The 211,851-nt window shown below is 31.2% G+C and overlaps 4 protein-coding genes across 13 annotated transcripts; 3 read left to right on the top strand and 1 right to left on the bottom strand.

The window, feature by feature from the left end:
* Nucleotides 1–5,405: 5,405 nt before the first annotated feature.
* Nucleotides 5,406–51,084, bottom strand: LOC135133487 (tubulin glycylase 3A-like). 4 transcript variants are annotated; one of them, XM_064061918.1, is made up of 7 exons: nt 35,732–35,884; nt 21,635–22,007; nt 14,739–15,140; nt 14,166–14,684; nt 6,514–7,029; nt 5,898–6,337; nt 5,713–5,838 (listed from the first exon to the last, which is right to left on the bottom strand). In XM_064061918.1, the coding sequence occupies exons 2-7, from the start codon at nt 21,867–21,869 to the stop codon at nt 5,809–5,811; spliced, it is 2,142 nt and encodes a 713-aa protein (XP_063917988.1). In that variant the 5' UTR covers nt 21,870–22,007; nt 35,732–35,884; the 3' UTR covers nt 5,713–5,808. The 4 variants fall into 4 exon arrangements, with proteins under 4 accessions (XP_063917986.1, XP_063917985.1, XP_063917987.1 ...); XM_064061916.1 differs by lacking the exon at nt 35,732–35,884 and adding an exon at nt 51,007–51,084 and having other exon boundaries at nt 5,406–6,337; XM_064061915.1 differs by having other exon boundaries at nt 5,406–6,337.
* A 30-nt stretch (nt 51,085–51,114) lies between these two features.
* LOC135133488 (serine/threonine-protein kinase 26-like) lies at nt 51,115–198,676 on the top strand. 6 transcript variants are annotated; one of them, XM_064061921.1, is made up of 9 exons: nt 134,901–135,149; nt 149,759–150,002; nt 162,308–162,532; nt 186,982–187,491; nt 192,002–192,147; nt 192,200–192,404; nt 192,464–192,706; nt 192,755–192,960; nt 198,006–198,676. In XM_064061921.1, exons 2-9 carry the CDS (start codon nt 149,820–149,822, stop codon nt 198,016–198,018), a joined length of 1,731 nt encoding a protein of 576 aa, XP_063917991.1. In that variant the 5' UTR covers nt 134,901–135,149; nt 149,759–149,819; the 3' UTR covers nt 198,019–198,676. The 6 variants fall into 6 exon arrangements, with proteins under 6 accessions (XP_063917994.1, XP_063917991.1, XP_063917989.1 ...); XM_064061919.1 differs by having other exon boundaries at nt 149,715–150,002; XM_064061922.1 differs by having other exon boundaries at nt 134,901–135,197.
* Nucleotides 198,677–205,374: 6,698 nt separating this feature from the next.
* LOC135133859 (centrosomal protein of 83 kDa-like) lies at nt 205,375–208,900 on the top strand. 2 transcript variants are annotated; one of them, XM_064062382.1, is made up of 8 exons: nt 205,375–205,653; nt 205,702–206,508; nt 206,617–206,718; nt 206,775–206,885; nt 206,940–207,029; nt 207,079–207,168; nt 207,219–207,749; nt 207,800–208,900. In XM_064062382.1, the coding sequence occupies exons 1-8, from the start codon at nt 205,471–205,473 to the stop codon at nt 208,820–208,822; spliced, it is 2,937 nt and encodes a 978-aa protein (XP_063918452.1). In that variant the 5' UTR covers nt 205,375–205,470; the 3' UTR covers nt 208,823–208,900. The 2 variants fall into 2 exon arrangements, with proteins under 2 accessions (XP_063918452.1, XP_063918451.1); XM_064062381.1 differs by having other exon boundaries at nt 206,617–206,727; nt 207,800–208,899.
* Nucleotides 208,901–208,937: 37 nt separating this feature from the next.
* Nucleotides 208,938–211,605, top strand: LOC135133860 (myosin-8-like). Its single transcript, XM_064062383.1, has 4 exons — nt 208,938–209,219; nt 209,263–209,553; nt 209,603–210,532; nt 210,589–211,605. The coding sequence occupies exons 1-4, from the start codon at nt 209,037–209,039 to the stop codon at nt 211,339–211,341; spliced, it is 2,157 nt and encodes a 718-aa protein (XP_063918453.1). The 5' UTR covers nt 208,938–209,036; the 3' UTR covers nt 211,342–211,605.
* Nucleotides 211,606–211,851: the final 246 nt, after the last annotated feature.

Raw genomic sequence — 211,851 nt, 5'->3', positions numbered from 1 at the left:
CTGCTTATGTGAAACATGTTCTTGAGTAATCATATTGTTTAAAGCAAACTATATGTATTAAGTAAAAAAGAAAACCAGAAGATAAGCCCCACCCATCCGTCTCGATATCGATCTGGTTTTAATTTTTAATATACATAGTATTTTTTGACAACACATGCTCAAAAACATGTGTTATATGATAATTTCTTATAGCGAAATACGGATTTTGCAGTTAAACCCCGCCCGAAAAACAAGAATTTTGCTATTAAGCTCCGCCCCACGACTTACGACGGGTAAAAAAAAATCATCACAATTGAGATAGGGTGGGTGGGCGGAGCTTATATTTTGCCTTTTTTTTTCTTAATATACGCAGTCATTTTTTCACAACAAAAATTTAAAACAGGTGACTATGTATATTAAGAAGAAAAGGCATAATATAGGCCCCGCCCACCCACCCTATCTCAATCGTGATTATTTTTTTTTACCTGTCGTAAGTCGTGGGGCGGAGCTTAATTGCAAAATCCTTGTTTTTCTACGAGAAACTGCTTATGTGAAACATGTTCTTGAGTAATCATGTTGTTTAAAGCAAACTATATATTGTGGTGACCAAATTTGAATTAAAATTTTGCGCTGAAAAAAAACAACGGCTCGAAATCGCATTTGAATAATTTTTAATAAATTAATCAAGCAAATCGTTAAACATAGGCTACCAAGTTTAGTTCTTTTTCTGGTAGTTGGTAGCTCTTCTAGGGGAATTTGTGGGTTGGTAGTGAAGTTCACCTGTTTGCTAGAAGGTTGAGAGGCGTCACTGATGTTTGTTTGGTGTGAGTGAAAGCACGCGGTAAGGTGGCTAGATTAAGTTTAGTTGGTTTGGCCTTTGGTTAACGACAATTAATAGTACCGATTGTGTGGCCACAGTTTCCTCAACAAGCGTAGCTTGCTGTTTTTGCAAGCAAAATATGCACTTTTCGACCGACGCTAACACGTGGTGTAAATTTGATTTATTGTTTGTAAATTCACAGTTCATGTTAGGATTTTAATCGTTAAATGTTCAGATAAAGCACTTGCTAGGAGATTTTGTAAGATTTTATAAGATTCACTTAATCACGACTCGTCCTTTGTTTATCAAGTTGTAAATAAGGTTTCTGGATGCTTATGTTTAAGTGTTAACACTTCTTAATTCCCCACACAAGATTCTACTAGCAATCTATGGGAAACATGTTCTTGAGTAATCGTTGTGTTTAAACCAAACTATATGTATTAAGTAAAAAAGAAAACCAGAAGATAAACCCCACCCATCCGTCTCGATATTGATCTGGTTTCAATTTTTAATATACATAGTATTTTTTGACAACACATGCTCAAAAACATGTGTTACATGATATTTTTTTATAGCGAAATAAGGATTTTGCAGTTAAACTCCGCCCGAAAAACAAGAATTTTGCTTTTAAGCTCCGCCCCACGACTTACGACGGGTAAAAAAAAATCATCACAATTGTGATAGGGTGGGTGGGCGGGGTTTATATTTTACCTTGTTTTTCTTAATATACGCAGTCATTTTTTCACAACAAAAATCTAAAACAGATGAGTACCTTTATTAAGAAACAAAGGCATAATATAAGCCCCGCCCACCCACCCTATCTCAATCGTGATGATTTTTTTTACCCGTCGTAAGTCGTGGGGCGGAGCTTAATTGCAAAATTCTTGTTTTTTACGAGAAATTGCTATGTGAAACAATTTCTTGAATAATCGTGTTGTTTAAAGCAAACTACAGTTGCCGGCAAAAAATTTCAGACGTCAATGTCATTCAGTCGTCAGATAGTGTAAAGCAACCTTTAGATGTTTCTAACCTAAATATTTGACAGTCATTTTTAACTTTTACATTTGACACTTACATGAATGTAGCTGTAGCGTAAGTTGGAATTTTGAAAGTTTGACATTGCAGCTGTCCGAAATAATGACAATAAAGCATAGACTATATTAAAATTTTTGACATGACAGAAAAGTGATGTTTGAAATTTTTTGTCGGAAACTGTATATGTTGTGGTGACCAAATTTGAGTTAAAATTTCGCGCTGAAAAAAACAATGGCCCGAAGTCGCACTTGAATAATTTGAATTTGAAAAAAAAAAATTAATCAAGAAAATCGTTAAACATAGGCAACCAACTTTAATTCTTTTTCTGGTAGTTGGTAGCTCTAGGGGAATTTGTGAGTTGGTAGTGAAGTTCACTTATTTGCTAGAGGGTTGAGAGGCGTCACTGATGTTTGTTTTGTGTGAGTGAAAGCACGCAGTGAGGTGGCTAGATTAAGTTTGGTTAGTTTGGTGGTTAAAAAAAAGGGGGAAGCCTTTGTTTAACGACAATTAATCGTACTGATTGCGACGACACAGTTTCCTCAACAAGTGTGGCTAATTCTTGCTGTTTTTCCAAGCGAAATATGCAATTTTCGACGGACGCTAACACGTGGTATAAATGATTTATTGTTTGTAAATTCACAGTTCATATTAGGATTTTAATCGTGACTGGTTCTAAAACAATTTAACACTTCTAAGATTGTTAAGATAAAGTACTTGCTATATATACATTTTGTGTTTATTTATCATGTGTTTGTTTGGGTTAAGCTGAAGACAGTTCACGATATAAACTCTCAAAGCTAATTGTTTTAAGTAACCAGTCACCTTGATAAAGTGTGGCATCATTTAACATAATGTAAATTCTTTGTTTGAATCGTTGATAAAGTGTGGCATAATTTAACATCAGGTAAATTCTTTGTTCTGGCAGCGGCCATGTTGAAAGAGTAATTTCAAACCGAGCACATGTTTAAACCGTAAAATCTCGTTGAACAAATTAACAACATTGTGGGTCATGTCGGACGTGCATTTTATTCCTTTGATTTAGATCACTATTTGCACATTGCCACACGATTAATCGCATTTCTGGAAGACATATTTTTGACCCATTTTTTTAACGACACATTCTTCCGACGTCATTTTGAACGTCCAGATTACCTGCTATTTTTTCTGTGTTTGTTTGGGAGAATGTAAAACGATGCAGCTGAATAACTTCCATTTTAAAAATTAACCACTAATTCGAATGGACATAAAATATTAATCTCATGTAATTTTCCTAGCTTTGCAATTTTTCGCCTCATGCAATTTTTCTTTATCTCGGAATTTTAGCCTCAGTAATTTTCTTTGCTGTGTAATTTAAATTGAACGTAAATTTTTTCTAATGTCACGTAATTTTTATCTGCACAAGTTCACACCAGATCTTTTTTTGTTTCTATAAATCTTTGCTCGTTATTTCTACCACATAAATATTTTATTGATTAATGCTTCCATCATATAAATTGTCTGATGTCCAACCTTAATCTCAGATAAAAATTCTTTGCTGTTTAAAATTTCATGTTCTTTATTGTTCTTTTTGGAACTTTAACACTTGATCGGTTGTAGTTTAATGCCAGAATCATAGAAATTGAACATTTAAATAGAATTGAGGTAAATAACAGAAACACGTGGCCAAAGTGGAGTGCGCGGTTCCTTGTCGAGCTAGCGAAAAAGACGCAGATCTTGAATAGAAGTGAGGAGAGCGGTCGGGATGACGGAACCTTGCGGATTTCCAACCACGAGTTTGCGACCATAACGGCCTGTTAACGCGGCACGTTTCTCAATGATATGGCATGTGCTTGCCGATAGAGTAGAATCACCACCGTGGCGGGAGAACAGCCACAACCTGGAGCCCCAATTTATATAGTTCGATCGCCACACTCTTATAGCGACCCGGGTGTTGACTGCCATAATTTTGAATTTGTCGCCACACGTCCGTAATAACTTGTGCATTTGCATCCTGTTACTTTACTTCAGATTTTTTTTGTTTTTATTAAATTTGTGATATTCAAATATTTGCATTGACTCAGAACGTTTAATTTGATTTCATTCCAAGTTAGGCAAGTTTTTTTGTTGTTGTTGCTGAGAACTAAGAGGTCTTCAACCTCCGCAACTTAGTCACTGCTTTTTTTTATTTTTTTTTTTTTGTCAGTGGAGGAATAAACGTTTTGTGTCCTCCATATATTTTGTGTCTTATTTAGCGGCACTTTTCCAACTTTGGGTTCCATTTTGTTAGACGATTATAGTCAAGGCCAATTTTTTCAAACTTTCGCGGGCTTTTCAATTTTTTTCACATGTCATTTTAAGGCGGGATGTTTGGGTTATCCTAATGTATTAAGTAAAAAAGGAAGCCAAAAAATAAGTTCCACCCATCCGTCCTATCCTCAGCCTGGCTTTAATTTTTAATATACATAGTATATAATACACGATGCTCAAAAACATGTGTTACATGGTAATTTCTTGTAGAGAAATAAGAATTTTTTAATTAATCTCCGCCCTCTTGGCTCACGACGAATAAAAAAAAATCATCAGAATTGGGGAAGGGTGGGTGGTCGGGGCTTATATTTTGCCTTCTTTTTCGGAATATACGTAGTCATCTTTTCACAACAAAAATTTAAAACAGATGACGTTAATTGGGTTACTAAAGTAACTCATAAAGATCACAAAATAAAATTTCTGCGTTATGAGAACATGTGGAGTGAATGTGCTCCAGGTTAGACTTCAAACTCCGCCCAGGTATCGAGTTAAGCTCCGCCTATTTAAGCCTGGTCTATCCTGAGGTCTGCCCCTCTCAAACTCCACCCACCAACACCTGAGCCTAAAATAGGCAGAATATACTTATCCAGGATACTAATTTATTATGGGAAATGCTCCTGAAAAGCTTGAGAATTTTTTGCAACTCAGTAAATATATGTTTAATTGCTCTTACGACAAATTTATTTGATTGTATGGTGGAGCACTTCTATAAATTTAAAATTAATATATTCCCTTTTCAATACATAATAATGAACTCATTTTCTTACTTTGTGTTTCAAAAAGAGATAAGAGCGAAAAGAAACATAAACGGAATAATAAATAAAGTATAACATTTTTAATCAAGTTTTGTTATAAAAACAGTGTTCCTGTGGACTTTCATTAAAAAGATATAAAAACCTTTTGATTTTTTTCGCTAGTTTGAACTAGTTAAAACCAATGGTTGTAAGAGAATTACAGATAGATTCCAAGAAGGTTTGCTTGGAACACCGGTTTTAACTAATATTAGCTACAACTAAAAAATTCGAGTGAAAGCCAATAAATAAATAAAGTACTTACCTGAAGATTCTCACAATTGACCAGTGGGTATAAACACATTTACACTGCAATACAATAGGGATTTTTTATTTTTTTCAGTTATTAAGTCTTAGCTAATGTTTATGACACGTAACAATTTATACGGTAGGAACGATCTTCTGAGTACGTGATAAAGTAGCATTGATCTCTTATTAAGACACATTATAAAAAATAAAATTTTATTGTAACTTTCAGTCAACATAATAAAATATAAAGCTGAAACATTCGAACATCGTTAAAGCGACAAGTAGGTACTCGAAGTTGCCATCTTAAATCATGAAAAAGCTATAACTGGAAATAGAATTTAAGAACATTAACCTCAATAACTTTAATTTACGTTGTTGCAATTGGCATTAATATGTGGCAGTAAATTCCCATCATCTAAATTAAAACAATCGTTCGACTTAACGCAATTTTTATTGCCAATATCATCGCTGTGTGCACCACTTAAAATATTTTTACCCTTCAATATACTTGCAGTTTCGCGTTCCCAAACACCTACATCCCTTTGGGTTTTGGCTTCCTTGAAATCCTGCGATTTGTTCCGCGACGCCCACTCGTTGAAAAATTCTAAATAACTGCTACTTTTTTGGTCATCGCTGACGTCGTCGTCTTTAATGTTTTCTTTTGCGTTTTGTTGCTTTCTAGAGACAAAATGGTTTTTGTTAGTTTTGCTTTTCGAAGAGCTCCTTTTGCGCGATACCCTGTCACGTTTGTGCTTGGTGGCGCCTTCGCTCTTTTTCTTCACCGTGTCCGATTTTGCTACTTTGATCACCTCGACTTTCGCCACTTTCGGGCTTTTCACGGACTTGCTCAGGTCGTCAATCAGGTCCTCGATCACCGGGCCCTTGTACCCGGGCGAGCCCAGTTTGGGCAAGTTCGTCGGCGCCGTGGAGCTTCTCTTCATGTCGTTCTTTATGAACTCTTGCTTGCGGTTGAGCCACATTTGGGCGTTGTTCTCGTAATCCTTGCTCTTGGTCTCTCGTGGGGGCAGTCTTAGCTTGTTCTTGTTTCTGAAGATTTTTCGACCTCGGACGGAGAGGTTGATTCCCAGGTAGGGCGGCACCCTGGGCAAGTTCTGACGGTACACGAGATCGAACAAACCTGTCTCAGCCGTTGGATCTCTTTTTCGATCAACAACGACTAAAACATACACTGTTATTGCATGCACTTTTTGTCTACCTTTAGGCAGAGTCGTGGCCTACCTACACGACTGGATACTGACATTAATCAAGAGATTCGAAAACCTAGTGTAGGTGGGCCACAAAAATTCTCTCGTTCACTCAAAAGTAGACAAAGTACGAGTGGAATAAAACAACCTTTTACTAGATCTTCCATACATTGCGGACACATTCGACTTGTGACACTAGTGGACGAAGACAAATCCGGACTACAATTAATTTCGATTAACCAAGGTTTGTAGTCTTCCGAAATCATAAAATCCGCCCCATATAATTCGTAAGTGTTTTGTCTTCTGTCCATTACATCCTGACTGGCCAACATGGCACAAACTATCCCTTCTCGCATCCCTGGTAATATGACTTCGTTCCATTTTTCTTTGACACCCATTTGCTTTAACCAGGTTTGGAAAGTGTGACAGTCCCACATGTTGTCGTGCGGTAGGGCTTTGTCACGCTGTTCCACGTTTGTGTATTTACACTGAACAGCGTGGTTTGTTAAATGGAGGGATTCGTGGAAGTTGTCTAAAGAGAAAATTTGGCTGCTGAATCTGAGGTAGCTTTCTCGGTACATCCAGATTGTGAGAGGTTGGACGTTCGACACTATGAACCACTGGCGGATGTCGAATTTGGTTTTGTGGATCAGAAGGGGCCTCTCTGAAAGGCGATAGGTGTATATTAAGGAGAGATAGAAGACATGGGGGAAGAGAGAGCGTTTGAAAAGCATCTGTGTTTGAAAATTACTTGAAGAAAACATTGGTCGAAAATTATTTCGACAGAACTTCCCTCGCTTCTGAAGTACACTCCAATAAATACTGCTTCTCTGAAATATTATAAAATTTGATTTTGAGGAATTTTACTTTTATAACCTCTATGGAGCAAAAACAATAATTACAGAAGGTAGTGGTCACAGTGCAATAGGAAAAAAAAGACAATTGGAATCCCTGAGAAGGTTTCACATTTAAAAAAAAACATCGGGCGCCCCCGAGAAGGTTTTACATTTTTAAAAGGGACAGTTGGGACGCCCGAGAAGGTTTCACATTCTTAAAAAAAGGCGTTTGGTACCCCCGAGAAGGTTTTACATTATCAAAAAAGACAGTGGGATCCGCGAGAAGGTTTTACATTTTTAAAAAAGACCCTTGATACTCCCGAGAACGTTTCACATTATAAAATAAACATTTGACGCCCTCGAGGAGGTTTTACATTTTTAAAACAGACAATTGGGATACTCGAGAAGGTTTTACAAAAAAGACATTTGGGGCCCCCGAGAAGGTTTTATGTTTTAAAAAAGACAATTGAGACTCCCGAGAAGGTTTTACATTTCTAAGAAAGACAGTTACAACTCCCGAGAAGGTTTCACATTAAAAAAGACATTTAGGACCCCCGAGAAGGTTTCACATTTAAAAAAAAACACACATTTGGGGCCCCCGAGAAGGTTTTACCTTCTTTAAAAAAAAAATCAGTTGGGACTCCAGAGAAGGTTTCACATTCTAAAAAAAAGAAGGTTTCACATTCTTAAAAAAGATATTTGGCGGCCCCGAGAAGGTTTTATATTTTTAAAAGTGACTGTTGGGATCCCTGACAAGGTTTCACATAAAAAAAAGACATTTTGGACCGCCGAGAAGGTTTTACGTTTTGATAAAAGACATTTGGGACCCCCGAGAACGTTTCACATTAAAAAAAGACATTTGGGGCACCGAGAAGGTTTTACATTCTTAAAAAAGACAGTTGGGACTCCCGAGAAGATCTCACATTCTTAAAAAAATACATTTGGGGCTCCCAAGAAGGTTTTAGATTTTTAAAACACAGTTGGGTCTCCCGAGAAGGTTTCATATTCTTAAAAAAGACATTTGGCGGCCCCGAGAAGGTTTTAGATTTTTAAAAAGACAGTTGGGACCCCTGACAAGGTTTCACATTAAAAACGAAAACATTTGGGGCCCCCGAGAAGGTTTTACATTTTTAAAAAGACAGTTGGGACCCCTGAGAAGTCTTTATATTTTTATAAAAGACAATTGAGACCTCCGAGAAGGTTTTACTTTCAAAAGACAGTTGGGACTCCAGAGAAGGTTTCACATCCTAAAAGAAAATTTGACGACCCCGAAAAGGTTTTACAATTTTAAAAAAGACAATTGGGAGCCCCGAGAAGGTTTCACATTCTTAAAAAAAGACATTTGGCGGCCCCGAGAAGGTTTTACATTTTTAAAAAGACCGTTGGGACCCCTGACAAGGTTTCACATTAAAAAAGAAAACATTTGGGGCCACCGAGAAGGTTTTACATTTTTAAAAAGACAGTTGGGAACCCCGAGAAGTATTTATATTTTTATAAAAAACCATTTAGGACCCCCGAGAAGGTTTTACTTTCTTAAAAAAGACAGTTGGGACTCCAGAGAAGGTTTCACATCCTAAAAGAAAATTTGACGACCCCGAAAAGGTTTTACAATTTTAAAAAAGACAATTGGGAGCCCCGAGAAGGTTTCACATTCTTAAAAAAAGACATTTGGCGGCCCCGAGAAGGTTTTACATTTTTAAAAAGACCGTTGGGACCCCTGACAAGGTTTCACATTAAAAAAGAAAACATTTGGGGCCCCCGAGAAGGTTTTACATTTTTAAGAACGACAGTTGGAACTCCCGAGAAGGTTTCACATTAAAAAAGACATTTAGGACCCCCGAGAAGGTTTTACCTTCTTAAAAAAGACAGTTGAGACTCCAGAGAAGGTTTCACATCCTAAAAGAAAATTTGACGACCCCGAAAAGGTTTTATTTACATTAAAAAAAAAACAATTGGGAGCCCCGAGAAGGTTTCACATTCTTAAAAAAATACATTTGGGGCTCCCAAGAAGGTTTTACATTTTTAAAACACAGTTGGGTCTCCCGAGAAGGTTTGACATTCTTAAAAAAAGACATTTGGCGGCCACGAGAAGGTTTTACATTTTTTAAAAGACAGTTGGGACCCCTGACAAGGTTTCACATTAAAAAAGAAAACATTTGGGGCCCCCGAGAAGGTTTTACATTTTTAAAAAACACAGTTGGAACTCCCGAGGAGGTTTCACATTAAAAAAGACATTTAGGACCCCCAAGAAGGTTTTACCTTCTTAAAAAAGACAGTTGAAACCCCCGAGAAGGTTTTATATTTTTAAAAAAGACAATTGAGATCCCTGAGAAGGTTTTACATTTTTAAGAAAGACAATTGGAACTCCCGAGAAGGTTTCACATTTAAAAAAAACACATTTGGGGCCCCCAGAAGGTTTTACCTTCTTAAAAAAAATAGTTGGGACTCCAGAGAAGGTTTCAGATTCTAAAAAAAATTGACGCCCTCGAAAAGGTTTTACATTTTTAAAAAAGACAATTGGGATCACCGAGAAGGTTTTACATTTTTAATAAAGACAGTTGGGACCCCGAGAAGATTTCACATAAAAAAAGACATTTAGGGTACCTGAGAAGGTCTCACCTTCTTTAAAAAAAGACAGTTGGCACTCTTGAGAAGGTTTCACATTCTAAAAAAAAACATTTGACGCCCTCGAGAAGCTTTAACATTTTTAAAAAATTCGAAGTCGAAGGTTAAGTATTTCAACAAAACTCCCTTGGCGCCTGAGGGTCCAATCATTCGGAAAAAATGCTTTTCGAAAAATCGAAATATTGAGAAATCCATAAATCAAGACACCGAATTAATAAAAAATTTTAAACCGAAAAATGTAAAAATCGAAAAATTGAAAAATCCAGACATTGAAAAGTTCCCATCATTGAAATGTGGGAAAACCGAGAAATTTGAAAATGGAAAAGTCGAAACATTTTAAAAATCGTGAAACCGAGATATCAAAAATCGAAACATCAAAAAATAGTAAAATCAAAAAATTGAAAAATTGAAAAAGTTAAAATTTGAAAATTCAAAAACTTGAAAAATAGAAATATCGAAGAACTGAAAAATCTAAAAATCGAGAAAATCAGAAATCAAGAAATCCAAAATCTAAATACGAAAATTTCAAATATTGAAAAATTGAAAAATCAAAAAGTCGAAACACTGAAAAATGCAAAAACCTAAAACCTAAAAATCGAAAAATTGATAAATGGAAAAGTAAAAAAATCGAAAACCCGAGGAATCGTGAAATCGAAAATCCAAAATTTAAAATATTGAAAAATGTAAAAGTTAAAAACTCGAAAAACTGAAAATCAAAAAGTTAAAAAATTAAAAATTTAAAAATTCCATAAATTGAAAAACAGAAATATCGAAGAACTGACAATCGAAAATACAAATATAAAAAAACCGAGAAATTCCAAAACTGACATGACGAAAAATTCGGAAATCGAAAAGAAAGCCGAAAAATTGTAACATCGAAAAATTCAAAAACATCAAAAGATCGAGAAATCGAGAAATCGAAAAGTCGTGAAGTACAAAAATAAAAAAATTGAGAAGTCGAAATTGTTCAAAATCGAAAAAAAAACTTGAAAATTCGTGAAATTGTACAATCAAAAAATCGGGACATCGACATCTCAATAAATCAAAAAATCGAAAAATGTAAAAAAAACTTGAAAAATCAGAAAGTCAAAAATTTCAAAATTCGAAAAATTGAAAAACCAAAAAACGTAAAACCGAGAAGTCAAAAAATTGAAAGATCGAAAAACTGAAACATCAAAAAATGAAAAATGTAAAATTTAAAATTTCGGAAAACTGAATCAATAGAAATATTGAAATCAAAAAACGAGAAATCGAGAAATCGAGGAATTCAAACATCAAGAAATCGAAAAATTATAAAATTTAAAATTTAAAAATTGAAAAATCGATGAAGTAAAACGTCGAGAAATCGAAAAATCACAAAATAGAAAAATTAATACATTGGAAAATCCCTAAACTGAAATATCCAAAAATTCCAAAATAGAAGAAAAATTGAAGCATCGAAAAATTGAAATATCCCAAAAATGAAACACCGAAAAATTGAAAAATCGAGAATTCGGAAAGTGGAAAAATCAAAAATTCAAAAAATCGACCAATTGAAAAATTAGAAAATCGACAAAAGGGAGAATTTAAAAACTGAGAAATCGAAACATTGAAAAGTCGAGAAATCGAGAAATGGAAAAATAAAAAAATCGATCGTCAAAAAATTCTAAAATCGTAAAACTGAAAATTGAGAAATCAAAAAATCGAGAAATTGAAAAATTGAGAGATTGAAGAATAAAAAAACTGAAAAATTCCAAAACTCATCTGACGAAAAATTGGGATATCGAAACATTGAAAATCTAAAAAACCTAAACGTAGAAAACCTCAAAAATTGAAATTTCGAGAAATCGAAACATCAAAAGATTAAAAAACCGAAATTGCTCAAAATTGAAGTTGAAACGTTAAAAATTGAAAGAAAAAACTGAAAATCAAGATATTGAACAATCGAAAATTTGAAAATTCGAAAAATTGAAAAATAGAACTATCGAAGAACTGAAAAATCAGAAACTCGAAGAAACCAGAAATCAAAAAATCCAAAATATAAAAACGAAAATTTCGAATATTGAAAAATTGAAAAATCAAAAAGTCGGGACATTGAAAAATTCAAAAATCTAAAACTTAAAAATCGAAAACCCGAGGAATCGTGAAATCTAAAATCCAAAATTTAAAAAATCGAAAAATGTAAAAGTTAAAAAATCAAAAATTGAGAAAAAACTGAAAGATTAAAAATTTTAAAATTCGAAAAATTGAAAAATCAAAATATCGAAGAACTGAAAATCGAATAGTCAAATATAGAAAAATCGGGAAATTCCAAAAGTGACATGTCGAAAAATTCGGAAATCGAAAAAAAGCCGAAAAATCGAAACATCGAAATATTCAAAAACTGAACATAGACAAACTGAAACATCGAAAGATCGAGAAATCGAGGAATCGAAAAGTCGTGAAGTATAAAAAATTGAGATGTCGAAAAATCGAAAGATTAAAAATTGGAAAATTTGAAAAATTAAAAAAAAAGAGAAAAAAAAAGAAAAATCGTGAATTTGAACAATCAAAAAATCCAAAAACTGAAAAATCGAAAAATGTAAAAAAACTGAAACCTTGAAAAATCAAAAAGTCAAAATTTTCAAAATACGAAAAATTGAATCAATAGAAATATTGATGAAATGAAAAAAACGAGAAATCAAAAAATCGGGGGATTCAAACATCAGAAAATCGAAAAATTATAAAATCGACATAAGGAAAAAAATCGATACATTGAAAAGTCGAGAAATCGAGAAATGGAAAAATAAAAAAATCGATCGTCAAAAAATTCTAAAATCGTAAAACTGAAAATTGAGAAATCTAAAAATCGAGAGATTGAATAAAAAAATTGAAAAATTCCAAAACACATTTCTTTTCGAAAAATTGGGAAATCGAAAAATTGAAAAGCCAAAAAGTCGAAACATCGAAAACCTCAAAAATTGGAACATCGAGAAATCGAAACATCAAAAGATCCAAAAATCGAAATTGCTCAAAATCGAAATCGAAACGTTAAAATTTGAAAATTGTAAAATTTAAAATAAAACAAAAAAATCGAGAACTTTAAAAACCGAAAAAATTGAAAAATGAAAGATTTCAAAAATCGAAGTATGTAGTAAAAATCCGAAATACCTAAATCCGAGAAGTCGAAAAATCGAAGATTCGAAACATCAAAATACTAAAAAACCTAATCTATACCAATGCAAGAAAAAAAAAAAGAAAGAGTCAAGTTCGGCATCGAACTACTGCGCCACGGAGACGTTCAAACCGCGTCGAGAATAAAACGTTATTATACCTTGCAAATGTTTTTGCGAAAATTTGAACGTTTGACGAAAAAACTGAAACTGGATTCGTACACTACAAGTATATAAGTAAATTTTTGTGTAACATTTAAATCATTTAAGAATACCATTAAGTGCAATGACGTCATCAAATTGTTGGTGGGAATAATTAGCCAAATTTTGGTTAGCATCTAACCATATACATGATATTTCTACATACACACAAAATTTGACAACAATCCAGCAGTTTAATAAAAAATGGATGGAGACAGACAGACGGAAACGGAAGACTACTTTTTTTGTATTCTAGGGGTCATGAAAGGCCTTGCTGACTCGTAACCACTAAACCATCGCCAGGATGCCTTACGCTAATGGTGAACTGTTACTACACCATGCGTTAAGTTTTTGCAAAAAATCGTATTATAGGACTATATTGTAGTACAACAGTTAAATCAAAATAAACGTAGAATTCTTAACAATTAACCATTTACATGATATTTCTAAAATTTATACAAAATTTGACAATAATCGGTCCAGCAGTTTCGGAGATTACATGTCTAATAAAAATGGATACAGACACTAGACAGACAGACAGACAGACAGACAGACAGACGGAAACGGGGGAGCCATTCGTCCGATGGACTCGATTACTATACTTCCTTAGCTTGCGCTCGGGAAGTAAAAAAGTAGTTATTTGTGTCTAGGTAAAAATATTCAGAGTTGAAAGAAGAAAAGAACCAAAATTTTAAATAAGTGGTTAAGGTTAAACGTTCATCTTGTACACAGGAAAACTGTTTTTTTTTACATCTGTATGGCAACAAAGTATATTTTTTAATAAATATTTAATTAAAAATTACTTGAAATGATGGTATCACAGCTGTCAGTGCAATAATTTCGGATATTAAGTATCTGTCTAACAAATCTCCAACAGATAGACAGACGGAAATCAGTGGCTGACATTTTCGGTGGCGAAATAAAGAGACAAAATATTCGTCAACAAAAATTTCGTACCGAGCTATTTTGACGGGTCACGATCTAAGCTCAATAATTACAAAACTTACCAATGTACTTTTGTACCACGTACTTCAGTTTCAAATTCATAACCTTTTCCACATCCGAGATTGTCTTGATCAGCTGAATCCCCCTCCCTCTGCACTTGTTGCCCGGCTTCAAAATCCAGACGTTCTTCCACCCGTCCATGTTGTACTCCGGCCAGTACTTTTGCAGGTCGTTCAGGATGTTTTTCGATTTGATATAATACATGGTCAAAGGGTGATCGACTGAAGTATCAAACAACGCATTTTTATGCATAACCGAGTAATAATGCGTCAAAAATTGGTCCCACTCGTGGTCCCAAACCCTCTGGTACTCCTTATCAATATCCATGTGTTTTTGCACCTCGATGAACTCCGCACATCTATCTACAGCAAACTGCAACGAACTTAGTGGTACTTGACCTTCCGGCGATTGTATTCCAAATTTGTTTTCCGTGTCGTACGTGTGTATGAGCCACTTTAAGAGTCCCACACAGGCGGTCAAGCGAAAATCTTCGACGAAGTGGTTGAAGTGGTCCGGAAAGCCTGAAATTTTCACAGCGGGTTAAAGTTTTTGAGATTCGTTTTCCGAAAACGGACCTAGTACGTAGCAGCGAGGGAAATTGACGCAGGAGACTCCCGGTTCGCTGTACCAATAATGTTGTTGCAGTAACAGTGCCAGGCCTTCTTTAGATGCAAAGAGCGACTTGCTGAACCGATTCATCAGCTTGTAGCTGCTGGAACGATGTAGGAGATCCGATTGGTCTTTCCGCATGCTCCAGTAGAAGTCCACGTCGAAATTTTGAAGCATGCGGGACATGATTGTTTTCTCACATTTTTCGGTGTAGGCAGTGGGGGATTCCCAGTCGTGTTTGACCGGGAGGTTGCTGATTAGGTCGTCGTTGTTTGGGGCTGTAGACGACTTGGCTTTAGTGATTGTTGGTTCGTATTTTTCGATCCAGTTGCGTTTGAGGAGTTCTCTTCTGATTACTGGCCAGCCACCTGGAAGTACATGTAGTTGGGTTGAAAGTATCAATAACTATATGTTTGTAAACTGTAATAATAAAAAGTAAGTGGTGATAAAATTAAAAAATCGATAATTAAGTTTCAAAGAGTTAACAACGTTACGATGGGTCGTAACCATTGGGTCTATTATTACATTTATAGCCCATCAAATATTACCTAATAATTCTGTACAATAGTTCGATAATTGTAAACACTTATTTCGTAATTTTATAGATAATTCGGTGCGCTGAAAAACAAATAAGTGCTTGACCTTCGTGCTAAAAAATGTTCGTCAGTGTTTTATGGCTTTTTCGTGTTGGTAGGCTTGGTGGTTAGTCATTGTTTCAGGATGTTTTTAGACAAAAGCGAGCCATGAAATTTTTTCTTCATGTTGGATAAACTGATTCACTTGATCAGGATGACAACTTTTTGGAAGGACGACGGAGAGCAGTTGAGTGGCCAGCTAGGTCACCCGATTTAACCCCATTTGACTTTTTTCTGTGGGGTTATGTAAAAACCGAGTTTATGTTAATAGACACAAAGCATCAAAGAACTCCAAGAAAGTATATTAAATGCGATTGTTAACATTCCTCCTAATATTCTACCAGATTTTTTCAATAATGTAATTTTTTAATTAAATTTTTCAAAAAGCTTTCAAAACAATGTGCTCACTATTGACAATCATTAAATCGTAATATTGTTATTTCTAGAACATTTTGAAAATTATTTGGAAACAGTATTTAAATCAGTCTGTTACGCTGGCACTTTATTTCAGTTTATGTACCCTCAGTTCTGTCATTTTTTCAATGATTGGGTACGATTTTCTAATTTTCAGTATTTTTATTTTGACAATTTGTTTTGTTATGTTGGTAAAAATAAAATAATGCATGCATTACATTTCTAAATTCAGAAAAAAATGCACTATTTAAAGATATTTGAGTACTAGTGCTATTTAAAAAAATTGGTCGAAAGTTGTTTCAACAGAACTTCCCTCGCTCCTGAAGTAGAATAAAACATAAATAATAAACACTCAATCAGATTTAGGAATTTAAGTCGTTACTATGGAAATTTGCAATTTAACACCTTTTAAATCAGTCTTATCTTAGCAAGTACTAGGCCCTCCCACCCGCCCCCTATTTTTTCATAAGGTATGTTAATTGCCAAAATAAGTCTTATCTTAGCAAGTACTAGCCCCGCCCACCCACCCCCTATTTTCTCAGAGGATATGTCATTTGCCAAAATAAATCTTATCTTAGCCAAGTAATAGGCCCGGTCACCCGCCCTCTATTTTCTTTAAAGGTATGTCATTTACCAAAATGCTAGTATTTGCTAAGATAAGACTGCTTTTGCCAAATGACATAATCCTGTGAAAAAATAGGGGGTGGGTGGGCGGGGCTAGTCCTTGCTAAGACAAGACTGATTTTGGGAGATGATATATTCCTGTGAGAAAATATGGGGTGGGTGGGCGGGGCTAGTCCTTTCTAAGATAAGACTAATTTTGGCAAATGCCATACCCTCTAAGAAAATAGAGGGCGGGTGGACGGGGCTAGTCCTTGCTAAGATAAGACTAATTTTGCCAAATGACATGTCCTCTGAGAAAATAGAGGGCAAATCTAAAATATATGAATGCAATAATAAATCACAAGTAAAACCTCATCATATTTTGCACATTTTGGGTAGAATTCATTCAGCAATATTTTGAGATGACGTCATCAATTTTAGGGGGGATGAGCAAAAACATTTTGATGAAAAATTTATCTTGCTTATAATAACCTTAAAACATTTCCAAGATTTCAAAGCATTCGATTTTACAGTTCCTGATTAAATGAATCAAACAAATTCACGCATTCATAAATTTTTTTGACTCACCCTGTATAAGCAAATCCAACAAATATGAATCGAATGATAAATCACAAGTATAGATTAATTATATTTTGGACATTTTAGATTCGGCAAAATTTTGAATTGACATCATCAATTTTTTTGGAGGGGTTAAGTAAATATATTTTGATTAAAAATTTATTATGCTTATCATAACTTTAAAATATTTGCAAGATAAATTGCAAAATACCATCTACATGATATTCTTAATATAAATACAAAATTTGACAACAATCGGCCCAGTACTTTCGGAAATTATCTGTCTAATAACAATCCGGGACGGCAGACAGACGGACAGACGGACAGACAGACGGAAACGGGAGACCTGTTCCTTCGTACTGTAGGGGTCATGAAAGGTCGAGAAAACGTAAAAGTAGAGAGTCCGCCGACAGACTGGACTACAATACTGTCTTCGCTTACGCTCGGGAAGTAAAAACTAATAAAAAATACTAAAAGGCTTCATATTTTGAAGGTTACAAACGCTAAAGAAATTTTGAACTTGAAAAACTGCACTTCCGGAAAATTTGAATAGTCAAAAGTTTGGAATAGTCCAAAAATTACCAAAACAATTTCGAAAATGTCGAAAATTCTAAAGTACGCTGTTCTTGAAAATTAAATTAATTTCTAAGATTTCAAAAATAAAAATACATAATTCCAAAAAAACTAAAAAAAATACCTAAATATTTCAAATGTTCTAAATATATTAAAGAAAATTGGAACTTCCAAAAAATTCTGCAATTTCTGAAAATTTGAAAACCCAAAATCGAAACAGTTCAAAAATTAATAATGAAAACTATAAAATACACAGCCTGTTTGACAGAGGAAAGTAACATTTCAACGATTTGGAATATCAACGATTTTGAAAATTAACGTAATTCCTAAGGCTTAATAATGAAAATAAATTCAAATTATGTGAAAAAAAAGTTGTTTCAACACAAGTTCCCTCGCTCCCGAACTAGAATGAAACAAAAAATAAACACCCAATAAGATTTAGGAATTTAACTCGTTACTATGGAAATTTGCAATTTAACACCTTTTAAATCAGTCTTATCTTAGCAAGTACTAGCCCCGCCCACCCGCCCTCTATTTTATCAGAGGATATGTCATTTGCCAAAATAAATCTTATTTTAGCCAAGCAATAAGCCCGGTCACCAGCCCTCTATTTTCTTTAAAGGTGTGTCATTTACCAAAATGCTAGTATTTGCTAAGATAAGACTGATTTTGGCAAATGACATAATCCTCTAAGAAAACAGAGGGCGGGTGGGCGGGGCTAGTCCTTGCTAAGATAAGACTAATTTTGGCAAATGACATATCCTCTGAGAAAATAGAGAGTAAATCTAAAAAATATGAATGCAATGATAAATCACAAGTAAAAACTCATCATATTTTGCACATTTTGGGTAGGATTTATTCGGCAAAATTTTGAGACGACGTCATCAATTTCTTGGAGGGAATAAACAGATAGATTTGGTTACATGCCTACAATAACTTTAAAACATCTGCAAGATTTCGAAGTATTCACTTTTGCAATTCTTGATTTATTCAATATAATTTTTTTTGAGACACCCAGTTTAAGTAAATCTAAAAAATATTAATGCAGTGATATATCATAAGTATAGAATCATCATATTTTGCACATTTAAGATAGCGTATAATCAATAGTAAGATCCCGAGACCGAGAAAACTTGGCGACAATTTTTCGTCAATTGAAAAAAAAAACAGAAAATTTCATTTTTTGGGCTTATGCTAATTTTTAATAAATAAAATTGCAAACACTCATAATTAAACACCAAAATCGCTCTATCCGTATTTTCGTCGTCATCACAACAAACTAGTCAGCAAAAATATAATAAATTTAACAAAATAATGTGTTTTCATTGGTCCATGCCGGGAAATGTTCGCTTGATACTCAGCGATCATTGGTTGATTGATGCAGGAAACTTATCGATCATAAGTTTTTGACTAAAAAAATGTTCACGTAATTCGCCTATGATTTGTCATAATTTGATTTTTCTCACAATTTTATTGGACGAAATTTTCTGAGGGAAATAGTTAGCAATATTTTGTGGTGACGTCATCAATATTTTAGGGAGGATGAGCAAAAGCATTTTGATGAAAAATTTACCTTGCTTATGATAACCTTAAAACATTTCCAAGATTTCAAAGCATTCGGTTTTGCAGTTCCTGATTAAAACAATAAAATAAATTCACGCATTCATATTTTTTTGCGCCACCCTGTATAAGCAAATCCAACAAATATGAATCTAATGATAAATCACAAGTATAGACTCATTTCATTATCTTTTGGACATTCTAGATTCGGCAAAATTTTGAGCTGACGTCATCAATTTTTTTATATTTTGATTAAAAATTTATTATGTTTATCATAACTTTCAGATATTTGCAAGATTTCAAAGCATTCGGTTTTGCAAATTCAAAATTAAATTGCAAAATGTTGTTTTATTTTTTTTCCAAAAATCTGGACGTTTCTGGAAAAACTCAAAACGGAGTGATAAACTACATGTGCAGGACTACGTTATTTTATACAATTTAAAACCCATTTACTATATATGATTTTGAAGTGACGTCATCACATTATTGGTGGGGATGATTAGACAAATTTTGGTGAGATTTTTACCATCTACATGATATTCCTAATATAAATACAAAATTTGACAACAATCGACCCAGTACTTTCGGAGATTATCTGTGTAATAACAATCCGGGACGGCAGACAGACAGACAGACAGACGGACAGACGGACAGACAGACGAAAACGGGAGACTGTTCTTTCGTGCTCTAGAGGACATGAAAGGTCGAGAAAACGTAAAGCTAGAGAGTCGGCCGACGGATTCGATTACAATACTTTTTTCGCTTACGCTCGGGAAGTAAAAATTAATAAAAAATACTAAAAGGGTTCATATTTTGAAGGTTGCAAACGATAAAGAAATTTTGAAGTTGAAAAACTGCACTTTCTGAAAATTTGAATAGTCAAAAGTTCGGAATAGTCCAAAAATTACCAAAACAATTTCGAAAATGTCTAAAATTCTAAAGTACGCTACTGTTGCACATTAAATTAATTTCTAAGATTTCAAAAATAAAAATAATTCCAAAAAGACTAAAAAAGATACTAAATATTTCAAATGTTCTAAATATATTAAGGAAAATTGGAACTTCCAAAAAATTCTGCACTTTCTGAAAATTTGAAAATCCAAAATCGAAATAGTTCAAAAATTAAAAATTAAAATTATGAAATACACTGCCTATTTGACAAAGGAAAGTAACATTCCAACGATTTGGAATATCAAAGATTTGGAAAATGAAAGTAATTCCCAAGACTTAATAAATGAAAATAAATTCAAATATTGTGAAAAAAAAATTGGTCGAAAGTTCTTTCGACAGAACTTCCCTCACTCCTGAATTACAATGAAACATATTCAGCATTTTCGAGTTGAGTTTTTTCTTTACACAATGTTGTGATAACGGCATCAATATTTTTGCATAACAGCATTGTATTCCCAAATATTTTCGAGATGACGTCATTAATTTTTTGGGGGGAATAAACAGATATATTTTGATTAACATTTTACCATGGCATTCAGCTTTGCAATTCTCGATTTACTCAATAAAATAAATTGACTGATTCATTATTTTTTTGAGTCACCTTGTATAAGCAAATCTAAAAAATATTAATGCAGTGATAAGTCACAAATATAAATTCATTATATTTTGCACATTTAAGATGGGATTTATTCAGCAATATTTTGAGGTGACGTCATCAATTTTTAGGGGGGATGAGCAAAAATATTTTGATGAAAAATTTACTTTGGTTATGATAACTTTAAAACATTTCCAATATTTCAAAGCATTTGGTTTTGCAGTTCCTGATTAAATCAATAATCGGACAGACAGACAGGTGGACCGACAGACGGACAGGCGGACTGACAGACAGACACTTACGCTATAAAGTATAAAATTTAAAAAAAATGCAGAAAATAGAACTTGAGTATTCCTAGGGACAACCCAAATTTCAAGAAGTTTCAACAAACCGTTCTAGTGATATTCAACTGCTTCCATATTTTTGAGCGACCTGTATATGAAATTGGTTACCAACCACTCTACTAGATTTACATAGCCTACCTTTGTCTAAAAACATCCTGAATGGTATGTACTCAAGCAATGGGCAAGATTTCAACTTATATATTATGATTTCACAAAAAATGTATGCATTCTTCAGTTTCGATTTTTTCTAAGAAAGAAAAACCAACATAATTAAAACTAAAAACTGAACATGGAGGCTGATTTTGGAATTACGAAGAGGAGCCTGGGAGGCCACCCAATAAAATAAATCCGGCTGAACTTTAACACATCCTAATCACGAAATTATAACTCCGGAAGTTTTCCGGTGATCCTCGCTCGTAGCAACTTAATTTGTAACCATTATAACACTGCGTATGAACCAGAGCTCCCATAAAATCCAATTTGCTATTACGAATCCCATCATACCTTTCATAGCGGTGTCAGCATGGCAAAACAACGTTTAAACTACGGACTTAACAACATCCACTGCACTCCGTAAAGCGCCTACATACAGACATTTCCAGTCTTACCTTTTATCGTGAACACTTTATGTTCTTTAACGGCAGTTTCGACGATTTTTCTTAGACGACTTAGCCGTTCCGAGGTGATCGTGCACTTGTACTTGTTCTCGATGCAACTACTGGATCTTTTCATAACATCGGAGGAAGCTTCTGCTGTCATCGCATGTTTGGGCGAAGATGGTGCACTGGCGACCAGCGGTGAGACCATGATGGCTGGACTTAATTTTTCAGGAGGTTCCGGCATTATTTGGCATGTTTTTGCGGATTTGATGACATGTGTCACGGCTTTTGTCTCCCTGGACAACCCCTCACGTAAGTTGCCCAGGGATTTTTCTCATCTAAGCATAGGGAAAGTGGGTGAGTTGTCCTTCCGTTGGGTTTACTGGAAATAGTGGTTAATGAGTACGTGGAAGTGGATGAAGCGGACGAAAAGTTGAGGAGATTGGATTTTTTAGAGATTTGTGGTAGGTTTCACATGGATTGTTATTTTACTGAGGCGAGTGGAGTTCAGGCTCGTTACGCGGTTATCCAGGCCCGACGTTACCATATAGGGTCGAGTGGGTGAAGTGCGACCCGCGGTCAATGACAGCTTAGTTGTGGTGAGAAATAACCATATTACAAAAATCGCAAGATTTTCTAAAAATTCGGTTTCAAAGTCCGATTTCAAAAGTGCCATAATTGATTTTGTCTATTTTGGAAAAATGATACGAATTTTCGAAAGAATGAATCCGAAAACAACTCCTGTAGGTCGAAACCAATAAAAGACTCTGGTAATTTTCGGAGGTATTCGGGAAAGGTAAAAAATTTCATTAGAAAGTATATTGAAAAATTTACTTTGGATGAAGTTGTCTAAAAATTCACAAATAGTTCCGAGGTTTAGTAGAATTCGGAGAACCGCATCAAAAAACATAACCTATCAAGATTTTCTAAATATTCGGTTTCAAAGTACAATTTTTAAATTGTACCCTGACAGTTGCCAAAATTAAAAAAAAAAAAATGGGACATAGATTACAACGAGCTGAATCCAAAAACATAACGTGTTGACGCTTCCAAATCAAGATTTTTGAAATACTGGACATTAAAATCAAATGTTCAAAATAACCAAAAAATGTACAAAATTTATTTTAGTTTTTCTAGAAAAATGGAGAAATTTTCGAAAAATAAAGCCGAGAAACCTTCTAGAGGTTGAAATTAACAAAAAGAATATTTTTTGGCAATTTTTTAAAGTCCTCCAGGAAAATATCATCTATGGAGTTATTGAAAAATGACTTTTTGGAGAAACTGCCAAAGAATCTGCAAAAAGTTCTAGGATCTTGATGATCAGAAACGGAAAACATAACAATCAATATTTTAGAAATATTCTATTTCAAAGTCAAATTTTTAAAATATCCCAAACATTTATTTCTATCGTTTTAGCGATTCTAGAAAACTAGTAAGAATTTTCGAAGGAATGAAGCCGAAAAACTTATAGAGGTTGAAATGAAGAGCAAAATCTTTTTTGTCACTTTTCGAAAGGTCAAAAATTTTATACAGTTGGTTATTGAAAAATTGAGCTTTTGGCAAAAATTCACAAATAATTGTGGAATATAGATTTCAGCTACCTGAATAAAAAAAAAAACATAAATATAGTACTGACGGCTTCGGTTCAGGATTTTCTAAATATTAAATTTCAAAGTCCAGTTTTTGAAGACAAGTACCAAAAATTGCCATTTTTAATTTTAGTAGGAACTTTTTTAGAAAAAACGAACTCAAAAAACCTTCTGGAGGTCGAAATCCAAAAAAAAATCTCTTCTGGTCATGTTTGAATTGAGAAAAGAAATTTTTCCCAATTTTAAAATTTGGACTTTTGGCAAAGTTGATTAAAAATTAATTTTCGAAATATTTGATTTCAAAGTCAGATTTTGAAAATATTCTAAAGATGTACATAATTTATTTTCATTATTCTGGAAAAGTGGTAGAAATTTTCGAAAAATAAAGCCGAAAAAACAAAAGAATCTGTGTTTAGCAATTTTCGAAAGTTCTCGGGAATTGTCAAAAATTTCATACACGGGGTTATTGAACAATTGAGCTTTTGGCGGAATTGCCAAAAAATCTGCAAATAATTCTAAGCTTTGGATCTCTGCGAGCTGAATAGAACAACATAACGTGTTGATATTCTCCGATCAAGATTTTTGAAATATTCGACTTCTAAGCAGAGTTGTCAAAATATCCCAAAAATTGATTTATGTCATTTATATATTTAAATCTTTTGACAATTACCGGAAGTGCTGCGGGTCAAAAGTCAAAAATTTCTTAAAACAAGTTATGTGATTTTCTAAATATTCGGTTTTAAAGTCCAATTTTTAAATATACCAAAAATTGCCATTTTTAATTTTGGCTATTCTGGAAAAATGGTAGCAATTTTCGAAGAAATGAAACCGAAACAACTTCTAGAGGTCGAAATCAACAAAAAATCTCTTCTGGTAATTTTCGAAGACGTTCGGAGAAAGAGCAAAAATTTCAAATGTAGGGGTTTTGAAAAATTGGACTTTTGACAAAGTTACCTAAAAGAAAAAATTGAGAAACAGATGGCAATTAGTTGAATTCAAAAACATAACGTGCTGACGGTTCCAAATAAAGATTTTCGAAATATTCGGTTTCAAAAAATTTACATAAATTATTTTGGTTATTTTGGAGATGGAGAAATTTTCGTAAAATAAAGCCAAAAGCCCTCTAGAGGTAGAAATCAACAAAAATATATCTTTTTGATAACTGTTAAAGTCTTCTAGGAAAAGCCAAAAATACAGGGAGTTGCTGGAAAATTGAGGTTTTGGTGAAACTGCCAAAGAATCTATAAAAAATTCTGTGATATGATCTTGATGAGCTGAATCGAAAAAAGTAACTTATTGATGACTCCCGATTAAGATTTTCAAAATTTTCGATTTCAAAGTAAAATTTTTAAAATATCACAAACATTTATTTATATCGTTTTGGGGATTCTAGAAAAATAGTAAAAATTTTCGAAGGAATGAAGTCGAAAAAAATTTTAGAGGTTGACATTAACAGCAGCATCTTTTTTGTCAATTTTCCTGTTTGAAGATAGATACTAAAAATTGCCATGTTTAACTTTTGTAGGAACTTTTTTAGAAGAAATGAACCAGAAAAATCTTCTGGAGTCGAAATCAACAAAATATGGTAATTTTCGAAAGTGTTTGGGAAAAAGTAAAAATTTTCATTTGAAATTCGTTCCAACTTGAAGTTTGGACTTTTGGCAAATTGATTAAAAATTCATAAAAAATCAAGATTTTCGAAATATGTTTTTGATTTCGAAGTCTGATTTTTAAAATATTCTGAAGATATACAATAATTAATTTTTATTATTCTGGAAAATGATACAAATTTTTGAAAAATATAGCGGAAAAAACGAAAAAATCTGTTTTTGGCAATTTTCGATAGTTCTCGGGGCATTGTCAAAAATTTCATATTATTGAACAATTGAGCTTTTGGCCAAATTGTCAAAAAATCTGGAAAAAAAGTCTAAGATTTAGATATCTGCTAGCTGAATAGAAAAACATAACGTGTTGATGATCTCCGATCAAGATTTTCGAAATGTTCGACTTCTAAGTAGGATTTTTAAAATATCCCAAAAATTGATTTATGTTATTTTGGCTGCTCTGGAAAGATAGTGGGAATTTTCGAAGAAATGAAACTGAAAAAACTCCTAGTCAAAATCAAAAAAATGGAGAAACTTTCGTAAAATAAAGTCGAAAAGCTTTCTAAAGGTTGGAATCAACAAAAGAATCTCTTTTTGGCAACTTTTTAAATTGCTCTAGGAAAGGTCAAAAATACAGGGAGTTACTGGAAAATTGAGTTTTTGGTGAAATTGCCAAAGAATCCGTAAAAATTTCTTTGGTATGATCTTGATGAGTTGAATCGAAACACATAACTTGTTGATGATCCCCGATTAAGATTTTCAAAATTTTCGATTTCAAAGTAAAATTTTTAAAATATCACAAACATTTTTTAATGTCGTTTTGGCCATTCTGGAAAAGCAGTACGAACTTTCGAAAGAATGAAGTCGAAAAAACTTCTAGAGGTTGAAATGAACAGCGAATCTCTTTTGGCAATTTTTAATGAAAAATTTCATACAGGCGGTTATTGAAGAACTGAATTTTTGGTGAAGTTGCCTAAAAATTCACAAATAATTCTGGACTATAGATTTCGTCGACCTGAATCAAAAAACATATTGTACTGACGGCTTCGGTTCAGAATTTTTTTAAATATTCCAGTTTTTGAAGGCAGGTACAAAAAATTGCCATTTTTAACTTTGGTAGAAACTTTTTTATAAAAAATGAACTAGAAAAATCTTCTAGAGGGCGAAATTAACAAAAAGGTCTCTTCTGGTAATTTTCGAAAGTGTTTGGGAATAGATAAACATTTTCATTTGAATTCTTTTCCAATTTTGAAGATTGGACTTTTGGCAAAGTTGTTTAAAAATTCATAAAAAATTCTAAGCGACGAGCTGAATCGAAAAACAAAACGTGTTGATGACCTCCGATTAAGATTTTCGAAATACAAATTCGGTTTCAAAGTCAAATTTTTAAAAATTGCCATAATTTATTTTGATGAAATCGGAAAAAGGTATGTAGGTCGAAATCAACACAGGATTCTCCTCTGGTAATTTTCGACGGTATTCGGTGGAAGGTAAAAAATTTCATTACGAGGGATACTGAAAAATTTACGTTTGGCGAAGTTGTCTAAAAATTCACAAATAATTCTGAGGTTTAATAGATATCGGCGAACCGAATTAAAAAACATAAGTTCAATTTTTAAATGTACCCAAAATTGCCATTTTTAATTTTGCCTATTCTTTAAAAATGGTAGCAATTTCGAAAGAAATAGAGCCCGAAAAAACTTCAAAAAAACTCTTTTGATAATTCTCAAAAATTCGAAATTTTGAAAAATTGGACTTTCTGATAGTTGCCTAAAATTAAAAAACATCTAAGACACAGTGAACTGAATCCAAAAACATAACGTGTTGACGCCTTCAAAAAAAAATTCCGAACATTCCGTTTCAAAGTCAAATGTTTAAAATAACCCAAAAATTTACATAATTTATTTTGGCTGTTCTGGAAAAATGGAGAAATTTTAGAAAAATAAAGCCGCCACATTCTGAAGGATAAAATCAACAAAATAATCTCTTTTTGGCAATTTTTTAAAGCGCTCCAAGAGAAATATCATACAGGGAGTTATTGAAAAATGAGTTTTTGGTCAAAATTCCCAAAGAATCTCCAAAAAATTCTGGGATCTATAGATCTTGATAATCTGAAACTAAAAACATAACGTGTTGATGATCTCCATACTTTCGAAATATGTATTCGATTTCAAAGTCAAATTTTTAAAATATCCCAAACACGTATTTATATGGCTTAAATAAATTTTAAATATACCAAAAATTACTATTTTTATTTTTGGCCATTGTGGAAAAATGATACCAATTTTGGAAAAAATGAAACCCGAAAAAACTTATAGAAGTCGAAATCAACAAAAAATCTCTTCTGGTGTTCGGAGAAACGTCAAAAATTTCAAATTTAGGGGCTTTGAAAAACTGGACTTTTGACAAAGTTCCCCATAATTAAAAAAAATCTGGGAAACAGATCACAATGAATTTAATCTACATACATAACGTGTTGACGATCCCGAATCAAGATTTTCGAAATATTCGGTTTCAAAATCAAATGTTAAAAAACCTAAAAATTTACGTAATTTATTTTGGTTCTGCTGGAAAAAAGGACAAATTTTCGAAAAATAAATCCGAAAAAACCTTCTAAAGGATGAAATCAACTAAAGAATCCTTTTTGGCAATTTTTTCAAGCTCTCCAGGAAAGGTCAAAAATGTCATAATTACAGGCGGTTTATTGAAAAATTGAGTTTTCGGCAAAGTTGCCAAATTTCATAAATATTTCTGGGAGATAAATTTCAGTGAGTGAAATGAAAAAACGTAAAGTATTGACGGTCCCGGATCAAGATTTTTTAAATATTCCATTTCAAAATCCAATTTTTAAATACAGGTGGTACCAAAGATTGTCTTTTTCAAATTTGACTGCTCTCGAAAGGAAAGACGTCTGTAGTTCGAAATTAACAAAAAGATCTCTTCTGGGAATTTTCGAAAGTGTATGGGGGAAAGTCAAAATTTTCATTTGTGTTTTTTCCAATCTTGGAAAATTATTGTATTTTTGACAAAGTTGCCTAAAAATTCATAAAACATTCTAGGCGACGAGTTGAATCGAAAAACATAATAATGTGTTAAAAATCATGATTTCGAACCATGATTTTCCAACTGTTCGGTTTCAAAGCCACCTTTTTAAAACATTCTAAAGATGTACATGCTCGTAATTTATTGTTATTATTTTGGAAAAGTGGTAGAACTGTTCGAAGAATAAATCCGAAAAAACTCAATTTTTGTTGAAATCAAAATTGACAAAAGAATCTGCTTTTTTGGTAATTTTCGAAAGTGCTCGAGCAATGGCAAAAATTTCATACAGGAGGTTATTAAAAAATTGAGCTTTTGACCAAAGAAAATTTAACGTGTTGACGAATCAAGATTTTCGAAATATCCGGTTTCAAATTGAAATGTTTAAAATAATGAAAACATTTACAGATCTAATTTATTTTGGTTGTTCTAGAAAATGCAGAAATTTTCGAAAAATAGATCCAATAAACCTTGTAAGGGTTGAAATCAACAAAAAAATTTCTTTAAGAGAATTTTTTAAAGTGCTCCAGAAAAGTGAAAGATCTCATACGGGGAGCTACTGAAAAATTGAGTTTTTGGCGAAATTACCAAAGAACTTGCGAATAATTCTGGAATATATATATAGATCTCGATGCACTGAATCGAAAAACATAACGTCTTAATTCTGGATCAAGATTTTCGAAAAATTCGGTTTCAAAGTCCAATTTCAAAATTCCCATAATTTATTTTAGGAAGGATATTGAAAAATTTACTTTTAGTGAAGTTGTCTAAAAATTCACAAATAATTCCGAGGTAGATTTCGACGAAGCGAATCAAAAAACATAACCTATCAAGATTTTCTAAATATTCGGTTTCAAAGTAAAATTTTTAAATGTACCCAAAATTGCCGTTTTTTGCCTATTCTAGAAAAATGGTAACAATTTCGAAAGAAATGGAGCACGAAAATCAACAAAAAATCTCTTCTGGTAATTTGGTAATTTTCAAAGTACTTAGTTCAGGGTTTGAAATGGGGGAGTTTTGAAAAATTGGACTTTTGACAGTTGCCTAAAATTAAAAAAAAAATTGGGACACAGATCACAATGAGCTGAATCCAAAAACATAACGTGTTGACGTTTCCAAATCAAGATTTTCGAAATATTGGGTATTAAAATCAAATGTTTAAAATGACCAAAACATTCACAAAATTTATTTTAGTTTTTCTGGAAAAATGGAGACATTTTCGAAAAAAAAAGCTTACAAATCTTCTAGAGGTTGAAATTAACAAAAAGAATATTTTTTGGCAATTTTTTAAAGTCCTCCAGAAAAAATATCATAAGGATTTATTGAAAAATGACTTTTTGGAGAAACTGCCAAATAATCTGCAAAAAGTTCTGGGATATAGATCTTGATGATCAGAAACGGAAAACGTGTTGATGATCCCCAATCAATATTTTAGAAATATTCTATTTCAAAGTCAAATTTTTAAAATATCCCAAACATTTATTTATATCATTTTAGCCATTCTAGAAAAACAGTAAGAATTTTCCAAGGAATGAAGCTGAAAAACTTATAGAGGTTGAAATGAAGAGCAAAGTCTCTTTTGAGACTTTTCGAAAGGTCAAATATTTCATACAGTTGGTTATTGAAAAATTGAGCTTTTGGTAAAAATTCACAAATAATTCTGGAATATAGATTTCAGCCACCTGAATAAAAAACATAAATATAGTACTGACGGCTCCGGTCAGGATTTTCTAAATATTAAATTTCAAAGTCCAGTTTTTGAAGGCAAGTACCAAAAATTGGCATTTTTAATTTTAGTAGGAACTTTTTTAGAAGAAATGAACTCAAAAAATCTTCTGGAGGTCGAATCCACAAAAAAATCTCTTGTGGGCATTTTCGAAAGTTTGAGGAAAGATAGAAATTTTCATTTGGAATTTTTCTCAATTTTGAAATTTGGACTTTCGGCAAAATTGATTAAAAATTCATGTTCGAAATATTTGATTTCAAAGTCAGATTTTAAAAATATTCTAAAGATGTATAGTTTTGGAAATTTCATTGTACCCTATAAAATTTTATTGGCAATAACGAGATGGACAGTAGTACAATAGCAAGACATATTTACAACATAAATTGTCCCGTGCTAGTAATCTTCGATCAAGATTTTTGAAATATTCAACTTCTAAGTAGGATTTTTAAAATATCCCAAAAATTGCTTCATTTCATTTTGGCTGCTCTGAAAAGATAGTAAGAATTTTCGAAGAAATATAGCTGAAAAAACTTCTAAAAGTCGAAATCAACAGAAGAATATCTTTTAACAATTATCGAAAGTGTTGATAGTCAAAGTTCAAACATTTCTCAAAGCAGGTTATGTGATTTTCTAAATATTCGATTTCAAAATCCAATTTTTAAATTTACGAAAAATTTCCATTTTTAATTTTGGCTATTCTAGAAAAATGATAGCAATTTTCGAAAAAATCAAGCCGAAAAACTTCAAGAGCTCGTAATCAACAAAAAATCTGTTCTGGTAATTTTTGAAAGCGTTCGGAGAAAGATCAAAAATTTCAAATGGAAAGGTTTTGAAAAATTGAACTTTTGACAAAGTTGCCTAGAATATAAAAAAAATGAGATACACATCACAATGAGCTGAATTCAAAAACATAAGGTGCTGACGGTACCGAATCAAGATTTTCGAAATGAACGGTTTCAAAATCAAATGTTAAAATAACCAAAAAATTTACATAATCTATTTTGGTTGTTCTGGAGAAATCGAGAAATTTTCGTAAAATAAAGCCGAAAAACCTTCTAGAGGTTGAAATCAACAAAAGAATGTCTTTTGACAATTTTTTAAAGAGCTCTAGGAAAGGTCAAAAATTACTAGAAAATTGACTTTTTGGTGAAACTCCCAAAGAATCTGTAAAAAATTCTGTGGTATGATCTTGACGAGCTGAATCGAAAAGATTCAGATTTTCAAAATTTTCAATTTCAAAGTAAATTTTTTTAAAATAGTACGAATTTTCGAAGGAATGAAGTCGAAAAAACTTTTAGAGGTTGAAATTAACACTAGCATCTTTTTTGTCAATTTTCGAAAGTGCTCGGCGAAAGGTAAAAAATGTCATCGAGCTGAATCAAAAAACATATTGTACTGACGGCTTCGATTCAGAAGGTTCTAAATATTCCAGTTTTTGGAAACAGATACCAAAAAATGTCGTTTTTAGTTTTAGTAAGGTCTCTTTTGGTAATTTTCGAAAATATTTGGAAAAAGGTAAACATTTTCATTTGACTTTTTTCCAATTACGAAGATAGGACTTTTGGCAAAGTTGTTTAAAAATTCATTAAAAATTCTAAGCGACGAACTGAACCGAAAAACAAAACGTGTTGAAAATCTTGATCTCGAATCAAGATTTTCGAAATATTTTGTTTTGGATTTCAAAGTCATTTTTTTTTTAATATTCTACAGATATACATACATGATTTATTTTGATTATTCTGGAAAAGTGGCAGAAATCTTCGAAAAATAAAGCCGAAAAAACAATAGGATCTGTTTTTGGCAATTTTCGAAAGTTCTCTGGGAATTGTCAAAAATTTCATACACGGAGTTATTGAACAATTGAGCTTTTGGCGAAATTGCCAAAAAATCTGCAAAAAATTTTGAGATTTACATCTCCGCGAGCTGAATAGGAAAACATAACGTGTTGATGATCTCCGATCAAGATTTTCGAAATATTCGACTTCTACGTTGGATTTTTAAAATTTCCCAAGAATTGATTTGTCATTTTGGCTGCTCTGGAAAGATAGTAGGAATTTTCGTAGAAATAAAATTGAAAAGACTTCTAGAAGTTGAAATCAATAGAAGAATATCTTTTGACAATTATCAAAAGTGCTGGGAGTCAAAGTTCAAAAATTTCTTATAGGAGGTTATGTCCAATTTTAAATAAGTAAGTAGGTATACCAGAAATTGTCGTTTTTAATTCTAGCTATTCTGGAAAAGTGGTACAAGAAGCAATTTTGAAAAAATAAAGCCGAAAAACTTTTAGAGTTCGACAAAAATCTCTTCTGGTAATTTTCGAAGGCGTTCGGAGAAAGTTCGAAAATTTCACATGGGGGGGGGGGGGGCGGTTTGAAAAATGAATTAATTTTTCCAATTTTGAAGATTGGGCTTTTGGCAAATTTGTTTAAAAATTCATATAAAATTCTAAGCGACGAGCTGAACCAAAAAACAAAACGTGTTGATGATCTACGATAAAGATAAAGATTTTCGGAATAAAAATTCGGTTTCAAAGTCAAATTTTTAAGTACTCCAAAACTGCCATAATTTATTTTGACTATTTTGGAAAAATGATACGAATTTTCGAAGGAATGAATTCGGAAAAACGTAGGTTGAAATCAACAATCCGGGGTTTAGTAGATCTCGCCGAACCGAATTAAAAAACATAACCGATCAAGATTTTCTAAATATTCGGTTTCAGAGTTCAATTTTTAAATGTACCCAAAATTGCCATTTTTAATTTTGCCTATTCTGGAAAAATGGTAGCAATTTCGAAAGAAATGGAGCCCGAAAAAACTAAAGGTCGAAATCAACAAAAAATCTTTTCTGGTAATTTTCAATGGTGTTCAGCGTAAGGTCAAAAATTTGAAATGAAAGGGTTTTGACAAATTGGACCTTTTGACAGTTGCTGCAAATTAAAAAAAATAATAAGACACAGATCACAATCAGCTAAATTCAAAAACATAACGTGTTAACGCTTCCAAATCGAAATTTTCATTTCAAAATCAAATTATTAACATAACCTAAAAATTTACATAATGGAGAAATTTGCGAAAAATAAAGTCGAAAAACCTTCTAAAAGATCAAATAAACAAAATAATTTCTTTTTGGGAATTTTTTACATTGCTCCAGGAGAAATGTCATACAGGGAGCTATTAAAAAATTGAGCTTTTGGCGAAATTGTCAAAAAATGTACAAAAAACTTCGAGCTGAATCAAAAAATTTAACGTGTTGACGGGTCAAGATTTTTGAAAATATTCGATTTAAAAGTAAAATTTTTAAAATATTTATTTATGCCGCTTTGCACATTCTGGAAAAATAGTAAGAATTTTTGGAAGAATGAAGGCGAAAAAACTTCGATTGAAATGAAAAACAGAATCCCTTATGACAGTTTTCGAAACTGTTGATGGAAAGGTCAAAAATATCATACAGACTATCGAAAAATAGAGTTTTTGGCGAAGTTGTCTAAAAATTCACAAATAATTCCAAGATGTAGCAGATCTCAGCGAACTAAATCAAAAATCATATACAAACTGGAATTTTGACAAAGTTCCCCATAATTAAAAAAAATCTAGGAAACAAATTACAATGAGTATAATCTAAATACATAACGTGTCCCGAATCAAGATTTTCGAAATATTGGGTTTTAAATTCAAATGTTTAAAATAACCTAAAAATTTACATAATTTATTTTGGTTGTGCCGATAAAATGGAGAAATTTTCGAAAAATAAATCCGAAAAAACCTTCTAAAAGTTCAAATCAACAAAAGAATCCTTTTTGGCAATTTTTTAAAGTACTCCAGGAAGGGTCAAAAATGTCATACAGGGGTTCTATTCAAAATTGAGTTTTTGACGAAGTTGCCAAATTCCACAAATAATTCTGGGAGATTTCAGTGAGCGGAATCAAAAAATGTATTGACGGCCCCGGATCACGATTTTCTAAATATTCCGTTTCAAAGCCAAATTTTTAAATACAAGTGGTGCAAAAAATTGTGTTTTTCAAATTTGACTGTTCACGAAAAAAAGGTCGGAACTTTTCGGAAATCAACGAAAAGGTCCCTTCTGGGAACTTTCGAACGTGGCAAAGTTGATTAAAAATTCATAAACAATTCTAAACGTCGAGTTGAATCGAAAAACATAATGTGTTGAAAATCATGATTTCGACCAGGATTTTCCAAATATTCGGTTTCAAAATCACCTTTTTAAAATATTCCAAAGATGTACATATACCCGTAATTTATTGTTATTATTTTGGAAAAGTGATAGAAATTTTCGAAGAATAAATCCGAAAAAAATCAATTTTTGTTGTAATCAAAATTAAGAAAAGAATCTGCTTTTTTGGCAATTTTCGAAAGTGCTCGAGAAATGGCTAAAAATTTCAAACAGGGGGTTACTAAAAAATTGCGCTTTTGGCCAAATTGTCAAAAAATGTGCAAAAAACTCTGAAATATAGATGTCTTCGAGCTGATTCAAAAAATATTCGGTTTCAAATTGAAATATTTAAAATAATGAAAACATTTACATATTTAATTTATTTTGCTTGTTTTGGAAAATGGAGAAATTTTCGAAAAATAGAGCCAAAAAACCTTCTAAGGGTTGAAATCAACAAAAAAATGTCTAAAAGAATTTTTTAAAGTGCTCCAGAAAAAGATGTCATACAAGGAGTTATTGAAAAATTGAGTTTTTGGCGAAATTACCAAAGAACCTGCGAATAATTCTGGAATATAAGTAGATCTCGATGCACTGAATCGAAAAACATAACGTCTTAATTCTGGCTCAAAATTTTCGAGACATTCGATTTCAAAGTAAATTTGTAAAATATCCCAAACATTTATACTTATATGGTTTTGGCTGTTCTAGAAAAATAGTAAGAATTATCGGAAGAATAAGGGCGAAAAAATTTCTAGAGATTGAAATGAAACACAGAATCCCTTTGGGCAATTTTTGAAAGTGTTCAAGAAAAGGTCAAAAATTTCATACAGGCGGTTATCGAAATACTGAGTTTTTGTCGAAGTTGTCTAAAAATTTACAAATAATTCCAAGATGTGGTAGATTTCGGCGAACTGAATCAAAAATCATAACGCATCAACATTTTCTAAATATTCGGTTTCAAAGTCCAATTTTTAAATATATTTACCTACCAAAAATTGCAGTTTTCAATTTTGGTAATTCTGGGAAAGTGATAGCAATTTTGGAAGAAATGGAGCCCGAAAAAACTTTTAGAAGTCGAAATCAACAAAAAAGTTCTTCTGGCAATTTTTGAAAACGTTTGGGAAAAGGTCAAAATTTTGATTTGTATTTTTTTCCAATTTTGGAAATTTACTGTATTTTTGGCAAAGTTGAAAGAAAAAACATAATGTGTTGAAAAATAATGATTTCATCAACGCTTCCTCTATCTGTATTAGAGAAGTGAAAAAATCTAAAAATATCAAAGGATATTGCTAAGTCAGAAAACACAAAAGATAATGAGCTAATATAAAACTCCTTTTGTCTGAGATACATATAACATTCTATTAGTCACTGCCTTAGCTAGTAGTTATAGTTATTAAATATAATAACATTTGCTAGCTGCGTGACTGTCAGTTGTGTTCAATGAAAGGAATATTTTTAGAAGCGTAATTGGTCACGAAATTTTATTGCAAACCTAAAGATGCAAATTTATAAATATATTTCTTCCATAACATAAGTAAAATAAATGATACATACATTGATATCTTGCGTTGTAATTTACTATTAAGGTTACAAATTTTTACCAAAACTATTGTCATTGCAGACTGAAACCTATATTCGATAATCAATTTCCCATCAGTTTTATATTTATAAATTCAGGGTTAATGTCAATATTTAACTTCATTTACGTGTCTAGTTGATACCTTACGGTTCTCGTAGGTGTGTCTTACACTTTTTTTAATTTACTCATTTTAAATGCCAAACTATTCTGTGTGGTCATCAAACTAATTATAACGTAATAAAAATAAGTATGACAATACACACATTTTTGCATAACTGTGACAAATACGAATAAAATTCGCTAAAAATGTTAATCCAGAGTAAACCGAACTGTTAACTACGCTATCTACAACTTCCCCACCTCAAACCACGAAAAAATAAACTTTCGATCAATACTCACACGTAACAGCAACTTTAGTGGCAGTACTTCTCCATTTCTTCGATTTGATTGTTGTTGCGACGATAAAAACTATTGAATGGTCGTATTCGGCGTGTTCTTCTGGATAAAAGCACCTTTCGATGTTCACCCTGAACGGCAACTAGAGTGAATGCAACAGTCCATGAGTTTTACGTTAACCCATTTCGGCATCGAGGACTTCGTGCCCTGTACCCCGGGGTACCAAGGAAATGCAACCGTGACGTCCCGGACCCAGTGGCGGGGCCAAAACGGGGCCTGGAGATATAAATATAAAACGCGTTTTCTGCTAAACTTGCGTTTTTTTAACTCCCTATTTCAAGTTAATTTAAACGTGAGATACGTTAAAAATTAGTGGTAAAGCTTATTTCTGTGTTTTCGAGTATTGTAGCTTCTAACTTCTGTCAAATTCTCCCAAATTTTTTAATATTATCCCCTACAAATTTTTTCCTAATGCTATTTTACTTGGTACTTTTCACACACTTACAATTTTTCATAAGCTTTTTTCCCTGTGGTGTACAACTGATTTATTAATTACCGTCAAAAAAGTCAGTGATTATACACTAGAGGTTATTTTTCCAGTATGTTATAATAAATGATAATTTTTATGTTGGTCTGACGTCATCTGAGAATTTCACTAGGTAAATTTCTCCTAAATTTTTTTTAATGATGTATTTATATAGTTGTGGTTTATTAATCCACTTTCAATTTCTCTCTAATAGACATATAGAGTTTTGAAAAAACAATTAAAATTGTAGAGAAAAATGTGAAAATTTATTGTAGAGGTTATCGTATTCATTCTCTCCAAAAATTTGATGACGTCATCTCATGTGTCATTACGTGAATTTTTTACAGTTTATCTAAGAAACTACTGAACCAATTGCTCTGAAATTTAACACATGCTTTGAAGATGGCATTACGTTGGTAGAGCGTTAACCATCTTCACCAAAACATTTTTTTTAAGTAAACAAAATATAGATAATATGGAAAATAGTAAACATTAAATGTGACAAAAATCAAGCCGGATTCATAAACCACAAGTATAGGATCATGTTATTTATGTTTTCACTGATTTTCCTCTATATTTCATATGCCTGCAATTTATTAAAAAATAAATAAAGGCGGATTCATTAACCACAAGTACACAGCTACTTATATTATTATATTTAATTAACGGATTGTTGGTAGGGATGATGAGATAAATGTTGGTAAGAGTTTTATCATCTATACGATATTCCTAAAATGCATATAACAATCAGACCAGTAGTTCTGAAGATTATCTCTTTAATAAAAGTAAACCTAGTCGGCAGACAAATGAAAATAGGAGATTTATTTTTTCATACCTTGGAGGTCATGAAACGTCGAGAAAACATGAAAATAGTCATTCGTCCAATGGTCCCTCTATTTTTAAGTGAAAAATATTGTTGCTTTCATCTGTGTGGTCTGAACATTTTTTTAATCGTATCGATTTTTGAAGTTTTTAAGATTCTTAGCTTTTCGATTTTAGAATTTCTCAGTTTTTCGATTTTTATTTTGGAGTTCTTGCATTTTTTAATTTTTTGTTGTCGATTTTCAGTTTCTCGAATTTTATTTCGTCAGTTTATTCAGGTTTCAATGTTATAATTTTTAGATTTGACAGTTTCTCGTTTTTTCGATTTTTACGTTTCAAGATATTTTGATTTTTGGATTTTTGAATTCTTAATTTTTTCGTTATCCGATTTTTTACTTTCACTATTTTTTCAACATTTCGGTATTTCAATTTTTTTTGTTCAATGTTTCATTTTTTCAATTTTTAGGTTTCGACATTTTAATTTTACAATTTTTCGATGTTTATTTTGACATTCTTCAACTTTTGAATTTCTCAATTTGTCGATTTTTCTATTTCTAGAAAATTTTGTTTTCCGTATTTCTCGATTTTTAATTAATCAGTTTTTCGATTTTACAGTTTCTTTTTTTTCATTTTTTCAAACTTTCAAGTGTTTTTTCAATTATCGAAATTTTCAGTTTCTCAACTTTTAAGGTTTCATTTTTTCTATTTTTGATTTTCAACTTTGCAATTGTTCGATTTTTCGGTTTTTTAAATTTTCAGTTTTCCCATTTTTAAGGTTACAATTTTTCCTTTTCCAATTGTTGACCTCTTAACTATTCGATTTTGAGGTTCTTTATTTTTGCAGTTCTTCGATTTCTCAATTTTTAAATTGTTCGGTTTTTCAGTGTTTCTTTTTCGATTTTTCAGATTTTAATTTTTTGATTTTTCAATTTTTCAGTTTTACAATTTTCCGATTTTTTTATTTTTTAAAATGTCACTTTTATGTTTGTCCTTTTGTTTTAAAATAAAAAAACGAAAAATTGAGAAAACGAAAAGTTAAAAATAAAGTACTTACAAGTATGTAATACCAAGTTGTTTCGTTTCTTCGATTTTTTATTTTCTCAACTCGAGATTTTTAAATTTTTACATTTTTCGGTTTATAGATTTTTTAGTTTTTCGATTTTCATTATGATTTTTATTTTTCAGTAAAATTTTTGTTTGTTTCGATTTTTTAATTTGCAGATATTTTAATTTTGCGACTTTCCAAGTTGCTTTTTAATTTTTCGATTGTCCATCTTTTTACAAATTTTCGTTTTTTCGATTTTTCAATTTTTAATTTATCACTTTTTCAGGTTTCAATGTTACAAATTTTCGATTTTACGTTTTTGTTTTTTTTTTCAAATTTACAATTTAATAATTGTTTCACTTTTAAATTTCCCGATTTTTAATTTTTCACTTTTTTCAAATAATTATTATTAGGATTTTTTTCAAGTGAACAATTCTTGGCTTTTCAATTTCTGTATTTTTTAAAATCTCTGATTTCTCGGTTTTAAAATTTTTTAGTTTTTCAGTGTTTCGTCTTTTTGATGTTACAGTTTTTCAATTTTTCCATCTTTGTTTTTTACAATTTCTTAATTTTTTAGTTTTTCGATTTTCATTTTAAAATTTTTGAATTCTGAAATTATTTTTTTTTGTATTTTTGATTGTTTAATTTATAGAAGTTTTTCACTTTCTCGATTTTTAATTAATCAGGGTTTTCAGGTTTCAATATTACAATTTTTCGATTCATCAATTGTTTTAACCTTTTAATTATTCGATTTTGAGTTTCCTTATTTTTTTAATTCTTCGATATTTCAATTGTTGGATTTTTCGATTTTTCAGTTTTTAATTTTTTGATTTTTCAATTTTTCAGTGTTACAATTTTCCGATTTTTTGGTTTTTTAAAATTTCGGTTTGAATAGATTTGTCCTAAAAGAATTAAAAATTGAAAATTTGAAAATTTTACATCGAAAAACTGCAAAATTGTTTCTTTTTGTTGATTTTTTCAATTTCTCGATTTTTAATTATTTTGTTTTTTGATTTTTCAATTTTTCAGTTTTACAATTTTCCGATTTTTTTATTTTTTAAAATGTCACTTTTATGTTTGTCCTTTTGTTTTAAAATAAAAAAACGAAAAATTGAGAAAACGAAAAGTTAAAAATAAAGTACTTACAAGTATGTAATACCAAGTTGTTTCGTTTCTTCGATTTTTTATTTTCTCAACTCGAGATTTTTAAATTTTTACATTTTTCGGTTTATAGATTTTTTAGTTTTTCGATTTTCATTATGATTTTTATTTTTCAGTAAAATTTTTGTTTGTTTCGATTTTTTAATTTGCAGATATTTTAATTTTGCGACTTTCCAAGTTGCTTTTTAATTTTTCGATTGTCCATCTTTTTACAAATTTTCGTTTTTTCGATTTTTCAATTTTTAATTTATCACTTTTTCAGGTTTCAATGTTACAAATTTTCGATTTTACGTTTTTGTTTTTTTTTTCAAATTTACAATTTAATAATTGTTTCACTTTTAAATTTCCCGATTTTTAATTTTTCACTTTTTTCAAATAATTATTATTAGGATTTTTTTCAAGTGAACAATTCTTGGCTTTTCAATTTCTGTATTTTTTAAAATCTCTGATTTCTCGGTTTTAAAATTTTTTAGTTTTTCAGTGTTTCGTCTTTTTGATGTTACAGTTTTTCAATTTTTCCATCTTTGTTTTTTACAATTTCTTAATTTTTTAGTTTTTCGATTTTCATTTTAAAATTTTTGAATTCTGAAATTATTTTTTTTTGTATTTTTGATTGTTTAATTTATAGAAGTTTTTCACTTTCTCGATTTTTAATTAATCAGGGTTTTCAGGTTTCAATATTACAATTTTTCGATTCATCAATTGTTTTAACCTTTTAATTATTCGATTTTGAGTTTCCTTATTTTTTTAATTCTTCGATATTTCAATTGTTGGATTTTTCGATTTTTCAGTTTTTAATTTTTTGATTTTTCAATTTTTCAGTGTTACAATTTTCCGATTTTTTGGTTTTTTAAAATTTCGGTTTGAATAGATTTGTCCTAAAAGAATTAAAAATTGAAAATTTGAAAATTTTACATCGAAAAACTGCAAAATTGTTTCTTTTTGTTGATTTTTTCAATTTCTCGATTTTTAATTATTTTGTTTTTTGATGTTTCAACGTTACAATTTTTCGGTTTTTTAAAAGTTCAGTTTGAATAAATTTGTCCTTTTGTTGAACAATTAAAAAATGAAAAATCGAGAATTTGAAAAATATTATATCGAAAAATTGCAGAATTGTTGCGTTTGATCGATTTTTCATCAATTGCTCGATTTTTAATTGTTGCATTTTTTAAAGTCTCGGTGTTACAGTTATTCGATTTTGCAAAATTTTATTTTAATTATAATTGGAAATCAAGAACTTGAAAATTTTAAAATTGAAAAAATGCAAAATTGTTTCGTTTTTCGATATTTTGATGCTTCAATTCCGGGATTTTTTATTTTTTCGTTTTTCCAATTTTTCAATTACCGATTTTGCAGTTTTATTTTTAATTTTTCTATGTTTTTACAATGTTTCAATTTTTCGGAGTCTCGATTTTTTAGTTTCTGGATTTTCATTTTGAAATTTTTGGATTTTTCATTTAAAATTTTTGTATTCTTCATTGTTTCAATGATACAATTTTCACGAAATTGGAAAATTGAAAAAGTAACAGATTCTTTTTTACAAATTCTTAATTTTTTAGTTTTCCGGTTTTCATTTTAAAATTTTTGAATTTTGAAATTAATTTTTTTTTGTGTTTGTGATTGTTTAATTTATAGAAGTTTTTGTTTTTCGTTTTTTCAATTTTTCTCTTTCTCGATTTTTAATTAATCAGCATTTTCAGGTTTCAATTTTACAATTTTTCGATTTTTCAATTGTTTTAACCTTTTAATTATTCGATTTTGAGTTTCTTTATTTTTTTAATTCTTCAATATATTTATCAATTTCTAAATTGTTGGCTTTTTCAGTGTTTCTTTTTCGATTTTTCAGTTTTTAATTTTTTAATTTTTCAATTTTTCAGGGTTACAATTTTCCGATTTTTTGGTTTTTTAAAATTTCAGTTTGAAGAGATTTGTCCTAAAAGAATTAAAAATTGAGAATTTGAAAATTTTACATCGAAAAACTGCAAAATTGTATCTTTTTGTTGATTTTTTCAATTTCTCGAATTTTAATTATTTTGTTTTTTGATTTGTCAGTGTTACAGTTTTTCGGTTTTTCAAAAGTTCAGTTTGAATAAATTTGTCCTTTTGTTGAACAATTAAAAAATGAAAAATAAAGAATTTGAAAAATATGTCGAAAAATTACAGAATTGCTGCGTTTTGTTGATTTTTCAATTTCTCGATTTTTAATTGTTGCATTTTTTAATGTTTCGATGTTACAGTTATTCGATTTTGCAAAATTTTATTTTTGGATGTTTCAAATTCGGGATTTTTTATTTTTTCGTTTTTCCAATTATCGATGTTGCTGTTTTATTTTTAATTTTTCTGTCTTTACAATTTTTCAATTTTTCGGAGTCTCGATTTTTTAGTTTCTCGATTTTCATTTTGAAATTTTTAGATTTTTCATTTAAAAATGTTTGTGTTCTTCATTGTTTCAATGATAAAATTTTCCGATTTTCCAATATTTTAGTTTGGATAAATTTGTTCTGCTAAAAAATAAAAAAACACGAAATTGAAAAATTAAAAAACTAAAAGTTTAAAACTCAAAAAATTGTAAAATCGGAAAACTAACAAAGGAAAAAATGGAATAATTGAAAAATCGTAAAATCGGACCTTGTATGAAAAAATTATCGTCGTATAAACTGACATCATCAGCTGATTGTAAAAGAAAAAAATATTGATTCAAGTAGTGTTTCCTTTTCTCGATGTTTCCAATGCTAGTAATTTTTCGGCCCAAATTCCGTCAGTCCGCCTCTGTACTGGTACCGCATAAAACCGCCGTCTCGACGTCATCACTGTTGACGCCTCCGAGAATCCACCTGATACCAACGTCTCTGACAATCAAACTCCCAAAGAATAAAACTGAGGGGTGCAATTTAAATTCCATTAAGAATTAGTGCCTAAAGTGGCTATCATTATCCGCGGAAATGGCACGAAACGGCGAATTCGGTTTATTTATTGGAATATTAGTCACAAGTTGGAAGGTTGTAACGCCAGGTTTAGGCAACATTAATTCACTTTGGCTAATTTATATTATTTTTGGGGCCTATTTGGCGCAATAATTTAATAATAATTATAGGGTAATGACTTTGTTTGCTGGATGGAGCTCTTGTATTTTCATAACGGAGCAACAAGTCGTTTGATTAGAGGCTGGAGAATAAAGGAAAATTGCGAAATACATTAAATTGAGTCACGAGCGTAAAACACTTGTAATAATGGCCATGCGGAAATGAGATTTATGCCACGGAAGACGGAAAGAAGAATAGAAAACACTGAAACTTTCATTATCCACAAAAAGTGCACTTTGTTGTTGGTTGCGTTACTTTCGAACAGGTGATGGCTTTTTTTGAAAAATTTGTATCACACGTGTGGCGGTTTATTATTATTATTATTATTATTACTAACCATAAAGGGAAAGTTGTGCTACCATTTGTTCTGCCATACCTGGAACTAAATTTTCAGAGTTCGCGCAGGTATTTTAAGAAATTTATTGAGAATAATAAATTTTCATGATCTACGGTAATTTATTTGTCGTTGAGATTCTTTAACAATAAATTTTCTAAGTTTATTGATTGCCCTGCTGGTAGCAGCTGGGTTACGCTAAAATAAAAGCCAGGAAGTCGGGAAAATTTTAATGGTGGAATCATGACCCTTTCAGAAATGTTTCAGCTTCAGGTTTGAAAAGTTGCGAACTTTCAGCGCGACATGTAAAGGAAGCAGTTGTAGCAGGCGATTTTGACGAATATTAATTTCATTTCCACTGCCTGAGTCGTTTATTCGTGTGTTCTCGAAAATTAGCGAATCAGCGCCAAATTTAAATAGTCGATGCCAATAAAAAAACTTGTTTCACTACAACTCGTCGCCTGAGAACTTGTTTGATGTACAGACCAGAGCGCGCCCAGGCCAATGTCGACTCTAAGCGTTCAGAAGCGATTTGATTGGTTTGGACTATAATTTCTGCGGGAGATAGTTGTTTGGTCGGTTTTTATAACGACTAAGTGAATATTTTTGTACAGATTTAGATGATTTTACATATTTTGTTTAACTAAGAATTAATTCTTTATTTGGGTTTAATATTAGCAAAACGTTTTAAACTAAGAATATTGTTGAAATCGTAATAACCCAATGGATGTTTTTCGGGAAAATGTTTTGGAACACTGTGTTCAATTTTCTATGATTTTTTAAATGTTCCTAGTGGGTTGTTTTCGATAAACTGTATGATATTAACAGTGAGAAAAAAATGAAAAATTAAAATAATCGAAAATTCGAAAAATCGAGAAATCGAAAAATCAAAACCTTCAAAAATCGTAAAACCGAAACATTGAAAAATCGAAATATCGAAGAACTGTAAATCGAAAAAATGTAAAATCCAAAAATTTAAAATTTAAAAACCGAATAACGAAAAATCGAGAAATCGAAACTCCCAAATTTAAAAAATTGGACAACTGAAATATCGAAACATCGAAAAACTGGAAAATCAAAAATCAAAAGATCAAGAAATCGTGGAGTCGAAAAGTCGAACAATAGAGAAACCGAAATAGGCCAAAATCGAAAAATCGAAAAGTTAAAAATTGAACAATTTATAAATTGAGAAATTGACGATCAAAATATCGAAAAATCCAAATCTCGATAAATCGAGAAATCAAAAAACTGAAAAATTCGAAAAATTGAAAATTGAGAGATTGAAAGATCAAAAGAACGAGAAATCGAAAAGTGATGAAGTCCAAAAATCGAAAAATAGAGAAGTCGACAAACAAAAAGTTAAAATTTGCAAAATTGGAAAAGCGGAAAAATCAAAAAACGAAAAAATGGAAAACTGAAGAAACTGACAAACCGAAATAGGCCAAAATAAAAAATTGAAAAACCAATAAATTGAAAACCTGAACAATCAAATCTCGATAAATCGGGAATGAAAAATTAACAAATTGAAAAACTGAAAAACATAACATCTAAAATCAGGCAGTCGAAAAATCGAAAGATTAAAAAATATTGAAAAATTAAAATGTCAAAAGATTGAAAAATCTAAAATTAAAAATCCAAAAATTGACAAATCGAAAAAGTAAAAAGGTAGACACATCGAAAAGTCCAGAAATCAAAAATAGAAAAGCCGAAGAATTGAAATATTGAAAAATCCTAAAACTGAAATATGTATCTAAAAACTGAAAAATCGAAAAATCAAAAAAGTGAAGTCGAAAAGTAGAAACCTTAAAAAATCGAAAAATTGAAAAATCAAAAACCTGAAAAATCAAAAAATTAAAGAACTGAAGAACAGAAGAATCGAAACACTCGAAGGTCCAGAAATGGGAAAATCAAAACACCGATTGATTGAAAAATCGAAAAATTGACAGTTTAAATGTCAAATTTGAAAAATTGAAAAATCGAAAATTTGAAAAAACGACAATTGAAAAACAGGAAATCTAAAACCGGGAAGTCGAAAAATCGATAGATTAAGAAAACAAAACATTTGAAAAATTCGAAAACATGAAAAACGGAAATATCGAGGAACTGAAATGAAAAATCGAGAAATCGAAAAATCTAAAATTTTAAATATTGAAAAATTAAAATATCAATAAACTGAAAAATCTAAAATTTACACATATATATATATTTACACAGTTTATAAAAGTCAAATTTGAAAAATTAAAAAATCGAAAAATTGAAAAAACGACAATTGAAAAACAGAAAATCTAAAACCGGGATGTCGAAAACTCGAAAGATTAAGAAATCGAAACATCTGAAAAATTGAAATATGCTGAATTGAAGAGCTGAAATGAAAAATCGAAAAATCGAAAAATCGAAAAATCGAAAATTTTAAATATTGAGAAATTAAAATACCAAAGAATTGAAAAATCTAAAATTTAAAAATCGAAAAATTAAAAAAACGACAATTGAAAAACAGAAAATCTAAAATCGGGAAGTCGGAAAATCGATAGATTAATAAGAAATCAAAACATTTGAAAAATCCGAAAACATGAAAATCGGAAATATCGAAGAACTGAAATGAAAAATCGAGAAATCGAAAAATCTAATATTTTAAATATTGAAAAATTAAAATAATAAAAAGAAGAAAAATCTAAAATTTAGAAATCGAAAAATTGAAAAAACGACAATTGAAAGACAGAAAATCTAAAACCTGGAAGCCGAAAAATCAAAAGATTAAGAAATCGAAACATTTGAAAAATTTAAATATGGCAGAGCTGAATTGAAAAATCGAGAAATCGAAAAATCTAAAATTTTAAATATTAAGAAACTGAAATACCAAAAAATTGAGAAATCTAAAATTTAAAAATCGAAAAAGTAAAAAGTCGACACATCGAAAAATCCAGAAGTCAAAAAAGGAAAAGTCGAAGAACAGAAATATTGAAAAATCCCAAAACTGAAATATCGAAAAACTGAAAACTGAAGGAAAAACTGACGAATGGAAAAACTGAAAAATCCCAAAACTGAAATATCCAAAAACCTGAAAAATCAATTAATTGAAAAATCGACAAATAAAGAGTTTATAAAAGTCAAAAATTGAAAAACCAAAATATTTAAAAATCGTAAAATTGAAGAGAAAAACTGAAAACCGAGAAATTGAAAAATTGTGAAATTGTAAAATTCAAAAATTGAATAATAAATAGGAGTAAACTGAAAAGTCCCCAAACTAAATTTCGAAAAACTGAGAATTCGAAAGTTGAAACAGCAAGAAATTATGGTCGAAACCGGTTAGGATGTGTATCAGATCATGGATCATGGCTTATAAATCGTTTCCGAACGCTTAGAGTCGACATTGGCCTGAGTGCGCTCTGGTCTGTAGATCAAACAAGTTCTCAGACGACGAACTGTAATTCGTGTGACCTGAATTAAAGTGAATGAAACATTAAGCAGCTTGTGATATTCTGGTAAATCTAGTGTCGTTAAAAAATTTATGACATTTTTTCTATTGTAGTTAATTTTATTCCTAGTTAGAAACAAACACTGTTGCCAACATAAGTCGAGGAGTCCTCAACCGTCATTTAATTTAAACTATGGCGCTTCTCTATGTTCTCTGACGTTATGCTGAATTTTGTGTTTTATATGTCGATTGATTTCTCAGTTACCGTTTTTAGTTTATCTACAATTTCACTGATTCCATCACTGCTGAAAATACTATACAAAAAATTAAAATTGGGAGTGATAAGATTTGACGGTGTTTTGATTTTAATCTGATTTAAACTATTTTTATAAATTGTATTGTGATTTATTATTGCGCTGTTTTAATATCTTATACACGTGTTGCTGTTTGACATTGCTGAACTTATCTAGTTGGACCGACGGAACAATAAAAATATGATCAAAGACAGCTACGAATGTTTGAAGATTTATCTTTGATAGAATTTTCGTCTTATCAGATTACCGTCAACTTAAAAATTTCAGTTGAAAATGTAACGATCAAAGACAAATCTTCAAAAATCCATGGCTGGTTTTGATTTTTATTGCTCTCTCGGTAGTTTAGAGATCCGATTTACGTAGTGTCGGTTGCTATGATTTCCAAGTCTCAAAAGCAAATATGTTTCACTAAAAATTTTAAATTATATTAAAAATTGTATCATTTTTATTAATCAAAATGAAAGTAGAAGTGAATTATTAAACTATAGGTGAGTTTTCTTAAAAAAAAAATTGTAATGACCTCATGAACATTTTACTGGGTGACTATTAAAGGTCGATTTATAAATTTTCCATTTAATAAATAATAATTAATAAAATTCCGCTCTTTTGGCTCTCGACGATTAAAAAAAAATCATCACAATTGAGATAGGGCGGGTGGGCGGGGCTTATATTTTATCTTTATATACGTAGTCGTCTTTTCAGAACAAGAAACTTAAAAAATATGTAAAATGGTAAATTCTTGTAGACAAATATGAAAGTCATCACAACTGAGAATTGAGTTCGGGGCGGGTATGGGTGGGGCCTAATCTTTGAGTTTGAACAACACGATACTCAAAAACATGTTTTTAATTTCTCGTAGAGAAATAAGGATTTTGCAGTTAAACTCCGCCCCCTTGGCTCACAACGAATGAAAAAATCATAACAATTGAGATAGCGCGGGTGGGCGGGGCAACATTTTGCCATGTTTTTCTTAACGTGTGTAGACTTATTTTGACAATAAGGAACTTAAAACATGTCTAAAGTGGTAAATTTTTGTAGTAATCAACTTAAATCCTCTAGTTTTCTTCTACAACCCCTTCAGATACGGCAAAAGTTGAACATTAAAGTTACTATCACCACCAAGTTGGCAACGGAGTTTATAAATGACAATTTGCAGCTCTAAAGTCAACGTCAGTGGGAAAGCCAACTGCAACCGGAACTTTAACGTCAACAGCAAGTTTATAAATCCCACTTAATTAATGATTGAAACAAATTTTGGGTAGGAACTTCTGGATTATTGGCAGAAATATTAGCATGTCAGTTCACAGTTGTCAATTTTGACATGGACCCACATAAAATTGGTGCCCAAAATTTGAATTTTGGGTTGGAAATTCTGGATTAGTGGCAGCAATGTTAGCATGTCAATTGTCAATTTTGACATGGACCCACATGAAATTAGTGCCCAAAATTTGAATTTGACGTAATGTATGCCATACTTAATAAAATTTTAAATATGTTGCCAACCTGACGAAAAAAATCACAAACACTAGTAGTCACTCGGTATCAGCAACAACAATAATGTGCTCCCATCATAAAGTTTCATTTATTATTTGTTTGAGATAGCCTACACAGTGTAGGAACACAATATTTTGCATATTTGGATAAGATTTATTCAGCAAAAATTTTAGAGGGAATAATTTGATAAATGGGATTTGGAATCCACGATTTATCCGTCTTTACGAGTCTGCAAAAATTCAGAACAATCGGAGTTGAATTTTCGAAAGATAATTATTGAGATTCTATTGTAAGATTTTGTTGTTTTTTTTTAAATACCGGGTGTTTGGAAAATGTCGCCCTCTCTTTTCTTAGAGGGTACCTATGTCATTTGCCAAAATCGGTCTTATTCTAGCAGGTACTAGCCCCGCCCACCTACCCTCTCTTTTGTTAGAGGATATGTCATTTGCCAAAATCAGCCTTATCTTAGTAGGCACTAGCCCCGCCCACCCACCCTCTCTTCTCCAAGAGGATATCTCATTAGCCAAAATCAGTCTTATCTTAGCAGAGATTAGCCCCACCCACCCACCCTCTCTTTTCTTAGAGGGTATGTTATTTGCCAAAATCAGTTTTATCTAAGCAGGTACTAGACCCGCCCACCCGCCCTCATCTTCTCTAGTGTTCAGTTGGTCAGGCTGTAATGGATTTTTCTTTTGTTGGTTTTATTTTTATGTATGTCATTTCCCAAAATTAGTTTTACCTTAGCAGTTACAATCCCCACCCACCCGCCCTCTCTTTTCTTAGAGGGTATGCCATTTGCCAAAATCAGTCTTATCTTAGCAGGGATTAGCCCCCCCCCCCCACCCACCCTGTCTTTTCTTAGAGGGTATGTTATTTGCCAAAATCAGTTTTATCTAAGCAGGTACTAGCGCCGCCCACCCACCCTCTTCTCTAGTGTTTATGTGGTCAGGTTTTAATGGATTTTTCTTTTGTTGATTTTATTTTTGTTTATAATTTATAAATATCTTATTAAATGTTTTTTTTTTTGGTTTATTTATTAACGAAAAATAACAGCTTGTCTTATTAATAATAATGCACAACGATTAATGACTATTGGTTGTTATGGTAAATAAGAGATGGATTTCAGTCGCCATCATTACTAAGAAATAAGAAAGTAAGCCACTTTTATAAAATTACATTTTTTTCGTAATCTACATCATAAAGAACTTTTTAATTATATTTTGGTGACTTTCGAAACCCCCGTACATAACGTACTGAAGAGTTAATCCGCCATTTTCCACAAACCCTGTATAGATGCCCAAGGTGAAAATCAAAACGGATTAATAAACTACAAGTATGGAAAGGAGCATTTACTCAGTTTGAACAAGATTTCTCCTTAGCAAAATTTGGCGTTTAACAAAAAGATTGCAAATAAAAAAAATGAATGAAAATAGGACAGTAACAAGCAGTAAATAATGTGAAGTGTATATTATTTTAGAAAATATTACCATGTTTTGACTGGTTTTCCTTTATACACCGTCACTGTATTTTTTAGTCAGGCCATGTCAAGTCAGGTCGTGTCAAATCAGGTTATGTCACGTCAGGTCATATCAAGTCAGGTCATGTCAAGTCAGGTCATGTTCAGTCAGGTCTTGTCAAGCCAGGTCATGTCAGGATAGGTCATTTCAAGTCAAGTCAGGTCATGTCAAATAACTCATATCCCTGTAATTGATTAAAAAGAAACAATTAGGCGGATTCGTAAACCACAAGAATGGAATTATGTTATTTTATTAAATTTAAATAATATTGACAATGCAAGATTTTGAGGTAATGTCATCAAATTGTTAGTAGGGATGATCAGACAAATTTTGATTAATCTTCTATCATCTACATGATATTTCAAAAATACCTACAAAATTTGACAACCATCTGGTAGCTTCAAAGATTATCTGTTTAATAAAAATCAACACAGTCGACAGACAGACGAGAGACAGGCAGACAGGCAGATGACAAACAGACGACAGGCAGCCAGACAGACGACAGGCAGCCAGACAGACGACAGACCGGTGACAGACAGACAACAAAATTTACTACTTACTAAATCCTAAGCTCTTCAGTTGGAAAGATTAAAAAATTGCAAACCTCATTAAACTCGATTAAAATTTCGTCCCAAAATGTTACATCAAATTGTTTTTTGCTTAACTGTCCGGTTTACAGATTTTTTGACACTGGAATAGAAATTTTATTGTACTTTTTTTTATTCTATTGAACAACAAATGTTGAATTTTTTGGTATTTCACAATAAATTTTGTCTAAGCCTTTTATGCTAACCTAAATAGCTTAGCTAAAATAATTGAATTGACTAATTGTTGTAAACTCAAACTTTGGATTGCATATTTCTTGCAATCTATAGTTTATTAGTTTACTACTGAAGAACTAAAAAAATATATCCATTTGTTTCGTCAAACATGTATCAATGATGAAAAAATAGTTAGTGACAATTTTAAACTTTAAAATTTAAGCATTTTAATTGACTTTGTTGCCGCTGTATTAAATTAACAAAGTGATACATTTTACACAAAAATTAAGCAAGTAATGAAAATATAAAAGAGTATTTATGAAAATTGGTACACACTGTATACTGTGTACAACCATTTGAATAATAGCATATTAAATAAATGCGGAATAAATTGTCGAGCTCGAGAAGACAGTTGACAGATCTGAAAAAAATTCCTAGAAATTCACATTCTTCACATTTCACAGCGAATAATAATTCTTCGGTAATAAATTTACGCGACTGACTTGACATTAATCTCGACAATGATCCCACATCTGACACACCGCCTTTTTTAAATAATGACGTATGACCCTGCGCCAACCACATTTCAAAATTCGACATTCCCATTAATACCAACTTAATTACGTTTGACAAGCCAGCGTCAATCCATCACAAGCCTCCTATTCACCCAGGAAATTACAATTACAACCTCAAGTGTTAATCGCCCCCATTCCGACAATCCTAGAATTATAAACAAAAATGACGCAACAAATTGATGAGTCGTTAATTTCTCCAGCAACAACCGTGTATTTACCATAATTACCAACCCAACAAACGGAGGGAACCGTTCAAACGTCCACTCGGCTGCGCTCGTCCTTCTCCGCCTCCACATCGTGCCCTGTTTGACATCAAAGCAATATGGCGGCCGGCTCGTTGCTGGTGCATCAGATGTGTGCAGTAAATCGCAAACTTCTAGCAAATTAGCAAGCCTCCAGTGCTGGTATTTCATCCCGGAGCTCCCGGAAGTCGCCCCGACCACGTGATAGTGCGCCCCGCGAGCCAGACTCTCCTCTCCTGCCCAGACACCTTTCCCACCTGAGGAATGTAAATTTTGTGTTGTTCAAGTGAATGTTATCTAGTATCAAATGTGGATTGTTGATGGTGTCGTGTAACGTAACAATATCGATGAGGTCTTCCGAGGACTCGCTGAACTGACCGCAGAGCAAGAGTCCGTTTGTTGTCATCTTACAGGTGAACAGGCCATCGAACTACCTTCAGATATGGCCTTCAATGAGGTACGTACGCGTTCGGAAATTTAATTTGGCTTTTGGTTACCGGTTTTAGCCCTCTGGCACAGCGAGAACTCGAACAGCTATCACGCCTACAGTTTTCGGTAATTAATCGGCGCAAAGAGGTCTTCGAGTGATCTTGATGGCCGCTGGAATAGGGAAAATCGAACGATGTAAACAAAAACAATGGACAGGTTTTTGGGACGGTGTGAATTACGCTTCTTGCGATTTTAGCAAAATGGTGCATGTTTGGTTCGATTTTCGTCGTGCTCCAGTGGTTATGAATGATGTTTGTTTTATCTTGATGGATGGATTTACTTACATTAGTTGGATAAACAAACACGGCTTCTTTGCGTGTTTGGCACGACATCTCGATTCTGTTTAGGCGAGGGTTCACCTTTATTCGAGTATTTTTATACTTGAGTTTTAAGTTTTTTCAAAATTACGGAAAAAACTCATGTACGGGTTCAATAAGTACAGCGCACTGCTATTTTTATGTGAACATATGTTACATTACCTACGTAATAGTAGTAGTGTGCGCGTAGCGCACGTATTTTCCAGACTTCATGGAACAATTGTCCATTACTCTTTCATAACTGAAGCTGAAAGTGGTTTCTTCAATGATCCTAGTTAATTGAAAAACTGCCACTAACTAGATATGTCAACAGTTCTATTATGTTAACGTGAAATGTATGTATAAACCGGTAGTTCATTAATAGAAAGAAAAACAGCAACGGACCCATTATGGGTTCCTGTGGTGCGTCATATGTACATTAAATGGGTGGTGGATGGAGCTATACCATTAATACTAAATATTGGTTCCTATTAATTAAGTTAAAATGTGATAAGTTGAACACTCAGCTCGTAATAATTGTTATCTTTCAAGTGTTCCTTTATGTAAACGTAAATCACAAAACATACGTTTTTTACTTCGTGAGTGTAAGATTTTTGGAAAAAAACAATTGTGACATTTCATTGAACTTTGAAACTGCAAAACAGAATGTTCTGAAATCTTGCAAACGTTTTAAGATTATCGTAATCATTGTAAAACGTTATCAAAATTGTTCGTTTATTCCTTTCCCAAAAATTCAAGACGTCATCTTAAAATTTTGACTAAGAAATTCTCTCTGAAATTTGAAAAATATGTCATGACTATAATTGAGTCAAAAAGTTAATAAATGAGGAAATTTATTCAAATCAAATCTTATAATTTTTTGGATTTATTATCTTCGACTAATTTCTTGATTTCACAGTTTTTCGTTTTCTTTCATTTTTCAATGTTTCGATTTTTAAATCTTTCGTTCTCATAATTTTTCTTTTGTTCACCTTTAATTTTTTCAAGTTCTCCATTTCCAAATTTTGCAATTTTTCGATACTACAATTTTTCGTTTCCACAATTTTTTGTTTCCACAATTTTTCAAGTTCTTGATTTTTATTTTTCATTTACCTGTTTTTTTAAATTTTCATTTTCTAGATTCTGTCACAATTTTTCGTTTATTCTATTTTTTAAATGTTAATCGTTAGATTTTTCAAGTTTTTGATTTCCAGTTTTTAGAATTTTCGAAGATTTCGTCTTATGCTTTTTCGTTTTTTTTATTTTTGATTTTTCAATTTTACAATTTTTATATTTTTTGAGTCGAAAGCTGAAAAATCAAAAAACTGGAAAAATCAAAAATGGCAAAGTCGAAAAAGCGGAAAATCGAAAAATTGCCAAAAGCACCGGAGAAACGAAAGAATGAAATTTAATGAATCAAAAAATTATAGAATCGTTAAAATTGTCAAGTTGAAAAATTGTGAGTTTAAAAAATCGAAAAATTGAAAAATTAAAAATTGAGATACATATTAAAAATAAAAAAATTGGACAATCGAATAAATAAAAAAGCTTGCAAGCCAATACAATAATTGAAAAATGGAACAAATCTAATATCGTAAAATTGAAAAAGTGAAAAAATTGTAAAATTATAATTAATATTACATATTTAAAATGAAAACTAGAAACATTTTTCAAATTTTAATCATTGATTTTTCAATTCCTCGGTTTCCCAGTTTTGAAATTTTTCATTGTTGCAATTTTTGGATCGGTCAATTATTCGATTTTCTGATTTCTTTAATTTTTAATCTTTCGATTTTTCAAGTGTTTGATTTCCAGTTTTTAGAATTTTCGAAGTTTCCGTTTTGCTTTTTCGTTTTTTTATTTTTGATTTTTCAATTTTACAATTTTTATATTTTTTGAGTTGAAATTTTGAAGTCGGAAAATTGGAAAAATCAAAAATGGCAAAGTCGAAAAAGCCGACAATCGAAAAATTGCCAATTAAAGCACCGGAGAAATGAAAGAATGAAAATTAATGAATCGAAAAATTATAGAATCGTTAAAATTGTAAAGTCGAAAAATTGAAAAATTAAAAATTGAGGTACATATTAAAAATCAAAAGATTGGATAATGGAATAAATGAAAAAGGTTGCAAGCCAATAATTGAAAAATGGAACAAATGTAAAATCTTAAAATTGAAAAAGTGAAAAAATTGTAAAATTATAATTAATATTACATATTTAAAATGAAAACTAGAAACATTTTTCAAATTTTAATCATTGATTTTTCGATTCCTCGGTTTCCCAGTCTTTAAATTTTTCATTCTTGCAATTTTTGGATTTGTCAATTATTCGATTTTCTGATTTCTTTAATTTTTAATCTTTCGATTTTTCAAGTGTTTTGATTTCCAGTTTTTAGAACTTTCGAAGTTTTCGTTTTATGCTTTGTCGTTTTTTTATTTTTGATTTTTCAATTTCAAAATTTTTACATTTTTTTGATTCGAAAATTGGAAAGTCGAAAAACAAAAAAAAACGAAAAAAATTGAAAAATCGAAAAATGGCAAAATCGACAAATTGTTAATTGAAGCATTTGAGAAACGAAAGACTGAAAATTAATGAATCGAAAAAATTCGAAAACCTAAAAATTGTAAAACGAAAATTATAGAGTCGTCAAAATTGTAAAGTCGAAAAATTTTGAGTTTAAAAAATCGAAAAATTTAAAAATTAAAAAGGAGAAATTTAAAAAAAAATTGGATAATCGAATAAATGAAAAAAATTGCAATCCAATAGTTGAAAAATGGAACAAATCTAAAATTGAAAAAGTGAAAAAATTTTAAAATTATAATTAATATTACATATTTAAAATGAAAACTGGAAACATTTTTCAAATTTTAATCATTGATTTTTCAATTCCTCGGTTTCCCTGTTTTTAAATTTTTCATTTTTACAATTTTTGGATTTGTCAATTATTCGATTTTCCGATTTTGTTTAATTTTGAATCTTTCAATTTTTCAAGTTTTTGAATCCCAGTTTTTAGAATTTTCGAAGTTTTCGTTTTATGCTTTTTCGTTTTCTTATTACTGATTTTTCAATTTCACAATTTTTATATTTTTTTGATTCGAAAGTTGGAAAGTCGACAATAAAAAAATTGAAAAAAATTGAAAAATCGAAAAACAGGAAAAACGTAAAGTGGCAAAATCGAAAAAACCCAAAATCGAAAAATTGTCAATTGAAGCACTTGAGAAACGAAAGATTGAAAATTAATGGTTTCAAAAAATTGGAAACCTAACAATTATAAAAACGAAAAATTATAGAACCGTCAAAATTGTAAAGTCGAAAAATTGTGAGTTTAAAAAATCAAAAAATTGAAAAATTCAAAAATTGAGATACATATTAAAAATCAAAAAATTGGATAATCCAATAAATGAAAAAGTTTGCAACCCAATAATTGAAAAATGGAACAAATCTAAAATCGTAAAATTGAAAAAGTGAAAAAATTGTAAAATTATATTTAATATTACATATTTAAAATGAAAACTAGAAACATTTTTCAAATTTTAATAATTGATTTTTCAATTATTCGATTTTCTGATTTTTTTAATTTTTAATCTTTCGATTTTTCAAGTGTTTGATTTCCAGTTTTTAGAACTTTCGAAGTTTTAGTTTTATGCTTTGTCATTTTTTTATTTTTGATTTTTCAGTTTCAAAATTTTTACATTTTTTTGATTCGAACGTTGAAAAGTCGAAGAAAAAAAACTGAAAAATCGAAAACTGGAAAAACGAAAAATGGCAAAATCGAAAAATTCTTAATTGAAGCATTCGAGAAACGAAAGATTGAAAATTAATGAATCGAAAAAATTCGAAAACCTAAAAGTTGTAAAAACGAAAAATTATAGAATTGTCAAAATTGTAAAGTCGAAAAATTGTGAGTTTAAAAAATCGAAAAATTAAAAATTAAAAAGGGGAAATTAAAAATCAAAAAACTGGATAATCGAATAAATGAAAAAGTTTGCAATCCAATAGTTGAAAAATGGAACAAATCCAAAATTCAAAAAGTGGAAAAATTTTAAAATTATAATTAATATTACATATTTAAAATGAAAACTGGAAACATTTTTCAAATTTTAATCATTGATTTTTCAATTCCTCGGTTTCCCTGTTTTTAAATTTTTCATTCTTGCAATTTTTGGATTTGTCAATTATTCGATTTTCCGATTTTGTTTAATTTTTAATCATTCGATTTTTCAAGTTTTGGGTTTCCAGTTTTTAGAACTTTCCAAGTTTTCGTTTTATGATTTGTCGTTCTTTTTATTTTTGATTTTTCAATTTCACAATTTTTACATCTTTTTTATTCGAAAGATGAAAAGTCAAAAAAAAAACGAAAAAACTGAAAAATCGAAAAACTGGAAAAACGAAAAATGGCAAAATCGAAAAATTGCCAATTGAAGCAGTCAAGAAACGAAAGATTGAAAATTAATGAATCGAAAAATTCGGAAACCCAAAAATTGTAAAAACGAAAAATCATAGAATCGTCAAAATTGTAAAGTCGAAAAATTGTGTGTTTAAAAAATCGAAAAATTTAAAAATTAAAAAGGAGAAATTAAAAGTCGAAAAATTGGATAATCCACTAAATGAAAAAGTTTGCAATCCAATAGTTGAAAAATGGAACAAATCCAAAATTCAAAAAGTGTAAAAATTTTAAAATTATAATTAATATTACATATTTAAAATGAAAACTGGAAACATTTTTCAAATTTTAATCATTGATTTTTCAATTCCTCGGTTTCCCTGTTTTTAAATTTTTCAATCTTGCAATTTTTGGATTTGTCAATAATTCGATTTTCCGATTTTGTTTAATTTTTAATCTTTCGATTTTTCAAGTTTTTTGGTTTTCAGTTTTTTTTTTATTCGAAAGTTGAAAAGTCAAAAAACAAAAAAATCGGAAAAAATTGAAAAATCGAAAAACTGAAAAAATGAAAAATGGAAAAATCGAAAAAGCGGAAAGTCGAAAAATTGCCAATTGAAGTATTCGAGAAATGAAAGATTGAAAATTAATGAATCGAAAAAACCTAAAAATTCTAAAATCCAAAAATTATAGAATCGTCAAAATTGTGAGATTAAAAAATCGTAAAATTGGAAAAGTGAAAAATTTTTAAAATTATAGGAGTAATTAATATTACGTATGAATTTAAAATGAAAACGAGAAACATTGCAAATAAACAATTGAAAATTGGAAAAACTGAAAAATCTACATTTGAAAAAAACAATAAAAAAATCTAAAATAAAAACTGAAAAATGGAAAAATTGAAAACCAAAAAATTGCAATTCCAAAAATTGGAATATGTGTGTAAACTCATGAAATCACAAATCAAAAGTTTTGAAATCCACTAATTGAAAAATGGAAACATTCTCAAATCGTAAAATTGAAAAACTGAATAATTTTAAAAATTATAATTAATGTTATAAATTAAAATGAAAACTAGAAAAAATGCAAATCTAAAATTCAAGAAACGAAAAACTGAAAAATCGAGAAACTAAAAAATCTGAATCTGAAATTGAAAAAACGAAAAATTAAAAAGTCGAAGACCCGGTTTATAGAACCTCAATTAAATATTTGATTGCGATTAAATTTTTAACATCACGTGACTGACTCTATGCCAATCAGATGTCTCTAAAAGCCTGGTTAAATGCGTGTTTAACTTAATCTCAGTTAAAATATTGTATAAACTCACCTTAAAAATTGAAACATCGAAAAATTGGAAACCGAAAAATTGAAAAATTCCAAAACCGAAAAATGTCACCTTGAAAAAAAAAAAATTATCAAATCACAACATTGAAAAACCGAAAAATTGAAAAAAAGCCGGAACGAAATATTGAAGCAATGAAAAATTGGAAAATTACAAAATTGCGAATCAAAAAATTGAAACATCCAAAAGTCGGAAAATCGACAAACTGAAAAATGAAAACTCAAAGAGTTGTATGTTGTAAAATTGAAAAATTGTCAATCGAAAATGGAAAAAATAAAAAATTATAACATGGGAACACCGAAAAATCGAAAAGTTTTGAAAATAAAAAACCAAAAGGAAAAATTGCAAATCGAAAATTTGAAGAAATGAATAATTAAAAATTGAAAACTCGATAAATTTTAAATCTAAAAATTGCAAAATGTAAAAATTCTAAACAGAAAAATTGAAAAATCGTAAAGCGAAAAATTAAAAAAAATAAAAATGCAAAATCTAAATATTGAGTAGATCAAAAGTTGGAAAATTCAAAAACTGACAAATTTAAAATAGAGTAGGATAGAATATGTTTAGAATAGAATATGTTTAAACTTGAAGACTCGAAAAATTGAAAAAATTGAAATCGATAAACAAAACATTAAAAAATCGGAAAGTTTTGAAAATAAAAAGATAAAAAACCGAAACAAAAAATTTGAAATCGAAGTTTTGAAGAAATAAAGAATTGAATGATCGAAAATTGGAAAATTAAAAATTGAAAACTTGGGAAATTTTAAATCGAAAAATTGAAAAATAATAATAGGAATAGGAAAAATGAAAAATTGAAAAATCGTAAATCGAAAATTGAAAAAATAAAGAAAATAAAAAACCGAAAGGAAAACTCGAGAAACTCACATCGATAAATTGCAAAATCAAGAAACTGAATAGATCAAAAGTTAGAAAATTGAAAAACTAAAATATTTAAACTTGAAAAAATTCACATAAAAAAGCTGCTGGAGTGTTATTTATGCTACTGGAGTTGTTGGGCTGCACTTCAAGGGCGACGGAATTTCTGTCGAAATAATCGTGGACCAATTTTTGTCACAGTAGTCAAACTTTGCTCAAAATGACTCCAACTCCATACACCATGAAAGCAGCACCCAAACCTTTTGTTTCCATAGCAATAACTCCGCTGACATCCGCTTTAATTCTGTCACCCACCGAATTTAGATAGACAAAGCCGTGTTATTTTTATCAGAATGCTAACAGCCGTCCGATAAAGCCGATTAATTCGTTTCACACATTAATCATAATCGCACTCATAATCGCGCGAAATGTACCTGTTCTAAACGAAATTGCATTGTACAAGTCCCTAGATCAAAGTTGTCCGAAACATTTCAACGATTCGCCGTATCCAGTGTTTTATCACCTTTATCTGCAGCCTCTAATTTTGTCCATTATCGAACTTTCGCGATTTACTGATTGGAAATTTCTGTTGCATGATGTGTGCAATAAAGTGGACTTCCTTCGTTCTTTGGTCCTTTATTATCGCCCCTATCGGTCGAGTCGATCTGGTAAATATTTGTTTCGAGGTGAAAAGCCTCGAGTTTGTTCTTCTCCTCGTGAATATCGAAAATGTGGCAGAGTTCATTCCGTGAACTGGATTCGTTCGAACTAGTCGCATTTACAAAATACGGAAGATCGGCTGGTTCTTGTTTTTTCCATTTAAGGTTTTGGGCTATTACCTCATCTTTTTTTAGGTGGACCGAATCTCGTTTGACGGGTCGTCATTCATGGATTTTGGTTAAAGCGAAGTTGTGGTTGATACAAGGTTTCGACGGAAAATGAGTAAAGGCTTTTTTTGTTTGACATATTCGTAGTTGTGATAAATGAATATTTTTGTACGAGTTGTAAGAGGCTTTGTGGAAATATGTTTTAGATCAGGCGAAGGATTGAGATATTGATAGATTTCAGCGAACAAGGAAATGGAGAAAAAATGATTAATGTCATTGCCGTCAAATGGAATCTGACTAAAGAGGAAATGATGAACCCGATTTGAATTTTTTTGTCCCGTATTGTGGTTTTTCTTGTGTCTTTTTCTTGTTCTAATTCTTCTAGTTAGCGTTCCTTTTTGTTAACATATTATTATATCAGCTTATGTGGAATTATGTCACTAAAGCTAATTATAAGGTCGATTACTGAGCCATGTCATTTTTTCTGGTCACAATTTCACACTTCGGTGTCACTCAGCTATGAACTCAAGACAGGCGAGACATAAAATGAATCATACTTTTTAAATAAATAAGTGCTACACTACGATAAATGTTCAACTGTACGTTTTGACTGATGCATCTCCAACTGCGCATTTTTTTAATTACTTTTACGTAGAAGCGATTTTATAAAAGTTCTTTTGAAGTAGCATAACAAAACTCGTCAAGTAAGGTTACTCGATAAATAATTTTATCGAATTCTTTCGGCGATAACGGTAACTTAAAATAAACACACATCTTGGAAATTTAAAGCAGTTGTTATAAAAATCAGGTTTTTGAAGATGATTTCATCTAAAGTGGACACAACGCTGTACTTGATAATGTATTAGAAATCGATTAATCAGCACTTAACGATGAATAAAAGTCGCATTTTTTAGTTTCGTTTTGATCGTTAGTATCATTTTAACACAATCATTCTCAATTCTCATTTTTTTTAGATATTTTGTATAGTACACAGATAAATATAATCGTAGATTATAATTTTTTTCTTCAAAAATCTGGATTTCTAGGGTAAAAACTCAACACAAGTTCATAAACCACAAGTGTAGGATTCATTACTTTTTGAGGAGGGGGTAAAGGGATACATTTTGATTAACGTTTTCTAAAAATCTGGATGTTTGGGACAGAAAGTCAAGACGAATTCATAAACCACAAGTGTAGGAGAATTTACTGTGCCAAATTTTGAGGTGACGTCATCACATTGTTGGTAGGGATGAAATCATCACAATTTTGGGGCTTATCTTTTAACTTTTGTTCTTTCTTAATATTTGTAATCTTCTTTCCACAACACGAAACTTAAAACATGACAAAAATGGTAAATTTTCGTAGAGAAATATATTTAAAAATAGGCAAAATATAAGCCCCGCCCACCCACCCTCATCTCAATTCCGATGAATTTTTCATTCCTTGTCAGACCGAGGGGCGGAGGGTAACTGCAAAATCGATATTTGCTTACAAAAATGTATCAATTTGATAGTTTTAAGTCTTTGGTTGTGAGAAGAAGACTACGTACAGTAAAAAAACAAGGCAAAATGCAAACCCCGCCCCCCGCCCTATCTCAACTGTGATGATTTTTTTATGCATGGGTGGGGCTTACATTTTACCTTTTTTTCACTATACGTCATTTTCTTTTCATGACAAGAAACTGAAAAGAAGTTCAAAATGATAAAATTTCGTAGGGAAGAACGGATTTTGTAATTAAGCTCCGCCCCCTCGCTTACGACGAATGAAAAAAATCGTCACAATTGAGGTGGGGTGGGTGGGTGGGGCTTATATTTTGACTTTTGCTCTTTCTTAATATTCATAATCTTCTTTCCACAACAAGACACTTCAAACATGGTAAAAATGGTAAATTTTCGTCGAGAAATATATTTAAAAAAAGGCAAAATATAAGCCCCGCCCACCCACCCTCGTCTCAATTCCGATGAATTTTTCATTCCTTGTCAAACCGAGGGGCGAAACGTAACTGCAAAATCCATATTTGTTTACAAAAATGTATCAATTTGATAAAGTTTTGAGTCTTTGGTTGTGAGAAGAAGACTACGTACAGTAAAAAACAAGACAAAATGCAAACCCCGCCACCCGCCATATCTCAACTGTGATGATTTTTTTATGCATGGGTAGGACTTATATTTTACATTTTTTTAACTATACGTAATTTTCTTTTCATGACAAGAAACTGAAAAGAAATTCAAAATGATAAAATTTCGTAGGGAAATACGCATTTTGCAATTAAGCTCCGCCCCCTGCCTTACGACGAATGAAAAAAATCGTCACAATTGAGGTGGAGTGGGTGGGTGGAGCTTATATTTTGACTTTTGTTTTTTCTTAATATTCATAATCTTCTTTCCACAACAAGAAACTTAAAACATGATAAAAATGGGAAATTTTCGTAGTGACATATGTATATTAAAAAAGAAGACAAAATATAAGCCCCGCCCACCCACCCTTATCTCAATTCCGACGAATTTTTCATTCCTGGTCGGACCGAGGGGCGGAGCGCAGCTCCAACATCCATATTTGGTTACAAAAATTTAGCATTTTAATAAAGTTTTAAATCTTTGCTTCTTAAAAGAAGACTACGTGCAGTAAAAAAAACAAAGCAAAATGCAAACCACGCCTACCCGCCCTATCTCAACTGTGATGATTTTTTTTATGCATGGGTGGGGCTTATATTTTGCCTTTTCTTAAGTATAATAATAGGTAATTTTCTTTTCATAATAAGAAACGGAAAACTAGTTCAAAATGGTAAAATTTTGTAAGGAAATACGGACTTTGCATTTAGCTCCGCCTCCTGGCTCACGACGAATAAAAAAAAATCGTCGAAATTGAGGTGGGGTGGGTGGGCGGGGCTTATCTTTTGATTTTTGTTTCTTTCTCAATATTCGTAATCTTCTTTCCACAGCAAGAGACTTAAAACATGGTAAAAATGGTAAGGTAAATTATCACAGAAATATATTAAAAAAAAGACAAAATATAAGCTCGCCCACCTACCCCCACCTCAATTCCGATGAATTTTTCATTTCTTGTTAGAGCGAGAGGCGGAGCACAATGCAAAATCCATATTTGCTTACAAAAATTTACCAATCTGAAGACTACGTACAGTAAAAAATAAGGCAAAATGCAAACCCCGCCCCCCGCTCTATCACAACTGTGACGATCTTTTTATGCATGGGTGGGGCTTATATTTTGCCTTTTTTTTAAGTATACGTAACTTTCTTTTCGTTACAAGAACCTGAAAACAAGTTCAAAATGATCAAATTTTGTAGGGAAATACGGATTTTGCAATTAAGCTCCGCCCCCTGGCTCACGATGAATAAAAAAAAAATATTACAATCGAGATGGGGTGGGTGGGCGGGGTATATTTTTTTACTTTTGTTTCTTTCTTAATATTCTTAATCTTCTTTCCACAACAAGAAATTTAAAAATGGTTAAAATGGTAAATTTTCGTAGAGAAATATAAAAAATAATAGTTTGGAAAATTTCGGGAGTATGTTTTATATGAGAAAAGAATTAATCTTGACGCAAAATAGAAATACGTGTTTGTTTTTTCAGTTGACAACAAAATGTTAAAATTAGTCCATTGTTGGTGCTCTTTTTGCGGTTTTTGACATTAACGTCAAAAGCCAGCCACAACAGTATTTTTCCTTTATTTAATTAGACACTTTCAAATGACGCTTTTACCATTTTGTATTTTTAGTCTTTTTATGAAGCCTAAAATGAGCTTTATGGCTGCGAATGACTCAAATTCTATTTGTACCCACCGAGCTGATTTTATTTTCTTAGGCTGATTCAAAAGTGGTGGAACGGTATTATTTTACCTCTTTATGCTAAATTTACAAAAAAATTGACGTTAAATTTATGTTTTTGGAAAAAACAACCAACGCCTACTTTGACGTAGACACTTTGTATAACTTTGTATAAAGAAGAAGAAAAAAAAAACACAAAGAGTGACGTGATTACGTGTGCGTGTTTTAAACCTAATTACGATCTTGTGTTGCCCAATCCACACAATTGCAATTGTTGTAAATTGTTTAATTTGTCCCATAATTTTAATGAGTTAGGTGGAGTAATTAGTGAGTTCGGAAAGTAAATTTCGTACATTTTAATATTTTGACGGTGATCTGAACATGCCGACAACTTTATAATATTAAATGCATAATGCAGCAGTTTTTTCGACGTTCTGCATCTAATTTCTCCCGATTTTCACTGTTATTTACTGTCCTTTGATGTAAATCACACCAACCATTAATCTAACACCGCATAATTGAAACCAAGTAAAACCGCTAATTACTCAGATTGAATGAGCAATGCATTTTTTTATAATCGCTCACGCTGCGACATGCTAATTACCCTAACGTGCTGTACTATAAACCAAATAAAGTGTGAGATTTAATTAACAAATTTAGCACCAGGTCAGGCTTCGCCTATAAATTTTCATAGAATATCAATCGGTTCCAGCGATGATTAATGCTCCAGTTAATAGCGGACGCGCATCGTAAAAATAACCATCTGCTGTTTACCTCGCTCTGGTGGCAGTTTTTTCGTTTGACAACAACCGACTTCTCATTGATAATAATTATGTTTAAACGAAAACACGCGACCGGCATGTGTAATCTCCCGTAATACGCATTCACTTTAACGATCTACCATCAATTTGCCCAGATAATCAGGAGCGTTGTTGCCTCAGGTAAAGGACGCAAGGTCAAGGATAATCGTCTATGTCAAAAACGCCTCAGTGCTGAATCACTTTTTTCCCGGTGACGCAGACGTCTAAAAAGTATCCATTTTCACCTGCCGCTAGACGTTTCGAATTTTACTCGCAACGTTCGTCAGGTTTGTTTGAAAGTCGGCTAGAAATTCGTACTGTTTGGTATTATTATGTACGAAGCAAAACTAATTAAAGCGGAATGCTTGTTTACGTGTTTAAATTGCTTTATTTAGTTGTTTTATTGGCAAAAACTAATTATGTGAAAGCTTGTAAAAATAAACTATTAGACGAAATGAAACGAATTGGATGTTTATTATTCATAAAGCTGCGTCATGGGTAAGTAGCTGGTTTGTTGCTGGTGTTTTATTGCGTTTGCCGCATAATCGGCCCTTTCTCTCGATTTTCTGCGGGTTAGGCAATAGCGGTAGGTAAATGTCATGTCGGTATGAGTCAGTCGAAAAGTTGGAGATTTATTTCTCGTTTCGGGTTTGCGTCATTGTTATTGTTTTTGTGAATATTCTCAACCACAGGCTAACATAACAGTTATAGAAAAATCTTTATCACTTTACCACGGGCTGCGCAGGCGCGACTTACAATCGTGGTTTTTTGTTGCTAAGTGCGTAAGTCTTACGACGCAAGGAGGTGGATGTTTATTATGCATATCGAACTACTTCTAATTATTGCGTTTTAATTTATGTTCATGAAAAGTGTAATATCGTGGTGCTAAACTAACGTTAAATTTTGTTGTGGATTTTTGAAAATTTTAAATTTGAAAAAAATACCTTTTTACTTATTTTAACGTCTTCATCGTACAATTTTAATAACCATTTAAACTTCCCCTGAAAATTAAAAGTAAATTGACTGATTTGTTTTAATGTCTTACTAATGTACACTCTAACCAAAGTTGTGGGTTCATCTACTTCAATAAACTGATGACGTCATCTCAAAAATTCGCTAAACAAAACTCCCTCACAAATTTTTTTCCTGCAAATTGATATTAAATTTGTTGTAATTAATAAAATCCATAAAGTCAATGTTACTTGAAACTTATCGAAACATGGTTATCTGTGATTTAACCGTATTCATTACTTTTAACCTCACGCATATGGGTTATCGTAAAAAAAGTGTGTTACAGTTTGTCTTGAAAACTACATAATGAGATTTTTACTTCCCGAGCATAAGCTGTTTTCTCGTCGTTTCATGACCCCTAGAGTAGGCAACTATAGGTCTCCCATTTCTATGTCTCTGTCTATCTTTTATATGTATGTATATTCGAAATATCGGGTATATGGTACCAAAATTTCCCTAATCATCTGTACCCCCAATGTGATGACGTCTCCTTAAAATATTTTGTAGTAAGTGGGTTTTAAATTTTATAAAATAAATTGCTCCTGTATTTGTGGTTTATGAATCAGCCTTGAGGTTTTCCCGAGGCATCCAAATTTTCGCAAAAAATTGAAATTGTATAGCAACCTTTTTATTAGCTCCCACAAAGTTTGGTATTTTTGTTTCTTACATTGTTATTACATTATCCATATTATGAACATTTTCAAGTGGGAAAACTCAACAGAAATTAGGCATAGCATTGCGCTTTATCAATGGGTTCGTATTTTTCGACCATTTGTGAGTTCGTTTACTATCATAGGGGGAGAAGTGCACTCCGAACCAAATACACAAGTTAACAGAGTGTTTTCGAATCATTATCATTGGAATCAAAGGCAGTGGCAGAATATGGGTGAAACATTGATGAATTCAGAAAAACAAATTCGGCAAGAATCTAAAAAATGTGTAAAGTGTCATTTAGTTTTTTACTGGTATTATCTATATTTGTTTTAATGTATAGATGTTATCACAAATAAAATTTCGTAGAATCAAATTGTATCATTTTTTCAATTTTTTTGATCAATAATATTGATTTAGTGATCCTACAATATCTATTAAGATGCTTTTCCGATATGGTTTTATCATTATATTGTTCTACGATCCATATTTTTCCTCTTGTTTCCGAAACAATCCATTTCATTTTTACTTCCTGACCGTAAGCTAAGGAAGTATTGTAATCGAGTCTCTGGACGACGGGCTGCTTTAATGGTTTTTGAGGTTTTATGACCCCTACATTACGAAGAATAGGTCTCCCGTTTCCGTCTGTGTGTCTGTTCTCTGTCTGGATTTTTATTAGACAGATAATTTCCGAAACTACTGACTAATTGTTGTCAAATTTTATGTGTATTATGAATATCCTGTAGATGGTAAAACGCTAAGTAAAATTGGGCTTGTCATCCCCACCAGCAAAATTTATCGCATTAAATGTTATTTAAATTTTATTTGCACTTGTGGTCTATGAATCTGTGTTGAATTTTTATTCTAGACATTCAGATTTTTACTTCCCGAGCGTAAGCAAAAGAAGTATTGAAATCGAGTCCGTCAGCCGACTCTCTACTTTTACGTTTTCTCGGTCTTTCATGACCCCTAGAGGACGAAGAAATAGGTCTCCCGTTTCCGCCTGTCTGTCTGCCGTCCCGGATTTTTATTAGACAGATAATCTCCGAAAGTACTGGACCGATTGTTGCGAAATTTTGTATTCATATTAGGAATATCATGTAGATGGTAAAACGCTAATGCGATGACGTCAGTTCAAAATTGTACATAGTAAATGGGTTTTAAATTGTATAAAATAACATAGTCCTACACATGTAGTATATGATTCCGAATTGAGTTTTTACCCGAAACGTCCAGATTTTTGGAAAAAAAATCAAAATTATAAAACAACATTTTGCAATTTAATTTTGAATCTGCAAAACCAAATGCTTTGAAATCTTGCAGATAGTTTACAGTTAAGACAAGCATGATACATTTTTAATAAAAAAATATTTACTTATCCCCTCCAAAAAATTGATGACGTCAGCTCAAAAGTTTGCCGAATTAATCCTGTCTAAAATGTACAAAATATGATGAGTCTGTAGTTGTGATTTATCATTCCATTCATATTTTTTGGATTTGCATATACAGGGTGACTCCAAAAATTAATGAATACGTGAATTTATTTTATTGATTTAATCAGGAACTGCAAATCCGAATGCTTTGAAATTTTGGAGATGTTTTAAAGTTGTCATAGGCATGATAAATTTATAGTCAAAATGTATTTGCTCATCCCCCCTAAAAACGTGATGACGTCACCTCAAAATTTTGCTGAGTAAGTCCAATTTTAAATGTGCAAAATATGATGAGTCCATGGTTGTGATTTATTATTCCATTCATATTTTTGGATTTGCTTATACAGGGTGACTCAAAAAAATTAATGTATGTGTGAATTTATTTTATTGATTTAATCAAGAACTGCAAAACCGAATGCTTTGAAATCTTGGACATGTTTTAAAGTTATCATAGGCAAGGTAAATTTTTAGTCAAAATGTATTTGCTAATCCCCCCTAAAAAATTGATGACGTCATCTCAAAATTTTGCTGAATAAAGCCTGCCTGAAATGTGCAAAATGTCTGTAGTTGTGATTTATCATTCCATTAATATTTTTTGAATTTGCATATACAGGGTGGCTCAAAAAAATTAATGAAAGTGTGAATTTATTTTATTGATTTAATCAGGAACTACAAAACCGAATGTTTTGAAATCTTGGAGATGTTTTAAATTTATCATAAGCGTGGTAAAATTTGGATCGAAATGTATTTGTTCATCCCCCCTAAAAATTTGATGACGCCACCGCAAAATTTTGCTGAAAAAATGCTTAAATGTGTAAAGAATGATGAGTTTATACTTGTGATTTATCACTGCATTAATATTTTTTAGATTTGCTTATACAGGGTGTCTGAAAAAAATTAATGATTGAGTCAATTATTTTTGTTGATTAAATCAAGAATTACAAAAATGTAATACAAAAGAGACATAATAGGCTTGCCGTCGTCACGTTCCCGACAGCGAAGGAATTAGTGTCTAAACTCTTTAGACCAATTTTTTAAACAAATTCAAAATTTAACATTTAACAATTAAACCTTGAAATTTCAAAACCGATTACTCTGAAATCTTGCAAACGTTTTTTTAAGCTTCTAGGTACCATGATAAATCGTTAATTAAAATTTTTGTTTTGAGAAAAAACTAAGTGTGATTTATTAATTTGTGTTGAGAAGACAAAACCAATCAAATCTCATTGTGCTAATAATCGAATTCTTTCGAAGTATAAACATAAACAGGCGAAGTTAAGCATGTACTGAGAAATCGAGATAATTACATTTTTCCTGTTGGTGCTGCTTCAAATATATTTCATATTGCGCTCCCTTGGAACTTACGCCACCAATTTTTCGAAATTCTTAGGCAAAAGTATATTGACTCGATAGCGTTACATTGTACCTATTAAACTTCGTATTTATCCCTACCAAAATTTACTAAATCATTTTTTTCGACAGTAAGCTCTAGCACTCAACGTCTGTGCTTCAGAAGCGAGACATATTAAATTTAAACGGCTTTAGGTCCATTTTATTTTCCTCGAAAGGCTACTTTTATGTTTTTTTGAAATTTCATGACTCTTACAGAGTATGAAAAAATAGTTCATCCTCTTCCGTCTGTGTAATATATTTTAGAGAGAATCCGAAACTAATAGACCGACCGTCGTCAAATTTTATATATATTTTTAGGAATATCGTGTATGTGAACCTCCCGTCGGAGCTATTAGCTAACTGTATTGTATAAAAAAAGGTTAGTTTTTCCTTCAAATTCCCGAATATCTAGCGGTATTCATACTTCACATTAGGTATAAAATGTAAAGATCATCGCATTTCAAATTCAGTTTCATAGAGGAAAATTTCAGTTTAATAGTAGGTGTTGAATACATAATTTAGGCTGATGGGCAGATAACTTCTGAAACTACTAGACTGATTGTTGTCAAATCTTATAGGTATTTTAGGAATGTCGTGTAGATGATAAAACGCTAACCAAAATTTGTCTGGTCATCCCCACCAACAATTCGATGAAGTCACCTCAAAATTTTGCATAATAAATTCCATTGAAATTTTATGAAATAAGATACTTCTGCACTTGTGGTTTATGAATCCGCTCTGATTTTTTACCCTACGTTACAAGAATTATTATAGAAAAATAAAATTCCGCAAAAATAAAATTCCGCAAAATCAAATTTTATAATTTTTTGAAGAAGGTTCATCTATCTTAGACCAATTTTTGAACTAGGGTGTCAAAGTTTTAAGTTGCAATAATATAATAAGTCAAAAAATAATTCGTTAAGCCAGTTTAGTACCGGTTTCTTTACTAGAAATAGAATATAGTTCCGGTTTTGAACTAGTGAACGTTGATTTGACTAGGGTTTTTATTGAAAGCATCAAAAATACAAAAACAAACTGTTTAATTTGACAATTCTTAATATGTAGAATATTTTTCCTCATTTGGTTCTCTGTTTCTATGGGTTCTGATGGGTTAATTTTATACCGAGGATATAGCAATGATCTTCTAATACGCTTGGGTAATTTGCCTCTAAAAATGACTTACATATTTACAAATAATGTTAAACTATTAGTGTCTTATGGCTTTCTGATTGGTGATCTTCAAATAAATCCATCCGAGGGCACTTGTTTCATTATTTAGTAACCAGAACTATGCCACTGAAATTTGATAAAATAACATACTCCTATACCTGGGGTGTATGAATCCGCTTTGATTTTTTTTACCCTGGGCATCCACATTTTCGCAAATAAACCCAAATTCCCTCATTAATTTATACCTGTATAAGAGCACTAATGTGTGGTGAATTCTGTGGCCGTGCCTCGTGCACGTGTTGGAATCGACATAGTGTCCTTGCGGAAATGTTGACCGGAACATTTTTCAAAACTCACTACATAAATATAAACACGTTAACAAAGGGTTTTTTCCTAACATAATGCGTTCGAATTAAAGGCAGTGGTGGAGTTCGAAATAACCTTTTTTAACAACTGGGGCTTTTGACATAGTGAACACGGTTACTAATTGAGTAATTTTGATGGTGACGTGCAAAAAGGTGAAATTCATTGTTTGTTTAAACAATTCGGAAGCAGCGCCTCCATTAATTAGGTCACGCCAGAAATGGCCAGAGTTATATCATCCCACCACATTAAGCAAATTACACCAAAGTTGAGTCATAATCAACTGGAAAAAAATCGTGTGCAAATAGTCACGTAAAACGTGAAAGCAATCAAACCCCCAATATTTCGAGCCATAAAATGTTGCAGTGTGTTTAATATTAGCCTCCCAACACCCGGAATAAGACTGATCGATCCACGTAAAAATTGTGCAATTCCGTCAGCTCGTACCGCTCCAACAAAAAAAAAAAAATACCGTGTTTCATGTTGCGCGGTTGCCACATCCAGAGTGCAATTATTGCCAGACCAATACACCTGTCGGATGCGCGCATTTCCGCTTTCCGTAAAAGCCGGAACCATTCAACGTTTTCGAGGAGCAAAAATCAAACAAATCAGAGCAGAGAGGGAAATTATCGAATTACATTTGCGGTTTCCGTCGGAACGGGAGACCTTGTCAAAAATCTGCAAGAAAAGGAACACCGGAGGCTAAAAATAGTGACGTACAAATGGGACCGACGAATTCGTGATGTGTGTGAAGACATAATGAAGCTAACAGGTGTCGTAGGGTGAATGACTCGGAGGCGTTTAGCATTACATTTGCAATGGCATGTACAGTTTCGTTCTATTAAAATGGGATGCGATAAGAAATTTTTGGGAACAATGGGTACAATTGGTGGCTGAAAGTGAAAAGCCGGGGCCATGTGAAAAATAACGGCGAGGATTGAACAATGTCGGCCAAAATGCTTTTCGAGGTCGGATTGTTTTTGTGGTAACGGTGTACATGTGGTGAAAAAGATAAAAATTATCGGGGGAATAAATGATGGAATTTGTACGCCACTGGGTTGTCAGAGTACCAGCAGTACCAGCATTCAAGTAAGACAATCTATCTTTATGGCACGATGACCAGGTAATGATGCTTGTGTAGTTGTAGGGTATTTACAGTGTGGTCACAATATTCATGATTATTAACTACCGTAAGTTAACTGTTTGGACGCAAAATCCGTCATGGAACAACGCTGTTTAATAGTCAAAATTATTTTGAAATTTCGTTTTTTTTTATTTTAACTTTCTGAGAGTAAGTAATAATACGAAAAAATGGGTTTTCGGTTTCCGTCTGCACACTTCTTTGCGTTTACTTTAACACTATACATATCTCCATTTTGACTTACAAGGGTTGTCGTAAAAAAATCAAATTCGCAAAATCAAATTTTATAATTTTTCAAAAGTTTGGGTTTTTTGACACCACAATTTTTCGTTTATTTATTTTCTTTAATTTGCCACTTTTTCCATTTTTCAATGTTTCGTTTTCATAATTCTTCGTTTTTTCAACTTTTAAAATTTTCAATTTTTTTTTACTTCCCGAGTGTAAGCTAAGTGGTCTCCCGTTTCCGTCTGTCTGTCTGTATCCATTTTTATTAGAGCAATTGTTGTCAGATTTTGTACATATGTTAGAAATATCTTGTAGATGGTTAAATACTAACCAAAATTTGGCTAATTATCCCCACCAACAATTTGATGACGTCATCACCAAAATTTATGATTATAAGTTTTTTTAATTTTATAAAATAAGATATTCTTGTACTTGTGGTGTGTGAACTCGTGTCGAATTATCACCCTAGACATCCAGCATTTTTAGAAAAAAATTAAAACTGAATAAATATATTTTGCAATATAACTTTGAAACTGCAAAGCCGATTGTTTGGAAATCTTGTAAATCGTTAAGCAAAATTTATTTTTTACCTCCTCCCAAAAAACTGATGACGTCATCTAGAAATTTTACCGAACGAATCCTATCCAAAACGTGCCAAAAATCAGTCGTATCTGGGCAAGTACTAGCCCCGCCCACCCTCCCGTATTTTCTCAGAGGATATGTCATCTGCCAAAATAAGACTTATCTTAGCAAGTACTACCCTCTGAGGAAATAAAGGGCGGGTGGTCGGGGCTAGTACTTGGTAACATAAGTCTTGTTTTGACAAATGACATATCCTCTGAGAAAATAGGGGGCGGGTGGGTGGGGCTAGTACTTGGTAAGATAAGACTGATTTTGGCAAATGATATACCTTCTAAGAAAGTAAGGGGTGGGTGGGCGGGACTAGTACCTGGTAAGATAAGCCTTATTTCGGCAAATGACATCCTCTGAGAACATAGAAGGTGGGTGGGCGATCCTAGTACTTGTTAAGATAAAACTGATTTTGCTCCTATTAATCTTGTAAAAACTTGTGAAATTGAACGGTGTTACATTGCAAATTTCCATAGTATCGAGTTAAATTCCTAAATCTACCCGAAATGTGCAAAACATGATGAGTTTTTACTTGTGATTGATCATTGCATTAATATTTTTTAGATTTGCTTATACAGGTGGCTGAAAAAAATTTTCCCAGAAAATTTTGGGAATGCAGTACTATTATTAGTATGGAAGTTCTGTCGAAACAGCTTTCGAACAATTTTTTCAATTTTTCGTTTCTTCAATTTTTCAAGTTTTTTATATCCAATTTCAAGTCAAAAAAATTTAAAACGAAAAACTATGAAATGAAAATTTTGAAAAATTTAAAAAAGTTAAAGAATTTGAAAATCTAAAAACCGTAAAACTAAAAAATTGGGAAAAAATTGAAAAAAGTGAAAAAAGAAAAATGGCAAAATAGAAAGACAGAAAAAACAAAAACTTGCAAATCGAAGCCCTGAAGAAATGAAAAAAATGTTATAATTTTCCGAAAAATCGGGGTTTTTTGATATCACAATTTTTTTTTGATTTGTCAACTTTTCTATTTTTTAGTGTTTTGTTTTCATAATTCGTCGTTTTTTCATCTTTAATTTTTTTATTTCAGTTTTTCGTGTCTTGAATTTTTCGGTTTTTCAATTTTTCAATTTTTAATCTATCGATTTCGTCAATTTTTCAAGTTCTTGATTTTTAATTTTCATTTTCCCGATTATTTAATTCTCATTCTCTTGATGATATATTACAATTATTTGTTTTTTCATTTCCTTCTTTTTTTCAATGTTTCTTTCGATTTTATATTTTTATCGTTCATTCAGTTTTTCAAAATTTTCAATTCCAGGCTTTCCAATTTGTAAATTTTTCAATTTTGCAATTTTTGGATTTTCCAATTATCCGAATTTCCGATTTCTTTAATTTTTAGATTTTAAAATTTTTCGTTTTTGCACTTTTTCGATTTTTAAGTTTCTCAATTTTTAATTTTTCGATTTTTCAACTTTTCGTTTCTTCAATTTTTCAAGTTCTTTATTTCCAATTTTTAGATTTTTCAAAGTTTTCATTTTATACTTTTTCATTGTTTCATTTTTTATTTTTCAGTTTTATAATTTTGCCATTTTTACATTTTTTTGATTCCAAGAATTGAAAAGTCGAAAAACAAAAAAATCGGTAAAAATTGAAAAATCAAAAAATTGTAAAATCGAAAAATTGCAAATTGAAATACCGAAGAAACGAAAGATTGATACATTGAAAAACAAAAAATTGAGTAATTTAAAACAATTGAGAAAATTAAAGAACCGAAAAATTGGAAAACTCAAAAATTTTAAAACCGAAAAATTCTAGAAATGTCAAAACTGTAAATTCGAAAAACTGTAACATTTTTTTTAGCATGTATTATTAAATGTTTAATCTTAAATAATATTGAAAGATGAATGGAAAAATTCTAAAATCGTCAAATTGAAAAAGTGAAAAATTTTAAAAATTATAATTAATATTACACATTTAAAATTAAAACTAGAAAAATTGCAAATCAAAAATTGAAGAAACGAAAAGTTGAAAAATCTAGAATTGAAAAAATAAAAAACCGAAACAAAAATTGGAAATCGAAAAATTGAAAAATTAAAAATTGATAACTTGTGAAATTGCAAATCTAAAAATTGCTAATTTTGAAAATTGAAACAACTGAAGGTTGGAAAATAGAAAAAATGAAAAATTTAAAAATGAGAAGTCGAAAGAGTTACATGGCGTAAAATTGAAGAAACAAAAAAATGGAAAATCGAAAAATGGAGAATCAAAAAATTGAAAATATAAAAAATTATAAAATCTAAACATTGAAATATCGAAAAATTGTAAAAATAGAGAAAATAATAACCCGAAACGAAAATTGGAAATCAAAAATTTTAAGAAATGAAAAATTAAAGAATACAAAAATGAAAAGTTAAAAACTAAAAAATGGAGAAATTTTAAATGGAAAAATTTCAAAAAGAAACAAGCAAAATGAAAAATTGAAAAATCGCAAATCGAAAAATTGACGAAATTAAAATTGTAAAACAAAAACTTATAATATTGAATATCTAATTGAAAAAATAAAGAAAATAAAAACCAATTATTCGATTTTCCGAGTTCTTTAATTTTTAATCTTTCGATTTTTCAATTTTTCAAGTTTTTGATTTCCAGTTTTTAGAATTTTCAAAGATTTCGTTTTATGCTTTTTCGTTTTTTTATTTTTGATTTTTCAATTTCACAATTTTTATATTTTTTTGTTTCGAAAGTTGAGAAGTCGAAAAATAAAAAAATCGGAAAAAATCGAAAAACTGGAAAAACGAAAAATGGCAAAATCGAAAAATTGGCAAATCGAAGAATTATAGAATCGTCAAAATTGTAAAGTCAAAGAATTGTGAGTTTAAAAAATCGAAAAATTGAAAAGTTGATAATCAAAAAATTAGACAATCGAATAAATGAAAAAGGTTGCAAGCCAATAATTGAAAAATGAAACAAATTTAAAACCGTGAAATTGGAAAAGTGAAAAATTTTAAAATTATAATTAATATTACATATTTAAAATGAAAATTAACATTGCAAATGAAAAATTGAAAAATGGAGAAACTGAAAAATGGAAAAATTGACAACCAAAAAATTGCAAATCCAAAAATGAAAAATGTCACATCGACAAAAAGAAAAATTATCCAGTGAGAACATTGAAAAACCGAAAAATTGATATATGTAATAAAGAAAATAAAAAACTGAAACGAAAAATTGCATCGAAAAATTGGAGAAATAAAAATCGAGAAATTAAAAAATTAAAAATTGTATACTCATGAAATGCAAATCAAAATTTTTGATATCCAGTAATTGAAAAATGGAAACATCCTCAGATCGTAAAATTGAAAAAGTGAAAAATTTTAAAAATTATAATTAATGTTACAAATTAAAATGAAAAATTGAAAAATTGCAAATCGAATAATGAAGAAACGAAAAATTGGAAATATAAAAAATGATAAAATCGAAGGATTGAAAAATCGGAAAATTCTTAAAATCGAGAAAATAATAGAGCGACAGAAAAAATTGCAAATAGAAAATTTTAAGAAAAGAGAAATTAAAGAAACGAAAAATAAAAAGATAAAAACTAAAAAATCGAGAAATTTTAGATGGAAAATTTCAAAAAGAAACAAGAAAAATGAAAAATTGAAAATCGCAGTTCGAAAAATTGAAGAAATTAAAATTGAAAGAACAAAAACTTATAAAATCGAAACATCAAAAAATCGAATAATTGAAAAAATAAAGAAAACAAAAAACCGAAACGAAAAATTTCAAAATCCAAAACTGAAAAATTCAAAAGTTGGAAAATTGAAACACCAAAAACTTTATACTTGAAAACCCAAAAAACTGAAGAGACAAAAAAATCAAAAGTTGAAGATTTGAAAAAAGCTGCGGGACTGTGTATTTACTTATCAGATTATCAGAAAACAAAAATTGCAAACAACTTTTATAATTTTTCAAAGAAGCGGGATCCCTTTCGGGGGTGAGAGTTCAGTCGAAATAACCTTCGGCCAATTTTTCAGTCTCCAAAATAAACCCCCCGACTACTTTTACGTTGTACGTGTAAATGTTTTTCCAATTTGATGACCATGAGCAGACGCTACATAGTTATCCGCTTTATGACGAGACGTGAAGTCATAAACTAGCAAGATGGCTCTTTTAAACCAAGAAAGAAATCAGAATTTAGACACAGTCAAGGCCGTAAAACGAATTCTATACTCGTAAAGGACAATGCGCGAACGTATCTAATGTCATTACCGTAATGAAATTTAGTGTCCTTTATTTTAATTAAATTAACCGGCTTGAAAAATTGTTTTGCGTCTAATAACGTGTAGACAATGCGGCGATCGATGAATTAATTTTGTAAAACTCCGCAATCAGGGTAATGAAGAGGAAGGAGAACAATCGCTTTTTTGTCCGAAAGAACCACGATAACCCTTAAGAATCACATAGTTAATTAAATGCCCGATAAACTGAGGAAGGACAAAAACCGCGTTTCCACAATACGTAATTTGTCAGTGAAAAACAGCTGCCTCCAAACAGTTGTATGAGCATAAAGGCGTGTTTTTCTGGTCAGATACGTCAAAACGAATGATAAATCACGCGAAAAATGGATCGCTGGCTTTCTCCGGTCCGTCTATTCCTCAGGGAGACAAAAAGTGCAAAACGAACAGGTCCGAATTGATGTAAAACACAAGGGGCAGAAGCAACACGAGCGGAAGGCCATTTAGATGGTGATGTAAAGTTTGGACACTTCATTCAGAGCAAACACCGGCTTTATTTCATTTTAATAGAGTTAAAACGTTAGTTAAACGGAGAAAATAAACCCATTTCGTCTAAATAAAACCTAATAACTTTAGTAACGACAGCAATATAACCTGTCAAAAATACACCGGCCTTTGTTTCTACGGACTTGTGTCGCCTGGGGAGCGCGCCGCCAGTCGTCGAAGGGAGGATTTACGGGTCTACGCTTCCCTAGACGGTTAAACTGCGTGTAAATCAACGGACATTTCCATATTGCTTGGTTAAATTAATGGACGGCTTGGAAGTTGGGGACAGTGGGACCGCGAAATAGGTAAAAGTGCTGGTTTGACGTAAGCGTTTATAAATTATCGGATTTAGCCAGCGTGCAATGATGTAATTGAACTGAGTAATGGGGTATCGGCGCGACGAGGATTTTAAGGATCGACCAAGTGTATGGCTGTTCTAATTAAAAGTTGGGAAGTTTAATGCCGTGTAACTGCGAGCTTATTGCAGAACGTAGGGGATGTTACGTGGAGGAAACGCTGTCCAATTGAGGGAACTTGGCTCGGAGGCACTCCGAAAAACGAAAAACCATTAAAAGGAACGTAAAGAGCAAAGATCAAGTCGTAGTTTAAAGTGGACAAGTTTTTGTCCGGTAGACGAGAGGACGTGGGGGCTGAATGGCGCATTGGCATGGATTTTGGGAAGTTGGGCTTTTAATTTAAGTTGAAGCGGGTTTTAGAGGATTGGTGACTAGATATTGGAACAGGTTTTCGGAGTATTAGGAGAAACTACTTAAAACCGTCAAATTTAAGCCACGTTACTAGCAGAGTTATAAAAAAACATTTATCAAAGTAATTGTCAAGATTTTTTCTAAAAATATATAATTATTGCAACGAAAATGAGTATACATTGTGTTCAATTCGTGCTTGCCTTGTTAATAAAAATGTATATGCAAATATAATCCGAGCTCTTAATGTCAATCCCGAAACAGATATCCTAAACAATTTTAAGTGTTGTTATTTTTTGCCGTGTTGTGTTTTCAACTTTGTGAAAGTGTTTCTATTTCTAAGGTTTAGATATTTATTGTTTTATTTTCTTCAACAAAATATCGTAAAAGACTGAATCTTAATGTAACTACTTTCGCCAATACTTTTTGTTGTAGTTTTTATCGACTTGTAAATGTTTTACAAGTGTGTCTATTGCAGTTATTCATAGTCGGATAAGGGAAACTGATTATTATTTCGACAATAGGGTCACGTCGTATCAGAGGATGGAGCGAGCTGAGGTCAAACAAAAAGTACAAGGTGTCTCAAAAGTGTGGATTTACGCTAATGACTTTACAATTTTAAAACCGTAATGTAAGGTCGGGAGAGTTTTTTTAAATGTTAAAAAATGACAGACTTTAACGAAAGACCTCGTATATTCCAAAAAAAAGATGACATGTTATTTTGATTATTGTTCATCTAGTGGGTGAGGACACTCTTCCCTCTTATTATTGTGATACAGAAGTTCTGGGGTTACCCAAAATTCTTTCAGACTTTTTCTAATACAGAATATCAGGGATCCTTTGAATTTTTTCAATTATTTTTTCAAAAATAAAAGTCCTAGGTTCTGTATGACCCTTTCAAACTGTTCCAAAAACAGAACACCAGAAGCCTCCAAGATCTTTTTAGATTATTTCAGAAACAAAGCATCAGGGCGGGCCAAATTCGTTAAATTTAAAAAAAAAGGCCAGACACCCTCTTTCAAATGATTTCAAACTGTTTCGAAAAAAATACTTCAGAAGCAAAATACCAGGGCACCCTAAGATTTTTCAAATTTGTTAAAAAAGAAAAAGTCCAGGGTTTCCCATAATTCTTTCAAACTCTTTCCAATACAATATACCAAAGATCCTCAGAAATTAGTTCAAAAATAAAAGACCAAGATTCAAACTTTCGAAAATAAAACATCAAAAATCCTCAAGATTTTTTCAAATGGCTTTAGAAACAAAACACCGGAGAACCCCAAGATTCTTTAATTTCTTATAAAAAGACCGGCCTCCACACAAATCAACCTCTTTAGAAAACAAAATACAAGTAATGTCCAAGATTTTTTCAAATTCTTTCAAAAATAAAAGGCCAGGAATCCGTAAGATCTTTTCAAACTCTTCTAAAAACAAAACACGAGACGTTTCCAAGATCTTCTCAAATTATTTCAGAAACAAAGCACCATGGATGGGCCAAGATTTTTCAAATTTTCTTAAAAAAAACGACGCCAGAGGCTTCAAAAATTCTTTCAAATTCTTTCCAAAACAATATACCAAAGATCCTCAGAAATTAGTTCAAAAATAAAAGACCAAGATTCAAACTTTCGAAAATAAAACATCAAAAATCCTCAAGATTTTTTCAAATGGCTTTAGAAACAAAACACCGGAGAACCCCAAGATTCTTTAATTTCTTATAAAAAGACCGGCCTCCACACAAATCAACCTCTTTAGAAAACAAAATACAAGTAATGTCCAAGATTTTTTCAAATTCTTTCAAAAATAAAAGGCCAGGAATCCGTAAGATCTTTTCAAACTCTTTTAAAAACAAAACACGAGACGTTTCCAAGATCTTCTCAAATTATTTCAGAAACAAAGCACCATGGATGGGCCAAGATTTTTCAAATTTTCTTAAAAAAAACGACGCCAGAGGCTTCAAAAATTCTTTCAAATTCTTTCCAAAACAATATACCAAAGATCCTCAGAAATTAGTTCAAAAATAAAAGACCAAGATTCAAACTTTCGAAAATAAAACATCAAAAATCCTCAAGATTTTTTCAAATGGCTTTAGAAACAAAACACCGGAGAACCCCAAGATTCTTTAATTTCTTATAAAAAGACCGGCCTCCACACAAATCAACCTCTTTAGAAAACAAAATACAAGTAATGTCCAGGATTTTTTCAAATTCTTTCAAAAATAAAAGGCCAGGAATCCGTAAGATCTTTTCAAACTCTTCTAAAAACAAAACACGAGACGTTTCCAAGATCTTCTCAAATTATTTCAGAAACAAAGCACCATGGATGGGCCAAGATTTTTCAAATTTTCTTAAAAAAAAAACGACGCCAGAGGCTTCAAAAATTCTTTCAAATTCTTTCCAAAACAAAATACAAAAATTCTCCAGCATGTTTTCAAATTCTTCAAAAATAAAAAACTGGGGACTCTTTAAGAAACAAAATACCAGAAGCTTTTAAGATTCTTTATGTTAAAAAAATACCAGTGGCCCTAAAAATTGTTTGAAACTCTTTTCAAAACAAAATACCAATGATCCTCGTCTTTTTTTATTCTTTTCAAAATAAAAGTCAAAGGGCCCATAACGCTCTTTCAAACTTTTTCAAAAACAAACAGTAGGAACCTCTAAGATCTTTAAAATTATTTCAAAAATAAAAACCACGGGGTGGGCAAGATTCGTTAAATTTGTTAAAAAAAGACTAGGGCCTCCCAAAATTCTTTCAAACTCTTTCGAAGGCAAAATAGGAAGGATACCCAGGATTTTTTCGAATTTAAAAAAAAATAGAAGTCTGGGGGCCAAAAGACTTTTCAAAATCTTTCAAAAATAAAACGTTAGAATCCTCGAAAATTTTTTAAAATTATTTCAGATTAAAACACTTTAGGGGTAAGCTTTTTTAAAAAACACCACGCCCTCCCAAAGTTTTTTCACTCTTTCGAAAAAAAAAAATACCAGGGATACCCAAAATGTTTTTAAAAAGTAGAAGACTAAGGATTCGTAAACCATTTCAAACTCTTTAAAAAACAAAACAGCAAAACCCTTAAAAATCTTTTTTCAAATTTTTTCAGAAACAAAACACCAGAGACCCTAAAATTCTTTAAATTTCTTTAAAAAAAGACCAGGGCCTTCCAAAATTCTTTCAAACTCTTTCGAAACCAAAATACGAGGAATACTCAAGATTTTTTCAAAGTATTTTAAAAAGTGAAAGTCTAGGGACCCGTAAAAGACAAAGCACTATGGATAGGCCAAGATTTTTCAAATTTTCTTAAAAAAATAACACCAGAGGCTCCAAAAATTCCTTTCAAAACTAAATACAAAAAATCCCCTGCATTTTTTTTTAATTCTTCAAAAATAAAAAACTAGGGACCCGTAAGTTTTTCAGAGTCTTTCAAAAACAAAATATCAGGAGCTTCTAAGCTTCTTTAATTTAAAAAACTACCAGTGCCCCCAAAAATTGTGCCAAACTTTTTTCAAAACAAAGTACAAGGGATCACCAGTTTTTTTTAAATTGTTTTTCAAACTTTTCGAAAAACAAACAATAGGAGCCTCCAGGATCTTTTTAAATTATTTCAAAAATAAAAACCACGGAGTGGGCAAGATTCGTTAAATTTGTTAAAAAAAGACTAGGGCCTCCCAAAATTCTTTCAAACTCTTTCGAAGGCAAAATAGGAAGGATACCCAGGATTTTTTCAAATTCTTTAAAAAAATAAAAGCCAAAGGACCAATAAGACTCTTTCAAAAATAAAACGTTAGAATCCTCCAAAATTGTTTCGAATTATTTCAGAATTAAAACACTGGGGGGACCACGCTCTCCCAAAATTCTTTCAAACTCTTTCGAAAAAAAATACAAGGGATACCCAGAATTTTTCCTATTTTTTTTTTTAAGTAAATGGCTAGGGATGTTTCAAACCCTTTGAAAACAAAACAGCAAAATCTTTTTACCAATTGTTTCAGAAACAAAACATCAGAAGATCCTAAAATTCTTTAAATTTCTTAAAAAGAAAAACAGGGCCTTCCAAAATTCTTTCAAACTCTTTCGAAACCTAAGTTCGAGGAATACTCTGGATTTTTTCAAATTGTTTCAAAAATAAAAGAATAGGGGCCCGTAAGACTTTCAAACTCTTTCAGACGGAAAGTTTCCAAAATTTGTTCAAATTATTTCAGAAACAAAACACCAAGGGACTCCAAGATTCTTCAAGTTTCTTAAAAAAAAGGACTGGGGCACTCCAGAATTATTTCAAACTCTTTCGAAAACAACATACGAAGGATTCTGAAAATGTTTTCAAATATATTCAAAACTGAAAGATCAAGATTTTTTCAAACTAGTTCAATACATAAAACAACAGAACCCTCCAAGATCTTTTCAAAGTATTTTAGAAACAAAGGACCTGGGGACTCCAAGATTCTTTAAATTTCTTAAGAAAGAGACTCTTCCCCACCCCCCACCCCCCAAATTCTTTAATACCACGGATACACAGAAGTTTTTTTAATTCTTTTAAAAATAAAAATTTGGAAGAACCAGACGCCTCCCAACTCTTTTCAACTTCTTTCAAAAAATAAAAGACTGGGGTCCATAACACTCTTTCAGACTCTTTCAAAAACAAAATCTCAGAAAGATCCAAGATCTTTTCAAATTATTTTACAAACAAAACAGGTAACCGCAAGATCGTTTAAATAAAAAAAAAAAAAAAAAAATCAGTGTCCCCCAAAATTGTTTCAAATTCTTTTCACAAGATACCAGGGATCCCCAGTTATTTTTCAAATCCTTTGAAAATAAAAATCTAGGGGTCTGCAAGACTTTCAAAGTTTTTCAAAAACAAAACAATAAACGCCTGCAAGATCTTTTCAAATTATTTCAGAAACAGAACACCAGAGGAGACAAGATTTTTTTAAAGCTCTTAAAAAAAGACCAGGTTCCCCAAAATTCTTTCAAGTTCTTTGGAAACCAAACTACGAGGGATACCCAGAATTTTTTTTCAAATTCTTTAAAAAATAAAAATTTAGGCCCCGTAAGACTCTTTCAAAGACAAATGCCAGAAGTCTTGAAAAATATTTTCAAATTTTTTCAGAAACAAAACACCAAGGATCCCCGAAGACTCTTTAAATTTCTTAAAAAATCAGCTCCCTCAAAGTTTTTTCAAACTCTTTCGAACACAAAATGCGAGGATTATTTTAAATTCTTTCATAGATAAAAAAAACTAGAGACCTTCAAGATCTTTTCAAATTATCTCAGAAACAAAACATTAGGGCGGTCAAAAATTCCTTAAATTTTTGAAAAATGACCTCCCTCTCCAAATTATCTCAAAACTTTTTGGAAAATAAAATACTAGGAACCCCAGGTTTATTTCAAATTCTTTCAAAAATAAAAGACTAGAGGGACAAGAATTTTCAAATTTCTTTAAAAAAAGACCAGAGGCTCCCTAAACTTTCAAAAGGACCAAGGGTTCCCAAAACTCTTTTAATTTGGTTAAAAGGCAAAACACCAGTGGCATTCCAAAATCTTATATTTTTTTAAACGAGATTCGGTCACATTCTTAGAAAAATTCAGAGGTTCATCAGAGTTTTTCAAACCAAGATTCTTTTACATTCAAAAACAAAACACCGAGGTTCTTCTACATTGTGAAAAAGTTGTTTTAAAGAAATAGGTTATCCCAGGGGTTATGAAACGTGGAGAAGTATATGACAATATATACAGCGTGATCAACAAATACTTTATGAATTGGTAACAGAATTAACCAATTCTAAGAAATTTTTTTTGCGCTGCTATTGTCGAACCTGTATATTTAAATTAAACATTATTGTGAGAGAGGTGACTTTTTTCGATCGTGTGCTAACTTGCCTAATTTTATGATGAAAGTATACACCTAAAACTTTTCCGCAAAGTTTTGGGACCGCTGGAATCCGTCACAATCATCTTTTTGTTTTTAATTCAAAAGTGTCTGTCTGTTCATGCTCGTATGCATTAACAATTTGTTTCTCTATTTAACGCTTTCGTTCTAATTAAAAACTAATTTAATTCCCAGAACAGTGACACTTAATGGAATTTTATTCGACATTTTACTGCAATTTCTAGTCACTAATTTAATATTTCACAATTAAGCCAAGTGAGTTAAATTTCACGGTTGCTAAGAAATCATTCGAAGAGGATCTGGTTTGATGTTGCACAACTTTGGCACAAGTATTGTAAACATTTAAACAATACGAAGTAATTACCTTTCTAATTTCCTGTACCCGGTCTTTTTAAAGACAACCCAGTGTGTCTAGTCTTTAATAACCGCACTTTCCTTCTCAAATTTAATTTAAAATAAGTACAAATTTACATGGGAGAAATTGCTATCGAGGAATTTAATTCAGATTGTCCACAGTACGGAACCAATATTAATAGAACCAACCGAATGGATTATTAAACGTCCGTGAAAAAATTAGATAGGTAAATTTATTAACCCAATAACTTGCACGTACGGGCATTAACCGATTCCGAGTCGCCCAGTTCACTTTCTAATGCTAATTACATCGTAAAACTTAACTGATCACAAAAATGGGTCATTATAATATCTAATCGCTTTGCTCCTACAATTCTAATTATCAATATTTAATTTAAAACGAGCGTAACCGCAAATTTGTTTAACGATTATAACGTGTTGAAAAATACCACCTAACCGCTCGTGCTACCGCACACTCTCTTCAAATTACATACAGCAATCGTAATTTGAGAAAGCACTCCTGGACGTGGAATTTTGAATCCGTTATGACCGAAGAGCCAATTGATGAACGCCGAGTGACAGAACCGAGGACATTTCGTACTTTCTTTGCCACCGATTCACGTAACATTTCGATGATGTCAACTTTCGTATAAATAAATATATATTTCTAGACGGCGAGTTGTCATATCTGGCGACCTTCAAACCGGTAACAAAGTTTTTCGAATAACAATTACGCTTTGTGTGTGGAATGTTGATAGTAGTGTAAATATATTGACACGTTTTCACTTAGTCGTTGTCTATAATTGTGTTGTTATCGATCCCATATTACTTCGAAGGGAAAAATTGTGGAAACCCCATTAATTCCTTATTCGTGTCAAGTTGTCAAGTTGCTTGATATTAATTTATTTCCAGTCCGCCGCCCTTTATGTTTGAGTATGAATATTTCATTTTTCAAATACGGTCAAGTCAAATTTAGGCGATAAATGGGCGGAAAAATGGACGTGTTATCGTGGAGTTGTCAGTACTAAATTGAACCGAAATGAGGTTACTGCTATTTTGTTGTTTCGTTGATGGTTTACCAGCGTTTATTGTTGGGTGCTACCTACTTTGGGTAAAAAATTGTCAGACGAGTCGATCAATCTCAACCCAAATTTTTTGGAGTAATTTTTGACGTTTTCCGAGCTTTTTTAGAGCTTTTTCGCGAGTTACGTTGTATAAATAGTGATGCATTATCGTATTGCATTAGATCGGCTTATATACAGATAGGATGTGTGTCATAAAAGTATTAATTTTGTCGTACGTAATTCTGATAAAGTATCAAAAATATCAGTTTAGTATTAAGATTTTTTACAATCTTTAGGAAGATACTAATCTATGAAGATTACTTTTTCACAGTCAGAGAATCTATCGTTCATTGCCTTTTCAACGGTGCTTCATTTTTTTACCATCGCTTCATTTCATATTAAATAATTTGATTTAGGTTATTCTTACATTAATAACTCGTAAGAACAAGGAGTTGTATGTTGTATGTATCCTCGTAGACTCTTAAGTCTGTTGGATAATAAACTACTTTATTATTATTATTATTATTATCATTATTATTTCAATTTTATAAAATAACATATTTTTGTACTTGTCGTTTATGAATCCGCCTTGAGTTTTACATTTACAAATTCAATCATAGGGATTAATTGTGATTAAAATAAAATGATTTTTTTTTGTACTTCGGGGACCAGGGAAGTTCTGTCTTAATAACCTTGGACCAATTTCTTTGCCTCGGTGTTTATCCGACCGAATCTCTAACGACCAACTCTCCCTAAATAGAGTCCTCAAATTTTATTAGATTTGCATCCGGGACGCATCGTCTGTAGGGGATCGACGAACATTTCTACCGGGAAGGTTATACAACCACTAATGACCTAAATGACATTAATAGGGTCGTACAGTTTTATTAGTACACATAAATGGTGGTCCTTCCTGTAATGCATTCATAAATCGCTGAAAATTGAGCTGCAGTAATAAAATACAGAGTGTTCTGTTTAGGTGACATGCCTTAGATAGGTTTTAGTACAGGCCATTTAAATCTTATAAAATAACATGTTCCTGTATTTGTGGTTTATGAATCTGCATTGATTTTCTTTATTATTATTATATATATAAACTTGGAAAATTAAAAAACTCAAATTTGAAAAATCCGACAACTAAAATTGAAAAATTTTAAACTGAAAATTCCAAAAATTGCCAATAAAAAAGCTGTATTCTCGATTTTTATTTTTTTTTTTTAGCTTTTCATTGTTTACTTTTAAACTTCTCTTATTTTCAATTTTTGCTCTTTTAATTTTCAGATTTTTCAAAATTTCAGGTTGTTCTTTTTGTTGAGACTGAAAAATTAAAAAGCGAGAAAATGAAAAATAATCGAAAAATTAAAAAACAAAAAATCAAAAAATAATTGGTTAATTGAGAATCGAAAAATCGCAAAATATTAAAACTGAAAAATCGAAGATTTTTTTTGAAAAATGAACCGAGAATTTGAAATTTTGAATAATTGAAACATTGAAAAATTAAAATATATGGAATAAATTTCTTCTTTTTCTTGACGGATTGAAAATTTAAAGAGCGAAAAATTGAAACACTAAAATTCCAAAAATTTAAAAATCGAGAAATTGAGAAGTCGGATAATTGAGAATTTGAAAAATTGCAAGATTATAAAACCGACAACTCGCCGCAATATCGTAAAATGGGATATTTGAGAAATTGACAAATTGCAAAAATTTAAGAATTGAAAAATTAAAATATTATAGAAACCGAAAAAACGAAAAATTATAACGTTAAAACATATTGAATATACTTATTTAAAATGAAACTGAATTTGAAAATGAAAATCGATTACTTATTCAGTTTCTTCATTTTTGAATTTTGAATTTATAAAGTGAACCTTTCAATAAAATGAAGAACTGTATTTAAACCGAAATTTTGAAAAATTGTAAAATCGTAAAATATAAAAATTAAAGATCGAGAATCTGAAAAGTGCAAAATTATAAACTCAAGAAATTGAAAAATTGAATCCAAAATAAATACAAAATAATACACTAAAAAATCGAATAATCGAAAAATGGAAACAAAAATATTTAGAAAGTAGAAATATAAATATCGGAAAATGAAAAAATGATAAATTGTAAAAACGAACATTTAAAAATCGAAGGAAAATGAAAACTTGGGAAATTAAAAAAAATCGGAAAATTGAAAATTTTAAACTGAAAATCTAAAAAGTGCGAATTCAAAAGTTGTAAACTTGAAAAATTTCTAAATAAAAATCGATTCATTTTTGATTTCTCTATTTTTTCAGTTTTTCAATTTTACGGTTTTACAGTTTTTCAGAATTTGAGTTTGATTAAACGTTACTTTTGTTGGAAGGTTGAATAATTAGAAATTGAGAATTTGAAAAGGACTGAGATGATTAAGAAATTGATAAATTGTGGAATTGTAAAATGAAAAGTCAGAACATTGAAAACCGAAAAATTTTAGGAATCAAAAAATTAATAAGCTCAAAGAAATGAGAAATTGAAAAATTCTATACATTACTGAAAAATTGAAAAATGGTAAAATGGAAACAAAAATATTTAGGAAGTAGAAATATAAAAATCGGAAAATGAAAAATTCTAAAAACTAAAATTTAAAAAATCGAGGAAAAATTGGAAATCGAAAAACTGAAGAAATGAAAACTTGGAAAATTAAAAAACTTAAAAGTTGAAAAATCGAAAAACTAAAATTAAAACATCGGAAAATTGGAAATTCCAAAAATTGCGAATAAAAAAGCTGTAGACTCGAAAAATTTTTAAATAAAAATCGATCCCAATCGATTATATTTTTTTAGCTTGTCATTGTTTACTTTTAAATTTCTCTTATTTTCAATTTTTGCTTTTTCGATTTTCCGGTTTTTCAAAATTTTGATTTGTTCTTTCTGTTGAGACTGAAAAATTAAAAAGTGAGAAAATCAAAAATATTAGAAAAATTAAAAATAAAAATTTCAAGAAATTGAAAATTGGAACATTGAAAAATTGAAAAATTACAAACCGAGAAATTGAAAATTTGAATAAATGAAAAATCGGACAATTAAAATATCATTTCGAATAAATTTGTTCATTTTTTTGACAAATTGAAAATTTAAAAAGCGAGAAAGTGAAACATTAAAAATCGAGAACTTGAAAAATTTGAAATCGAGAAATTGAGAAGTCAGACAATTGAAAATTCGAAAAATTTCAAGATTATAAAACCGAAAACTCGAAATATTTTTAAATGGGATATTTGAGAAATTGACAAATTGCAAAAATGTAAAATAGAAAAATTTAAGAATTGAAAAATCAAAATATAGAAATAGAAAAAACGAAAAATTGTAAAGTAGAAATATATTGAATTTATTTAAAATGAAACTGAAATTGAAAATAAAAATGGAAAAATTTTAAATCGAAAGCGCAGAATCTCAATTTTGCAATTTTTAGTTTAAAATGTGAACCGATAATCGAAAAATGGAAATAAAAATGTTTAGAAAGTGTAAATATAAAAATCAGAAAATGAAAAATTGTGATGACGAAAATTTAAAAAATCGAAGAAAAACGAAAACTTGGAAAATTACAAAAGTCAAAAGTTGAAAAATCGAAAAACTAAAATCAAAAAATCGGAAAATTGAAAATTTTAAACTGAAAATTCCAAAAATTGCGAATAAAAGAGTTGTAAACTCGAAAAATTTCAAAGTAAAACTGGATTCGTTTTTCAATTATTCAATTTTTTTAATTTTTCAATTTTCGAATATTGAGTTTTATGATTTCATAGTTTTTTAGAATTTCAGTTTGATTAAACGTTCTTTTTGCTATAAGATTGACTAATTAAAATTTAAGAATTTGAAAAGGAGTGATATAAATTCAAAAAACTGCAAAATTGCGAAACTGAAAAATCCGATAATTGAGAAATCGATAAATTGCGAAATTATAAAATGAAAAATCGAAAAATTTTAGAAATTAAAAAGTCAATAAGCTGAAAAAAATGAGAAATTGAAAAATCCTATACATTACTGAAAATTTGAAAAAACGAAAAATGGTAAAATAAAAATTTAAAAATCGAAAAATTTTAAATCGAAAACTCAAAAGCTGTCAACTCCGGAAATTTTAAAATAAAAATCGAGTACTTTTCCAATTTCACTATTCTTTAATTTTTTGAGTTTTTAATTTTACGATTTTTCAAAATTTCAATTTGAGTAAATTTGTTAGTTTTGCTGAAAGATTGAAGAATTAAAATTCGAGAACTTGGAAAATCAAAAATGGGGAAATCGACAAATTGCTAACTTGTAAAATTGAAAAATCTAAACATTGGAAAATCGAAATATTTTAGAAATTGAAAAAACGCTTATAAAATCAAAAACTTTTAACATTGAAACACCGAAAAATTCCAAATCGAAAATTTGAATTAAAAAAAAATTGAAAAATCTAAAAATTCAAAAGTTGAAAAATCGAGAAACTGAAAATCAAAAGTGGGCAAATTAATGTTATTTCAATTATTAATAACGTAATTAGAATTACGAACTTTTTGGTAGAAACTATAATAATACAAAAATGAATGTTGTATTTAAATTTAAAATCAAGGCGGACTCATAAACCACAAGTACACGAGTATCTTATTTTATAAAAAGTAAATAGGAGATTGATTTACCTTATTTAATTGTTGTTTAGGACGATTACACAAATATTGATTAGCGTTTTACCACCTGATTTAAACCGCAATCTAAATTAATTATTTATTACACGAAGCGATTTATTGTGTTAATTAAATTCCTGAAATTGTAGGAATTCTAACTAAATCGATTATGTTTATTATCATAAAATTTTATTTGAAAATGTCGTTGGAAACATGCAGTATAATATTAGCTTTTACCTGAGATTTAGAGAACCGCTAGTGTTTTTATTGCTTTTACTTTTCATTATTGTTAATTTTTTTGGGTGTTAGAACCATAAGTTCTCCTGCCAGGTTAAATTAATTATTATTGTTATTACTATTAATTTTAGTAGAAAATCTTTGTTTTTAGAACATTTCGCAAAAAGTAGCTAAATAAACAAAATGAAAGAGAAAATAAATTTGTATAAATATACAAATTATTAAAATATAAAATTAGGTTTTTTATACGGTAAAGGTTACTCAAAATTCACAATTGACCACTAAACACCTGAACATAGCCAGCTTCGATCCAGAAATATTTTTATAATAGTCGGTAGCTATGCAACCAATAATACACGAGCGCTAATAAATTTTAGAGCATAATCACTTTACTGTTTACTGCTTATCGCATGTATATCGACGACATTTATGTGCATTAACGTTCAATAGTAATAACATTCCAAGTTATAAAATAACGGAAAGTGGTATCAATACTCTTACTTTTACAACGAAATCATCAAGTTTCGTTTCCGTTTAAATTAACTACTATTTGTATACGTAGCCACTAAGCCCGGTAAAAATTCTTCCTCGATTTTCCCATTTTCCACCGAAGCCATAAAAACACGACCGCGTTCGAGCGTTCTTGACAATTTCGCCACCAGCCAACTTCAACCTTCTTCGACTTTTCTCGAGTGCGGGTGTGCCAAACGAAATATATCATTTACCAGAAACGGTCTTATTTAATTTATGATTTTAATCAGTCCTCGGAATTGTTTTTAGGAGCGTATTTCCGCGTGCCGCGAAGCCTGTATCGACTGTGGAAGCGGCAGTTAATCAAATTTAATTGCCTGCCTTCTGTTTAAATTTTATCTAAATTTGATGGGACGGAATGCTAAGACACACTTGAACTTTACTTTGATTTTTAAATGAAATCGTCCGACGCTCCGAGAGTTCGTATGGAAGTTTTCTATGATTTATGAAAGATCCGGAAAGTTTGCGAGCAAAAGCCCGAGCGTTGATGACATCTGCAGGATGTTCCGGCAAATTACGAAGGATTGCGAGCACGTGGGAGGCGACATGTTTGTAGAAAATGCAGAAGTACTTGACATTTGAGTTAGTTTTATGGGAAAGTAAATAGATTCATGTGTGAGTAGATAACAATCGGTATTAATGTAAATTGTGTTTGTTAGAAACACGGCACTAAAATGGTTGTTGAAATGTTGCTAAAAATGGAATTTTGACATTTTTAAAGGGTATCACTATCGGTTCATTTATTAAGTATTAAGTGACACGACAGAGGATATTCGAATGCAAATTATAAATATTCTATACTCCGTTCACCGAACAGATGGAGTGGGTCGTAAAAAATTTGTGATCGTGGAAATAGACGAGTATTGATTAATAAATTAGGACGGTCTTTTTTAAAGCACCTTGTGATTATTTTAAGCTTCATTCTACCACAATTTGCCAATCAATCAGTGCGGCAATTTCCCCGGAACCAACTAATTAATAATAAATTGGTGGCGTCACAAGGACCCCGATCGCGTCCGTGTCCGGCACGTTACCCAAATGTGATGTCAGTGCAACATTTATAAATGACATTATCTATTTTCTCATTATTGCGTGTCTCACCGGTCTGGTATTTTCTCATCATCTCGTAAATGAAGTAGGCTGTATTGCGCCATTAACAATTTAATATCCTGTTACCAATTTCCAATTAAAGGACAATAATTGCGGAACGCATTCTCTGGAAGCGCTGTTTGTGGCACATTGTCTTTCACTGATTACCCCCCTGATGTGCCCCGTATCGATCTTCATTTGCAAATTTAGGTCACGGATGAGTTTCCCTCTGATCTTTTTTCCTTCTAATCTAATACCCACATGCGATCATCAACATCGGCGTACACCCACGTCGTAGAACGCCCGTCTTTTGTTTTAGTTGAGGGAGTGGGTGATTTGAAAACGCGTCGTCATTATTCCTCTTTCTAAATTAATGGGGAGGGATTAATCCAAGTCGGGCTCTTTGATGCCAGGGGTGGATTGGGAGAGTTTCGTAATCGGGGGGTTCAAGAAAATTTAGAATATTCGAATTTTCGACGTAACGACCAGGGATGGGGTTTCAGGATAGATTTAGTAGATTTTTCCCGATGTTAATTTGTTTGTGAATCTTGAGCGATAGTTTTAAAGTATGTTTGTAAAAATTAAAAATGGAGAAGTATTAAAAATATTCGCCAGTTAAAATAATCGTAAAGATAGTATCTCCTTCATAAAACTGATAAGTTGATCTAAAAATATATTGTTAGTCAGACTTTATTTTAAAATCTGTTTCCCTTTTCAAATTTACCATTACACAGGACACTGACCAAAATTTTGCTAATCATCCCTACCAATAGTTTGATGACGTCATCCTAAAATTTTTCATGATAAATACTGCTTAAATTTTATATTATTTTCTAAAAAACGTACTCATGTACTTGTGGTTTATAAATCCGCCTTGAGTTTTTTCCACATTTTCGCCAAAAAATTTTAATATAAACTTTCTATTGATGTACGTAACTGATGTGTTTATCGTATTGATATCGATATGCTTCTTATCTAACAATAGTGTTTTAGATAAAATTAACCTTATGTTATTCAGGATTGGTCATCAGTTAAAATAGTCGCCTTTCTTACGCATAATGATCTAAATATGTAAATAGTTCACGAATGGTTTGAAAGTTGAATTCAATTATTCATTTCGGGAATATCGTGTAGATGATGAAAGCTAACCAGAATTTGTGTGATCACCTCAAAATTTTGGTTGATAAATGCGATTTAAATTTTATAAAATAACATACTCCTCTCCTTGTGCGTTATGAATCCGTCTTGATTTTTTAGCCAAAGTATCCAGATTTCGCAAAAAAATTGTACAACAATAACGTAAGAGAAATGCTGAGCAACGGCTAAGAGCGTCATGGTAGTAATGGGAATTTTTCTTACATTGTGACTGGTATTATCTATTTTTTTTCTAAAAAACTGGATTTGTTGGATCCGTGTGCCGTTTTTTTCGTCATCTGTTTTATTAAGTCTTATCCTTCAATTTTAAAGCTCCTTGTCTCATTAACAATGCAAATATTAATGCAATTTGTATTGACTATGTTTTCAGATTTAAGATCATTTGATAATAATATGAAATTTACAAAAACTCAAGACTTATTTTTTTTTTTTAATTTGATGCATAAATTGTAATGTATAATAAAATGTCACTTTAATATTTTTACGTAATTTTTAAGATCTTTGGGAGTTTTAATTGAAATTTAAACATTTAAAACGTGATTTTTTTGAAAACTTTTTCAAAAGCAAATATTTTGGTATCCACTCATGAAAATTTCGGCCAATTTTCGACCAACTTAACTGACAACATTTTCTTACAAATTTCAACCAACAGAACTTAATTTTGACTTCTCATTTCCCGATAATTTTTACCATTTTGCCAGAATCGCCTATTGGAGTATGCAGTTTTTTGGATTAAAAAAAAATATAATTTCAAGTCCAATATTTCTAAAATCTTGCCCCGAGACGATGAACACGACATATTTTTTAAGTCAGCAAGTCAAAGTCAATATACCTGAATTTTTTGGTAATTTTTTGACAACTTTTTCAAAGAAAAATTTTTCAAAAATTTTGCCCAATTTTCGAAATTTATCCAACGACATTTTCTTATAAATTTCGACCTACTGAACTCAGTTTTTGTTTTCATTTGTTTGATATTTCCTCCATTTTTCCGGAATCATCGGTTGGAATATGCATTTTTTTGGATTTTTCAAGAAATAGATTTTCAAACACAATACACCTCCAATATTTTGTCCCGGGACCCATAAAAACGCTATATTTTTGGAATACGCACGTGGAAATCTGTACTCTTGTTTTTTGGGAATTTTTTGACAATTTTTTCAAAAGCAAAAATTTTTCAAAATTTCGATCGTTTTTCGTCCATTTTCGAACCTTAACCAAATACCTTTTCTTATGAATTTAGACCTACAGAACTTAGTTGTGACTTTATTTCTTTGATAACACCCATCTTTTTTCTGGAATCGGCTATCGGATATTGTAATTTTTGGATTTGAGAAAATTGATTTTTAAATCCAATATTTTTAAAATCTAACCTCGAGACTATGAGCATGCTATATTTTTGAAGTCAGCGCCTCGAAATCTATATCCCTGATTTTTGTGGTAATTTTTTTACTTTTTGCCCAGTTTTTCAAACTTATCCAACGAGATTTTCTTATAAATTTCGACCTAATGAACTCTTTTTTTGTCTTCATTTGTTCGACAGCTCCGCCATTTTTCCAGAATCATCAGTTGGAATATGCATTTTTTTGGATTTTAAAGAAATCGATTTTCAAACCCATATACACGTCTAAAATTTTGGTCCGGACCCATAAAAATGCTACTCCTATAATTTTGGAATCAGCACCAGGAGATTTGTACCCCTAATTTTTTTTGGAATTTTTGGCAACTTTTTTAAAGGCAAAATTTTTCTGAATTTCGATCATTTTTCGTCCACTTTCGAAACTGAACCGAAGACCTTTTCTTATAAATTTCGACCTACTGAACTCAGTTTTTGTCTTCATTTGTTCGATAGCTCCGCCATTTTTCCAGCATCATCAGTTGGAATATGCATCTTTTTGGATTTTTAAAGAAATCGATTTTCAAACCCAATACACGTCTAAAATATTGCCCCGGACTCATAAAAATGTCACTTCTATATTTTTGGAACCAGCACCTGGAAATCTGTACCCCTGTTTTTTTTTGGGGAATTTTTGACAACTTTTTCAAAAGCAAAATTTTTCAAAATTTCCATAATTTTTCGTCCATTTTCGAAACTTAACCGAATACCTTTTCTTATGAATTTAGACCTACAGAACTTGGTTGTAACTTTATTTCTTCGATAACACCTAACTTTTTTCTGGAATCGGCTATCGGAATATTGCAATTTTCGGATTAAAAAAATTGATTTTTAAATCCAATATTTCTAAAATCTTACCTCGAGACTATGAACACGCTATATTTTCAGTCAGCACGTCGAAATGTATATCCCTGATTTTTGTGGTACTTTTTTGACTTTGTCAAAGCAAAATTTTTCAAAAATCATCGGTTGGAATATGCTTTTTTTGGATTTTTCAAGAAATCGATTTTCAAAGTCAATACACGTAAAATTTTGCCCCGGACCCATAAAAACGCTACATTTTTGGAATCAGCAGGTGGAAAACTATACCCCCGATTTTTTGGGTACTTTTTTGACAACTTTTTCAAAACCAAATTTTTCAAAATTTCGACTATTTTTCGTTCATTTTCGAAACTTGACCGAAGACGTTTTCTTATGAATTTAGACCTGCAGAACTTAGTTGTGAAGTTATTTCTTCTACCTTTTTTTTGAAATCGGCTATCGGAATATTGCAATTTGTGGATTTAAAAAAAAATATTTTTAAACCTAATATTTCTAAAATCTTGACCAAAGACTATGAACATCCTATATCTTTGGAATCAGTACGTCGAAATTTATATCCCTAAATTTTCTGGGATTTTTTTGAGAACTTTCAGAACCAAAATTTTTCAAAAATTTAGGCCAGTTTTCGTTCATTTTCGAAACTTAACCAAATATTATTTTCTTATACATTTCGCTCTATCTAACTTGATTTTAACTTCATTTTTTCGATAATTCCTACCGTATTTCCAGAATCACCTATTTATTGAAATTTTTTGATTTAAAAAAAATCGATTTTCAAACCCAATATTTCTAAAATCTTACGCCGAGACCATGAACAAGCTATGCTTTTGACATCAGATCGTCTTCGCATTTTTTGGTAATTTTTTGCAAATTTTTCAAAATCAAATTTTTTTAAAAGAATTCGGCCAATTTTCCAGCATTTTCGATACTTCACCACAGACGTTTTTTTTTATCAATTTCGATATATAGGACTTGGTTTTGACTCATTTCTTCGATAACTCCTATCATTTTTCCGGAATCGCGTATTAGAATATGCAGTTTTTTGGATTTAAAAAAAAAATCGATTTTCAAACCCAATATTTCTAGATGTTGCCTGGAGACCATAAACACGTTATATTTTTGGAGTTAGCAGATTTAAATCTATTTCCCTGATTTTTTTGGGATTTTTTTATCAGTTTTTTCAAAAGCAAAATTTTTCAAAAATTTCCGCCAGTTTTCGTCCATTTTCGAAATTTTACCAAATACATTTTCTTATACATTTCGACCCATAGAACTTGATTTTAACTTCATTTTTTTCGATAACTCCCACCGTTTTTCCAGAATCGTCTATTGGAATATTGCGTTTTTTTTTTAATTACAAAATTTTTTGGTAATTTTTTGATGATTTTTTTAAAAGCAAAATTTTTCAAAGATTTCCACCAATTTTCCACCATTTTCGAAACTTAGCCAGAGACGTTTTCTTATAAATTTCGACCCACAGGACTCGGTTTTGACTCATTTCTTCGATAACTCATCATTTTTCCAGAATCGCCTAATAGAACATGCAGTTTTTTGGACTAAAAAAATCGATTTTCAAACCCAATATATATTTCAAAGAACCATGAAGACGTTATGTTTTTGGAATTAGCAGATTTAAATCTATATCCCTGAATTTTTTGAGATTTTTTTGGCAGTTTTTTCAAAAGCAAAATTTTTCAAAAATTTGGACCACTTTTCGACGATTTTTGAAACTTAACCTTATAAATTTCGACCTCTGGAACTTGATTTTGACTTAATTTCTTTGATAACTTCTACCATTTTTCCAAAATCGCCCATTGGAATATTGCAATTTTTTGGATTAAAAAAAAAATTAAACCAAATATGTCAAAAATCTTGTTCCAGGACTATAAACAGCTATATTTTTGGAATTATCACGTGTGTTGTTTCATTTACAATTAGAATGACATTTTATATAAATGATAAAATTTATTTATAGTTTTGAAAATCTTATTTTTCGAGAAAAATTTTTGAAGACTGTTCAGGTATTTTCAATTGAAAATTTACAGTTAGTAAATATTGCATACAAATAAAAATTGACGTGTTTAATTAATGATTAACTGTCTGCAAAGAGCCCACACACAAAAATACAAACTTATGTGTGTATATTTTGTACTCCTAACAAAATTTTAGGTGGAAGTCCCTCATTGTTAAAATGCAATATTGAATCACAAAGGGTTAAAAAAGCTCCAAGTCTATTCCATATATGCCTAAAAATGAAATTTTATGTAATGTCGGAACATGTTTCGAGAGCTCACTGCTCTCATCATCAGCCGATAGAACTAAGTAAAGTCCCCACCAAAAAATGGATGACGTCATTTCAAAATTTTACCAAGTAAATCCTATTTAAAACTAGCGAAATGTGCTTCTGAACTTGTGATTTATTATTCCGTTAGACTTTTAAACTAATGCGTGTAGGTTTTATGACAAAATTTTACAATTCTATGTAGAAAATACAAAACTAATTCCTCTTAAATTTTGCACAGACTTTAAATTTAATAAACTAGATTATTTAATAAATTGTAAAACACACTTAATGAAAGAAACGGTTTTTAGAATTTTCCCAAAAATTTTGGGAACATTATTATAGTGTAATAAGCATGAAGTATAAAAAAAATAACAGTTGTAATAGCTTCAATTTTTATAATATTGTTACGAAATAAACCCATACACCGCCCCGGTACGACGCCTATGGGTTTTCTAGTATGTGTGGCGATTAGTGACTCATCGTCGGTGACGGCGGCCGGACGGGGTTTGGTAAAGAAAAGCCTGGAAGCGGAAGTAGCGATGGATGCTCTAGAATAAGTCTAGAACCGGTGACGGCGATCGTTCGAAAAGGACCGCGTGGCTCTTTAAATGGGAACCACCGGTGGAAGTAGTCAGAATACTCCAGACAATGGGAGAAGTAGAGTCTTGAGTATTGAGTCGGAATTATTCTGTCCATAATCGCTGCGTGATTAGTCGTGTAAATTTGAGTTACTAAGAAATAATTTGTTGAGTTTTACCCACGCTGATTTTAAACACCGATCATATAACAATATATCTAAGAAATGCGATTTCTTCACGCACCTTTATTAAGCTCCAAAATAGGTACAAAGTAGGTCTCCCATTTCCATGTGTGTTTGGTCGGTCTGTAGCTTGCGTTGATTTTTAATAAACAATTAATCTTCGAAACTAATTTTAGATATGTATCAGGAATACCGTGTAGGTGGTACAACAGTGACCAGAATTTCTCTGATCATCCCCACTAATAATTTGATAACGTCACTTTAAAATTGTGTATGGTAAACGCTATTTAAATTTTATAAAATATCATTCCTTTACTTGTGGTTTATGAATACACACAGATTTTTTTTTTTAAATGGAGCAAATATAGGATGGTTATTTAATATTATATATATTTAAAGTAATTTAATTGTTTAACAAATTTTTTTTCTTTTTTGTTCCAGGTATGGATACGTTCGTTTTTCAGAGTAGAGCATGTTAGTACAGAAAGGTAATACAAGTGTCATTATTACGAATGGCGGATCATGCATAGAAGATGATATATGAAATAGTACAAAATCTTTAGTAACAAGAATAAATAAACAAATATTAAGCTGTTGATTATGATCTTTTTGTTATTAAACTTTATTAAAATATGATAAGACTGCTGGACATAATCTCTGCTTTAATTATGCTAATCAATTTCATTAAATTGTCGAAGCAGTTTGGTAATTCCTGATTCAAACACAAGTAATGTAGATCTTATTTAGCAAGATTTAAAGTGTTACTACTAAACTTCTATATTTTATTGTTGTATTTATTTACATAATTCCGTTATCAAGTATTTTACCACCGAATAACTGCAACCTATTAGAATATGCAGTTTTTTGGATTTAAAAAAAAATCGATTTTCAAACCCAATATTTCTAGATGTTGCCATAAACACGTTATATTTTTGGAATTAACAGATTTAAATCTATTTCCCTGAATTTTTTGGGATTTTTTTTGTCAGTGTTTTCAAAAGCAAAATTTTTCAAAAATTTCCGCCAGTTTTCGTCCATTTTCGAAACTTTACCAAATACATTTTCTTATACATTTCGACCCATAGAATTGATTTTAACTTCATTTTTTCGATAACTCCCACCGTTTTTCCAGAATCGTCTATTGGAATATTGCGATTTTTTTTATTAAAAAATAAAAAATGTATACATCTTCGAATTTTTTGGTAATTTTTTGATAATTTTTTAAAAGCAAAATTTTTCAAAGATTTCCACCAATTTTCCACCATTTTCGAAACTTAGCCAGAGACGTTTTCTTATAAATTTCGACTCACAGGACTCGGTTTTGACTCATTTCTTCGATAACTCTTATCATTTTTCCAGAATCGCCTATTAGAACATGCAGTTTTTTGGACTAAAAAAATCGATTTTCAAACCCAATACATATTTCTAAGAACCATGAAGACGTTATATTTTTGGAATTAGCAGATTTAGATCTATATCCCTGAATTTTTTGAGATTTTTTTGGCAGTTTTTTCAAAAGCAAAATTTTTCAAAAATTTGGACCACTTTTCGACGATTTTTGAAACTTAACCAAAGACATTTGCTTATAAATTTCGACCTATGGAACTTGATTTTGACTTAATTTCATTGATAACTTCTACCATTTTTTCAAAATCGCCCATTGGAATATTGCAATTTTTTGGATTAAAAAAAAAAAATTAAACCAAATACATATGTCAAAAATCTTGTTCCAGCTATATTTTTGGAATTATCACGTGTGTTGTTTCATTTACAATTAGAATGACATTCTATATTAATGATAAAACTTATTTGTAGTTTTGAAATTCTTATTTTTCGAAAAAAATTTTTGAAAACTGTTCAGGTATTTTCAATTGAAAATTTACAGTTAGTAAATATTGCATACAAATAAAAATTGACGTGTTTAATTAATGATTAACTGTCTGCAAAGAGCCCACACACAAAAATCCAACTTTTAAAGACCTTTTGGACAAACTTGCTATATATATTCGCATTCCACATTAATATGTAATTAATTATAATAATTCTATGGGTGTGTCGACGAAGCCGCGATTCGAATCTCCCGTTAATAAATCGACACCGCCTCTATGACCGCAATAGTGCATGGAGTCGCAGAACCTGTCGAAAGAATACTAATTTTATGAAAAACGTTAGCAATAATTAATTCCTTCCCAGCGCCAACAACCCTTTCCATCGTCTTCCCACATTATCTCTCTTATCTCTCGACGACAAACCTGCGTCTCTCAAGCACGTAAATCGCCATTATACTCAAATCAAAACGCAATTACAAGTCCGAGAAAAAGCGCCGATAACGCGTAATTTTCCGAATTGGCGGGTAAACAAGAGGCTCTTATCTCGATCGACAGCACGTGTTTTTTTTCGGAACAAAGTAGCTTGTAAATTGGCATGTCCAATCGAAAGCAGTTGTGCTTCGTATGTATCATTCCGACACGAGGCTACCGTAATTAGCGACTGCGATACGCTGTTCACCAGGAAGTGGCTACGATAACGGCCGTATGGGAACAAGGTTATCGCCGTTCGTTTCAGGCCGTTAGGCGTACCTTTCGGCTTATTTATGCGCGGGCTTTTAAGTGCACTTTTAAGTAAAGACTGACATCCGATACACGAGAAGTCGATGTATAGTAAAAACGAGCTCGTGGAAGGAGAAAACGATACAGTAGAAGTTTTTTAACGAGGACAAATACACTTTTTTAGTGGATTTGCCCGCGACAATATTTTAAACGTGGGTCATGAAATTTTGCCCATGTTTTGTTGTCTTTTGACAGTTTTTCTTTTCGTTTTTTCATCATCACATCATAGATTTTGATTTTGCAAAACCCCCTTATTGACATTGGAGTCCTCAACCGCCAAAGGCAAGCGCCAAATTTAAATAGTCGATGCTAATAAAAAAATTTGTTTCACTACAACTCGTCGCTTGAGAACTTGTTTGATCTACAGACCAGAGCGCGCTCAGGCCAATGTCGACTCTGAGCGTTCAGAAGCGATTTGGTTGGTTTGGACTATAATTTCTGCGGGAAGTAGTTGTTTGGTCGGTTTTTATAACGACTAATTAATTCTTTATTTGGGTTTTATACTAGCAAAACGTCTTAAACTAAGAATATTGTTGAAATCGTAATAACCCAATGGATTTTTTTTCTGGAAAATGTTTTGGAAACACTGTGTTCTATTTTGTATGAATTTTTAAATATTTTTAGTGACAATTTTTGTGGTTGTTTTCGATACACTGTATGATATTAACATGAGAAAAAAATGAAAAACTAAAATAATCGAAAATTCGAAAACTCGAGTAATCTAATCATCGAAAAATCGAAACCTTAAAAAATCGTAAAACCGAAACATTGAAAAATCGAAATATCGAAGAACTGAAAATCGAAAAATGAAACATCAGAAAATTGAAAAATGTAAAATTCAAAAATCAAAAATTTAAAAATCGAATAACGAAAAACCGAGAAATCGAAAAACCAAAAGATCAAGAAATCGTGGAGTCGAAAAGTTAAAAATTGAGCAATTTATAAATTGAGAAATTGAGAATCAAAATATCGAAAAATCCAAATCTCCATAAATCGAGAAATAAAAAACTTAAAAATTCGAAAAATTGAGAGATTGAAAGATCAAAAGAACGAGAAATCGAAAAGTGATGAAGTCGAAAAATCGAAAAATAGAGAAATCGACAAACAAAAAGTTAAAAGTTGAAAATTGGAAAAGCAGAAAAATCAAAAAACGAAAAATTGGAAAACTGGAAAAACTGAGAAACCGAAATAGGCCAAAATTAAAAATTGAAAAACTTATAAATCGAAAACCTGAACAATCAAATCTCGATAAATCGGGAATGAAAAATTAACAAATCGAAAAATTGAAAAACAGAACATCTAAAACCAGGAAGTCGAAAAATCGAAAGATTAAGAAACATTGAAAAATTAAAATATCAAAAGATTGAAAAATCTAAAATTTAAAAAGGTAGACACATCGAAAAATCCAGAAGTCAAAAATAGAAAAGCCGAAGAATTGAAATATTGAAAAATCCTAAAACTGAAATATCTATAAACTGAAAAATCGAAAACTCAAAAAAGTAAAGTTGAAAAATAGAAACCTTAAAAAACCGAAAATTTGAAAAATCAAAAACCTGAAAAATCAAAAAAATAAAGAATTGAAGAACAGGAACACTCGAAGGTCAAGAAATGGGAATATCAAACCAACGATTAATTGAAAAATCCAATAATTGCGAGTTTATAAAAGTCAAATTTGAAAAATTAAAAAATCGAAAATTTGAAAAGATGACAATTGAAAAACAGAAAATCTAAAACCGGGAAGTCGAAAAATCAAAAGATTAAGAAATTTGAAAAATTCGAAAACTTGGAAAAATTGAGATATCGAAGAATTGAAATGAAAAATTGGGAAATCAAAAAATCCAGGAGTCAAAAATCAGAAAGGTCGAACAATCGAAGTATTGAAAAATCCCAAAACTGAAATATCGAAAAACTGAAAAATGAAAGAAAAACTAAAAATGGGAAACTAAATCGGGAGATCAACACATTGAAAAATCGAAAAATTTAAAACGACAGTAATTGAAAACAGAAAATCTAAAACCGGAAACTCGAAAAATCGAAAGATTAAGCAATCGAAAAATGGAAAATCGACACATCGAAAACTCCAGAAGCCAAAAATCGAAAAGTGGAAGAATCGAAGTATTGAGAAATCCCAAAACTGAAATATCGAAAAACTGAAAAATAAAGGAAAAACTGAAAAATGAAAAACCTGGAAAATCCGAAAACTGAAAGATCCAAAAACTGGGAACCTAAAAAGTCGAAAAATTGAGCAAGCGGAAATCCAAAAAGTGAACTCGAAAAATCGAAACTTAAAAAAACTAAAAAATGAAAAAATCAAAAACTGAAAAATCGAAAAATTAAAGAATTGAACAGGAATATCGAAACTCTCGAAAGTCAAGAAATGGGAAAATCAAAACATCGATTAATTGAAAAATCGAAAAATTGACCGTTTATAAATGTCAAATTTGAAAAATTGAAGTCGAAAATTTGAAAAAACGACAATTGAAAAACAGAAAATCTAAAGCCGGGAAGTCGAAAAATCAAAAGATTAAGAAATCAAAGCAATTGAAATATTGAAGAATTGAAATGAAAAATCGAGAAATCGAAAAATCTAAAATTTTAAAAATTAAAAAAACTAAAATTTAAAAATCGAAAAAGTAAAAAAATCGACACATCGAAAAATCCAGGAGTCAAAAATCGAAAAGTCGAACAATCGAAATGTGTATTGAAAAATCCCAAAACTGAAATATCGAAAAACTGAAAAATGAAAGAAAAACTAAAAATGGGAAACTAAATCGGGAAATCAAAACATTGAAAAATCGAAAAATTTAAAACGACAATAAATGAAAACAGAAAATCTAAAACCGGGAAATCGAAAAATCGAAAGATTAAGCAATTGAAACATCGAAAAAGTAAAAATGTCGACACATCGAAAACTCCAGAAGCCAAAAATCGAAAAGTGGAAGAATCGAAATATTGAAAAATCCCAAAACTGAAATATCGAAAAACTGAAAAGTAAAAGAAAAACTGAAAAATGGAAAACCTGGAAAATCCGAAAACTGAAGTATCCAAAAACTAAGAACCTAAAAAGTTGAAAAATTGAGCACGCCAGAAATCCAAAAAGTGAACTCGAAAAATCGAAACCTTACAAAAACTAAAAAATGAAACATCAAAAACTCAAAAATCGAAAAATTAAAGAATTGAACAGGAATATCGAAACTCTCGAAAGTCAAGAAATGGGAAAATCAAAACATCGATTAATTGAAAAATCGAAAAATTGACCGTTTAAAAATGTCAAATTTGAAAAATTGAAAAATCGAAAATTTGAAAAAACGACAATTGAAAAACAGAAAGTCTAAAGCCGGGAAGTCGAAAAATCGACAGATTAAAAAATCGAAAAATTTGAAAAATTCGAAAACTTGAAAAACTGAAATATCGATGAACTGAAATGAAAAATCGAGAAATCGGAAAATATAAAATTTTAAATATTGCAAAATTAAAATATCAAAAACTGAAAAATCTAAAATTTAAAAATCGTAAGATTAAGAAATCGAAACATTTGAAAAATTGAAATACGGAAGAGATGAAATGAAAAATCGGGAATTCGAAAAATCTAAAATTTTAAATATTTAAAAATTAAAATACCAAAGAATTGAGAAATCTAAAATTTAAAAATCGAAAAAGTAAAAAGTCGACACATCGAAAAATCCAGAAGTCAAAAATGGAAAAGTCGAAGGACAGAAATATTGAAAAATCCCAAAACTGAAATATCGAAAAACTGAAAAATGAAAGAAAAACTGACGAATCGAAAGACAAAAAATCCCAAAACTGAAACATCCACAAACTGAGAATTTAAAGAACAGAAAAATTGAGAATAAAGTCGAAATATAGAAGCCTTAAAAAAATCAAAAACATGCAAAATCGTAAGATAGAATGATTAACAAGAAAACTGAAAAATCCCAAAACTTAAATATCCAAGAACTGAGAAATTAAAAAATTGAGAAATCGAAAAATCAAAAAAGTGAAGTTGAAAAATCGAAACCTGAAAAAATAGAAAAATTGAAAAATCGAAATTTTTAAAAATCGTAAAATTGAAGAGAACTGAAAACCGAGAAATTGAAAAATTGAGAAATTGTAAAATCCGAAAATTGAATAATAAATAGGAGTAAACTCAAAAGTGCCCAAACAAAAATTTCGAAAAACTGAGAATTCTAAAGTTGAAACAGCAAGAAATTATGGTCGAAACCGGTTATCATGTATCAGATCACGGATCATGGCTTATAAATCAAATCGTTTCCGAACGCTTAGAGTCGACATTGGCCTGAGTGCGCTCTGGTCTGTAGATCAAACAAGTTCTCAGACGACGAACTGTAATTCGTGTGATCTGAATTAAAGTGACGGAAACAGTAAGCAGCTTGTAATATTCTGGTAAATCGAGTGTCCATTTGTCGAAAGTAAAACGCGTCAATAAAAATACTATGACATTTTTACTTCCCGAGCGTAAGCAAAGGAAGTATTGTAATCGAGTCCGTCGGCCGACTCTCTACTTTTACGTTTTCTCGATCTTTCATGACCCCTAGAAGACGAAGAAATAGGTCTCCCATTTCCGTCTGTCTGTCCGTCTGTCCGTCTGTCCGTCTGTCCGTCTGTCCGTCTGTCCGTCTGTCTGTCCGTCCGTCTGTCCGTCCGTCTGTCCGTCTGTCCGTCTGTCCGTCTGTTGTCACGGATTTTTATTAGACAGATAATCTCCGAAAGTACTCGACCGATTGTTGTGAAATTTTGTACTTATATTAAGAATATCATGTAGATGGTAAAACGCTAACCAAAATTTGTCTAATCATCCCCACCACTAATGCGATGACGTCACTTCAAAATTGTACATAGTAAATGGGTTTTCAATTGTATAAAATAACATAGTCCTACACATGTAGTTTACAACTCCGAATCGACTTTTCACCCGAAACGTCCAGATTTTTGGAAAAAAAAATCAAAATTATAAAACAACATTTTGAAATTTAATTTTTAATCTGCTAACCAGAATGCTTTGAAATGTTGCAGATGTTTTAAGGCTATGAAGAGCATCATAAATCTTTAGTCAAAAAATATTTGCTTACCCCCTCCAAAAACTTGATGACGTCAGCTCAAAAGTTTGTGGAATAAATCATATCTAAAATGTACAAAATATGATGAGTCTGTACTTGTGATCTATCACTCCATTAATATTTTTTGGATTTGCATATACAGGGTGACTCAAAAAAATTAATGAATGCGTAAATATATTTTATTGATTTAATCAGGAACTACAAAACCGAATGCTCTGAAATCTTGCAGATGTTTTAAGGTCATAAAGAGCATAATAAATGTTTAGTCAAAATATATTTGCTTATCCCCTCCAAAAACTTGATGACGTCAGCTCGAAAGTTTGCCGAATAAATCATATCTAAAATGTACAAAATATGATGAGCCTGTACTTGTCATTTATCACTCCATTCATATTTTTTGGATTTGCATATACAGAGTGACTCAAAAAAATTAATGAATGCGTAAATTTATTTTATTGATTTAATCAGGAACTACAAAACCGAATGCTTTGAAATCTTGCAGATGTTTTAAGGTTATAAAGAGCATAATAAATTTTTAGTCAAAATATATTTGGTTATCTTCTACAAAAAACTGATGACGTCAGCTCAAAAGTTTTCCGAATAAATCATATCTAAAATGTACAAAATATGATGAGTCTGTACTTGTGATTTATCATTCCATTCATATTTTTGGATTTGCATATGCAGGGTGACTCAAAAAAATTAATGAAGGCGTGAATTTATTTTATCGATTTAATCAGGAATTACAAAACCGAATGCTTTGAAATCTTGGGAATATTTTAAAGTTATTATAAGCATGGTAAACTTTTGTTCAAAATGTATTTGTTCATCCCTCCTAAAAAAATTGATGACGTCACCCTTAAATTTTGCTGAATTAATCCTATCTAAAATGCAAAAAATATGATGAGTTTGTACTTGTGATTTATCATTCCATTCATATTTTTTAGATTTTCTTAAGAGGTGGTTCAAAAAAATTAATGAAGTCAATTTATTTTATTGATTAAATTAAAGGCAACACTTATTATTAGTATTACACCCCAACCAACCCAATTTGGTAGACACAAAATTTGTTAAAGGAAAAACTCGGTTGAAACATAAGGGTAGCACGCTTATTTACATCGACTTTAACATTACAGACCTGCATTTGTTTTATGCGTTCACTTGATTCCGCGAATGTGAAATAGACATGTTTATAATCAACCAATTGTGAATTTCACCGTCAAGAATTAAAATAAAACCCAATGTTTTATATAATAAGCGGAAGTCGAAGCAATAAAACCGACGGTCGTTTTGTTTACAGTTTCTGTGTTTGGCTCTCACGTATGCTGTTACGCCTGTCATCTTAAATTAAGAATGTTTATACATACACGATTTTCAGTTGCCTCTGATACGTAGGTATACGTGAGTAAATTGTTTCGTTATTTTATTGATTATTACAAATCAATATTCAAACGACCCAATTCATTTTCCCGAAAATTTGAGAATATAATAATTTTATTCTTAGTATTACACTACATCTATCCCAACTGATATACGTGTCCTTGCAAAAATGTTGATGACGTCATCGCAATTTTTTTTTAAATTCCCACTACAAAAATGTAATGAGAAAAAAAACACAATAGGCATGCAGTCGTCAAGTTTCCGACAGCGAGGGAAGTACTGTCTAAACTCTTTAGACCAATTTTTTCTAGTTAATTTTATTCCTAGTCCGAAACAAAGACAGTTGCCAACGTGAGTCGAATCTACATGATATTCCTAATATACACACAAAATTTGACAACAATCGATCCAGTAATTTCGGAGATTAGTTGTCTAATAAAAATCGACACAGACGTCAGACAGACAGACGGACGGAAACAGAAGACCACTTTTTTTCGTACTCTAGATATCAGTCTTACTCTCAGGAAGTAAAAAAAAGTCAAATTGACCCTATTCCAGTTCTCCTTCAGCGTACGCTCTCGAAGCAAAATTACAATAATGAATCTATAATTTGGTCTAACCCCAAACCACATGCCATGAAATTGACCTCACTACGGTTACAGTCTGTTACAATTTTGTAGAACAATTATTATTTAATAATACGTCTACTTCACGAAATAACACGTGTTGGCATACAAATACACGAATAAAGACAACTCGGTGTATTTATGGAACTGAACCTCCATCATCTTCATGTTCGCTCTTACCCCACCTTACCTTACTCCCCATGACGCAAATCGCAGCATTCCCCTCTCACGTCACGCGATATGATTGCTTTACGTGACCTCATCGTCTGCCGAAGAAAAAATCCAAGGCAAATGAATGCCATCACCTATCACGACGATGTTGGAAGACGAAACAGACACCGAACGGTGTTAACTGACTTCGGAATTGTTTTCGTTTTAGATTCGATCGTCGTGCCAGACGTTACGACCTACCGAATGCGACGACGTTCTTGCTTTCTCGAAATGAAATATATCGGCGCTTTCCTCTGGAAAAATTAAAAAAAAAGGAAATATCGTTGCGACGCGACGTTGCTATAACATTTTGCTTCGACCGGACTATTCGCTTCCAGTTGTTCGGGAGGATGTGAAATTGTCACCTTTTAAAGGAGTTCGGAGGAGGAGGATGATTTATTTGACGTCTTTTTCGTGCTTTTGTTTAGTTTTGGCAGAATTCCGGCTTAAAGGGGGCTTTCAATTTATCCGAATATGATGTACATTTAAAACGAACTTGGCGATTATACTCCTACTCATTTCGGACGGATCGATGGTTTGGAAGAATCATTAGTCTCCCACAATTAGTGCTATTACATCAATCATTCGATTCAATTTGAATTTTCATTATTGCTTGTTTTTTTCTTTTGTGATTTGTCTGGGGAGAGGATGAACGAATTACGCGGGCGTCATATATGATCTGAGGGTGTTTCAGCCCATTAATAACCCTGAAGCCAACTATGAGCGAGTGAACACTTCCACTTTAGATTTACTATTAATTTTTAACGTTAATTTCATTAATATTTGAAGGACTAAGTAATTTGCAAGAACTGTCTATAACTTATAAGATTAATATCTGTCATTTTGTTTATTTTTCTAAACATCGTAAAGATAAAAAATAAAAATGGATTCATAAACCACAGGTATAGGAAGTATGTTATTGTATGTAACTTAAACAACATTTACTTGCAAGATTTTGCGATAATTAAAGGCATTTTTTATTTTCAAAAGTAATAATTTTGAAACGAGAAATTTCAAAAATTTTGGTTGGGAACAGAGGGTTAGGTTTTAGGAGAACGTTCGTCAATATGTAATAGCAGAACTTTTTTGTCAAGCTCAATTTTTCAACAGATGAAGGTGGATTCATAAACCACAGGCATTGAAGCTTTTCCGAACACTTTCGGTAATTACCAATATATATTTTTTTGTTGGTTTCGACTTGCAGAAGTCATTTTAGACGCCGTTTTTTCAACTACATTTCCACAATCAGAAAAAATGAAATATTTTTGGGATAACGCTCGTTAATATCTAAATTATACAATTGAAATCTAAAAATTGGAAGGAAGAAACGAATCGAATCAAAAAATTGAAAAATTAAATATTGTAAAATTGAAAAATTAAATGTCGAGAAATTCAATTGAAAAAATGAACAAGTTTCAATATTCAATAATAATTGCAAAATGGTAAAATTTTAGAACTGTAAAACTGAAAGTGTTTTTTTTTTTAATTATAATTGTTATTACATTTTCGACATGAAAATTGGAAACATTGCAAAACAATAATTGAAGAAACGAAAAACTGAAAAATCGAGAAACTGAAAAAACGAAAAATTGAAAAATAGGAAAATAATAAAGTCAGAACAATAAACACCGAAAAATTGAAAACATAAAGAAAATGAAAAACCGAATCGGAAAATGACAAATCGAAAAAATTGGAAAATCAAAAAATTTAAAATCGAAAAACTAAAAATTCGGAAAAAATGAAAAATCGAAAACTTTAAAAATCGAAAAAAAAAAAATCGAAAAACTGCAAAATCGAAAAAAAATTAATGAATCGCAAAATCGGAAGACCCCAAAGTTTTAAAATTGAAAAATTATGGAAAAACAATTCGAAAACCAACATTGAAAAATCGAACAATTGAAAAATTAAATATCGGGAAATTAAAAATCGAAAATTGAAAAATTCAAAAATTTGAAATTATAATTTTATTACATAATTAAAATGAAAACTAAATAAATTCCAAATCAAAAATTGAAAAATTTCATATTGAAATAAAGATAAATTATAAAGTCGAGAAAAACTAAATATCAAGAAATTAAAGATCGTAAAAATGAAAAAGTGAAAATTTTTCAAAAATTGGAAATCGAGAAATTGAAAAATCTAAAATTTAAAAAACAAAAAATTAAAACTGAAAAATTGCAAATCGAAAAATTAAAAAATTCAAAAATTGCAAGATTTTACATTGAAAACGGAAAAATTATAAAGTTAGAACTTTGAAACACCGAAAACTTGAAAAACTGAAGAAAATAAAAACCGAATCGGAAAATTACAAATCGGCAAATAAAATTCGGAAAAAATGAAAAATTGAAAAAACGAAAAATTGCAATTCGAATTACTGAGGAGACGGATGATTGAAAAATTGAAAAATCAAAAATCGAAAAACTTAAAAATCGAAAAAAAAAAAAGAATGAATCAAGAAATTGGAAAACCCCAAAGTTGTAAAATTGTGGAAAAAGAATTCGAAAACTAATATTGAAAAATCGAACAATTGAAAAATTAAATATCGAGAAATTAAAAATCGAAAATTGAAAAAATTTTAAATTCCAATAATAAGGGAAAATTTTATAACCGTAAAATTGAAAAATTCAAAAAATTGAAATTTTAATTTTATTTCATAATTAAAATGAAAACTAAATAAATTGCAAATCAAAAATTGACGAAACGAAAAATTGAAAAATCGAAAAGTTGGAAACCGAGAAATTGAAAAATTTCACATTGAAATAAAGACAAATTATAAAGTCGAGAAAAATTAAATATCAAGAAATTAAAAACCGTAAAATTGGAAAAGTGAAAAACTTTAAAAATTATTATTACATATTTAAAATGAAAAAAAAATTGAAAAATTCAAAATCAAAAATTAAAAATTCGAGAAATTGAAAAATCTAAAATTTAAACAACAAAAAGTTAAAAACTGAAAAATTGCAAATCGAAAAATTCAAAAATTGCAAGATTTTACATTGAAAAAGGAAAAATTATAAAGTTAGAATGTTGAAACACCGAAAACTTGAAAAAATAAAGAAAATAAAAACCGAATCGGAAAATTACAAATCGACAAATAAAGTTCGGAAAAAATGAAAAATCGAAAACTGAAAAAACAAAAAATTGCAAAGTCGAAAAAGTGGAGAATCGAAAAATTGAACATCCGAAACACTGAAGAAACGAAAGATTGAAACATTGAAAACAAAATTTGAAGAATTTTGTATTGAAAAAAAAAAACGAAAATAAGAAAGTCAAAACATTAAAACACCGAAAAATTGAAAAAATTCGGAAAAAATGAAAAATCGAAAAACTGAAAAAACGAAAAATTACAAATCGAATTACTGAGGAGACGGAAGATTGAAAAATTTAAAAACCAAAAATCGAAAAACTTTAAAATTTTAAAATCAAAAAAAAGTAATGAATCGAAAAATTGGAAAACTCCAAAGTTGTAAAATTGAAAAATTGTGGAAAAACAAATCGAAAATTGAAAAAAATTTAAATTCCAATAGTTGGAAAATGGAAAAATTTCATAACCGTAAAATTGGAAAAATTCGAAAAAATTTGAAATTATAATTTTATTACATATTTTAAATGAAAACTAAATAAATTGCAAATCAAAAATCGAAGAAACGAAAAATTGAAAAATCCAAAAGTTGGAAACCGAAAAATTGAAAAATCCAAAAATTGAATTCACATTGAAATAAAGACAAATTATAAACTCGAAAAAAATTAAGTATCGAGAAATTAAAAATTGTGAAAATGAAGAGGTTTTAAAATCCGATTATAGAAAAACGGTAAAATTCTAAAACCGTAAAATTGAAAAAGTGAAAAATTTTAAAAATTATTATTACATATTTAAAATAAAAAAAAAAATAGAAAAAATCGAAATAAGAAATTAAAAAATCGAGAAATTGAAAAATCTAAAATTTAAAAAGCAAAAAATTATAAACTGAAAAATTGCAAATCAAAAATTCAAAAATTTTAAAATTGCAAGGTTTTACATTGAGAAAGGAAAAATTATAAAGTTAGAACGTTGAAACACCAAAAACTTGAAAAAATAAAGAAAACAAAAACCGAATCGGAAAATTACAAATCGACAAACAAAATTCGGAAAAAATAAAAATTCGAAAAACTGAAAAAACAAAAAATTACAAAATCGAAAAAGTGGAGAATCGAAAAGTTGAATATCCGAAGCACTGAAGAAACGAAAGATTGAAACATTGAAAACAAAAATTGAAAAATTTTATATTGAAAAAAAAAAGGAAAATAATAAAGTCAGAACATTAAAACACAGAAAAATTGAAAAAATAAAGAAAATAAAAAGCCGAATCGGAAAATTGCTAATCGAAAAAATATGGGTAAATCAAAAAATTTAAAATAGACAAAAAATTCGGGAAAAATAAAAATCGGAAAACTGAATAAACGAAAAATTTCAAATAGAATTACTGAGGAGACGGAAGATTGAAAAATTGAAAAACCAAAAATCGAAAAACTTAAAAATCAAAAAAAAAATTAATGAATCGAAAAATTGGAAAGAAAAAAACGATTTGATTCGAAAAATTGGAAAACTCCAAAGTTGTGAAATTGAAAAATTATAGAAAAACAATTCGAAAACTAACATTAAAAAATCGAACAAATGAAAAATTAAATGTTCAGAAGTTAAAATCGAAAATTGAAAAAATTTTAAATTCCAATAGTTGGAAAATGGGAAAATTTTATAACCGTAAAATTGAAAAATTCAAAAAAATTTGAAATTATAATTTTATTACATAATTAAAATGAAAACTAAATAAATTGCAAATCAAAAATTGAAGAAACAAAAAATTGAAAAATCGAAACGTTGGAAACCGCAAAATTAAAAAATCCAAAAATTGACAAAATTCCACACTAATATAAGGACAAATTATAAAGTCAAGAAAAATTAAATATCAAGAAATTAAAAATCGTAAAAATGAAAGTTTTAAAATCCGATTATAAAAAAAACGGTAAAATTCTAAAACCGTAAAATTGAAAAAGTGAAAAATTTAAAACATTATTACATATTTAAAATAAAAAAAAAAATAGAAAAAATCGAAATCAAAAATTGAAAAGTCGAGAAATTGGGAAATCTAAAATTTAAAAAACAAAAAATTAAAAACTGAAAAATTGCTATTGAAAAATTCAAAAATTGCAAGATATTACATTGAAAAAGCAAAAACTGTTAAGTTAGAACGTTGAAACACCGAAAACTTGAAAAAATAAATAAAATAAAAAGCCAATCGGAAAATTACAAATCGGCAAATAAAATTCGGAAAAAATGAAAAAACAAAAAATTGCAAAATCGAAAAATTTAAAATCGAAAAACTTAAAATTCGGAAAAAATGAAAAATCGAAAATCCGAAAAAACGAAAAGTTGCAATTCGAATTACTAAGGAGACGGAAAATTGAAAAATTGAAAAACCAGAAATAGAAAAGAATTAATGAATCGAAAAATTGGAAAGAAGAAAAAACGAATTGAATCCAAAAACTGGAAAAGTCCAAAGTTGTAAAATTGAAAAATTATGGAAAAACAATTCGAAAACTAACATTAAAAAATCGAACAATTGAAAACTTAAATATCGAGAAACTAAAAATCGAAAAATGAAAAAGTTTTAAAATCCGGTTATGGAAAAACGGTAAAATTCCAAAATCGTAAAATTGAAAAAAGTGAAAAATTAAAAAAAATATTACATATTTAAAATTAAAAAAAGAATACAAAAATTCGAAATCTAAAATTTAAAAAACAAAAAATTAAAAGTGAAAAAATGCAAATCAAAAAATTCAAAAATTGCAAGATTTTACATTGAAAAAGGAAAAATTATAATGCTAGAAATTACAAATCGAAAAAATTGGAAAATCAATAAATTTAAAATCGAAAGACTAAAAATTCGGGAAAAATAAAAAATCGAAAAATTGAAAAAACCAAAAATTAAAAAGCGGAAAAATTTAAAAGTGAGAACTCAAAGTGTTGCATGAAAATTGAAAAATTGCGAATCGAAAAATTGAAATTGAAAAAAAGAAAAATTATACAATTGAAACATTGAAAAATCCAATCATTGAGAAAATAAAGAAAATAAAAAACCGAAACAGATAATTGCAAATCGAAAAATTGAAAATTAAAAAATGGCAAATCGAAAAAATGAAGAAACAAAAAAAAATAAAAATTGAAGAATTGAAAAATTCAAGTCAAAAAAGTTGCTCGATTTGTGGGATTGCATTTCAGGACTCGAAAAAACCTTCGACAATTTGTTAAATTTACTTTTGCAAAAATATGTAGACCCCTGTTTTAACTGCATGTGGGTAAAGCGTGAAATTTTGTCGCGTCGCCCCACCCTACCTTGCGTAGGCTGCTGGCGCTACAGTAGGAAAAGTTTTCAGTGAGTTTGGTTATGCTGTATACAAACTTTTTGCTGCATTGTTGATTGTATACGTGCCATCCGCAAGTTCGCCTCGGTGATACACGCTGTCTACCTTTCACTGCAATCACGATGTAAATAGAAAAAGAGTAATGTTACAAGAATGCTGTTTTTGTTGCAAGTGCCTGCCGTATACGCAAATGGATGCCTCTGCGGTCGTAGAATTAGACAAAAGAAATTAATGTCCCCTGGCGATTGTTGTAATTGTAATGGAATGATACAGGAAATGTTAATTTTAATTACCACCAGTTAAATTTAGCTGAAGGTGGTCGTTTATTGCCTCGAAAAGTCTACCTTTGACGTGAATTTATGTTTACATAATGGCCGTTTTAAGAAGCGGCTTGGCGGAAGTTCTCTATCCCCGGTGATTACCATACAATCGAGTTTTGATCCAGTTTCTGAAGTGAGGTACGGTACGGATGAACGCACCCGATTCTATCTTCACGTCCCTATTCTTTTCGCCGGTTTGTAGAAAACTATTTTTCCGTTTTGTAACGGACTTTTACTTCGCTCGATACCATTATTAATTGGCAATTGTGATATTCGAGGAAAAGGTCGCGACCCGCTTGAAAGTCGCATAATGAATTCAACCTTTGAGTGCATTTTGAAATAGATTTTTACGGTTATGGCGATTCCCGTCTGCGGCGCGGCAACGTGACCGATCTTTCAGTATTGGATTCCATATTGAAGCGCGAACGAGGAATTTCTCATAAGAAATTTACATGCGAAGAGTTTTAGAAAACGAAACAACGCCAAAAGACAAAGGAAAGCGCTCTTTTCGTTCTTATTCAATTTTCGAAGTGTCAAAGGTTGCTCTACAACAAAAAGTGACCTTTACTTGTGACTTGACCAATCAGGGCTAGCTGCCGCGTTTTCTTGACTTTCCCCGCCGTTACATAATCCTGTGATAAGCTATGTACATACAGGATATGCGTTGTAATAACAATTTGCAGCAGTGTACTCGTTTATCTCAATTTTTCCACTCTTGCTGCACCACTTATTTTCATGTTGTTCCTAGTTTCACGTCGAGATAGCGACGGTTATGTTCTTGTTGTCGCAACTTTCATGGAACGTGCAAAAACCTCATCGACAACGCAGTTTTCTTTCGTAGGTAATGATAGGGGAAAACTTGGGTCAGTCCATCGATCGCTGGCCCTATTTCCATATTAGCGATAACGCCGAACCACCACTTTGGGAGTCAATAGTGCACGGTAAATAAGTGCACATGGTAGATTTACGGTCTACTAAATTTGCAAAAACGATTCGTCATCGATAACGCAGGGAATCAAGGCTATGGATGTTTGTTGTGTTTAGCCAAACACGACAGATGACATGTCGTTTGGTCGGGATCGGGCTGAATACCATCATTTATCATGTTCAAAGGAGCAGGAAGCCGACCACAAGGAACGGAATCTGACACCTTAAGCCCATTTGTCCCAGTGGTGCATTTTAGAACCAGCGGCTTCTTTACCACTACTTGGAAAATGATTTTATGATCGTGTCCGTTATTTTTTTGAAATCATTTTTGTATTGCCTTACAATTGTTTTAAAATATCTTCCATAGTGAAAGATTGACAAGGTATTTTAAATTGTGCTCCAGCGTTCTGATTTAGGTGGTTGACTTCTTTTGCACAATTTAATGGTAAAGTAATGTTTAAAGTTTGGTTCACCCATTAATTGTGATCGTGTGCATGATATTTATTCTTGTATGAAGTCATGAAAGTAGTGTTTTACGGATAATTTTATTTGAAAACACAAAATTGAGTAATTGAAAGAAAACAAAGACCACTATTATTGTCACAGTCATGAGTCTTTCAAGAACTTATGTATGTCACTGTTCTTCGAAACTTTAACTTGATTTGCCGTTCCGAAAATGCTTTATATGACTGATTGCTTCACTTTTTGCCAACTATTTCCCATAACCTCAAAAACGAACTGTCCAGATTTTTCCAACATTTTTTTTAATGAATTCTATGGCTGACTAGACCACTTTTTTCGACGATGCGTTACTTGGTTCACATGATAATAATAAAAAAATTGACTTCCAAAATTTTTTCGTGGAAACTTTCCCAAAACCTTTTTTTTAATGAAATTTTCGTCCATTTTTCGTCCTTCGAAAATTAGCTGAAGGATTTTTTTTAGATTTCGACTTCTAGAAGTTATTTTCGGCTTTATTTCTTCGAAAATTCTTACCATTTTCCCGAAATCGTCAAAATGAAATGTTGCAATACATATTTGGGATTAGAAAAAATTGATTATCAAACCGGATACATATTTCGAACTATAAACAATATATGTATGTATTTTTACAATCAGTACTCCTCGATCTATATACCTGATTTTTTAGTGGATTTTTGGGTAACTTTTAGGAAACAAATTTTTTCAATATGAAATTTTCGTCTATTTTTCGATCACCTTCGAAAATTACCTGAATGATTTTTTTTGTAGGTTTCGACCTTTTAAATTTATTTTCGGCTTCGTTTCTTCGAAAATTTGTATAATTTTTCCTAAACCGTCAGGATAAAATATGGCAATTTTTAGTATTAAAAAAAAAGATTTTCAAACTAAATACATATTTCGAAAATATTGCTCTGGAACTATAAACACGCTATATTTTAAGAATCAACATTTCAAGAATTATATTCATGATATTTTTGTGGATTTTTAGGTAACTTTTCTCAAAGCTCAATTTTTCACACTTCCTTATGAAATTTTCCTGGATTTTTCAACCGCCACAAAAATTAAAAATTAAAAAACGGGAAAATTTAAAAATGAAAACTCAAAAAATTGCTAATCGAAACACTGAAAAATCAAATCATTGAAAAAATAATGAAAATAAAAAACCGAAACAGAAAATTGATAATCGAAACACTGAAAAAACGAAATATTGAAACATTGAAAAACTGAAGATCGAAAAACTTAAAAATCGAAAAAAATTAAGGAATCGAAAAATTGGAAGGAAGAAGACACGAATCGCCTCGAAAAATTGAAAAATTAAATAACGAGAAATTAGAAATCGAAAAAATGAAAAAGTTACAAAATCTAATAATATGTACATAATTGAAAAATGTTAAAATTCCAAAACCGTAAAACTGAAAAAGTGAAAATTTAAAAAAATTATAGTTGTAATTACATTTTCAAAATGAAAGTTGGAAAAATTGCAAATAAAAAGTTGAAGAAATGAAAAATTGAAAACAAAACTTGAAAAATTTTATATCGAAAAAAAGGAAAATAATGAAGTAAGAATATTAAAACACCGAAAAGTTGGAAAATCAAAAAAATTGAAATCGAAAAACTAAAAATTGAAAAGTGGAAAAATTTAAAAATGAAAACTCAAAGAGTTGCATGAAAATTGAAAAATTAGAAAGCGAAAAATTGAAGAAACGAAAAATTGAAATTGAAAAAACGAAAAATTATACAATTGAAACATTGGAAAAATAAAAAACTGAAACAGAAAATTGTAAATCGAAAAATTGAAACAACAAAAAAAGATAAAAATTCAAGTCAAAAAATATCCTTCGACAATTTTCGTCTATTTTTTGATCACCGTCGAAAATTACCTGAAGGATTTGTTTTTTGTAGATTTCGACCTCTGAAGTTATTTTCGGTTTCCGAAAGCTCCATTTTTCAATTTTTCATTTTTATGAAATTTTCGTCAATTCTACGATCACCTTAGAAAATTACTTAAAAGATATTTTTTCTATTTCGACTTCTAGAAGTTATTTTCGGCTTTATTGTTTCGAAAATTCTTACCATTTTCCCGAAATCGTCAAAATGAAATATTGCAATACATATTTAGGATTAGAAAAAATTGATTCCGGACTGAATATTTCGAAAATATTGCTCTGGGACTATAAACACTCTATATTTTTAGAATCAGTACTCCACGATCTATATACCTGATTTTTCCGTGGATTTTTGAGTAACTTTTCCGAAAGCACAATTTTTCAATATGAAAGTTTCGTCTAATTTTCGATCACCGTCAAAAATTACCCGAAGGAATTTTTTTTTGTAGATGTTGACCTCTAGAAGTTATTTTTTGCTTCATTTCTTCGAAAATTCCTACCACTTTTCCGAAATCGGTAATATGAAATATGGTAAATTTTAGGATTTAAAAAAAATTGACTTTCAAATTGAATATTTTGGAATTATAAACACGCTATATTTTTTGAATCGGCATGCCAAAATCTGTAGCCCGTAATTTTTTTGTGGAAGTAATTTTTCCGAAAGCTTAATTTTTCAATAGGTATATTACATTGTATGAAATTATTGAGGATTCTTCTATCGCTTTTGAAAATTACCGAAAGGATTTTTTGTAGATTTCAACTTCTAGAAGTTATTTTCGACTTTATTTCTTCGAAAATTCTTACCGTTTCTTCGAAATCATTAGTTTGAAATATGAAAATTTTTAGGATTTAAAAAAATTGATTTTGAGACTGAAAATTTCGAAAATGTTGCTGTGGAACTATAAACACTCTATATTTTTAGAATCAGTACTCCACGATCTATATACCTGATTTTTTTTTGGGGGGATTTTTGGGTATCTTTTCCGAAAGCAAAATTTTTCAATATGAAATTTTCGTCTATTTTTCGATCACCTTCGAAAATTATCTGAAGGAAGTTTTTTTGTAGATTTTGATCTCTAAAAGTTATTTTCGCTTCATTTCTTCGAAAATTTTTACCATTTTTCTTAAATCATCAATATGATGTATGGTAATTTTTATTCTTTTTTTTATTATTATTTGAATTTCAAATTAAATATTTCTAAAATATTGATTTGAACTATAAACACGCTATATTTTTAGGATCAGCACTTCCTGATTTTGTTCGTGGATTTTTAGGTAACTTTTCTAAAAGTTCAATTTTTCAGCGTGTTTCGACCATCTTTGAAATTCGCCTCAAGAAATTTTTTGTGGATGTCGACCTTCAGAAGTTATTTTCGGCTTCATTTTTTCGAAAATTGGTCCGAAATCGTCAATATGAAATATGGCAATTTTACGGCTTAAAAAAAATTGACTATCAGACCGAATATTTCGAAAATATTGTTCTGGGAATATAAACACTCAATATTTTTAGAATCAGTACTCAACGATCTATGTACCTGATTTTTTTGTGGATTTTTGGAAAACTTTTCCGAAAACAAAATTTTTCAATATGAAATTTTCGTCTATTTTTCGATCACCTTCGAAAATTATTTGAAGGAAGGTTTTTGTAGATTTCGATCTGTAATAGTAATTTACACAACTAGTTCGGGATAGCCTGCTTCCCGCATGAACGCTTGTTTGCGGCACGACCGAAGGGAGTGCCGCATTTGCGTGAATGCGGGAAGCAGGCTCACGAACGTGTTGTGTACAATATTTTTTGCAACGAATAAACCTTTAAACTGAAGAAATTAACTGTGAGTTATTTATAAACAATGGCGCCGTCAACACATCACAATGTTGACACTACGCGAGTATTTTAAGGTTACCATGGCAACGGGAAGTTAAAATGCACGTGTGCGGGAAGTTCGAACTCCCGCACCCTGGTGAATGCGCGAAAGCGATCAAAAAAGATCATGAGTGCAAAATAGTAATTTACACAACTAGTTCGGGATAGCCTGCTTCCCGCATGAACGCTTGTTTGCGGCACGACCGAAGGGAGTGCCGCATTTGCGTGAATGCGGGAAGCAGGCTCACGAACGTGTTGTGTACAATATTTTTTGCAACGAATAAACCTTTAAACTGAAGAAATTAACTGTGAGTTATTTATAAACAATGGCGCCGTCAACACATCACAATGTTGACACTACGCGAGTATTTTAAGGTTACCATGGCAACGGGAAGTTAAAATGCACGTGTGCGGGAAGTTCGAACTCCCGCACCCTGGTGAATGCGCGAAAGCGATCAAAAAAGATCATGAGTGCAAAAAAAGTTATTTTCGCTTCATTTCTTCGAAAATTTTTACCGTTTTTCTTAAATCGTCAGTATGATGTATGGTAATTTTTATTATTTTTTTTTTATTATTTGAATTTCAAATTAAAGATTTCTAAAATATTGCTTTGAACTATAAACACGCTATATTTTTAGGATCAGCACTTCCTGATTTTTTTCGTGGGTTTTTAGGTAACTTTTTTAAAAGTTCAATTTTTCAGCATTTTTCGACCACCTTTGAAAATTATCTCAAGAAATTTTTTGTGTATGTCGACCCTCAGAAGTTATTTTCGGCTTCATTTTTTCGAAAATTGGTACCATTTTTTCGAAATCGTCAATATGAAATATGGCAATTTTACTATTTAAAAAACTCGACTATCACACTGAATATTTCGAAAATATTGTTCTGTTAATATAAACACTCAAATATATTTAGAATCAGTACTCCACGATCTATGTGCCTGATTTTTTTTGTGGATTTTTGGGAAACTTCCGAAAACAACATTTTTCAATATGAAATTTTCGTCTATTTTTCGATCGCTTTCGAAAATTACCTGAAGGATTTTTTTTGTAGATTTCGAAAGTTATTTTTCCATTTTTCATTTTTCCGAAATGGATAATTTTTGGATTTTTTAAAAATTCGTCATTCAAACCGAGCATTTTGAAAATATTGCTGCGGGACCATAAAAAGGCTACATTTTTCTAGTGAGTACATCAAGTTCTATATCCCTTGATTTTTTTTGACCATTTTTGAAAATTACCGACAGGATTTTTTTTGTAGATTTGGACCTTTAAAAGTTAAAATTTAGAAGTTCTTAAAAATTTGAATTTCAAACCGACTATTTCGACAATGTTGCCCCAGATCATATTTTTCGAAGCAGAATTTTTTGTGGATTTGATCCTGCTTTTCCGAAAGTTAATTTTTCTGTACTTTTTATACCTAGTGAATTCTGTGCTGATTGTGAATCCGAATTTTTATTCTGTACGTCTTCAAATAACTCAGAAATATGGAAATATAATTTCAACAAAAAAGTATAAAATAAAATTAGCTGTAATTGAATGAAAAGAAGAGCACCAGACGATTTTTTGTAGATTACCAATCCGAAGTCGAAAATCTTACAGGAAATGCTTCTTTTTTATTAAAAAAAAAAGTTTAAGACTTGGATTTCATCATTTTTGTTATAATTCGTGAAAAATATGAAAACATATTTTCTAAAATGTTCATAAAAATGTTAAAACGGACTCACGTCAAATGAAACAAAAGTGTCCCCACAGATTACGAATCTGTAAAGATTGTTTTTCTGTACCCTTTCAAATAAACCGGAAAATGGAACAATTATTTCCAAAAATTTCCAAAAAAAAAAGTTACAAGCTAACCCCCAGAAAATTAAAAAATCGGCCTCCCGTTTCCGACTCTCTGCCGTCTATTTATTTGTCCGTTGTGTGTCCAATGACATGATGAATGCTATTTAATTTTATAAAACAACACTTCTGCGAGAACAGTACTGGCGATTCCCCTCTTCTTTCACAGAGTACCACTTGTGCTAACAACATCATAATTATTTACGTATTGAAAAATCTCTTGATATAAAGGTGAGACCTGTAGAAAGATTAGAGCTGTGAACTTTGAAATAATTTTCTGTCAAGACAGTGTCATAGCTAAACGGTTAATGAAATAAATATTTGTGGTGTATTTTTTGGTAAAAATAATTTAAATAAAATGTTAAACTATTATTGTAGAGACATAATTTTTGTGTTTTCTCGTTGAAATTTGGGTTAGGGCGGACAACCTCGGTTCGTTTAAGGGTTCGGCAGGGCCGGCGTTGAGCGTCGACCTTCCAACCTACATGGGCGTGATCCATGGCGCTTGGATGCTGGTCGTAATTTTGAGCAATTTTATTGTCTTGCATGTCAAGTCAGTTCGCCTGACTTCACGTGTCCAACCATTCGAATACAATGAGTAAACGAGAAAACTGGGTGGAACAGAATTCCAAGGTTCACCGCGCGAGATGTGTGGCATATTGGGCGATTAATTACCTTCTATGTATATGCAACGATGGTCGTATTGACAGAAAGTTACCGTAAGACCGTATGACCCACATGCCTGTGAAACCGACTAAAATAGCGACCACGATCAACAGATTTAGAGGCCGAAGTAGGAGCTTTCGGAATTTTTACGGGCTTAAAAATTTCGTAAGACGTTTATTAAAGTTTTTTTTTTAATTTTTAATTAATTAAAACGTTGGTGTTGAACTATCATGTCTAAGCGTAGGAGAATGTAATCACTATCTAAAAATACGAGTACTAGCGATAGCCATCGTAACTGTCAAACTAAAGCGATAAAAACTATCAAGTGATTATAAAGAACAAATGCGAAAATTTATTTTTGTTTCGTATCAGGACGATACTAAAAGTTAAAATTCAGAATTTTGCCCAATCATCTTTCATTAATATGCAAATTTCTTATTAATATAGATGTTTGATAGACACTTTTGCATAAATTTGCCTTAATTAGTTGGAAAAATCCATCTTTACATCGTCCTTCGTAATTACGAACAATTGCGTTCCCCGAAACCGTTTAATAAAAAATCATCAATCATGTTCCATTTAGCCATTTTCGCCGCTACCATTTTCGTAAGCGTATAATTAGCGATAATAAGAAATTGTGTAAATGACCGTGCATCTCCATATGGATTCTGTTTGCTAACAAATCAGTTTGACCTCTCGCTAGCCGAAAACCCGATAACCGTGTTAGCCGAAATTTTTCAAACAATAAAAACCGATTCGGTACACGTGTTCCTCGTGCTTTGCCCTTTAAACACAGCAATAACAATTGAAGACAGTGCGCAAATAAAGTCAACGAACGCAAATGAATCATGTGGTTACATTTAAGGAAACGGTTATTACTGGACAAATGCTGGCCCACACGTTACGAGTAAAGACATTAAGGCCCATCTTTTTCCAAAGGACGAATGGTCGCGTACCGCACACCCACACACGAAAGAATGCACAATCACCAATCGATGAGAATGTTTTATTTATTTAAACGAGCAAATTACACAAACCCACTTGCCTTTAACATTGACCTGCGCTACAACAATTAGAGATTACATTCGATTTATTAATAACACTACTGAATTAATCGTTACGGAAAGAACGTGTCCAATTGATAATCACAACATTCGTTGGCACTCCCTAGACCCAAAGGTGAAAAACTCGTGATTTGCGAAGGCGCTATTGTTCCTTTTTTGTTGGAGCGACCATCAAACGCTAACAATTGATACGGGTCTCAAGTATAATAACGTCAGCGTAAACTCAAATGGACATACGGTTATGGGCGCCTTATCGACTTTTCACACAAAAACGACGAGCGGCGCTTTTATTAATGAAAAAACTGCAACTGACTTTCACAAACTTTGAAAATGAGCTTTCTTCGTGAGTCGAGAGCGTGCTTTTTTCCTCGTTATTAAATGATTTTATCACGCAAATTTGTTTTACATGAATTTCCTGCTTCCTGAAACTGTACAAAATTTAGTGGTGTTTAATTTTAGATTAAAACGTTGCTCGAGGTGATTTCGTCGGTTGTTCGCACGAATGTCGAACCGCAGATAGCGCGGACTTTCAGTGGATCGTCGATTCTTTTCTGCGTGTTGAGATTTTTGAAAAAAAAATCAAAATTATAAAACAATGTTTTGCAATATGATAAGCATGATAAATTTGTAATCAAAATATATTTGCTTATAAATTGAAAAATCGGATTAATGAGAAAACGGAAAATTGTACAACTGTATATGTAATTAGAAAATGAAAAATTGAAATAGTACCGAAAAATTGAAAAAAAAGCAAACCTTGTAAAATCGTATTCGAAATTCCAACTTTTGAATATTTCATTTGATAATTTGTTTGACAATTTTGCAGTCTTTAATTCCAGTCTTTTGATTTTTGAATTATTCAAAAGCAGAGGGGGAGGGGTTAGTTTTAACTTTAGTGTCTAGATTCCACTATTTATCAATGTAAAAACCACCTTTCGTCCAATTAAATGAGTGATTAAAAAAGAAAACGGGATGAGTGGACGGGACCATTTTGAAGGTTTTTTTAATGGTAGATTTTTTCATCTCAGAGTACCTTTGTCTGGATTTCGGGATTTATTAATATAAAATCCACTTTTCGTCCAATAAAATGACTGACCATAAAGAAATTGGAGTGGGCAATTTTGAAATGTTTCTTTAATCTTAGATTTTACCACTTGCTAAAATTAAATTCTCATCTCACAGTAAATTAAATAAGCTAATGATATATTCTAAAATCAAAACATTTTAACATTGAAAGATCGAAAAATTGAAAATTTTAAAATTGAAAAATTGAAAATTCGAAAGTTGAAAAATCGAAAAATCAAAACATTAAATTTTCAAATGTGTTAAAGTTACGCTAAACATGTAATCGCAGATAAAAATTTACTTTTTAGTTCCGCCAAAAACTCGATGGCGCTATCACAAAATTCAAAAATCGAAAAATTAAAAAAATCAATAAATCGAAAACTGAGAAATCGGAAAACTGCCAAAATTGTACAATTAAAATATCAAAAGTTTTTTTCAGTTGCCCAGAGAGATCAAAAATTAGAAGCCAGGTCAAAAAATTGAAAATTTAAAAAGCGAAAAAATGAAAAATTTAAAAGTTGAAAAACCGAAAAACTGAAAAATCTGGTATACTCGCTACGATAAGACTGATTTTGGTAAATGATCTACTCTTCTAAGAAAATAAAGGGTGGGTGGGTGGGGCTAGCATTTGATAAGATGACTGGTTTTGACGCTTTTAAAAATTTCGACCATTTTCAACCATTTTCGAAAATTAGCCAAAGACATTTGAAATTCATTTTCAATCCGAATTTTAGCGAGATTTCTAATCCGCGATAATATAACAAAAAAGTTACAATTAGCGCTTATTTTTTACTCTACTCTCTAGATTCTATAATTTTCTATTCCCACTCGAAAGAAGACTATAACTAGCCACTGAAAGCGACCGGAAAGGGTTACAATACCCAAAAAAAAAGATTAAAAAAAGGGACAACAAAAAGGACCCAAAAAAGGGCCACAAAAAAAGATGACAAAAAGACGATAGAAAAAGAAACGTCACTAAAGAAGGGTTGGGGAGGGAGGGTTATAAAAACAAGGGAAAAAGAATAGAAAACAGGCCATAAAAAATCGATTAAAAAAGGAGAAAAGAGACAAAAAAAAGGCGTCAAAATTTCACAAAAAATCGCATATAAAAAAGGGGAAAAGGTCGTCAAAAAGGAAGGTAAAGGAGACCAAAACCACAAAAAACACCAAAAAGGCGAAAAACGTAGCAAAAAAAAAGCGTCAAAAAGGGGGGAAAGAAGCGACAATAAAGATAACCAAAAAAGTCACAAAAATGACGAAAAAATACGATAAAAAAAAATCCAAAAAAGCGACTGAAAATCCACAAAAAACAACCAAAAAAGATGGCGAGAAAAACCAACACTGAAAATTTGAAAAGAAATAACGATTAAAATAATTAAAAGCAATTAAAATCGGTGAAGAGCATGAAAAAGCAGATATAAAAAGGCATAAAAAGCCCATCAAAAAATCGTGATAAAAAAGGTTCCATAAAGCGTCGAAAAAAGAAGAAACCAAAACCACAAGAATCGCGAAAAAAACGCAAAACAAAGCCACAAAATCGGGTAAAAAAAAGGCGACTACAAAGCCACGAAAATGTAAAAAAAAATGCGAAAAAACAACAAAGACAAGGTGAAAAAGGGACAAAAACAGTCGACAAAGGGGGGGTGGGGGAGGGTGTCAAAAAATTGATCCAAAGGTTCAAGAAATGGCACAAAAAGTCGAAAAATCGAAATGTTGAAAAATCTAAAAATCGGAGATACACATTGAAGAATCGAACAAAAATCCAGAAATCGATAGGTCGAGAAATTGAAAAATTAAAAAATACAAAATTGAACAATGCCAAAAATAGTCAACAAAAATAGAGGGTTACAAAAAATTTGATAAAAAGATGCAGAAACATGGCACAAAAAAAGGATCGAAAAAATAAAAAAAGAACAAAAACGGCGCCAAACAACGCCAAAAAATTTAAAAATCGGGACGTTGAAAGGTCAAAAACTCGAAAAATTGAAAAATCGGAAAAATAAAATGAAAATCCAAAAATTGAAATTGTAACAAAGTTCGGTTCAACTGCTCCTTTTGGCACGCCCACACATCTGGCACCCCAGCCAGCTGTCTGTTTTCACCCGACAACACGAATGATAACCCCTGCGCCCTCTCGCGCATCCCTGCATTGCGCACCCCGCTAGTTGCCTGTTTTCATCCCGGCGACACGAACAATACTCATAACGCCCTCTAGCGCACCCACGCATCAGGCATCCCCCCAGGCAGTACCATTTACCCTCAGGCACTACCTGAATTCACCCCAAGGCAGCGCTATCGGCTAACACCCTCGCACCACTTCCGCCCGTCTACCCTATAAAGAAGCTCTTGAAATCATCTGAAATCAACAAGAAGTACATGCTAGAGTATTCTAAAGCTCGATAGCATTTTGTTCATCTCAGCATCGCCTTGCATCCTAGGGGTCTTGGTGGTCGGGAGTGAACAGCTTCTTGGACGAGTTAAGCATCCAGTGGCGCATCCAGAGGGGTCCCACCGGGTCTACAAATCGCGTTAGTCAAACATCCAGTGGCGCATCCAGAGGGGTCCCACCGGGTCGACGAATCGCGTTTGTTTAGTGTCGGTGTGCAAAGACTTTCGTGTTTTCGTGTTCAAAGACTACTTTCGTGTTTTCGTGTTCAAAGACTACTTTCGTGTTTTCGTGCTCAAGGACTATTTTCGCGTTTAAGGACTATTTTTCCTGTGTAACGACTTTTGTGTTTACGGATTATTTTGTGTGCAATAACTTGTTAATAACCCCTGAGATTGTATATATATATATTGTTATCAATAAAAGAGTTTCGGCTCACTGAACCAGCTACAAAATATGTATTGAAAAATCTAAAAATCGAACAAAAATCGAAAAATCGAAATATCAAAAAGCCGACATTCACAAAAAGCTTCAAAACTGGAAAAATCGAAAAATCGAGAAATCGAGAAGTCGAAAAACCAAAAAATCAATTAATCGAGTAATTGCAACATCCAAAAATTTAAAATAATTTAGAAACGTCAAAAATTCAATTTACTTCTAAAATGAAAAAATCGAGAAATTGAAAATTTGAGGGTTCGAGTAATTGAAGAATCGAAAAAATGAAAAACTGAAAACAAAGAAATTGAGAAATGGAAAAATCAAAGAGTACAAAATTGAACAATGGCAAAAATAGAGGGTTAGAAAAGAATGGTAAAAAAATTGATAAACAAATCCAAAAAATGGCAAAAAAATACGACGGAAAAAAGCCCCAAGAAAAAGACCAATAAAAAGCCAAAAAAATGAAAAATCGAGAAATCGAAATGTGAAAAAAAAACGAGAAATTGAAAAATTCGAAAGTTGAAAAATCGAAAAACTGAAAAATTTAGTAGTAGTACGATAAGACCGAGGGGAGTTCGAAATCGAGCAGTAAAATATTGTTAAAATCTCCAAGGCTCCAATTATGTAAATAAAAATAGGCCAAAACTCATTTACCACCGGAACTAGAAATCACAAGATGGAGAATGCGGTTTGAACTTCCCGTTTTGTGGTGAATCTTTGGTTCTATAAATAACCGCGTTTTCGAAGTGTCACCTAATTGGTTAACTTTTTGAAATATTTAATATTATTTCTTCGCGTGGTTATTTTTGCTTAACGTGGTTACAGTCTGAAGTTTGCTGCAAGTTTCATTAACTCCAGTGTTTACGCTGTTTGTTACGAGCCGGCGTAATTTCACCGAGAATGTTTAATCACACCTTAATAATTAAACGCACAGGTTAACATCACACAATATGGTCTATTGATGAAATTCTTGTCGTTTAAAGCCCACGGTCCTTCTGTAATTATGTCCGTTTAATATTTACACAGTTGAAAAGTGGCCTCCCGCTGATTGCATGACGGTTTGGATTAATGCATGCAGAAAATTAAATTGTTTTATACGGTTAGTTGATTATTTAAGCCTACATGGGAACAACTGTCACTTGCGAGCAAGCAGATTAAATAAGGAACCGCCGAAATTACGGCAATACAGTCGAACCTGCTCGACTTGTGGCCTAATTGTGTACCGAAAATTTGAAAGTTACTTTATGTTTAAAATGTTTGTGCTGAACAAGCGAGAGAAATTGTTCTTAACGATATGGTGTAAAAATATCGACTAAAGTTTAATTTTAATAATTGTCAGGTTGGAAAGTCATAAGTTATATGGCTTTTTTGGCCAAGATTGCGAGCGAATTAAAGTAAAAGCACGGTATTCCTTGGCTTCCAGAAAGAGACGTAAAATTGCGATTTAAAGGCCATTCGTGTTCCCATTCGCCTTTTTTGTTGTTTATTTGGTAGAACAAGAACATTTGTATTCGTTGCAATGGTTTTTAGCAAATTCGGAGAGCCGCGATTTCTTTTATTAAACCGTCACGCCATTTTATAGTGGCGTAGCTAAAAGATTCCAAATGGTAGAAAGGTAGGTTTTCTATTTATTGTCCTTGGATATTTTTTTAATAAAAAGGTAACATTAAATGTTGGAAATGTACTTTATTTTCTAGAGAACAAAATGTGGCTTTACCTATTTTATATAATGTTTATAGAGTCTTTGAATAATCAAATATGGATTTAATCATGTGAGTGACTATTTTTTAAATTAAAGTTAAATTTTAATGTAATTAATGTAAATATTTATAGGATTTATTTACAAAATCACACACATCTTGTACTTATTTTATGCATATATATGCGCATATTTTGATCGAAATCGCTGCATTGGTGGTTATTGATTATCCTTGCGGTATGTTTTTTACAAATTTTTATCTTAAGGCCCGCCAGTGTCTCACTTAAGGTCGTAAATACACTTGACAACGTTGTAGAGTTTTAACAAAAAATTAGCGTTATTTTTACTTACTTTTAATTGCCCTTTTGACGTCAATTGTTCATGAAAATTCAAAATATTGCACGATAATGGATAGATATAATTTATTTCGTGTATAATTTCATTCGTATATGGGCAGGTAAATACCCACTGTCCTCGATATGGAAATGGAACTACCTAAATATTTTTGCATGCCCTGATTGGTCTGTTTTCTTGAAATTTTTACTTCCCGAGCGCAGCCTACACATTCCTGTACTTGTGGTTTATGAATCCGTCTTGATTTTTATCTCAATTACTTTACAAATATTTTTATGCAGTGCTGCATTTTTTAAACGCTTTGTTCTACCAATAAAAAATAGTATATAGAGACTTTATGACAAAATTGGGGCAAGGTTATGTAGACGGAACTTCCATCGTTACAGTACAATCGAACAAATGCGGATTTTATTTTCTTTTTTAATGATAACCAGTACAAGTTAAAATAGAGCTATGTGTGGGCTGTTAAACTACAATTTTAAAGAAGCATGTGATGCGTGTCTTTCAACTGATTTTTACATAACATAATTTTGTTGTGACGTTGTCAAGATTTTAGCAAGGACATCCTTCTTGATTTGATCATTAAAAAAAAAATCTCCAGCCCAGCATGGATCCTCTGCGAAGCGAGCGCGCAAAACCAGACGGATTAAACAGTTTAAAATATATTAATAATAAACAAAAACAAGGTAGATTCATAAACCATAAGTACAGGATGTTATTTTATTGAATTTAAATGACCTTTACTAAAAATTAACTAAGCTTACTTATCTAGATAGGATATCCTGTATTTTATTACTGCAACTTCCTCTGGTTTTTTGTTTTCTTCTTAGTTAAGTTTTTATTACTTAAGGTAGATAGTTTCGGTGATTTTTATTTTTTTCTATGGGTACCAAAATATTCAGAGAACGACTAAAAACATTAAAATACAAAAACTGTTTTTGTCGACTTTTCAATTTCAAAAAATCACAATTTCAAAACTAAAGTACATTTGTAAAAGCTAAGAAGAGACCAATCTAGACGTGCAAAAATATATAGGGTGTTGTACATAGATTAACCAGATTTGATGATTGTAGATTCTGGTCTTTACGTAATGATTTTATATACAGGCTGAGTCACAACAGAAAAAAGTTACATTCCAAAGTTGTACAGACTATACTTAAAAAACACCCGATATAAATATTAGATATTTTGATTGACGTCTTCATGTTTTGCAATGACAGTTTATTTTTTAAATTGTAATGCGACGTTGCCACGTTATCCCAATTTTCTTGGATTTTTAGCACTGGAAGGCTTCACAAAAAAAATCACAAAAGGAATATTTTTGAAATCTTTGTTAAAATATTTTGTGGAGAAATAAATAAAAGTATGGGCGTTGTTGAGGTTTAAATGAAATTCAGTTTCATATACAGAGTGTTCATCAGAAAAATTACTATAATTTTCCAATAGCGATATCTCATTTTTTTGAATTCTGTTTTTGTTTCCTTTCTTTTTCGTCGAGCATTTTCTGTATTTGAAGCTGATAGTAAAGGTACTTTTGTACTTTTTTAAGAGATACTACAACATATTAGAAGAATAAGAATAAAACATAGAGTAAGAATACAAATTGTTCTATTTGAAAAAATTGAAATATCGATATTTGAAAATTGTAAAGTTTTAGTTATTTTTACAAAAACTCTGTATCTTAAAATTAAAATTTGATTTAATTGATACCACTAGAAAACACGTACTTTTCTTTATCCTTCCACAAAATATTGTGATAAAGATTTAAAAAATTACCCTATTGCCATTTTTTTGTTGCCAAAAAATTTCAAGAAAATTGGAATAACGTGGCAACGTTGCATCGTAATTTCAAAAATAAACTGTGGTTATAAATCCTAGAAAGAGGCTAACGAGAATATATAAAAATATATAGGGTGTTTCAGTCAAACAAAAATTAATTTGTGTGTTACAGCTTAAAAACAACACTTAAAATATCCTTGGGCCCAAGTGTAGAAGACAGGCGTTCAAAGTTATTTTCTTTTTTTGTAGATATTTGACTATATTTTAAGTCTCTACTTACTGAAATCGATTGGAATTTCATTATTCAAAATAATTTAATAATTAATATTAGAAAAAAACAAAACAAATTATAATGAATCTGATAACAGGGGCTAATTTTTTACCTTTTTTAATCCATCTGTCCAAATCGATATTTTGTTTTTGTAAGTAAACGCCAAATTAACGGTTGGAATTTTTTAATGATTTTTCTCAAACTTGGGCTCGTGAACTTAGTGCACGATTTTTTAATCACCCAGTGTATATAAAGTAAGTAAAATTTGGAGATGACGTTATCACAACATACATCTAAAAATGTCAAAATTTCAAAATATAAAATTTAAAAATCGGAAAATCGAAAAATCCAGAAGCGAAAAAGTTCAAAAATCGAAAACCGCGAAATGAAAAATTGGAACATTAAAAATTCAAAATCTGGAACTGAAAATCGAAACATGAAAAGATCGAGAAATCGAAAAGTCACAAAATTGAAAAATTAAAAAAAAAAACAAAAAATCGAAACATTGAAAAATCCAAAAGTTTCCACAACTAAAATGTTGAAAACTGAGAAATCGAAAAGTCGAAAAATTTTTAAAATCCAAAAACCGAGATGTCATAATCGAAACACTAATAAATCGTAAAATCGAAAAATTGAAAAATCGATATATAAAAGAGTTGAAAAATCGAAAATTAAAAAAATAAGATATTGAAAAATAGAAAAATTTAAATATCTAAAATTTAAAAATCTAGAAGCGAGAAAGTCGAAAAATCGAACACCGTTAAATGGAAAAATCGAAGCATTGAAAAATTCAAAAACTGAAACTGAAAATTGAAACATGAAAAGATCGAGAAATCGAAAGTCGCAAAATTGAAATATTTAAAAGAAAAAAAAACTAACAATAAAAAATCGAAACATTGAGTTCTTGATAAGTCGGGAAAAACTGAAAATTCGAAAAATTTAAAAATGGAAAGTCGAGATGCATAATCGAAACACCAATAAATCGTAAAATCAAAAAATTGAAAAATCGAAATATAAAAGCTGAAAAATTTCAAAATTTCAAAATATAAAATTTCAAAATCATACAATAATAAAGTCTAGAAGCGAAAAAGTTCAAGAATTGAAAAGCGCAAAATGGAAAATCGGAACATTGAAAAATTCAAAATCTGGAACTGAAAATCGAAACATGAAAAGATCGAGAAATCGGAGTCACAAAATTGAAAAATTAAAAAAAAAAAGAACAAAAAACATTGAAACAGTGAATTCTCGATAAATCGAGAAAAACTGAAAATTCCAAAAATTTAATAACCGAAAAATTGAAAAGTCAAAAATTTTAAATTGCGCTCGGGAACTAAAAAACCTCACATATAAAATTTTCCAGCGCCACTGTATTTATGGTGGAGGTCTGGAGTTTTGAATTTTAAAACTCGAACAATTGAACAACCGAAAATTCTAAATACGAAATGTCGAGAAATCGAAAGTTTGGGCATCGAAACATCGAAAAAGCGAAAAATTAAAATATGGAAAAATTGAAAAATCCAAAAATTGAAAACTTTCCAAAATTAAAATGTTGAAAAACTGAGAAATCGCAGTCGAAAAATTTTAAAAATTGAAAAACCGAGATGTCATAATCGAAGCACCAATAAATCGTAAAATCGAAAAATTGAAAAATGGAAATATAAAAGCTGAAAACTTTCTAAATTTCAAAATATAAAATTTAAAAGTCGGAATATCGAAAAATCGAGAAGCGAAAAAGTTCAAAAATCGAAAACCACGAAATGGAAAAATCGAAACACTGAAAAATTCAAAATCTGAAACTGAAAATCGAAACATGAGAAGATCGAGAAATCGAAACGTCACAAAATTGAAAAATTAAAAAAAAAGAACAACAAAAATCGAAACAGTGAATTCTCGATAAATCGAGAGAAACTGAAAATTCCAAAAATTTAATAACCGAAAAATTGAAAAATCAAAAATTTAAAATTGCGCTCGGGAAGTAAAAAACTTCACATATAAAATTTTCCAGGGCCACTATATTTATTTAAAGATGGAGGTCTGAAGTTTTGAATTTTAAAACTCGAAAAATTGAACAACCGATAATTCTAAATCCGAAATGTCGAGAAATCGAAAGTTTGGGCAATCGAAACATCGAAAAAGCGAAAAATTAAAATATGGAAAAATTGAAATATCCAAAAATTGAAAACTTTCCAAAACTAAAATGTTGAAAAACTGAGAAATCGCAAAGTCGAGAAATTTTAAAAATTGAAAAATCGAAATATAAAAGCTGAAAATTTTCAAAATTTCAAAATATAAAATTTAAAAATCGGAATATCCAAAAATCGAGAAGCGAAAAAGTGCAAAAATCGAAAACCGCGAAATGGAAAAATCGAAACGCTGAAAAATTCAAAATCTGAAACTGAAAATCGAAACATGAAAAGATCGAGAAATCGAAAAGTCACAAAATTGACAAATTAAAAAAAACTATAAAAAAATTGAAACATTGAATACTCGATAGATCGAGAAAAGCTGAAAATTCAAAAAATTTAAGAACCGAAAAATTAAAAAATCAAAAATTTAAAACTCGAAAAATTGAACAACCGAAAAATCTAAATCCGAAATGTCGACAAATCGAAAGTTTGGGCAATCGAAACATCAAAAAAGCGAAAAATTAAAATATCGGAAAACTTAAAAAATCCAAAAATTGAGAAGTTTCCAAAACTAAAATGCTGAAGAACTGAGAAATCGAAAAGTCGAAAAATTTTAAAAATCGAAAAACCGAGATGTCATATGATGGAAACACCAATAAATCGAAAAATTGAAAAACCAAAAATTGAAAAATTCGAAAAATTGAAAAATAGAAAAAATTGAAAATCTAAAATTTAAATTTCGAAAAATTTTAAAATCGCAAAATCGAAAAATCGAGAAGCGAAAAAGTCCAAAAATTGAAAACCCCGAAATGGAAAAATCGAAACATTGAAAAATTCAAAAACTGAAACCGAAAATCGAAACATGAAAAGATCGAGAAATCGAAAAATCGCAAAATTGAAAAATTGGAAAGAAAAAATGAACAATAAAAAAATCGAAACATTGAATTCTCGCTGAAAATTTGAAAAATTTTATCGAAAAATTGAAAAATCTAAAATTTAAAATTATGCTTGAGAACTAAAAAAGGGACGCTACATTTAAATATCGAGCTCTGGAGTTTTGCTCAAAACTTTTCACCTATTTTGTCTTGATGAACTTACAAAATTTTTTAACTTATTGATATGTATAGGATGATAAAATTTGCAAACTATCAGTTTTTTGTCTAGTTTGAGCAAAAGCATTTTTTATAATGTGGATGTTTTTTGTATTCAGATTGATAGAAAAAATTTACAGATGTTTTCTCAATCATCGTAAAAAATAACAACGGTATTTAAATGATTAGAATACAAGTAGGTATGTACAAGAAAACAATTTCGTTGACCGACAACGTCTTTAGCTCAGAAAAAAAAAAGATATCCAGAAAAGATCCTATTTGCCAATTGATAACTCTTAAGTCGAGCAATTAAAATTTACTTATAAACTGTTTCGCATAAACGGAGGACCGACGTTTCGCATTTTACAGACTATGAATTGTCAAAAGGATTCCATTCCAGCACTTTTAGATTAAAAGAAAATGTTTATGTGAAGAAAAGCTAGAAAATAAATCGACCCCACTCAAACACATAATATGCAGATATTAATTTAATCCGTCTTCAACGCCACGTTTCCATTGTAGCGCTTCAACAACGCACCTCGTCCTTGATTCCTGCCACATTTTCGCGTGTTTCTATTCACGTAATTCGTAATACCAGTGATTAACTTTTAATTACGGCACCCAACACGCAGCTCCCATTTAATTAATCGCTCCCGCCGATAGATCAAACGTCCCAGCGTAGGCGAAACCGTTCGATTTTTAATATCCTCCTCGAAGAACAAAGGACCCATCCTTCGCCCAACGACCAATCGAATCCTCGCCGTGCACCACCCGATTAACATTTCAATCACACACTCGATTGATGTATCATGCTGAATGAATTCGACTGGGCCCACGTCGGCGTAAGCTCCGCAGGAATACGAAAACAGTGTGTCGATGCACGGCGACATTGTCGGTCGTAGCCGTACCTCATAATCGCAAGTGAAAGGTACAATATACGTTGCCGGTTTTGTTTGGAAACAGGATTGCATTGCGACGCGCCGCTGTTGAGTAGTCGTCGGACGGACGTCGTCGTTGCGTCGGAGAAGACGATGGGGCGGCGAAAATCGTAGCGAGCGCAGTGTGGCGGCGGACTTCTTGCGTGGAGTGCGAAAAAGTGCGAAAAACAACGCGAGGAAAACCAGCGTAGGTGGTGCGGTGTGTGTGTGCAACAGATTGCAGCGCTGGAAACGAGTATTTCTCAATTTCATTTGATTTTTGTGGCGCAACGAGACACTCCCTTTAATGTTTACTCGTGGTATTTATGGGCAGAACGTGATGGGACGAGGTGGTGGAACACGGGTTCCGAAGGGGTGGTTCGATTTTGGGAAAGTCGGGGAAACTAATCAGAACATTTCGTTTTAATTGCGCCAAGAAAACGCGAAAATTTAGGCGAAGTGGTTTCAAAGTGATAAGTGACACCAGAAATGACAAAATTTATAAAACTAGCGACTATTGCATTGCGTAATTTTTTTAATGAAAATGTTTTTCTTGTGGCCATTTTTAATTAAGGTTTGCAAAAGCGTCGATCACGGTGTGATTTGAGCGAGAAAAATGCTGACACTTTCATTCGTTACGTAACTGTATTTAAAAAAACAAAAAACGTACCAATAAACCGTTACATCACAACAAATGCGCTACTTGCCCCCACTGACACATGCGTGAGTTGATTATTGATGAATTGTAACAAGTTTTCATGAAAACCAAAAAACATCCGTTAAGTTTTACTAAGTCTTCAACAATTTTGATATTTTATGAAGTTTTACTGAAAGGTGTTAAAAATTAGAATAAAAGATAGAGACGAAAGTTAAAAACAACTACACTGTCAATATTAGAAGTTTTGTGTTTATAACAATGCAATTGAGTCAATAGTTTTCCATAGTCGAACCGCCGTTTTAAGAATTCTTCTTTCTGGATTTTGAGTGGGAATTCTTTGAACAGTCGAACTTTATTGTAATATCAATAAAATTATACCCGATTATTCTAAAATTCTAAAAGTTTTAATATCTTAGAATATTTTATAAACACTGTACTAACCTTATTGTACGCCAAAAATAACCCTGATTTTTTCTGAATTTCCACGTTGTTAAAAAAATTCAAGAAAATTGGAATAACTTGACAACGTCGCACCGAAACTTCAAAACTACAATAAAATATTTCCTTTCATTTTCTTTTAAAATGTTTTCTTGACGTTTCATGGCCTCAGTTTCCGCCTCTCTGTCGTCTGTGTCAATTTTATTTGACAGATAATTTCCGAAACTATTGCACTGTTGTCAGGTTTTTTTGTATTTTAGGAATATCATGTCCATGATAAACCGCTAACCAAAATTTGTCCCCACTAACAATTTGATGACATCTAAAAAATTTGCATAGTAAATGTTATTTAAATTTTATAAAGTAACATAGTCTTAACTTGTTGGTTATGAATCCGCCGTGACTTGTTTAATTTGGGGTTATCATCCTTTTCAAATTACACAAATATAATGCAAATTGCGGCCTTTTAAAACGAAGTTAAAATGAAAATGAACTGAAATTTAACTAGAATAAAGTATTCCCAACAAAACAAAACACTAAATTTCTTTTGATTTGTTACTTCTCGAGAGTAAGCTATCCATAATCCTAGAGAATGAAAAAAATTGATCTCCGTTTCTCTCTGTCATCTCTCGTCTTTTTGATTCGATTACACAGATAATCTACGACAGTAATTGTTCTCAAGTTTTTTTTTTTTAGGAATATGTCAATGATAAAAGGCTAATCAAAATTTGTTTCCACCAATAATTTGATGACGTCATCTAAAAATTTTACATTTTATGAAATAACATACACCTAAATTTGTTGGTTATGAATCCGCCATAATTTTTTTAATTTGTAGGAATTATCATTTTTGTTTTTTTTTTAATTTCTTTTTCAAATTACACAAATACAATGCAAATTGAGACCTTTTTAAATGCAGTTAAAATCAAAATAAATTTTTCAATTTTTCGATATTTAATTTTTCGACTATTCGGATTTCGATTTTCCAGTTTTTTGATATCCCCGTTTTTCGAATTTTCAAATTTTCTCATTTCTCAATTTGTTCGATTTGTAGATTGTTCAATTTCTCAATATTTCGATTCTTCGGTTTTGAGATTTTTCAATTTTTCGATTTATCGACTTTTCAATTTCTAAATTTTAGATTTTTGATTTTTCAATTTCAACTTTGTTTCAATTTTTTAAATTTTAGATACATATTTCGATTTTTTTATTGTTCAATTTGTTTTCTTTCAAATTTTTCAATTTTGCGACTTTTCGATTTTTCAGTCTTTTCATGTTTCGATTTTCAGTTTCAGTTTTTGAATTCTGCAATGTTTCGATTTTTCCATTTGACGGTTTTCGATTTTTCGACTTTTCAGCTCTTTTATATCTAGATTTTCAATTTTACGATTTATTAGTGGTTGGATTATGACATCTCGGTTTTTCGATTTCCCAATTTTTCAACATTTCAGTTTTGGAAACTTTTCAATTTTCGGCTTTTTCAATTTTTCGATATTTTAATGTTTCGATTGTTCAATCTTTCGATTTCTCGAGACTTCGGATTTAGTTTTTCAGTTGTTCAATTTTTCTATTCTTCTGTTCTTAGATTTTTCAATTTATGGGTTTTTAAAATTTTTCGAATTTCCAGTTTTTCTTGATTTATCGATAAATCAATGTTTCGACTTTTTCCATTTGACGGTTTTCGATTTTTCAGTTTTATCTTCGATTATATGACATCTCGGTTTTTCGATTTTTAAATTTTTTCAACTTTTCGATTTCCCAGTTTTTCAACATTTCAGTTTTGTGAACTTCTCAATTTTTCGTTTTCTCGATATTTCGGATTTTGTTTTTCGGTTGTTCAATTTATCGATTATTCAGTTTTTAGATTTTTCAATTTATCGATTTTTTCATTGTTCGATTTCTCGAATTTTCAATTTTTCGATTTGTCGATTTTTTTTTTCATATGAAATTGTTCAATTTTTAGCTTTTCGATTTTGGCCTATTTCGATTCTCGACTTTTCGATTTCTCAATCTTTTGATTTTCGATTCCTGGATCTTTTAATTCATAGGTTTTCGATACTTTGATTTTCCAATTTTTTAAATTTTCCGATTTTTCAGTTCTTCGAATTGTTGGAATGTTTAAATTTTTGATTTATTAGTGTTCCGATTATATGACATCTCGGCTTTTCGATTCTTAAAATTTTTCGAATTTTCGTTTTCCCAGTTTTTCAACATTGGAGTTCTGGGAACTTCTCGATTTTCGTATTCTTAAATTTAATTTTTAGATTTTTCGGTTGTTCAATTCTTCGATTTGTCATTTTTAGTTTTTCAATTTTTCAACTTCTCGACTTTTCAATTTCTAAATTTTAGATTTTTGTTTTTTCAATTTTTCGATAGGTATTTCAACTTTGTTTCAGTTTTTTAAATTTTAGATACATATTTCGATTTTTTTTTATTGTTCAATTTGTTTTCTTTCAAATTTTTCAATTTCTCGATCTTTTCATGTTTCGATTTTCAGTTTCAGTTTTTGAATTCTGCAATGTTTTGATTTTTCCATTTGACGGTTTTCGATTTTTCGACTTTTTCGCCTCTCGATTTTCGATTTTTCAGCTCTTTTATACCTAGATTTTCAATTGTTGTTTTTTCAATTTTACGATTTATTAGTGGTTGGATTATGACATCTCGGTTTTTCGATTTCCCAATTTTTCAACATTTCAGTTTTGGAAACTTTTCAATTTTCGGTTTTTTCAATTTTTCGATATTTTAATATATCGATTTTTCGATGTTTCGATTGTTCAATCTTTCGATTTCTCGTGACTTCGGATTTAGTTTTTCAGTTGTTCAATTTTTCGATTCTTCTGTTTTTAGATTTTTCAATTTATGGGTTTTCAAATTTTTCGAATTTCCAGTTTTTTTTTATTTATCGATAAATCAATGTTTCTATTTTTTCCATTTGACGGTTTTCAATTTTTCAGTTTTATCTTCGATTATTTATATGACATCTCGGTTTTTCGAATTTTAAAATTTTTCAACTTTTCGATTTCCCAGTTTTTCAACATTTCAGTTTTGGGAACTTCTCAATTTTTCGTTTTCTCGATATTTAGGATTTTGTTTTTCAGTTGTTCAATTTATCGATTATTCAGTTTTTAGATATTTCAATGTATCGAGATTTCGATGTTTCGATTTTTTCATTGTTCGATTTCTCGAATTTTCAATTTTTCTTTTGTCGATTTTTTTTCATTTGAAATTGTTCAATTTTCAGCTTTTCGATTTTGGTCTATTTCGATTCACGACTTTTCGATTTCTCAATCTTTTGATTTTCGATTCCTGGATGTTTCAATTCATAGGTTTTCGATACTTTGATTTTCCAATTTTTTAAAATTTAAATTTTCCGATTTTTCAGTTCTTCGAATTGTTGGAATTTTTAAATTTTTTATTTTTCCATTTTTGTTTTTTTCATTTTTACGATTTATTAGTGTTCCGATTATATGACATCTCGGCTTTTCGATTCTTAAAATTTTTCGAATTTTCGATTTCCCAGTTTTTCAACGTTGGAGTTTTGGGAACTTCTCGATTTTCGTATTTTTAAATTTAATTTTTAGATTTTTCGGTTGTTCAATTTTTCGATTTTTCATTTTTAGTTTTTCAATTTTTAGCTTTTGATTTTGATTTATTTAGATTTTTCAATTTTTCGATACGTATTTCAACTTTGTTTCAATTTTTTTAATTTTAGATACATATTTCGATTTTTTTACTGTTCAATTTGTTTTCTTTCAAATTTTTTAATTTTGCGACTTTTCGATTTCTCGATCTTTTCATGTTTCGATTTTTTAGATTCAGTTTTTGAATTCCGCAATATTTCGATTTTTCCGTTTGACGGTTTTCGATTTTTCGACTTTTTCGCCTCTCGATTTTCGATTTTTCCACATTTTAATTTTAAAAAATTTTAAATTTTAGAATTTCGATTTTTCAGCTCTTTTATATCTAGATTTTCAATTTTTGTTTTTTCAATTTTACGATTTATTAGTGGTTGGATTATGACATCTCAGTTTTTCGATTTCCCATTTTTTCAACATTTCAGTTTTGGAAACTTTTCAATTTTCGGATTTTTCAGTTTTTCGATATTTTAATATATAGATTTTTCGATGTTTCGATTGTTCAATCTTTCGATTTCTCGAGACTTCGGATTTAGTTTTTCAGTTGTTCAATTTTTCGATTCTTCTGTTTTTAGATTTTTCAATTTATGGGTTTTTAAATTTTTCGAATTTCCAGTTTTTCTTGATTTATCGATAAATCAATGTTTCGAGTTTTAAAATTGTTCAACTTTTCGATTTCCCAGTTTTTCAACATTTCAGTTTTGGGAACTTCTCAATTTTTCGATTTCTCGATATTTCGGATTTTGTTTTTCGGTTGTTCAATTTATCGATTATTCAGTTTTTAGATTTTTCAATTTATCGAGATTTCGATGTTTCGATTTTTTCATTGTTCGATTTCTCGAAGTTTCAATTTTTCGATTTGTCGATTTCTCAATCTTTTGATTTTCGATTCCTGGATGTTTCAATTCATAGGTTTTCGATACTTTGATTTTCCAATTTTTTAAATTTTAAATTTTCCGATTTTTCAGTTCTTCGAATTGTTGGAATTTTTAAATTTTTGATTTTTCAATTTTACGATTTATTAGTGTTCCAATTATATGACATCTTGGCTTTTCGATTCTTAAAATTTTTCGAATTTTCGGTTTCCCAGTTTTTCAACATTGGAGTTCTGGGAACTTCTCGATTTTCGTATTTTTAAATTTAATTTTTAGATTTTTCGGTTGTTCAATTTTTCGATTCTTCAGTTTTTAGATTTTTTCATTGTTCAATTTCTCGATTTTTCGAATTTTTTTTTAGATAACGTCATCTAAAAATTTTACAAAAAATTTGTTGGTTATGAATCCGCCTTAATTTTTTTAATTTGTAGGGAATATCATTTTTGTTTTTTTCTTTTAATTTCTTTTTCAAATTACACAAATATGTATAATACAAATTGCGACCTTTTCAAATGCAGTTAAAATCAAAATAAATTTTTCAATTTTTCGATATTTAATTTTTCGACTATTCGGATTTCGATTTTCCAGTTTTTTTATATTTCCGTTTTTCGAATTTTAAAATTTTTTCATTTCTCAATTTGTTCAATTGGCGATTGTTCAATTTCTCGATATTTCGATTTTTCGAAAGACATTTTATGCCAAAAGTTCTGTTGAAATAACCTTCGACAAATTTTGTGAATAAAAAATCAAGTGCAACAACAATATCCGTTTCTCAAATGTGGCTTTCCACTAATAATTAATTAATCTCGAACTTAAGCCACGTTAAACTTTCGCCCACTTGCGCAAAAACGCCACCGCGTCTCAGTATCAGATCACGCATAAACCTTGCGACATCTCTTGATATCGCAACCCGTGTTCCATTTAAGCTTCGATATGAACATTTTTCAGGTATCCGATAACTTTCGGTAGTCGCCAGTGGCGTCTCCACTTCCGCCCACTCCTCCCACCTATGCAAATCGCCTCTCAAACCAGCCATCCTCAAAATTCCCCATAAATTCTCGCTTACAACACCGACTTACACAATATCTCGCGGTAACACAAGCCCGCGTGTATACATTTCAAAAGTTCAACAATACCAACAAAACAAATTTATTTCCACGCGACATTATTCACATGGGCGAGGCACAATTACGTCGTCGTTTTTTCGGGTAAACAAAATTTTTCAGCCTCGTCTTCGTCTCCGTCATAAAAATTTTAATAACACAATGTTTGAACAAACGTATGTAAATATGTACATTATTCGTACAACTGTTTGCACAATAACGAAGGTGAAACGGCAATAAAACTAAAACAGTGCGCGGCGGTGGCAAAACACGATTTATTTATGGGCGCGAACGTCTTTTTTTCGAAAAATTTATGTAGGAAGTGACATAACGTAGGAGAAAACCAAAACCGAATCGGCACATCTGAATCAGGGGAGTTTGTAGAGCAGAACATCATCCGATGAGACCGTCAAGTGTGACAGCTGCATAGAAAAATGCGGATATGCACCGGGGGAATTGACGAGGGTCGAGTTAGAGTGCGGCTACATGTGACGAAACGACAGGTTGGACCACTGGTTATTTCGATTTTATAATAATTAGGCATCTTTTGATCTTTTCATAGACATAATTCTCTATAAAAATGATATTATTCCAAAGTATTGCAAAAATCTGCTATACAATACCAACTTTTCATAAAGACTTATCTTACAATATGTATTATCTACATCATAGATATTGTAAGTCTTATTACTAATCTAAATGTCTAAAAGTCTTTTTTTTAAATGTGTGTTTTATGACTTCAAAATAGTGCTATTTTTCGAAATATATCAAAAACTTCTGTCAACAGACTCTGTAATTTTTGATCACGCGGTATATTTAAAACAGATAGCCGACGGGAAAAAATGCTTTTCGAAAAATCAGAATACCGATAAATCTAGAAAAACTGAAAATTCGAACAATTTGAAGAACTGAAAAATCGAAATATGTATCTAAAATTTAAAATATTGAAAAACTAAAATATCGAAAAATTGAAAAATGAAAAACTTCAAAACTGAAACATCGAGGGATCGAAAAACCAAAGATTGACAAATCGAAAAGTCGAGAAGTCGAAAATAATTTGAGAAATCGAAAAGCTAAAAATTGAAAATTCCAAAAATACAGAAATTTAACAATGAAAAAATCTAAAAATTGAAGAATCGAAAAATTGAACAACCGAAAAATCTAAAAAGTAAATTTAAAAATACGAAAATTGAGAAGTTCCCAAAACTCAAATGTTGAAAAACTGGGAAATCGAAAAGTTGAAAAATTTTAAAAATCGAAAAGCCGAGATGTCATAATCGTAAAATTGAAAAATCAAAAATTTAAAAATTCCAACAATTCGAAGAATGAAAAATCGGAATATCTAAAACTGAAAAAATTGAAAAATTAAAGTATCGAAAACTTATAAACTGAAACATCAAGGAATCGAAAAGCTGAAAATTGAACAATTTAAAATGAAAAAAAAATCTACAAATCGAAAAATTGAAAATTCGAGAAATCGAATAATGAAAAAATCGAAACTTCCAATCTCGATAAATTGAAAAATCTAAAAACTGAAAAATCGATAAATTTAACAACTAAAAATCTAAATCCGAAATATCGAGAAATTGAAAAATTGAGAAGTTCCCAAAACTGAAATGTTGAAAAACTGGGAAATCGAAAAGTTGAAAAATTTTAGAAATCAAAAAACCGAGATGTCATATAATCGAAACACTAATAAATCGTATATCTGAAAAAATAAAAATTGAAAAATCGAGATATAAAAGAGCTGTATAATCGGAAAATCTGAAATTTTAAAATTAAAATGTTGAAATATTCAAAAATCGACAACCCTCAAATGAAAAATCGAAACATTGATTTCTCGATAAATCGTAAAATTGAAAAAACAACAATCGAAAAACTGAAATATAAAAGCTGAAAATTTTAAAAATCTAAAATCCGTAAAATTGAATTCTTGATAAATCCAGAAAAACTGAAAATTCGAACAATTTGAAGAACTGAAAAATCGAAATATGTATCTAAAATTTAAAATATTGAAAAATTAAAATATCGAAAAATTGAAAAATGAAAAACTTCAAAACTGAAACATCGAGGAATCGAAAAACCAAAGATTGAGAAATCGAAAAGTCGAGAAGTCGAAAATAATTTGAGAAATCGAAAAGCTAAAAATTGAAAATTCCAAAAATCGAGAAATTTAACAATGAAAAAATCTGAAAACTGAAGAATCGCAAAATTGAACAACCGAAAAATCTAAAAAGTAAATTTAAAAATACGAAAATTGAGAAGTTCCCAAAACTCAAATGTTGAAAAACTGGGAAATCGAAAAGTTGAAAAATTTTAAAAATCGAAAAGCCGAGATGTCATAATCGTAAAATTGAAAAAACAAAAATGGAAAAATCAAAAATTTAAAAATTCCAACAATTCGAAGAACTGAAAAATCGGAATATCTAAAACTGAAAAAATTGGAAAATTAAAGTATCGAAAACTTATAAACTGAAACATCGAGGAATCGAAAAGTCGAGGATCGAAATAGGCCAAAATCGAAAAGCTGAAAATTGAACAATTTAAAATGAAAAAAAAAAATCGACAAATCGAAAAATTGAAAATTCGAGAAATAGAATAATGAAAAAATCGAAACTTCCAAATCTCGATAAATTGAAAAATCTAAAAACTGAAGAATCGATAAATTTAACTGAAAAACTAAATCCGAAATATCGAGAAATCGAAAAATTGAGTAGTTCCCAAAACTGAAATGTTGAAAAACTGGGAAATCGAAATGTTGAAAAATTTTAGAAATCAAAAAACCGAGATGTCATATAATCGAAACACTAATAAATCGTATATTTGAATAAATAAAAATTGAATACTCGAGATATAAAAGAGCTGTAAAATCGGAAAATCTGAAATTTTAAAATTAAAATGTTGAAATATTCAAACCCTCAAATGAAAAATCGAAACATTGATTTCTCGATAAATCGAGAAAAACTGGAAATTCCAAAAATTTAAAAACCGATACATTGAAAAATCTAAAAATTGAACAACTGAAAAACTTAATCCGAAATGTCGAGAAATCCAAAGATTGAGCATCGAAACATCAAAAAATCGATATAGGGGTATTAAAATATCGAAAAATTGAAAAATCCGAAAATTGAGAAGTTCGCAAAACTGAAATGTTGAAAAATTGGGAAATCGAAAAGTTGAAAAATTTTTAAAATCGAAAAACCGAAATGTCATAATCCAACCACTAATAAATCGTAAAATTGGAAAAACAACAATCGAAAAACCGAAATATAAAAGCTGAAAATTTTAAAAATCTAAAATCCGTAAAATTGAATTCTTGATAAATCCAGAAAAACTGAAAATTCGAACAATTTTAAGAACTGAAAAATCGAAATATATATCTAAAATTTAAAACATTGAAAAATTAAAATATCGAAAAATTGAAAAATGAAAAACTTCAAAACTGAAACATCGAGGAATCGAAAAACCAAAGATTGAGAAATCGAAAAGTCGAGAAGTCGAAAATAATTTGAGAAATCGAAAAGCTAAAAATTGAAAATTCCAAAAATCGAGAAATTTAACAATGAAAAAATCTGAAAACTGAAGAATCAAAAAATTGAACAACCGAAACATCTAAAGAGTAAATTTGAAAATACGAAAATTGAGAAGTTCCCAAAATTCAAATGTTGAAAAACTGGGAAATCGAAAAGTTGAAAAATTTTTAAAATCTAAAAGCCGAGATGTCATAATCGTAAAATTGAAAAAACAAAAATGGAAAAATCAAAAATTTAAAAATTCCAACAATTCGAAGAACTGAAAAATCGGAATATCTAAAACTGAAAAAATTGGAAAATTACAGTATCGAAAACTTATAAACTGAAACATCGAGGAATCGAAAAGTCGAGGATCGAAATAGGCCAAAATCGAAAAGCTGAAAATTGAACAATTTAAAATGAAAAAAAAAATCGACAAATCGAAAAATTGAAAAATCTGAAAACTGAAGAATCGATCAATTTAACAACTAAAAAACGAAATCCGAAATATCGAGAAATCGAAAAATTGAGAAGTTCCCGAAACTGAAATGTTGAAAAACTGGGAAATCAAAAAGTTGAAAAATAAAAAAAATCAAAAAATCGAGATCTCATACTCGAAACACTAATAAATCGTATATCTGAAAAAATAAAAATTGAAAACTTGAGATGTAAAAGAGCTGTAAAATCGGAGAATCTAAAATTTTAAAATTAAAATGTTGAAATATTAAAAAATCGACAACCCTCAAATGAAAAAATCTGAACATTGATTTCTCGATAAATCGAGAAAAACTGGAAATTCGAAAAATTTAAAAACCGATACATTGAAAAATCTAAAATCAGAAGAATCGAAAAATTGAACAACTGAAAAACTAAATCCGAAATGTTGAGAAATCCAAAGATTGAGCATCGAAACATCAAAAAGTCGATATAGGAGTATTAAAATATCGAAAAATTGAAAAATCCGAAAATTGAGAAGTTCCCAAAACTGAAATGTTGAAAAATTGGGAAATCGAAAAGTTGAAAAATTTTTTAAATTGAAAAACCTAAATGTCATAATCCAACGACTAATAAATCGTAAAATTGAAAAAGCAAAAATCGAAAAACCGAAATGTCATAATCCACCCACTAATAAATCGTAAAATTGAAAAAACAAAAATTGAAAATCTAGATATAAAAGAGCTGAAAAATCGAAAATCTAAAATTTAAAAAAATTTTAAATTAAAATGTTGAAAAACCGAAAATCGAAACATGAAAAGATCGAGAAATCGAAAACTCGCAAAATTGAAAAATTTGAAAGAAAACAAATTGAAACAAAGTTGAAATACCTATCGAGAAATTGAAAAATCAAAAATCTAAAATTTAGAAATTGAAAAATCGAGAAGTCGAAAAATTGGAAAATCGAAATAAATCAAAATCAAAAATTAAAAATTGAAAAACTTAAAATGAAAAAAATCGAAAAATCTAACAATGAAAAAATCGAAAAATCGAAAATCGAGAGACGAAAAATTCGAAAAATCGAAAACCGTGAAATGGAAAAATCGAAACATGAAAAGATCGAGAAATCGAAAACTCGCAAAATACCTATCGAAAAATTGAAAAATCAAAAGTCTAAAATTTAGAAATTGAAAAGTCGAGAAGTCGTAAAATTGGAAAATCGAAATAAATCAAAATCAAAAACTAAAAATTGAAAAACTTAAAATGAAAAAAATCAAGAAATCGAACAATGAAAAAGAATTGAATCTAAAAACCGAAGAATCGAAAAATTGAAAAATGTAAAATCGAGAAGTCGAAAGATCGAGATATCGAAATTGAAGTGGAAAAAATTGAAAAATGGGAAAATCAAAAAATTTATTAATTGAGAAATTGAGAAATAGAAAAGTTAAAAATTTAGAAACGTGAAAATTCGAAGAATTTAAAAATGGAAAAATTGAAAAATCGTAAAACTGAAACATCGGAAAATTGAGAAAAAGAAAAGTGAAAAACCCCGAGAAATCGAAAATTTGAAGAATCGAAAAATCGAGAAATTGGAAAACTGAAAAAACGCAACATTGAAAAATTGAGAAATCGAGAAATGAGAAAATTAAAAAGCGATTAATCACCAAATTGAGAAATCGGAAAATTAAAAATTTAGAAACGTGAAAATTTTAAAATCGAAAAATTGAAAAATCGTAAAACTAAAACATCGGAAAATGAATAACCCGAGGAATCGAAAATTTGAAGACTAAAAAATGGAAAATCTTGAAACTGAAATGAATTATCGTAAAGCCGAAAATTCCAAAAATTCAACACGGTTTCATAAACCACAAGTTCAGAACTATGTTACTTTTTGATATTGAAATATTCGACAAAATTGCGGGATAACATCACCAATTCCTGGGGAGAGGAACATGACCTTGGAGCGTTTGCAAGATTTCAAAGCATACGATTTTGTTGTTATACAATTTTAATTTATTCCAAAAAATCTGGATGACGAAGGTAAAAACTCAAAACGGATTCATAAACCACAAATGGAGGAGTACGTGTTGTATAAACCCTTAATAACATTTACTATTGTAAAATTTGGAGATAACGACGTTCCATTATTGGTGGGATGAGCAGACAAATTTTGGTTGTCGTTTTACTATCTACACCTTATTCCTAATACAAATATATTCGGGTCTAGTAATTTCTGAGATTAATGGTTTAATAAAAATCTAGCTTGCGCTTGATAAATAAAAATTTCTTAGTTTATGGAATATTTACGTATTCTCAGGGATTGCCCACTTTTGACCACCCGTCGCCAAAAATTGAAAGACAATAACGATATTTCCGCTAAAGTAATTGAGGTTGACGGCCTCTGTAGTAAGTTTTAACCCGTGAAAGTCTAATTAATAGTGTCTGGGACTCGGCGTTGTGATAACATATGGTTCAAGGTGTGCATTTGTGAAAGTTCCTACAACATGAAAAAGTGAGGTTATGTTATCGGTAATTAGATGTAGATTAGAAATGAAAATGTACACTTCACTTTAATACGAGTGTTTGTATAGTAACAAAATGAAATTGTTGAAGGAGTGACGGTGAAATTTTAAATTGTCTCATAAATAAGTTAATTAACTTTTGATAGAATCACTTTGGATGTTGGTCTCAAGACATGATACGAAAACGTAAGCGAATATATTTGCTTCAAGTGAAGCCTTTTCCGGTTTGGACATGATAAAACTTGTCTTCGATTCGGTAGAAACGGTTTGTGATGGGCTGCGAAACGGATCGATGGATGCAATGGCAACGCCTTGGACTGACGAAACCGGTCGATGGCTGCATTGACAACAGTTGATAGCGATTACGCAAGGTCAACTATTTTGGGAGTTATTATTAACACACGTGTCGCCATCTAACTATTATCGTGTGGTTTTCACTAGATTTATCTATGTTATCAGAACTTGTCAAACATTGCTTGGTGAAAGACAAAATTGACTTTCAAAGGCGTGATATTTCAACAATCGAAGAATCATTGTGATAGTCAATAGGTAGATGATGAAGTCAATTGACCTGTTGAACCACCTTATTTCTGATTTGTTTATCGGACTTGTTTGATAATAGGCGAACATTTGTATACAACTAAACTACAAGTGGTGTTATTGTTTCTTACGCTTTTTAGTTTGTTTTCGTAGTAAGTACTGCGTAAAAGTTCTTACAAAGGTATACTGCCAATTAATGTTCTCTTAAGACTCATCAATCATAGGCATATCTTGATATTACATATTATCAGGGATTAAATCTCAGCCTGATTGACTGCAGTAAAAAAAAGTTAGATGTTCATCAGTACTGCGGCTGTTTGTCGTCTTTTACGGTAGTCCAGAGAACGGAATAGATGAATCTAAATGGGCTTTAATGAAGTCGGTACTTTAATAAAATGTGCCGATTTAGGTAAATAGAACAAAGTAAATCCTTATCCCACTCAGAATTTTTTCATTGTTTTACATTCCGTCATTTCTATCTGTATTGTACCACATTTTTGCAATACTTTTATCTTTGGCCACTCAAACAATGCGCCATAAATCGCTGGGATAAAAAAATGTGAATTTTTGTAAGCGAAACAAACGTAATAAAAATAAGTTGTAATTTAAATAAATGTTTACATCGGGTTCATAAATTTCGTTACAACAAACGTTTCGTCAACTGTATCATTATCATTTCCGCATTTAAAAAAAATAGTGAAATCAGTTACTTTGCGATAAGCACACAATAGTCAAAAAATGTACAAGTACTAGATTAGCATGAAATCGTTAATTTCAATGCATTCTAGTTGTCGATTACGCGAAAAACCGTCTTACGTACTCCATCGGCGTTGGATAAACGGATTAGAATACCTTATCATTCCTGATAAGATCAGGAATGCGCCGCTATCACGTTTTGCCCAACATCATTGTTATTACGTTAAATTTAGTCGAAACCATAAGTTCCAACAATACTCATCCTCTTATTCACGACGTAATTTATAGCGCTTGTAACTTGTTGAGCAAGTGACACAAACGCGCACACATCCAACCACCCCCTGTTTGTTTTTGATAAGATTCACGAGAGGAAAAGTTGTAGCGTTATGTGGCGTGTTCGTAGGATCCAGAAATTTTCACGAGATGAGTGAAAAGTGAAGTGTTTGTGTGGCTTCAGTGCTAACATGTGGGGCAGTAATGGACAAATGAAAAACAATATTTTGAGACACCCCTCCGCCCTCGAATCCAAGGGGTTCTTGAGCGGGAACAAAAAATGGAATCCCAGGCCGGCCTCGTGGGCCGCTCCCAACAACGTCAGCATTTTCCCGTCGCAACAGGGTGGACCAAAAGGCAGCCAGTTCGATTCAGTAAGTGGATGAAGAACGGGGAAACAATGACGGGGAGATTCTAAGGTCGTTGTGACCAGCTGATGTATGGGGTTTGTTGTTGGTGTTTAGTAGGTTTTCGTGGATTTTGGGGTAAACTGGTTTCTTCCTCAAAGGAAGCGCGAATATAAACGATTAGGGGAAGGCAGAATGGGGATCATTATTTCTCAGCTGGTTAGAACGGGCCCAAGTTTGAATGTCTCATTGTTATAAAGTGTAAAACTTCCGGTTGTTTGTTGTCAGTTGTAGTAATAATAATCATGATTCACTATACTATCTCTTGGAACTGGTAAAAATGTAAAAGTAAATATTATTGCAAAGTTTTTATCCGCTTAAATTGTATTATCTTTAATGACAGTGTACTAGGAACAGGTAGAATCCCGTGCCTGGGACGTACTTAAAAATTTCGTGTCGTTGCACATTTAAAAAAAGAAAGTACTATTTTGATGGATAGAGCAATAATGTTCTCAGATGTAGCCTGTTTGACAACTAAAAAAAAGTTTCTTTTCAAAGCTCAGATCTTTATCAAAAAACAGATGAATCACAATAAAGTTGATAATTTACGTCAGCTTTACCTAGAGTAATTGTCCATTCTAACCTCCATTCAATACATTTTTCTGAAAACTGGAAAGATAACACGTTAGTTATCAGATAAGTGCAGTAGAGAGTTTGCAACATTTTTTCAAAATAAAAAAATTAAATTTTTGTAAAACAATAGCGTAGTATTTTTGATATTTCAAATTAAAAAACAATTATTAAGAATTTCTAATTTTTAATATTTATGCAAAAATATCGAGAGCTACGTATCAGTTTTGCTTGTCTGGTGTTTGGTTATTTCTTAATTTCTGAGATCATTTTAAAATTTTTAAAATTTCCGATTTTCGTATAACATAAATTCGTCTTTTCTAGAAAATTATTTAGTTCAATATACAGGGTGGATCACTAAGTGGGCGTCCGCGATGTCTCACTAATTATTAGACTTCTTTGAGGACTGTATTCTAAAATTACTTAGTTTAAACGATACAGTGTTCTGTCTCGCAATTTTTTGTTTTTTTAATGAAACACCCTATATATTTTTAGATATTTTGATTGCTCACTTTCGGGCTTTAGAACCACAGTTTACTTTTCAAATTCCGATCCGATGTGGCCACATTATTTCAATTTTCTTTGAAATTGTTTACCAAATGAAAGCTTCACAAAAAAATCGCCGTTGGGTTATGTTAAAGATAACTCTACAAATTTTCAAATATCGATATTTCAGTTTTTTCAAAAAGAACTCCCTGCATTTTATTCTAATTTTAGTTCTCTTTTTTTTTGTGAAGTATTGTCTATATTTAACGGTGGTAGTTACTGCGACAAGAAAATGTTTTTAGTTGAGTTTCGAAAATGTCAAAATTTTTGCGAAATTTGAAGAAGGGGAGACCATTAAAAAATTTCAGTTTTAAAGAAGTTGTCTAAAAATAATGAAAAAATTCAGGGACGTAAATCTCGACACGCTGATTCCAAAAATATAGCATGTTGATGGACACGAAGCAACATGTTCGAAAAAATCGCTGCGAAATGCGAATTTTTGAAAATTTCAAAAATTCCGAAATTTCAACGGTCGATTCTGGAAAAACGGCTGCAGGTATCGAAAAACCGAAGCCAGATCTGAGTTCTAGAGCTCGAAATCGACAATAAAATTTATTTAGTTGAGTTTCGAAAATGTCAAAATTTTTGCGAAATTTGAAGAACCACTAAAAAATTTCAATTTTAAAAAAGTTGTCTAAAAATTATGAAAAAATTCAAGGACGTAAATCTCGACACGCTGATTTCAAAAATATAGCATGTTGATGGTCACGAAGCAACATTTTCGAAAAAATCGCTGCGAAATCGCCGTTGGGTTATCTTAAAGATAACTCTACAAATTTTCAAATATCGATATTTCAGTTTTTTCAAAAAGAACTCCCTGCATTTTAGTCTATTTTTAGTTCTCTTTTTTTTGTGAAGTATTTTCTATATTTAACGGTGATACTTACTGCGATTTGCAATAATAAAATACAGGGCGATTTTATTTAATTGGTACAAAGCGCGTACCATTTTTATCCTTCCACAAAATTTTGTAAAATGGATTTTAAAAATAATCCCATTTCGATTTTTTGTGAGTTTTTCCATTACAAAAAAAAATGAAGAAAATAGGAAAAATGTGGCAACATCGCATCGGAATTTCAAAAATAAATGTGTTTATAGCGTGTGCTACTAGAAAAAAAGCACAAATTTATTAAGCACGATCTGAAAATAATATAACTTTAGTTTTTATTCTTATAATATACAGGGTGAGTCACTAAACGTACGTGCCTCGATATTTCAGTAATCATAAGAAATAAAATTAGATTTAAAACTGAAGTTGCACAGTTGGTTGAAGACCATATACTATAGTTATTTTCAACTATATAGAGTGTTCTCTATGTATGTATGAAAAGATTTCTCACTCTTTTATACTCATATGAAGCAAACTTTAAAATTGAGAAATAAATCAAACATCTTAAACAAATAACTTCAGATAAATGAAATTTTGTACAAATATAAAACTTAGCCTAAAGAATGGTAGAATAATTTCGTCTTCTCTAGAAAATTATTTAGTTCAATATACAGGGTGAGGTACTAAGTGCGCGTTCCTCGATGTCTCATTAATTATTATTAGAGTCCTTTGAGGACCTTATTCTAAAAGTTTTAACGATACAGAGTATTCTGTTTTTAAAATGCAACACAATTTTTTTTAATGAAACATCCTATATATTTTTAATTTTTTACTTATTTTGATTGATCGCTTTTTAGGTTTTACAACCACAGTTTATTTTTCAAATTGCGATGCGATGTTGCCACATTATTCAATTTTTTTGAAATTGTTTAGCAATTGAAAAGTTCACAAAAAAATCGCTGTTGAGTTATCTTACAGTGTTTATAAAAAAAAAACGAAAACCTTACAATTTTCAAATATCGATATTTCAGGTTCTTCGAATAGAACTCCTGCATTTATTTTCTTTTTTGTGAAGTATTTGCTATATTTACAATTGATAGTTGCTGCAATTTGCAATAATAAAATACAGGGTGATTTTATTTAAATGGTACCTTTTTTATCCCTCCACAAAATATTGTAAGACGGATTTTAAAAATAACCCCATTTCGATTTTTTGTGAATTCTTCCCTTGCCAAAAAAAATTAAGAAAATTGGAATAACGTGGCAACATGGCATCGGAATTTCCAAAATAAACTGTGTATAGGGTATGCTACAAAAAGAGCGTACAAATTTATTAAGCACGATTTGAAAATCATATAACTTTAGTTTTTATTTTTATATACAGGCTGAGTCAGTAAACGCACGTTCCTCGATATTTCATTAATTATAAAAAATAAAAAAAAAAGGTTTAAAACTAAAGTTGCACAGTCAGTTGAAGACTATATACTAAAATTATTTTCAACTATAAAGAGTGTTCTGTATGTACGAAAACATTTCTCATTTTTTTATAATCATATCAAGCAAACTTTAAATTGCGAAATAAACCAAACACCTTGAACAAATAACTTCAGATAGATGAAATTTTGTACAAATGTAAAACATAGTCTAAAGAATCGTAGTGCCATCAATCTCAAATATTTCTCAAACAAAGAATTTTAAAATTTTGAATTCCAATAGTGCGGAATTTTGAATTTTGAAAACAAATACTTGCTAATATAAGACTGATTTTGATAAATGATAAACCCTCTAAAAAAAGGGTGGGTGGGCAGGGCTAGTACTAGCTAACTTAAAACTGAAGAAAATAGAGAGAATTAACTAACTGGAAAACTGAAAAATATTTGTTCCATAAGTGTAATTAAATAATGAAAATACTTAAGCATGTTTTTTTGATTTTGTTTGTTTTTACAAATTAAAAAAATATTGTTGCAACAATGTTACCAGAAGTAATGAAAAAAATTTTATTTTTAATTTTAGAAACATTTTCATTTATTAAACACCTGTATCCGAAATACCACAGTTTAAAAATAGTAATTTTCAAGTTTTCGAAAAAAAAAATTCGTTGCACTATTTTTTAATTACAAACAATAGATCTCGAGATTTCAATTATAGACCATATTGAAATAATAATAATAATACAGCGCATTACTTTTGTTCAAAAGTAACATTCTCTGAACTAGATCTTTTTATCTCGAACACAGGTTGTTTTGGGTGCCGGTGTTCGTGTTATCTTCGCTTCAACGCCTCATCAATCCCGTCGCCATTTTTCTCTCCGATCCATATTTTTAAATAATTGGCCATAATTTTCATTTCGCCTGACTAAATCGCCAAAACGGGCAATCCTGGCTTTGGTATTTCGCTTGTTCTTCGCTTAAGGACGAAAAATGTGCCTCCCGGACTTGTTTATTAGTCATCGTTCCCCATATAGTGTTTAAATGAATTTTTATTGCCAGGTTTATTATTACGTCCAGGATGTTGGGAGTTAATTTGGTTTGATTTATTGCGTTTATACTTGATTAAATGCCCACCTTCAGGAAGAATCTCTTTACATAAATCAAATCTCGCGAACAAACAGAATTCCGTCGAGTTTATTTCCTGAAAAATTGAGTTTTAATATCGTCCACTTGAAGCAGATACCGTTTGATGAAATCAAAGGATGTGGAAGTGAACTGAGGGAAAACTCCGAGAAATCATATAAAAATGCTCTAAAACGTGACGTTGTTTGAGAGGCTTCCTGTTTTATTAGATTATCAGGACGGGCGAGTTCTGAAGGGTTTTTGTTCGTTTTCCAAGTGGAAAGTGCTCTCTAATTACCTATTTTCCGTTTCGGATTATTTTCGAGGGAAACGGTACCAAAGTCCGCTCCTTTTCTCTATGACCCATGAATATAAATTGGCTCGTCGACGTTTCATAATTGTATGTAAATGTATTAAGACATGAGCATTCACCCGAGATTATGTAAAGATTAAGTATGCGTACGGCAGGCGTCCATTTCAAATGTCTCGAGTATTATATTGTTAAAGATATTTCAATGCGAAAAGAGAAAGTCCGATTGAACCGTAGTATCTCATTTGCGGGTAAAAGTAAAACCTCCATTGGAAAAACGTACATTCGAGTACATAACGGCTTGATCATTCAAGGATTACGAACTTTATTCACGGTGTTCTTTTCTAATATAAAAATGCAAGGAGGTGAATAAACTTGGCAAACCGCAGAATCTAATGTTCCTCCGAATTAAAACCTGGAAAGCTTATCGCTGGCGATTCCCCTCTGCCAGCTTTTCGCCGGGGTTGGAAATATTGAAAGATTGCCAGGTTTGCGGATTACCGTCACATGACGCAAGTGTCAACGGCAATTTGTCACTATCATCAGGTTTTGTTTGCTAAGCTATTAATATCAAGTATCATCTAATGTTGGATGCGCATGCTAATATAACGTTCGCGTTATTTTCGGAATATCGGCGAAATTTAGTTAAAGCGGTGGAAAGTTCAAGGGCGCCGAGCTTCTCTGGGTCAGGTGATGCGGATTTTTGGAAGTGAGCCAGATTCGTAACAGCGTTTTTTGTTGGAAATGCATTTTTTAGTATACTTTCGAATTATGTGTACTGGATTGTGGAATATCTCTCTCGCTACCATATAAATAAAGCGGAATCGCACAATAAAAAAGAGATCTAAATGACGACGATTTGGGCTTTATGGCGCTTTCAAAAAATCCTCTAAGTGATGCGATCGTATAAAGAGGCGCCGCCGCTCCATTTTTACAGAAATACGGCTTGATAAGGTTCGTTTTCTGCAAATTGGTTTGCATCAAGAGATAGTTTTATCATTTTGTGGAAACAATGTATAGCGTGCTTCACAAAGAAACTGTCGTTGCGCTAAAATAGTATGGGTTTTTACTGAAGTAATGCAGTTATTTGACAAAATACAGTTACTGACCCACAAATTTCAAGAGTCAGTAGCGTCAAACATATGCGAAATAAATCACAAGGGCTATAATAATTAATCTTAGAAAAGAGTTTCAGAATTCTGTTTTTATAATAATGATGTTATTTTTGTTGTCCAGATGTGCTACTTTTTTTTTTTTTCAAATAGCAACGTGCATTCACGTGTTGCACCGTCACAGACAAATAATTATGTTTTTGCAACGATCTTCTTTTACTAGTAGGTGAAATTACGAAGTTATTAAGCTGATTTAAACACCATTTGGCGTGGAACCTCCTCATTTATCTAAATGTTTTCGCTTTGTTATTAGTACTTTTTTAAATAAAATTACCAAGTTAATGCTAATGTTGTGTTATTGACGTTTTTGAGAAATTAGCTAAATTGATTATAATTATTATGAGAAGTTAGGAATTTTAACTACATAATTACCAGTATGCACAACTTGTTTCAACAACTTTTTTTTTTTCAAATAGCGTTGACAAGGCTAACTTTTTATTGTTGTTTTTATTGCTTTCTGCGAACGTTTCGTGATGTAAAAGTAAGTATTTTGTTGTAATTGTAACGATAGGAGGGCACGTGCCGTATGCCACACCAGATAGCGCGGAATTACCTTTTAAGGCTGTTACTACGCCGAAGAAATAACATAAGAATCAATGGTGAATAATGGTGTGCAGCGGAAAAACGAATTCTTGCCTTATTATATATTATTTCTTAAAAATGTGTTATGGTCGTGAAAAAAGAACAACCCAACTGTGTTTGTATAGTGCTACTTTTTCTATTAACAATAAATAAGTATAGATTACAAAATCAAGAAAAAAATTTCTCCTTATAAAATATCTTTCTTTTCCGATTTATCGTAGGAATAGCCTTAATGTTAAATCCTAAGGTGCAAAGTTTTGTTCATTAAAAAAAGAGAAAGTTATACAGACGGATTAAAAAAATATATTAATATTGCTGTCAAAACTGTCAGTTTACTCTTTTTGTGTTCAATCAGGTGTACTTCAAGGTTCTCGCATTTTTCCTCTTCGTTTCTGTTTTAATGTAATATTTTCCAAATATAAAAAAGTTCCTGGAGGTATGTAGACAAATTCAAATGTTGCTATTTGTAAAAATTTTAATGTCTGTTTGTAAAGATCTCTTTTATAATATCAAAATTAAATATGTCAAGAAATGAAAATAATACAAAAAACAAATGGTAGCATTTTTTATTATTGCTCTCAAAACTGTATTTTAATGAAGATAGAAATCAATATTTCTACATCTAAGATTTTCAAAACTACGTCATTCGAGTCGACTCAGGTGTACCTCAAGGTTCTCGCATTTCTCGTCTTCGTTTCTATTTTTATGTAACGATATTTTCCAAATGTAAAAATTTTATAGAATGATATCGTTGCCTAATTACCTGAAATAAAATTCAAATGATACTATTTTTACAACTTTTAATGCTTATTTGAAAAGATTAATTTTAAATCAACGAAAATTACAAATATCTAAATTAAGTGCTTTAAAATTCGCCGTTTAAAATAAATGTAGTATATCTTATTCCGAAGTGTTCAAAGTTTCAGTCTCAATTGTGTATCAATTCTGTAATATATGCAAAGAAATGAAAATAATACAAAAATCCTACCTTATTAAAAAAAAATTGAATTGGTGATAATGGTAACATTTTTCAGTTTTGTTGAGAAAAATGTCTTTTAATCAAGATAGAATTTAATATTTCTACATCTAAAATTTGAAAATTAAGTCCTTCCGGTCAAACTCATTTTGGGTCGAATCGGGTGTACCTCAAGGTTCTCGGGTTTCTCGTCTTCGTTTCTATTTTTATATAACGATATTTTCTAAATATAAAAATTTTATAGAATGATATTGTTGCCTAATTACCTGAAATTAAATTCAAATATAACTATTTTTACAATTTTTAATGCTCATTTGAAAAGATGAATTTTAAATCAACAAAAATTACAAATATCTAAATTAAGTGCTTTAAAATTCGCCGTTTAAAATAAATGTGGTGTATCTTGTTCGGAGGTGTTTCAAAGTTTCAGTCTCAATTGTGTATCAATTCTGTAAGATATGCAAAGAAATTAAAATAATACAAAAATCCTACCGTATTTAAAAAAAATTGAATTGGTGATAATGGTAACATTTTTCAGTTTTGTTGAGAAAAATGTCTTTTAATCGAGATAGAAATTATTATTTCTACATCTAAAATTTGAAAATCATGTCCTTCCGGTCAAACTCATTTTGGATCGAATCAGGTGTGCCTCAAGGGTCTCGCATTTCTCGTCTTCGTTTCTGTTTTTATGTAACGATATTTTCCAAATATGTATAAAAATTTTATAGAATGATATTGGTTGCCTAATTACCTGAAATAAAATTCAAATCTAACTATTTTTACAACTTTTAAGGCTCATTTGAAAAGATGAATTTTAAATCAACGAAAATTACAAATATCTAAATTAAGTGCTTTAAAATTCGCCGTTTAAAATAAATGTAGTGTATCTTGTTCGGAGGTGGTTCAAAGTTTCAGTCTCAGTTGTGTATCAATTCTGTAATATATGCAAAGAAATGAAAATAATACAAAAATCCTACCGTATTTAAAAAAAATTGAATTGGTGATAATGGTAACATTTTTCAGTTTTGTTGAGAAAAATGTCTTTTAATCAAGATAGAAATTATTATTTCTACATCTAAAATTTGAAAATTAAGTCCTTCCGGTCAAACTCATTTTGGATCGAATCAGGTGTACCTCAAGGTTCTCACATTTCTCGTCTTCGTTTCTGTTTTCATGTAACGATATTTTCTAAATATAAAAATTTTATAGAATGATATTGTTGCCTAATTACCTGAAATAAAATTCAAATATGACTATTTTTACAACTTTTAATGCTCATTTGAAAAGATGAATTTTAAATCAACTAAAATTAGAATTTCTAAATTAAGTACTTTAAAATTCGCCGTTTAAAATAAATGTAGTGTATCTTATTCGGAGGTGTTTCAAAGTTTCAGTCTCATTTGTGTATCAATTCTGTAATATATGCAAAGAAATGAAAATAATACAAAAATCCTACCGTATTTAGAAAAAAATGAATTGGTGATAATGGTAACATTTTTCAGTTTTGTTGAGAAAAATGGCTTTTAATCAAGATAGAAATTAATATTTCTACATCTAAAATTTGAAAATTAAGTCCTTCCGGTCAAACTCATTTTGGGTCGAATGAGGTGTGCCTCAAGGTTCTCGCATTTCTCGTCTTCGTTTCTGTTTTTATGTAACGATATTTTCCAAACATAAAAATTTTAAAGAATGATATTGTTGCCTAATTACCTGAAATAAAATTCAAATATAACTATTTTTACAACTTTTAATGCTCATTTTAAAAGATGACTTTTAAATCAACGAAAATTACAAATATCTACATTAAGTCCTTCACATCTTGTTCAGAGATGTTTCAAAGTTTCAGTCACAATTCTGATCATTTATGTAATTTTTTAATTGTATTTATAATTTTGAAAGAAATAAACATAAAACCACCTAACATTATCCACTGCTGTTTCAAGAATGCATTTTAACTAATTGGAATTAAATATTGCATCATTCACGATTTTAAAATTCTACCTAAATTAAACGTTACGTGTTCAGTCTGGAGTGATTCATGGTTCTTGCGTTGATCCTGTTTCATATCTGCTTTATTGAAACGATATATATTTTTTTGGTAAAAATTATACAATACTTACATTTCTTTTTTGTTTTATCGTAGCAATAGCCTTGACGTTAAATACCAGCGTGCAAAATTTTGTTCATTAAGAAAAGAAAAATTATACAAACGAATTTAAATCAACTATCTGTGTAATTAATAATTATGAAATATGAATATCAGAATTTGACGTTATAGTTCTTAATTGTTGTTTATATTTCCGCGCTGTAGTAAGATTTTGATGAAAAAATTTAGTATCACTTTAAAAATTTTATGATTATTATTTTTACTATTATTTGTTAATCAACCTTGATAATTGCAGTCGATTATTTTTTACATCCATGTAATGAATTTTGCTCGGTTATTAGTAATTTAAATGTCACTAAAGCGTAGAAATTCCTACATTATTAAAATTTAGTAAATTCTGTCCAAAAAATTAACGTCAATAAGCAAGTAGGAGCAAAAATATTTAGTTAACGGATATAGCCAGCAACGAAAATACACTAATTTAATCGATTAAAACCTTTCGATTAAACACGAATTGGGTAGTTTGTCCTTCATACGATTTAAATGACATGCTTCAGGAACAGGTTGCCAGTTTTCGAAGTCCTGCACTGTTGCTAACAGAAGGGAAAATTTCTGTTAGAATTAAAAATTCAAAATGGAGGAAGGGTTATTACATAATTATTCGAATTAATTGGTTCATGGTGGGAGTTTCTATATTGGAGTACTAATCAATTGCGTTTTCAATTACCTTACCGAACTTAGCAGGGGGCGGGGTTTAAGTTCACCTTCGGCAATATTGAGCAAAATATAAAAAAACTGATAATTAGTATAAGTTACTTTTAGTGTTCTGAGGTCATCAGAATTTTTTAATGATAATTTTTTCTAGCAAACTATGTTTTAAAAGAGGAAAAAACGTAGTATAAAAGCATTTCAATGACATTAAATCAACAACAAAAATAATGCAGCGGTATTTCTACCGTTGTTCTGTATGACTTGATGATTATTATAAACACAAAAAGTACAAGTAGCCTGGTATATTTTATTAAAATATAGTCATCTTTAACATCCAGGAAGAAATAATAAATGACTTAATACAAAAGTGTCTCATATTACTCTGTACAAATAGTCATTAAGTTGATGACGTTCTGCTTATTTACTTTATATCATCTCAGCCAGCAGAGCAGATTAATTAATCACTTTATCTGATGCTATATTAATTTAGAGTTAATAATAGAGATAGTAATGAAATCAGAAAACAGACGAGTTGATATATTTGTTTAACTTGAATATTTTAGGAGTGTTTTCATAATCTTTATTTTGTTATTGTAACAATGTGGTTTAAAAAAAAAATAATTTTTGTGGTTTTACATTGATAACGCACACGCATTTGGTAATTTGTCTGTGGGCGATCTGGTATATATTTGTGTAGTAAGTTGATGTGACACTGTTTTTTCCGTCAAAATATTGGTTTGTTATGATAAGATAGTAAACACAACTAATAACATTGTTAGTTTCGTTATTTCCAAAACTTACTTTTATCAATTTGGTGGTTTTTCCGTGTCACCTACCGTGCAAATAACGATAACATGTTTTAGAAAGCGAGCTTCCAGGTATTTAAAAACGCCCAAATTGTGGAATTTTCCTTAAGAAAAAAGCGTTGTGCGTTACAAGTGGACCATAAAAACCCCATTCATTTACAAACGGGCAATTTAATTCGTGGCACATGTTGAAAGATCTGTACAGATTGAAATAAAGATGTTGTAATTTAATATTCCTCCATCTTCCGGAAACACTTTATGCAAATAAATATTTCAAGTGCAACCGAGGATCGTATTTCTGGTTAGCACCTGGAAACATTTGCATTATCAACCGTGCTTTGTCCCCAAAAATAAACGAAATGAGCCCCGAAATTGCCCGACTATTTACGTGCTGTTTATGGAAATTTCTCTTACAGCGCATATTTGATCCTGAATAGACCAGAAAACAAGACGCTGCATAAACAGCAGAAACGTAACCAAATATTCATAACGTAGATACTTTATTATGTATGATGTTTTCGTAGAGGTCGTTGTGACGGTTGAGCGAGTATCGATTCGGCCTTCCCCGAAAGTCGAATGCCTAATTTTCTAAGCCTCCCCGGCGTCCGTACCGAAACCAGCTCACATTATTTAGAAAATAAAATTACCGCCCTCGAGAACTAGAAGTCCTCGTCGTTTTCTGCGTGACGTATTTACACGTTTATGGCTTGTAAAAGCTAAGTAAACGCGCTCGCTGTCAAAGACTAGCCTCAGAACATCGTAGTGCCTGATTTTTATGCCCCCAAATTCGGCTTAATCCCGACAGAATTAATCATGACGCATCATCGCCGTCGTTTATCTCCGAAAGGTCCGAATTTATATGCGCAACCAACAGGAACCAATTAAGCTTAATGGAAGCGCTGAAAAAGCGCTCCTTCCTTTATTTTCGGTCCAGTTTCGCATCGCCGGGGCGACGCTCGAAACAGTTTGACACTGCCAAAAAAATTGTTCCGTTAAAAGTTGAACTGTCATTCGAGCACGTCTATGGGCGATAATCCCGCTGGATGTGCGGTGAGCGTCCTGATCGCACGCGGGCGAGAAGACCGGCTTTTAACGGCTCCTTTTGTTGCAGAAGGTCGATCCAGAGCTGATATTCACGAAACAGGAGCTCATCGGCAAAGGATCATTCGGCGAAGTTTTCAAAGGCATCGACAATCGAACGACGCAGGTGGTCGCCATCAAGATCATAGATTTGGAAGAGGCTGAAGATGAAATCGAAGATATACAACAGGAAATTATGGTGCTGTCACAGTGCGACAGTCCTTTCGTCACGAAATATTACGGATCGTACCTCAAGGTGAGTTTTCGGTGGAGGCGACCCGATTTTCGGTTTTTAACTGAACTTTTCCGGTTTGTTGTGAACGGAGCTAATTTGGCGAGGTTTTTTGCTAATCAGGCTTAATTGGCGATGCAGACGACGGAGAAATTAGATGCATCCGTTTTGCAATCGCATTATTGAGTGTGAGGTTCGAGAGTGGGATTGTCGAATAAAACGACATTTCTTTGTTTGAAATTTACAAGATAATAGAGTAAAATCTCAACAAAAAAAAAATCCAGAACTGTATACCTCATCAGTGTTTCACCTCTACTCATCCACCAAAATTAACTTTAATTACTTGTGTAGGAAACGAATTTTGCGAAGAAAATATATGTAAACATAATTTTTTTTCTTAAAACATGTTTGTTTCTTGATCGGAATTATCTTTAAAAAAGTAGTCCAAAGTTACTGCGACCCCTGAACTGAAACAATAAAAAAAGTCCAGTTTCTCAGACAAATTATAAAAATTAGTTTGGAATTTTTTTTTTTATGGTAACATCAACATATACAGGGTGTCACTAAGTGCACATTCATGAATATTTCAAAAAGCGAAAAACTGAAGTCGTACAAGTTCTTTGAGTAGCATAATTACATTAAAATCACTTCTGCTATATAGTTTTTGTATTGTAATTTATTTTATAGTTTTTTGGAACGCTCTTTATATTTTTACATATTTTTCTAATTCTAATCCTAATTTTACGATATTCTAATTTTCTTAACCATACAAGGATTCACAAAAAAATCGCAAAGGAGTTCTTTTTAACGAGTGTCACAGCGTTTTTTTTTTTATACAGGGTAATCCAAAAATGGCGCACTAAATTTATATCAAGTTGTTAGGGACTGTTTATTGAACAAAGAAAAAATAATGTAAAAAATCCTTGCCTTAAAACTTAAAAATTGTTCGTTTGATTTGTTTTTATGAGCTGCATGTCTAATAGACAGTTAAATAATTAATTAGTAATAATTTGCTAGAATACTATCTACAACCTCATTTTCTGCTGTTGAGAGAAGTCATTTGTGACTATTTTTATCGGAATTTTAGACTGACAATTAAATTTACGTTACAGATATCTGAATTACGAAGTTAATTCTTCAAGTTTGAAGTTTTTTCAAAAATGTGGTTCAGGGATTTTTTTAACCATTTCTTTTCCAGTTCTTTGGAGCTTTCTTAGAAGTAATTTCAGCACGGAAGGGTACAGGGGCGGGGCTTAAGTTGCGCGACTTGTAGCCGGGCCATCAGTGGCGTAACATCGATGCATTGAGAAGGGAGGCTCGGCTGAGTTGTACTTCTTTCAAAAACAATTAAAAAAAACAAACAAAAGAATACAGACAACCATTTAATAAAAATAAATTAATTTGTTTGTTAAAAAAATAGACTTACGTAACAATAAATTATGATAATCTATCACACAAAATTTGGTATTTTTAATTATTAAAGGAGTTTATAATGTGAGGGATTATAGCATGAGTAAAAAATTTCACGAACCCCTCATTATAAACCAGTATCATATATGATTTGCCAAAATCAGTGTTATATTAACAAGTATTTATTTTCACAATTCAAAATTTGTCAAAACCAGTCCGACCTTAGCACGTACTAGATCGCCCACCCGCCCTTTATTATTTTGAAGGTAATGTCATTTGCCTAAATGACTTTTATCTTAGCAAGTACTAGCCCCACTCTCAATGTTTAATCTTTCGATTTTTTCAGTTCTTGATTTCCAGTTTTTAGATTTTTCGATGTTTTCATTTTATACTTCGTGTTTTTTTCCTTTTTAATTTTTCAATTTTCCAGTTTTTCAAATTTTCCATTTTTTTTATTCGAAAAACAAAAAATTCTGAAAAATCGATAAACTGAAATAAAGAAGTCACAAAATAAAAGAAGTGGAAAATCGCAGAACTTACGAAACAAACGAAAAACTAAAATCTAGAAAATTAAAAATCGAAAAATTGGAACGAAGAAAAAACGAATCCAATCGAAAAATTGGAAATTCCAAAAATTGTAAAATCGAAACATTTTTGCAGTTTTGACGACTCTATAATTCATCCTTCGTCCTTTTTGTCCTTCGTCCCTTTCGTCCTTCGTTCTTTTCGCCTTTCGTCGTTTTCGTCCTTCGTCCGTTTCGTCTTTTTCCTCCTTTTCGTCCTTCGTTCTTTTCCTCCTTCGTCCTTTTCGTGCTTTTCCTCCTTCGTCCTTTTCCTCCTTCGTCCTTTTCGTCCTTTTCCTCCTTCGTCCTTTTCCTCCTTTTCGTCCTTCGTCCTTTTCGTCATTCGTCCTTTTCGTCCTTCGTCTTTTTCGTCCTTCATCCCTTTCGTCCTTCGTCCTTCGTCCTTTTCCTCCTCCGACCTTTTTGTCCTTTTCCTTCTTTTCGTCTTTCGTCCTTTTCGTTCTTTGTCCTTTTCGTCCTGTTTAATCAAAATGTATCCATCAATGCCCCCCTCCGTAGAAATTGATGAAGTCATCTTACACTTTTGTGGAATAAATATTAAAAAGTAACATAGTCCTGAACTTGTGGTTTATTAATCCGTGTTGAATTTTTATGCTAGACGTCGAGATTTTTCGAAAAAAAATCAAAATTGTAAATCTATAACAACTGTTTGATTACTGAATTTTTAGATTTTTAGATTTTTTTTTCAACTTTCGATTACTCAGTTTTTCGATTTTTCAATTTTTCGGTTTTTAAGGGTTCTACATTATTAATTTTTCGATTTTCCCATTTCTCAACTTCTCGATTAATCGCTTTTTTTTTTTCGACTGATCGATTTCTCATCTTCACGATGGCTCGATTTTCGATTTTTCCGTTTTTCGGTGTTTAAATTTTTCGATTTTTTAAATTTCGGAGATTTTGGACTTCGATTTTTCGTTTTCTCAATTTTCAAGATTTTTCACTTATTCTATTCTTCAATTTTTCTTCGATTTTCCAATATTTTGACTAAATTTTTTGATTTTTCGATTTATTACTTTTTCGATGTTTCAATTTTTCGATTGTTAAATTTTAGATTTTTTAAATTTTCGAGAATTTAATTTTTGGATTTCTAAAATTTTAGAATTTTGGATTTTTCGATTTATCGATTTTTTACATTAAATTATTCACGTTTTTTCGATTTCGGGCTTATTCGATTTCTCAATTTTTCGATTTTTCTATGATTTAATGATTCATCTTTCGATGTTCCATTTTTTCAATTTTTCGACTTTTCGATTTTTCAATTTTCCAATTTTTCGATGTTCCGAGTTTTCAATTTTCCAATATTCTAATTTTTCGTGGCATCAGTTTTGGATTTTTTCTATTTTTCGATTGTTCATTTCCCGATTTTTCAACTGATTTTTTAAATTTTGGGTTTTCCGATTTCTTGGTTTTTCGATTTTTCAATTCGAAAAACTACCATTGAAATATTGAAAAATTAAAAAAAAATATCGAGAAACTGAAAAATAAAAAATCGAATAACTGGAAAATGGAAAATTTCTAAAATCGTAAAATCGAAAATGTGAAAAATTCGAAAAATTGTCTAAAAGTTGCAAAATCGTAAGACTGTAGACCTAAAATTTGCAAATCCAAACTTTGAAAAATCCAGAAATTAAAAATTTCTTTTTTTTTTATTTATTAAATCAGAACACTGAAAAATCGGAAAATTGAAGAACAAAAGTGAATAAAAAATCGAAAGGAAGAGTTGCAAATCGAAAAATTGTAAAAACTAAAAACTGAAACTGAAACATCCAAAAGTTGGAAAATCGAAACACTGAAAAATAAAAAAAAACTCAAGGAGATGCATATTGTAAAATTTGAGCAACAAAAAAAAATTAAAAACTGCAAAATTACAAATCGAAAAATTGAAATTGAAAAAACAAAACATTATAAAATGAGAACATTGAAAAACATTGTAAATATAAAGGAAATAAAAAACCCAAACGAAAAATTGCACATTGAAAATCTGAAGAAAGGAAAAAATGAAGAATCAAGATAGAATTCAGTTCCTCTTTTCCAGTAAAATAATCAAAATCAAAAATTGAAAAGTCGTATAAACGAAAAAGTTTTAAAATCCAATAATAATTGAAAAATGGAAAAATTCTAAAATCGTAAAATTGGAAAACTGAAATATTTTAAAGATTATTATTATTATTACATATTATAAATGACAACTATAAAAATTGCAAATCAAAAATTGAAACATTTTTTCGAAAAAAAAATAAAATTTACTGAAAATTAAAAAAATGTAACCCTGGAATTTAGTATTTATCAACATAAAATCCAACTTCCGTTCTTCAGGGCCATTAAGAATGAATGATCAAAACGGAGTAGGGATAGGCACTTTGCTTTAAATTTTAGTTTTTGCGGATTTTACAGTAAATAAAATAAGTCAATAAAATAGAAAAAAAAGTGGGTGGAGCTGAGTTTACCTTTTTTCTTATAAGCAAGCAGTAGCCCCGCCCATCTACCCCCAGTTTATTCCAGTGAATATTCTTACTATTGTTTAGTTTTATCTTAGCTTAGCAGTTTCTAGCCCCACCCTCCCACCATCTATTTTTTGAAGCGGGTACGTCATTTGCGAAAATCAGTCTTATACTAGCCCCGCCCACCCGCCCTTTATTTTCTTAGAGGGTATGTCATTTACCTAGATTAGTTTTATCTTAGCAAGTACTAGCCCCACCTACCAGCCATCTATTTTCTCAGGGGGTACTTCATTTGCCAAAATCAGTCTTATCTTGATAGGTATTAGCCCCACCCACCCACCATCAATTTTTTTAGAAGGTACGTTATTTGCCATAATCAGTCGTATCTTAGCAAATACCATCCCCAACCACCCACCCACCCTCCATTTTCTTGGAGGGTACATCATTTGCCTAAATCAGTGTTATCCTAGAAGACACGAAAATGGGAAAATTAAAGAAAAAGTAATGATTAAAAGAAATGAAGAAAAACTGAGAAAATTATATGTTGCTGGGCTTCATGAAAATCATGTTTTGCAATTTGAGAACTGAAATATTTAGCAAAATTTTTAGATGACGTCATTACTTTTTTGGAGGGCGAGTTTCCATGTTTACAATAACAGTAAAAAGCCATCAAAATAATTTCGGAACCATCGATTTTATATTATCAAAGTTTGAAACTTTCGTTCGTAATTTTGATTTTTTTTTTTTTCAAAATCTGGATATCAAAGCTAAAAATAAAGCTGGATTAATAAACTACGTAAGTTTTCAAATTGAACACCCCTTTAACAATACAACAAAAAGACGAAAAAGAAGAAAAAGGAGGGATGAGTAAAACAACTTTAGTTAACATTGAAGTAGGCACCAAAAGGTGAAATTAGGCCTTCTTCAAAATATTCCTATAACGGAAAAGTTGTAAATTTATTTACTCCAGGCATTCTATTAATACAATCAATAATTCCGGTTCCACCAACACTCCATAAAAACAATAATGACAAGAGCTGTTATTCGAGATATAAATTCATATTAAACTACAAACTAGAGTTAACGTTAAAACAACTCCGGACCATAAATTAAAAGAAACGTTAAAATTACTTGATAATAATCAGTGCGGGGTGTTTGAAATGTCGCCTTTGCGTCATTGTAGGCTCGGCTGTATTTGAATTGCAACCGTGCTCTATTTTTAAAAGCGGCGTTTTTTACCATAGGTGTGTAACAGAAGCGTGGACAACGAGAATTTTTTGTTTATTCATTTCAACTTCTCGACGTGGGCTTGAATCTTTTTGGTGGAACCACCTTGCAGTTTGTGTCGCAAATTCCAGTTTGTCTTCCGAGTAATTAAAAAAAAAAGTGACAGTGAGTCACCTGTTTTGTGCGTTGCCATTTATGGATAAGGTAACGAGAAACGAGGATTGTTTATTTTATCTGGTGATGTGATAAGGTTGAATTTTTATTTCTCACAATAAAATGCAAGATCGCAGCGTTTATTGAGAAAAACTAGCAACTCGGTAGCGCTTTCTTGATAGGTTTTGCAATAGTGATCTCTCTTTGTGGTTCAAAGCCCGGTATTATTTCACTCCTAAGTAGATGGAGTCAATACCCCCCTTCTTAAAAAAAACTTATTCGTTTGTACTCTCTCCAAGGTACAAAGCGAAGTGCGTTGAGGAGTTTTCTCGAGACGTGATGCGTTTTTCTCCCTGACAAAGCGCTGGAAAGTAGCCGGATCGAACATAAAAGGAACGACTGAAGATTTTCTCTTTGCTTGTCTTTAGCACTATCCTCAACTGTAGAAAAATGTGCAGACGGTTATGATTAAATCAATTTTTTTTTCCGCCTTCTGAAAGCAGTTTGTCCAGTAAAGCCGGATTTTGCATTTCTGCTTTGTGGAGATAATGCAGATTTTGGCGTTTTCAGAAAAGCGGAAAAAGCTCAAAGACTGGGTTTGCTTTGATGACTTGCATTATTAGACTGAAGCGTATTAAAGAAAATTCTTTTATCAAGGAATTTATATCGCAATTTTAAAAATAACGAGTCTGAATAAGAGCGACGGGAGAGGTAAGGCCGAGAAATAATTAAATTGTTTGATGTACCGAGAAGTTGCTTATAAAGTCAGTTTTCTTCTGCGTCGTATATTAGGTAATGATCTCGTTCTTTGTTTCAAACACGAGAAAGATTGCTCTTATTAATATATATAACTGTTTATTTATGTGATTTTTTCCGGTGAATTGCTAAAAAAATTACGCGTCTTAGATTTTCTTCGTATACTGAAAACTGGTATTTTGCATATGTTCTGTCCGACATCTGTTAACGATATAATAGATAATATCCAAAACTACAGAACCGATTACTTTCATGGTGAAACGTTGTTTAAAAAGCATGTAAATAAATGTGTATTCGAAAAATTCGGTTTGACAATGATTTTTTTAAATATCTCGAAAATTGTTATTGGAGAAGTATTAGAGTTTTCGAGGAAATTAATCCAAAAATAACTTCTGTAGGTCGAAATCTAGGAGAAAATATTCGGTAATTTTTACAGTGCTCCTCGAAAAACGATAAAACAATTCATGTACTGAAAAATTGAGATTTTTGAAAAGTTATCTAAAAATCCTCAAAAGATACTAGAACGACGAACATAAAGTGTTGATAGATAGTACCAGACCAAGATTTTCGAAAAATTCGGATTGAAAATATTTTTTTAATATCTAGAAGAAATGAAATCGAAAATAACTTGCCAGTCGAAATCGACAAGAAAATGTCTTTGGGTAATTTTCAAAAAGTTCTCCCAAAACAGCCAAAAATTTGTTGATAAATTGAGATTTTTGAAAAGTTGTCAATAAATCCTCTCAGAATTCTGGGATATAGATGTTGACCAGTTAATTCGAAAAACGTAAAATGTTAATGCTACCGGATCAAGATTTTCGAAAAATTAGGTTGGAAAATTTAAATTTAAAATGTCTTGAAAATTGCCTTGTTTCATTTAACGAGTCTGGAAAAATTGTTGATATTTTCGAAGAGATGAAGCCGAATATAAATTCTGCAAGTCGTAGTCTACAAAAAATATTTTTGGAAAATTTTCAAGTGCTCCAGAAACAATAAAAATTTCGTTGACAAATTGAGATTTTGGAAAAGTTGCTTAAAAATTCTCCACAAATTCTGAGATCTAGATCTCGACGAGTTGATTTGAAAAACATAGTATTAATGATGCTGGACCAAGATTTTTGAAATTCCGATTGAAACCGGTTTTTTTTTAATATCTCGAAAATGGTCTTTTTTAATTTAAAAAATGTTAGAATTTTAGAAGAAATGAAGCCAAAAATAACTTCTATAAATCGTAGCCTACAAAAAAATGTTTTTGGATAATTTTCAAACAGCGTTCCAGAAACGGTAAAAAATGTATTGATAAATTGAAATTTTTAAAAAGCTGAGTATAAATAAAAAAAAAATTCTGGGATCTCGAGGAGCTAATTCTAAAAAGGTAAAATGTTAATGACACCGGATTAAAATTTTCGAAAAACTGGGTTTGAAAATTGAAATTTTAAATATCTTAAAAATTGTCTTCTTTCATTTTATCGATTTATCGATTCTGAAAAAATTGTTGATATTTTCGAACAGATGAAGCCGAAGATAAATTCTGCAAGTTGTAGTCTACAAAAAAATGTTTTTGGAAAATTTTCAAACAGTGCTCCAGAAACAATAAAAATTTCGTTGACAAGTTGAGATTTGGGAAAAGTTGCTTAAAAATTCTCCACAAATTCTGAGGTCTAGATCTCGACGAGTTGATTGAAACATAGTATTAATGATTCCGGACCAAGATTTTCGAAATTCCAATTGAAACCGGTTTTTTTAATAACTCGAAAATGTTTTTTTTAATTTTATCTATTCCTAAAAAAATTTTAGAATTTTAGAAGAAATTAAGCCAAAAATAACTTCTACGAATCGTAGCCTACCAGAAAATGTTTTTGGGTAATTTTCAAAGTTACTCCAAAAACGATCAAAAAATTCATTGACGAATTGACACTGAAATAATTCTGGGATATAGATCTCAAGCTGATTCGAAAAACGTAAAATGTTAACAGTACCAGACCAAGATTTTCGAAAAATTCGGTTTGAAAATATAATTTTTAATATCTAAAAGAAATGAAACCGAAAATAACTTCTACCAGTCGAAATCGACAAAAAAAAGTCTTTAGATAATTTTCAAAAAGTGCTCCCAAAATGGTCAAAAAATTCATTGACAAATTGAGATTTTCAAAAAGCTGACTATAAATCTTAAAAAAATTATAGGATATAGATCTCGACGAGCTAATTCGAAAAACGTAAAATGTTAATGACACCGGATTAAAATTTTCGACAGATTCGATTTGAAAATTAAAATTTAAAATATCTCAAAAATTGTCTTCTTTCATTTTAACGATTCTGGAAAAATTGTTGATATTTTCGAAGAGATGAAGCCAAAAATAACTTGTACAAGTGGTAATCTACAAGCAAATGTTTTTAGTTATTTTTCAAAGAGTACTCCAAAAGCGATAAAAAAATTCGTTTTTGAAAAATCGGTTTGAATTTTTTTTTTGATATCTAGAAGAAATGAAACCGAAAATAACTTCTACTAGTCGAAATCGACAAGAAAATATCTTTCTGTAATTTTCAAAAAGTGCTCCCCAAATGGTCAAAAAATTCATTTACAAATTGAGATTTTTGAAAAGCTGACTATAAATCTCCAAAAAATTCTGAGATATAGATCTCGACAAGTTAATTTTAAAAACGTAAAATATTAATGACACCGGATCAAGATTTTCGAAAATTTCGATTTGATATTGAAATTTCTTAAATATATCGAAAATTTTGATTTTATTAATTCTCGAAAAATTGTAATTTTCGAAGAAGTGGATTCTAAAATAACTTATACAAGTCGATAAACAGCGTGTTATTGAAAGTATGTTCAAAATAAAATCGGCAATTGGTCTCGAAGTATGGGTGCTAACAGTAAAAAAAAAAATGCAGGTAAAAGTGTTCTCCTTTTAGAGATAAAAATTATTAAAAATATATGTCCAAATTCGTTGTACGCCTCTGATAAAAAATCATCTTTCGTTTCTATAGCAACATTTAGGCTTGACAAAAGTTTTATTGTTACAGCTGGTAGGATTTACTAAAATCAATTAAATAAAAAGTTGGATAAGGGTTCATTTTCCCCTTATAATTTTGATAACACAAAATAAGTTTTTCAGACCTCTTGGACTTCGCGAATAACTGTCAATTTTGTTGTACGTACCTTTCAATAACACCCTGTATACAAGAAAATGTCTTTATAGGTAATTTTTCTTTGAGAAAAATCTGTCCACGTTCGAGGGAAAAACATGTTCGGAATTAAAAACATAATTACGAACTTACAGTTACTATTGCGAAGAATCTTGACTTTTAAGAATCCATTCATAGGTAAAACTGATCATAATAATTCATAATATATTTCCTAAATTTAACCTTGTGCATATGTAGTATTGAAATCAACTTTTTTTTTTTTTTTTATATATATATATATAAAAGTTCTAAAAACTACAGGAGATACCGAAGTTTGTCCACATTTTTGGTTTTGCCAATAGTACACAGTGGTTCTGAAAAATTTAATTTGAAGAGTGAGATTTATTTTCAAATTTTCGCAATACCCTTAAAGCACGTAAAATGTTTGTAGTTTCCAAGATAAATTGTAAATGTTATACAATTTGGATTTTTTTCAAAAGCTTACTTGCCCAAAAATTCCATTATTTGGAACTAAAACTCTAAAAGAATTGAAAATTAAACGTCAGGGGTTTTAAGTATGCAATATAGTCGAACAAATACAAATTTTATTACGAATTTTATTTTGATAATTTATTTTTTTATGATACCCCTTTTATAAGTTTAAAAAATCCAGGCATATTCATAAACCACAAGTTTAGGATTGTCATTTTGGAAAATTTAAATGACATTTACAATGCAAAACTTTTACTTGACGTCATCAAATTATTGCTGGGAATGATCAGAGAAATGTTGGTTATTGTTTTATCATCTACACGATATTCCTGAAATACAAATAAATCTTGATAACAATCAGTCCAATAGTTTCTGAGATCTTCTATCTACTAAAATCAACACAAAGGAGAGACGACAGACAGAGGAGAATCATGAAACGTCGAGAAAACAAAAATTTACGCCCGGGAAGTTTTAAATCAAAACAAAATTAACGTTTTGTTTTGTTGAAAATATTTCAATTTCACAATAATACTTTCGGAGACAACAGACAGACGGAAACGGGAGACCTACTTTTCATACTCTACAAGGAAATATCGAGATTACGCTCGGGAAATGAAAAACAAGTCGAGTATGATACATGTTGATGGAATTTTTCTCTAAGATAGCCTCAAAAATAGGAATAATTCTCACCAGTACGGTAGCAGATAAACACGAGAGATAGTTTCTATAGATAATAGCGGTATGGATGTATTGTATATAAAACGGATGATAAAACTTTTATTATCACTTGGATATCTTAACGTCACTCATTAGTTCTTCAATCAGCAGACGGTTCTTGATTAACGAGAATTACGTTCCGAAATATGGAACCGAAGCAACAGTTGGAATTTATTATAAACATGACTTGCTGCACCCCTTCAAAAATAGTGACCCCATCATACCAAACTACCTTAATCGATCAAAGAAACTGGATTTTTCCGTATTGCAGTTAAAGTTTAGCTACGGAATTCCAAGCAAGGCCTCTCTCTCCACCAACAAAGAATATCGCCACTTTAATTTATACCAATGGAATGGTTGACTTATTCTCATTGTCACAGCACGTTACATACTTGTAATGAATAAATTTCGATCTCTTTCCGCATACTTTTTCAACGTAGATTACCCACAGATATCATACGTACATTTCCACTACAAGTTTGTTGAACTAATTTCTTTCGTTACATTCGCCTTTTCTACCGGTTGCCACACCATTACACGCTATTACCATGTTAGAACAAACGCTTATTGATGCCATCTCGACGCAAATCGTCCGATCCGGCTCTCGCAATCCGTCATGTCAACTTTAAAAGGTGAACTTAAATCGTGACCGGTTGCGAAACCGTAGCCCAAAAGTAAAAGTTTCTCATATCATTGTTCTATTCTCCAAACGTTCTTTTTATGGGACAAGTAAACCCAGCTGGAATAAATTTCAACAACGCCCTGGTCACACAACTGACCCTGATATTTGAATTTCCGCCATTTTTCGTAGCATTGTCATTTTGACCTTCTTACGATTCACTATCAACAATAAAATTTCAAGTCTTGCGACACTATACGTCTTTCATTGCACGACAGCAAACACTAAAGACAATAATCTCGTTTCTAATGGACATCGTTAATGGTAACGAAGCAATTAATTATCGGCTTTGTAAGCAAAGGTCCTGCGTCGTACGTAACCCTAAGGCTCGAACTCGCAGCGAGGACAAAGCCGGAGTCCGGACTTCTTCCTCGGCGCGTACAATTTTCAATTTGAGAATACAAAGCCGGAGATTACGTCTCTGCGTCGTTACGAGTCCTTGCCGATTTCGCCAATAAATTGAAAATTGTCCTGTCGTTTCGCACGACGCGTATTACCTCATAGAGCTGATGTCGTGACTCATTGCTAGACGCTAATTCTGCCAGCGTTGGTACTTTGTTATTAAAGCACCAAGCCGCCATGTTGGTGCGCTTGATTACCTCCGCTTTTAATTAAGCGATTCGTGACTTCATTTGAGAAGGTCGTATTTCGGAAAGATGGAGATGGGACGCACAAAAGCACGCGAGCTGAAAAAATGGGGCGCCTGTGCGGAGCTCCACGTCGGGTAATCAACCAGATGTGGGTTCGTGGAAAGGTTGGTCGGATTCTTGACACTGGAGAGGTTCGACCAATTTTTTTTTAACTTTTAACGTTGTAGTTTTTAAATTAGTGTAGCTTAGAGTGGTATGAGATCTGTGTGTGACGTCATGGCGACATCCGACCTATTCGTTATGTAACTGAGGCTCAGGAAATCATAAAAAAATCACAAGGCTTATTGAGGACACAATGCCTACATCATTATTTTCAAAATAAATGTCATGGGTTACGAGATCAATATCCCAGAATTTTTTGAGGGGTTTTAGGCAGTTTTTCAAAAATCTAACCGTTTTTGGACGCTCTCGAAAATTACTCTGACATTTTCTTGCAGATTTCTACTTCTAGAAGTTATTTTCGGCTTCGTTTCTTCGAAAATTCCAACAGTTTTTCCAGAATCGCTAAAATGAAAAATGACAATTTTCGAGGTCTTAAAAAAATGTAGTTCCAAGCGAATTTTTCGAAAATCTTGGTCCGGGACCATTAGCAATTTGTGTTTCTCGAATCTGCTGGTCGAGATCAATGTCCTGGAATTTTTTAAGGATTTTTAGGCAACTTTTGAAAAATCTCGTCACCTAAAAATTTTGCTTACTAAATGCTATTCAAATTTTAAAAAATAAGATAATCGTTAACTGTCAAATGGAGTATGAAATAACAGCAATACCAACATCATTATTTTAAAAATAAGTTTCATGGTGTACGAGATCTATACCCCAGAATTTTTTGAGGATTTTTGGACGCTTTCGAAAATTCATTTTCTTGCAGATTTCGACCTGTAGAAGTTATGTTCGGCTTCGTTTCTTCGAAAATTCCAACAATTTATCCCGAATAGACAACATTAAAAAAAAAATGTAGTTCCAAGCGAATTTTTCGGAAATCTTGGTCTAGGACCATTAAGAATTCGTGTTTCTCGAATCTACTCGTCGACATCTATGTCTAAGAATTTTTTGAGCACTTTAAGGCGACTTTTTAAAAACCTTGTCACCTAAAAATTCTGAACAGTAAATGCTATTCAAATTTTATACAATAAGATAATCGTAACTGCCAAATGGAGTATGAAATAACAGCAATACCAACATAATTATTTTAAAAATAAGTTTAATGGTTTACGAGATCTATATCCCAGAATTTTTTGAGGATTTTTTGGCAATTTAAAAAAAAATACCATTTTTGGATTCTCTCGAAAATTACTCAGACATTTTCTTCTTGATTTCGACTTGTAGAAGTTATTTTCGGCTCATTTCTTCGAAAATTCCAACAGTTTTTCCCGAATAGATAACATTAAAAATGACAATTTTCAAGACAATTAAAAAACATTGTTTCAAAGCAAATTTTTCAAAAATCTTGGTCCGGGACCATTAATAATTTGTGTTTCTCGAATCTGCTCGTCGAAATCTATGTCTGAGATTTTTTGAGGATTTTTAGGCAACTTTTTAAAAATCTCGTCACCTAAAAATTTTGAATAGTAAATACTATTCAAACTTTATAAAATATAATAATCGTTAACTGTCAAATGGAGTATCAAATAACATCAATAAAATCATTATTTTAAAAATAAATTTAGTGGTTTACGAGATCTATATCCCAGAATTTTTTGAGGATTTAAGGCAATTTTTCAAAAATCTGATCGTTTTTGGACGCTCTCGAAAATTACTTCGACATTTTTTTGTAGATTTACACTGTAGAAGTTATTTTCGGCTTCGTTTCTTCGAAAATTCCAACAATTTTTCCCAAATAGATAACATTAAAAATGACAATTTTCAAGGCTTTTAAAAAGCGTTGTTCCAAGGAGAATTTTTAGAAAATCTTGGTCCGGGACCATTAACAATTTGTGTTTCTCGATTCTGCTCGTCGAAATCTTTGTCTGCGACTTTTTTGAGGGTTTTAAGGCAAGTTTTTAAAAATCTCGTCACCTAAAAATTTTGCATAGTAAATGCTATTCAAATTTTATAAAATAAGATAATGGTTAACTGCCAAATGGAGTATCAAATAATAGCAATAACATCATTATTTTAAAAGTAAATTTAGTGGTTTACGAGATCTTATATCCCAGAATTTTTTGAGAATTTAAAACAATTTTTCAAAAATCTGATCGTTTTTGGACGCTCTCGAAAATTACTTAGGTATTTTCTTGTAGATTAATTAGACTATAGAAGTTATTTTCGGCTTCGTTTCTTCGAAAATTCCAACAATTTATCCCGAATTGATAACATTAAATATGACAATTTTCAATGCAATTAAAAACCGTTGTTCCAAGGCGAATTTTTCAAAAATCTTGGTCCTGGACCATTAACAATTTGTGTTTCTCGAATCTGCTCGTCGAAATCTATGTCTGCGAATTTTTAGACAACTTTTTAAAAATCCCGTCGCCTAAAAATTTTGAATAAGAAATTCAGTTCAAATTTTATAAAATAAGATAATCCTAACCTTGTGGTTTATGAATCCGCCTCAGTTTTTGTAACTTATAGAAGCTGTTTTCGGTGGACTGTACTACATAATTAAACCTCCTGATTTTTCATTTTCTTTGCTACTTTTAGCGCCAGTTTATAGAATATTTTAATTGAGTTTAAGTTAATCACCCATTTAATGAGGCGTTCAGCGACATCTAATTAGCGTAGAGTCGGTCACCTGGTTTCTTAATGCCTCATCAAACATTTAATCGGAATCAAATATTTAATTGAGCTTTGGTACATCCGCTCTTGGGTTTTAGTTCCAAATAATGGAAAAATAAAAAAAACTAAAAACTCGTGAATAAAAAAATCTTTCATTTTTTACTTCCATAAGCTATCTAGATGTATAGTAATCGAGTCCATCGGGTGAACTGCCACTTTCATATTTTCTCAACGTGTGACCTCTAGAGTACGAAAAAAGTGGTCTCCCGTTTCCGTCTGTCTGTTGAATTTTCACCCTAGACATCCAAAATTTTTGGAATGAATTCAAAACTGTATGTGCCATATAACTTTGAAACTGCAAAACCTAATGCTCTGAAATCTTGTAAATATTTTAAGGTTATCGTAATCAGAGGAAATCGTTAACCAAAATTTATTCGTGTATCCCCTCCCAAAAAATTGATGACTTCATTTCAAAATTTTGCCGAATAAATCCTATGCAAAATCTGCAAAATATGATGAGTCTATACTTGTGATTTATCATTGCATTAAAAGTTTTTAAATTTCTTAGACAGGGTGTCTCAAAAAAATTAATGAATGAATGAATTTATTTTAATCAGGAAAGGGTTCCCATAAAAAAATAAAATTCGCATAATCAAATTTATAATTTTTCGAAAAAACTGGATTTGGTTTATTGTACTTCAGGGGCAAGGAAAATTGTGTAGAAATAACCTTCGACCAATTTTTTGTTAATTTTGTGTGAATGATATCTCGTATAGGTGGTAAAACCAAATTAAAATTTGTACAATTTATCCTGTAATCTACAAAAATTTTACGTGTTTTAAGGTTATCGCAAAATTTTGTCTGTCTGTTTGCTGTCAATCCAGATTTTCATTAGACAAACTATCTCCGAAACTACCGGACCAATTGTTGTCAAATTTTATATGTTGATAGAATTTTTTTTAATTTTGGCAAGGTGTTGTAAAATGATTCAAAAAGTCCCTGCACCAAAGTTTGTAATTCTGATTTGTTTTATAACAGTAGTTATTATTTTTGACAATTTTAATCGTATTTTTAGGCTTTCAATTAATTTCACATTAAAATATATCAGAATTACGAAGTTAATCAAATTTTATATTTTCAAAAATTTGGTTCAGAGTTTTTTAATCATTTTTTCAAGTTCTGCAGAGCCTTCTTAACGGACCATCGAGCAAATAGGTCATTTTTTCATCACCCTGTATATTTTTTTGTTACTTTTAGAAGTTGTCACAAAAAATTCGCAAAATTGATTTTCATAAATTTCCAAAAAGCGAGATTTTTTTATTGTTCATACGGGGTGTCCAAAAAACATACTGTTTATTATAATTTATCGAAGTAACTGGACTAGTTTAAGTGACTTCAGCGGCTAGGGCGACTTTGGACAAATTTTTTTTAGAAATGTATTTTCTACTCTCAACTTTTTAACTTATGACTCAAGCTTACTCAGTGTTTTTAAAAAGCAGATTTTACCTCACATGACTTTTTCAGTTATGCAAGTATATTTATTGTTTTTTAAGGTTTTTAGCGCTTTTCACTAACTAAATTTGTCTGCTCATCCCCACCAAAAAGTTGATGACGTCATCTTACCGTGGTGTGATAGTTGACGCGTTTTTAACTTTACATTGGGTATTATCCTTAAAAAAATGTAATAAAGATCACTTCCAATCTAGGTATTATTAAAAGATTAACTAAATTAATGTATTCATCTCATATCGAAATTGACAATGTTATTAAAAAAGATATTGTGGTATAATTTTGTTCAAATGTTAGAAAATTAATGTATGAGCAGATTTATATCTCTCAGAAACGTCTCAATTTTAAAAAAGTATATTATAGGAAATGAAATTTATTAAAAATTGTTCTGTATATTCTGGAATTGCATATACAGGTATCCTAAAAAGAATTTATTTGGTCGATTATTTCAGAAACGGCTTTTTGGTTTTCTTGATTGTTCGCGCTGTATCGGTGAAGCGTCAAAGGTGAGGGAAGTTCGATGTTATGTGACCCGACGAATTTTTTTCCCCCGAAGTAGAAATCTTTTAAGTAGGTTTAGAACCCGTTGTTTTGTTATTTAAAAAAGTCCTGTTGTATTATTTTAAAAATTGTCATATATACAAAAAATAGTTACTGGTTCACATTGAGCATTTGTTGTAGTTTAAAAAACCCAGTGAAATATCTGATTTTCTGTTCAGTAGTTCCAATTCATTAAAATCTTGCTAACATGTTATTAAAACTGATTATTTTACAATATAGTCACGTTGTACGAAGTTCTTTTACCGTCACAAAGCCTAGTCGTTCATCTTAAAACTCTCCTTGCGCGTACGTGTACGAAAGCCGTACTTTGAAGTTGAAACATGCCAACATTTGACAAACTTCACCGCTTCCTTGCTACATGCACCGACAATTTCGACGTTGATTACTACAATAAAAATGAAGATGTTGTCGCTCTTTCATTCCCATGTCGTGTCTTTCGCCAATTCATCCTCGACTCCTCAAAACAAAAAAATCGTGTATCTCATGCAGATGACGCTGGCGTCTCCTCTGCATACAATTGCATCAGCGACATCATACTAAATTTATCAATTCGAATGCAAGACGACGCGTCGTTAACTGTCTGTGCGATAATTTTATGGACGTCTCGTTGCTTTACGATCGCCAATTTTTTCCAGTCTACGTGCCAGTGGCGTGCGAAAGGATAAATCGTTTTTGGTGCTTTTGTCACTAACTTATGGCTTTTGAGTCGGTACGAGGATTAGGGAATTTGGGTTTCTTGTTTTCGCTGGACTAATTAGCCGGAATGTCGCAGATGAATAATTGATTTTTTGCGAGTTTGCAGGGTTGAGTGGGTTTTGTAATTTATTTTGCATTTCTGGAGTTGGTGATAAATGATAAGATTAGGATGTGTGATTGAATAGAACGTTGGAATTTATTTTATTCTTTATTGTTTGATAGGATTGATGAGGAGCTTACATTGGGTTTCGTCACGTATTTTTATTTTTTATGTAGGCATATTAACGGTGACGTATTTATTTAGGTTATCTTGCGAGGTCTAGAATTTTGAAGGGTCGCAAACACTTCAAACTGCAAAATATGGGCTAAATTTACGGTCGGTGACATTGGCGATAAAGTTTTATATTGAGTGTGAGCCGTTTTGCCTTGATGCGATGTATCATGGTCACAAATAAATTCAATAAAGTATTGTTCTATACTCAGAACGCTATTTTTGTATCCACCAGAATTTTAAATTTTTAAAATAACGTTCTAATTGTGCTGCGTTGCATCAGATGACAATGAGATTGCGAGAGTGTTTTTAGCCACAGTTTTTGTTATTTTGTTCGTCCATTGACAAGTGTTTCGAAAAAGTGGACCGCCTATTGTGATGTGGCAACAGATTTACAAGATATCGGTGTATCTATTTAGTCCAATACGTGTTTTTTTAAAGTTGTCTACAGTTCTTTTTTCACTTTAAACGCAGGTTGGGTGTAAATTTAATTTATTGATGTAGAATGTCCCAGGTTGAATTTATGGGTTGAATATCTAATGACGACGAAAGTGGCTTCGCACCAAACATTATGTTTTAATTGATACATAAATTATGGAGATGCGACTTGATTGTTGTCCGGCTATAAATTTCCTCATACACTTGGAACAATAAAAAAATATGCTAGCATTCTTTAGATTCTGAATCATTGTATTATCAAGGCGTCAGTTCACGTACAAGTGACTCAAACAAAGGATTATTTGATAAAATTGCTTCGCCATAAAGGGTGCAATTTTTGTTAAAGTTTGATTTAGTACCAACAGAACAATGGTTCGTTGCCGGAGTTACGTAAGGTGACACAAAAAAACACTTTATGTTAATGTCAAAAAGTAAACATATTACTCATCACCAACTACTGTTTACTTCCTTCATGATCATCATAATAAATTAAGAGGGTTTTTTTACATCAGCAATAATTTAAAATATATAAATTTAATTTAGTTTGTAATAAATAAATAAAGCAAATAAAATTACAATAATTGTTGCTGTATTATATCGTAAATAGTGTTTTTGTTACAAATTCTTGCATTTATTATTAAACACCATCTAACATTGCAACTATTTCAGTTTTAAACGTATGTTTTATGAACTCTTTTCTTATTTTCATGTCAGAAAGATTCTCCTTAAATGTTTCGCACACATTAAGGATCATCCTGTACAGTATTTTTACTGTAAATAAACTAAGAATCTCAGTCGGTTCCGGAGTTACGAACTGTCAAACTCCAAGTGTGTTTTTTTGGTTAAAATTAGTTTAGAAACCGAATTTAGGGCAGATTAAAGAATTTTTAGTTTTTGACCAAATTTTTCGGTAAATTAGGCCATATCAGGCTATTTCGCTTAAACGGACTCCGATTTTTCCTGTTCAAAGCGACTGAAAAATTTCAAGAAAGCAAATAATGAAAACCGCAACCATGAATCTTAGCCGGTTCCGGAATTATGTACTGTCAAACTCAAAAATTGGCTTTTAAGGATTTTGGCTAAAATAATCAACATTTTCAACAACTGATGCCAGAAATAGACACTGCAGAGCGAAATTTGTCTAGAAACCGAATTTCAGTCAAATTGGAAAATGTTTATTTTTTGACCAAATTTTTTTCGAGGATCGAAATTTTCGAATTTAGGCCATATCTCTCTCAAACGAACCCCGATTTTTCTGGAAATTACTCCCTTCCCTAATTTGAAGGTCCTGAACAAGAATATCGTGCCAAAAAATTGCACACTGGCCCTTGATCTTTTTTGGAATTTTTTTATGATCGAATGTTCAGTAAATGGCACCGTCTGATAAATGGGTGCATAGATTCTAAATGGACAAAGACTTCGACCTGAAAATTAACCAATACGACCGGAATACTTCAAGAAAGCGAATGATGAAGACCGGTACTAAGAGTCTCAGCCGGTTCGGGAGTTGGGGATTATCAAACTCAAAATTTAGTTTTTGAGTATGGATTAATAAAGATTTCGTTCAAAGTAGTGAAAATTTACAACAATTGATGCCAGAAACGGACTCACGAGGCTGAAACCAATCTACATATCGAATCTCAGTCAAATTGGAACACGCTTATTTTTTGACTAAATTTTTGCGCAAGACCGAATTTTTGGAATTTAAGTCATATCAAGCTATTCTCCCTTAAACGAACCCAAATTTGTCTGAAAATTGCTCCCTTCGTTAATTCGAACATTCTCAACAAGAATTTGGTGTCAAAAAAATTGCACGATGGCCACTAATTTTTTTTGGAATTTTTTATGTTTGCGTCTTCGGAAAATGCACCGTATGATAAATGGGTGCTTAGATTCTAATTGGGCAAATACTTCAACCTGAAAATTAACCAATACGACCGCAAAACTTCAAGAAAGCGAGTGATGAAAACCGTAACTAAGAATCTCAGCCGGTTCCGGAGTTAGGGATTGTCAAACTCAAAATTTAGTTTTTGAGTATGAATTAATTAGGATTTCGTTTAAAATAGTGAAAATTTTTAACAACTGATTCCAGAAACAGACTCTGCAGGCCGAAACCAATCTAGAAATCGAATTTCAGTCAAATTAGAACACGCTCATTTTTTGACTACATTTTTGCGTAAGACCGAATTTTTGGAATTTAAGCCGTATCAAGCTATCTCCCTTAAACGAACCCAGATTTCTCTGAAAATTGCCCTCTTCCTTAATTCGAACATTCTCAACAAGAATTTGCTGTCAAAAAAATTGGACGATGGTCACTAATTTTTTTTTTTTTGAATTTTTTTATATTTGAGTGTTCGGAAAATGGCACCGTCTTATAAATGAGTGTATAGATTCTAAATGGGCAAAGACTTCGACCTGAAATTAACCAATACGAAGGGAAAACTTCAAGAAAGCGAATGATGAAAACCGGAACGAAGGATCTCAGCGGGTTCCGGAGTTAGGGATTGTCAAACTCAAAATTTAGTTTTTGAAGATGGATTAATAAGGATTTCGTTTAAAATAGAGAAAATTTTCAACAACTTATCCCAGAAACGGACTCAGGAGGCCGAAACCAATCTAGAAATCGAATTTCAGTCAAATTAGAACACGCTCATTTTTTGACTACATTTTTGCGTAAGACCGAATTTTTGGAATTTAAGCCGTATCAAGCTATCCCCTTAAACGAACCCAGATTTCTCTGAAAATTGCCCTCTTCCTTAATTCGAACATTCTCAACAAGAATTTGCTGTCAAAAAAATTGCACGAGGGCCACTAATTTTTTTTAGATTTTTTTATGTTTGAGTCTTCGGAAAATGCACCGTGTGATAAATGGGTGCATAGATTCTAAATGGGCAAATACTTCGACCTGAAAATTAACCAATCCGACCGTAAAACTTGAAGAAAGCGAATGATGAAAACCAGAACTAAGAATCTCAGCCGGTTCCAGAGTTAGGGATTGTCAAACTCAAAATTTAGTTTTTGAGTATGGATTAATAAGAATTTAGTTTAAAATAGTAAAACTCTTCAACAACTGATGCCAGAAACCGACTCAGGAGGCTGAAGCGAGTCTAGAAATCGTATTTCATTCAAATTGAAACACGCTCATTTTTTGACTAAATTTTTGCGTCAGACCGAATTTTTGGAATTTAAGCCATATCAAACTATCTCCGTTAAACGAACCCAGATTTGTCTGAAAATTGCTCCCTTCCTTAATTCGAACATTCCCAACAAGAATTTGGTGTCAAAAAATTTGCACGATGGCCTCTAATTTTTTTTTTTTAATTTTTTTATGTTTGAGTCTTTCGGAAAATGGCAACATCTGCTAAATGGGTGCATAGATTCTAAATGGACAAGGACTTCGGCCTGAAAATTAACCAATGCGACTGGAAAACTTCAAGAAAGCGAATGATGATAACCGGAGCTAAGAATCTCAGCCGATTCCGGAGTTATGGATTGTCAAACTCAAAATTCGGTTTTTGAGTATGGGTTAATAGGGATTTCATTTAAAATAGTGGGAATTCTCAACGACTGATGGCAGAAACGGACTCAGTGGGGCGAAAATATTCGGGAAACCGAATTTCAGCCAGATTGGAAAATGTTTATGTTTTAATCAAATTTTTCAATATGATCAAAATTTCGTATTTAGGCCATATCAAGCTTCCTTAAACGGACCCCAATTTGTCCGAAAATTGCTTCTTTCCCTAATTCAATTCGAACCTCGACAACAAGCAACGAGTGTCAAAAAAATTGCAGGACGGTCCCTGATTTTTTTTTAATTTTTGGTTTTCCAGTGTTCTGAAAAGGAGACTGTTCGATAAATCGATGCGTAAATTCTAAACGGACAAAGATTTCGTCCTGAAAATTAACCAGTGGGACTGGGAAACTTCAGAACAGCGAGTGATCAAAACCGAAACTAAGAATCTCTGCCGGTTTCGGAGTTATGGACTGTCAAATTCAAAATTTGGTTTTTGAATGTGGATTAATTAGGATTTTGGTGAAAATAATGAAAATTTACCACAACTAGTACCAGAAACGGACTCAGTAGGCCGAAACTGCTCTAGAAACCAAATTTCAGTCAAATTGGTAAACGCTTATTTTTTGACTAAATTTTTGCATAGGACCGAAATTTTCGAATTTAAACTATCTCCCTTAAACGAACCCCAATTTGTCTGAAAATTGCTCCCTTGCTTAATTCGAACCGTCTGAACAAGAATTTGGTGTCAAAAAAATTGCACGATGGCCTCTATTTTTTTTTATGTTTGAGTCTTCGGAAAATGGCACCATCTGATCAATGGATGCATAGATTCTAAATGGACAAGGACTTCGGTCTGAAAATTAACCAATGCGACTGGAAAACTTGAAGAAAGCGAATGATGATAACCGGAACTATGAATTTCAACCGGTTCCGGAGTTATGGACTGTCATACTCAAAATTTGGTTTTTGAATATGGATTAATAAGGATTTTGGGTAAAACAGTGAAAATTTTCCACAACTAATGCCGAGAAATGGACTCAGCAGGCCAATTTCTAGAAACTGAATTTCAGTCAAATTGGAAAATGTTTATTTTATGACGAAATCTTTGCGTAGGACCGAAATTTTCGAATTTAGGCCATATCAAACTATGTATCTCCCTTAAACGAACCCCGGTTTGCCGGAAAACTACTCCCTTTCTTAATTCGGACCTTCTGAACAAGAATCTGGTATCAAAAAAAAAGCACAGTGGCCTCTAATTTTGTTTTCCAAATTATTTTCGGATATTTCCTGAACAAAAATTTGGTGTCTACCAAAAAATATCCTCTATATAGTTAAGTAACTATTGGTCTTTTCGATATATTTACTCAAAATAAGCATTGATTCGACGAACAATTACGGCAAATTAAGATTTAATAAAAATTAAATTTAAACGAAAAACTTGAACTTGAAACTTGATTTATTTTTCATAAATTTCAGTAACTCTAATCTAAAAGAGTCAACATTTGTGGATTTACACCATCACAAAAAAAACTGTATTTTTTGTTACTATTTACCGACTTAACATTAGTATAAGCACCATATAAACGACTAACATTATAAGGTGAGCAATTTTATTATCCTTATTCAAGATAAACACTTGGGTGGTATAAAAGTTTCATAGAGATTTGTTTTGATGTGCCACCTGATAAGGTGACTGAAGATTGCATCACTTCTTACTTTGTTTGAACATGACTTCGTGCTCCGCTCAGGACAACTGAAAAATCTATTTTAAAAAATATAAAACTGTATTTTTATCTTCATTGAAATCTTTCCCGGTTGAATGAACTGATACTTCTGCCATTGTTCTAGGATGATTATTGTTATAAACACAGTGATCACAAGTTATTTCGTATATTTTTATATACGCAATTCAATTTAAAAAAGTATTTTACAGATTTCTTTGGCTAAATTAACTTTTTTACATTTTAAACAAAATCTTTTTAAATAGCAGCTATTTGGAGTGGGACAGATGAACTGGGACTCTCGATATATAGTATTATGATGTGAAAATATCCAGATAGTGGATTTTTATTCTTAACTAACATAATGTTATAGTACTTCTTAGTAATGTCACATATCGTCAGTTGAAAATGACATAATTAACAAAATCGATTTACCGTTCAAGTTTTATTATTATTTAAATTCATTGTTGTGTTTTGCCATAACAATCCAAATACGTGTAACATTGCCATATGTCAGCCATTCTTAAGGAAAACATCTGCTGTGCCTCAAACATTTTAATAAAAAGTGTACGAAAAATGATTTCTTCATTTGGAAGTATCACAAAAAAAGTGAAACACTGTTATTTGTTTACCAATTTATTTCTCCTGTACCATTTACCACCCAAAGCTCCATCTCTGACCGCAGCAACTGTTCCCTCCGAACCGATTATTTATTAACCCTCATCATTCTCCGCGCCTTCTTCCCCATAAAAAATTCACCCCAACAATCGCCCACTTATCTCAACTCGCCCCTCTTGTCCCCAGGGCACCAAGCTGTGGATCATCATGGAGTACCTGGGCGGCGGGTCGGCGCTGGACCTAATGAAAGCCGGCAACTTCGAGGAGATGCACATCGCGATCATCCTCCGCGAGGTCCTCAAAGGCCTCGACTACCTTCACAGCGAACGTAAACTCCACAGGGACATCAAGGCGGCCAACGTCCTCCTCAGCGAGATGGGCGACGTCAAGCTGGCCGACTTCGGCGTCGCCGGCCAGCTCACCAACACGACCAGCAAACGTAACACGTTCGTGGGGACGCCGTTCTGGATGGCGCCGGAGGTGATCAAGCAGTCGGCGTACGACTCCAAGGCGGACATATGGAGTCTGGGGATCACGGCGATCGAGCTGGCGAAGGGCGAGCCGCCCAACTCCGAGCTCCATCCGATGCGGGTGCTCTTCCTCATACCGAAGAACAACCCGCCGCAGCTGACCGGCAGCTACACGAAACAGTTCAAGGATTTCGTCGAGGCTTGCCTGAACAAGGATCCGGAAAATGTGAGTAGGAATTCGTGTTTTCTCGACGTTTCGTGACCTCTAGAGTAGAAAAAGTGGTCTGCCGTTTCTGTCTGTCTGTCGGTCGGCGTCTGTATCGATTTTTATGAGACCTGCTGGACCGAATGCTCTGAAATCAATTTTTCATTTTTCGATTTTTCAGTTTCTAAATTTTTCAATTTTCAATTTTTGAAGTTTTGTAATTTTCGTTTTCTCGATGTTATGTCACAATCTTTCGTATTTTTATCTCCTTTATTTAGTCAACATTTGTTTCTATTTTATCATTTTTCTTTTATTCTATTTTCAAATGTTTTTCAAATACGCAATTTTTAAATTTTCAATATTTCGATTTTGCACTTTTTCGATTTTTAAGTTTATCATTGTTTAATCTTTTGATGTTTCAATTTTTCGTTTCTTCAATTGTTCGAGTTCTTGATTTCCAATTTTTTCGAATTGTTCGAAGTTTTCATGTTATACTTTTTCGTTTTTTCATGTTTGATTTTATTTTGCATCTTTTGTTGTTTTCATTCGAAACGTTGAAAAATCAAACAATTAAAAATCGGAAAAAATTGAAAAACTGAAAAACCTAAAAATTGTAAAATCGAAAAATTATGGAATCTTTAAAATCGTAAGCCGAACAATAAACTAACATTGAAAAAGTGAAAAATTATAATTATCACACAATTAAAATGAAGACTAGAAAAATTGAAAAGAAAGAAAATAAAAAACCGAAACGAAATATTCCAAATCGAAAAATTGAACAATTAAAAATTGAAACATCCAAAATCGGAGAACTGAAAAAGCAAAAAATTGAAAAGTGAAAAATCAAGAAATTGCAAATCGAAGCACTGAAGAAACAAAAGATTGAAACATTGAAAAACTAAAATCGAAATAAAAGAAAGAATCGAAAACCTGGAAAGAAGAAAACACTAATTGAATCGAAAAATTTGAAAACCCAAAAATTGTAAAACCGAAAAATTATGGAATTGTCAAAATGGTAAAATCTAAAAGCTCTTAACATTGAAAAATTGAAAATCCAAAAAATGAAAAGTCCAATACATAAATGAAAACGTCTTAAAATCCTAGGAATCGAAGAATGGTTAAATTCTAAAACCGTAAAATTGAAAAAATGAAAACGTTTTTAAATTATCATTATCATTACATATCTAAAATGAAAACTAGAAAAATTGCAAATACAAAATTGAAGAAACGAAAAATTGAAAAATCCAGAAACATCCAAAAGTTGGAAAATCAAAAAAGTTAAAAATTTGGAAATAAAAACTTGAAGCAACAAAAACTGAAAATTTGAAAAATTGCAAATCGAAAAATTAAAACAAGTAAAAATTGCAAATCGCAAGTTTGAGAAAACGAAAAATTAAAAATTGAAAACACTTGAAATTTTAAATCGAAAAATTGTACAATTAAAAAATTCAAATTTCAAAAGAAAATAATATAAAATCGGAACATCGAAAACTCGAAAAATTGAAAGGATAAGAAATTATAAAATTTAAACATTGAAAAATCGAATACATAATTGAAAAAATAAAAAAGTAGAAAACGAAACGAAAAATTGGAAAATTAAAAAGTTAGAAAATCGAAAAAAACTTAAAAATTGAAAAAATTGCAAACCAAAAAATTTTAGAAATTGAAATTTCAGAAGAAAAAATTATAAAATCAGAACATCAAAACTTGAAAAATTGAAAAATTAAAAACTGAAAAAACGAAAAATTAAAATTGAAAAAACAAGAGATTATAAAATCTAAACATTGAAAAATCGAATACATAATTGGAAAATTCGAAAGTTAGAAAATGGAAAAATTTAAACTTGGAAACTCGAAAAATTGAGAAAAAAATAAGTTGGAAAAATGAAAAATTATAAAATATTATAAACTTGTAAAAATAAAGAAAATAGAAAATCGAAACGAAAAATTGCAAATTTGAAAAAATTTAAAATAAAAAATTGAAAACTCGAGAAATTTTAAATCGAAAAATTGTAAATAAAATCTGATGAAATAAAAGAAATGAAAAATTGAAAAATCACAATCGAAAAATTACATATTGAAAAATTGAAAACTCGTGGAATTACGAACCAAAAAATTTTAAATCGAAAATTTTGAAAATGAAGGAACAAAAAACTCGAAAAATTGAAAAATTAATAATTGAAAATTCGAGAAATTTTAAATTGAAACAATAAAAAATTAAAAAACCGGAACGAAAAATTGGAAAATTCAAAGGTTGCAAAATCGAAAAATTTAAATTTTAAAACTCAAAAAAATGCAAACCAAAAAAATTTTAAAGACATTAAAAATGAAAAAATTGAAAAAAATTAAGAAAATAATAATTTATTAATTTTCGAAAAACCTACACAATTGTAATTAAAAATCGAAACGAAAAATTACATGTCGAAAAATAGAACATCGAAACTTGAAAAATTGAAAAAATAAAAATTGAAATTTCGAAAAATTTTAAATCGAAAAATTGCAAAATTTAAAAACTGAAGAAACGAATAATTAGAAAAATTCAAATTGAAAAATCAAGAAATTATAAAATCTAAACATGGAAAAATCGAATACATAATTGAAAAAATAAAAATGTAAAAACCGAAACGGAAAAATTAAAAATTGGAAAATTCAAATTTGGAAAATTGAAAAATTGAAACTTGACAACTAGAAAAATTGCGAATCGAAAAATGGAAGAAACAAAAAATTAGAAAACATTTAAATTGGAAAAATTAAAAATTATAAAATATTATAAACTTGTAAAAATAAAGAAAATAAAAAACTGAAAACTCGAGAAGTTTTAAATCGAAAAATTGTAAAATTTAAAATCTTGTGAATTAAAAAAATGTACAAAGCAGAAATCGCAATCGAAAAATTGAAAAAAAAAGAAAATTACATATCGAAAACAGAAAAATTGCAAATCTGTAAAAAATATTGACTTTAAAAACTGAAGAAACCAATAATCAGAAAAATTAAAATTGAAAAAATTAAAATGTAAAAAACCGAAACGAAAAAATGAAAAATTAAAAATGGAGAACTCGAAAAATTTTAAATCGAAAAATTGCAAAATTTATAATTTGATGAAACAAAAAAAAATTAAAAAATTAGAAATCGCAATCAAGAAATTGAAAAAAAATAAGAGAATAAAAAATCGAAAAATTTAAAATCTAACGAAACAAAAGTAATCAAAAATTTAAAAATATCAATCGAAGAATTGAAGAAACGAAAAATTGACAAAAGATAAAGAAAATTAAGAATCGAAACGAAAAATTACAAATCAAAAAATTGTAAAATTTAAAAATTGAAATATCCAAAAGTTTGAAAATTAAAGTTACAAAAGAAAAAATTATAAAATCGAAAATTCGAGGAATTTTAAATCGAAAAATTGCAAAATTTAAAAACTGAAGAAACCAATAATCAGAAAAATTAAAATTGAAAAAATAAAAATGTAAAAAACCGAAACGAAAAAATGAAAACTTAAAAATTGGAAAATCCAAAAGCTAGAAAATTGAAAAATTTAAACTTGAAACAGAAAAAATTAAAAATTGAGAACTCGAAAAATTTTAAATCGAAAAATTGCAAAATTTATAATTTGATGAAACAAAAAAAAAATGAAAAAATTAGAAATCGCAATCGAGAAATTGAAAAAAAAAATAAGAGAATATAAAATCGAAAAATTTAAAATCTTATGAAACAAAAGTAATCGAAAATTTAAAAATATCAATCGAAGAATTGAAGAAATGAAAAATTGACCAAAGATAAAGAAAATTAAAAAACGAAACAAAAAATTACAAATCAAAAAATTGTAAAATTTAAAAATTGAAATATCCAAAAGTTTGAAAATTGAAGCTACAAAAGAAAAAATTATAAAATCGAAAATTCGAGGAATTTTAAATCGAAAAATTGCAAAATTTAAAAACTGAAGAAACGAAAAATTAAAATTGAAAAAACAAGAAATTATAAAAACTAAACATTGAAAAATGGAATACATAATTCACAAAATAAAAAAGTAAAAAACCTAAAGGAAAAATTGAAAAATTAAAAACTGGAAAATTGAAAAGTTTAAAATTTTAAAAAGTTTATGAAAACTCGAAAAATTGAAGAAACAAAAAATCGAGAAAAAATTAAATTGGAAAAATGAAAAATTATAAAATATTATAAACAGCTTGGAAAAAATTAAAATTGAAAAAATAAAAAAAAGTAAAAAAAAACAACGAAAATTTGGAAAATTCAAAAGTTGGAAAATTTAAACTTGAAAATACGAAAATTGAAGAACTGAAAAACTCAGTCAAAAAAGCTGCGTGAGTGTTAATTTCTGCCACTGGTTTGTAATGTATAGAGGTTATCAGAAAACAAAAATTGCAAAAAAAGGTCTATAATTTTTCAAAAAAGCGTGATTTGTTGGGCTGCACTTCAGGGGCGAGGGAAGTTCTGTCGAAATAAGCTTCGGCCAATTTTTTGATATGTAACAAACCTGCCTTTATTCTTATTATTCATTTTTTTTTTTTTTTCAGAGACCCACAGCCAAAGAACTGCTCAAATATCCATTTATTAGGAAAGCGAAAAAGAATTCGTATTTAATAGACTTTATCGATAGGTATAAAAAATGGCGATGTACAAGGAACGAAGAAAGTGAAACGGAATCGGAAAATTCAGATTCGTACGTCCTCCAAAACTGTGAAATATCACAATTTAACCTCCTCAATTTTCAGGGAGGAGCCAAAACAAGAAAGCGACTTGGACGATCCTTGGATTATGACCGTCAAAGGAAACCACTCCATCAAACTACCCCAAGAAGATCTTACGCCCAATCATAAAATAACCAACAAAATTCAAAACGGATCTGGACCAACCATAGCCAAATCGCCACCCAAGGACTCCAACCTTAACCACTACCGACCCGACAAAGCCACACCGGTAAGTACATCTAGTCGCCGTCGTCACCGAACCCGACTTAAGTCACTCGTCTTCCCCAGTCCGCGAGGCCGCAGTCCGTGGTGCAGTCGCCCTCCGACAACCGAGACAGGGAAAAAGACGCCGACTCGAAAGACAGAGGGAAGAGGATTTCGCGCGAACTGAGCCCGCTGGACCACCGAGGGGAGCCGGAAGTCGAGAAGAAGCCGAACAGACGTCCGGGAGGGCGGGAACATTCGAACGGCGGCCGGACCGACTCGCGTTCGCCATGTTTATCAGGCGTAATCTATCCCTTAATATCCGAAGTGAGTTTCGACGATCGTCGTGTGGTAATGATCTGATTCCGGCATTAGTTGCAGAGAAAACATCATTATAATGGGCGGGCGGCCGACAGCGCTCACAAGTCTAACGATGCCATTGAAGAGTTGAAAAATGCCTTTGAAATAGCGGAGAGGGCGAGTCCGGGAATCACGGAGAACTTCATTAGCGAAATGGTGAAAAAGTTGATGCCGAGCGTCACGGAGCAGAGGCTTAGAAGTGTTATGGATAAAGTTACAAGGTTGGTGGGAGATCCTCGATGTATTCTGAGAGGGGACTCAGTTTTAGGTTTACGAGGTGCACGGCAATTTTTGCTTCCTGGACGTAAGCTAAGGAGTTACAGTTTTCAAGTCCATCGGGCGACTTGGCGCTTTCATGTTTTCTTGATGTTTCATGACATCCAGAGTACGAAAAAAGTGGTCTTTCCTTTCCGCCTGTCTGTCTGTCTAGGGTCTGTGTCGATTTTTATCAAACAGATAATCTCCGAAACTACTGGACCGATTGTTTTCAAATTTCAACTTTTCGTTTCTTCAATTTTTCAAGTTACTGATTTCCAATTTTTACATTTTTCAAAGTTTTCATTTTTATTTTTCAATTTTACAGTTTTGCAATTTTTTCATTTTGATGATTCCAAAAGTTGAAAAATCGAAAAAGTGAAAAAACGAAAAATTGCAAAATAGAAAAATTGCAGATCTAAGCACTAAAGATTGAAAATTGAAATATTGAAAATCTAACAATCCTAACAATCGAAAAAAATAATTAATCGAAAAATTGGAAAGAAGAAAAACCGAATCGAATTGTAAAATTAGAAAAGCCAAAATTTGTGAAATCGAAAAATTATGGAATCGTCAAAATTGTAAAGTCGAAAAACTGTAACATTGAAAGATCGAAAAAATGAAAAATAGAATAAATGAAAAAGCTTTAAAGTCCAATAATTGAAAAATGCTAAAATTCTAAAACCGTAAAATTAAAAAATTGAAGAAACGATAAATTGAAAAATCGAGATACTGAAAAATAAAAAATTTAACTCGTAAAATTGCAATCTAAAAATTGAGACATCCAAAAGTGGGAAAATAGAAAAATTTAAACTTGAAAATTAAAAAAATTGAAAATCGACAAACTGAAGAAACAAAAAAAATATGAAAAATTGCAGAACGAAAAATTGTACATCGAAAATTTGAATAATGTAAAATAATTGTAGAAACAAATAAATGAAAAAATGAATATCGAGAAATTTGAAGACATGAAAATTGAAAAAATTAAAATTGAAATAACAAAAAATCATATAATCTAGGAAAATTGAAAAAGTGAAATATTTACACTGGAGAATTCAAAAAATTTAAAATCGAGAAACTGACGAAACAAAAAAAAATATGAGAAAATAAAGAACTGAAAAATTGTAAATCGAAAATTTGAATAATTTAAAGTAATTGTAGAAACAAAAAAAAAATTAAAATTGAAATAACAAAAAATCATCAAATGTAAACATTGAAATATTGAATAATTAAAAAATAAAGAAAAGAATGAACCGAAACGAAAAATTATAAAAATAAAGACAATAAACAAAATAAAGAACAGAAATCAAAAATTGTAAATCGAAAATTTGAAAAAAGGATAAATTACAAAATCTAAAAATTGAAGAAACAAAAAAAAAGAGAAATTCAAAAGTTGGAAAATTGAAAAACTGTAAAATTGAAACTTAAAAATTCATTAAAATTGAAAAAACTAAAAATCATAAAATCTAAACATTGAAGAAATGAAAAATGAAAGAATCGAAAAATTGAAGAAACGAAAAGTCGAAAGATGAAATTGAAAAATTCAAAAGTTGGAAAATTGAAAATCGAAAAACTGAAGAAACAAAAAAAAAGAAAAATTGATAAAATTAAATTTGAAATAACGAAAAATCATATAATCTAGGAAAATTGAAAAAGTGAAATATTTACACTGGAAAATTCAAAAAATTTAAAATCGAGAAACTGACGAAACAAAAAAATATATGAAAAAATAAAGAACTGAAAAATTGTAAATCGAAAATTTGAATAATTTGAAGTAATTGTAGAAACAAAAAAAAATTAAAATTGAAATAACAAAAAATCATCAAATGTAAACATTGAAATATTGAATAATTAAAAAAATTAAGAAAATTATAAACCGAAACGAAAATTTGAAGAAGTGAAAAATGAAAGAAACGAAAGATAAAAAAATGAAGAAAAGAAAATACCGAAACGAAAACTGCAAATCGAAAAATTGAAAAATTCAAAAGTTGGAAAATTGAAAAAGTGAAATATTTACACTGGAAAATTTAAAAAATTTTAAATTGAAAACCTTAAGAAATAAAAAATAATAAAAATTGAAGAACTGAAAAATTGCAAGTCGAAAATTAAAAAAATTTAAATAGTTGAAACAAAAAAAATGAAAAAAAAAGTGAAAATTGAATAATTTAAAAATGAAAACTGTAAAAGTTGCGTGTCGTAAAATTGAAGGAACAATAAGAAATGAAAAGTTGAAAAATTGAAATTGAAAAAACAAAAAATTATAAAATCGGAACATCGAAAACTGTGAAAACTGTAAAAATAGAGAGAATAAAAAACAGAAACGAAAAATTGAAAAATCGCAAATCGACAAATTGAAGAAACAACAAAAAATTAAAAATTGAAGGACTGAAAAATTGCAAAACGAAATATTGAAAAATCAAAAAACGAAGATTTAAAAAAAAATTGTTGAAACAAAAAAAATGAAAAATTGAAAAAACAAAAAATTAACAGTTTTCGGAACATCGAAAACTGAAAATTGTAAAAATAGAGAAAATAAAAAACAGAAACGAAAAATTGAAAAATTCAAAAGTTGAAAAATTGAGAAGCTGAAAAATTTAAACTTGAAAATTCAGGAAAATGAAAATCGAAAAACTGAAGAAACAAACAAAATGAAAAATTGAACTGAAAAAATGCATATCGAGAAATTGAGAAAACAAAAATATCATAAAATCTAAACATTAAAAAATTGAATAGTTAAAAAATAAAGAAAGTAAAAATTCAAAAAATTGAAAATCGAAAAACTGAAGAAACAAAAAAATGAAAAATTGAAGAATTGAAAAATTGTAAAAATAAAGACAATAAGGAAACAAAATAAAGAACAGAAACCAAAAATTGCAAATCGAAAATTTGAACAAATGAAAAATTCAAAGGTTGGAAAATTGAAAAACTAAAAAATTGAAACTTGAACATTCAAAAAATTGAGAATCGAAAATTTGATAAATTTAAAATTGTTGAAACAATTAAAAAAAATGAAAAACTGAAAAAAATTAAAATTGAAAAAACAAAAAGTCATAAAATCTAAACATTTAAAAAGTAAAGAAATTAAAAATCGAGACGAAAGATTGCAAACTCTAAAATTGAAACATCCAAAACTTGCATGTCGTAAAATTAAAGGAACAATAAGAAATGAAAATTTGAAAAATTGAAATTGAGAAAACAAAAAATTATAAAATCGGAACATCGAAATCTATGAAAATTGTAAAAATAGAGAAAATAAAAACAGAAACGAAAAATTGCAAAATTTCAAAATTGAATAAACGAAAAATTCAAAAGAAGAAAATAAAATACGGAAGCGAAAAATTCAAAAGTTGGAAAATGGAAAAGCTGAAAAATTTAAATTTGAAAATTCAAAACATTGAAAATCGAAAAACTAAAGAAACAAAAAAAATACAAAATTGAAGAACTGAAAAATTGTGAAGATAAAGACAATAAAGAAACAAAATAAAGAACAGAAAACAAAAATTGAAAATCGAAAATTTGATGAATTTAAAATAGTTGAAACAAAAAAAAAATGAAAAATTGTAGAGATGTACCGACTACAGTCGGCCGACTAGTCGGCTTTGTCAAAACCGGTTAAAATTAGTTTAATCGACCGAAAATTGGTGTCAAAGTGTAGATAATCTTCGGCTAGTTACGATTCTGAAATCGCCGTCACGATATATGGTCCAATAAACACGCAAAGCGAATTCAAAATTTCCAAAAATTTTCCAAAAAAGTGGTTAAAATTGGTTAAGTATTGTATAAACTGCCCTAAATTGTGTTATTCTTTATTTTTGTACTGAGTTACTACAAAAAATTAAATGTTAAAATTATCCAAAAAAATTTTACACATTTTTTGGAAAAAAAAGAAACTTCAGTTATTCCTTTTATTAAAATAAAACAAGTTTTTAAGGTAGTCAGAGAAATAGAAAAAAAAAACCACTGTCTGTTGCATTTATAAACAGTCGGCCGACTGCAGTCGGTACATCTCTAAAAAATTGTAAAAAATTAAAATTGAAAAAACTAAAAATCATCAAATCTAAACATTAAAAAAATGAATAAAAAATAGAAAGTAAAGACCGAAACGAAAAATTGCAAACTCTAAAAATTGCTACATCCAAAATTGCAAAATCGAAAAACTGAAAAATTTAAAAATGAAAACTTGAAAGTTGATGTGCTAAAATTGAAGGAACAAAACACGAAAAATTAAAAAATCGCATATCGAAAAATTAAAAAAACAGAAAATCATAAAATCGGAACATCGAAAACTGTAAAAATAAAGGCAATAAAAAACCGAAATGAAAAATTGCAAATCATAAAGTTGAAGCATTCAAAAATAAAAATTTGAAGAATTGAAAATTTCAAGACAAAAAGGTGTGGGCGTGTCATTTAGGCCATTGATTTTTATTTTCTAGAGATTATCAAAAAACAAAAAATCGCAAATTTTTTTAATCATTTTTGCAAATTAAAAAATTTTAAAAATTGAAATTCCAAAGGAAAAAATCAGAACATCGAAAACTCCAAAAATTGCAAAACTTAAAAACTGAAGGAACGAAAAACAAGAAATTATAATATTTAAACATTGAAGAGTCGAACACAATTGAAAAAATAAGCAAACTTAAAAACCAAAACGAAAAATTAGAAAATTCGAAAGTTGGAAATTTGAAAAATTTAAACCTGAAAACTGAACAATTAAAAAAATGAAAAATTGGATAATTGAAAAACTCAAGTCAAAAAAGCTGCACGAGTGTAGTTTTTATAGAGGTTATCAAAAAACAAAAATCACCAAAAAATATATAATTTTTCAAAAAAGCGGGATTTGTTGGGTGGTTGCACTTCAGGAGTCAGGGAAGTTCTGTCGAAATAACTTTCGACCAATTTTTTTGTTTTTGTAATAGAAATGTTAAAATTTGTTCAAAAAATATTTTTAGTAGTGCACCTCGTAGTCAAATTTTCTGATTGAGTATTAGTACTATTAATTGTTATTTTTCAGAGATGCGTCGTAGGAGCAGCGGTGATGACGGAACTAAGTTAGTTTAACCCAAATTTGTCCTACATGTTAATACTTACTGATTACATGACAATATCTTAATATCTCTTGAGCTTATTACATAGCACTGGTAGAATAAGAATTTGAAAAAATCTACAACCACACGATGCATGCTGTTCTACTCATTTGTGGTTGACTCGTGTTTCTGTCAGTTCTGGAATTTATTTTAACTTGTTATTGCCAATGTCCCCCGGGATAATGTATATATGTATATCTAGATTGAATTATATATCATTAAGATAATATTTTTTTCTTGCAATGTATTTTTTTAGATGTGTATATACATATTATGAACATATAGTTATACTTATTTTAATTATCTTGTTTACTGTTCAGTGTCATCCAGGTTTTGTTTCCGGTGCCGCGGTAAATGCCCGAGCGGAGCCATTCGAAACAAGATGGGCATTTGCCGGGAGCACGCATGCGCGCGACGATCGACTTAAGACTTAGAGTTGTAGGAGTGGTGGCCTGGCGTTGTGCTACGAGTGTAAGTGTAGGGTGTTGGTTGAAAGTGCCCTTTATTACATAGACTTGCATCACAGTGTCAAAGTTTTATTTAAAGTACGTCTTGTCTGTTTTGTTTATAATCCTTTAATAAATTGAGTTAGAGTTGGTTTTTGGCGTATTCTCCGTTTTTGAGAGGATACAGAGGGGTTTGCCGTGTATTGGCCCACTTTCAGTATTACTGTGCGAGCCGCGAGAACTCGCATTTGCATGAACGTGTTTGCTCAGGCTTCTGAATCCGTTCGGAATACTGTGATAGAGTGAACGGCATCATTTGCGAGTGTTTATTGAAACGCTTTAATGTTGAACTGTTGATGTCAACTACTTATTGTTGATTTTAATTGTTATCTTATTTAGAGAATCTTATAGTTTTGCGCATAGTTATACTGTACAGTCAATTACAAATGACTTCGTATTTTAGACTAACCTGTAATTTAACATGGCAAATTACAACAAATCTGTATGAGATCTGCTTATCTTGTACATGGTGTACATTAATAAAATTATTTCAATTTATAAGCTTATTTTATTATCCCCAATTCCACGAACAATTACAAGTGCTGAGTCACCCACTTAAGCGGTGTGTTTAAGATAAGGACACCGCGCATGCGCCATATACCGGGTGAATGGAAAATAGCGGATTAACTCTTCCGTACGTTACGTACGGGGGTTTCGGAGTCTCAAAAAAAATTTTAAAAATTATGAAAGAAAAATTGGCAACACTGCACGCAACTAATGCGTGAATACCTCCAACTTATTTTCTGATTTCTGAGTAACGATGTTGACTGAAATCCATCTTTTATTTTTTTAGGACAATAATAACAACCAGTTATGATTGTGGATTATTATATATTAATGAAACAAGCTGTTATTTTTCATTAATATACAGAGTCATCAAAATTGATTGAGAGAGTTGGTAAACCTGAACTTGAATAATTTGATTTATTAAGTTGTATAAAAATATTAGCTGTCAGATTTGAAGTTTCAAGTTTCAAATTTCAAAACTCAGTGGCGTCTTTTTTCGACTTTTTTTTTGAAGTTTCTAATTTTTGTCACGCCACTGAATTCATTGCCATATAACCTTAAACAAATCTGTCATAAGGTGGACAAACTTCACGACAAAAACAGGGGGTACCAACTCTCTCTAAATTAATTTTGATGACCCTGTATAAACCAAAACAAAACCAACAAAAGAAAATTCCATTCAAGCATAGCTAACTAAACACTAGAGAAAATGTTCAAAATTCTTGCCTTGTGCATATCAGTAAGCTCGTAATGTGTCCAAATTTTTATCATTTTTTCTAAAAGTTAGTCATCAGGGGTGCGATTTTGTTTCTCGATCGAAGTGATAAATTATCACTTGCGATAAATGTCATTGCATATCTTTTAAATGCAAAAGTTTGCATTTATTCTTTGCATATAAGCTTATTAAATGCTCAAAAGTTTACAATTACCTTAATTTTAAAAACTTATAACTCAGAATTACGATTTTGAACTTCTATTTTGACATAAATTTCGAGGTTATGTCTCCAAAATTTATCACTTCACTCAGAGCTATTGAGAAAATATCACTCCATGAAGACTTTATTTCGTGACAGAATCGAGAAATGTGACAGAAAGGTAGCAGCTCAACCAATCAGCAAACGAGATTTTTTCGCTATCGAGTTTTTTTCGATCGAGAAACAAAATCGCACCCCTACTTGCTAAGATAAAACTGATCTTGGCAATGACATAGTCTCTAAGAAAAGACCGGGTGGGTGGGCGGGGTTAGTAGCTGCCAAGATAAGACTGATCTTGGCAAATGAAATACCCTCTGAGGGAAGAGAGGGCGGGTGGGCGGAGCTAGTATCTGCTGAAATAAGACCGATTTTGGCAAATGATATACCCTCTAAGAAAAGAGAGGGTGTGTGGGCGGGGCTAGTAACTGCTAAGTTAAAACTGATTTTAGCAAATGACGTATCCTATGAAAAAAAGTGCAGGTCAGATTTTTCCAAAAATAGAACACCAAAGTCACCCAAAATTGTTTTAAATAATTTACAAAAAAAAAGTTTCCATGAGCTCCCAAAATAATACATCGTGGGTACCCAAGAGTCTCCCGAATTAAAAAAAAAAAAACACTGCAACACTCAAGACTTTCAAATTTATAAAAAATAAAACACTAAAAGCTCAAAAGATTTTTTCAAGTTCATCCAGCAACAAAACGCCAGATTCCTTTAAATTTACCCGAAAATTAAATACCAGGGGATCTAAAATTAACTGTGAACCTTTTAAACGTAAGATTTCGAAAAGTTTGACAATTTTTGATACGTCAAACATTTTTAACTGCTTACTTGATTTTGCTGATTTGTACCTTCGCTTTATATCAGCCAAACATTGTTGTCAAATGGAATTTTATCAAATTATTACAAAAACAACACAACCATATTGTAATGACCCAAACATTCCGCCAAAATTGAGGCATGCGCACAAAATTTGAAAACCCGCGAAAAATTCGAAAAGTGGTGAACCGCAAAGGTGGAAGAGTGACCTTGAAATTAACAACACAATAATTTTATTAAGTTTTTTCTCTTTTCTTTGGCTCTATTTTCCAGTTACAAAAACTCATATTCACTATGGTCAAAAACACAAAATATCATTCGGTACGTACGTCGCTTTGAGAGATACGTCCGAGTATCAATGTTCCAAAATTGGAGTCATAAAACATAACACAAAATCAGCATAAAATCCCATTTGCCCTTTCGAATCCACGACGACATTTATGTCGCTGATTATCTCCAACCCGATTCGATCTTTAAAAATTAAATCTTGAATACTGCCAATTACAATGTTAGAATTCAATGGGAATGTATTTAATTTTAAATAATAATTTAAGAAGAAGCCCGAGATTCTTTCAAATTATTTCAAAAACAAGAGAAGGATCCCCGAGATTCTTGCAGACTACTTCAAAAACAAACACAAGAAGTGTCCGTGACTCTTTCAAACTATGCGGCCCGAAATCTACAAGAAAATGTATTTAGTTAAATTTCGAAAATCCTCGAAAATAAGTCGAAATTTGCATAAGGTACTTGGTAAGATATGACTGATTTTGGCAAATGACGTACCCTCTAAGAAAGTAGAGAACGGGTGGGCGGGGCTACTACTTGCTAAGATGAGACTGATTTTGGCAAATGATAAATACTCTAAGAAAATAAAGAGAGGGTGGGCGGGGCTAATATTTGCCAAGATAAGGCCGAATAATATTACGTGTCAAAAGTCACTTCCGGCCTTGTTTCTTAGATAACTTCAACTGTTTTGTTTTTTAAGATCTATAGCCCTGAATTTTTTGAGAATTTTTAGACGACTTTTTCAAAATTGAAATTTTCCACTACTTCAAACACAAAACACAAGGTGATCCCCGAGACTCTTTCAAATTAGTTCAAAAACAAGACAAGAGATCCCCAAGATTCTTTCAAACTACATATTACAAAAATCGGACACAAGGAATCTCCGAAATTCTTTCAAATTACTTCAAAAGCAAGACTCACGAGATTTTTTCAAACGACTTATTTCAAAAACAATGTCCGAATTCAAATTTTACTTTTACTACACTTTTGGCATGTAATATTATTTGGTCTTTTCTTGGCAAATACTAACCTCGCCAACCCGCCCTTTTTTTTCTTAGAGCGTATGTCATTCGTCAAAATCTGTCTTATCTTAGCAAGTAGTAGCCCCACCCGCCCTTTATTTTCTTAGAGGGTATTGTGGTGACCGAATTTGAATCAAAATTTCGCGCTGAAATTAACTAACAGCGGCGTGAAATCACATTTGAATAATTTGAATTTAAAAAAAAATCGATAAAAAAAATCGTTAAACATAGGCAACCATGTGCACGTTAGCGCTTTTGGGTAGTGTATGCTTCTGCTTAAAATTTTAGTTAGAGGGTTATTAGAAGAGGGCGGCTTGGTAGAGAGGTGAAAGCGTCATTGTTGGTTTGGTTCTGTGTGAAAACATGATGAAAAGACGCGGTGAGTTAGGTTAAGTTTAGTTGGTTTGGTAGTTAATAAAAGGGAGGAAGTCTTTGTTTAACGACAATTAATCGACATGTGTAGCTAATTCTTGCGGCTTTCTACACGTATAATTTGATTCATTGTTTCTAAATTCACAGTTCATGTTAGGAGTTTAATCGTTAACTAGTTAACACAATTTAACAATCAGGAATTTGTTTAGATAAACACTTACCGGAGTTTTCATGAAATTCACTTAGTCAGGACGCGTTTGATTTTGTTTGTCTAATTACGAACAACGTTTCTAGATGCTGTGGAAAAAGACCGTAAAATTCATAATATCGTGGACTCAGGGACGGGGGGGGATTAAAGATTTCTCTCCTTAGACAATTATCATCGTTATCATCATCATATCACCGAGACAATTATCTCGCAACGTGTACAGCTATATTACCGAGACATAGTTTGTTGCAACGCTAAAACTTACATCACCAAGGAGCTTTCCTCACAATGCCTGATCCATTTTGTGTTTATTTATCATGTGTTTTGTTTTGGGATAAACAGTCCACGACATAAACCCTCAAAACAAACTGTTTTAAGTAACCAATCACTTGGATCATGGCATAATGTAACAACATATAAACTCTTTGTTTGACTCGTTGATAAAATGTGGCAAATATTAATCTCATGTAAATTTGTTAGCTTTGCAATTTTCACCTCATTCAATATTTCTCTATCTCACAATTTTAACTGCAGTAATTTTCTTTGTCGTATAATTTAAATTGAACGTAAACTGTCATGCTCTGCAGTTTCTTAACCTCACGTAATATTTTATCTACACAAGTTTATTTCACATCAGATCTTTTGTTTTTATAAATCTTTGCTAGTTTTTTTTTTATGTAAATATTTTGTTGATGAATGTTTCCATCATATAAATTATCTGATGTCCAATCTTAATCTCAAATAAGAATTTGTTGTTTAAAATTTCACAAGAGTTATAGAAATTGAACATATAAATGGAATTGAGGTTAAATAACACAGAAACACGTGGTGGAAGCGGAGTGTGCGGTTCCTAGTCGAGCTGCAGGTTAGAATAGAATTCAGGGGCGGTCGAGAAGACGAGTGCTTGCGATAGATAGAATCACCGTCGTGGGTAGGAGAACAGCCACGACCAGTAGCCCCAAACTCCGCTTGTGCTACAACGCCCCCTTTGGATATTTTTGCTGTGCTCAAGATTGAAATTGACGTAGTTCAATCGCCACACTCTTATAGCACTCTGGTGCCACTGCCGCTGCATAGTTTTTTGTTAACATTTTTTGTTTTATTTAGCGCTACTTTTCCAACTTTGGGGTCCACCATTTGCATCTGAACGCATCCCGCCATTTTTCAAAACACAATGTAGGTTCCATTTTGTTAGACGATCATCGCCAAGGTCAAATTTTGAATTTTTGAATTTTTCGCGGGCTTTCACTTTTTTTCACATGTCAATTTAAGGCGACATGTTTGGGTTATCACAGTATGCCATTTACCAAAAATCACTGTTGTCTTAGCAAATACTAGCTCCGCCCACCTGTTCCCTATTTCTTTAGAGGATGTCATTTGCCAAAAGCAGTCTTATCTTCCCAAGTACTAGCTCCGCCCACCCGCCCTTTATTTTCTTAGAGGATATGTCATTCGTCGAAATCAGTCTTATCTTAGCAAGTACTAGTATACACTAGAGATTATAAATTGTGCCATTTTTAAGTGTAATTCTTGATTTGAAGTTTTTGTTGATTTGGTCAAAGCTTGACGGTCGCCAAACGATGAACAGAGGCGGATCGCTTTTATGAAATTTTATAGATCTTTATACTTTGTAGATGCTAGATTTAAAACGCTTAATAAATTCTTCGTATTTTCTGATACATAGGTTAATTGTCTCTTTTTCAAAAAGTAATAAGTAATAGTGAGTTCTACAGCTACAGACGTAAATATGATTTGAGAAAAAAGGTTAACGCATTATTTCGAGGGGGATTGTCATAGGTGAACAATGCTTCCAACAAGTAGGAGCCACTTTATAAGATTTTCACGGTAAGTAGTCTTTGCTCGTTCTTCAAACTAATAATTTACTATAGTTCATTTTAGAACAAGAACTATCGTAAAACAGGACTATTTGGGGATATGTAGGCAGTAACTTTGTCTATCTTGGTTTTTTAATCTTGCAGGATGGACATTTTGATCCTTTAAAAAATGAAAGTGTCGCTATGATAATACAGTGAAAGAATGTAGCTCTCTATAGAGTTTACTTTGCTTTCGCTTGTCCTTGAGAAATTAATGACCATAATAAACACGTCTCTAGAATCCACCATAAAACATAATGACCGATTTATCACTGAACTTACCTTTTGGCGGGATACTGAATCGTTGCGCATGCGCGCTGTGAAGCGCATGCGTAAATTTACCACTTTGTTTAAATTTCCCACCCAAAAGTGAACCAGAACCGGCACTACGTCAAAGAACAAGACAAAAATTAGTTAAGTATAAAAATAAGACAAAATCATCAAATGTCAAAAAACGGAATAGTTTGTTATACGGTTGCTATAGTAACCATGGCCAAGCTTATGTTCTTGCCATTTAACGAAACTCTTATAAAAGGGTTTAAAAAAGTATGACATTAAAATAACACTAATGGTAAATTTATGAAATTTTAATTATAATCAGTAATCACTTGGGATTGATATATTTTTAGCTTTGACACCAGCTGCTGCCAATTCACAGCTCCCATCTCCGATTATTCTTTATCACAGTAGCTTTGCCATTCGTATCCATAGCAACGTCCATAAGTTTGACAAGTTTTCTGTCACAAAACACCTTCGAAGAACATGGACGTCCTCTGAATGCCATCAAAATCAGGATCAAATTATTAGTACCCGACAAGCTTGAAAATGTCCTATGTCAACAAAAAACTGCGGGCTTTCCACGACGTCAATCATGTGGAAGTCCGCCGAAAACGGTCTGAGGGACGCATGAAGACATATATTTCGGCTATCGACGCTAGATCTTGGTGCGGCAGTAAAGAAGATCGACGACAACACATCTTAGATTTAATTAGACAAGGCGACGGAAAAGTGAGTCCTACAAGCTACCACGCCTCCATAAACGATCTTCTCTCTTAGGGCTTATCTCTGGGAAAGTACATACCCATAGAAGCAATCATCGACATTCTTCTAGCCAACAAGAATGCCGACATCAAACGACTGCAACAAGAAATCGCTGAGCTCAAGGCGCAAATGAAAGAACATGGCATTTCCTATGAAGAGAAACCGGTGAGAACGGTCGAACCTGGATCCGAACACCTTGGACCACAAGCATCGGAGGCGGCGAAAAGTAGTGTCAAATCAAAACGGTCAGCGGGAGAAGCACCACCAAAAGAACGAGGTAGCCAAGAAGAAATAAAAGCGACAATAGAACAAGGACCAACGGAAGAATGGGGAATGGTAGAATTAGCACGAGATGAAGAAGGCGCAGCTGCAGTAACACCAGGTGAAGAAGCAGCAGCAGCTCCAGAAGAAGAACTTCTAGGTGGAGCCCCGAAAGAAGAAATAGCTAAAACATCGTCTCATCCTTCTCGTACAGGAGTTGCAGAAGAAGGAATAGAAGAAAAGCTGAGCGCTGATAAAGCAGAGAAGATATCTAAAACATCGTCTCATCCTTCTCGTGCAGGAATGGAAGCAGAAGGAATTGATGAGAAAGATAAAGCAGAGACGGTACAACCCGTTGTCACCCAGACAAGAGTCTCTAGAACCTCATTCCGCGACCTTCCTACAATAAAAAGAAAAAGTTCAGACACAATAAGTGGTATGGAATTGCAAGTAATAACAGTAGGAGGAGTACCAGCAGAAGAGGAAATGAAAGTCGTACCGGAAAAAGGGATCACGGAAGTCCCGGAAAAAGAGATCAAGGAAGTCGTGGAATATCGCGAGGTGAATAACAAAACTCCAACAAGATTCCACTATCAATTTTGTCTGTATCTTCATAAAATTAATTTCGTCTTTGAGAAGAGAAACTTAACCATAACGTGTTTTCTATAGGAAGTAGAAGCATTATATAGAGCCTTAGCCATGGAAGCAATACAACAATTAGAGGCCATTAGAAACATTGTCGAAGCAGGAGATGCTCAACCAGGGACTTCGGTAGATCAGGTAAGCAATATCTGTATTGAACCCTTTCTAACAAATTCCGTATAAAGCAACCCGAAAGTGGTAGACGTAAATCAAAAGAATCTATTAAATCTGGAACTGGTAGCCACAAGTCGTCAGAAAAATTAACTGCCATTGCAGAAGAAGCTGGAGTGTCCCAGGTAAATAATTCTTCTTGGTATAACGTTTACTTACTATGGCTTCATTTTACGCAGCCTGCAAAAAGTAGTAGTCGCACGTCAAGAGGGTCTGAAGGAGAAAAGGACAAGGTAAAACCAGTTGTGTCAGCACCTGTGTCAAATCAGGTAACCAGTTTTTAAAACTCAAACGATCTTAGTAACATATTTTGCAAAGCTCGCTGAAAGCCCTAGTCGAAAATCGAATGAGTTTGGAGGAGAAACTGGAATAATAAAAACGGTTTCATCAGCGCCTGCAAGAATCCAGGTTTTTGTCAATCGACTCCCAAAACGCTTATTTACACATTTATTACACAGCCATTTGAAAGTAGTTCGCCGCAAGGGACCGAGCTAAGAAGACGCCTTGACGGTTTAAGAGGTCTTGAAGATGAAGTGAAGAATCTTAAAGACAAGATAGCTAAACGCGTGGAACCAAGCGGTGATAGCAACGAAAGGGACAAACTGAAAGCGGAAATGGACGAATGCCAAATGAAACTAAAGGAGCTAGACATTTTGAAGATCGAAAAGAATTGTCTGAAAGGTCGCTGCAAAGATTTGGAGGCAGTCCAAATAGAGTACGAAAATTTGTTGAAAAGGACAGCAGGATTTGAAACTATGAAGGCACAGTGTTCGATGTACAAGACTAAGTACGATGAAGTGGTAAAACTTAGCGAAGAAAATATACAGCTTAGGAATAAATCGCAGAAAACGGACGATCTAGAAAAGGAAAGAGAAATGCTTTTGAAACAAATAGAAGAATGTGAATGTTGTATAAATAATCAAGATTCCGAATTGAAGAGGTTAACTTGTCACATCCAATGTCTTTCGGAGGAAATAAACAAACAAAGAGTAATTAATTTTTCGTATTTAATCCGGCGAACTTTCTTTGTTTGTTGTAGGAGCAAGGTACAACCAAGACCTTGACAATCAAGGCCCGGTTGAAGAAACAAGATCTGAAGCCGGAATCGCATGTACCCGAGGCTGATGAAGATGCTCCTCCTGCATGTGAAGCAACTTGTCTGCGTACGCGTATTACAGAACTTGAAGATGAAGTTGCACAACTTGAAAATCAAATTGCGCAGATGAAGAAAGCACGCAGCGAAGAACAAAGCGCATTAAATGAAAGCCACAAAGAAGAATTGGCTGCCAAAGATGCAATGCATAGTGCGTTACAAGAAAGTTTTAATGCCACGAAATCTAATTACAACGCACTGGATTCAAACTACCAAGCATTACAAGCCAATTACAAAACTTTGGAAGAAAAATACAAAGCCCTAGAAGAGAATTACGCGCAACTCGACGCAAAATATAAATCGTCAGTAGAAAAGTACAACGAACTGGAAGCCAAATACGACGCTGCAGCCGGAGACTACGACAACTTAAGGTCACAGTATAAAGCAACAGAAGCCAGTTACAAAAAGTTAGACGCAAGCTACAAAGCTTTGGAAATAAAATATAAAACTTTAGACACTACGTTCAAACACTTACAAGATAGCAGAAAAGTTCTGGAAGAGAACATTAAATCCCTCCAAGAAAACAACAAGACGTGTATTCAGAATCTAGAATCCGAAAAAAACAATTCACACCAGCTATCCGAAGCGCTGCGTCGGACGATCAAAAACGACGATCATTTGAAGCAGATGTTGAAGCAAACGAAGTGCGCGATCAAGTGTATCACACTAAAATTGAAAAAAAATGAGATTATTGGGCCGGTTGAGTTACAACGGCAGAAGGAGGAATTCTGTAAGAAAATGCAAGAACTGCAGGGACTCACGGAAGCGCCTTGTGGTGCCGAGAAAATTTTTGAATTAGAGGAGGAATTAACAAAAGCGAATGCGACAATCAAGTGTTTGCGAGGTAATTTAAATCAACTGAAAGGCGTAATGGATAAAAGAGAAAATCCAGAACACTGCATCTGCTAATTCCAGAATTAATAACGTAAACTTGTACCTCCTACATGAATAAAATAGTTTTATAATGGGTTTTAAATTTGTTGTCACAGTCGTATCCATACCAACAGCTTGCGTTTGCCAAATTTACTTGTTGACATAACCGCCCGAAGAAAAATGGACGTTCTTTGAATGACACCAAAAGCCGAAATTCGTATTAAATTATCAGTAAAGACCAGCGTGCAACATGTCGTACGTGAACAAGAAGATCGGGGCCTTTAGAGAGGCTGGTGACATCGAAGTCCAACTGAATCGGTCCGATGGACGCATGAAAGTGTATGCTTCGGCTACGGACGCGAGAGCTTGGTGCGACATTAGTGAAGACCGAAGACAATACATTTTAGAGTTAGTTAAACGCGACTATGGAAAAGTAAGCCCGGTTCACCAGAAGCTTCACCTAATTTTCCTCGTAGGGTTTATCTTTAGGAAGGTACGTACCCGTAGAGGCCATCATCGACGTTCTGCTAGCCAACAAGAACGCAGACATTGAACGCCTACAACAAGAGATCGCAGAGCTTAAGAGACTACTGAAGGAGCACGGTCCTGACAACGAAGAAAAACCTATAAGTGTGACTGAACCTGAAGGACCAGCATCGGCGGAGGTGTCACCACGGTATCAGGACGAAGACGAAAAAGCAGCTCAAGAGTTACTGGCCGGAAAATCACCAGAGGATCAAGTCTTGGCAGTAAACCAAGCCCTAGCGGTATTCCCAACTGTTAAATTTTCTTTTATACTCTAAAGTTTGCTCTTAGGACATGAAAACTTTCTATAAAAGCAAACACGCTCTAGCTCTGGAAGCAATCGAACAACTAGAATGTATCAAAGATATCATCGATGGTGAAGGATGTAAGAAAAAACCATCTTCGGCGGGGTCATCTAAAACACCAGTCCAGGCACCAAGTAATACAATTTCTGGCTCTTGCAAGGACGAAAACAAAACTGTCGAACTCGAAATAGAAGTAGATGTAGAAAACATTCAAAGAGACGTCAAATTTTTGAATGAATGTTTCATCCAGCTTGCTTCCATTGAGGAAGAAAGCGCCGAACTGAAAAAAGAATGGGACACGTGCAAGGACGGTCTCACTGTAGGTAATATTAAAGACAGACAGAAGCTAGACGAAATCACCAAAAATAGAGATGGTTTGAGATCCAAAATCCAAAAACTAGAAATCGAGCTCTTAAAGTGCAACAACCCACCTAAACAAGTTGGCGCATCTAGAGTTATTGAAGGTCTCAAACCCGACGAAGGCGACCTCAGGAAGCGACTGGATCGTCTCAAGGGTCTCAAAGACGAAGTCAAGAAACTTGAAGACAGGTGTACGAAATGCGTCGGAGATAGTGTCGAAAAAGACAAACTGTTAACCAGAATCACCCAACTGGAGGCGGAAGCTGAAGAGTGCAAGTGTAGACTGCAAGAAATGAACAAGATGGAATTCGAAAGTAACTCTCTGAAGATACAGTGCGACGATTTGCGTAAAGTCCAGAAAGATTACGAGGAGCTAGCGAAGAAAACGCAAGGTTTTGACGACCTCAAAGCCGAATGCGCGATGTACAAGTCGAAGTACGAGGAGGTGATGAAGGAAATCGAGGACTGTGAGTGCTGCATGGACAACCAGGACGACGAGATCAAGAGACTGACTTGCCATGTTGAGTGTTTGACGCAGGAGCTCGATGACCGACAGGTAAAACTTCAGTTTTGTAGTTACTTAATGTTGAACTAATCTCATCTATGATGTAGGACGCCATGAAATACAAAGTGTTGATGATGTGCGCTGATTTAGAGAAAAACGATACTCGTATAGAGAAATCAGAACAACATCTAGCGGATGTTCAGCAGCAGTTGCGCAGTTCCATCGAAAGTCTCTCGTGCTGTACAATATGTTTGCGCACACGTATCCAAGAACTCGAAAATGAAATCAGTGGATTTCAGAAAACTTTAATAGCTAAAGACGAAGTCTATAAATCTTTAGAAACAAAGTATAATTCTTTGATAAGTATACAAATCGAGCAAAAAGATATGGAAAATGTTATAACGTCCCTCCAGGAGAATAACAAGGCTTTGCTCGAAAAAATCGAGACAGATAAAAACACCATTTCCAATTTAGAAGAATCTCTCCGGAAGGCCAAGAAAAGCGACGAGCGCTTGAAGCAGATGCTCAAGCAAGCAACGTGTACGATTAAATGTATCACTCAAAAACTCGAAAACCACGAGCTGGTCGGCGTGGATCGACTGGAGGCAGAACGAAAGAACTATCTCAAGAAAATTAAAGAACTGGAAGAAGGAATGGCAGAGGGGCAAAGGCCTTGTGGTGCCGAAAGGATCCTAGAGTTACAAGAGGCACTAATGAAAAGCAATGCCAATAATAAATGTCTGCGGGACACCGTAAATCAACTTAGACAAGTGATGGACGAGAACGAAAGTCTGCGAAAAATAATCACGCAACTGCAAGAAACCGCAGGATGCTTATGTGCTTCTAGTGATACAGAATGAAGTAAATTGAGTGTGAATGCCAAAAACTAAGAGTTAGAACATCTGAAACTGAGAAAATTGTCTGAGAGAAACCTGAACGGAGTCCAGAGAGACTATGACGATTTGAAGACAATATACAACTTGGAAATAAAATGTAAAAAACCGATGAAAAAGGAAAGGAACGTGCTTTGAAAGGAACGAAAATTTGGGACAGGGCGGCTGTCAATTCTAGCATCTACAATTTAAACTTGTATCCCTACATAAATAAAATAATTTTATATGAAACTAACACCAATTAAAACACTGCCAATTTCTTCCTTTTCCGACATCAGTCCTAGTTCTGAATCATCTTACCGTTTTACGTCGTCGGTCTCCTAGACGTAAGTAGAATTATCCTGCCTCACAAGCATTGAGTGATATGCATAAAGTTTAGTAAATACTAAATACTGAAATTTACAAGTAAATACTGACTTTCGTATGAATAATAATAAGTATAAGCTTGTAAGTATTTACTTATTACTTGGTCTTGAA

The sequence above is a fragment of the Zophobas morio genome, unplaced genomic scaffold (assembly GCF_036711695.1).
Source record: "Zophobas morio isolate AGI-343-1 ecotype UQ-CSIRO unplaced genomic scaffold, CSIRO_AGI_Zmor_V1 ptg000022l, whole genome shotgun sequence".
NCBI lineage: Eukaryota > Metazoa > Arthropoda > Insecta > Coleoptera > Tenebrionidae > Zophobas > Zophobas morio.
This window is presented reverse-complemented; position numbering and strand designations above follow the sequence as displayed.

Coding starts and splice junctions, on each gene's coding strand:
- LOC135133487 (XM_064061916.1), bottom strand. CDS start 21,869: ATGCCGGAACCTCCTGAAAAATTAAGTCCAGCCATCATGGTCTCACCG. Junction 7,030..14,165: donor CGTGGTACAAAAGTACATTG/GTAAGTTTTGTA, acceptor ATCGCCTTTCAG/AGAGGCCCCTTCTGATCCAC. Junction 6,338..6,513: donor TATGGAAGATCTAGTAAAAG/GTTGTTTTATTC, acceptor TGTATGTTTTAG/TCGTTGTTGATCGAAAAAGA.
- LOC135133488 (XM_064061921.1), top strand. CDS start 149,820: ATGTGGGGCAGTAATGGACAAATGAAAAACAATATTTTGAGACACCCC. Junction 192,148..192,199: donor GAATCGGAAAATTCAGATTC/GTACGTCCTCCA, acceptor CTCAATTTTCAG/GGAGGAGCCAAAACAAGAAA. Junction 192,707..192,754: donor TCTATCCCTTAATATCCGAA/GTGAGTTTCGAC, acceptor TTCCGGCATTAG/TTGCAGAGAAAACATCATTA.
- LOC135133859 (XM_064062381.1), top strand. CDS start 205,471: ATGTCCTATGTCAACAAAAAACTGCGGGCTTTCCACGACGTCAATCAT. Junction 205,654..205,701: donor TTAGACAAGGCGACGGAAAA/GTGAGTCCTACA, acceptor CTTCTCTCTTAG/GGCTTATCTCTGGGAAAGTA. Junction 207,750..207,799: donor AGGAAATAAACAAACAAAGA/GTAATTAATTTT, acceptor TGTTTGTTGTAG/GAGCAAGGTACAACCAAGAC.
- LOC135133860 (XM_064062383.1), top strand. CDS start 209,037: ATGTCGTACGTGAACAAGAAGATCGGGGCCTTTAGAGAGGCTGGTGAC. Junction 209,220..209,262: donor TTAAACGCGACTATGGAAAA/GTAAGCCCGGTT, acceptor TTTTCCTCGTAG/GGTTTATCTTTAGGAAGGTA. Junction 210,533..210,588: donor AGGAGCTCGATGACCGACAG/GTAAAACTTCAG, acceptor TCTATGATGTAG/GACGCCATGAAATACAAAGT.